General features: G+C 41.1%; 1 protein-coding gene across 1 annotated transcript; it reads left to right on the forward strand.

Annotated features, from left to right (window-relative positions):
* Positions 1-24,271: 24,271 nt before the first annotated feature.
* On the forward strand, positions 24,272-211,098 carry LOC124805173 (ionotropic receptor 93a). Its single transcript, XM_047265659.1, has 10 exons — positions 24,272-24,309; positions 41,426-41,564; positions 42,726-42,802; positions 43,047-43,223; positions 88,809-89,151; positions 101,043-101,233; positions 156,385-156,484; positions 167,593-167,788; positions 186,438-186,636; positions 209,783-211,098. The coding sequence occupies exons 2-10, from the start codon at positions 41,477-41,479 to the stop codon at positions 210,017-210,019; spliced, it is 1,608 nt and encodes a 535-aa protein (XP_047121615.1). The 5' UTR covers positions 24,272-24,309; positions 41,426-41,476; the 3' UTR covers positions 210,020-211,098.
* The last annotated feature ends 77,260 nt before the right edge of the window (positions 211,099-288,358 follow it).

The raw sequence follows: 288,358 nt of genomic DNA on the forward strand, positions 1-288,358 counted from the left end.
GAGTAGTAATTTTAAGAGTAATGATCTTTGTTTTCGCATATGATGAACCAAAGCTTCCGGTTTTTGTAAGTGCGTGGAATGCTTTCCAGAGTAATGGCTTGCCAATGAACAGTTGCGCAGGGCAACACTGACTCTGTGGCATAAGATTTATTAATCAATTTCAAGTAATTTTGGTCTGCTGAATATGGAAATAATATTTTTGTTGTGCTGACTCTAATTTTCGAGATAAAGGCAATCCATTTATACTGTAAATTAAATCATAAAAAAGAGGAGAATGTTTTTTAAAACTTTTATTTTAAAGTTATCAGATGATTTCAGAGAAACAAAGAGCTGTAAATGATACAAAGAAGAATAACAAAATTAGTCATAACAACAAAAACATATCAATAAGAATTAAGAAAAACGTTTTGTATGGGATTTTTTTCGGTGTTACTGATCCAGACAGTCTCTCTTTAAGTTCCGACTGTAGTCTGCCATCGAGTGGCGATACCAAGGGCCATGATATCTTTACTCGATAATTTTGATAATCTGGCGGAACCGTTCCCCCTGTTCTTCGCTGTAATCGCCCAAGTTGTCAGGAAATTTATCTAAATGACTATGCAAAAAATGCAATTTGATATTCATATTATCTCCTAGTTTTTGGAAATTCTGGAGTATTTTGTCTACTATTTCGGAATATTCTTCAACTGTGTGATTCCCAAAAAATTTTTGACAGCTTATACAAAGCTTGTTCATGCTTCATCATCGTTGTTGCCTATCAAAAATTCCTGCTTTTAACTTTCCTGTACTGAGACCAGAAAATGATTGACAAATATATTTGAAGCAGTCGCCATCCCTATCTAAAGCATTAACAAACTGTTTTATAAGCCCTAGTTAAAATGTAGTGTCAGAAGAATGATTTTTCTCGACTGAACGACGTCTCATGAACGATGTTAGCTTTTCCTATAGTCAGGTTCATCATCGACAGCCAGTTTTTCTGCTCCAATGTTCACTTTTCGCACAGACAAAGAAAACAGGGATATTTACTGTACCCAATTTGCTGACCCAATAAAAAAAATTAGCATTTTTAAATCTACACACCTAGACCACTGATGTCGATGAAATGAAATTGTCTCCAAAACAAGTTTAACATTTTGATATTCTTCCTTAAGAGTAGTTGAATAAGCTATCACGGTCGAAGCTAATTTATGCAGTAACACACACTTAAAACCTTTTTTAAGCTATCTACCAAAAGTCACCAGTCTGTTGGTTGGTATACTGGAAGACCCATCAAATTTAAAAGCCCAGAAATATCACTATGATATTGAATATCATTCGTCTCGTTAAATATGGAAGAATGTCGATAGGATGTTATAGATACTCCAGGCTGGAGGCAATGTTTTTCTTTTGGTCTCGACGCAAGAAGCTCAGCTGATGTATTAGACAAATATAAATCCTTAGTAAAGCCTTGCAGTGTAGGACTGCAGTCTTCGAATTACTTTAAGTATTGCTTTTACTCTAACTGTCGACAACGTCACAGTAAAAGTTTGATAAGGAACTAAATACCGGCATTGGCAAATCATCACTACGCAAGATTGCTGGCTTAACATACCGTTCGCTCAGATAAACCTGAGAGCGCTTTTTGTATCGATTCGTACCATTTACATTCGCATCACAAAGGCAACAATCATAAGGTGGTTTCTTGGCTCTGTCCATGTCAACGATATTCCAAACGGAAGCCCTTTTCGTCCTCAATGACTCCAATATCGAAGTGACTCAGTGCAAGTTTTACAAACGCTGTGTGAGGTCCAACATTTATCTTGTTGACCAACTTATTTTCTAAAATATTCCCAATAGCTTTGTTTTACAAAATTATTTATTTTCCGTCGTTGCTTTTCTTGACAATATTTACCGCATATGTAGCAAAAATGGTTGGTTTTATTAACACAAGACTTCCTTGAAGAACTCATACTTTATGTAACAAAAACGCTCAAACAGGGCAATTGCATGAAGGAACTGACACAGTATCATGTTTGTTGAAAAACTGTAACGAATTAGTAATGCAAGAAGCACGCAAAATAATGACAACTGAATGGCAAACAACAATAGCTCAACTGTGAAATGGCTGCAAAGACCTTGTAAAATGGCTGATAGTCACGGTGTGTTCTGTGAGAAGCAGAGATAGTTAAGGTAGTCAGCCAAATGTGCGTTAATGAGAATAGATTAGTAAAAAAACGTGTATTTTTTATGGAACGGTTTATCATGTGAACCAGAGTCTACTCAAACAAATTAATTTTGTTGGCTGAGTACTTCATCATCATATATATCTAAATAGGTTCCGTAAATTTATGCCACAGAAAAATTCTTTTTGTTCCCCTGCGTATCAAGTATTTTCTACATCTCAAGCGGATCGCTTTTACAGAGCTTGCAGCTATTATTTCACTACGAAGTCCGAAGTCCAAGTGCGAATAAAATTGGTGCGCCTGTAATAATTAACGTTCATGTGCTCACGAATTAGAAATTGCGAGCATGTTATCCCGGCAATGGAGTATGAGTCGACATATCTCATTCTCAAATAATTTCCCTTACCAATGTAACTCTCCTACTCACTCAGATGGGGAGAGTTATAAATAGACTGACATATCTGAACGTCATCCAAGCCCAGTTCAACGCGATGCCTGGGCTGGTTTATGGCTGTCGTAATTTCTGCGTGACAAACTGGGACATTTCTTTTAAACTGACTGACAATGGACGTTTAATTTGAGAAGTGGAAACCTGGACACTTCTCTTAAGCTTAAAAAAGTGAATTAATTAATGAAAATACTTTCTTAGTTTTGTGATTACTTCTGTCCGTAGCTATACCGAAATAATAGACCTTCGAAAGAGCATCTCATATTTGTTTGAGAGTGTCGCGCACCAGCACTGATTTCATAATTGCTGTTGATTTTGTTGTGTCCAACGTCACATCTTTTCCTGCTTTGGAATCATTAAAAAGTTTGGATATTAGCCTAGAAGTACAGTCCACTGATTGCGAAAACATATGGTGTTTAATCATGTAATAACGCATTGCTATTATTGCAGCCGTTGGTAATTTTCCCTGTTTAAATGAATCCGAAATAAAATAACTGTCCGCTTTATTTTATTTTATATTTTTTGGAAGCGCTTGCAGAGTACATGTTTGATTAATGGTTTACACTACCTAAGTGATCCTTAATTCCAGGTGGTTATAATTAAAGAGCAGCCACTTATAAAGGTCCAGCGTGGGCTGTAATTACTGTATGGCAACAAAACTTGATTGTTATTCTAATGTGTTAATGCAGAACCGACAAACCACAAAAAAATTTAGTTCCAATTTTGGCCACCAGTTACAAATCTGGCGCTGTGAATGCAAGAAAGTTGTATAGAAATTTTTCTGTATGCAATGGATTAGGAACGAGACAGTGGCAGAAGAGGTCAAACCAGTGAGAAAGGCATAATGTTGATTTTATTATTAACCGCTGCTTACACTGTTTGTTCGATATGTGCACAGGAGACGTCGACGAGATGCTGCACAGGGCCATATTTGCACCTGGTGACCAAAAATTGTAACTATTTTTCTCCAGCATAAATTGGTTCCACATTAACATATCTACCAAGTTTCGCTGCCATACGATAATTACAGGCCACAGTGGACCTCTGTGAGTATCTGCACTTTAATTGCAACCATCTGCTATTTGCTCTTCCCCTGTGTGCATTAGAAAAATAATTCAAATTACCCATTCTACTTCATAGATCTCCTTCGTTTTAAGGAGTTCACTTGAAAAAAACACTTTAATGACAAATTAACCGAGATACGATTCAGACAGAGAAACAGAGAACTACGTTGGTGCAAAGTTTAAAGTGAAGTGAGATAAGGGACAGTATTGGAAACTCTGCAGCATTACCACACAATAATAGTCCTTAAGGGACTCAGTAGTGATAATAAAACTTATCTGTATTTAGCTTAATAGCTGGAGACACACACAAGAAATTGGAGAAAAAAATAGATAGGATGAGAATATTTCTCTGAAATTTCAAGTCTGGGACAAACTGCCACCCCAAAAGTATTTTTCGGGACACCGATTTCTTTAATCTGAAACTTGGACTGTTCTGGAAAACAGGGGCATCTGGCAACCCCGGAGCATTGTTGGTACCAGAGGTGACAGTCCTGTGTACAAATTTTTGCACCAAGTATTCCTCCAAATCAGCTACAAATTCAATTTAAAATTTATCGTTTATTTTGACGTCTCAGTTTTACATTTATTTATGCCATAACTAGTTTTCGATCGAAGTGCATCATTTTCAACTATAAGTCGTTGTATAAGCAACCCATCATATCCATTTGCAACTACACGTAGGTTTCCATATTGAACTTGAGGCAGCCCCGAAGACGTGGGCATTTCTGTAATTGGGGACAGAATTTGTTAAACAGATTTCTGTGTATTATTTTTGTTACAATTTATTTAACGTCATAAGTAAGTATTACTACTGCTACTACTACGACTACTAATCTTCTACTAATGCTGCCGTGACCACTAACTGAACCTACACCATTCCAAATAAAAATAATAGTAGTAAAAATTATTGTTATAAATACATACCTTATTGTTCACATTTTGTTGAGGATCTCGCTGTATTCATAAGAGTCTTGTTTTTGAGGCCACATGGTAGAAATTTTCACATGTCATTTTGAAATTCAATCACAGCTTCTACAAGTTCAGTGGATATTCCGACTGTACACTACTGACCTTTAAAATTGCTGCATCAAGAAGAAATGCAGATGATAAACGGGTATTCATTGGACAAATATATTATACTAGAACTGACATGTGATTACATTTTCACGTAATTTGGGTGCATAAATCCTGAGAAATCAGTACCCACAATAACCACCTCTGGCCGTAATAACAGCCTTGATACGCCTGGGCATTGAGTCAAACAGAGCTTGGATGGCGTGTACAGGTACAGCTGCCCATGCAGCTTCAACACGAAATCCAGGCCATCAAGAGTAGCGACTGGCGTATTGTGACGAGCCAGTTGCTCGGTCACCATTGACCAGACGTTTCCAATTGGTGAGAGATCTGGAGAATGTGCTGGCCAGGGCAGCAGTCGAACATTTTCTGTATCCAGAAAGACCCGTACAGGACCTGCAACATGCGGTCGTGCATTATTCTGCTGAATAATAGGGTTTCGCAGTGATCGAATGAAGGGTAGAGCCACGGGGCGTAACACATCTGAAATGTAACGTCCACTGTTCAAAGTGCCGCCAATACGAACAAGAGGTGACCGAGACGTGTAACCATGGCACCCCGTACCATCACGCCGGGTGATATGCCAGTATGGCGATGACGAATACACGCTTCCAATGTGCGTTCACTGCGATGTCGCCAAACACGGATGCGACCATCATGATGCTGTAAACAGATCCTGGATTCATGCGACAAAATGACGTTTTGCCATTCGTGCACCCAAGTTCGTCGTTGAGTACACCATGGCAGGCGCTCCTGTCTGTGATGCAGCGTCAAGGGTAACCGCAGCCATGGTCTCCGAGCTGACAGTCCATGCTGCCGCAAACGTCGTCGAACTGTTCGTCAGATGGTTGTTGTCTTGCAAACTTCCCCATCTGTTGACTCAAGGATCGAGACGTGGCTGGACGATCCGTTACAGCCATGTGGATAACATGCCTGTCGTCTCGACTGCTAATGATACGAGTCCGTTGGGATCCAGCACGGCGTTCCGTATTACCCTCCTGAACCCACCGATTCCGTATTGTGCTAACAGTCATTGGATCTCGACCAAAGCGAGCAGCAATGACGCGATACGATAAACCGCAATCGCGATAGGCTACGTGATGGTACGCATTTCTCCTCCTTACACGAGGCATCACAACAACGTTTCACCAGGTAACGCCGGTCAACTGCTGTTTGTGTATGAGAAATCGGTTGGAAACTTTCCTCATGTCAGCACGTTGTAGGTGGCGCCACCGGCGCCAACCTTGTGTGAATGGTCTGAAAAGCCAATCATTTGCATATCAGAGCATCTTCTTCCTGTCGGTTAAATGTCGCGTCTGTAGCACGTCATCTTCGTGGTGTAGCAATTTTAATGGCCAGTAGTGTAATTAACAAATAATTACAATTTCTTAACAGACCTCAGTTTGATATGCGTCTTGCGTCCGCAACCTACAAAAGCCAACCACAAAATGATAAAAACAAAGGAAGACGAACGCAGATCATAAAAGGAATTTACAATTATCATTGCCTTTGATACACTTCGATATGCCCAATTACATCATAAAATATTATATAAATAATTAATATTTATCATCGTTTGTTTTATTTCGCTGTTGTTCTATATTTCTGATAGATAATGTTCATAACTGTCGCACTTTAGCTAAAATTTATCTCGTGAATGTTACAAGAGGAAGCCACGGAGCAATTGTCTCTTAATCTGTCTCGCGCACCACACGTCCCTAGAGCCATTGGAATACACAGCGTACATTAGTTTGTGAATTTTGAGCATACGAATGTAATATACTGCTGAATACTCAGAATCGAAGCAGCTTGTGAAAATTGTACGCGTGTCTCAGTGTCGTATAGAAGATCTCATTGCGCTCCAGTGACCGTTGCCGGCTGTACTATGGCTGTAATCACAAAAGAAGGCGGTCGAGGTTAGGCTCGTTCTTTGCACCTACGGCACCCATTGTCCGACAGACAATGACCTTTCGTTGGTGCTCTGAGCGTTCTGCTGTAAATGTCATACCCAGTGCGAGCATTAAACATGATCGTAGTGAGTTATTTAGCAAATTTTTATTCCGTTTGTTGCAAAATGTCATAGCTGATGGTGGTGGTAAGCGACCAATTCTACACAAGCAAGTGAAAGAAATAATTTGCAGGATACAAACTTACATCAAGCGTAAAGCACGTGTACGAGTACGTGTGTAAACCGCCAACTGTCCCTTGGAATCGGCAACAATGCAATCCCCACCCCTTTATCGACCTGCTCTAAGGGCCATGGTTAGAAGATCGTTTTATAGGCAACCATGATGTTATTGTAGTTTGCCTCCCATGGCTGTTACTGTAAATACGTCACAAGGTTACTGTAAACAAAAACCATATACCTTTTTTCGTCTGTCGTATACAATGTGATAATTTCAACACCAAGTTTTCTTGTCGTTTGAACAGCAGAGCAGATTCTGATGGGCTTCAAGCAGACTGGTAAACACACGAGCGACCGAAGCTTCCTACCTCCAAGGTGCAATAATACAGTGTGTATCAAAAAGAATAATCCGATTTAAAAAAATTATAACTATTCTGTTATTTGAGTTATGTGCATGAACAACGTACTGCTGGAAAGAGCAAACTATCAAGTTTTATATGATTCCCGCTAGGTAGCGGTATTGTGCGTCCACTTCTGTTATAGTAAAAATGGTGTCGGGACAACAGAAAGCGTTTTGTGTTCTATGTTTTGTGTTCTACGTTTTGTGCAGTGCGGGTCAGTAATAAATGTTCGGCGTGACTTTCATACTTGGTACGGTGTGGATCCTCCTACAGCACAGAGCATTAGACGATGACATGAACAATTACGAGCCGGCGGGAGTGGCCCTGCGGCTCTTGGCGCTACAGTCTGGAACCGCGCGACCGCTACGGTCGCAGGTTCGAATCCTGCCTCGGGCATAGATGTGTGTGGTGTCCTTGGGTTAGTTAGGTTTCAGTAGTTCTAAGTTGTAGTGTACTGATGACCTCAGAAGTTAAGTCCCATAGTCCTCAGAGCCATTTGAACCATTTTTGAAGAATTCCGAGAGACAGGTTGTTAGTGTAAAGGCAAATCGCCGGGCCGTCCTCAAGTGTCTGACACAGCCGTGGTACGCATCCGCCTGGTTTCACTAGGAGTCCGCAGAAATCCGTTCGCAGTGCAGCTTTACTGCTCATCATGCCCTCAATGGCGGTCTGGCTTGTGTTGCTTCAACATTTACACATGAGGTGACAAATAACAACGTGTGGAGTTCTGTAGTTTCATTCTTGGCAAGATGATTACAGTTTTCTTCAACGCTTAGTGTTTAGTGACGAGCTAACATTCCACTTAAATAATATGAGAATATGGATTCAGAACAAGCATATGAAGTTGTACAACAAAGCATATGAAGTTGCTAAACATAAGATGGACTCTCCAAAATTTGACGTGTTTTGTGCAGTTTCACGGGAAAAGGTGTGTGGTCCATTTTTCTTTGCCGAGAACACTGTTACAGGAAGCACGTGAAGCACGTATCTCCATATGCTTGAGAACTTTCTTTTCCCACAGTTGGAGACTGATTCGAAGGACTTCATTTGCCAACAGCAGAGGGCACCGCCACACTGACATCTGGAAGTGCGGGAAGTTTTAAATCGAAGGATTACTGAACGATGGATCGGTCGCACTGGACCAAATGATTCAGCCTTACATTACTGGCCTCCAATGTCACCGGACTTGACAGGATCTGATTATTTCTTGTGGGGGTTCATAAAAAACTCTGTGCCTCCGTTACCAACAACAGTGAATGAACTGAGAGATCGGATAACAGCAGGTGTGGAAGCTGTAATTCAAGACATGCTCCGTGCAGTGTGGGAACAATTTGAATACCGCACATATGTCGTGCATCTCAAAGGGGCGTATTGAACACCTATGAAAAAATATGAAAAAAAACCTTTTTGAGTTTCCTGTTCATCAGAAAACGAAATTCATTGTATATATTTATTAGTTTCAGAAACATACAAGTGCAGAGTCGGATGATTCTTTTTGATACACCGTGTATTGTGGTCGACTGATATCTGTCTCACGAATAACAGTTTGTTTATAAAATGGGTGGGGGTGAAATTCCGACGTCATCTCTAGTAAAACGCACATTTCCGCCCTTGTCCACATGCTAGTCATGTTACTGTGTCTGTACTATACACAAATAAAAGCTTCAATATTTGTGAATATGTTGTAAGGAAAAAAGCGAAAGTTTCATATACATTTACAAAAATTCCATTACAAATGGTGCGATATAAATTTACAGTAGTAATCAACTTCAGGTAAAAATTCTTTCATCATTCTCACTTTTTTAGTAAAACGCTATAAGGTAGTTCTTATTTGATAGCTTTATCTATTCCGTAGCAGAATCTTTCGAACAGGAAAAATAGAATGCTAAACAAGAAAGTGAAAAATACCTTACTGCAAGCAGTGCAAGCTCCCATGTACACAAAGCCAACCGAATTCACACACTACTGAGAGAGGGAGAGAGAGAGAGAGAGCACTCGTATTTACATAAATCGAATATTACAAAATATACTTGTGTTAAATCAATCGAAACGTCTCAGAACCTACTGGAAAACGTGAAGCTGAGTAAAAATAAAAATTAGGTGTGGTGAGACACGAATCTGCAACTCACTGCACACACTTTGAAATACGGTAACACCGAATGTGACAGTTAACTGTGTCTTGTTTATTACTGACATCTGTAGCCTTTAGTCGCATGTATGTTATTAACTGACATTTAATTCCGACAAATCGTAACAATCAGAGCAAAATGCCTCTGACCTTTGGAGGTGACGGAGTCCCACCTCTAATTGACAAACCAGGGACTCCTAAGATACGACTCGGCAGACGAATAGTAACGAGATGGGGAGCTATTAATATCAATGGGGGCTACTCTGGGAAGAAGGTAGAGCTGGCACAGGCTGCAAGTAAGATGGGGTTGGACGTTTTAGCTGTTAGTGACATTCAGGTAAGGGGTGAGAAAGAAGAAGTGGGAGAATACAAGGTCTACCTGTCAGGAGTCAAAGCAGGAATAGCACAATGGGGTGTAGGGCTTTACATCAGGAAAGAAATGGAACCCAGCGTAGTTGCAATAAGGTATGTAAACGAACGACTGATGTGGATAGATTTGACAGTATCTAGGAAGAAAATTAGGATTGTGTCAGTATATTCACATTGTGAAGGGACAGATCAAGATAAGATGGATAGTTTTTATGACGCACTCAGTGATGTAGTTGTTAGAGTAAAGGACAAGGACAGTGTTCTGCTCATGGGTGATCTTAATACCAGGATTGGAATCCGAACAGATGGGTATGAAAAGGTTATGGGTAAATTTGGAGAGGATATGGAGGCCAACAGGAACGGGAAACAACTCTTGGATTTCTGTGCCAGTATGGGCTTAGTAATCACAAACTCCTTTTTTAAACATAGGAACATTCACCGGTATACTTGGGAAGGCAGGGGAACCAGATCTGTCATTGACTGTGTAATAACAGATCAGGAATTCAGGAAGGCTGTGAGGGACACACGTGTATTCAGGGGATTCTTTGATGACACCGTTTACTATTTAATCTGCAGTGAAATTGGTATTGTGAGGCCGAAAGTGCAGGAGGTCAGGTCCATATGTAGGAGGATACGAGTGGAGAAACTTCAGGATAAGGAAATTAGGCACAAGTACATAACAGTGATCTCAGAAAGGTACCAGTTAGTTGAATGTAGTCAATTACAGTCATTGGAAAAGGAATGGACAAGGTACAGGGACACAGTACGAGAAGTGGCTAAAGAATGTCTTGGGACAGTAGTGTGTAAAGGTAGGATGAAGCAAACAGTTTGGTGGAATGACACAGTCAAGGCAGCCTGTAAAAGGAAAAAGAAGGCGTGTCAAAAATGGCTACATACTAGAACTCAGGTAGACAGAGAAAGTTATGTTGAAGAAAGAAACAAAGCCAAACATATAATTGCAGCATCCAAGAAGAAATCTTGGGAAGACTTTGGAAACAGGTTGGAGACTATGGGTCAAGCTGCTGGAAAACCATTCTGGAGTGTAATTAGCAGTCTTCGAAAGGGAGGTAAGAAGGAAATGACAAGTATTTTGGACATGTCACGAAAACTGCTGGAGAATCCTGTGGATGCCTTGGGCAGATGGAGGGAATATTTTGAAGAGTTGCTCAATGTAAGTGAAAATACGATCATTAATGTTTCAGATTTCGAGGTAGAATGGGATAGGAATGATGATGGAAATAGGATCACATTTGAGGAAGTGGAGAAAATGGTCAATAGATTGCAGTGCAATAAAGCAGCTGGGGTGGATGAAATTAAGTCGGAACTCATGAAAGACAGTGGAATGTCAGGTCTTAAATGGCTACACAGGATAATTGAAATGGCCTGGGAGTCGGGACAGGTTCCATCAGACTGGACAAAAGCAGTAATCACACCAATCTTTAAACATGGGAACAGAAAAGATTGTAACAACTACAGAGGTATCTCTTTAATCAGCGTTGTTGGTAAAATCTTCTCAGGTATTGTTGAAAGGAAAGTGCGAGTATTAGTTGAGGACCAATTGGATGAAAATGGGTGTGGGTTTAGGCCTCTTAAAGGTTGTCAGGACCAGATCTTTAGCTTACGGCAAATAATGGAGAAATGTTACGAGTGGAACAGGGAATTGTATCTATGCTTTATAGATCTAGAAAAGGCATATGACCGGGTTCCTAGGAGGAAGTTATTGTCTGCTCTACGAGATTATGGAATAGGAGGCAAACTTTTTCAAGCAATTAAAGGTCTTTACATAGACAGTCAGGCAGCAGTTAGAGTTGACGGTAAATTGAGTTCATGGTTCAGAGTAGTTTCAGGGGTAAGACAAGGCTGCAACCTGTCTCCACTGTTGTTCATATTATTTATGGATCATATGTTGAAAACAATAGACTGGCTGGGCGAGATTAAGATATGTGAACGCAAAATAAGCAGTCTCGCGTATGCGGATGACTTACTTGTGATGGCAGATTCGATTGAAAGTTTGCAAAGTAATATTTCAGAGCTAGATCAGAAATGTAAGGACTATGGTATGAAGATTATCATCTCTAAAACGAAAGTAATGTCAGTGGGAAAGAGATATAAACGGATTGAGTGTCAAATAAGAGAAACAAAGTTAGAACAGGTGGACGGTTTCAAGTACTTAGGATGCATATTCTCACAGGATGGCAACATAGTGAAAGAACTGGAAGCGAGGTGTAGCAAAGCTAACGCAGTGAGCGCTCAGCTACGATCTACTCTCTTCTGCAAGAAGGAAGTCAGTACCAAGACTAAGTTATCTGTGCACCGTTCAATCTTTCGACCAACTTTGTTGTATGGGTGCGAAAGCTGGGTGGATTCAGGTTACCTTATCAATAAGGTTGAGGTTACGGATATGAAAGTAGCTAGGATGATTGCTGGTGCTAGTAGATGGGAACAATGGCAGGAGGGTGTCCACAATGAGGAAATCAAAGAAAAACTAGGAATGAACTCTATAGATGAAGCAGCCACGGTGAACAGACTTAGATGGTGGGGTCATGTTACACGCATGGGAGAAGCAAGGTTACCCAAGAGACTCATGGGCTCAGCAGTAGAGGGTAGGAGGAGTCGGGGTAGACCAAGGAGAAGGTACCTGGATTCGGTTAAGAATGATTTTGAAGTAATAGGCTTAATATCAGAAGAGGCACCAATGTTAGCACTGAATAGGGGATCATGGAGGAATTTTATAAGGGGGACTATGCTCCAGACTGAACGCTGAAAGGTAAAATCAATCTTAAATGATTACGATGATGATAATGATGATGAATCGCAACAAGAAAAATATGTTTTTGATAGTTCTTCAGTGTGACTTTGCCTTGAAACGGCATACATGCGTAGCATGTAAGTTCAATTCGAAAATTATTTAACCACAAATAAAACATTTCCCGTCATTTTATCACAAAAAATCGTACCAGTAAACAACAGGTTAAGAAGAGGTCGATCTGCCGGTGCTTTGAAAAATGATTTACTCATAGGACGTAAGTTATAATATTGTTACAATTCCCGAGCCCAGGGGTTGTAACAAGTCAGAACGACCGAGAGGTATGGTTTGGAAGAGAGGGGTGAGTGATGTCGAAGCATGCAGAGAAACACTGGCAAAGGTGTCACTGACTTTGTTGCACTGAAGGTACATGGCGGGCTTTCCGCTGATTCCAGTGATTGCGCTGTGCGCCAGTCTGATGGGTCGGCTTCCAGCCGCCTAGCCTAGCAGATGTTACGCTCCTGCGCACCTCACGGCTAAATGGCTGCCGCGCGTGTTGGCTGCTCCAGTAGCCCAGGACACAGCTGGCTGCTCCCTCAAGCTCAACTTGTTGACCCCATGTAGAGCGCCGAAAGGAAAATAGCCGAGCTCCGTCGTGGTAGTGAGCATTAGCAGCTCTAGCCTTCAGCTCAAGGCAGCTCGGTTATTGAACGCAGACAGTTCTGCACTCAGAAGGCCTCGAATAGGCGCCCCCGCTCCTACCCTCCCAAGGGCAGCTTGCAGTCCACCGGACGACGACACCCAGAGAGTGGAGGCTAGCTGCCCTCTCGCTCCTCGCACAGTGCAGCTCCAAGATGCAGCCCGTCTCGTCACAGTTACGAAGCGTCCGTGCTGCGTTGGTTGTTGGTACTTTCAGCGGGCCGGTTGGCCACTGATATCCATCACCAGAAGATCTTCGTGGTTGGCCTTCAACTTAAACAATCGTCATTCTCTCCAGTTCTAGACCAGATAGAGTGGCAACATGAATCCCCAATTTGAGCCTACGGGCTCGCTTATTTATATGTCTTTTCCTCATGCATCTATCGTAGTTCCTCTTTTGGGGACAAGTGGAGTGCTGTTTAATAATTACAACGTCAGCATTCCCCAGCCTGTTTCGGCCCCTATACACAGGTCACTAGACGCTGTTGTAACTACAAGGTTTGGGTGCTGCACAGCGCGTCAGTGCCGCGTGCTGTCCTGATCACTTCACACTTGTATACAGTGTCCGCCTTCTCGCCTGCGCTCAGTATCGCAAACTAGCCTCTCAGAATCGTTTGCTAAATATCAACATTGCCGATGCTTACCATCAGATGTGACAATTGGTCCCTTAACTACTACCTTCCAGCCACAGCTGTGCGAAATTTACAAGAATTCCGCAATCCATTCCTGTACTTATTTGTGGCTGGCGCAGCAATATAAAAAGAACAAAATACGGGATTTAACTGAGAGCAGAGCCAATATGGAGTCTCCAGACTCTGTACTGAAAAGAGATGGCGTGCCTGTGATGTACGCAGCATTCTCTCATCGCATTGTTCTACCTTCAAACAGATATTCAGAATATCTGTCATGCTTGATATTGTCCTACGCCAGGGATGGCCAAGATTGCGGCTCATGGGCCATGACTGACCCTGAGTGCAAAAGTGCTCAGTCTCGCTTCACATTTCCCCCACCGCCCCGCCACATTGTCTGAGTGCGAGGAGGAGAAGAGGGGAAAGCAGCGAACACACCACATTTAAAGGGTAAGTTTTCACCATTAATTAATTATTTTTGGCATCCTGAAGACATAATTTTCATGTAGTACGAATTGTCGGCATACTGTCAGACGCAGACAATTTCGCAGAGTTTCGCACTGAAGTTGCATGTAATTGTGACTTTTTAGTTTCATAACAGAAAAAAGATCTTTCACACAAGCATGTCGATTGAAACATTGTGGCAGTTTGCAACAGAAGAGAGCAATGTAGAAGTCCTGGACAGATTTAACGTAAAAATATTTGCCAAGGAAACCTTTCAGGTCAATCAGTTACGTCTGCACATGCAGAGGGCGCTTTCAACTGAAATGGCAGCCGGTCCCGTAAACAGATCGAGAAGAGATATATGAGGCCTGTCTAAAAGGTATCCGACCTATGGCCAGAAAAAATATTTCGAATACCTGACAGGGTTGTGACCCTAATCCTCTTCAAAGTAGGCCCCCTTGTGCTTGCACACACTTAGCCCACCGATCCTTCCATTGCTGGAAACACCTCTGGAAGTCTTCTTTTGGAATGGTGTTCAGCTCCATCGTCGTGTTCCGCATTATCTCTTCTCTACTCTCAAAACATGATTCTTTCAGCGGCGTTTCCAATTTTGGAAGCAACCAGAAGTCGCAAGGTGCAATGTCTGGAGAGTAGGAGGTTGGCGAACGGCTGTAATTTCAGGTTTGGCCAAGAAATTTAGGATCAATGGGATGAATGTGCGGGGGCGCTGTCATGATGCAGTTGCCAGTTTTTCGCTGTCCACATGTCTCGTCTTTTGCGCTGAACCGCGTCGTGGAGTCGCCAGAGAACATCTTGATAGTACTTCTTTGTCACTGTTTGTCCTTGTGGTGCATATTCGTGATGCACAATTCCACGGACATAAAGAAGACAGTCAGCATCGCCTTGATTTTGCTTCGCACCTGCCGCCCTTTCTTCGGCCTTGGAGGTTCGGGATGCTTTCATTGCAACGACTGCCTTTTTGTTTCTGGGTTATACCCGTACACCCATGACTCATCTCCAGTTATCATGGTTTTCAGAAACTCAAGATCAGTGTTGGTGGTGTCCAGAAGGTCCTGTGCAACGTCAAAACGGAAGTCTTTTTCAGAATGAGATTTTCACTCTGCAGCGGAGTGTGCGCTGATATGAAACTTCCTGGCAGATTAAAACTGTGTGCCCGACCGAGACTCGAACTCGGGACCTTTGCCTTTCGCGGGCAAGTGCTCTACCATCTGAGCTACCGAAGCACGACTCACGCCCGGTCTCACAGCTTGGCTAAGCCATGTCTCCGCAATATCCTTTCTTTCAGGAGTGCTAGTTCTGCAAGGTTCGCAGGAGAACTTCTGTAAAGTTTGGAAGGTAGGAGACGAGATACTGGCAGAAGTAAAGCTGTGAGACCGGGCGTGAGTCGTGCTTCGGTAGCTCAGATGGTAGAGCACTTGCCCGCGAAAGGCATAGGTCCCGAGTTCGAGTCTCGGTCGGGCATACAGTTTTAATCTGCCAGGAAGTCTTTTTGTTCTGGCGAAAGCAACTTGGGCACGAATTTCGCAGCCGCTCGGTGCATGTTGAAATCATCACGCAAAATTGCTTGTGCAGAATATTTACTCACTCCAACCTCTTGGGCAATCTCCTGCACGGTCAAGCGACGATCTGCCATCTCCAAATTTTGCACCCTCTCGACAACAGCTGCACTCCGAGCAGTTTGGGGCCTGCTAGAACGCTGGCCACTTTCCGCTGATGTGCGGTCATTATTGAATCGCATCTCCTCCAAACAGGTGCTGAATCTTACGTATTGTTTCGCTTCGAGAATCATCAAGTTTTTGACAAAATTTGATGAAGTATCTTTGCTCAACACATTCTGTCATCTTGACAGAATCGGTTATCCGTTGTGTAGCACCTCACTCAGCGACCGACAGACAGCGACTGACGGGTTGGAAGGCGGGGGCAAAATTCACACATGCTCATAAAGGTCTCTTCCTTTACTGTGACGCCGCGCTATCGCCTCTATTTTGAGCGGGAATATCAAAAGTCGGATACTTTTTAGACAGATCTCTTAAGACTGACAGTGTCCTCAAAACCTTGAAAGGTGGCTACACTGAGTCACAGCGCCAGAGATTGCGCCAACGAGTATTATTCAGCCGCCTCCACTGGCAGTGGTAGTTCAGAAGTTGCCGTGGGCAGTGCTTGCTGAGAGGATGTTGATAGCTGTACTAGACGAGGCCATGTCGTGTGCAGTTGTTCTGATGCGCTAGACAGCCGATGCTGTTCGATTGGGGATGTTGTAATGATCAGAGTGTATTTTTCGTCAATATATATGAGGTAATAAAAAAGTTTTTGTATTTCAAATTTCCTAAATAACAATGCTTCTTGGTCACAGGTTCAGTCAACAAAGCATTTGGCTTGTGTTCATTTATTAGAGTGTAATTCTGATTTCTATGTGCAACCATAGTATTTCTGTTTTTTTTTTCAATTACTTCATTGTAAATGGCGTTTTAAGCATCTTGTCGTATTGAGGAAGAACCGTGCCAGATGTATACGTTGAATCACACTTCCACACACAGAACAGTTACACTTGTGCTTTGTTGTTTCGTAGCTTTTATAGTTGATGGGGAATTAATTAATTAATTGTGTTAACGGAAATTTCCTTTCATTTTTTGTTGTTATTCTATGCAGTCAGATTGCGGAGTAATACTAGTCAGGGCCAACCGGTTACGAGACTTCGTAATCGGACAAACAGCGACTAAAATTAAAATTATCTGCATTCTATTTAATTAAGCCCCCATGCAACCTTTGTAAAAATATTCTTTCAGTTCTTTCAAGGCCATAATGAATTCATGAAACCTTGCGCTTTCTTTAACGCCAGTGAGCTTAGGGACATGAACTGTCTTTGTCAGAATGTGTTCCTTCTACAATGCGATTTACTTTTTAACTGCATCCCCATCAAACCAGAAATAAGTTACCGTGCAATGTGGTACTGTGGGCGCTGTGCAGTCAAGTTCACTTAAGAGGCGAAGTTTGCACTCCACTCCGGATGTTCTAATTTTTGTTCTTGCACTCCTTTTTCCTTCATAAATATAACAATGGCGAGTTTTAAATGGAAAATTCGTTCCAGGCCTGCCCCTTGACTTAACCAATGTATTTTGTAGTAATATATGAAGTCTCCATACTCTTCGTCCATTTCCATGAAAACTATTGCAACTGACAATGAAATAATGGGTGCGGCTTCAGGAATTTTACTGTTCATACCATCAATTTCTTCAAGTGCTCCATTCCTGAAAATTTAGCACAAATTACTTTTTGATCTACATTACAATGAATTCCATCTTTCGATCATTTTAATTTTTTGGTCTTTCATGGTCATCTAAATGTTTAAATTCTCTTTGCATGGTACTGTAATCTCGTTTCATAGCAAATAAGCAGTACCCGTCGCTTATGCAAACTGAAAATTCTCATCCCTCTCTTCTGTCATTTCCATTAATTTTAAAGGATTGTGACTACAGATCGCTCTTTTTGCGCAAACAACCAATGGACCAGTGAACGTCCTTCATACTACGAACAAATAAAAAACGGTAGACAGCACTGATACAACGATTCTGTTGAACTCAGAGAGTTGTGCCGACCTGAAATAAATGTCGCGCTGTTCCGGTTACTTACGAGAAGGATTACTTACGAGAAGGACCGAACAAACCAGAGTGACTGGCTGGGCACTGGCATGTCCGCGACCCGCACACGCTACACGCGTGAAGTTTGACATGCCATGGCCAGCCCTCCCATACACATTCTGAAAGACTCCTCAGTGTGCTTTTTCCACACCGTGGCGTCAGAAACTCGTCACGCTCAACGCTGAAGTTCGAATGCAAGGTCCCTGTGTCGACAGCTTAGGAGTGCGAAGTGCGTGGACTAGCTGCGGGCGCGACGATACGGTTGCTCCAAGATGACAGACGAGAAGGAAAGTTTCACTGCTTGGATCGTAAGTAGAGGTTCCATAGTCTGGAAATCCGACACCGGCCCAGAAAGCGGTGTGCTGACCCTATTCCCCCACACTGCAACGTAAGATGTCATACGGCATAGGACGACACAGAAGCCAGTCTCGAAAAGTCTAGTAGAGCGATATAACGTTCGTTGCTGTTGGCGTTGAAACTTTTCGCATAATATCTGAGACACGTGCTAAAGTTTCAAAGTATGACGTCCTGAAACGACTATCGCAGTATAAACTCTTGCGGACCTCTGGCCCTGATGCAGAGTTTACTTTTTTTTATACACCAGTAGAATAATTCTGTAGGTTCTAGCTCACTTTTCTCATTTGTAAAAAGTAAGAAAGTTACTCGTTTTACTCGCAATTTTGTTATTTTTCACGAAATTTTGAAAAATTATCTAGAACCTACAGAATTATTCTACTATCTCCCACCTAAAAATCACTTATTTTACACACATTTCCCATAGGTGAACGTAAGAAATTAATAAGTTAGTAACTCGTTTCCCTAGGTGAACAGAAGGAATTAAATTTAATGAGCTCGGTGAATGACTCATTTCCCTAGGTGAACGTAAGAAAATAAATAAAATGAATTAGTTAACGAAGGTAAATTATATTAAAAATTTCAGTTTTTTTGCTTTTTGAAAACACTTCGTTTGTAAACAAGAAATTAACACTTCTATAACTTTTTCTAGTTTTTTTATTCATTTATATAATTAAAAATTTTCGTTAAGTTTTCTATGTTGTGCATCGAATGTAAGATTCTTCTTACCATACATAATTACATAAGCAATTGTATCATTCAGAATTTTATCATTAAAAGCTGCACAAAGTATCATAAGAGTTTTCTGTGTAACTACAACACTCTTTCTACGAGTCATATTGATGACATAAATCGGATAATTCGTTATGAAACTAAATGGATTAATAATTCGATTTTATATTCTTTTTATTCCATTAGTACATACTAGTTCTATAACTATCGAATGAATCTTTTACACCACATCTAAGTCTGTTCATAAAACGTAAATTTTTTTCACTTAATTCGCCAGTAACCTCAAGATTGTGTGTTAGTTGAAATAACATTAATGATTCTCTTAATAATTCATCACTCACTTGGGTTATTTCAATTGCTGGAATATTCAAGTAACCAAAATCAATTAAATATTAAGCTCCTTTGTTCTTTTCTTCAGGCTGCAGTCCTGAGCCTGGCGCAGCCGGTAAGGCTGCTTTAGCTGGCGTTGGCGCAGCTACCACTGTTTTCACAAACAGCGATATCAGAAGTATCTTCATTTAAAGAGAGTTAAAATAATATAATTACTCTAAATTCATGAAGTTATTTTCATTTACAATTTAATTCAATCATCATCATAAAGAAAATATGGTGAATACAAACTACAGATTTCAGCTACTGTTTATTGTTTGCACAACTAATAAAAATGTTTTTCTTAAATGGAGTCGATTGTAGATCTATTCAACAACAAGCTTACATACAACAATAAGCAAGTGTTTTTGATTATTGATGAAAAAAATAATCCTTGTTTTTATGCAACCAAGTTGCTGATCTGTTAGGATATATTCGGCCTAGAGATGCAATTAAAACAACGTTAAACAAAAATACTGTAAAAATATGAGAATTTGGTAGCACCATTTCACTGCTACCTAAATATATACAAAATTCAACAAAATTTATCAATTAACCTGGTCTTTATTCTTTTGTTATGAAATCCAAAATGCCTTTTGCAGTAAATTTTGAAGATTGGGTTAATGAAAAAGTTTTACCTCCAATTCGAAAAAATGGAGAATATGAAATTAAAAATTTTTACAAAGGTCAAATAAAACACAAATATAATTGTATACAAGAACTACAAACACTGAATAAATTAAACACAGAAATAATTCGAATAAAAAATGATAGAATTAAAATTAAAGATGAACACATTCAAAATTTGAGAGAAACAGTTCATCAGTTCATACTGCTTCAGAAATAATAGATAAAAGGAATGAACAAATAAACACATTATTACCTCACCATGTTCCTCAAACAATTGATGACAATGACGATGAATATGATTATGCTTATTATGTCATTAGAGCAAACTGAAAAAAGTTGCAGAAACAATTATATGAAATCAGAGATAGGCATCCAAATTGTGAAGAAATGTTAAGACTGACTTATAATCCTAACTCAATAAATCTGTATCAAAGAATGAAAGAAAATTTGAGGATTGTCTGTCACCTGAACTATTTCAATATTTTGAATAACTATACACAAGAACAATTAATTAATGATATTAAAATGCTTCATCACACTGAACTTTTATAAAATGACATTGTCTTTATTCACCCAGCTGTTGTGTGAATTATCGAAACCCAACCATTTAACATAAACTTGGTCGAAGGCTGAAACCTGCTTTAGCTGGCGCTTATCTTCTTTCTTTCTCAAAACTTTTTCAACTAAGTATGCATCTGGATATTTTGTTTTCTGTAGTTCTTGGTCATAAAAATTTCCCTTTACATCTTTCAGTTTATATGTGATTGGATTAGAAAAATAACATCTTCAATTTCAAAAACTTCTCTTAACTAATTAGCTGTATATCGTTTTTCAAAAAGACCTTTAACTTTACTAATTCTCACTTTATCACCTTTCTTAAATTTCGCGTTTTCATTAGATACAATGTTACTAATTTTTAAATTTTCTCACTTCTGTTGGTTTCATTTTTATAGTTGAATGTTTTGTGTTATTGTACTCATCAATTAGATTTTTAAATAAATATAACATTTTTCAATAAGATAGCGATTGATCGCATGTTGCCTTGACCTACCTCGTTATGGAGGGTGTTACGTTGTTGCCCTGTTCATGTATAAGATTAATTTTGATGGTCCAGTTAAGTACTGTTCAGAAATTCGAGAGTTATTCGGACAGTAAGTAACGATCGGTCGTGAAATGGAAAATACAGTGAAAATCTGATGAAGCTTCGGACAGATGCGTTAGGCACTGTGTCTGGTACCCCCGTCGACCGCATCATGTCGCTCTTTTCAGTTCTGAGCTCACAGTGAGAACGTAAAGATGGCTACAAATTAGCGTCTCCCGCCAAGTATGAGGGCCTGGCGAAAGTTTTCGCTTGAAGCTACACAATCCACATAACATAACTGTCATGTGGTTCGTTCTACACGACAATTCTCGACCGCACTCTGAAGGGGCAACGAAGATGCTCCCGCAGCGTTTTCGATGGGAAGTGTTTGATCACCCATAATACAGCCCGTAATCGGCTACCCCTGAGGGTCATCTCTGCTCAAACCAACCGCTGGTTATGAAGACAATATTTTGACATAGACAACGACCTGCAGTCCAGAGTAGAAAATCGTCGAAAAGCACTGGTGACTGTCTTCTATAACGAGGGAATTGAAAAGGTGGTACGACGCTACGACAGATGTTTAAGTCTGAGCGGCGAACTGTGTAGAGAAGTAGCTGGAAGGTGTAGCTAACCGTTGCAAATAATATAGTTTTGATTTTCACTGTGGTTTCCATTTCGCGACCTGTCGTTCCTTACTTTCCGAATAGCCCTCGTATCTTTGATATCGATGTAATAATACCAATGAGTTGATTGCGCTTTTTTATGAAACAAATGGTGTTCTTTAGACTTATCACTCTATCATTTGTCTTCTTAGATGTAAGACCTCCATATCTGTGCTCTTAAGCTAATTGTTAATAATAACCTTATTTTGCAGTCGCTGAATATGCACCTCATGTATCATCAGTTGTCTTTATAAGTGTGTTTTTTGTATGTTTCAGCAACTTTATTCCGTTGGGAAGCGTTAAGTTCGGTTATGTTATAATATGATTACGCGCCAGCTGCATACTACCATGTGCATATTTGCATCGTTTCTCAAAAAACTGGGAGTCTAAATTGTTAGTTATTCGAAGTCTGATCATTCTTGGTGTGTAATGCGACTTATTTTATCGCATGATACTACATTTTAAGACTGTCGACCATCACCCAACTTATCGCTCTCCTACGCGCACCTGACGCGTGTGCGCCTGGCTTCATCGCAGTAGGAAAAATAATAGTAATACCCGCAGACCCAGCTACAAAGGGAGTTTACTAAAATAAGATCTCAATTCAAAGCTAATTAAGTTACTTCCACTCCCGCTGCAGCTCTTGTAGTATTTCCCGATTGTAAAATAGTCAACCATCTGCTTTTATTAGAACGATTACTAAGACTTACGAGGGATATATTAAACATGCCTCACAGCGTCTAATAGCAACCTTTTAGTGGTATATAGGATATCTCTTGGTGTCTCACTGAGATTTGTTTGAAGCCTGTGCCCATTTGGTTTCGACTCTGCGTGCTATACTGTTGACTGCTTACTCACTGAAAGTTGCCCAAGCTCTAGAGCTAAGAGAGTTACGTAGGTCACATTAGACTGTATCGGTACAACGTATACGTTTTGGAGGTTCTGTGGCAAATTAGTGTTTAGCTGCTCGGTTTCTTTATTTTTTATGAGCCTCCTGTTTCACATTATTCCATAATGTTGGTTAACATGTGCCTATAATGAAAATGTACTTTAGGTTTGGTAACAGATACCGTCAGCAGTAAACTCTGTGTGCCTGGTCTATGCACTTGCATCTTGGATTTATTTCTTCTGTGTGATGTAAGTATCATTTGCAAAGCCAATGTTATGAATTTAAAGTTATTTCAGTGCTTCAGGGTTTGATCCATTTCTTTGGATGATTTCGTTACGTCAATGATCGTTTGTAATATGTGAGCTTTATTTTTGTTAATTCAATCTAAGGTACGGACAGTTTGTCTATACACGGAAAGTTTCCCCCTAGTGAGTGGAGTATTTTATTACAAAGTAATCAGTTAAGATTTTCGCTATAAATGTGGGATTATTTATTATGATAATGGTTTCACGAAGTGTTATTTGGATATACAGTGGGAACCTGAACTCCAGCGACAAAGTTTCAGAGATGAATCAAAACAAGGAAAAATGTGTAGTAAACATGGGCTCTGAAATACATACCTTAGGACCACTAGTGATAACATTTTCATCTTCGAAACTGTGAAACACATGTCTTCACTGCAAGGTCTTTGCTCTCCATAGTTCGGGAGGAGGTAGTACGGACCTACACAAGAAAAAAGGTCCAATAAACATGAGCTCTAAAATGTATACCTTAAGAATTACGAGCACTTGTTCATTAGAAGAGATGTGTTTCCCAGCAGCAAAGGGGAATAACTACTCATACGTCTTCAGGTAGGTACTTTATAGCCCATGTCCACTGGACACTGTTTTCGAGTTTTGGTCCACACTACCACTTCCGAAAATATGGAAAGCAAAGAGTTTTCAGTAGAAGAGGTGTGTCTCACAGCAGCGAAAGTGAACAAGTTCTCATAGCTCTTAAAGGTACGCATTTTAGTCCATGTCTATTCGACATTTTTTCTTGTTTTGGTCCATTCTACCACCTCACAAAGTTTGTCGGTGGAGTTCTAGTTCATCCTATATATACGTTTTGGTCTTGGTTTTCTTGAAATTGGTAACTGTGAGAGGCGGTTGACAATATTTTGTGTTACTGTTAAAAATGTATTTAGGCTCCACAATCCCAACCATTTCCACTCCACATTCTATGTTGCTGCCAGATTCCAACCATTTCGGATGACAACTATGTGTACTAAATTTCGCACTCTGTGTACTCACACATCACCTGCGAGTTTAATCATGCGTTGTTCCCACTCTTATGAATGCACACAATAAGTAAAATTTCGTTACCTGCTTTGCAACCCAGTGTTGCAATTTTAATGGTGAGAACTGACTAAGATTACCGGTTAAAAACTAGATGCCATTCTTGTTGAAGTTAGTGGGTGCAAATGTCGTGCAGAGAGAAACACCATAGTGAGTTAATGACGAGCTGAGTCCACTGGGTGTGGTGGAAGGGGCGGAGCGGTAGCAGAATAGCGCATGCCCGCATGGCAGGTTGCCGCTGCGGCAGGCGCCAGAAGCTTCGCAGAGGCCAAAGTAGCGCCAGCACTCGACGCAACGCCAGCAGGTAACGTAATACTTACTGCCTGTCGCTGCCTACGTTTCTCTCTCCCATAATGCCATGTACAATGCTTTGCTGTTTCTCATTGATAACATACCGGCTTATAGGAGAACGTAATTGGTGAGACGGCGACATCGGCGCTTCCTCAGTGACTCATGTACTCTTATCATTTTGAATGACAATTATCTGCAGCACTGGGTGTCGTTACTTGAATTAGAATATGCTTTTCAATTTGTCTTTTTCAACATTGCACAGTTTAAACAGTGTAGGCATTTTTATGTGTTTGGTACAACTCGTCGAATGTAGATATTACAGTCAATTGTCCGGATTTTAAAATGAACAACATGATACGTAGCGTTTCTTGAATAGCTGTGACGCAAAATACCTTGCAAGTATAATTCAGCTATTCAAGAAACACTAGGTGTCATGTTAAAGTCCATGTGTCCAACAGCATTTTAACAATGTCCGACCGTTTTGACGCTAACTCAAATACGTCTGTTTGACTGACTATGCCACACACTTGAAAATGGCTGCATGTCCGAAATTGAGCTCTAGTGAAAAAGACAAAATAAATGCGTTTTCTAATCCAAATTACGACAGCCAGTGTGACAGACTATATTCACTCAAAAAAATTACTGCTACTGTAGGCCCCATTGCAACTTAAATCTTATCTCTTTGATTTGTATTTAGATAGTGTGTTTATAAATAGCATTAAACATTAGGCAGCGCTATCTCTTCGTGATCACCACCATAGACGTAATCTAGGCGTTATATGAAAAAGTAAAATTAACATTCAGCTATTTCCCAGATCTTTGCTTATTTGTCGTGATATGTCCGTGCCTTGACCCGATGTATAAACAGTCTCGCGTACCTTGTTATGGTGACTACCAGGATGTTGTTTAACTAGGAGTTCGAAGGGAGCATAGGGCCGCTTCACTCTTTCCGCCTGCGCACTCATTTTCTGCTGCTGGATATCCTGTAAAGCGGCAAATAAAACAGCTGAGACCAACAACGAGTGAAGACCAACGGATCTGTGATCTGACCCTCAGTTACGTGCTCGTATGATAGAGTATTTATGTATTGCATATTCGATAAATTTGCTACTGTTAATACTTTATCCACTTTCATACCGAAGAACAGAGGCGTAGGATCTTCTCTTACATCTAACAGACGTTTTTCAAAACTTTTCCTAATATAAAATACTACCGAACTCGGTAATGTTTCCAGTTGCTAAATACGTATGGGAATTAGTTATATTTACGTCATAATCTGGAGTAAACCTGGGAATTGTGTCAGGACCAAATTTCAGCGCCTCGCTGCAACTTCGCCTCCTTTGAACATATGGTATTCGAAATTATAATAAAAGTCGTATAGAATATGAACGAAAAACATCTTGAAATGTTCTTGACAGACTTACTCCATTTTTTCACATGATACTCTAATAAACATTCGGACGAACAGAGGCTTATACCCTTTTAAATTACAATGTACAGTTTTTCTGTTTAAACCAGCTTCGATAGTGAAAACGGTGTGCAGTACTATGAAAATGTGCTGTTTCTTTTCTTTCTTGCAGTCAGTTTTAATTAGGATAGCAGGGCGCGTAAACCATTAGATAAATTGTTTCTCTGTATATGCAGTTTTAAACAAAAGTTGTGTTCACAACATTGTGCTGATTTCTTTTCGTTCTCGCAATCAGTTTTAACAAGAGTTCTGAATATTATGTAAGTTGTAACTGTGGCATACCGGCCTACAATTGGGATACTCTCATGCGATCTGAATCGTCTGTAACTTTGTAATGTCTCGCGTTCGCAGATCAAAACTGTGTGAACTAACATCGTTAAAGCTATTGTACCAACACATCCAACTGGAGAGATCTTTCTCATACTCCGTAAACCAATGATTCCAACTGATTTACCCATTCGATTTAAGATACTGTAATTAGAACTGAATTCAAGACAGAAAATGCAACAGCACACATTTTTGCAACACAGCACTTTCTTTTTTGCAGACAGTTTAAAAAATACATATCTATTGTTGTTTAAAAATGTGTTGCCTATGTCCGTCCGAATGTTTATTACAGTATCTGTAACAATTTGTAGTAAATCGGTGAAGACCTTCTCGAGATTTTTCCTAACAACTCTTCCAATTTATATATTGGCATAGATAACACAAGATCTTTTACATTAATGATGAATACACGCTAATAACAATAATAAATTACGTACAGTATATAGCGTGAATCACTTAACACTTGCACCCTTTTCGTCGTGAGTGGTTCAACACTTCTAAACGAGGTCATAGGCCAATGGTAGTTGGTAGAGTGGCATGTAATTTTGTTGCACGTGTTAATACTCCCATACTCTTGTACAACTGAGATATTGAAACAACAATGATATTTTAAAATGGAAAGAATATTTTTTTATCGGCATTCGAAAGCTCTCGAAAAGGCTAGTACAGCGATATAACGTTCCTCGCTGTTGGCTTTGAGACTTTTCGCATAATATATGATAAATGTGCTACAGCTTCAAAGTATGACGTCCTGAATCTATTATTGCAAGTCGAGCTATCAAGCATCGCTCCATTGTTATATACAACGAAAATATGCTAAGACAAAGTGTGTTTCCTATTGGTTTATGTTGTAAATGGAACTATCTTCTAACACAGGGCTTCCCAACGTGTGGTCCGCGGACTCCTTAGGGGTCCGCCGGCTCTTTCTAGGGGTCCGCGGCCACCTTTCACCAAATCGTGTAAAATAATGAGTAAAATTAGTGAATAAAATCGTGAAAATCAACTTCATCACCATTTTATTTTTCGTGTGAAAAACACGTGTACTTTTACTTCAGGTCGTATTCCCAAGCAGCCTTTGCGGTTCCTAGGTGAGAACGCATACACAGTTTAGTACAGGAGAATGCGGCTTCTCTGATCAATTGTTACGCAACAATACGGGGATCGTTTGTGCGCCGGCTCACGGCGCTAGATGCGCTGAAACCTGTTATGCATGCGCGGAGCGATTTTTGTCGACCAATCACAGCGCTCGCTGGCACGTATGCGGCCCCAGGCATCGTTAAATGTTAAACTTGCTTTGTCAGTGCACTACCTATTTCATAAGTATATTTTTGATTGTTACCACGCCACCTGCCACTTGCCAGCTACCAACTGACAGTACACTGTTGCAATGCCACTTGCTAGCTGCCGGCTATGGACTGACAGCTGCCATTGAGTAGATACGCAAAGACGTAAAAATAACTAGAATTTCTTAGCTGTTTACTTTGTGGAACTGGAAAACGGCTTTATAGAAGCAGATTTCCAGAATCGATTTTGAAGTGTTTACCTTACCAACCAAAAGCGGAACTGGGACATCAGCTTACGAAATCAGCTTTTGGAAACGCATGTAAACTGGGTGAATGTATTCCCACACATTGCACAACGGATGTCACAACAGTCCTTTAAAGGCAATTCCTTGGCCTCTTTCCTTTTATGATCGTTTGTGTCCCGAATCATGGGACTGCTCTTTTCTTCACAGCCGCGCGGAATGGCCGAGCAGTCTAAGGCGCCATGGATTGCGCGGCCACTCCCGCCGGAGGTTCGAGTCCTCCGAGACACACACACACACACACACACACACACACACACACACACACACGACTGTTACGAAATATGTATGCTCCTTACACAACAGCAGCCAACCAGTGGAAGTGAACAGATCACAAGCGGCAGCTTGTCAACAGCAAACATTTTGGACGTGACGTTGATTGCTCTTGGAGGAAGGCAGCTCCAACGTGTGAAATGTCAATTACCAAGTAATTTTAATCAGGCTATAGTGTGTTGAACAAAGGGAGTAAATCCACTAGTAAGTGTCTGGATACAGTGGTAATTCAAATTGGATCGTTAATTTCAAGTTGTTTTCATTCATTTCTAAACCAAAGGCTATTGATACTTCGGGGGGCGGGGGGGGGGGGGGGGGAATGGGGGGGGGGGGGGATTGGGCGGAGGGGTCATTGGGAACATGGCACTTGCATTAAGGAGCTTTCAGCTTTCAGTTCCCATGGGTTTCGCTCTGAAATTTAAAGTTGCTGTGCTCTTGACTGACTAGGGGTCCGCCATGGATTTTCGACTGAAGAAGGGGTCCGCCAGCTGAAAAGATTGGGAAGCCCTGTTCTAACATATCAAAAGGGACGTACCAAAAGCTTTTCATGTTTGTGTATGGACTGTGGTGTGCAATCGTTTTGTAGTTTCTTAAGTGTTACATTTTCATCTCCTCCAAGCTTGTTGAATACCACATAACAATTCAGAGAGCAAAGAATCACACTCAAGCTCCTATATTATCTATTGTGTATCAAAATTTTTCATTGGCTAATAATATTAATTTCCAATTTAGATTGCAGGTTCGGCTTTCTAGAGCGTGAGAAGGAAAAGATAATAGGATGCGCAGAGCAGGATTAGCAACTACGAATTATCTGTTGAAATGGCGTCCATTAAATCACCGCTGAGCTGCTCGGAACCCCTACATATTGTTCGAAAATATAAAATCAATTTGAAATTGTCGTGTATGAATAATTTACCAATCTTTTATGGTACTTGCCATAAACTACTCTCCACGCTTCAGCGGATAATAAAAATTGAAATATATTTTTTAGATAAAATTAATTTTCATCTCCTCCACAAAATTTAACACATGCAGCTCCAGAGCAGGAATTTCGTTATCTTCCAATATTCCGTGAGTATTTATCGATGTTATAAGCTCTATACATTTGAATGTGCAAGCCTTTCTGATAGGGCTTGACTCCATCCTAAACTAATTCCATAAACAAAGTTACAGAATTTAAGATCGAAGACTCAAGGGGAAAGCGGGGACAATAAGTGATCGTTGCTCGGAAGGACGATAGTCTTTGGTGCGTTACAGATTTAGGCAGAGCGACCCGGCTTAAAAGGCGTCACACATTCTCTCATTAGCTATTACACGAAAAGAGCAAAATACAATTCCAATAATCACATAAAATAAACGCATATAATTCAAAACCTAATAAAAATTTGAATAAAATGTGTCTTACATACAATGTGCCGGCTGTTGCGAAAAAGAGTGTCGCAAATAAGTTTGAGACAGTTTAATACTAATGTTTAGGTAAACGGCTTTTGTGGAAACACTCTAAAGGGGTGTCTCGCATGAGAACAATGTTTGTAACAAATAGCCAATTCCGGCCGTTTTGCCTTACAGTTCTTAGCACATTCAGCTGACTTTTTGCATAAATATGTCGGTTGATGTAGGAGTTCAAAGTATTAACCACACAACGAAGTTACAGAGATTTCTTCTTATGGGGCAGCGGCAACTCTGTAAGTCCGCTTTGTAAAATTAAGAAACTGCACAACAGTTGCTTAATGCAGTTTTTTATTGTGTACACGAAAGGTTCGGAACACTTAAAGTTCCATCATCTGATGTAAACCGTAGTAATCAACATATTGTGTCACACGGCATGGGAGGGGATCCTCAGATCTGAAATCTCAGATAAGGAACTATGCGGCTAAACTTTCTAAAATGAATTTTAAAAATTAAAAGAGAGAACAGGACGTTACTTACAAATAAAATCATTTAACAACCTGAGGTCATCCTCACTCCACTGTTGTCATGGAACCAAAGGTTCCATGTCAAAAGGATAAAAGGGACCTAGAAAAATCCTAAAAAGTGGACATTAGGACTCGACACCAGAAGTCACTCCTGTTGTCATGAACACAATATTTGTATTATTATGTGGGTTATTCGGAAAGTAAGGAACGATCGGTCGCGAAATGGAAAATACTGTGAAAATCCGATGAAACTTTGCACAGATGAGTTGGGCACTGTGTCTAGTATGTCCATCGATCGTATCATGTCGCTCTCTTCAGTTCTGAGCTCACAGTGGGAACGTAAAGATGGCTACATATTAGCGTCTCCCGCCAAGTATGAGGGCCTGGCGAAAGATTTCACCTGAAGCTATGCAATCCATATAACGTAACTGCATGCGGTTCGTTCTACACGACTACTCTCGGCCTCACTCTGAAGGGGCAATGAAGATGGCCCTGCAGCGTTTTCGATGGGAAGTGTTTGATCACCCACAATACAGTCCATAATTGGCTACCCCTGAGGTTCATCTCTGCTCAGATGAACCGCTGGCTATGAAGACAATATTTTGACACAGACAACGAGCTGCAGTCCAGAGTAGAAAATTGTCGAAAAGCACTGGCGGCTGTCTTCTATAACGAGGGAGTTGAAAAGTTGGTACAACGCTACGACAGATGTCTAAATCTGAGCGGCGGCTGTGTAGAGAAGCAACTGGAAGGTGTAGCTAACCGTTGCAAATAAAACAGTTTCGTTTTCACTGTCGTTTCTATTTCGCGACCTATCGTTCCTTACTTTCCGAATAGCCCTCGTACAATTTGCACAAGATGGTGGAAATTTAAGTGTTCCGAAACCAATCGTGTGCACAATAAAATATTGTGGATTAAATAACTGTTGTGCGGTTTTTCCATGTTACAAAATCAACAAAGTCACCTGCTCCTATGCGTAATATTATTGCCGAAAATCGTTAAAGAAAATAATGGGCGGAAGTTTCAAGTTATTTGCCCTGTACTCACTAAACTACTTCTTCTTGCGTTGAATACAGCCAACTGAGGACTGAGTTACAACGAGGAGTTGTTCTCTCGAATGAGGTTCTTCGTATCTTTCCAGTATTTTTTCATTCTATCACTGTGCAGCTGTTTTTGTCCCTAGACGAAGATTCTACCACGTTTTCTCTCTTTCTCTCCAAAAATCTTGAAGGTCTTTTTTATTTTTGATCAGAATATTTCTGTGTTTTCAACATCTTCTTCAATTATGCTCTTCTATAATATTTCTTTTTGAGTATGTGATCTCTCAGTGAGCTTCTGATTGTTGACGAGTTGTTGCCATTTTGTGCACATTTCAACGGTGACGCACCCGTTTCCTTTAGGTCCCGCGAGATGTGCAGTTACTATAGCAGACTGATTGGAGTCCGGATTACCAGTGTTCGTAACAGCACAATTCGCAGGACCTCAAGAAAACGGCTGAGACGGTCGTCGAAATATTGAGCACAATATGGCAATACCTCGCCAGAATACCCGGAAGCACACCATTAACTTTTTGAGTATCTTGAATCCAATAATTTTTGTTCTTTCTGTTATTGAAATATTGCAAGATTCTTTTATTTAATTAAATGAACTGGTGCATAAGTTCGTAGCGATTTTTGATAAGTTAACAGATACATGTAACGGAGACTTTAGTCACCAATAACAAATTCTTCTTCACTAACTACAACAGTCTGCCAAAGCTGGGGTATCTTTACGAGTCCGAGACAGTAACAACACGTGGTTCTGAGGTGAAGAACTTCAAAATGGTTGAAATGGCTCTGAGCACTATGGGACTTAACAGCTATAGTCATCAGTCCCCTAGAACTTAGAACTACTTAAACCTAACTAACCTAAGGACATCACACACAACCATGCCCGAGGCAGGATTCGAACCTGCGACCGTAGCAGCAGCGCGGCTCCGGACTGGAGCGCCTAGAACCGCTCGACCACCGCGGCCGGCAAGGTGAAGAACTCGTCGAGCCATTTTCGGAGCACATTTTCATCCGGAAAGGAAGTTCCCTGGCGATTGTTCGATGTTGTTTGTTGTTGTGGTCTTCAGTCCTGAGACTGGTTTGATGCAACTCTCCATGCTGCCCTATCCTGTGCAAGCTTCTTCATCTCCCAGTACTTACTGCAACCCACATCCTTCTGAATCTGCTTAGTGTATTCATCTCTTGGTCTCCCTCTACGATTATTACCCTCCACGCTGCCCTCCAATGCTAAATTTGTGATCCCTTGATGCCTCAGAACATGTCCTACCAACCGGTCCCTTCTTTTTTGTCAAGTTGTGCCACATACTCCTCCCTAATTCTATTCAATACGTCCTCATTAGTTATGTGATCTACCCATCTAATCTTCAGCATTCTTCTGTAGCACTACATTTCGAAAGCTTCTATTCTCTTCTTGTCCAAACTATTTATCGTCCATGTTTCACTTCCATACATGGCTACACGCCATACAAATACTTTCAGAAACGACTTCCTGACACTTAAATCTATACTCGATGTTAACAAATTTCTCTTCTTCCGAAACGCTTTCCTTGCCATTGCCAGTCTACTTTTTATATCTTCTCTACTTCGACCATCATCAGTTATTTTGCTCCCCAAATAGCAAAACTCCTTTACTACTTTAAGTTCCTCATTTCCTAATCTAATTCCCTCAGCATCACTCGACTACAGTCCATTATCCTCGTTTTGCTTTTGTTGATGTTCATCTTATGTCCTCCTTTCAAGACACTGTCCATTCCGTTCAACTGCTCATCTTATACCCTCCTTTCAAGACACTGTCCATTCCGTTCAACTGCTCTTCCAAGTCCTTTGCTGTCTCTGATAGAATTACGATGTCATCGGCGAACCTCAAAGTTTTTATTTCTTCTCCATGGATTTTAATACCTACTCCGAATTTTTCTCTTGTTTCCTTTACTGCTTGCTCAATATACAGATTGAATAACATCGGGAAGAGGCTACAACCCTGTCTCACTCCCTTCCCAACCACTGCTTCCCTTTCATGCCCCTCGACTCTTATAACTGCCATCTGGTTTCTGTACAAATTGTAAATCGCCTTTCGCTCCCTGTATTTTACCCCTGCCACCTTTAAAATTTGAAAGAGAGTCTTCCAGTCAACATTGTCAAAAGCTTTCTCTAAGTCTACAAATGCTAGAAACGTAGGTTTGCCTTTCCTTAATCTTTCTTCTAAGATAAGTCGTAGGGTCAGTATTGCCTCAAGTGTTCCAATATTTCTACGGAATCCAAACTGATCTTCCCCGAGGTCGGCTTCTACTAGTTTTTCCATTCGTCTGTAAAGAATTCGCTTAGTATTTTGCAGCTGTGACTTATTAAACTGATAGTTCGGTAATTTTCACATCTGTCAGCACCTGCTTTCTTTGGGATTGGAATTATTATATTCTTCTTGAAGTCTGAGGGTATTTCGCCTATCTCATACATCGTGCTCACCAGCTGGTAGAGTTTTGTCAGGACTGGCTCTCCCGAGGCCATCAGTAGCTCTAATGGAATGTTGTCTACTCCCGGAGCCTTGTTTCGACTCAGGTCTTTCAGTGCTCTGTCAAACTCTTCACACAGTATTGTATCTCCCATTTCATCTTCATCTACATCCTCTTCCATTTCCATAATATTGTCCTCAAGTACATCGCCCTTGTATAGACCCTCTGTATGCTTCTTCCACCTTTCTGCTTTCCCTTCTTTGCTTAGAACTGGGTTTCCATCTGAGCTCTTGATATTCATACAAGTGGTTCTCTTTTCTCCAAAGGTCTCTTTAATTTTCCTATAGGCAGTATTTGTCTTACCCCTAGTGAGATAAGTCTCTACATCCTTACATTGGTCCTCCAGCCATCCCTGCTTAGCCCATTTGCACTTCCTGTCGATCTCATTTTTGAGACGTTTGTATTCCTTTTTGTCTGCTTCATTTACTGCATTTTTATATTTTCTCCTTTCTTCAATTAAGTTCAATATTTCTTCTGTTACCCAAGGAATTCTACTAGCCCTCGTCTTTTTACCTACTTGATGCTCTGCTGCCTTCACTACTTCATACCTCAGAGCTACCCATTCTTCTTCTACTGTACTTCTTTCTCCCATTCCTGTTGTTCGATACAGAGAGTAAAAGGTGGAAATCTGAGGACACGAGGTCAGGTGAGTAAGGTGGGTGCGCAATGATTTCCCAACCCAACTCCTGTACAGTGTTTTCCTCGGTCTAGCGGAATGTAGGCGGGCGTTAGCGTGGAGTAGCATCACTTCACGCAGTCTTCCTGGTCGTTGTTCGTGGACTGCGCCTGGAAGATGTCTCAGTTGTTGACAACAAATGTCAGCAGTGATGATTACATCTGGGGATAGAAAATCGTAGTACACCACACTGTCGCTGTTTGTGGATGCGCTCAGGTCCTCGTTCGGGATGTTGCTGCTTTTTTTGGGCTCAACCTTTGTTTGCCTAATGTTTGCATAAGGACACCATTTCTCGTCACCAGCAACGATACAGTATAGCTATGGTTTCTGTTGTTTAGGTGGCAACTGATGACGAGCAAGTTGAGGCGGAGATTCATTACTTTGGCTTAGAGAATGCGGTATCCAAACACCCGATTTTTGAACGTTTCCCATTGTATGAGAATATCACACGACAGCGGAATTATGACACTTCATACATCTGCCAATTCTCGAGCGCACTGCTGTGGCTCATTGTGGATTATTGCGTTTAAATTATCTCCATCAAACCCCGAAAGTATTCTTGAACGTGGAGTGTTACTAATGTCAATTTTCTTACCATGCTGTATCCACCTCTGTTGCTGTCACCCCTGTATTGAACTCAAACAGAAGAATATGTCGGAAATATTCTGATTTCTCCAATTGGCACTTCATTTTCTCCAAACGACTAAATGACAATTTGTAAACCAAAATAACAACAGTGAACTACAAATAAAAGTGACTATCGATAAAAAAAACCATAGAAACTGCTCAACATACAAAACAAAAACCCTACGAACTTATGCACCAACGTAATACCGTTCTCCACTGCTTTTACATCTCCAACAAACTGGCCTCACTTCTCCTGATTGTCGCTGAGTGTATGGGGATGTTTTTCCCACAAAGTTCTTAGTAACAGCTACATGGTGCCTACTTTTCGCATTAATGGGGACTGATTTTTGTATTGTATGTGTCCCGGGAGTGTTGATAAGAAATCTCCTGAGGTCTGGCTTTGTTTCCTTCGTTAGTCAGTCCACTGATTTGAATGACTTCTTCGAAGTATTTAAATTTTTGGACTTTACCAATTTTTCACAAATCTGTTTTCAACGATTTGGTGGCACCTTCGATATTTTGACATCAATTCTGTTTTGAATGTCGGGATTTGTTGGCCTGCTCTCTCTTCCGAGGAGGTGATGGCTGATTTTCCATCTTTGTCAGCGACTGCTTGTTTTCTGCCTAGTGTTATGTATGTTTTAGTTCAGCTCTTTGTAGTGCACCCATTCTCAAATGAATTTTCCGAAAAAGCAATTAAAGAGGAGAGGGAAGCGGAGACCATCTCCTTATGGGATTCCAGTTCTGATTTCAAATGGTTCAAAAATTTCGCCATGGAATTTAAGTTTCGATTTGGTGTTCGCGAGAGATTATGTAAGTAAACTAATTTGTCTATTATCTACTTCGAATTCTTGTAGCGTAGAGAATAGGGTTAGTGCTTGATAGGTCTGTAAGCATTTTTAAAAGCCAAAAAGGCGATGACATAGTTTTGCTTCGCCATGGCGTACTGCTTTATTATTGAACTGAGACTGAGGCTTTGTCCGACATATGATCTTACTTTGTGGAAGTATACAATTACAGCACACTATTACAATTTAAAACTAGGATCTTATATTACCAGCATGATTAGCAGTCACTGCTGGATAAAGGTCTTCTACAGGTCTTTCTTCAGCTTTACGCACCATGTTACTCCTACTTACTGACTAACGTCATCCACCGACCTTCCATTAGAGGGTCATCCCAGCCTCATCTCTTGGAATCCAGCAAACAAGCTCCACGGTCCATCTGCTACCCATGCTGTTGTTGTTGTTGTTGATGTTGTTGCAGTCTTCTATCCAAGACTTGTTTGATGCAGTTTCTCGACTCTACTGTAGCCTGTGTAAGCCTCTTCATCTCCAGATTACTACTGCACCCTACAGTCATTTGAACCTGCTCTCTATATCCATACAGGTTTTACCATCCACACTTCCTTCCAGTAATAAACTGATGATTCCTTGATGTCTCAAAATGTGTCTTATCAACCGAACCCATCTCACAGTCAAGTTTTAGAGAATCTAGCTCACACTGGGACTTACCACCAACTGTTCTTACGGCGAAACATTCGCAAGTGGAATAGGAAATGGCAGTGGTACATCAAGTATCCTCTGTCACACACCAAACACGAAAGCGGGATTGCACTGACATCGAGTTATGAGCTAGTTTGGAAGTTCCAAGTCTTTGCCTCATGAGGAATTTAGTTTAAAATAAATTATAAAATTTGTACCGAACGAACAAACAAGAAACCGTGTTAAAATTAAGTGCAATGTAGTCGTGAAACACATAAAAATGGCAGTATTTCTCCTGTTGATTATGTGTGTGCTCTACAGTTTCATTTAAATTCTATTACTTGTACATATAATAGTCATATAATATTTAATATTCTTATAATGATATTTCAATCAGTTCAACATAATCTGATTGTATCTTAAGGATAAGTAATTCACCCATAAAAGAAGTCGCTTACAAAACGCCTGTTCGACCGGTTCTTGACTTCTGTTCAGCAGTCTGGAAGCCTTACAAGGTTGGGTCAGCAGAAGAGATACAGAAGCTCCAACGAAGAGCGCCGCGTTTCGTTACGGGATCGTTTATTCAGCGTGAAAGCGTTACCAAAATGGTCACCAAATTCCAATAGCAGGCGCTACAAGAGAGGCGTTACGGATCACGGGGAAAAATGAGCAAAGTATTACTTCCATCCATACACATCTCGCGAAAAGAGAATACCAAGGAAGTTAGTGGCCTTATCAATCACTCTTCCCACGCGCCATTCTTCTTATGCAAATGGAACAGGGAAAGGAGGAAGGCACGAGGTGTGCGAGAAAACTAATGAGACTGATGATTTATCCACCAAAGTTTTTAATTTTTTTCAAACAGCAAATATTTCCCCCTTCAAAATACTTCCCTTCGTCTGGTACACACCGGCGAAGTCGTTGTTCCCAGTCTTGGTAGCAGCGCTGAAAGACTTCAACTTGTAAGGCCTTTTAAATGTCGGTCACATTCTTTTGAATGTTCTCCGGAGTCCCAGAATGACGCCATTTTAAGCCATATTTCAATTTCTGGGAAAGAAAATAGTCACAAGGACTCAGATCTGATGAATAGAGGGGCAGCGGAATAACCGGAATGCCTTTTGAGGTCAAAAATTCCATGAGTATGTGGCCGTGTGACATCGGGCGTTGTCATGATGCATCATCCACTTGTCTGAAATGTTCGGTCTCACTCGGTTCAACCTTTTCCTGATCATTGAAAAGACATCTTTGAAAAACACCTATCGACAGTTTGTCCTGGAGGAACAATCTCACAAGAGCACAAGTTCGAGGTTTTCGTCGGTTTTTGAAGCTGAAGGTCTAAAAAACCTAAACTACACTCCGTCCGAACAGGTCTTGGAAGGCCCTACGGTACCAACCGGCAGCCGTGTCATCATCAGCCCACATGCGTCACTGGATGCGGATATGGAGGGGCATGTGGTCATCACACCGCTTTCCCGGCCATAAGTCAGTTTACGAGACCGGAGCGGCTACTTCTCAATCGAGTAGCTCCTCAGTTTGCCTCACAAGGGCTGAGTGCACCCCGCTCGCCAACAGCGTTCGGCAGACAGCATGGTCACCCTTCCAAAAAATGATTTGTGCTAGCGAAACCCTTGAGTTCGTTATAAGGAATGTTTCCCATAAGCATGTTTCAACTTTTCAGAGGTCACACTTCGGGATTCCCCAACTTTAAGCCAAAACTTGATGGCACAACGTTGCTCTAAAATCCGCTGTTCCATTCTCGTAACATACGACAAAAATACAAGTTCACTGATGGAGCTCTCAAAAATCACATGATGGCTATATGGAGCTGAAACTCGGACTGAGTATCTGGAAGGGATGAACACACCGGTGTATACAAGTAGAACAACTCATAGTTGCCAGATCGCTCGCAGTGTTGCCAGTCTCATTATTTTTCCCACACAGCTCGTATAGTGGTACCAGAAGTATCTCAGCCATACACTATAATTTGGCTGGTGTAGTACAAATGTAAATCTAGCTCTCCAAGTGAGTATATCTGTGTATTCCGACGGCCTGCTTCGACTTCAGAAGCTCTCATTTACAGTACATACTATTTCGAAATATCATGTTGTTGTTGTGGTCTTCAGTCCTGAGACTGGTTTGATGCAGCTCTCCATGCTACTCTATCCTGTGCAAGCTTCTTCATCTCCCAGTACTTACTGCAACCTACGTCCTTCTGAATCTGCTTAGTGTATTCATCTCTTGGTCTCCCTCTACGATTTTTACCCTCCACACTGCTCTCCAATGCTAAATTTGTGATCCCTTGATGCCTCAGAACATGTCCTACCAACCGGTCCCTTCTTCTTGTCAAGTTGTGCCACAAACTCCTCCTCTCCCCAATTCTATTCAATAACTCCTCATTAGTTATGTGATCTACCCATCTAATAGCCTTTCGCTCTCTGTGTTTTACCCCTGCCACCTTTAGAATTTGAAAGAGAGTATTCCAGTCAACATTGTCAAAAGCTTTCTCTAAGTCTACAAATGCTAGAAACGTAGGTTTGCCTTTCCTAAATCGATCTTCCCCAAGGTTGGCCTCTACTAGTTTTTCCATTCGTCAGTAAAGAATTCGCGTTAGTATTTTGCAGCTGTGGCTTATTGGACTGATAGTTCGGTAATTTTCACATCTGTCAGCACCTGCTTTCTTTGGGATTGGAATTATTATGTTCTTCTTGAAGTCCTAGGGTATTTCGCCTGTCTCATACATCGTGCTCACCAGCTGGTAGAGTTTCGTCAGGAGTGGCTCTCCCGAGGCCGTCAGTAGTTCTAATGGAATGTTGTCTACTCCCGGGGCCTTGTTTCGACTCAGGTCTTTCAGTGCTCTGTCAAACTCTTCACGCAGTATTGTATCTCCCATTTCATCTTCATCTACATCCTCTTCCATTTCCACAATATTGTCCTCAAGTATGTCGCCCTTGTATAGACCCTCTATATACTTCTTCCACCTTTCTGCTTTCCCTTCTTTGCTTAGAACTGGGTTTCCATCTGAGCTCTTGATATTCATACAAGTGGTTCTCTTTTCTCCAAAGGTCTCTTTAATTTTCCTATAGGCAGTATTTATCTTACCCCTAGTGAGATAAGCCTCTACATCCTTACATTGGTCCTCCAGCCATCCCTGCTTAGCCGATTTGCACTTCCTGTCGATCTCATTTTTGAGACGTTTGTATTCCTTTTTGCCTGCTTCATTTACTGCATTTTTATATTTTCTCCTTTCATCAATTAAATTCAATATTTCTTCTGTTACCCAGGGATTTCTACTAGCCCTCGACGTTTTACCTACTAGATCCTCTGCTGCCTTCACTACTTCATCTCTCAAAGCTACCCATTCTTCTTCTACTGTATTTCTTTCTCCCATTCTTGTCAATTGTTCCCTTATGCTCTCCCTGAAACTCTGTACAACCTCTGGTTTAATCAGTTTGTCCAGGGCCCATCTCCTTAAATTCCCACCTTTTTGCAGTTTCTTCAGTTTTAATCTACAGCTCATAACCAATAGATTGTGGTCACGAGTCCGCATCTGCCCCTGGAAATGTCTTACAATTTAATACCTGGTTCCTAAATCTCTGTCTTACCATTATGTAATCTATCTGATACCTTCTAGTATTTCCAGGATTCTTCCATGTGTACAAGCTTCTTTTATGATTCTTGAACCAAGTATTAGCTATGATTAAGTTACGCTCTGTGCAAAATTCTACCAGACGGCTTCCTCTTTCATTTCTTTCCCCCAATCCATATTCATCTGCTATGTTTCCTTCTCTCCCTTTTCCTACTCTCGAATTCCAGTCACCCATGACTATTAAATTTTCGTCTCCCTTCACTACCTGAATAATTTCTTTTGTCTCATCATACATTTCATCAATTTCTTCATCATCTGCAGAGCTAGTTGGCATATAAACTTGTACTATTGTAGTAGGTGTGGGCTTCGTGTCTATCTTGGCCACAATAAGACGTTCACTATGCTGTTTGTAGTAGCTTACTCGCACTCCTATTTTTTGTATTCATTATTAAACCTACTCCTGCATTACCCATATTTGATTTTGTATTTATAACCCTGTATTCACCTGACCAAAAGACTTGTTTCTCCTGCCACCGAACTTCAATAATTCCCACTATATCTAACTTTAACCTATCCATATCCCTTTTTAAATTTTCTAACGTACCTGCCCGATTAAGGGATCTGACATTCTACGCTCCGATCCGTAGAACGCCAGTTTTCTTTCTTCTGATAACGACGTCCTCCTGAGTAGTCCCCGCCCGGAGATCCGAATGGGGCACTATTTTACCTCCGCAATTTTTTACCCAAGAGGACGCCATCATCATTTAACCATACAGTAAAGCTGCATGCCATCGGGAAAAATTACGGCTGTAGTTTCCCCTTGCTTTCAGCCGTTCGCAGTACCAACACAGCAAGGCCGTTTTGGTTAGTGTTACAAGGTCAAATCAGTCAATCATCCAGACTGTTGCCCCTGCAGCTACTGAAAAGGCTGCTGCCCCTCTTGAGGAACCACACGTTTGTCTGGCCTCGCAACAGATACCCCTCCCTTGTGGTTGCACCTACGGTACGGCCATCTGTATCGCTGAGGCACGCAAGCCTCCCCACCAACGGCAAGGTCCATGGTTCATGGGGGGAGGCGAAATATCATATACGGTGTAAATTACTTAACAAAGTAGTTCCCCCGCAAACCCCATTATTAGGCACTGATGTTTCAGCATTCCTATATTTGAATATCTGAAAGAGTGACCAGGGTTCATGTCTTGATATTCAGATGTATGCATCGTGTTATGTCTGAATCAAACCAGAAAATACCAATATACAATATGCTGTAGTTACTGATGTACGTCACGAAACATTTGGATTTGCTATTAATCGGCGTAATTTTAGGTTAGTTGTTAAAAGAGCTACAATCGGAAGCAGCCGATCAACTGTCGACCCAGTGCAGGAAATTCAACTTCAGTAATAAATGGCGGTGACGCGTGGAATGCAGCAGATTTATAAAATTATATCACAACAGCCATACAGCATCGCAGTTGTCCTGAAACAGAAAAGACCAACATTACGATTTCACAACATATTCCGCCTATAAGATCTTTTGTTAATATTTAAACGGTGTCGTTACTTCATAAGGCTTTAAGTATGCTGAACACTACTTTCTCTGCACTAAACCTTTTTGTTTGTTTGCCCCACAGGGGAAGTACTGTTCGAAGCACGTGACTACTTCGAAGTCCGAGAGCACCAGTATGAATATTTCGTCCGTCTTAAAGATGGTGGTAACCACCGTATGTTCCAACTACCTGCACAATGGCACCAAGATGGAGGTGCCCGAAGGTAAGGTGGCTAAGCATAGATAAGCAACAGATTACTACCGCTTTCTTAGCGACTTACCGATCAGATTCGCAGCATGGCTTCTACTTCCGTTACGTAGCATTCGAAAAAAATAATGGTTTTATTGCAATGCATAAGTTTTGTTTCGTTGTGAAGAAACCTCTCCTGCGATCGCATGCGACCTGTGGTAGTAATCGAAGACACGCTGACAGCTGCGGCATCCCTCCACGCTTGATGTCTTCCCCGACAGCGATATCCTCTTTCATCCGTATAATTGTCAGTGTATCGGACCCAAAACCGTGCTACAGTGATTTGAGGAGTATTACAGTGAACTCACGTTGATGTCTCGTCGACCAAATTCGCCTGATGTAAATCCCATGAGTCCCATGTGGTTCGCTATCGGGCGCCATCACTGCGTACGCACATCAGCGCCTCTTTATTTACGCGAATTACGTGACTTGTGCGTAGACATCTAATGCCACATAGCTTCACAAATCTAGCAACAAATTGTCGGATCCCTGATATGCAGAATCAGTGATGTATTTCGTTGCAAACCACGGACAAACAAGCTATTGAGCAAATGGCCATAATGTTTTGGCTCATTAGTGTACTACTAAATCTTTGCCGCACATTGGCTTATTGACAGTGAATTCTCTTTTACATACAGTTCTATTCGAATCATTTGTTCTGGATGACGACAATTTCAAATTTGAAACACTATACTGCGCAATAGGCATTTTACCACAAGCACTATTAACAGATGAGAAACATTTTTGTAGTATCAAGGTAACAACAGACAATAATCCTTTTTCTGGCAGTGAGAAGTATTTGTGTTATCAATTGGGACTGATTAAAACTGATTAGGAACAGGTCTCGAACCTAGACACTTCCGTTCCACTTTCAACTTTCGAGTCGGATAGAGTAATGGTCAGAGTGCGATGCCTGCCAGTGAGATCATATGAGCGCACTGGAAGGACATGTCCACGAAATCGGTGTTATGTTGTCGACATCACTTGAATTACTCAGCCGAAAATGCATATAGCAGCAAAGACTTTCCGATTTACTTGAACAAATGACAAAGTAATTTATATTGTAAGGCTAGCGCAAAATCAGTTTAGTTCTAATGCCAATAAAAATATTCGACCTTTACCCTTTCTGCGCTAGGTGAGCCGGACCCCGGATGCATCCTTCGAACACCGAAGCTAATGGAGGGGAAGACTATCAGAATAGGGACGTTGGAAGTAAGTAATCGTCTACATTTCGAATATTTTATAAATATGTATTTGCTGCTTTCTATTTGACAAACTGTCAAGGCATAAATTCAACGTGTTAATAACTTCTCTTTCTCGTTTTTTTCGTGATTTTCTCTGTTAAAAGTTATATCTGTACTTATACATTCGGAAGCGATATTCTTTCTCTTTTTATTTCTGATATGACGAGTACCCACCTCATTCTGAGTCCACTGTTCTTTTTCTTGTGTTTCAGAATCCTCCGTTGACGCTGACCAATAATACTGATGGCGCTCTGGTTGGACAAGGAGTCATTTTTGAGATAGTGGATATTCTGAAGCATAAGTTGGGCTTCAGCTACGAAGTGGTGAAGCCGGAGTCAAACATACTAGGAGACGAAAATCACGGAATCATTGGTCTTGTGCACAAGAAGGTAAGGATAAGTTATTACGAATAGTTACAACCACTATTTCTACCCTATCAGAAGAATAGAAAATTTATTTTTTGGAAACCGTAGTAATTCGTGAGTTGGTATCCTTGACGCGTTATCGAATCAGTTAACGTAGAGGAAGGTATGAGTGGTCGTAAGTCTATGTTAGCTACTACGAGCACGTGTTTTACAAGGCATTTTGGGATAGGTAGGAAAATACTTTTGCTTAGCGAGGCTGACAAGACTGCAGAATATGTGAGCAGTCAGCGCCACATATTTGGTTCTGAGGACGAAGATGTGGAGCACAAACGGGAAAATCTCAAAAGCGGCGTTCGATATGCCTTAGACTAGTATATTCCGAGCAAAGTCATAAGGTATCGGAAAGACCCGTGATTTAATAGCTGTGTTATAAAACTAACACGTAACCAAAGAGAGCGCCATCACAGATTCAAGAGAAGTCAGAACCTAGCCGAATATAAAAGTTGAACTAAGCGAAAACCAGATTAAGAAGAGGTCCCTGTGACTCTGTAAGTAAAATTTTCTCAACCAATCTGAGTGAAAACGTTAAAAGGTTTTTCTCCTACACAAAAACATTAAGCGGTTCGAGATCTTCTGTTCATTCATTCAGTGACTATAGAGGCACCGAAACTGAAGGTAACAGACAGAGGGCAGAAATACTGAATTCGGTTTTCCAAAATTGTTTCGCCGCGCAAGATCGTAACACGGTTCCTCCTTCCCGTCTTCGTACGGACGTCGAAATGGCAGATATTGAGATCAACGATCGCAGAGCGGAAAAGCAAGCACATTCGCTTAGTAGTGCAAGGGCATCTAGACCATATGAGATACCTACACTCATGCTCATAAATTAAGGATAATTGCAGATTGTGATGCCACACAACGTGGCACTACACAAAACTAGCGCTAATAGCATAGGCACATAGGGAACACACACGACACAGATCTGTAAGTCCACGGTATTGGTGATAAGTTGAGAAAAAAGTCCCGAAACACATACGCTACAAAACGCCACTGTTTACTGCGCATGTACCCCGATATCTATATGGGATATGATCACCACGCACACGTACACAGGCCGCACAACGGATTACTTACTCTGGATCAGGTGGTCGAGCAGCTGCTGGGATATAGCCTCCCATTCCTGCACCAGTGCCTGTCGGAGCTTCTGAAGTGTCGTAGGAGATTACAGAAGTACAGAAATACGTCGACCGAGAGCATCCCAGACGTGATCGATGGGGTTTAGGTCTGGAGAACAGGTAGTCCACTCGGTTCGCCTGATATCTGCTGTTTCAAGGTACTCCTCCACGATGGCAGCTCGTTGGGGCCAAGCGTTATTATCCATCAGGAGGAAGCGGGACCCACTGCACCCCTGAAAAGGCGGACATACTGGTGCGAAATGACGTCCCGATACGCCTGACCTGTTACAGTTCGTCTGTCAAAGACATTCAGGGGTGTACGTGCACCATCATAATCCTACCCCACACCATCAAACCACGAGCTCCATACAGGTCCCTTTCAAGGACATTAAGGGGTTGATATCTGGTTCCTGGTTCACGCCAGATGAAAACCCGGCGGTAATCACTGTTCAGACTATACCTGGACTCGTCCATGACAGAACCTAGGACCACTGTTCCAATGACCATGTATTGTGTTCTTAACACCAGGCTTTACGGGCTCTCCTGTGTCCAGGGGTCAGTGGAATGCACCTTGCAGGTCTCCGGGCGAATAAACCATGTCTGTTCAGTCGTCTGTAGACTGTTTGTCTGGAGGCAACTGCTCCAGTGGCTGCAGTAAGGTCCCGATCAAGGCTACCTGCAGTACTCCGTGGCCGTCTGCGGGCACTGATTGTGAGATATCGGTCTTCTTGTGGTGTTGTACACTGTGGACGTCCCGTACTGTAGCGCCTGGACACGTTTCCTGTCTGCTGGAATTGTTGCCATAATCTTGAGATCACATTTTGTGGCACACGGAGGGCCCATGCTACGACCTGCTGTGTTTGACCAGCCTCCAGTCGCCCTAGTATTGTACCCTTCATAACGTCATCAATATGTGTTCTTTGAGCCATGTTCAACACACAGTCACCATTAGCACGTCTGTAAACGTCTCCGCACTTACTGGCTGCACCGCACTCTGACATGCACCAACACACCTCTGCGTATGTGGACTGCTGCCAACGCCACCGTGCGACGACCGCAGTTCAAATGCACCGCAGGGTCATACTCCGAGGTGATTTAAACCCGCAAACCGCCCACCAGAGCCTTGTTTCACCATGTATCAGCATTATCCTTAATTTATGAACATGAGTGTAAAAAGATTCTACAAAGACTGTGCGAAAGAACTACTCCTCTTCTAGCAACAGTATATTGTAGATCGCTGGAACAACGAAGTGTACCTATCAACTGGAAAAAAGCGCAGGTCATTCCCGTTTTCCAGAAAAGTCATGGGACAGAGGCAAGTAATTACAGGCCTATATCGCTAACGTCAATCTCTTGCAGAATTATGGAACATATTTTGTGTTCAAGAATTATGACGCTGTTGGAGAACTAAAATCTCCTCTCTAAACATCAACACGCAATCCGCAAACAGAGATCTTGCGAAACTCAGTTCGTTCTGTTCCTCCAAGAGATCCATAGCGCTGTAGACAACAGCGTTCAGATTGATGCTGTGTTCCTTGCTTGCAGGAAGGTATCTGACATTGACATTTAATGAAAAAAATGAGTCTACCGAATATCGGACCAGATTTGCGACTGTATTCAAGACTTCCTACACACAGAGCTCAACACGTTGCTTTTAACACAACAAAAGCGACAGATGTAAAGGTTATTTCTTCAGTACCCCAAGGAAGTGTGACAGAACCGTTACTGTTCACAGTGTATGTATATATAAATGATCTACCACAAAGCGTCGGATGTTCTTTAAGACTGTTCACAGGTTGATATGATTGTTTATAAGAGGACAGGAACACCAGAAGAGAGTATCGATTTACAGAACGGTTTGCAGGGGGTAGATGAATGGCGCGGGTTCTGGCTGTTGACCATGAACGTAAATAAATGTAACAAATTGCGCGTACATAATAAAAAAAATCCACTACTGTACAGCTACACTATTGATGACAAATTGCTGGAAACAGCGTCTTCCATAAAATATCTAGGAGTAACTCGACAAGAGAATTTGAGAAATTAGAGATAAATCTCAGGCTTACTGACAGTCATTCTTCCACGTGCCATCACGAGATGAACAGGAATGAGGGGGGGCAGGGGGGGGGGGTAAGTTAGTGGTACCAGAAGTACCCTCCACCTCACACCTCTAGTTGTCTTGCGGAATATGATGTAAATGTACATATACTCTTCTATATTAAATTTCCAGAGTTTCTGTGTGTGCCTTGCAACTAGTAGGCATCGAACACACGGTCGATAATTCAGCACTATGCTTTAGGGTAAGAGGAAAAGAGAAACGGAAAAGCTGTCATTTGAATATTTTATCATGTTTGTTTCAGATAAAGTCGTACAAGTATAGTGTTTTCTTGCGATTGAAGGTCAGCCATAAATTTTTCTCGTTGCGCAACGCAAGGCAGTAATTCCCTGACAAACGTTTATCATGCTATGAACAGATTATTTATATTATTGAACCGCTAGCACGATGCCCGGTCCCCGTTGCAGTTTTGCTATCTAATAACTTCTAGGAATAAGGGAAATTTGATTTTCAGTATTTCATATAATTATTGACCGAGCGTAAAAATTTAAAATGCTGTCATAATTTACTCATTAAGAGGTATAATCTTACGTTAAAGGTTTTGCACAGTAAGGCAAGTATTACAGTTAGAAACAGTGTATATGACTTGCGGTAACCTAATTCACGGCGATCAAATTATCCATATCATATTTCTCCAGTATCTGAGAATGACAGCTCGTAGCGACATCCAACAAACTTGAAACATAATTATAAGGGTGTTTCTCGCTGATATCCCCTCCCCATGAAATGATGGACGTTTGGGATGTCGGTTGGAGTCGGAGCATATCGGTAAGATACACAAAAGTAACTTCTGGTGCCCAACAGCGTGAGGTACCACTCCAAATTACCATGCAAATTAACTGAAAAGGATACTGTCGCGTAACGGGAAACATCTTATTTAAATGGATATTAAAAAGATGTCCCAATTAAGCATGGAACAAAAGGGTGCCATAGTCACACAGGCATGTTAATGGCGGATGGATCTTCTAGCCATGGGTGGAAACAAATGGACGCTGTGACAAATAGATTTATTGAGATTTAACTTGAGACTTACTCACTGACGTCTTAAAAAGCCATTGATAATAAGATAAGGGAATGAAACTCACCTTGACGCAGATGGGTAGGGAGAATAGAACACAGTCACTTAGTTACTCATGGACACGGTCAGCAATTGCGTAAGTTGTTAATTAAGTTTAGAAAATACACGGAAAGAGGGCAGTGAACACCATTAGGTTGCCAAAATGAGTATTGAGTTCGACAAGTTGAATGCGTTTCAAGATCGTGGATTGGCTTCCTGAGGGGAAGGCTGGCGACAGCAACGGCTAGAAGATATGAGTCCAGACCTCCATTAGCACTTAGTGCTTAAGTACAGAATCCTTTCCAACAATAGCAGGCCTCGTTTCACCCATCATCTCTTCTGTCCTACAAATTTGAGGCGTTTGTACAGACCTTGAGCGGAAGTGTACTTAAAAAAGCGTAAAGCAAAGTCATCACTGAACGAAGACTTAAACGAAGTGTTTTCTCTAGGAGTCGTCTGCAACCCGTCTATCTTGCCACCGAAACTGGTAAGCACTGCTTAATGAGTGTAGAGATTCCGATTTCTGCCTAATTAAAAATGCGCAACAGCGCTAAACGATCTCCAGCTCTCTTCTATCACTCTAATCCTCAGCCAATCGCTAAGAGGCTGGCAGCTAGAACCGGAAGATTTCTCCAACTCCATGATGTGATTCTGAAATGGACAGCTGAAAAGCTCTGCACGTAGGCACAGTGCAAAAGCGCGGGCACTGTCGAAAATGACAGCATGAGCCAATCAGGAGGCTGTATTGTGAAGTTGAATCTGGACTTTACTCCAAGGCGTCGTAACGAACATTCACACTCCTTGAGCCGGCCGGAGTGGCCGAGCGGTTCTAGGCGCTACAGTCTGGATCCGCGCAGCCTCTACAGTCGCAGGTTCGAATCTTGCCTCGGGCATGGATGTGTGTTATGTCCTTAGCTTAGGTTCAAGTAGTTCTAGGGGACTGATGACCTCAGCAGTTAAGTCCCATAGTGCTCAGAGCCACACTCCTTGAGACAAGCTACAGCTGTCTAGAGATGTATCTGGCTGTAAGGGCTTCTTATGTATAAAGACGCAGCGGCTAGCGAAAATTTGAATCAAGGCTGGGAATGGAACCTGGAATCTCCTACTTACTAGGCACGTGCGTTAGCCACTTTTTTTGGGCGCTCTATTTTTTTAAAGGATGGTAGGAGAAACATAAACCTTTATTATTCACGAAACCATAGTACGTCCTTATACGGGGTGTTCAAATAGTCTCTCCACAGTGACGTGTGATTGTTAGCCGCGCGTGCCATATGATTGTTCGCCTGCATGGGTTGCTTCCCTTCAAGTGGACTCTCCCAACATTCCACTGTTTCGTTTATCTCAGCAAGCGTCAGTAGTATCGTTGGTGTTTGTCGTTACATGTTGACGTGAACGTTTAAGTTTAGTTCCTTTGTTTCGTTTTTGTCACTGTTAAAATGCTAACCATTGAAGAACGTGTGTTTTTAGTCGAACAAGTGTTCAAAGCTGGCGGTAAATACACAATTTCAGTTCGTCAAACATTTAATTCAGTTATCCCGGAGATAACACTTCCACATCGCGATACTGTGCGAGATTTTACTAACGTATTTCAAAGTAATGGTTCAGTGTCAGATTCACCGAGAAGTGGTCGTCCTAGTGTTTTTTCTGAGGATAAACTACTCGATATTTCCGATAAAATGTCCACGAGTCCGAACAAGTCAGTAAGAAAACTCACCCAGGAAATAGATGTTAGTGTCGGACCGGCCCACACAGCTGTAAGGAAAAAATTAGAACTTTTCCCATACAAAGCGACAGTCGTGCAAGAACTGAAAAATATTGATCATGGTAAGAGACTGCATTACCGGTATTGTCAATGGTTCAAAAATTTCGTTCAACAAAATGGAAGAGATATTCTTAATGAAACATTTTTCACTGATGAGGTGTGGTTTCATTTATCCGGGTACATGAACTCGCAAAATTCTCGTATCTGGAGTACTGCAAATGCATTGTGTATTCTTGAGGAACCACTTCATTCTGTGAAAATATGAGTTTGGATTGCAATTTCTAGACGTCTGATTGTGGGTCCCATATTTTTCAACGAAACAATAAACACACAACGGTACTGGAGTGATATTCTGTACCCATTCATAGGAGAACTTGTGTTAAGTGAAATACTGAACGGTTATTTTCAACAAGATGGTGCAACCGCGCGTACAGCTCGCTGCTTGCTGATGTTTTTGGTGATCGCGTAATTTCACAGGGGCTTTGGCCTCCACGATCACCTGACCTAACACCACCTGACTTTTTCTTCTGGGGTGCAGCGAAAGCAACTGTCTATAAAAACCGTCCAAAATCCATCGATGAATTGAGAACTGCAATATCCACTTTCACTGCTTCTGTTACAGAAGAAATGTTACAGCTTGTGTTTGGAAACATGATTAGACGAATTGAATTGTGTATTCGACAACAGGGGGGACACTTTCAACATTTAATGTGAACATTTGTAAGTAAAATAAATATTCAATAAATTAATAACTTGTATTTCACTGAGTTTCATTTCAGTATATTCACTGCGGCATACGGTACGCGCGGCTAACAATCATACGGCACTGCGGAGAGACTTTTTGAACTCCCCGTACATTATAACAGTCCTGGAAGGAACCTCGCTGCCGTCCTATCATGCAGCATGAAATAACAACAAAGTAAAAGTGGGGCCACCTCCGGCACCCTTAAAAAAAGTATTTGTAGATATTAAAACAAAATTTGAAGAAACATTCCATTGCTAATTGCGCAAATGTTAGTTCTTCCTGGGTCGCATACTCGCGCAGTTTTTCTTAGCTGATCACTTGGTCGGTTACACAACGACAGAACCACCGCTCATCTTTGCGCACGCAGGACAGCCCAAATACATGCCGGGTCCGCAAAAACCGTTCCTAGGAAATTTGCATACCAGTCCCTGTACTTTCGCTGTCGTAACAGTTTTGTGTGTCCATCTTGCAAGTATTGCCAGTAATCCAGTACCTTCAGACGTGTGTCTCTACACATGTAATGCACTGTCATACCCGTGATCCACGCCACTGCGTTCGCCTTATGACGCGGAAAATACGTCTCCTCTGAAAAAAAAAAATACTATATCGGAAGATATTGCTATATATACAGTGCGCGGCATGAACGCTATTATCTTTCTTGCTAGAGTCCATACAGCCAACTCCTCGTCGCAGACCAGCCGGTGGTCGTCCGTATACAGCATGCCGCATTGCTGGCACATGTCAGCCAAATGCATTGCGTACTTTTTGTCATTCGTTGGGTATTTCCGGTTCACTACAATATACCATATTGACCTGGGGGTGGTGTACCGTGCGTCACACCACGTGCCAATTAACGGCTGGTTGTTTCCGTTCCACACTGTTCCGGGTGATCTGTCGAAAAAGCAAATGGTACGTCCTTCTATGTCGACTGTCGTGACGTCGGTAAACGCTATCTAACGCGACTGTGTTCAACGATGAACGTGCACATACGTAACGGGGTCGATATATGGCCGACACTGACAGGGAGAAGATGCGATATTGGAACTAGTTCTTCGATAATTGTCTCCGTAAGCGAGTGATTCCTGTTGCGTCACCGTTTTAGCATAGTATTAATATACGTGGTACACGCCTTTTCGTGCAAGTTCACTAAACCAACGCCCCCTTCTCGCGCTGGGATGGTAAGAGCTGTCCCATAGTACCCAAAAGCCCCTAAATCCTCATAGCCATCGTGCACGTCAAGGGGAGAAGGTGTGTCAGGTGGCATATCATCGCTGCAGCACATCCATCGACCGTAGGGCGTTTAGTCGTACTGACGTGCGGACTCTGAGCAAAGCCGGCGGTAGTTGTCGGCAGCCATTCCCGCCCTCTCCTTATGAAAGGTGATACCCAAACATCGGAGGGTTTGCACTACAGGTAAGGGTCCTTCCGTTCCTGGTTCTACTTGCATGAATTGTGATTCTCGGAAGTTGACCTCGTTACCAGCTGCCATCACATACGTCTGTAGCCAACCCAGTGCTGATTGAGTCTCCCCCTCATTCCGGACGAGGAACACAATGTCATCCACGTATGCTCTACGTTTGAATGATAGATGCCGCAGGGAGATCCTGGTAAGTCATGGCGAAGGCCTGTGAGGCATGGTTCTAAGGCGATCGCATGTAGAAGGATCACCAAGGGACAACCCTGTCTGACTGATCACAAGATCTTAAAATACTCTGTTCTCCCTCCGTAGATCACTATTGCTGATCTGGCGCCGTGCAACAGCGGCATCACTGCAGTGGTCAATAATGACGAGACACCCATCCTATTCATCACCGCCGCGATGTACGCATGATCCACGATCAAAAGCGTGATCGAAATCTACTGCAACCAGTGCCCCACGGAGTTGGCATGCAGCCGCAAGGGTGACGACGACACAATAGTCTCCCAAGGCTGTATGGATATTACTGATGCCACCAAGGCAAGTCTGATCGGCACGTATTCGATCCGCCAGCGACGTTTTGATATGGCTGTCCAGTATGCGCTTTAAGATCTTGTAGTCACTACTAAGGAGGGTCAAGGGGCGATAATCACAAGGCCGTTTGCCACCACGTGGCTTGGGTAGCGGGATCATGAGCCCTTCCGTGAATCTAATGGGAACCGGTACTTCTTGCCGCAGAAGCTCATTAAATACGCATAACTACATGGGTGTCATAATGGTCACAAAGGCACTGTAAAATTCCAAGGGGAATCCGCCTGGACCTGGGGATTTGTTGGAGGCACCTCGTGTAATCGCTTTCTCCAGCTCCTCACACGTAATTTCAGACAACACTTCCGCTTCCCCGTTCAAATGCATCGCGTTTGGGGTCTCTTCCAGGCCGTTCCCCTGCTCCTCTGGCCCTCCCCGTCGTTCTAATAGAATCTGCTAAAATGATCCGCGAACGTCTGTGCTATGCTCCTTTAGCCGGCCAGTGTGGCCGAGCGGTTCTAGGCGCTTCAGTTTGGAACCGCGCGACCGCTACGGTGGCAGGTTCGAATCCTGCCTCGGGCATGGACGTGTGTGATGTCCTTAGGTTGGTTAGGTTTAAGAAGTTCTAGGGGACTGATGACCTCAGAAGTTAAGTCCCATAGTGCTCAGAGCCATTATGCTCCTTTATGTTGTTGTGGGTGGGTGCCAGGAGTTGCCGTATTAAAACTCAGCGAGAACTTTCCAAATGATTTATTCGTTTCCACTACAGCGACCTGTGCAACACAACGATGTGTCGTGCCGGCCTTGTTCGCCAGCTGTAGAGTTCCGATTACCTCAGGATGGCTGCGCCAGCAGCCGACTTAGCGGCTACCGTCCTCATTGACTCTGCCCTGCTCCGCTTGGAGCCGTAGGCCGGCCGCGCTGCTGCTTCTTCCTCAGCTGGCTTAGCGGGGAACGCGGTGGCAACGACTGCCCTCGTTCCGACGTCCGAACCTGCGGCTCTCGCCTTGTAAGTCTCCGGCGTGTGTCGGGAGACGACTGCCCGCGGTAGCTACCCGAAGAGTGGCCCGCCCTGGCTAGCTGCGGACCCTCCGTCGGCCTCAGAGGGTCGAATCAACGACCCGCCGTGGACTGGGATGCTGTCGCCCCATCTGTTGCCGTGTGTAGCCCGGCGGTGTGACACGTGCCGCCGTCCAGGAGAGCTGCTACACTTCAATGAATCTCGTTAGAAAACAACACCTATTTATACTCGGCTGCACGCCTCTGTTTCGCTAACGCATCGCTCCGAGTACGCCCCACACACCGGTTGCGCCAGTAGGCCCCTTCTTCCTGTAACTTGCGACATGAAAATTACTGAGTTTAGCTTTTCAGTGGGTCAACGGCCCTGTGGCCTCCATTCCATTTCGCAACCGCTGGTCAGCGTAACTCACTGCAATCCGGTCCGCACCTGGCTGTAACTTGTGCTCAGAATATCGCACAAAACTAACTTTCCCTATCCTAAACGGTGGTGCCGCTACAGTGTTGAAAAACGACGGCCATCGCCGAGATCGATATCACGAATTAGCGTCCTTAGTCTTCTTCTTCTTTCCTTTATCACATAATGCATCGAAGGAACCTCGTTGGGCAGGCAATCCCGCGACCTCGTGCGTATCATCATACCCGCAATCCTTAGTGTCGCATGTTGTACCAGCTTCGCCTTGACTCAGTGGACGGCCGTCTGGCGTTCTGGTGTAGGTGGTTGAGCTAACAGTTCCCGGAGGGCCAAAAAGTAAAAGTCAGTGGTCGTGGGCTGCCATCGAGAAACCTCCTTCCCATAATCTATTAACGTCCTCCGTAAAGCAGGCTTCGCGCACTTATCCACCACTGTACAATAGAACCGTAAGAATTTCGTCGACGGAGGCAGCCATGTCACCCGTCCTCCACCATCCGTCGGCATTCTGCATCACGCAGGTGGAGACATTCATCTTCCAATTACTCCTCCGTCTCCATACCTGATTGCTATCAAGGTTAACTGTACAAATATATGCCTCGTGGTCTGTAGTCGCGGTTGGCCAGATTTATGCGTCCACTGTCGACATCGCTAAGGCCCTTCAAATGTAGATCCGATCCAAACGGCTCGCGGAGTGGCTCGTAAAAAATGTATATCCTGGTTGATTGCGATACTTCAGGTACCATGTACCGACTAATTCCATCCTGTTGACGAGCTCCAGAAGTTCTTGGCTAGGAGTATAGTTAGGATGTTGGTCCCTTCTGTCGAGCACACAGTTAAAATCTCCGCCGAGTATGCAAGCATCGTATCGTCCCCGGAACAATAGTGTAACCTCATGGGCGTAAAAATTTTCCCTGTCCCTTCTCTTATCCAAGCCTGATGGTGCGTATATATTGGTCAAACGTATTCCACCTATGGTCACGGCCGTACCATGGGCAGAAGGCAAATTACTTCATCTGCACATATCCTTTCCTTCAATAGTATCGCAGTGCCAACGCCTCTCTCATCACACGGGGAACAGTAAGTATCGTAACCGTGAAAGTCCGAGGAGACAAGCACCCGCACTTCCCGCAATAGAGCTATGTCTAAATATGCAGCCTTTATCATGCCACTGAGAATTTTGATTTTTACCGGCGTCCAAGTGCTATTGATGTTAACAGACCCTATCCGATAAGCTTGTTGCATGGCTGTCAATATAGATAGGGCACGTTACGGTCGCTAATTCTTCCGTACACAGGCTGCTTTCTTTCTAACTTCCTCCACTGTCCCCCCATATGGTCTTCCGTTATTCGGTGCACTCTTCCGGTCTTACAGCGGGAGAGAGTTCCTCCTGCATCATCTGTTCCCCACGGGGTGGGTCTTCTGACCAGTCCCCTAGCGTCCAATCGTTGTCGTGCGTTGTGGGCGCCGTAGCCTGTTGCCGTCGATCGAATTCCTCCACTGTTTCTGGAGCATCGTCGTCGGAAGATCGTGTCACCGTCCCGCTGGCCACCCTTGCATAAACGCTTGGCAGTTCTTCTGTATCCATGGTCGTCTGCTCTCAACCCGAAAACGCATCGGAATTGCTTGCTGGATCAGTTTGGTCGTTCTCCACTGATAGACGGTCTTCTTCCGGCGTTTTGGTGATCGCTGTTTTCGTTGCGAGCCTCGGAATCAGAGGTCAGCATAGTTCATGGTTGTTCGTGGGGGACGTCGGGTTCGTGCGCCGTCTAATTACCGACGTCTGTAAGTCCTTATCTGAAGGGGCCGCAAGCCGCTCCGGTACGTTTCAGTCTCGCAGTCTACGTCATCGCGTAATGAGGCGACATAGATCATGGGGAGCACAGTCCGATGCGATGTGAGTGGTGAATCATCCCGTGGAAGCTGTAACAACCTTCGTTGATTACATTCAGAACGGACATGTCCCTCCTTTCCACACCCACCAGAGCACGTCCTTGGTTGTCCGTCATTTGTCTGACTTCATTGAGGACAGGATACGTTGTGAAACTCGTCCATTTTTCAGCCACATATCTCAACATGAATATTATTCAATATTTTTATTAACGCTCTCTGTTACATAGAGAAATACTATATGTATTAGTTAAGTTGATTACAACGTTTTTTATAGATACAAAAAATTAAAATATTGCATAATTTCTTTGACAATTATTATATCCCACAAGAGATTTCCATTCAAATTGCGCACCTATGGAGTATCGCTTCAGATGTGCAACTGGGTTAGTGATTTCTTATCAGAAAGGTTACATTACGTAGTAATCGACGGAAAATCGTCGAGTAAAACATAAATGATATTCGGCGCTTCCCAACGAACTGTTATAGATCCTCTGCTGTTGCTATGTAAACGATATAGCAGACGATTTAAGTAGCCCTCTTAGATTTTCTGCAGATGATGCTGTCATTTACCGTCTAGTAAAGCCATCAGAAGATTACAACCAATTGCAGAATAACTTAGACACGATATCTGTATGGTGCGAGAAGTGGCAATTTTCTTTCAATAAGGAGAAGAGTTATGTCATCCACATTAGTATGGAAACAAATCCGTTCAATTTCGGTTACATGATAAATCATACAAATTTAAAGGCTGTCAGATCAACTAAATAAGTAAGAATTACAATTACGAAAAACTTACAATGAAACTATCACATAGATAAAGTTGTGGGGAAGGCAAATGAAAGACTGAACTTTATTGACAGGACACTTAGAAGATGCAAGAGGTCTACGAGACTGCCTACACTACGCTTGCTCGTCTTCGGGTAAAATATGCAGTGCGGTATGGGATCCTTACTAGACGGGACTGACGGAGGACATGCAAAAAGCCCAAAGAAGGGCAGCTCGTTTTGTATCATAGCGAAACGGCAGAGAAAGTGTCAAGGATATGACACGCGAGTTGGGAAATCGTGAAAATAAACAGTTTTGCGTTGCGGTGACCTCTTTTTAAGAAATTTCAATCACCAAATTTCCCATCCGAATGCAAAAATATTTTATTAACGCCTACCTACATGGGGCGAAATGACCATGGAAATAAAATAAGAGAAATCAGAGCTTATACAGAAGGATTTAAGTGTTCATTTATTCTACGTACTTGCTGTTAGAGATTGGAACGGTAGAGAAATAGTCTGAAGGTGGTTCGAAGAACCCTTTGCTAGACACTTAAGTGTGAATTGCAGAACAGTGAAGTAGATGTAAATTAATACAGAATTTTGAAAAGTTCTCCGCTATTCAGCAGGGTGGTGTCGTCTACAAAGTGCATCAACAACGCCTTAAAATTGCAAAAGTCGACTTGCTGAAATACACTGAAGCGCCAAAGAAACTGGTATAGGCATGCATATTCAAATACAGAGACATTTAAACAGGCAGAATATGGTGCAGCGGTCGGCAACGCCTATATAAGAGAAGTGTCTGGCGCAGTTGTTGACCGGTTACTGCTGCTGCAATGGCAGGTTATCAAGATTTATGAGAGTTTGAAAGCCGTGTTATAGTCGGCGCACGAACGGTGGGACACAGCATTTCCAAGGTAGCGATGAAGTGTGGATTTTCCTGTACGACCATTTCATGAGTGTACCGTGAATATCAGCAATCCGGTAAAACATCAAATCTCCGACATCGCTGCGGCCGGAAAAAGATCCTGCAAGAACGGGACCAACGTCGACTGAAGAGAATCGTTCAGTGTGACAGAAGTGCAGACTGCTCCAGATTTCAATGCTGGGCCATCAACAAGTGTCAGCGTGCGAAACGTTCAATGAAACATCATCGATATGAGCTTTCGGAGCCGAAGGCCCACTCATGTACCCTTGATGGCTGCACAACGTAACGCTTTTCGCCTCGCTTGGTCCCGTCAACACCGACATTGGACTGTTAACGGCTGGAAACTTGTTGCCTGGCCGGAGGAGACCCATTTCAAATTGTATCGAGCGGTTGGACGTGTAACGGTGTGGAGACAACCTCATGAATCCATGGATCCTGTATGTCAACAGGGAACTGTTCAAGCTGGTGGAGGTTCTGTAATGGTTTGGGGCGTGTGCAGTTGGATTGATATGGGACCCCTGATACCTCTAGATAAGACTCTGACGGGTGAGGCATACATAAGCATCCTCTCTGATCACCTGCATCCGTTCATGTCCATTGTGCATTCCGACGGACTTGGGCAATTCCAACAGGACAATGCAACACCCCACACACCCAGAATTACTACAGAATGGCTCCAGGAACACTCCTCTAAGTTCAAACACTTCCGCTGGCCACCAAGCTTCCCAGACATGAACATTATTGAGCATATCTGTGATAGCTTGCAACGTGCTGTTCAGAAGAGATCTCCACCCCTTCGCACTCTTACGGATTTATGGAGGGCCCTGCAGGATTCATGGTATCAGTTCCCTTCAGCACTACTTCAGACATTAGTCGAGTCCATGCCACGTCGTGTTGGGGCATTCTGCGTGCTCGCGATGGCCCTACATGATATTAGGCAGGTGTGCCAGTTTCTTTGGCTCTTCAGTGTATGTGCCTTTTAGATGATTGCACTCGGTTACATAATCGAGAACTATTCAAGATTTTCTTACGCCGCGAAAACCTAAAACCACACATCTAATACAGAGTTTGTTTTGCAATCGGTGACTCAAATTTATACATTTTGAAATTATATAGAATTGCAGATTTTTGCTAGTTGGCCAATACAATCCTTTCATTATTACGCTTTTGAGTAATATGTTTTTCTGTTTGTCTAAGTTTTAATATTTGGTCCACAGTTTGGTTAACTCCAGTGGACGGACACAAGACGTCGTTGGTTACTTTGACAAATGGTAGTAAGCCTTCGGTTTGCTGTGTCCTGTTAACATCGCTGTGAAATCAGGAGAGATCTATGATCTGATCGCCAATCTTTGGAGCAAAGTTGGAAAATTTCCTCTTGCAGTAATTCCTTTTGCAGTCTACAGCCATTCTTTTTCCCATTCAAATCCTTCCTAATAAACAATGCTCCTTTCTGGGTGAAACTGTACTCCCTGACGACGAACAGCTTTGGACGATTTGGTTAATGAAAGAGAATCCACATGAAGCTGGTAACTGCAACAACAGCCACCGAGTGCCAGAGAAGACCAGCCATTTCTGTAGTACTCATAACAGTTCCCCATCTGCACTTAGAAGCAACAAGCAACCATGGCAATAAAGAGATACGAATCACCTTATGTCTGCGAAAGGAACAGCTAATGTGTTCGTTAGCTTTTTGTCATACCATCCCAGACTGCCTCGGCTCCTGATTCTCGCACACACATAGCCGCTGTTGAACTACAATTTTCTTTAACTCTCGAACTATTCATAAGGTATCGGTAGTGTTCTATTTGTTGATTTGGCTAATTTACTACTGAGCGCAAAAGCTGCCCACAGAAAAACAAACATTTTTCCCGAATCGTTTGTGGTCGACGTTGAAACGCGTGCAGCGAAAGTTCAGAGCAGAGGTTAGCGTGCAGCTCGAAATCGATGGAGGCCTCTAACGCCACCGCTTTATAAAAATCGTGATCGCTGTCTAGACAGGCGTTCGGCTTTATGCCAAGGACTGAAGATGGCTATCTGTAGGTCGCACCGACGCACAGCAACATCTTTGTTGGCTAAACGTAAACACAGTTACTTTGCGTTTCAAATATCGTTCTTTTATTATCTTTTAGTTGCATATATCTTACTTGCTCTGCTGGAAATAAGTGCAACTGACAGATACAGAATAAAACGTTCCCCCAGTGAGCGCTGTGTGTAAACTTCGATAGCACACATCTATCATTAACTTACTATTTATTTATCTACATGGTCCGCCATCCAGATTACATCTCGATCGCTTTTGTTTGTAAATTAGCCTTCCCAGAACAGCGTATAATAATGTTTAGTCTTTTGTTCCTAAATTTCCATTAACTTTTGTCCATTTAAATCGATTCCTGCCAGGTAGTAGTCTTGTCTGATCTACAATGACGAGCCGGAACATTATGACCACTGACCGCTGCGATGTTGACTGTCACCTGCTGGCGTTACCGGAACTTGTCGCAACAAGGAAAGTATGTAAACGGAGCAGAGGCGAAGGGGGAATGATTCTAGCGACGATAATGGCCGAAAATGGAAAAATTCACTGACGCAAGTATCTTTGACGAAGGGCAAAATATTATGGCCCGCTGCCTGGGAACGAGCATCTCGGAAAGCCGAAGGTGGTCAGACTATCGCTTGCTCCTGTTATGAACATTTATGTAAATGGCAGACGGAAGGTGAAAGCACAAATAGGTGACAAGGTGTTGGACGCCCACGCCTCTTTATAGAATGTGGAGATCGAAGGTTTCTCCACTCTGTAAAGCAGGATAGATGCGGTCTGCACTAATCTGATGAAAGAGTACAATGCTGATGCACGTAGAAATGTTTGAGAGCACACCATGCGGGACTACTTCTGACCATGGGCTCTACAGTGGGCGATCCCTACATGTTTCCATGTTAACCCACCGCCATCGTCAGTTATGGTTGCAGTGAACAGTACACCGAGTTTGGACTGTGGATCAATGGAAACATGTCACTCAGTCGGATGTATCACGTATCCTGTTACTCCAATCGATGGTCTCGTCCAGATAAACTGCCATCCAGGCAAACAACTGCTCAAAACGCACTGGGCTGCTGCGTGCTGCCTGGATGAAGACTTCGCATCCGAGGCTACAACCAGCTCGAGGCAGTGGGACTTCGCCATTGCAATTGTCACTATGGTTTGATCACCTCTGGGACTGTTAGATGTGGACGAGCTTGGGCCTTCACCTGGTGAAGGGCCATACCAAGTGACAGCAAAATACCGCCTTGCGCGAGGCATCTGACGACCGTCTCCCTGGCTGTACATGGTATCGTCTTCCAGGCTGTATACTGTGCTGCTGGCTTGGGTCCTGGGCTTCCACCCTCATGACATTCGCCACCCGCAATATGCTGTTTGCACATGCCTAAGTGCACATCTGTCTTCAAGAGCGGTGAGGAGGGCCACATGAGTTACTGGTGTGCCACTGCAGGCTTGCACCTGCAGGCTCCTGATTCAACTACCTGCACTACATCGCTGTTGAGTCCTGACTAGAGGTGGGCAAGTCGTTCATCCTTGGGAACTAGTTCACTGGTGATCGCTCTTTCTTGGGAACCGTTTATTTTTACTCGTTCACCGTTCACTTTGCTTGGTATATGGTTCTTATGAAAAATTGAAAATTAGTAGCGTAGGTGACTGAAGATAGAAGGTGCCAAGAGGGATCACATGCCTCCCCCCTGGAGTACAGAGTTTTTATTCATAACGATATTCTCACACACTTGTAATTTTCGTGATTCCGCAAAACATCTCTTTTAGCCAACTGTACCGTTATGTAGCAGATCGAAGTGAAATAATATAAGGTGGCGCACGAAACACCGGCCCCGAGTACAGACTGCTCGCCAATTACGCGCGATTTGTTGACCGCTACGAGCAGAATAGATAAACGTGTAATAATTAGGCAGTGAAGAAATAATAAATAAGCTAATGCAAACAACTTCGAAACAATAGATGACGATTGGTAAGCGACAGTGAGCAGTCTAGTACTCGGGGCCGAGTTTTCGTGCTCCGCCCTGTACCACTGAAATAATATTGTAGGAGTTATCATATTCTCTCTACAAAATGTGACACCATACACTCGATTACGAAGCGCGGGTTTCATTCAGTTGTAAGTCGGTCTGCCTTCCATAACAATGAACATGCTCTTTTACCTTGTGTCAAAAAAAGACGGAAAATGTCCACTAGTGTGTGCCGTGCCGACGACCTTTCCATGTGTAACAACAAAAAAATCTTGCCCTTTTACAAGTATTTCTTCCGCTGTTTATCGAAATAGTGAAGTAAGCTGATACGTTGTTTTGTTACCTGAAAAGATGGATGTATTACATACCACGTAATTTTTATGTAATTTACGTAATTATAAAATACGTTTTAGTTAACAGTCGTGGACGCTGAATAGAATACTAAAAGAAACAGAAGTTCAGAGTTCAAAAAAGGTTTGAAACAGATCTAGAATGGGCGTGCGAAGCGAACGAAACGAACAACAACTCGATACTGAACTACGAGCAGTCGGCAGTGGAACTGCGACGAGTGGCCACGCGAAGAAGGACGAGTCCGGCCGAGCGAGACCGAGACAGACGGGAACGGGACCGAGGCTGGAACGAGACCGGCCGACGTGCTGTTCAGGGAACGAGACCGACCGTTACCCGTTCCCGGGAACTAAAAGTAGAAAGTCGCGACCGAAGTGAACTATGAAAGACCGTTCCTTAGAATTCGCTCCTCGGTCGTTCTGTTCATCTTGGTGAACCGCTCCTTTGGACCCGCAAGTTCGCGAACGACCCATGTCTAGTCCTGACCTGCGCTACACCAGCGTGATGCTTCCACATTCCTTGTTGCAGTTGAGTGTGCAATTAAGCACATTTTCTGCTGTGTCGGAGAAGACAATCCATATTGTAAATATTGTAAGAAATATGTTTCCAGACAATGTTGTTTAACTGCCACCTTAAAGCATATGGCATCTACCCTCACCAGCCTCAAGCTCGGCCTCCTGCACCTATAGTGTTAATACCTCACCTGCTCAGCCTCCGCGCTCACTGAACTGAGTGGTGACGGATACGTTGCTACTGATGAATGCTAGCAGACAGTGTTATGCTATCGGGAACATTCACCAGGGCTCTACTCGTCAAACTAATCGAAGACACCACGACAGCAGTGATCCATACAAAAATAATTGCGAATCAGCTGCATTCTGTCGTCCTAGATGTCTTTCCTGCTGGCCATAGCATCTTTCTACAAGATAACTTGTTCTTATCACGGGACCAAAACTGTGCTACCGTGGTTTAGGATCCTGTTCTCTTGGGCACTAAATTCGCTTGATATGAATTCGATGGATGACAGTTGGGGCGCTATCGGGTGCCAGCTCCGCACCCACGACGCACGAGATTGTAATCTATGAGAACTGTAGTGACCTGTGGGTAGGTAGCTGATGCCTCATACATCCGGAAACCTACCGAGGATCTGTCGAATAAGAGGTACATAGAATTGTTGCTGTATTGCGTTCCAGAGGTGGTCATAATGTTCTGTCTCATTGGACATATTTCACCACAGTAAGCCAAAGTAAATAAGAAAATAGCTAAACTACAGTTGAACCGTAGCAGTGATCCTTGCAATAGATTTTTCGCTTTTCAGTTTGATTTGTCTTAAGTAGGATCCCCAAAATTTCAGTGGATTATGTTGACAGCCTTGTTAAAAGCCAGTCATCTGTGGCAACACATTAACAAGGTTTTTTTTTTTTTAGTAGGAGTAAAGTGAATTGCTATACTTTGTTAGGGTTTCATGAAGAACAAAATCTCACTACCATCTGACGGAGATAGCCACTGTCACTCCAGAAACTTAAGGAAATCTGAACATTGTACTCTAGGCAAAAGATCTGAACAGTAATTCTACTGCTGGCAATTCAATATGCGGCACCTATGGAGATCAACAGCGGCACAAGAGTCCATGGAAGCTACACCACTCTGGAGGATGTGTGAACACAATGTATGACATCACCAGTAGCGCTGTAGGGCTGGCCATGATGTTCCTTGTGGACTGTGACTCTCGTAACTCAGTTCCTACAAAGGATGCGACGAAAACTTGTTGCAGCCCTGCTTGGTAATGCCAGAGTTCTACTCTGCCAGTTAGAATTTTACGACAGACCTCACTCTTCACTAATACTGCAGATGAGCAATCTTTGGAATATCAGTGACTTATTGTGCTGGTGTTAGCTGGTAAACAAGAGTGCCAGTACACACATTTATACTCAGTAAACGACTATGAAGTGAGCATCATAGGTTATTTCACTTTGTACCAGTTCACGTATGGAGTGCAGGAAGAATATCTTCTTAATGCTAATGTGCACACAGTAATTTGTCCAATAATGTTGTCACTGTATCTATTAGGACGATATGTAAAGAGGCTGTAGTATATTATTAAAGTAGCTGACAAGAATTTATCAGGTATTCATTTTGCCCATTTTCTATTGGAAACGGGACCTTATATGTAGGGAAGGATGATGGAAATACATACACCTAAGGAAAAATCTATGTAAATTGTTCTTTGCATCGATGATAACCTACAAAAACGAACACATACCATACTATGGACATTTCTTGACACATTGCAAGTGGTTGGAAATAGTTATAATTTAAATTAATTTTCAACATTAAAATAAACAAATTGTAAATGTGAGGTATTCCTTACTATAAAGACTCCTTTGAAAAAAAAAGAAAAAATTTTTTGTATGTTCACTGTTGTGGGTAAATACATACAGCGTACACAAGGCGATGTGTGAATCTGATAGCGATTACACGCTTCTGCTGTTGTAGAAATCTGCTCCAGATGCTGCAGATACCGTATTGAGCTGAAAGTGGTAACCAAAGTACGGAGAAATATTCTTCGGGGCTCTGTTGCATAGCAATCAGATTGCTTTCAGTTCTGAGAAATGTTCAAGTACTATTGTGGATTTGAATGATCCATGAAGTGACTTCTTTTCCGAAGAAAACATCGAACTATTTCACTAGAACTGAACGCTCCCGTCGGAACTGTTCTCAAGCTGGTGTTTATTAGTAAATCACAATAGAAGTACAGTATATCGCTGGGCGTATAATAACACGTACCTTCTTGAAATGAACAATATTTTATTGTTCTATTAACTGATTTCCTTCCATATACACTTATATTTTACAATGTGAATCAGAAACTCGCAATAGCGTCGATTTTTACATCACAAGACAGGCTCTCCTCTCCTAAAATTTTTATTCTTAAGAAGAACAAAAGCTCTATCTCCTAAGAATAATTATGTGAGCGCTGACCGCCACAGAGTAATAAACAATATCTTTGTCTCTCTCTCTCGCACTGTCACAGCAAGTTACGCTGCATGATACATCATATATGCCCCTCTTGTGGACGAACGTTTTTGGGCAAAAACAAACACGAGCGTTCACACAACACTATATCGGTGATTGTTTATGACGCTGTATTAATGTCCACTAGAGTATTAATGTCCACAATATTTCTTATGATATTTTGGTATTAGTGAATGACTATCTAAATGGAAATTATAGATTTGGGTGCATATACTGCTGACAAAGCCTGTGCTGCTTGAAAATTCCTGATGCAGCTTATATGCATAGCTTAAATGCTTGCTTCTATTCATTTGTCGAGGATGGCATGAGATGTGATCAGAAACCTTTTTCATCATCACTCAAAGCTTCTGTCACTCGCCTTGGGATGTCTCCAATGGATAATCTAGCCATTCGGCCAAGCCCTACAAAGGAAAACCAAGGAAAACCTCGGGGTAGATTTACCATCCTCATATTTCTCATTTGCAAAGAAAATTAATTGAATTACAATGGAAAAAAAATTACATGGGTTTTTTTGAATGAATTTAAACACTGTTCACAAAAGAAACACAACACTGTTAATCTTCTGTGTCTTGAGGTGAACCGTCGACGCGTTGGTTTACGTCCATGTACGGTTCCTTTCTATCTGTCATCTCCGGGTAACTGATTGAGTTCTGTTCCCATTCCACCGTCTCCTCGTGGGTATTATGGTTTTCCGCATATGGTTAACAAGAAAATAAGAGTCAGTGTAAGTTCCGTGGAAAAAGTGTTTGATCTATGCTGAGCTGAAATAGAATCTAAAGTTCTTTCTAATTCTCTGTCCTGAATTCGAAATATTCGGAAGTCGTAAGGTGTTCTTCAATTCTATCAACAACCCTAGAATGCACTATACACAAATCCAACTGGTGCTGCCGTGTCAACTTATGCTCGTCATCTTTCAGATGGACTTTAACACTTGTTGATGTGCTTATAACTGAAAGGCATTCGCTCAGTTGGTAACTTTGCGAGCAACAATTGACATAACATAATTTACATACACAGGTATGTTACAACAATAGTACAAATATAAAGACAATGTTCATCACCAAAGATTGAAACAAAGTAATAATCATCCTTTTAAAAGTGAGAACGGGTTACCCCTTCCGAACAGCATGACTTCAGCTCAGCGAGTAAAAAAGCAAATACAAATATATACTGACATTGTTAAATTGACATAAGAAAAAATATCTTGCCATAGACCAGATTCATTTGAGTCACTAACCCATGGTCATTATGCATTGTGAAACCTGATTGAAGTTACTATTGACTAAATAAAAAAAATTTAAAAGAAATCAATCATGTTTGTTATTGTGGTCTTCAGTCCTGAGACTGGTTTGATGCAGCTCTCCATGCTACTCTATCCTGTGCAAGCTTCTTCATCTCCCAGTACCTACCGCAACCTACATCCTTCTGAATCTGCTTAGTGTATTCATCTCTTGGTCTCCCTCTACGATTTTTACCCTCCACGGTGCCCTCCAATGCTAAATTTGTGTTCCCTTGATGCCTCAGAACATGTCCTACCAACCGATCCCTTCTTCTAGTCAAGTTGTGCCACAAACTTCTCTCCTCCCCAATCCTATTCAATACCTCCTCATTAGTTACGTGATCTACCCACCGTATCTTCAGCATTCTCCTGCAGCACCACATTTCGAAAGCTTCTATTCTCTTCTTGTCCAAACTAGTTATCGTCCATGTTTCACTTCCATACATGGCTACACTCCATACAAACACTTTCAGAAACGACTTCCTGACACTTAAATCTATACTAGATGTTAACAAATTTCTCTTCTTCAGAAACACTTTGTAGGGAAGCAGCCTACTCACGCTGTAGTAAATTCACATCAGTTTCCATTGTGTGCCAGCCAGTCTGCTGTAACTAGCTCTGACGTCATAAATGTTGCGCAATACCTTAAAAATCAAGCAAATGACCTAAAACTTTTCTAGCATGTCAGGAATAATACTAAATTAATGAGTGTTAAATATCAGTTCGATAACTACAGCCATTTTCGAAATTTGGACGTTTTTGTGAAAAAATCATTGGCGCAACAGAAAAGAGCTAGAGACTTCAAAATTTATATTTAGATTCATCTTTCATAATGATTTAATAAAAACAGTACTTTGGATTTCACAAATTAAGATTTTAGTGGAAATTCATGATTTTCTGGTTTTTGTCTCAAAACTGAAGGAAGCAAGATAGATTAAGTAGGCTAATAAATAAGGCTAGGATGTTTAGATTTAAATAGGTTGGAGGTCCGCTATGACTATGAAGATGTGAAAAGTTTCTTTTGAATACCTATAAAATTATAGCGATAGCGGATCTCAAAAGGGCCAGTTCAGAGCTCATCTACTGCGTGCAGTGTAATTTAATTTATTCTCTCGCCCAAAATATTTAACTTAGCCACGTCAAAAATTTATTATCAATACTTACTTGCGTGCTGAATGCACGTTTAAATTAAGAGCTTCATCGGCCATCAGCAAAAGAAGCTATAAATTATTATGTAACTTGAAGTGGTGCGTTACTAGCCCAGCGGCTAGTCGGGAGAGCCGATTTGATCAGGCGATCCCTTAGCCATCCGCACCGCGGCTATATATATATAAGAACGCTGCGCGAGGAAGAAAGGCCCCAGTTCCCTCCAGACGCTGAATAGCACGGTATCTGTGTCGGGAGTCGCGTCGCGTCGGTATCATTGCTACAACCAGCCTCGGATGCCGTATAGTGTTCATTCTGGGATGATTTTCATTATCTAGCTTCAGTTTACGTATTGTCGTATTTTCGCGTGCCGTCATGGGACAGACATTCTACCAATTATTTAGCGTGGCGTTTGATGAAATATTTTCATCAAATTATGGCGAGCATTCTTTTTAACATTTAATTCGGACATTTATAGTTGCATCAGCGCATTAGACTCTGAACTGCTCTGTTAGTTAGATTGTAGGGATACTTGTGTTTTTTATCAGTGAATTTCAGAATATACTCAACTATTTTGGAAAATCGTTTTTGATTAGAAATCCCGGACAATCTCCTAATTCCTCAGAGCTATAAGCTGCAGCTATAATGGTATTCTCAGATGAAGTGGGCACTAGGAACTCTAATTACAGGCTTCACGTTTTGTTAAATCACTTTCTGGGTGCTAAAAAGTAAATAGAGAGCCAGTGTTGAGAACGGCGAAAGACAGCATTAACAACATTCTAAAAGCCTGAAACTGATTCAACATGCAAGCATTTATACAACAATTCATTATTTTTACAACTTAACCGCCGCCCCACAACTTTCCTTGCCATTGCCAGTCTACATTTTATATTCTCTCTACTTCGACCATCATCAGTTATTTTACTCCCTAAATAGCAAAACTCCTTTGCTACTTTAAGTGTCTAATTTCCTAATCTAATTCCCTCAGCATCACCCGACTTAATTAGACTACATTCCATTATCCTCGTTTTGCTTTTGTTGATGTTCATCTTATATCCTCCTTTCAAGACACTGTCCATTCCGTTCAACTGCTCTTCCAAGTCCTTTGCTGTCTCTGACAGAATTACAATGTCATCGGCGAACCTCAAAGTTTTTACTTCTTCTCCATGAATTTTAATACCTACTCGGAATTTTTCTTTTGTTTCCTTTACTGCTTGCTCAATATACAGATTGAATAACATCGGGGAGAGGCTACAACCCTGTCTCACTCCTTTCCCAACCACTGCTTCCCTTTCATGCCCCTCGACTGTTATAACTGCCATCTGGTTTCTGTACAAATTGTAAATAGCCTTTCGCTCCCTGTATTTTACCGCTGCCACCTTCAGAATTTGAAAGAGAGTATTCCAGTACACATTGTCTAAAGCTTTCTCTAAGTCTACAAATGCTAGAAACGTAGGTTTGCCTTTTCTTAATCTTTCTTCTAAGATAAGTCGTAAGGTCAGTATTGCCTCACGTGTTCCAACATTTCTACAGAATCCAAACTGATCTTCCCCGAGGTCGGCTTCTACCAGTTTTTCCATTCGTCTGTAAATAATTCGCGTTAGTATTTTGCAGCTGTGACTTATTAAATTGATAGTTCGGTAATTTTCACATCTGTCAACACCTGCTTTCTTTGGGATTGGAATTATTATATTTTTCTTGAAGTCTGAGGGCATTTCGCCTGTCTCATACATCGTGCTCACCAGATGGTAGAGTTTTGTCATGACTGGCTCTTCCGAGGCCATCAGTAGTTCTAATGGAATGTTGTCTACTCTCGGGGCCTTGTTTCGACTCAGGTCTTTCAGTGCTCTGTCAAACTCTTCACGCAGTATCTTATCTCCCATTTCGTCTTCATCTACATCCTCTTCCATTTCCATAATATTGTCCTCAAGTACATCGCCCTTGTATAAACCGTCTATATACATCTATCTACATCTACATCTATACTCCGCGAGCCACCTTACGGTGTGTGGCGGAGGGTACTTATTGTACCACTATCTGATCCCCCCTTCCCTGTTCCATTCACGAATTGTGCGTGGGAAGAACGACTGATTGTAAGTCTCCGTATTTGCTCTAATTTCTCGGATCTTTTCGTTGTGATCATTACGCGAGATATATGTGGGCGGTAGTAATATGTTGCCCATCTCTTCCCGGAATGTGCTCTCTCGTAATTTCGATAATAAACCTCTCCGTATTGCGTAACGCCTTTCTTGAAGTGTCCGCCACTGGAGCTTGTTCAGCAGCTCCCGCGCTGACTAAATGTCCCCATGACGAATCGCGCTGCTTTTCGCTGGATCATGTCTATCTCTTCTATTAATCCAACCTGGTAAGGGTCCCATACTGATGAGCAATACTCAAGAATCGGACGAACAAGCGTTTTGTAAGCTACTTCTTTCGTCGATGAGTCACATTTTCTTAGAATTCTTCCTATGAATCTCAACCTGGCGCCTGCTTTTCCCACTATTTGTTTTATGTGATCCTTCCACCTTTCTGCCTTCCCTTCTTTGCTTAGAACTGGGTTGCCATCTGAGCTCTTGATATTCATACAAGTGGTTCTCTTCTATCCAAAGATCTCTTTAATTTTCCTGTAGGCAGTATCTATCTTACCCCTAGTGACACAAGCCTCTAAATCCTTACATTTGTCCTCTAGCCATCCCTACTTAGCCATTTTGCACTCCGTGTCGATCTCATTTTTGAGACGTTTGTATTCCCTTTTGCCTGCTTCATTTACTGTGTTTTTATATTTTCTCCTTTCATCAATTAAATTCAATATTTCTTCTGTTACCAAGGATTTCTATTAGCCCTCGTCTTTTTACCTACTTGATCGTCTGCTGCCTTCACTACTTCATCCCCCAGAGCTACCCATTCTTCTTCTACTGTATTTCTTTCCCCCATTCCTGTCAATTGTTCCCTTATACTCTCCCTGAAACTCTCTACAACCTCTGGTTCTTTCAGTTTATCCAGGTCCCATCTCCTTAAATTCCCACCTTTTTGCAGTTTCTTCAGTTTCAATCTGCAGTTCATAACCAATAGATTGTGGTCAGAATCCACATCTGCCCCAGGAAATGTCTTACAGTTTAAAACCTGGTTCCTAAATCTCTGTCTTACCATTATATAATCTATCTGATACCTTTTAATATCTCCAGGATTCTTTCAGGTATACAACCTTCTTTTATGATTCTTGAACCAAGTGTTAGCTATGATTAAGTTATGCTCTGTGCAAAATTCTACGAGGCGGCTTCCTCTTTCATTTCTTCCCCCCAGTCCGTATTCACCTACTATGTTTCCTTCTCTCCCTTTTCCTACTGACTAATTCCAGTCACCCATGACTATTAAATTTTCGTCTCCCTTCACTACCTGAATAATTTCTTTTATCTCGTCATACATTTCATCTATTACTTCATCATCTGCAGAGCTAGTTGGCATATAAACTTGTACTACTGTAGTAGGCATGGGCTTTGTGTCTATCTTGGCCACAATAATGCGTTCACTATGCTGTTTGTAGTAGCTAAACCGCAATCCTATTTTTTTATTCATTATTAAACCTACTCCTGCATTACCCCTATTTGATTTTGTATTTATAACCCTGTATTCACCTGACCAAAAGTCTTGTTCCTCCTGCCACCAAACTTCACTAATTCCCACTATATCTAACTTTAACCTATCCATTTCGCTTTTTAAATTTTCTAACCTACCTGCCCGATTAAGGGATCTGACATTCCACGCTCCGATCCGTAGAATGCCAGTTTTCTTTCTCCTGATAACGACGTCCTCCTGAGTAGTCCCCGCCCGGAGATCCGAATGGGGGACTATTTTACCTCCGGAATATTTTACCCAAGAGGACGCCATCAACATTTAATCATACAGTAAAGCTGCATGCCCTCGGGAAAAATTACGGCTGTAGTTTCCCCTTGCTTTCAGCCGTTCGCAGTACCAGCACAGCAAGGCCGTTTTGGTTAATGTTACAAGGCCAGATCAGTCAATCATCCAGACTGTTGCCCCTGCAACTACTGAAAAGGCTGCTGCCCCTCTTCAGGAACCACATGTTTGTCTGGCCTCTCAACAGATACCCCTCCGTTGTGGTTGCACCTACGGTACGGCCATCTGTATCGCTGAGGCACGCAAGCCTCCCCACCAACGGCAAGGTCCATGGTTCATGGGGCATGGGGCATCAATCATACTATAGCTAAATTCTCTGCATACGGAAAGGAAACTTACCTTTACAGTGAAAAACAAATACATAATGTCTGCATATCTCTCGTACATTATGCCTGAAAAGGAAAACTAACTACTGCATTGCAAAAAGAAAGAAACTATCCTAAGTATGATTCATAGGTTTAATGAAAATTCTCTAATCAATATTATTTGATAAGAATAGTATCTTCAATCTTCAGAATCTTCAGTCATCATGAAATTGCTTTAACAAGTGATGAGGATACATTCCTTTCACCTTTCCATTCTTCACATCCTTCAAAACATAAGTTCCTGGATGGTCGTATTTTGGTAATCACAAATGGTCCATGATACAATAATTGCCATTTTGTGTTCTTCCTCTTTATAAGTGAAGCCTTAGGATGAGTTTTTACTAAAACTTGGTCTTTCACTTTATACGTTTTTATTTTTCCACGTCGATTGTCAAAATATATTTTGCTTTTTCTTGCCTTGTCCATTATATTGAGTAAGGATTGTCGTACTTTATTTTGTAGGTCTATTTTGTTAATAGCTACTTTAGGAATTGGTCGAATCCAGTCATTCTGTTCCTGTTTTCCAAACATCAGTTCGTGTGGGGTGTATTCTGTTGTAGTATGTGGCATATTGTTTACAATTTCCTGAAAATCGTGAAGATAATCGATCCATTTGGGTTGCTGGTTGTGGCAATATGTTCTCATGAACTGGTTTAATTCACGAAAATTTCGTTCCACGGGATTCGCCGAAGGGTGGTACACTGATGTTAGAATTTGTTTTATACCACAACTGGTTAATGTTTGCCTCCAACGAAATCCAGTGAACATTGACCCATTGTCAGAAAGAATAGCCTCTGGTTTGCCTACCTTGACTATATAATCCTTGACCAGCTTTTTGGCTATGGATGCAGCAGTAGCTGATTTTAATGGATAAAGTTTGACATACTTAGTGAATATATCAAGAAAAGCTACAATATATTTGCATCCTGCCCTTGATGATGGTAGAGCACCACAGACGTCGACCGAAATGATTGACAGCGGTTTAGTGGGTATAATAGGATGTAGGAAATCTTTCACACAAAAATTTCCTGGTTTGGCTAGCTGACAAATTTTACATTTCCTTAACTGTCTGTGTACTTTCCTGCGAATATTTGGGAAGTAGCAATATGCTTGAATCTTCCGAGCACACTTTAATACTCCAAAATGTCCCCAGGTGATGTGCGTGTGCAAAATTAAGTCATTCTCATTCTTCTCGGGAATAAACACCTTCCAATTATCTGAATCAAGATGCCCTTTGAAAAATAAGACGTCGTCCTCAACTTTGTACAGTCTCTTCAGATCATCGTTTCCAGGCTTTGCTAAAGTTTCCTTTATTGAATGCCAACGAGGATCTTCATTCTGTAGTTTTTCCATGTTCTTACACATGTCAAGAAAATGTTTCCTATATATTCTATCAGTCATTATAAGAACATTAAATTCGGACGGATGTCCGTGATGTTGATAGTTGACAAATCTCCATCTGGCATTCTAGACAGTGCATCGGCGATGAAATTATCCTGTCCGCTTATGTATTTAATTTCAAATTGAAACTCTTGGAGTGAGAGCGTCCATCTTGCTAATCTTGGATGTAATAATTTACATGTTTGCAAAAAACTTAACGCTTTGTGGTCATAGTATACAGGGTGATTCAAAAAGAATACCACAACTTAAAAAATGTGTATTTAATGAAAGAAACATAATATAACCTTCTGTTATACATAATTACAAAGAGTATTTAAAAAGGTTTTTTTCACTCAAAAACAAGTTCAGAGATGTTCAATATGGCCCCCTCCAGACACACGAGCAATATCAACCCGATACTCCAACTCGTTCCACACTCTCTGTAGCATATCAGGCGTAACAGTTTGGATAGCTGCTGTTATTTCTCGTTTCAAATCATCAATGGTGGCTGGGAGAGGTGGCCGAAACACCATATCCTTAACATACCCCCATAAGAAAAAATTGCAGGGGGTAAGATCAGGGCTTCTTGGAGGCCAGTGATGAAGTGATCTGTCACAGGCTGCCTCGGGTAGTTTGGTTTTCAGCCTAGTCAACAGCGCCTCAAGCGAACAAATGTACAACTAAATGAAACTTTATAGCTCCCTTAATTCGCCGACAGATATTGCTTAGCTCTGCCTTTTGTCGTTGCAGAGTTTTAAATACCTAAAGTTGTGGTATTCTTTTTGAATCACCCTGTACTGTTGTCTTCGCTCCGTATAAGTAATAGTAAAATTTCTTAAATGACCAGACTACAGCCAATGCTTCCCTTTCGGTAGTCGTATATGTTCTTTCACAAGCAGTTAAGAGTCGGCTAGCAAAAGCTATTGGACAGAAAGTTGATTTTCTATCTATCATCTTTACTTGGAAGACGCATGAACCTAATCCAATTTCCGAAGCATCTGCCATTAAACCGAATTCTTGGCTCATATCTGGGTGATATAATATTTGTGAATTGACTAAGGCATATTTTATGGCTTCAAATGCATTCTGACATTGTTGCGTCCACACCCACGGAGTATTTTTGCGCAACAAGCTGTACAACGGATCTGTATTAATAGAGTGGTCGTGAATGAAACGCCTGAAAAAAGAGACAACTCCGAGGAAGCCCTTTAATTGCCTTTTTGTTGTTGGAACTGCAAAGTTTTTGATTGCCTTTAGTTTCTCGGAGTCCGGTAAGATGCCTTTTCCATTTATAAGATGACCCAAAAATTTGATTTTATCTCGAGCAAAATGGGACTTTTGCAGGTTTGCGGTTATGCCTGCTTACTTGAAACGTTCTCTCACTCTTCTCAATAAATCAACGTGCTCCTTCCATGTGGTCGTAGCTATGAGCATGTCGTCCACAAACAAAGTTAAATTGCTTCGAAGTGCAGGTCCCAATGCGTAATCTAGAGCATTTATAAAAACTCCTGAGCTCACGTTTAGCCCGAAAGGTAAAACCTTATATTGATAGCTTGTACCTGCATGTACAAACGCGGTGTAATTTTTTGATGGTTCGTCTAGAGCCACCTGCCAAAATGAACTTCTCAGATCAATATTTTATCCCCTCGAACTTTTGAATTAGCTCATCGACATTTTCCGGATGAGTTCGCACGGGCACGATAATTTTATTTATCTGCCGTGCGTCTGGCACGAGACGAACTTTTCCACCCTTTTTCGAGACAACATGAAACGGACAACAGTATGGACTCGTCGAAGGTTCGATCAGATCCCATTCAAGCATCTGGTGGATTTCCGCATCAACTGCCTTTCGTTGGTGCCACGGTACTGGATAAAAAATACGGCAGAAAACTTGGTGTGGTATCACATCTAAATGGCATGTGTATCCCTTGATTACACCAGGTCTTTCTTGAAAGACTTCATGATATTCCTGTAGAAGATCATATAATTGCTTTCTTTGGTGTTGTTGCAAATATTCGGGTTCTTGCACCTTTTCATATACCACATCTTCAGCGTTTAAAATTGGTTGCAAGTAATTAATTTGGTAATACAGTACAGGTTTGCTATGTATCCACTTTATTTGCAGCTTTCGTCCCTGAGAATACTTTCCATGGGTGCTATATTCCCTGAGAAGATTCACTTTATGTTTCTGATCCATTATTGTAAAACTGGCACGGCCTAGAAAAAAATCGATATGCCAATTTCTCTCTCTAAATTCATCTATACCCAGGATACAGTCCTCAACCAATTTTTCTATTGCAAGGAACGTGCAATTTATAGCTACATTTCCTATATCTAACTGGAGTTGAGTCTGCACTTTAACCTGAGAAGACTTATGACCAGTAGGACCCACAATTCTACAACATTGAACAGGAAAAATAGGTGGATTTGCTTTCTGAAGTATTCTTTGAAATAACTTCTCAGAAACGACATTTACTGCTGCTCCTGTATCTAAAGTAACTTGCACAGTAATGCCTTCAATTGCCGCCTGAATTTTCGCAACAGGTTCAGTGATATGTTCCTCTTGACAAGGCATCATATCCTGCTGAAGTTCTTCTATTAATAATCTACCATCATTGTACAGAAAAAAATTGACGCTTGAATTTTCGCCCCTCAAAACTTCCTCGACTGCACCGTCGCGGCTTCTGAAAGTCGAGTTTAGTTTGACGATTGTCCATTGTTAGATGTCTGCTCCGTTACGTCAGTTATTATTGGTGGTTGATTTCTCCATTCACTTGCATTAGCATTTGGTACCCAACCTGAAGTTTGTGGTTGGTTGTGATATTCTTGGGTTGGTTGCTGTATCGGCGTTTTTGCTGATAATTCCCTTCTTGATAGTATCCTTTCCTCTTCTTATTATTCTTCCTCCATTTCCGTTTATATGTTTGTTCACATTGTTGGTGATGATTACACTGGTCTGGATTTTCGTTACCATATTTCACGTTTTTCTGGAAATAATTCACCTGTGGGTTTGGTGAATTGTGTGCAAAAGGTTTGTTTCCATACTGTTTGTTGTTACTATTGTATTTGTTAGTTTGGTAACTTGGTTGGTTATAGCGCACACGTGATTCTTCGAACAGAATGTCTATTGAATCCAATGTGGCTAGAAAATCTTCCACATGTTGTTCAGGCACATGTAGGAGTTTTTCCTTAACTTCAAGTGGAAGTTTGCCCTTTAATATTCGAATGATATCCTGCGTCGGGATTGGTTCATTCCAGTATTTGTTTCTTATTTATATACTTCTCGAAATACTTTCTTAAAGATCCATTTTTGAAAGAAAAAGGTTGTGGGTCAAAAACTTCCTTATGAAGTCTTTCTTGTACTCCCTTATTCCAGTATTTGTGCAAGAAAGCGCGTTCAAATTGGTCATAATCTTGACACCAATCGGATGCTTCTGACGCCTACATCGATCCATCTCCATGTATGAATTCTGCAACGTACATAATTTTTTGTTGCTCAGTCCATATTCGCGGCAATATCCCTTTGAATTGCATGATAAATACCACGGGATTGATCGACTTCCTTTCGGGAATAAATATCTGGAATTGACGATATTTAAGCATTTTTTCTTCATTCATAGTCACAGGTGTATTCTGGTGGCTACTTCGCGGTGAATGATAATCTCGATAATTTGTTTCTGGTTGATTAATTGAATATGCACCAAAACATGGATATTGTTGCATGGATTCGGTTTCACTGGTTTCATCAGGAATAATGTCTGCTTTTGATAAACTGCAAGTAGTATATGCCCCTCTAATATTAACTAGACCCTGCTGGCATGCTTTTAATGTAATTTCTATCCTTGCTTTCCAAGCAGGAAATTCATCTCCTATATTCTCCTTAATCTCTTTAACTTCTGCTTTAAGTTGTTCTTGTGCAGCTTCATTGTTAACGTGCACGTTAGAAACCGTTTCTTTCAAGGTTTTGTCAACATAATTTCGCACTGTCTCGGTTTGCTCTTTCGCCCAGTCCTCAATGTCCTTAGAGAATGCGATCTCATGTTCATTGAAAAGTTTCTCTATGTGTTTCTCGCCTTCGAGACTGAGAGTGTCTATCCTCCGAGTAAGCTCAATGACAGCTTGCTCGTTATCGTGCTTAATTGTATTCACGTCTTGCGCAATAGTGTTCTGTACATGAATAACTTCTTGCACTTGATGATGTAGTGTATCTTGACGACATAAGATGTCTTTGTATTTGTTTGTTAATTCCTGATACTGTTGTTCTTGTGTAACTATGTGTTGTGCCTGACTGGCAATCAAGTGACTCTGCTTTGTTTCCAAACTCTGGAATTTTTCAGTAATCTTATCATTTATTTCTTTTAGTTATTAGATTGCTCCTGAGCCAAATTAAATTGCGCACTCTCCAATACTTGGAATCTACGATTCATGTCATTTGCAAACGTGGATTACGTGGTTTCCAATGCCTGGAATCTGCGATTCATATCGTTTGCAAACGTGGATTGTGTGGTTTCCAATGCTTTAATCCCTTGTGTTATGACAGTCAAACTTGACATCAGCTGGGATAACAAATCGGTATTCTCAGCAATTGAGGATTGCACTGGGCTTAATGAGGATTGTACCGACACAATTTTCGGTACAGTCATTTCGTTTTCGCACGCGTCTGTGTCAGAGATGAAATTCATGTTGTTTGTTGGTTGCTGCATATTTCTCTGGACTTCTTTCGACATATGAATGTCGGAACTAGCAACCGTTTGTGTCGACGGCGTGAGCGCATTAATTACTGCTGGTTGCTCAGCCGTAATCGACATATCGCTAACTACGGCGGTATTAAATTCTGTGACACTAGTTGACGACGCATTCACACTATTTAATTCATTTTGTGGCATTGTGATGCGTGCTTGCTTATTGGCTTTGAACATAGATCTAGTTATCACCATGTAAATAAGCAATTGACAGTTTCTCCTCTAAATAAGTCCTACAAAAGTGACTATTAAATTTTACACACGCAAAAAACGTTAATGTCCTAATGCTGTTAATGTACACTTTACAATGTGACACAAACACAGTACATAGATAACACATAAAATATTGTCTTACTATATCTACTGAAATACTGGAATTCTAGTAAAAGTAATGTAGCAACAATATTTATACTTAGAAAATTAATACATGAAAGGTCACTACAATGCATAAATGCTCAAGAAAGCTAGTAATTCAAATGTTCTGGGATTTTTGAAGTTTCTGCTCGGCTGCTGGGACGGTGTACTCGTTCTGTTCACAAGATACTCCCGCACGTTCCGTTAGCACGAAACATACAAAGGACCATAGTGTAGTTACTCAATAAAACTGGACCTAGATACACACAATGAAACATTAATTACTAAATTACTAACATAGTTACATTGCAGGTTCACTATGAGTGTTGTATCAGGATCGTGTCCTGTCTAACGGTAGACATATATAAAGACTCCTTTGAAAAAAAAGAAAAAATTTTTTTTGTACGTTCACTGCTGTGGGTAAATACATACAGCGTACACAGGGCGATGTGTGAAACTGATAGCGATTACACGCTTCTGCTGTTGTAGAAATCTGCTCCAGATGCTGCAGATACCGTGTTGGGCTGAAAGTGGTAACCAAAGTACGGAGAAATATTCTTCGGGGCTCTGTTGCATAGCAATCAGATTGCTTTCAGTTCTGAGAAATGTTCAAGTACTATTGTGGATTTGAATGATCCATGAAGTGACTTCTTTTCCGAAGAAAACATCGAACTATTTCACTAGAACTGAACGCTCCCGTCGGAACTGTTCTCAAGCTGGTGTTTATTAGTAAATCACAATAGAAGTATATCGCTGGGCGTATAATAACACGTACCTTCTTGAAATGAACAATATTTTATTGTTCTATTAACTAATTTCCTTCCATATACACTTATATTTTACAATGTGAATCAAAAACTCGCAATGGCGTCGAATTTTACATCACAAGAAAGGCTCTCCTCTCCTAAAATTTTTACTCTTAAGAAGAACAAAAGCTCTATCTCCTAAGAATAATTATGTGAGCGCTGACCGCCACAGAGTAATAAACAATATCTTTGTCTCTCTCTCTCTCTCTCTCTCTCTCGGACTGTCACAGCAACTTAAGCTGGATGATACATCATATTACCCCTTAGGGTGATGACATGAGTGGTGTAGGGTAACAACATGCAAAATAAACACTGCATAAAAATGAACATTATTTTTATTAGTTTATTAATTACATATACTAAACAATACATTAATGAACAAAATAATTATGTTCTGTAGTATTTTATTGTAATCATTTTTAGTTTTTATGGGCATGAAAAGAGTTCATTTTCTTGTATAGCAAACATCACACTTGTAATCTTTTGGACTGTTCCAGATGCTACATTCTTCATGGCTGCATCTACTTCACGAAACACATCTCTAAAATAGTTATCCATCTTTCCCACACTCTCCACAAACAAAACCGACATCCTCTGAAAACGCCATTGGATCAGCATCAGCTATTTCATTGTCATCACAAATGACCTTTAAGTAGAGATTTAGGTCATCTTTACTGCTTCTTTCATTTTCTAGTTTAATGTAAGGCGACGGCTTCTTGTTTTAGCCTTTCTGAAGTTGTAGAATTGTACATTTATCTTCTTCGTCTTTATGTTTTCTTTTCTTGTTTTCTTCAACTTCCTTTTTCATAGCTTCTTTTCCTTTCCTTATTGAGAGCTCCAGTTGTAGTTGTTCCTTGTCTGGGGTTGCTGTAATGATCAGTGACTTTCCCTTATGCTTTCCATTAGCTCGTTTTGCCTTAGGAATAACTTTTTTTGGTTTGGGGTAGGTGATATGTCAGATGAACTAACGTGCTTGAAATCTGAACTTTTAGTTTCCAAAAGTGGAACCTCTTCTCCTGCTGATGATTTCAGAAAACTGTTCGTGACTCCTTTCTGGGAAATCTGGTTTCTTTGTAGAAGCAACCACCTCATTTCCATTTGTTGCATTCGGGAGGTCTTCAAGGCCGATGTCTCTGAAGGTCTCATAGTGTTCTAAACGAATACATTAAAATTTGTCTGGATTGAAAGGACAAATGCCACATGTCTTAGGCCACGAATGTTATTTGTCCATATTAACAAGTTTCATATATGCGTTATTAAAAGGTTCAGGTAATTCATAAGGTGCAATTTTTTCATACACCCTTGTCTTCATATACAATTCATACCCTTCATTTAAGGCTGATTTCAAAGTAGAAAATAGTTGAACATCTAGTGACTGAAGCTTGTAAGAAGAGTGTGGAGAAATGGTTGCCATGACAATAGATATTTTTTAGGAAATTCAAAAATATCACGTGAAATGTGGTTGCTGGGATTATCTAAAATCAGCAGCACTGGGTCATCAAAAGTCGATTTTACATTCTTCTGGAAATGCTGGATCCATTCGAAAAATAATGACTCATTGGACCAGTCATTGATGGAACAACCACATATTGCTCCAAGTGATTCACTTTTACTTGAGAGATTTTATTATCAAGTGTGAAATGCCACGTACTTGAAGAGTCCTGTGCCGATACCCCAAAGTGAATTCAATGACTAACCTAAGCAGAACTCGTGTTCTAGGTCAAATATCGAGATAAATCTACAATTAAACAGGAGGTTGCACCTAGGACCAGTAGTTGATATGCAGAACATTACATTAAAGAAACTTATGGTACCACCTACCACCTACCTACAGCTGACAGAAAATTACATAAAACACATTGAAAACAAACCTCACTTGACTACTGCCACAACACAACTTGAAAATGTCTGACGTGAGTGGCGCTTAATTTTTACGCCTGCCAGCAGTGTGCAGCAATAATAGGGAAAACCCCGTGCCATTCAGACTTTTTGATTCAGCCTGCATGTCATTGCATGTATGTACTTCCCCGCCCTTCACTAGTCCTGCAGTGGGCTCGGTATGTGATGATCACGGTTGAAAGCTGTCAAAAGCGCTGCCAGGTGTCAGGGATTACCTTAAGCCGACTCGGCTGCAGAAGTGTCTTAGTAGTAAAGAATAAATGTACCAAAACTTCAAGCAAGATGCGGCCATTCTTTCACGCGTCTCTGTGTTTATGACGCCGTAGCTCTTGAACTATGTGTCGTAGAATGATGTATGTGTGTAGGTATATTCGACGGCATATATGGACAGTGTGCGAAATCGGTTGTGAATAGAGTTAACAGGAAAGGACTAATAAATGTAAACTAAGTGCAAGATGCATATGTTTTTAATGTATCTGGTTGTTTATGACGTCACATCTCCTGAACTGTGATAGGTAGGTGATTCTTACCCCCAGAGCGACTGTCGCCTGATAATAAGGGATATGTGTACCAAGTTTGGTTGTAATTGGTTCGGAGGTTTAGGAGGAGATGTGGAATATACAGACCTACATTTTTATAATATTTATGGCTCTGGAACAGATAACAGTACATATATTACACGATCTTCAATACTATACAAAAACATTCCTCGTGAATTAATTAACTGACTCAAAATCAACACACTAGTTCCTGAGATTAGAAATCACAAACAGGCAGAAAAAAGCGACGTGGGACTTTAATTTAGTAACATTTGTAGATCAGGGATGTAAGAAACCGCCTTTCCACGAATTTGGAACTCATATTTTATAAGTATTAGTGGTTTTGACAAGTGAAGTGCAACGCGTTTGACTGGGTACCACCGAAAAATTTGATGCAGGTGTTGTGCAGAGCAGACACTGATTCAATACACTATCTGTTCAGAAGTATCCGGACACCTAATACTGGAGCTCAATACGATGGCTTGAAATGTGCTGGGAACAATTTTCATTGAGGTGTCTGAATGTTCAAATGGCTCTGAGCACTATGGGACTTAACTTCTGAGGTCATCAGTCCCCTGGAACTTAGAGCTACTTAAACCTAACTAACCTAAGGACATCACACACATCCATGCCCGAGGCAGGATTCGAACCTGCGACCGTAGCGGTCACGCGGTTCCAAATTGTAGCGCCTGGAACCGCTCGGCCACCCCGGCCGGCTGTCTGAATGTCTATGGAGGAATGGCAGACAATATTTCCTAAAAATCTGAAACCAAAGAAGATAGTGATGGACGCTCTGAGTTATTCGAAAGATGTTCCAGCGGATTACAGAAATGTTACTGTCCACAAGCCGTTGCCTCACACATGCTGCTTTGACAGGGTGCATTCTTATGTTGTAATAACAGTCATTGTCTCTCAGCTATTGCTCTACCGTACGCTTTACACAATGCTGCAAAATGTGTTCGTATTCTTCTGCATTTAGCGTTTCCTTGAGCTCAATAGGGCGACCGTGCCACAAATACTAAAAACACTCCAATACTGTAACGCCACCTCCTCTGTACTTCACTGTGGGCACTACACACGATGGCATTAACATTCACCCGTTCCTAACCCTTCCATCGGGTTGCCACAGTGTGTGAAGCAACTCCAAATAACTCGTTTGTTTTCATCCAACGGCTAGTGGCGTCTCTCTTTGCACCATTTCAAGCATCACTTAGCACTGACTACAAAAATGTGGGGTCTATGAAGAGCTGCTCCCTACGCACAGTAGCTGAACAGCTGGTGGGACTGAGCTCATGAATGGGTCCTCTGATGTCATTGAGTTTTTTACAACCTGCTTCCACAATGCTCGACGGTCCCCGTTCGTAAGTACACGAGGTCTGCGTGGCTTTTGCATTTCCTCTTCACAATCACATCACCAACAGTCCACTTGGGCAGCTTTAGAAGAATTGAAATGTCCCTGATAGATTAGTTTCTCAGGTGACGTCCAGTAACTAGTCAACGTTCGAAGTCACCGAGTTCTCCTGAACAACCCATTCTAGTGCTACTGCTTTTCTACTGACGGCATAGAGCTTGGATGTCTGTGTATTCGCTTCTTTGAAGCACCACTTGGCTTTACCCATCTGACTTCCAGAATGGCTTCAATGATTTATGAAAAATGGTGGTGATTATGTACCTGAATGATGGTGTGGTTGTATGATTATTATCTGCAGTCTGTTGTAGCCTAAACTGTGTGTTGAGTTTGGCTACGAGTCTCTTATCTGAAGCGTTGGGGGTAATCTGTACCTAAGTGATAAATGATATGGTGGGGTTGAAACGTCCCCTGTGAAAAATTACGAATGACAGTGCTGGAAAAACTCTTACGTTATTCGCCACTACACAAGCGAATATTCCAACAATGCGTTCAAGCAGCCACAGACTGCACACAGCGCAGTAAGCGATTTTCATACAGCGCACTTCGTGGTGTTACCAACATAAAAACCTAAACAGCCTACTTACAGGGTGAAGTGCAAGCCTTTCCATACAGGTTTTCAGACTTCTTTTTTATGCACGTTGAGATGGATGGTTCGCCTAACAGGTCCCTAATTGAGTGTTTGGCGTGTACCGGTCTGCATCTGCGGTGATACGGAGGATTTTACTTTGCAATGATTGTAGCTTCCTCAGATGTATGGTTGCTGCCACTGACTATACATCTGATCCGTACAGAATCGCTGGCAAGGTAAAAATCACCTGCAGCATAAGCTTCGTATCTACCGGCGATCACCATCCTTTAGGACTAAAGACAACGCAACCCTTGCTTCTTGCTCCTATCCCACTTCTATACTGGCGAGTCACCTGGACGCAAATTCCGCGTGATATAGGGGTCCCAATATACTTTTCATCAGACAGTGTACGTATCAGCTGTCCACTGAAAAATTCATCTAGATCTATATACATACTTCGAAAGCCACCCCGCGGCGCATAACGGAGGGCACCATGTATCACTATAATCATTTCCCTTCTTGTTTCACTCGCAAACAGAGCGAGGGAAAACGATTCTCTATACGACTCTGCACGAGACCTAAACTCTCCAATCTTATCTTCGCGAAATATATGTTGTCGGCCGTAGAGTTATTCTGCACTAACGGACATTTTTCTACAGTTTGCGCTAGCTGCCATTTATCACACGTACTAGAAATTTCGTCGAAGTCATCTTGTATCCTCCTACGGCCACTCAACGCTACACCATCCGACACACCACGGCAACATCAGCAAACATCCCTAGACTGCTGTTTATCCTGTCTACCAGGTAAATCGTGTATATAAAAAAATTACAGCAGTCCTATCACACTTCCCTGGCGCACACCTATCCATACTCTTTGCCGCTGATGAATACTCGTCGTCGAGGACAACTTAATGGGTTCTGTTACTTAAGAAGTCATCGAACCATTTACATATCTGGCAACCTTTTCCGTATGCTCGTACCTTCGTTAACAGTTTGCATTAGGGCACCGTGTCAAATGCTTTTCGAAAATCTAGGAACTTCGAAGCTGCTCGTTGCCCTTTATCCATAGTTCGCAGGATATCATGTGAGAAAGGGCAAGCGTTTCCGTATCGAGAAAATTTATTATATTCGAGCAGAGAATTTGTTCAAGAATCCTGCAGCAAAACGATATGAAGGATATTGGTCCGAAATTCTGTAGGTCCGTGGTTTCACCCTTCTTACACATATGTGCCACCTGCGCTCTCTTCCAGTCGCTTGGAGCTTTGCTTCGGACGAAAGATTCGGGATAAATGCAAGCTGAGTAGGGAACCAGTGCTGTAGAGTACTCTTTATAAAACCAAATTGGGGTTCCATTCGGACCTAGAGACATATTTGCTTTCAACTCTTTCAGTTGTTTCTCTATGCCAGGTACGCCTATTACTATGTCCTCCACACAGGAGTCTGTGCGATGGTGAAATAACGGTATGTTTCTACAATTCACCTGCATGAACTTGAAATTTAGACTTCTGCTTTCCTTTTTCTATCTTCTACTGCCACACCAGACTGGCTGATGAGTAACTGGAGAGAAGCCTTAGACCTTCTTAGCGACTCAGCCGAAGAAGCCCATACAAAATAATTAGATCTAAGCCTTGTACTAATATAAGGGGCATGCACTGCAGTATTAACACGAAGACTTTATTTTTAATTTAAGTCTTAATGCGACAGTCCGAAGGCTGTAATATAAATAGCCTCTGCGTTAATGAGACCCTGCATGGTACTCTTCTACCTGGGGGTTTAGGAGAAGATTCTATTAGGCTGTTTCAGTTTGAGTATCTAGCGCTCGCGACCGTACAGTCCTGGGTATCATACATCCTGACGAAGATGACGTGCTACAGACGCGAAATTTAACCGACAGGAAGAAGATGCTGTGAAATGCAAATGATTAGCTTTTCAGAGCATTCACACAAGGTTGCCGCCGGTGGCGACACCTACAACGTGCTGACATGAGGAACGTTTCCAACCGATTTCTCATACACAAACAGCAGTTGACCGGCGTTGCCTGGTGAAATGTTGTTGTGGTGCCTTGTGTAAGGTCGGATTGTAGCCTATCGCGATTGCGGTTTATCGTATCGCGTCATTGCTGCTCGCTTTGGTCGAGATCCAATGACTGTTAGCACAATACGGAATCGGTGGGTTCAGGAGGGTAATACGGAACGCCGTGCTGGATCCCAACGGCCTCGTAACACTAGCAGTCGAGATGACAGGCATCTTATCAGCATGGCTGCAACGGATCGTGCAGCCACGTCTCGATCTCTGAGTCAACAGATGGGGACGTTTGCAAGACAACAACCATCTACACGAACAGTTCGACGACGTTTGCAGCAGCATTGACTATCAGCTCGGAGACCATGGCTGCGTTTACCCTTGACGCTGCATCACAGACACGAGCGCCTGCCATGGTGTACTCAACGATGAACCTGGGTGCACGAATGGCAAAACGTCATTTTGTCGTATGAATCCATGTTCTGTTTACAGCATCATGATGGTCGCATCCGTGTTTGGCGACATCGCGGTGAACGCACATTAGAAGCGTGTATTCGTCATTGCCATATGGCGTATCACCCGGCGTGATGATATGGGCTGCCATTGGTTACATGTCTCGGTCACCTCTTGTTCGCATTGACGGCACTTTCAACAGTGGACGTTACATTTCAGATGTGTTACGACCTGTGGCTCTACCCTTCATTCGATCCCTGCGCCCTACATTTCAACAGGATAATGCACGATCGCATGTTGCAGGCCCTGTACGGGCCTTTCTGGATACAGAAAATGTTCGACTGCTGCCCTGGCCAGCACATTCTCCAGATCTCTCACCAATTGAAAACGTCTGGTCAATGGTGGCCGAGCAACTGGCTCGTCACAATACGCCAGTCACTACTCTTGATGAACTGTGGTATCGTGTTGATGCTGCACAGGCAGCTGTACCTGAACATGCCATCCAAGCTCTGTTTGACTCAGTACCCAGGCGTATCAAGGCCGTTATTACGGCCAGAGGTGGTTGTTCTCGGTACTGATTTCTCAGGATCCATGCACCCAAATTGCGTGAAAATGTAATCACATGTCAGTTCCAGTATAATATATTTGTCCAATGAATACAAGTTTATCATCTGCATTTCCTCTTGGAGTAGCAATTTTAATGGCTCAAATGGCTCTGAGCACTATGAGACTTAACTTCCGGGGTCATCAGTGCCCTAGAACTTAGAACTACTTAAACCTAACTAACCTAAGGACATCACACACAACCATGCCCGAGGCAGGATTCGAACCTGCGACCATAGCGGTTGCGCGGTTCCAGACTGTAGCGCCTAGAACCGCTCGGCCACCCCGATCGGCGCAATTTTAATGGCCAGTAGCGTAGTTTACGCATACGCAGAATGCATCCAATATAGGCAGGTAGCTGCGCCGAGAGGTGCTAGATTTACCCCGGGAACACTTCTCCGTGACGTACCTGTGACGTGTCCATGCCAAGTTCCGACTGTCAGCGACTTCTGTCGACTTCTGTGGTCATATTTGATTCTGAGTAGTGGAAGAAGCCACATTTGACAGATACTAAACTATTTCGATATACTATGAATGTGCTCCCCTTCATCCGACCAGGCCTCGGAAGGCCCAATGTTACCGACCGACCGCCGTGTCATCCTCACCCGATAGGCGTCACCTGATACGGATACATAGGGACATGTGGTCAGCAAATAACTCTCTCGGTCGTTGGCAGCTTTCGTGATCGATGCCGTTACTCCCAAATCAAGTAGCTCTACAATTGGCCTCACAAGGTGGGGTACACCCCCACTTGCCAACAGCGATCGGCAGACCCGTATGGTCACCCATCCAAGAGCTAGCCAAGCCCTGCAACGCTTAGCTTCGGTGATCTGACGAGAGCCAGTGTTGCCATAGTGTTAAGGCCGTTGGCACCCTATGAAAATAGACTGCTTTAAATGCGCATTGCTGTTAGTATGATTCGCTATAATTAAATACAAGTTGTTAACGTAATGGCAGATAAAGTCTTCATAGTGTTTAAATTTAAAGTTCAGTGACACACTGCAAGTGTCTATAATCGTGTAGTGGTTAGAATGTCGGGATACGAAAATGAATCTAGGTGGTGTGTTGGTTTGCATTCTGCTACATTTAAATTTTTCCCTTCGCTTTTTTTAAAAGCTTCTGAGATCTTATTAATTTAAGAAAGTATGGAATGTTCTATAATACTTGATGCTGTGTACAGATAAGAGCGCTCTCTCCCAGGAGTGAGTTGTCAGTAATTTAGGTTGTGTATGAAACACGCAAATGCCAGTAAATGTTCGCAATACGTTGATAATACGGGTATAACAATGTAAGTACTACTCAAATTAAAAACATACCGAAAAGACTGATATATTTGAAAAGGAATTAAAAGGTGACTTAGTCTCAGAGGTATATGAAGTATAAAAGAAAATTTACAAGCTAGTTATTTAGGAGACCTCTTTTCCAAACAAGAATATCTTTCAGGAATGTAGCTGGATTTGTTTTCCCTCGTTGTTTCATTTACTTTCAAAAATGCAGAGGAAGGAGTTCATTATTATCGCAGCGAAATGTAATTTTTCGCGCAAATTAGAACACACTTCAAGCAACCAACATACTCTTATCATTGGAGAAGTTACCTGCTAATTACTTTTTGTAGTACATAATAACGGTATGTAAATAACGAATATGAAGTTGGCAAGTTCTCACTTCCAGAGAAAGAAAAGGCAAGAGTAGTTTCAAAAATTGCAATGAATGTACCAACTGAAGATATGAGTTGCTGCTCTTATTCGTGATCAAGAATGGCTAACACAGTCACAACGTTACTGCATATTAACAATCTCTTTACGGTTCCAGAAGAGTGTTATGACAATACTACTTTTATTATTCTGGCGTGCAAAGCACGTATAATTTTGTATAGGTAGCTAGACAAAATTGCCAACGACCTTGCCGCAGTGGTAAAACCGGTTCCCCTCAGATCACCGAAGTTAAGCGCTGTCGTTCTGGGCTAGCACTTGGATGGGTGACCATCCGGTCTCGGAAATTGACATTCGGCCGGGAGAACGGTGGGCTGACCACATGTCCCTCCATATCCGCATCCAGTGACGCCTATGGGCTGAGGATGACACAGCGGCCGGTCCTTACTGTCGGTACCATTGAGTCTTAACGGCCTGTTCTGGAGGAGTTGAGCTAGACAAAATTACGCATATGGTCCTCAAATGAATAAACAAATCAATTAAAACGAAGTCAATAAACAGGCCAAATCGAATAAGATGAGGAAAGATTGGACATATCCAATGGTACGTTGTCAATTAATCCGTTTCATTTTTCTAACACTAATGAGGTACACACACACACGATGATTGGGTATTTGCAAGCCATTTCTGAAAGGAATCTAACTTTGTTATTTCAGAATAAAAACAGTCTTGGTGGCGAAATTATTTAATGTCAGTCACGCGTTTCACCCTTCATATAAAGTGGAATATGGACGCAACAGCAAACGAATATGTAATCTATCCGTCCTAAAAAGGTAAACTTTTTTATCCACACATTACTTTCATGGTTAGAAATAATTAGGTACTGGAGACAGCAATGAGCCACATTATTTCAGATCGATGGTGGCTGCTCGCAAGGGAAATCATGAGACTCTAGGCTCACTGCTGTGATATCTCTTTGTAAACACAAGATGGATGACCGTTCTACGGGCGACTCACCGCACTCACAACCACGAAATTAGATAGACGTCTGGTCGAAACTGCACATGTACACGTCATAGTAACGTCACGGAGAAGTGCTACCGAAGTGAATCTAGCGTCTCCCAGCTGCACCCACCGGCGAGAGAGCTGACAGTCTCTCCCCAGTGCCCCTGTCCGCTGGGGCAGGGTTGGATCAAGCTATCCATTAGTTTTTGTGAGAAACTGCTGCTGTTGAAGGGTGCCTAACGGAACTGGCGTGTGACAGCAGGTGGACGTGGCGGTCGGCTACCTGCCGCAGTTCTCGCAGCACGCCAAGCTGGTGCAGCACTCGGAGAGCCTGGCCGAGGCGCCCTGGGTGTTCCTGATGAAGCGGCCGCTGGTGTCTGCCTCGGGCACGGGCCTGCTGGCGCCGTTCGACGCCACCGTGTGGTACCTGGTGCTGGCCTCCGTGGTGCTGATGGGGCCCGCCATCTACTTCATCATCCTGGTGCGCGTGCGCCTCTGCGCCGGCTCGGCGCGCCTCACGCGCATCTTCCCGCTCAGCTCGTGCGTCTGGTTCGTCTACGGCGCCCTCATGAAGCAGGGCTCCACCCTCATGCCTGTCACAGGTACTGCCACCCGCTACTCTCTCTCCTCCACCTTACAACTCGCTACTCTGAGCAGCATCTCCAAGGTGTTTTATTCCTTAACCCCGTCACGCACTCCTGGAAGTATACCTGCCACTGTGTTCTCTGTATGCCTTCTTACTAGTTCTAGACCTACATAGAGAGCAAGCGGCGACTGGTGATATCGGCACTGAGGGCGAAGGATGCAACGTTTTACCTGTCTTGTGTTTGCTGTGGCTAGGGCAGTGCACATGGCTCAGTTGTAAACCAATTTTAACGTTCCCATTATCTGCTCCGTAGCAGGTAGACATACAGTAGGTCTTGATACACTTCAGTACATCCTTTGCCGGTTCATTTTATGAAATTTGATACCGATAAAAGAATCATGTAGTACCTTAGGTCTGCGGCCATAATTTACGTAATAGACTATCACACTAATTTTAGTTCCCTACGTTCTGATTGATGCGACATTTAAGAGTCCGTTCTCGTCAGTCAGCCTGTAAAATACCTGAAAAATGAATGAAGCAATCAACGTAAATATTTTTGTCCTTTTTTTTATTGATTCTTGGACAACATTTTATGATTTTTATTAAGAAACTCAGTCATCAGTAAGCCCCCAGTCCGAGGAGTTAAAGTTGCTCTGTCCAAAATGAGGTGTGTCCATAACAGAAGTGCTGCAGTCCACAAATCTTATCAGATTCAAATGGTTCAAATGGCTCTGAGCACTATGGGACTTAACTACTGTGGTCATCAGTCCCCTAGAACTTAGAACTACTTAAACCTAACTGACCTAATGGCATCACACACATCCATGCCCGAGGCAGGATTCGAACCTGCGACCGTAGCAGTCGCGCGGTTCCGGACTGCGCGCCTAAAATCTTATCAGAAATAAAAAAAATAAAAAAACAATCATTTTCTTAATGTATAGGATATTGTGGAGTTACAGCACAGTTGTTTAGAATTTGAAAAAAATTAATAAAATGGCGGAAACAAAGATGTAGTTTTGTCGTGTTTCTTTGGTCACTTTTTTTGTAGTAACCAATGAATAAATTAAAAACAAAATTAGCCTATTACTCCTTCGACACATGGCCGAGGAGTAAATCAGCCAAATTTCAAAAATATGTTTTTATTAGTATGCTCACAGTCCATTCCGCCAGTCAGCTTGAAATACGCTGAGTCACTGTGTCTAGCCAACCAGGTGACTTGCCTGATCGCCTTGTACGTGTGATGGCTGTATTACTATAACCTCGAGACAAAAGAGCAAATTTTGTAGTGGAAACATGTGGATTCAGCACTGTCGAAAAAGATTGAATGTCAAACATCTTCGTTTTTGGGACTGCCATGGTGCGGTGCTGTTAGATTAACTGTCACTGGATCATAACAACTGAAATCTGCTAACGAGATTACTGGAGACTGATGAGACGAAGTGTCGCAGTAACTTGTTCAAGGTTCTGTGTCCGCTGTACGACACCGCCGCAACTCATCTGCACAGCACTTGCGGTCACACATGCTGCTTCCTTGGGCTATCAAATTTTACCTCACCCTCCCGTATTCTCATGACGTGGCACCGTATCCTCCCTCTTGCCTCAGATGAAGAAACCATTATGTGGTAGCCATTTCAAGGATGTTGAAGTGGTTTTCGACTGGAATACGGAGATTCATTGAGCCAAGGTCTCTCTCAGTCATCAGTTCTCGGGATATACGTGCCTCTTTGAATGGTGAATATGTAAAGGACTACCACCATCACCAGTTTTCTTGGTCTCAGCTCGACTTTTTCTAGGTGATGATTAAAACTTCGTGACACTGTCTCCCCTGAAATGGAATGTACACAACGGATGTACGGGTACAGGTTGTAGATACGTGGTTGACATATGGAAGTTTGAGTACGGCCGTGAGTCGTGGTCCGATAGCCTAACGTTAAGGCGACCACACGCGAAAAGTGAAAAAATCCGGGTTCGAATCCCGGTCCGGCACACATTTCCATTGTCGTCATTCCATTTTACAGCTGATGGTTGCCATATTCGCAACTGAGAATAAAGTTCATGTTAAATATTTCCAGTTCTATCGGTACCTATTTCTAGTGGGTTGTCTTTGTGGAGTTCAGGAAATTGTATTTTGGCTCGAATTTCACTATATGGAAGTATTACTTCATTCACTGAAAAACGTCGTAGAACTCGGCCATTTACTTGTCGGAATTTCATATCGAGAGAATTACTGCTGACAGACTTTATTACATGAGCCGCTGAATATCATCTGTGAACAAAGGATTATTCATTGCTTGCATCGGTCCTCGTCAGCTCTGGGCACATCGAAACGTCTTATCCTCATCCTTTGGTAAATCTCCAACATGCAAAGAAAACTAGCAACGTAATTTGGTAAAATATTGCCCCCTATTATCATTCAGACAACAATATAGTCATCATTCTCAAAACAATGCACAACCATTAAGAAACCACAATAGTCTGTAGATCTTGACTGAAGTACATTTAGTGAATACAAATACTCAGCAGTATTAGCTATTGAATTAACAGGAGTCAACATCAACATGAAGTTAATCATTATATGTGCGTTTTCATCATGTAGTGGTAGCGTGGACACATTTTTGATAAATTAAGAGAATTTCTAAATAAAATCTCAGATAAAAACGTTAACATAATATTCTACTGATACATAAACAGAAATATCAAAGGTGAAGCAAGTATCACCCTCATAAAAGTCTTTTACAGTTTCAGTACGTTCGTACAACGACAGCTGGTGACAGGGAAATGTATTTTGGAGCTGTAGATGATCTTGGGCTCTCAGACTATTTCTCTCAAATGATAAATATACGATGTCGAGAATGAAATTAAACCCGTCTGACAATTTATTAAACAGGACCCAGTGGAAAACAAACAAAAACGCAATAACGGTCTCATAAGGGAGGGGGATAAAATAATAAATGATTGACGCCTGCTAGCAAATTTTGCGAATGAGCATTTTTCAAGTTTTGTAGAGAAATTACTACAAAATCTCCCAAAAAATAACACATGTAACTGGTTACGCACTAAGCACAATAATACGAGTGTTATTACCAACTGTTGTGCTCCCGTAACAAACATAATGAGTCATTTGCAACAGGTTAGTCTCCACGGAAGTACAGGAGTCAGCTATAGCTGAATTGTGTACTTCATACTCTTTACAACAATTAATGTGTCACAGGCAGATCCTTTGTAAGGTTTTTGATGCTGGTGATCATAAGACTCTATAAAAAAAGCTTGTATCATTAGGATAAAGATGTATAGATAATAACTAGTTCCGAGCACACCAAGCAGGCAGGGTACAAAGAGCACAGCTAACACACTCTAAAATAACACTAAAATTTTAGTGAAACACTTACCACAAGCAAAATACAGTAAAACGGGAATTCTTCAGGGTACACATTGAGTCCAACACACTTCCTGATACAGTAATAGATTTCGCAATAGTATTAATTAGGAGGAAAAATTTTCTTTGCTGATGACAGCACTGGAAAACCAAGCTCACTGCAGAGAAAGCAGTGATGTTCGTGATCTGTGATTATAGACCATTTCCTTGACAAACTGATTTCATCTTGGCTTTTTTTGATTATGTAAACAGAATTATATGCGCTTCGTGCACTATTTGCCACCATACCATTGCACTAGTCTGCGTTTTAGCATGTATATTTTAAGGCTTGACGGTCGATGTGACTTCATAAATTTTATTAGTTTATTAGATAGTTTTTATTAGTTTACAGTTTTTATTAGTTTTCATTAGTTAGTTTTTTGTCGTCTGCAACGGAAGACCTAGGATTTGTACTATATGTTATGCATTTCTGATGAAGCTATGATCGATTATCCTAATTTGTAAGCAACATCATTGCACTCGTATGAAAACAAGTATCAACTGATTCAGTCGTCAGTTTATGATAGATTTTGATGACATAGTAGGCGGAAAAGTGCAATGGCACTGGCGCATTTGTGCTCTTAGTGACTAATGAAAAAACAAAACAAGTGCGAGGGTTCCTGCAAACTTCAATAAATAAATACACATTACAGCACATTTTGGTGGTTTTGTGATGCCATTCTTTAACTTAATGTAGATTGTATCTTATAGGGGTACACCGCGTAACGAAACTAAATTTCTAGAAATGAACATTTATTCTCGGTTGACTTGTTGTGAACACACAAAGACACTTGCAAATAGAAAGTCAACAGCACGTCATGCAGTCAGAGTCCTATTGTCAGTTTGTAGCAGCCAGCGCCTCTTAGTTACAACCTATCCACGTATACACTGAATTCTTCGCTGTGGAGTCCTTTAATGGCAAACAAATAGACAAAATATGCACGCTGTTTTTAAACTATAGAAAAGGGCCACAAAAATTATAGCCAAAGTTGTAACCGGGCTCATTGTAAAAAACAGTTGATACATTTAAAAATCAGGCTTACCTCTATGTAATTAATGTCCTGAATCGAAAACTAGACTAGTGCGATGGTATAATGGTAAATAGAGCATCGAAGTGTATACATTTTTTAGGTAGTCAAAAATGCAAAAATTAGATCAGTTTGTACAACAAACTATCTATAAACACAGACTACAAACGTTGTTGCCTTTTCTATAGCGCGTTTGGTTTTCCAGTGCTGTCATCAGCAGAGACAATTTTTGCCCCTTGACTAACACTATTGAGACATCCTTTGATGTATACGTTAGTGGCAGATTAGACAAGGAGATCAGTTGCATACCGTTCAAAGGAGTATTCCTGGCATTTGTCTTACTCGATAATAGAAATAATTAAGTTCAGCTACCTTTGCTCTTCGTTCAATTTCTGGTCTTGAAAACAAGCGAATCAACCTCCTGACATATTTTGCATATTTCCATGCAACATATTCTTATGGAATAATTTGATGAAGTAGATCACCAGCTAGGAAGAAAACACTTATTGCGCAAAATGTCTGTCAGGTAGCAAAGCGAGTTTTAAATGTAACCTAAAAAATCATTTCTTCTGGGCAACTCCTTCTACTCCATGGACGAATTTCGATTTCAAAACTGGTAGAAAAAAAAAAAAAAAAAAAAAAAAAAAAACTGACGAATGTGAGTAGGACACGCGCTCTGAGGGTATCGCACAAACTTAATTATGTATATGGATAATGATAATAATTTCGTGTGGTTCGTTGGCCTGGAGCAAGTCTTTCCACTGGAACCCACTTCAACGACTTGCGTGCCCCTAACATATTTATCCAGCCTGGGAAAGGGGACCTACACTTTGACGTGGAACCCGAACCACGTGTTGTTTCTGACGATTGCTCACACAGGTGAGAACTGAAGGCTAGGTAAAAAGTAATATCTGGCACTCCCCAAGGAAGTGTAATAGGCTCTCTGCTGTAATGACCTACACAAGACATAGGAGACAACCTGAGCTGTCCTCCTACATTGTTTTCGGATGATGCTCTCATTCATCGTCATCTAAAGTCATCAGAAGATCGAAATCAAACGCAAAATTATTTACATAAGTTATCTGTGTAGTGCGAAAAGTGGTAATTTACTCTAAATAATCAAAAGTGTGATGTCATTCACATGAATAATAAAAGAAATGCGCTGAATTTTGGTTACACGATAAATTACACAAATGTAAGGACTGTCAATTCAACTGAATACTTAGGGATTACAATTAGGAATAACTTATGACAAGACCTTCCGCAATGCAGAACATAAAGTTTTTTTTTATTTATTTTTTTTTTTTTAATTGGAACGATCACATAGATAATGTTGTGGGGAAAGCAAACCAAAGACTGCGATTTATAAGCAGAACACTCAGAGAGAGCAGCAAGTCTACTAAAGTGACTGCTTGAACCACATTCGTCCGGTCCCTTCTGGAAAATTGCCGTGCGGCGTGGGATACGCATCAGACACGATTGACGGAAGACATCGAAAACGTTCACAGAAGAGCAGGTCGTTTTGTAATATAGCGAAATAGGGGAGAGAGTGCCACTGGCATGAGACGTGAACTATGGTGACGATCATTAAAGTAAAGGCGTTTTTTGTTGAAGATCTTCTCGTGAAATTTCAATCACCAACCTTCTCCTCAGGGTGTGAAAGTGACAGTCTTCGAAACGACCGATTTCCTGAATAGAACATGCAAAAATATCCAACTTACGGTTTTTTGTTTGGTAATTTTGTAGGGTGTACACAGATCGAGGCGACAGTCTTTTAGTTAATTTATACTCATCGACAGTTTATATACATAACATACTTCTTGTTTTCTGTGGTCTTCAGTTCAAAGACTAGTTTGATCGGCTCTACATGTCACTCTATCCTGTGGAAGTCCCTTCATCACTGAATAACTGTGCAACCTACATCCTTCTGAATTTACTTACTACATTCATCCTTTGGTCTCGCATTACAATTTTTATCACCCACAGTTCCCTGCAGTTCTAAACTGATGAGCCCTTGATGTCTCAGAATGTGTCCTATCAACCAATCTTTTCTTCTTGTCAGATTCTTTTCTCGACTGTTCTATTCAGTACCTCCTCATTAGTTACATGATCTAACCACCTAATCTTCAGCATTCTTCTGTAGCACTACATTTCAAAAGCTTCTATTCTCTTCTTATCTAAACTGTTTATCGTCCATTTTTTACTTCCATATCTAGCTACACTCCGTACAAATACTTTCAGAAAAGACTTTCTAACACTTAAATCTGTATTCGATGTTAACAAATTCCTTTGCTTCAGAAACGCTTGTCTTGCCATCGCCCGGCCGGGGTAGCCGAGCGGTTCTAGGCGCTACAGTCTGGAACCGCACGACCACTACGATCGCAGGTTCGAATCCTGCCTCGGGCATGGATGTGTGTGATGTCCTTAGGTTAGTTAGGTTTAAATAGTCTTAAGTTCTAGGGGACTGATGACCTCAGATGTTAAGTCCCATAGTGCTCAGAGCCATTTGAACCATTTTTTGCCATCGCCACTCTACATTTTATATCCTCTCGACTTCGGTCATCATCAGTTATTTTGCTGCCCAATAACAAAATTCACGTACTACATTATGTTTTTCGGATCCTACGTAATTCCCTCAGCATCACATAATTTAATTCGACCACATTCCATTATCTTTGTTTTGTTTTTGTTATATCTTCCTTTGAAGACACTGTCCATTTCATTCAGCTGCTCTTCGAAGTCCTTTGCTGTCTCTGATAGAATTACAGTGTCATTGGCAAACCTCAAAGTAGTTATTTATTCCCCTGAACTTTAATTACTACTCCAGATTCTTCATTTGTATTATCGCTTATGTCTTACAGCTAAGAATGAAATGTGTACCTACAAATTATGGATAGGGACTAAACACTAAATTTGGAGAATGAAAGGTGCGGCTGAAATGGAGATGTGACACAGAGAAAAAAAATAGGAAAAGGCTAGAGAAAGGGGGTTCAAATCCCCCATATAGTGATCAAGATTTAGGTTAGTTAGTTACACGTTCCATACATCATTTGAACGAATCTTTTACAGAAATGTTGTGGAACGCGTCAGTTTACATGGTATGTTTACATGTGCAGTTTTAACACTAACTAACACATTATTTTTAGTCCTACTCTCTTTTTTTAGGGTTTCGTACTCAGTCGGTAAAAACGGAACTCTTGTAGGATCACTTTGTTTTCCATCTATCTGCCTGTCCGACTGTTAAAACCCCTTCTTTCTCAGAATGGGTACATATATCACGTTGAAATTTACGTCACATACTATGGTCTACGGCCCCATCTCGGTGTGATAAATTTAAGCTTCTAAGTAAATGCAGTCGAAAGATGCTCACTCCTCAAAATCTACAGGGTACTTACCGATGAGCAAGAATCTTTAAATTTGGCAAGGAGCAATATTTTACTGGAGTAGTAACGGAAAAATCTGAAAATAGTTAATTTTCAATTATATCATATTAAAATTTTTTTCCATTTGTTATCCATCTGTCTGCCGTCTGTTAACATCCCTTTTTCGCAGGAATGTGTAGAGACATCAAATTGGAGTTTGTATCAAATACTGAGGTCTATGGTCGCTTGACGATGCAACTAATTTATGTCAAATATTTTGATACTCTCAAACTCATCATTAAGTGCCTGGTAGAGGGTTCATCCAACCACCTCCAACCTTTTTCTTTACCGTTCCACTTTCGAATGGCGCGCGGAAAAAACGAGCACTTAAATCTACTCTGATTTCTCTTATTTTATCATTATGATCATTTCTCCCTCTGTAATTTCTGTGTGGATGATGTGTTCTTTGCTTTTATGCAGCGGATCTACAAGCCATATATGACTATTGTTTAAAATATTGAACATGACCTTCTATACTGCAAGAGATTTGGCTGATTTTTACCTTTTCATCACGAAGCCAACTGCTGCTTTTGCTTCTGGAAACAGTTTGCTCTGACTGCAGGATTTACCTAAGTTTATGTTAATGGCATAATCTGTTGACCGTTACCAACTAGACCGTAGATTAGCTTCAAATTCCCATATTGATGTTGTTGTTCTGCTCCTTGTTCAGTCCACAATACAAGACATCCGTCTTTATTCTCTATTTTTGTTCACGCATAATCTCTACTTCGCTATGCAGTACGAGTCGCTTCTGTGAAAAGTAAGTCGAAACATTAAAATCAGTAGTTGTTTGCTGAATGCTTGAATGGTCTCTAAGCCGAGAACCTCCTTTCAGTGAGTTCCCTGTGTATGTTTGCAAATCATTACCAAGCGTCGCAGTTAAACTAGAACAACTGTTTCCGAAGAAACTTGTGTTAAGTGCGACCTACAGCAGCCCCGTTTCGTCCTCAAATTGACCCAGAAAATCGATGGCAGGCGTAAGTACACGGAACGACGCTTATATTTCTGCACTGTGTACGGAGCACTCGTCAAACACGACCTCTCTCCGGAAACATGCGATGATGTAGTGCGGGCATCTGATAAAATATTTCCAGTCTTCTTCTCTATGAATAAAAGAGAGATATTCAGGGACACGTAACTAGGGTTGCCAACTTTACAACACCCCCAGTAAGAGACAGTAGCGACAATTCCAGATATTTACGCCCATGAGCCATTATTTTGTTAAGGAAAGGACATGCACAATTTAGTAACCAGAAAGCTTATGTTAATCAGTTTAGTGTACAATTCGGTTTTAATAACTACGAATGTAAATCTACAGAACTTATTTAAATACTTACAAAACTTTCGAGATGTTAAACAATGAACACTAACATACCTCATTCTAGCATGAGGCTAATCTCTTAAAAGCCGTAATTACCTATTTCTTTTGCTTTGGTTAGGGGTTTCTTGTCGTTTTTCGCAATTTCGTTAATCTCCTGACAACTGTGACTAAAATCACACATTTCGCCTTGAACGAATTGTTATTGACACGTGCTAGCAACGGTTATTTCTTTTCTCATGTTTCCAAATTAATACAAAGACGTTTAACTCACGAGGTGAACGAGGCCTTATTAATTCGATGTTAATCTTATTCGTACAATAAACAACTAACGTCGAGTGTCGGCTGTTGACGATGGACGTTATAACGAATCTTTCCTTACTGGCAGATAAAAAGAGACAGCAATATTTAAATTAATGAAAGATAAGCTATGTATGAGCATGGGTTTGCCTCGAGAAAGACATTACAAATGTGATGGCACGATGTGGTTAGAAATTTTACACATATCCATATACAGCTAATGTTTTTATAATATTGAATTATTGTTACCTTTAAACCTGTATGCCATCGCTGTTCTATTCTTCCGATGTACCAGTCCTTGGTACGAGGGGTGTTTGAGTCTGTGCGAAAATAAAAACTACTTACGTGTTTGGGGTAAACCTTTTTTTATTTTTCGACAGTCTTCTTTTAGACTTATACACTTCGTCCAACGATTTTCTAGTTTGTTGATCCCTTTCGAATAATAGGAATTGTCCAAGTCTGCAAAATAGCTATTAATTGCTGCAATCACCTCCTCGTTTGAATAAAATCATTGTCCCACCAGCCATTTCTTCAAATTGGGGAACAAACAGTAGTCCAAGGCAGTCAAGTCTGGAGAATAGGGGGTATGTGAAACGAGTTGGAATCTTATTTCCATTAATTTTGCGACCACAACTGCTGAGGCGCATTGTTGTGATGGAAAAGGATTTTTTTGCGGTCCAATCGCCGGCGTTTTTCTTGCAGATCAGTTTTCAAGCGGTCCAATAACGATGAATAATATGCACCTCTAATAGTTTAACCCTTTTCCAGATAGTCGATGAGGATTATCCCTTGCGAACCCTAAAAGACAGACGCTATAACCTTTCAGGCCGAAGGAATGGTCTTCGCCTTTTTGGTGCAGAATCTCCCTTGGTAACCCATTGTTTCGATTGTTGTTTGGTTTCGGGAGTATAGTAATCTATCCATGTTTCGTCCACAGTGACAAAACGATGCTTAAAGTCCTGCGGATTCTTCCTGAACAACTGCAAACCATCCTTGCAACACTTCCCACGATTCCGTTTTTGGTCATGTGTGAGCAATCGCGGAACCCATCTTGCGGATAGCTTTCTCATGTCAAAATGTTTATGCAAAATATTATGTACCCGTTCATTTGAGATGTCCACAGCACTAGCAATCTCACACACCTTAACTCTTCTGTCATCCATCACCATATCATGGATTTTATCAATGATTTCTGGTGTCGTAACCTCCCCAAGGCGTCCAGAATGTTCAGCATCACTTGTGCCCTTATGGCCACTCCGAAATTTTTGAAACCATTTATAAACTTTTCTAATTGAAGGTGCAGAATCACCGTAATGTTTATCAAGCTTCTCTTTAGTCTCCTGATGTGTTTTGCCTTTCATAATGTTTAATCACCACACGAAATTTTTTTTCGGCCATTTTTTGACAATCATTCGACTTCCTTGATTCACACGAATGCCAAACACAAAGAAATAGACCAATATGGCTGAAACTTGGTGTGCGTTCTTTCCAAAGATGCTACTAAGTAAACATGACCTCGATACTCGCTGGTGGTGCCATCTCTCGGACTTTGCACGGACTTTTCAAATGCTCGTCGTAGCTATTTAGCGTCGTCGCTGTTTGAAGGCTCGTTGACCGTGAAAATACAGTTATGAGTTCCATGTAGAAAGTGGTAATAAATATTCGTTTGGATTTCTTAAAAACCAGATCCACAGGTTCGACTTGTCGAGGATAAAATATTTAAACGAGACGACACGATGAGCACACTATCACTTTGCCTGCAAACAATGTGAGTAAAATTTCCAATGCATCTACCTGAAAAACATAAAACCATTAAACAGCTTGAGTATGATGATATGAAAAGGTTTATTACAGAAACTGCTGATATCGGTGGTTATGACTGAAAATTGTTATTCCATAAAGACATCTTTATTCGACACTTTCTTTGAGTTGTCAAGGCTGTACGCTAGGTTGGTTAGGAAGGAGTTGAAGTTTATGATGTCTGAAGATGAGTATAATCCCGAAACGCGTAACATGTTCTAATAAAAGAGTCAGTTGAACATATCATGACTTAATTGCGATTGTACAGCATTGGTTGCCAATTATTAGGTTTTGAAGTATTGAAATGTCCCTGACGGTTTTGTTACTGAGGTGACGTCCAATGACTAGTTAATTTTCGAAGTCACTGAGATCTCCTAACCGACCTTTTCTGCTCTTAATGCCTCTCTACCGGCAACACAGCACTCCACTCCACTCCCCAAAACCTTTTGCGCTGGCGGGTCCACTTCTCGAGACAGCTAGCAGTCAGTTGCCCATTATATACTCGTTTCCGGATACCTCTGATCAGACAGTGTGCATCTTGTTTGATACTGCATTTAATTTAGTAATCAAACCGGAGGAAAGTTAGGATGGTTGCCCCTAGAACTGCCCGTGACCTTGTTGCAGACTCATCCCGGCTGCTGTTCGCCACTTGGTGGATTTTCATCACACTGCTGACCTCCTTCTACACGGCCAACCTCACAGCTTTCCTGACGCTGTCGCGCTTCACCCTGCAGATCACTGACCTCAAAGACATATCAACTAAGAAGGCGCACTGGGCGGCGCAGAAGGGCAGCGCAATGGAGTACCTCGTCTATGTGAGTAATCGCTCTTTTCCTCCCAAAAAACATATTAACTGCACTCATTAAATGCGATGTTTCACAGCACAAAGTATAAAACGAAATCTACATCAATAGCTACGCTGTCAAATATAACGGGGAGAATATTCCTTGCGAATGTTATTAAAGCATAGGTCAGCTTCATTACAGTTACATGCTGTCAATTTGTGTCATCAGGAATGTTTTCATCCCTAATTACTCCAGTTGGGTTTCGTTACATTCTTGTAGCTTAATATAGGTCTCCTATTCTTTGGTTGTCAATTGTGTTTCCTTATTTTTTTCTTGCTTAGAAAATCAGCTAAACAAATCCTAGACAGAGCTGTCATCAGCTCGAGGGTTGATGTTATTATGGCTTCCTTTGCACACTGTGTGGTTCTTTTTGGACACAGGAGCGAGGAACGGATGCTTTCATGAGCAGAGGATTTGGATGTTAATGTATTCCACATCTGATATCAAAAAGTAAAAATAAGTTGCAGCGTCAGTTGCTAACAGTAGATTTGAAAGTAGAAATATTTACAGATACAAAAGATTTATAAATCTGTTACTCCTCAATAAAATGTATATTCACAAGATGTGGTGCCCTGGCCACTGAAAGCCTGTAAATGTTAATCAACTGCCAGAGACACAAAATGGGCTCAGTGAATGAAAATTCGAACTTAAGAACACCCGGGCTGAAGCTCCCGACAGCGTTGCTTGTATCTCATGGGCAGCGGCGTAATCGTTCGAGGCAGTACCCCCGTGCCGCGACGGTGGGCAGTAGCAAACGCGACGGCGTAACTGGCGGCGGGCGTATTTTGAAGTGCGGCCGACCGGATACCACAGAGCTGAACATCACAGAGTGTTAGAAACGCTTCTTTTGGAAGTGGTATGCCGTTGTCATATTTCGATCTAGAACTAATTAAACCAGCCAGTTACAAGGGGAGTGGTACGTGAAACATATAAATTATAAGATTATTTGGGCCTCCAAACTTTGACTTTTTGCTATTTTGTCTAAAGCTGACATGGTGAGACGGTGGCTGTGTACAATTAATGTAGGTTGATTCTTACAAAGAAGAAGACAGCAACCAGCCGCTATTAGTGGTTGCTGTCTTCTTTTTTTGAAAAAATCAACCTACTTTGGTTTTTACCACTGGGCCACTGAGCCAGTTTGACGCTATTGTAGATGGAGTAATTGAGCTGTTATAGAGTAATAATCTATCTTCACTTTCTGCGTTCCTTGACACAAACACAGAGGGCGTTCAAGTCGTTTACCCACCTTTCACATAGACACCTATTTCTTACACCGTTTTTTGTACAATGTAGAGTAGGTTTTAACATTAACGGAATAGAGATACACCTCATTATAAATATCTTTGTAGATTGTAAAGAAACTATACAGGGCTCCACACAATCTGTACAACAAAACGTCTTCCACTGACTCAAATAATTAAATTATACCTTTGCCCATACTTAACTGTTCAACATTTATGATTTACAGTGCTTCACCCTCGGCGACAAACAGAAATAATAACTGAGACAACTTCAGATGTAAAACGTAGGATGGCAAACAACTCTCAAACTAGGATTATAACACAGAACTATGCGTTAGTCTACTACTACCAGATGGCTACCACAACATACTATAAAAAAGGCTCTATCAAATTACCTCCGCATGTATTTTAATAAAGTTGTTGTTGTTCTGGTCTTCAGTCCTGAGACTCGTTTGATGCAGTTCTCCATGCTACTCTATCCTGTGCAAGCTTCTTCATCTCCCAGTACCTACTGCAACCTACATCCTTCTGAATCTGCTTAGTGTATTCATCTCTAGGTCTCCCTCTACGATTTTTACCCTCCACGCTGCCCTCCAATGCTAAATTTGTGATCCCTTGATGCCTCAGAACATGACCTACCAACTGGTCCCTTCTTCTTGTCAGGTTGTGCCACAAACTCCTCTTCTCCCCAATTCTATTCAATACCTCCTCATTAGTTATGTGAACTACCCATATAATCTTCAGCATTCTTCTGTAGCACCACATTTCGAAAGCTTCTATTCTCTTCTTGTCCAAACCATTTTTCGCCCATGTTTCACTTCCATACACGGCTACACTCCATACAAATACTTTCAGAAATGACTTCCTGACACTTAAATCTATACTCGATGTTAACGAATTTCTCTTCTTCAGAAACGCTTTCCTTGCAATTGCAGGTCTACATTTTATATCCTCTCTACTTCGACCATCATCAGTTATTTTGCTCCCCAAATAGCAAAATTCCTTTACTACTTTAAGTGTCTCATTTCCTAATCTAATTCCCTCAGTATCACCCGACTTAGTTCGACTACATTCCGTTATCCTCGTTTTGCTTTTGTTGATGTTCATCTTATATCCTCCTTTCAAGACACTGTCCCTTCCGTTCAACTGCTCTTCCAAGTCCTTTGCTGTCTCTGACGGAATTACAATGTCATCGGCGAACCTCAAAGTTTTTATTTCTTCTCCATGGATTTTAATATTTGTTTCCTTTACTGCTTGCTGAATATACAGATTGAATAACATCGAGGAGATGCTACAATCCTGTCTCACTCCCTTCCCAACCGCTGTTTCCCTTTCACGTCCCTCGACTCTCATAACTGCCATCTGGATTCTGTACAAATTGTAAATAGCTTTTCACTCCCTGTATTTTACCCCTTTAACCTTTAGAATTTGAAAGAGATTATTCCAGTCAACGTTGTCAAAAGCTTTCTCTAAGCCTACAAATGCTAGAAACGTAGGCTTGCCTTTCCTTAATGTTTCTTCTAAGATAAGTCGTAAGGTCAGTATTGCCTCACGTGTTCCAGCATTTCTACAGAATCCAAACTGATCTTCCCCGAGGTCGGCTTCTACTAGTTTTTCCATTCGTCTGTAAAGAATTCGTGTTAGTATTTTGCAGCTGTGACTTATTAAATTGATAGTTCGGTAATTTTCACATCTGTCAACACCTGATTTCTTTGGAATTGGAATTATTATATTCTTCTTGAAGTCTGTGGGTATTTCGCCTATCTCATACATCTTGCTCACCAGATGGTAGAGTTTTGTCAGGACTGGCTCTCCCAAGGCCGTCAGTAGTTCTAATGGAATGTTGTCTACCCCCGGGGCCTTGTTTCGACTCAGGTCTTTCAGTGCTCTGTCAAACTCTTCACGCAGTATCGTATCTCCCATTTCATCTTCATATACATCCTCTTCCATTTCCATAATATGGTCCTCAAGTCCATCGCCCTTGTATAGACCCTCTATATACTCCTTCCACCTTTCTGCTTTCCCTTCTTTGCTTAGAACTGGATTTCCGTCTGAGCTCTTGATATTCATACAACTGGTTCTCTTCTCTCCAAAGGTCTCTAATTTTCCTGTAGGCAGTATCTATCCTACCCATAGTGAGATAAGCTTCTACATCCTTACATTTGTCCTCTAGCCATCCCTGCTTAGGCAATTTGCACTTCCTGTCGATCTCATTTTTGAGACGTTTGTATTCCTTTTTGCCTGCTTCATTTACTGCATTTTTATATTTTCTCCTTTCATCAATTAAATTCAATATTTCTTCTGTTACCCAAGGATTTCTACTAGCCCTCGTTTTTTTACCTACTTGATCCTCTGCTGCCTTCACTTCTTCATCCCTCAGAGTTACCCATTCTTCTTCTACTGCATTTCTTTCCCCCATTCCTGTCAATTGTCAGAGTCCACATCTGCCCCTGGAAATGTCTTACAATTTAAAACCTGGTTTCTAAATCTCTGTCTTACTATTATATAATCTAACTGATACCTTTTAGTATCTCCAGGATTCTTCTATGTATACAACCTTCTTTTATGATTCTTGAACCAAGTGTTAGCTATGATTAAGTTATGCTCTGTGCAAAATTCTACCAGACGGCTTCCTCTTTCATTTCTTACTCCCAATCCATATTCACCTACTATGTTTCCTTATCTCCCTTTTCCTACTCTCGAATTCCAGTCACCCATGACTATTAAATTTTCGTCTCCCTTCACTACTTGAATAATTTCTTTTATTTCATCATACATTTCATCAATTTCTTCATCATCTGCAGAGCTAGTTGGCATATAAACTTGTACTACTGTAGTAGGCATGGGCTTCGTGTCTATCTTGGCCACAATAAGACGTTCACTATGCTGTTTGTAGAAGCTTACCCGCACTCCTATCTTTTTATTCATTATTAAACCTACTCCTGCATTACCCCTATTGATTTTGTATTTATAACCCTGTATTCACCTGACCAAAAGTCTTGTTCCTCCTGCCACCAAACTTCGCTAATTCCCAGTATATCTAACTTTAACCTATCCATTTCCCTTTTTAAATTTTCTAACCTACCTGCTCGATTAAGGGATCTGACATTCCACGCTCCGATCCGTAGAACGCCAGTTTTCTTTCTCCTGGTAACGACGTCCTCCTGAATGGTCCCCGCCCGGAGATCCGAATGGTGGACTATTTTACCTCCGGAATATTTTACCCAAGAGGACGCCATCATCCTTTAACCAGACAGTAAAGCTGCATGCCCTCGGGAAAAATTACAGCTGTAGTTTCCCCTTGCTTTCAGCCGTTCGCAGTACCAGAACAGCAAGGCCATTTTGGTTAGTGTTACAAGGCCAGATCAGTCAATCATCCAGACTGTTGCCCCTGCAACTACTGAAAAGGCTGCTGCCCCTCTTCAGGAACCACACGTTTGTCTGGCTTCTCAACAGATACCCCTCCGATGTGGTTGCACCTACGGTACGGCCATCTGTATCGCTGAGGCACGCAAGCCTCCCCACCAACGGCAAGGTCCATGGTTCATGGAGGGGGTTAATAAAGTATTATACGATAATAAAAACAACTAATTGTTCACATAGAACAACTAACAAGACGTATTTGAGATGTCACATTCAAGTGTAATTTAAACAAAACACTTTAGGAGTTGTACAATTAATCATGCTCTCAGCATGTAGATAACAAGCAGACGGCTGCACTTCTTTGTGCCATCAATAAGAAACCACAACTTATCATATGACGAGCATGGAAATTGTGCAGAATTTGTTGCTAACAAAAACACCTGAGTTCACCACTCACATACACACAGTACACGGTGTCAACCATAAAACGGCCATCGTGCAACCATCAGCTGCAAAAACACTCAGGTTGAAACGTCCCCTGAAAGAAATTTACGAATTACAGTGCTGGTAAACCCCTTACGTTATTTGATTTTCAAACAGCTGAGCAAAACTGAACGTACTCAAACATTTCTCTCTTTAATTATTCTGATCATCACTAAACTGACACACAATATTTTTAGCGCAACGCAATCTGACTTTCAATAATCCCTGCAAAAGAATGGCCGCGACTAACAATAACCTATACCTTTCATGAATCACTTACCTCACAAAAATCTTCGTTACTCGAACTACTGCAATACAGCGACCGCCAATATTGCCAGCTGAAATAAGTCAGTGATTTTCATACAGAGCGCTACGTGACGTTACCAACATAAAAACCTAGAGAGCCTACTTACAAGGTATTGCTCCTCTTGATATGAAGAAACCTCTTTTTTCACCTCGACTGGGATCGATGTCCGTCCGGCGGAAGAAAGAACCATCTGCATTGTGTCCACACAGCTACCACACCCCGTACGAACAGTAGTGACGTCCAGCTGACTGAGCTGCAGTACTCCGAGTGCTCGAGGCCCTCGCTCTCCGCACTGCTCAGAACTCGCTCGTTCGTCTCCTCGCAGAGTCTAGCTACACCTTCGGGCGCAGCCCGCCCTTCGGGTGTGTTTGTGCTACCACCTCGCTGCTCGCTGATTGCCGGCATGGCCCGGCGATGATGAATCAAGCCCGCTCACCCACCTACGGTCCTCACCAGGCGATGATATAAAGCTGACTTATGTTTCGCTCTGCGAACATTGCCATATGTTCTGCAACTAGAGCCACAAGCGGCTGCTCCAAGGTCACTCCAGTACGAGGTGCATTCAAGTTCTGAGGCCTCCAATTTTTTTTCTCCGGATTGGAAAGAAATAGAAACATGCGCATTGTTTTAAAATGAGGCCGCGTTCATTGTCAATATGTCCCAGAGATGGCAGCACTTTACGGCAGATGGAATTTTACCGCCAGCGGCGAGAATGAGAACTGTTTTAAATCCTTAAAATGGCGACGTTTTCCTTACTTGAACAGCGTGCAATCATTCGTTTTCTGAATTTGCGTAGTGTGAAACCGATTGAAATTCATCGACAGTTGAAGGAGACATGTGGAGATGGAGTTATGGATGTGTCGAAAGTGCGTTCGTGGGTGCGACAGTTTAATGAAGGCAGAACATCGTGTGACAACAAACCGAAACAACCTCGGGCTCGCACAAGCCGGTCTGACGACTTGATCGAGAAAGTGGAGAGAATTGTTTTGGGGGATCGACGAATGACTGTTGAACAGATCGCCTCCAGAGTTCGCATTTCTGTGGGTTCTGTGCACACAATCCCGCATGACGACCTGAAAATGCGAAAAGTGTCATCCAGGTGGGTGCCACGAATGCTGACGGACGACCACATGGCTGCCCTTGTGGCATGTTGCCAAGCAATGTTGACGCGCAACGACAGCATGAATGGGACTTTCTTTTCGTCGGTTGTAACAATGGATGAGACGTGGATGCCATTTTTCAATCCAGGAACAAAGCACCAGTCAGCTCAATGGAAGCACACAGATTCACCGCCACCAAAAAAATTTCGGGTAACCGCCAGTGCTGAAAAAATGATGGTGTCCATGTTCTGGGACAGCGAGGGTGTAATCCTTACCCATTGCGTTCCACTACGGTAACAGGTGCATCCTACGAAAATGTTTTGAAGAACAAATTCCTTCCTGCACTGCAACAAAAACGTCCGGGAATGGCTGCGCGTGTGCTGTTTCACCAAGACAACGCACCCGCACGTCGAGCTAACGTTACGCAACAGTTTCTTCGTGATAACAGCTTTGAAGTGATTCCTCATGCTCCCTACTCACCTGACCTAACTCCTAGTGACTTTTGGCTTTTTCCAACAATGAAAGACACTCTCCGTGGCCGCACATTCACCAGCCGTGCTGCTATTGCCTCAGCGATTTTCCAGTGGTCTCTCCTAAAGAAGCCTTCGCCGCTGCCATGGAATCATGGCGTCAGCGTTGTGAAAAATGTGTACGTCTGCAGGGCGATTACGTCGAGAAGTAACGCCAGTTTCATCGATTTCGGGTGAGTAGTTAATTAGAAAAAAAATCGGAGGCCTTAGAACTTGAATGCACCTCGTAGTGCTGCGTTCGACACAGTTAGGCACTCTGCTCGATATGCAAACAGCTGCAGGGTAATTACTTCTCGTGGGCAGCGAGCAGCGAAACTGCAGCGTAAACGTGACAACGCTACCGGCTATAGCCGTTCATCATAAGAATGAACCTGATGTAAACAAACAAAAAAGTGATGATTGGTCAGAAGCCGTATCACGCGTACACCGGTGTTGCTATGCTCTTGGAAGTAGGTCGTACTTATGTATTCGTTATCTTATTATTAAGTTACGTTAAATGAAACTTAAAAATATATTAACAGCCATCAACGTTTTTCTTAATCACGCTTTAGCTACGTAGTTTTTATTTCAGAAACCGTGTACAGTCACAGTCTTTGCAGCGTTGTGATCCGATTGTGGCGCTGTTAATTCGTAGTATAAAAATGCCTGAGACTGCTTTCTGTTCTGTATTGAATCACGAGCGTGGAACACGGTTAAAAAGTGATGAGAAATAGGCTGTTCTTAATATTTTTCAAAAATTAACGTAGGTAATCGGCTTTGAGGTTTTCCCAGCGTTGTATATAATGAAGCTGATAAACAAATCCACATTGAGCCTGAAGCGCAGTCCGCATAGTGATGGGGTGTGAACTAAATGCCGTTATTCGTACGTAGATTCAAACCTCTCCAGTACCATTTTTTTGTCTCGTTCAATTTGAAATATCCACATGTCGTAATTATGAAACTCATCATCATATTTTTGTGAATAAGGCACGTATTCTTGTTTCTAGTTACATATTGGACGCGAAATTCCTGTTCCCATTTCAAATACAAAGTCTTAATTATTGCCGTTTTATGGAAAACTGTTCAAAAAAGTTATTTAAATTAAGAAAAATTAATTTGATTTTGGACTGTGTCCATCGTTTTATACCACAAAGGTAGGTAAGTATCGTAGAAAGATGAAAAACAGTCATCTTCACAGCATCGATCACATCATACAAATGCTGCATTTTTACATTTGCTACTGTACCATCACAATATGAATCCAACAGAACTGATATGGAGCCATGGTGCGGGATTTGGCCCGAGAAGTAACAAGACTGCTAAGCTGCCAAACGTACTGGCACTAATGCACGCAGCTTTTTCACATGTCACTGCCGAACTCTGGAGGGATACAGAAAGGCTCGTCATTAGTGAAGCAGAGAAACTGCTGCGCCCGGTTGGCTTCGTGGATTTTGTTGTTGATAGGCTCGTTATCATCGTAGCAGGTGACACTTCCAGAACTGAAATGTATTTCTCGGATTAGGATAAGGAAAGAGCTAAGAGATTACGACTGACTGTAAGTAATACCTTCAGTGGCTTCAATATTTAACTATACAGTGAAATCCTACAGTACTCTCTTACGCTACAAACAGCTTATGCAGAAAAATTACCCTGTGGTTAAGTCAGGAATTTTCATCATTCTTGTTCTTAATTACAATAGAAATTTAGCTAAAAAGGATAACCTGTTGCAGCTTTCGTCTAGTCGTCTAAGGAGCGTATTGTGGGGGATTTGCCAACAATGCCATACGATCATTTCATTTTTTGCAGTTTATTATTTCATTCTGATTAAAAATTAAATGACATTCGAAGCTGTATAGCTCCTCTGCTCGTCTCTTTTTACGTGTGAACTGCAGCTGGCCACATCACTGCAGGCTAGCTGTACCAGCTGACCGCCAGTGCTGTCCAAGTTAAATGCGCCGGTAAAGCTGTTGTCCCGTATTATCGCTAAGTCGATGTGCGTGACGCACACCACTAAACGTACCCTTATTAGCGTCCTTGACAGTACTGGAGACAGCTTGGCTGCAATCCCACGTGAAAGTGAAATCCAATGAGGTTCCAGCAAACGCGGAACAATACACACTGCAATGTTTGCATCAGGTCTATTCTTATGGTGAACGGATTATAGCAGTGATATACGCTACGCCAGTATCGAGCTATAAGGTACCAGCAGCATAAATGTTCTCTTACCGTCACCTTGTTGTCGCACCAATCTGGGCTGTGGCGACGCGCCACAGACTTTTCCATCGCTACCGTTCCCAGCACCACGGCGGCGCTGGCCTCCGGAAGGTATTGCTTGTTCCACTTGCTGCCGTTAACTCCCTAAAACACCGTCGGTGCTTGCGACCAGCTCGGGCGCGGCGACGCTAGGGGAAATCACATGTCCGTTCTCTCACGGCTCCAGCACGACACTGTATAGAAAATGACACTCTGGAAGCGGGCACAAGTTGAAAGTCAGTGGACCAGTTCTTGTTTCCCACAACAATGTCTGTGTTTGTTCTCCTTTTATGTATAAATTAGGCCTTCAAAGTTGAAATAAGATACATCAGCCAAACCAGTATGACCATCTGCTTAATAACGCGCTGGTCCACCTTTGGAACTCAGTATAGCAGAGATGCCACGTGGAGTGCATTCGATAAGTCCTCTGTAGGTTTCAGGAGGAACTTGGCTGCAGACGTCTACGGACAGGTCCTTCAAATCCTGCGAATTTCAGTTGGATGTTTAGTGGATGACTTGTGGACACAAACTGGAACCCAATAGAGTCCCTCAAGTGTCCCATTGGATCCAGATCAGGCGAATTAGGTGGCTAAGACATCTACATTAGTTGACAGTATGCTCCTCAAACGGTTCTAGCGTTGTAAGATACGAGGGTTATTCCAAAAGTAAGGTCCGATCGGTCGCGAAATGGAAACGACTATGAAAATCCGATAAAGCTTTGCACAGATGTGTTGGGTAGTGTCTCTAGTATAGCATCACGTCGCTCTTCTCATTTCTGAGCTCGCAGTGAGTGCGTAAAGATGTCTAGAAAATAGTGTCTGCCGCCAAGTACGAGGGCCTGGTGAGAAATTTCGCCTGAAGCTATGCAGCCAACATTACATAACTGTCGTGCTGTTTCGTCTTCACGACAATTCTCAGCCGCATTCTGCAGGGGCAATGAAGATGCTCCTGCATCGTTTTCAAATGGAAATGTTAGATTACCCACAATACAGTCCGCAATTGTCTCCCTCTGAGTTTCATCTCTGGTCACATGAACCGCTGTCTTTGACGACAACATTTTGACACAGACAACGAGGTGTAGGCCAGCGTGGAGAATTGGCGGAAAGCACTGGCGGCTGCCTTCTATGATGAGGCTATTGAAAAGTTGGTACAACGCTATGACAAAAGTCTAAGTTAGAACGGCGACTACGTAGAGAAGTAGCTGAAAGGTGTAGCTAATTGTTACAAGTAAAACATTTCTGATGTTCACTGTGGTTTCAATTTGGCAATCAATCGGACCTTACTTTTGGAATAACCCTCGTAGATCGTTAGCCTGCTTAAACGTGCCACTGCCTTAGGGGAAGTCATGAAACTTGACGAGATGCATGTGGTCTGCAATAATATTCACAGCTATCAAGATGCCTTCCAGTCTCCTGGAAACCCAGATGATTGTCTATCATTGCATTACACTGCCCCCACCTGCTTGCGTCCGTAGCACAGTGCATGTTTCGAGCAGCTGTGCACCTGGATGATGATGTATCGATGTGAAAGTCCCTGTGTATAAAGTTACTCACGCCGAGAAAACTAATTGTGAACCAGCCATGCCTTTACAGCTTATGCTATAAATTTTAATGTACTCAACTTTAACGAATAACGCGATTTTTAAAGACAGTAGCTGTAAATTCTAAAGTGGAGATGTTCACAAACAATGTTTTAATTTGAATGGAAGATATGAAACGGAAACATTCTTTCGGTTAATTTATTCAACAAACATTTTCGTATCGACAGATTATGAAAGACTGTGGAATTGTTTACAAACTCTATATTATATAAATTCTAGTTGGTGTATAGGTATCTATTCGCAGAGTTACTCGATGAATGATAAAATTATGCCCTCCTAATGCTCATATCAGTCAGGACAAGAATCTCAAATTCGTTTACCCTAAACAAAACAGTCACGTAAACATACTGGTTAATCAATAATTTCAAACAATTAATACAGCAATGGTCGACCTGAGACAGGAGATCGTACAGATGTCTGCGAGTGTGGATCAAGAAATGCCCTATCACACCAATGCTACTGCTTAAGCTCCCTGTACTTATGCACGGACGGCCATGGTGTACGCCGCTGTCATGAGTTTGACTCTCCTGTAGAGGAGCAGAGAGCATGTTGCTGTTGCCACAACTCCAGACCAAAACGCCTTTCCCACTTCTAAAAAAGCTATCGCCGTAGCTTCGTCATCGTGACGTCAGTGACTAATTTAATAACGGTGTGTTTTTGTGTCCAGCACTATCTTCACATCAGAGGTCCTCTGAATATCGAAAGGAGCTCATGAGGCCACGCCACTATTAACTGAAAGCCGTGTTTCTTTCAGAAAGTACAAAAAATTCTCACTAAAATATGACAGACTGGCGTTCTCCTGCTGCTAGCGTGGCGCCACGGTCGCAGTTTGGCCACTGGGCAGGTACCAGGTTGCCAATACACAATAGCCAGCAACTCTTGTTTCGGCCCTGGCGTCCAACCTGAGGCTCCAGGCTGCGCTGACGGCAAAGAACAACTTTTTTCGTAGCATTTTCTGACCAATCTGTCTCAAATCCAACACGCTGTGCTTTCCCACGCACACAAAAATTGCCCTGAAAACAAGCCATCCCAGTACCACATTAAATGAAATGAAACGAATGTAGAAAGAGCGCAGTACGTCCAGTCACTGTCGTTAAAAATACTGTAAATAAAAGAATTACCCAAGGTATCCACACCATTATCTCCCTCTAATTACATAATCAACCTAGAACTGAATGGAAAAGGCATATGTAATTTTTTGAACGTTTCACTGGGACATGACGATCGAACTGATATAACAAGGAAAGTGATTGATTGACGAGGCGACACATTTTCAATGATCCACGGTCCAATCTCGATGATCGTGTGGCCAATTCACGCTTATCTGACGATCTCGCTGGGTCAACATGGGGACACTTATGAGTTGTCTGCTACAAAGCCCCATGCTCAACAATGTGCGCTGAGCAACTCTGCGAAACAGTTGTGCCTGCCTCAGCATTGAACCCTGTCGCCAAATCTGGCACAGATGGCCACCTATCCTGCTTTAAGATTGGGCAAGTCGCCAACCTCTACCCTCTGAAATGAGGCGTGGACATGCTGCACCTTGTCGCCTACCCTTAGATTCACCGCCCTTCAACCACTTTATACAGACGCTCACGACGGTACAGCGAAAACAGTCGATCACTTTCTTCATTTCTGAGCCGCTCATTCCCAGGTATTGGTCCACAACGCTCTACCCATTGTCAAAGTTGCTTATGTTCGCTGAGTTCTTCATTTGACCTCAGTACGTCGCCAGAATGATTCCTCATCCGTCTGTGCTCCTCTTCCATGCTTTCCATAACGTATCAGGTCCTGGTAATGCCAGGATGGGGCAATCAGTCTCACAGTGGACAATGGTCATAGTGTCTTCGCACATTGCATGCATGGTGTCAGCTCTTCTTATTTTCAACAGCGCACACCCGTAGACATATTTCTTGCTTGTTAAAATGTCTGTTTCCTTTGAGGATAAATTATTCCGCGAAATGTTTGGTAATTTTTAAGATTATGCTATTCGGGTATGGAGCAAGTAGATTATGACATATAGTTGTAGATTAAAAGAAAAATGGAACAAAATCATAAAGGATAACCGCGCAAGCTATGGATGTAATAAGAATGAAGGAAAATTAAGTTTAATGATATGTTGACGACGTAAAGCTCAGTGTAGGGTTGTTCAGTTCAGTGCACACTCTCCAGTCACATGATGACCACTCATCAAAAGCCTATATAATCACCTTTTGCCGTGCGGACTGCTGCGAGATGTTGAACAAGAGAGCTAGGGACGTTCTGGGGGGTACCGACAGGTTAATGGATCCATGTCGACTCCAAAGCCGTTGCCAGCTGCGCTAGGTTCTTCGGCTGAGGATACATGATGCGAACAGCCTGATCGAGGTCCCACATGTCCTGGATTGGGTTTCAGTCCAGGGAGTTCGGTAGCCAGGGAAGTACTGTAACCTCATCCTGTGTGTGAAACCTTATGGGACTTAACTGCTAAGGTCATCAATCCCTAAGCTTAAACACTACTAAATTATCCTAAGGGCAAACACACACACTCATGCCCAAGGGAGGACTCGAACCTCCGCCGGGACCAGCCGCACAGTCCATGACTGCAGCGTCTGAGACCGCTCGGCTAATCCCGAGCGGCTAACCTCATCCTGGTGCTCTTTGATTCACGCATGTACACTGCGAGCTGTGTGACACTTTGCACTGTCCTGATCGTAGATCCCATCGTACCGAGGAAAAACAAACTTTATGTAGAGGTGCACATGGTTCCAAGGATGGATACATACTTGTGTTGATCCATTGTGCCTTCCATAATGACAAGATTATCTAGAGAATGCCACGAAAACATTCTTCCAGACCATAAGGCATGCAACGTGTTTGCTGTCAAATGTTTCACGCCCTACATGCCAACCGCCATCTGGCCGATGGAGCACAAAACGTGGTTCATCTGAAAAAACCACCTGTCACCACTCAGTGGACGTCCAGTTGCGTTACTGGCGCGCAAATTCCAGACTTCGTCACCGATGAACCGCAGTCAGCATGGGCTAAATTGACCACACGCCTTCTGTGCAGGCCCATGCAAAGCAACGTTCAATGAGCAGTCGCTTTTGGAAGACCCTTGGTTCATCTAGGCAGTCAGTTTCTCAACACTTGCACATGTATCCGCCTGTACACATCTCTGCAGCCGTCGTTCACCCTTGTCGTCTACGGCCTGTGGTGCACCATAACTTGCCTCGGCGCCAGTTTTAGATAGCGCCATTTCGCCGTGTACGGCACACTTTAACACGCCAGCATGCGAACAGTTTACAATCTTAGCCGTTTCGGAAATGCTTCCACTCTTCGCCTGAAATCCAATGATTAACCTCTTTCGGACGTCAGATAAATCGCTCCGTTTCTGCTTCCCCCCGGCACGCTTCATATATCCTCCACTGCTAGTGCTGCCACCTGCTACCTCTGAGTGGCTACTGCAGGTTGACGTCGAACACAGCTGGAAACTCCCTCCCAAGTATTTCAATCAGGATCCCATGTGCCCAAACATCAGCTCGCTTGTAATTTCGCTGAAAAGACTCTGACCCTATAGTATGTCTGAACTCTTACTAACATCCTCTAGTAATGGCAGTAGAGAATGACACCTCCGACTTCAGTTTATACGAACCGAAACTCACCGCTCATGATGACTGCATGTGAAATTTTCGCATTCCCGCGTCACCTAAGTCTCATAGAAAGGTTAAAAGTACAGAGGTTTTAATCTAACGAATTTTAAAAGAAGTAGCCGAAACACCGAAATGAAACTCACTCTTTTGATGAAACTGTTTGATAAGGTATAATTCTTTCGTCTCAATATGACACTTCTATATACGGATAAAGCATTCTAACAAAAATACGCCTGCTTTCATTCGGATCAGGAATACAAGTAAGTTTCTTGTATAAAATACAATTACTTTGTCTGAAGCGAACCAGTGGCGCAGATAACTCAGCGGAGCATTTTAATCGCTAGAAAGGTGGAAACCAGCACAACAGAAATACGAGATACTAGATGAAGAATTCGACAAAATGGAAGCGGCCGCGAGTGCAAATTCTAAACATCACTCAACCCTACTAATATCAAGTTTGTTTAAAACTTTCCTTCCAGTCAAAATAATTGGCAGATGGTTCTAAACAACAGAGAATACTTAGTTTCAAAGAAACTGCAGAGAGAAATAAACTGAAAACTTTTGAAGAAATTTATCTCAATAGCAGTTGGAACATCTTATTGCAATGGCGGTGCGAAACAATAGAAAATGCAGCTTTTCAAGACCACGATGAGGAATCAGTAGAAAGTTTCTCCTTGAAAAAGGAAGGAACATTATATTACACTACTGGCCATTAAAATTGCTACACCACGAAGATGACGTGCTACAGACGCGAAATTTAACCGATAGGAAAAAGATGCTGTGGTATGCAAATGATTAGATTTTCAGAGCATTCACGCATGGTTGGCACCGGCAGCGACACCTACAACGTGCTGACATGAGGAAAGTATCCAACCGATTTCTCATACAGAAACAGCAGTTGACCGGCGTTGGCTGGTGAAACGTTGTTGTGATGCCTCGTGTAAGGAGGAGAAATGCGTACCATCACGTTTCCGACTTTGATAAAGGACGGATTGTGGCCTATCGCGATTGCGGTTTATCGTATCGCGACAATGCTGCTCGCGTTGGTCGAGTTCGAATGACGGTTAGCAGAATATGGAGTCTGTCGGTTCAGGAGGGTAATACGGAACCCCGTGCTGGATCCCAACGGCCTCGTGTCACCAACAGTCGAGATGACAGGCATTTTATCCGCGTGGCTGTAACGGGTCGTGCAGCCACGCCTCGATCCCTGAGTCAACAGACGGGGAAGTTTGCAAGACAACAACCATCTGCACGAACAGTTCGACGACGTTTGCAGCAGCATGGACTATAAGCGCGGAGACCATGGCCGCGGTTACCCTTGACGCTGCCTCACAGACAGGAGCGCCGGCGATGGTGTACTCAACGACGAACCTGGGTGCACGAATGGCAAAACGTCATTTTTTCGGATGAATCCAGATTCTGTTTAGAGCATCATGATGGTCGCATCCGTGTTTGGCGACATCCGGTGAACGCACATTGGAAGCATGTATTCGTCATCGCCATACTGGCGTATCACCTGGCGTAATGGTATGGGGTGCCATTGGTTACACGTCTCGGTCACCTCTTGTTCGCATTGACGGTACTTTGAGCAGTGGACGTTAAATTTCAGATGTGTTACGACCTACGGCTCTACCCTTCATTCGATCCCTGCGAAACCCTACATTTCAGCAGGATAATGCACGACCGCATGTTGCAGGTCCTGTACGGGCCTTTCTGGATACAGAAAATATTCGACTGCTGCCCTGGCCAGCACATTCTCCAGATCTCTCACCTACTGAAAACATCTGGTCTATGGTGGCCGAGCAACTGGCTCGTCACAATACGCCAGTCACTACTCTTGATGAACTGTGGTATCGTGTTGAAGCTGCATGGGCAGCTGTACTTGTACACGCCATCCAGGCTCTGTTTGACTCAATGCCCAGGCGTATCAAGGCCATTATTACGACCAGAGGTGGTTGTTCTGGATACTGATTTCTCAGGATCTATGCACCCAAATTACGTGAAAATGTAATCACATGTCAGTTATAGTATAATATATTTGTCCAATGAATACCCGTTTATCATCTGCATTTCTTCGTGGTGTAGCAATTTTAATGGCCAGTAGGGTAAAAGTAAAATAGTCGCAGTTGCCGTGTTTAGGCATCATCAAATTGTCTAAATGGAAAAAGGAGGATAATTAAATAACTATCCTGCTTACATCATGACACGGTCCTAAGCTGCGCCAGTAACTTAATTAAAACCACAAACCAACAACTATGCATTACCACTCGCAGATGGCCGATGGCAGCATTTTCCTTGGAGGACATATAAAGCTTGTGGGGGAGATGCGAACAATAGAGCAGTCGTTGTCAGAATACGGAAACGTAACGATTTATATGACGTCCAAAAAGGCATGATCATTGCTGAAGTATTCCGAAATGCCGACGTCTGTAAATTGTTCGCGTGCCGCCGTGGACAAAGAATATCGCACGGGGCAAAATGCCGCCATTCAAAATCCGCGCCAAGGCAACTATGACGCACCAGTGGCTGGAGATGACAGGCGTGAACGGGGACTCCGGAGATGTGCGCGGGCGAACAGACGTGCGACTGTTGAGCATATGACCGGCCAGGAGAGCCAAGGAGCTACTAACAGTGTCTCCTCTACGACCTTTCAGAGACAATTGGTGCATATGGGCCTCCGCAGCAGGTGCGTGGTTCATGCACCCATGCTGACAGCTGTTCATCGACGACGAAGGCTGGAATTTGCACGCCAGTACCGCAACTGGACATCTGCTGAGTGGCGCAGCTGACCTTTTAGATGAATCACCTTTTTTTTGTACGACATCCGACAGATGGCCGTTGGCGTGCACGGCATGAGTCATCTGAAAGGAAACACTCTGCATGCGTTATGATCTTGGGGAATATTTTCGTGGCATTCCCTGGGCGATCTAATGATTTTGGAAGGCAGAATGGATCAACATAAATATGCATCTATCCTTGGTGACCATGTCTTCTCCTACACGCAGCTCGTTTTTCCTCGGCTCGATGACATCTGTTGTTGTTGTGGTCTTCAGTCCTGAGACTGGTTTGATGCAGCTCTCCATGCTACTCTATCCTGTGCAAGCTTCTTCATCTCCCAGTACCTACTGCAACATACAACCTTCTGAATCTGTTTAGTGTATTCATCTCTTGGTCTCCCTCTACGATTTTTACCCTCCACGCTGCCCTGCAATACTCAATTGGTGATCCCTTGATGCCTCAGAACATGTCCTACCAACCGATCCCTTCTTCTAGTCAATTTGTGCCACAAACTCCTCCCCAATTCTATTCAACACCTCCTCATTAGTTATGGGATCTACCCATCTAATCTTCAGCATTCTTCTCTAGCACCACATTTCGAAGGCTTCTATTCTCTTCTTGTCCGAACTATTTATCGTCCATGTTTCACTTCCATACATGGCTACACTCCGTACAGATACTTTCAGAAACGACTTCCTGACACTTAAATCTATACTCGATGTTAACACATTTCTCTTCTTCAGAGACGCTTTCCTTGCCATTGCCAGTCTACATTTTATATCCTCTCTACTTCCACCATCATCAGTTATTTTGCTCCCCAAATAGCAAAATTCCTTTACTACTTAAGTGTCTCATTTCCTAATCTAATTCCCTCAGCATCATCCGACTTAATTCGACTACATTCCATTATCCTCGATTCGCTCTTGTATCTTCCTTACAAAACATTGTCCACTCCGTTCAAGTGCTCTTCCGAGTCTTTTGCTGTCTCTGACAGAATTACAATATCATCGGCAAACCTCAAAGTTTTTGTTTCTTCTCCATGGATTTTAATACCTACTCCGAAATTTTCTTTCGTTTCCTTTACTGCTTGCTCAATATACAGGTTGAATAACATAGGGGAGAGGCTACAACCCTGCCTCACTCCCTTCGCAACCACTGCTTCCCTTACATACCCCTCGACTCTTATAACTGCCATCTGGTTTCTGTACCAATTGTAAATAGCCTTTCGCTCCCTGTATTTTACCCCTGCCACCTTCAAAATTTGAAAGAGAGTATTCCAGTCAACATCGTCAAAAGCTTTCTCTTAGTCTACAAATGCTAGAAACGTAGGTTTGTCTTTCCTTATTATATCTTCTAAGATAAGTCGTAGGGTCAGTATTGCCTCACGTGTTCCAATATTTCTACGGAATCCAAACTGATCTTCCCCGAGTTCGGCTTCTACCAGTTTTTCCATTCGTCTGTAAAGAATTCGTGTTAGTATTTTGCAGCCGTGACTGATTAAGCAGATAGTTCGGTAATTTTCACACCTGCTGAACACCTGCTTTCTTTGGGATTTGAATTATTATATTCTTCTTGAAGTCTGAGGGTATTTCGACTGTCTCATACATCTTGCTCACCAGATGGTAGAGTTTTGTCAGGACTGGCTCTCCCAAGGCTGTCAGTAGTTCTAATGGAATGTTGTCTACTCTCTGGGCCTTGTTTCGACTGAGGTCTTTCAGTGCTCTGTCAAACTCTTCACGCAGTATCATTTTTCCCATTCATCTAACAGCAGGATAATGCAAAGCATCACACAGCTGGCAGTGTACATGCGTGTTTTGAAGGGCACCCGGATGAGTTTATTGTACTCTTCTGGTCATAAGTAATCCTGATTTTAAACTCAGTTGAGAATGTGTGGGACCACCTCGATCTCTCTGTTCGCACCAAGAATCCTCAGCCGAGAAAGCTAGCCCAGCTGGCCACAGCACTGGAGTCTGCATGACTCCACATCTGTGTCTGTAACTGCCAGAACCTTACTGACTCTTTTCCTGCACAACTCTGACAAATGTTAAACTTCCTGGCAGATTAAAACTGTGTGCCCGAACGAAACTCGAACTCGGGACCTTTGCCTTTCGCGGGCACAGGAGTGCTAGTTCTGCAAGGTTTGCAGGAGAGCTTCTGTAAAGTTTGGAAGGTAGGAGACGAGATACTGGCAGAAGTAGAACTGTGAGTACCGGGCGTGAGTCGTGCTTCGGTAGCTCAGATGGTAGAGCACTTGCCCGCGAAAGGCAAGGGTCCTGAGTTCGAGTCTCGGTCGGGCGCACAGTTTTAATCTGCCAGGAAGTTTCATATCAGCGCACACTCCGCTGCAGAGTGAAAATCTCATTCTGACAAACGTTATTATTCGTGCTTTTCGTAGGTCACATTAATGTGATTGGACCGTGTAGAGTCTAGTCTCCTGAGTGTGGCTTACCATAAAGCAAAAACATCCGCAAACTCCTTTTCCATTGCTATTGTTCACTTCTGCAGCTAGTTATCTGGACACTCTACGCACAGTTCAATTCCCTGCTGCATTTAAGAGAAAACTGTAGGATTTGCCATTATCAGTTTCATAATCTTTCCCTAAACAATCAACAGTAGGCTTCATCACCACTTCTCTATGTCAGTAGGCAAAGTAGATGCTCATGTCTTCTTCCTGGTACTCTTCTTTCACTATTTAGTCATGCCAATAGATAGATGTTCCATGCTGATTGCAGAAATTTTTGTTTTGATTGAAATCCACGCATTATGCGTTGCGCTTAACTCCAGCATCATACCATAAAAATGGAAGAAGTACTGTCTTATACAAATGCAACGCCTGGTCAGTCAGTGCAAAGAAGCAGTACACTATCTTTTTGTAGGAGATACTTTTTTTCTGTTTTTTACAGTCTGAGTTGGAGTTGCCGAAATGCGTCATGTACATGTTTTAATGAAATTAAAAATTTCTGTGACAGAGACTGAAAATTTAATACCTGGCAACACAATAAATTCGCGGATTTCATCACGGACGTTTTAGCCCTTACCGTGTTTCCCTCTTTGCATCTCTCTTCTTTATTTGTTTCATCACGTTTCTCTTTCTTCTCCACCCCGTTCTCACGCCCATGGTTGCCACTGCTCACAATTTATATTTAGTTACTTGTAATTTATCTATATTATCTCACTTTATGAAACGAATATAAACTGTTCTTTTTCTTGCTATAGCTATTACTGTTTGTAGTATTTATGTCGTAAATGTATCCAAGAGACCATACTTGACGTAAGGCGTGTTACAACATATGTGTACTAATGTATGTAATATGAAAAACGAAGACTGTCTGGTTATATATGAGAGACTACCTAATGGTCTAAATCTTGTCATCATAAGTAATAAACGTTTCCACTTGTGGTTGCTGTTTGGGACACCATTCACGTGGTTAAACTTAGAAATGTGATCTCACATTTGGGTGAACATGCCCATTCCTTTACTGCTGAATGCTGAGGAACCGACTCATAACAAAACTTCAAGAACTTTGAAAAAACTTTCGTTGATATTAAACCACCCAAACGAAGAATTTTATTGATGGCACTACTTCGATTTGCCCATTTGAACGATACACACACAAATCGATCACTTTAAAAAGTCGTATAAACAAATTAGTTCAGCATATTAAGCAGACGTTTTGATTTATGCTCTTACACAACATTTACAGTCACTACAAAAACAAAATTTCATTTTGAACAGCCATATTTCAGTGTCAGGTCGGCAATTTAAGAACCTTTCCGTACAGTCTTTTTAGTTGGAATCATTGACCAAATATGAAACTTTCCTACTCTGGCCACGATTCAAGCATCAGCTTCCCCTAGTATTTGCTGGGGTAATTGACCTTGGCCTCTCGTTTAACCACTGTGATTATGATCAAGCTACAAACAGAAATTAAGGACAATTAGAAAGAATAGTTCTATGTAAATAAGAGCCGTAAACGTAATCAAATAAACAAATACACTGTATAAAGCCCTCAGCTACAGATAAAATAAGCTCACTGCATCAGCTGATGTGACAGCACCGAAATGTATAACAACACGTGTTTCACTCGGCTCCGTTATACGTTATTAGACCGGAACAGTAGAAAATCACACACAATAAATACACAACAAAATGAAGGTAAGCGAGCAGAACATTATCGTTAATAAGCGTCAGCACAGATGATCTTGTGGTTTGATTGCGGTCGTACTTTCGAGCTATCATTATTACCTATTAATCGGACTGTTGTGACTAATGAGCAGTAAGAAACTTAATGGGATAGCCGTCTTTAAACGCACTAAATATAGATGATTTTCGTGATTTTTTTAACGTAAAATAAATAGTAATGCAACATCTGATGATATGCTTCTATTCCTTACACTTTTGTCCTTAAGAAATTTTTTTTGTGTCCACATTGGACGCTCCCCGTAACCGTCACACTAGGTGGAAAGACCCACTGCATCCGGAAGATTGGTCATGGACGGGAATTCCTGAAGCCCTCCTTCTGGAATTGCAACAAAATAATTTGGTATGTCATTGTCGACGTATTTTCTATAGCGAACACAGGATAATTCAAAATATTAAATTCTAACAAACTGGTGACATGTTGAAACGAAGGTCATTATCTTCGCTCAGAAAGTCGAGACAAAAGCGTGCACCAAAAATAAGACTTTTGGAGATATCGCAAAACGCAATTTACAGTGACGGTATGTAATATTCATTAAGAGATATAATCTTATGTTAAAGATTTATCGCAATAAGTCAAGCAGCGGGAAAATCAGTTAACATCAAGCATTAAAGTTAGCCGGCCAGGGTGGCCGAGCGGTTCTAGGCGCTACAGTCTGGAACCGCGCGACCGCTACGGTCACAGGTTCGAATCCTGCCTCGCGCATGGATGTGTTAAAAATGTTCAGATGTGTGTGAAATCTTATGGGACTTAACTGCTAAGGTCAACAGTCCCTAAGCTTACACACTACTTAACCTAAATTATCCTAAGGACACACACACACCCCCATGCCCGAGGGAGGACTCGAACCTCCGCAGGGACCAGCCGCACAGATGAATGTGTGTGATGTCCTTAGGTTAGTTACGTTTAAATAGTTCTATGTTCTAGGGGACTGATGACCTTAGAAGTTAAGTCCCATAGTGCTCAGAGCCATTTGAACCATTAAAGTTAGAAACTGTGTATATGCCTTGAAGCACAGTAACTCACAGCGCGCAAATTACCCAGACCATATTCATCCAGTGCTTGATAATGAGAGCACTTAGTGACCTCCAGGAAACTTACAGCGTAATTCTAAACTTTTGTTTTTCTCGCTTACAAACTCACAAATTAATGAAAAGAAAACAGTTTGTAGTCACTAATTCTTCGTTTTCATGCAGTAAAATTAGTTACCAAGAATGAGGTTTTAATTTATTATTTGTTTACTACTGACTCTGTTCGCTAGCCGTCTTACAGGCAGTATCCACATATATCACTGAAGATACATACAGAATTATATCACTGTCTGGCACGTAGTTTTTGGAGTTTGGTTTCGACTTTTTCATTACTGTGTTGGTGAATAACCCGACACTAATAAAACCACCATAACTAGGGTTTTGCTTCTTCGACCATGAAGGTTTTACGTGATGAACGTCAAACATTCAACACATTAACTCATTTGGAAAATAATCAGACTTTGAAGATATTTTAGATTTTACCTGGCAGTTCAGTTCTTTAAAGAATCGGGGTGGTGCGGGTGGGGATGTAGTTATCTATTTATCTTCTTCCGGCCACCATCACACAACAAACGGCTTTAATACGCTTATTTCCATACTCAGTAATAACTGAACTTTCTTATGTCATTTTAGCCTTAAGTGCTCCATTATCTCCAGTGTAGGTGATTTTAATATTTTGTCGTTTTCTCGTCATTCCTTGAGAGTGTGGTATTACACAGTGACAAAGATAGATAGCAGAATCACTCATGGTGAGGTGATAATTTAGTAAGACGTAACGAGGGACAGAATGGGAAAAGATAATTAAAAGAACCTTGTACAACATGGAAAGGTGCTGCGGTACTGGCACTTATGCCCGTGGAAATTAAAGGTCCGAGGTTCGTGTTCCAGTCCGGCAGATAGTTTTAATCTGCCAGGAAGTTTCGAATCTGCCCACACTGGGTCCAACCGGAACGCTGAATGGGACTGAGTGTCAACCCACGAAAACACTGTACCACGAACTTATTGATCACACAGTTGTTGGAGTTCCAAGTTTTCATTATCTTAGAAAGGTGAGAGTACAGCTTAACAAATACTGGACTGCAAAAGGTATGTAAATAAAACACGCACAAGTGGGGTTTTTGCACTGTCATTGTGTGTGACTGTGATGATTGTCAGACAATGAGCCAGCCACGGTGTAAACTGAGACATAAATTCTTCAACTAAATATATTTTATTTTTGAAAGTTAAAGTGATATAAACTTGTTGCAATTAAGATACGTGTAAATATAAACAGTTTAGATGGGTGGTGTAACTCAGGTACTTATTCTCATTCAATGTCCTGGAATTCTTCACTACAACAGGGCATGGGTGTATACCCATTCTGCGTGCTACGTGAATTAAGTAAAAGGTATACCAGTGTACGTTTTACGGCATTTTATTACTCAGAGCGACACAGATGGTCCCTAGCGAATATCAGATCAACAGTGAACCATGAACTCTCCAGCACCTAACCTTATACACACTTCAAACAATTACTTCATTGTTGATGTTACAGTTTTTAGGTATTACAGTTAAAAAAATATCACAACGTTAACTTGACGTGCCTGTAGAAATGTTACAATCACTTTTATTCGTTTCATACATTCAAACCAGCCAGGAAACAATGCCATCACTTGACTTTACGTCAAACATGCAGAATGAACAATGATCTTAACAATTTTGTTAATTACACAACGACAAAATTAAGTGCAGTGTTCCTACTATGTTTTTGACATGCATTTCATTAGAGCTTTTGGCCAGTAATGACAGTAATTCTATCTTTTACGCAGAAAGTATCTTCTAGCGATTTGTTTACATGTACTAGGTTTCATTATTTTGCAAAGTCTCATAATTATTTTGAAAAATTAGTAAATTTTGATACATACGTTAGCTACAAAGATGGATAATAACAATTCTCATGTTATTCCAAGAATTGATTCAAGTACTTTGACCGATAAAAAGAAAATGAGTTATATGGGATAACACGATTTCCTTATATGTTAATTACAAAAAGAATACGACAGTTTCAGATGTTCCCATCAACTGACCGCGTTTCGTAGGTTTGTTATGTTGGCATTTCATATTCATTTCAGTATTACATTGTTCAGAAGGTAGAGATTATTATTTCTGACTTTATAATTATCTTGTTAATTGGAATCTGGGCGGTGACTTGCTTTCAATGAACAGAGAATTGTCGTACTGATTTGTTCTACATGCTTTCTGAACTGGTGTGTTGCATTTCAAAACGAATGCCCTATAAGACGTTTTCCTGGTGTTACGAACAGTCTACATGAAGCAGCCGTCGAGGTGCATCACTGGATAGAGTCTTCAGACATTTGTAGGTAGTCTGGGTCGTTAAATGTTCGTATAGCGTAAATAGATGCAAATATATATTTTTGGTTTACACGTGTACGGAATTTGTTGTTGTCATTGATGCACATGACGACAATGAAAATACTGTGTAGCCAAGGACACGAGACAAGTTGCTCTGCTGTGCAAAGCAGCAGTGCGTGACGTCATCACTACGAAGAAACCGACTGTTTTCCCGGCTCCGTTTCGTACCATAGATAGCTCTTTGTGCCGGAAATTGTAGGCATGCCGCTATCGTTCGTTCAGATGGCCTGATACAGTTGACTCAGCCCCTGGAGACATGCCATGTTTGCACACACTGGGGGCGGTCTCCGAGGAGGCTCGTGAATTATGCAAGGCTTTCGACTGGCAGGCGTCCGAGTCGCGGGACGCATACCGTCATTATGGCCGCACGGGTAATGGCTGCCATTTACCTTCCGTGCCAAGCTGTCGGCCATTCGATCGCGGTGTGGCCGATAATGGGGCAGCCGGCAGCTTTGACTGCGCAGCACAGACAAACACGCAGGCGGGGCCCATCCATACAGCCGCCAAAGTTCCAGGGCCTCATTTAAACACTGCCTAAGGATCAGCAACACAAAAATTTAAAATATTGTTTTGTTTTAATCCTGTGCTGCTGGCCCCTTTATCTTCGTAAATGACGTAGATGAAACTGTTTCGTATTGGCTTATTCGGCTGAAATTTTCAGTGAACAGACTACGTGAATTAAGTCTGTGTTCGTCTCTCAAACTCCGCACACTCTCCCCTCAAAATTCCAATGGCGTCCAGCCAACTGTGCGGTACTTCTGTTAATAAAAATGCTAGGACTTTTAAAAGAAAAGTTAACGGAATTTTGGGGATTTGAAGTGAGTTCGTTTTTGCGAAAAGCCGACATTTTCTATAGCTCGTTTTGCCTAGACTAAGACCCGGGTTCGATCCCCGCCACTGCCTAAATTTTGATAAATAATCAGCATTGGCGGCCGAAGACTTCCGGCATAAGAAATCAGCCTCATTCTGCCAACGGCCTTGTCAAAGAGGGCGGAGGAGCGCATAGAGGTTCAGGGCACTCTCTTGTCCTAGGGATGGGAAACTGCCCCTAAAGGCGGAAGAATCAGCAATGATCAACGACATGAGGATGCAGAAGGCAATGGAAACCACTGCATTAAAGACACGTAACGTGTATCCACAGGACATGTGGCCTGTAATTGAAGAAGTGTCGTGATGATCTCTCCATTGGCAAAAGGTTCCGGAATAGTCCCCCATCCGGATCTCCGGGAGGGGATTGCCAAGGGGGAGGTTACCATGAGAAAAAGACTGAATAATCAACGAAAGGATAACGTTCTACGAATCGGGGCGTGGAATGTCAGAATCTTGAACGTGGTAGGGAAACTAGAAAATCTGAAAAGGGAAATGCAAAGGCTCAATCTAGATATAGTAGGGTTCAGTGAAGTGAAGTGGAAGGAAGACAAGGATTTCTGGTCAGATTAGTATCGGGTAATATCAACAGCAACAGAAAACAGAATAACAGGTGTGGGATTCGTTATGAATAGGAAGGTAGGGCAGAGGGTGTGTTACTGTGAACAGTTCAGTGACCGGGCTGTTCTAATCAGAATCGACAGCGGACCAACACCGACAACGATAGTTCAGGTATAAATGCCGACGTCGCAAGCTGAAGATGAACAGATAGAGAAAGTGTAGAAGGATATTGAAAGGGTAATGCAGTATGTAAAGGGGGACGAAAATCTAATAGTCATGGGCGACTGGAATGCAGTTGTAGGGGAAGGAGTAGAAGAAAAGATTACAGGAGAATATGGGCTTGGGACAAGGAATGAAAGAAGAGAAAGACTAATTGAGTTCTGTAACAAGTTTCAGCTAGTAATAGCGAATACCCTGTTCAAGAATCACAAGAGGAGGAGGTATACTTGCAAAAGGCCGGGAGATACGGGAAGATTTCAATTAGATTCCGAAATCAGACCCTGGATTGTAAGGCGTACCCAGGAGCAGATATAGACTGAGATCACAATATAGTAGTGATGAAGAGTAGGCAGAAGTTCAAGACATTAGTCAGGAAGAATCAATACGCAAAGAAGTGGGATACGGAAGTACTAAGGAATGACGAGATACGTTTGAAGTTCTCTAACGCTATAGATACAGCAATAAGGAATAGCGCAGTAGGCAGTACAGTTGAAGAGGAATGGACATCTCTAAAAAGGGCCATCACAGAAGTTGGGAAGGAAAACATAGGAAGTGCAGGGAAGCTAAGACGAAATGGCTGCAGGAAAAATGTGAAGACATCGAAAAAGATATGATTGTCAGAAGGACAGACTCAGCATACAGGAAAGTCAAAACAACCTTTGGTGACATTAAAAGCAACGGTGGTAACATTAAGAGTGCAACGGGAATTCCACTGTTAAATGCAGAGGAGCGAGCAGATAGGTGGAAAGAATACATTGAAAGCCTCTAGGAGGGTGAAGATTTGTCTGATGTGATAGAAGAAGAAACAGGAGTCGATTTAGAAGAGATAGGGGATCCAGTATTAGAATCGGAATTTAAAAGAGCTTTGGAGGACTTACGGTGAAATAAGGCGGAAGGGATAGATAACATTCCATCAGAATTTCTAAAATCATTGGGGGAAGTGGCAACAAAACGACTATTCACGTTGGTGTGTAGAATATATGAGTCTGGCGATATACCATCTGACTTTCGGAAAAGCATCATCCACACAATTCCGAAGACGGCAAGAGCTGACAAGTGCGAGAATTATCGCACAATCAGCTTAACAGCTCATGCATCGAAGCTGCTTACAAGAATAATATACAGAAGAATGGAAAAGAAAACTGAGAATGCGCTAGATGACGATCAGTTTGGCTTTAGGAAAAGAAAAGGGAGGAGAGAGGCAATTCTGACGTTACGGCTAATAATGGAAGCAAGACTAAAGAAAAATCAGGACACTTTCATAGGATTTGTCGACCTGGAAAAAGCGTTCGACAATATAAAATGGTACAAGCTGTTCGAGATTCTGAAAACAGTAGGGGTAAGTTATAGGGAGAGACAGGTCATATACAATATGTACAACAACCAAGAGGGAATAATAAGAGCGGACGATCAAGAACGAAGTGCTCGTATTAAGAAGGGTGTAAGACAAGGCTGTAGCCTTTCGCTCCTACTCTTCAATCTGTACATCGAGGAAGCAATGATGGAAATAAAAGAAAGGTTCAGGAGTGGAATTAAAATACAAGGTGAAAGGATATCGATGATACGATTCGCTGATGACATTGCTATCCTGAGTGAAAGTGAAGAAGAATTAAATGATCTGCTGAACGGAATGAACAGTCTAATGAGTACGCAGTATGGTTTGAGAGTAAATCGGAGAAAGACGAAGGTAATGAGAAGTGGTAGAAATGAGAACAGCGAGAAACTTAACATCAGGATTGATGGTCACGAAGTCAATGAAGTTAAGGAATTCAGCTACCTAGGCAGTAAAATAACCAATGACGGACGGTACAAGGAGGACATCAAAAGCGGACTCGCTATGGCAAAAAAGGCATTCCTGGCCAAGAGAAGTCTACTAATATCAAATACCGGCCGTAATTTGAGGAAGAAATTTCTGAGGATGTACGTCTGGAGTACAGCATTGTATGGTAGTGAAACATGGACTGTGGGAAAACCGGAACAGAAGAGAATCGAAGCATTTGAGATGTGGTGCTATAGACGAATGTTGAAAATTAGGTGGACTGATAAGGTAAGGAATGAGGAGGTTCTACGCAGAATCGGAGAGGAAAGGAATATGTGGAAAACACTGATAAGGAGAAGGGACAGGATGATAGGACATCTGCTAAGACATGAGGGAATGACTTCCATGGTACTAGAGGGAGCTGTAGAGGGCAAAAACTGTAGAGGAAGACAGAGATTGGAATACGTCAAGCAAATAATTGAGGACGTAGGTTGCAAGTGCTACTCTGAGATGAAGAGGTTAGCACAGGAAAGGAATTCGTGGCGGGCCGAATCAAACCAGTCAGTAGACTGATGACAAAAAAAAAAAGACCCTTACAACGGGAAGGCAGTGCTCAACATTCTGTCTTTAGGTGCCTTCTGTATTAGTGACAACAACAGCTTGGAATCGGATTTCTTATATGTTTTTGTTGTTGCGGTTTTGAGTCCTGAGACTGGTTTGATGCAGCTCTCCATGCTACTGTATCCTGTACGAGCTTCTTCATCTCCCAGTATCTACTAAAACCTACATCCTTCTGACTCTGTTTAGTGTATTCAACTCTTGGTCTCCCTCTACGATTTTTACCCTCCACGCTGCCCTCCAGTACTAAATTAGTGATTCCTTGATGCCTCAGAACATGTCCTACCAACCGATCCTTTCTTATAGTCAAGATGTGCCACAAATTTCTCTTCTCCCTAATTCTATTCAATACCTCCTCATTAATTATAGGATCTACCCATCTAACCATCAGCATCCACATTTTGAAAGCTTCTATTCTCTTCTAATCCAAACTATTTATCGTTCATGTTTCACTTCCATACATGGCTACACTCCCTACAAATACTTTCAGAAACGACTTGCTGACACTGAAATCTGTACTCGATGTTAACAAATTTCTCTTCTTTAGAAACGCTTTCCTTGCCAATGCCAGTCTACATTTTATATCATCTCAACTTCGACCGTCATCAGTTATTTTGCTCCCCAAATAACAAAACTCCTTTACTACTTCAAGTGTCTCATTTCCTAATCTAATTCTCTCATCATCACCCGACTTAATTCGACTACATTCCATTATCCTCGTTTTGCTTTTGTTGATGTTCATCTTATATCCTCCTTTGCTCACCAGATGGTAGAGTTTTGTTAGCACTGGCTCTCCCAAGGCTGTCAGTAATTCTAATGGAATGTTGTCTACTTCGGGCCTTGTTTCGACTCAGGTCTTTGAGTGCTCCGTCAAAATCTTCACGCAGTGTCGTATCTCCCATTTCATCTTCATATACATCCTCTTCCATTTCCATAATATTGTCTTCAAGTACATCGTCTGTATATAGAACCTCTATATACTCCTTCCGCCTTTCTGCTTTCCCTTCTTTGCTTAGAAATGGGTTTCCATCTGAGCTCTTGATATTCATACAAGTGGTTCTCTTTTCTCCAAAGGTCTCTTTAATTTTCCTGTAGGCAGTATCTATCTCACCCCTAGTGAGATATGCCTCTACATTCTTACATTTGTCCTCTAACCGCCGGCCGGAGTGGCCATGCGGTTCTAGGCGCTACAGTCTGGAGCCGAGTTACCGCTGCGGTCTCAGGTTCGAATCCTGCCTCGGGCACGGATGTGTGTGATGTCCTTAGGTTAGTTAGGTTTAATTAGTTCTAAGTTCTAGGCGACTGATGGCCTCAGAAGTTAAGTCGCATAGTGCTCAGAGCCATTTTGTTCTCTAGCCATCCCTGCTTAGCCATTCTGCACTTCCTGTCAATCTCATTTTTGAGTCGTTTGTATTCCTTTTTGCCTGCTTCATTTACTGCATTTTTATATTTTCTCCTTTCATCAATTAAATTCAATATTTCTTCTGTTACCCATGAATTTCTACTAGTTCTCGTCTTTTTACCTACTTGATCCTCTGCTGCTATCACTACTTCATCGCTCAAAGCTACCCATTCTTCTTCTACTCTATTTCTTTCCCCCATTCCTGTCAGTTGTCCCCTTTATAAGATAATGAATTCCAACGCCTACGACCGTTTCTTCCATAGACAGGGTTTGTAACGAAATTTCATTAATTTTGTTAATAAAGAAGGGCGAGGAACCATCTTCTCACTCTGTTAGTTTACTGTTCTTATCCAGAATCACAGATCCCATTAGCAAAATTCTACGTTAAAATGATATAAGACCACGTTTTTGAACCAGAAGAATACGAAATACTTTTTCCCGACGCGGCCAAGTTATTGATTTCAAAACTGTACTTGTGCTGCCCCAGGAAACCAACATACAGAAGCAAAGTCCGTGAAGCTATGGATCATGTTCGACAACGCTCCTGGGTGCATTACGCGTTCCATCCTCTCACCATGTGAGGGCACGTCCAGCACTGTCGAACATGATTGCTTTGGTAGGCCAAATGCTGTGGTGTGGGGAAGTGTAATGTTGCTTGGGCGTACTGACCTCAAACCTTCACTGTCGAACATGATTGCTTTGGTAGGCCAAATGCTGTGGTGTGGGGAAGTGTAATGTTGCTTGGGCGTACTGACCTCAAACCTTTGAACACGGTACACTAACCGGTCAACGTTACTGTGACGCCGTCCTCCCTACCCACGAGCATCTTTTCAAGCGTGCATTAGGTTCTCACTTCGTTTTTATGGGTGACAAAGAGTGGCCGCATCGAAACGCGCAGGTGGCGGGGCTTTTGCAACGAGAGGATACGAGTATTTGGTGACTGGACAGACCTGTCCGTTCCCCCGACTTAAATCCCACTGATCAAGTGTGGGATGCGCTGGGGAGAGGTACTGCAGCACGTCCACAATGCACTGATAACCATCAGGCAGTTGTCAACCGCACTGGTGGAGGACTAGAACGCTCTACCACATGACCTCTTTACCAGCCTTGTGGCGGACATGGAATTTGCTACCAACATATGCTGATACAAGTTTGCAATAAACACCGCCGCCCCGTTCCCTCCGGCCAATATTCAGCACCACTGCTCCTCAATACGTTGCGAAAACAGCTAGTAACTGAGGTTGTTCATGGTCGTTTTTGTTATTAGCTAGAGCGATCTAGTTAGAAACAACTGGTTTTGTTCAACATATATTTTCAGCGTTGCCTACGAGAAGAATTAAACCTTTAATTCTGCACTTAATCGACAAGAAAAATATTTAACAACGGTAAGAGAGAGAGAAAGAGAGTATCCCAAAACAAGCACTCGGGGAGGGCACAGCAATATAAATACTTTTTGGATGTGAGGTCCGCCCGTTATGCAAAACACCGTTTTTCTCACTACCCAAACATGTTTCGGCACCACTGTGCCATCATCAGTGGGTTTTCATTTTTATTTATTCTGTAATGTGAACATTTTTGTTAAATGATTATAAAATTATGTGCATTTTTAGTTCAAACAACAGATCGTTTCTTTTCTGTTATTTGAACTAAAAATGCACATAATTTTATAATCATTTAACAAAAATGTTCACATTGCAGAATAAATAAAAACGAAAACCCACTGATGATGGCACAGTGGTGCCGAAACATGTTTGGGTACTGAGAAAAACGGTGTTTTGCATAACTGGCGGACCTCACATGCAAAAATTTTAACTGCAAACACGGCCAATACAAGGGGCTGCAAATCAAAGAGGAATATAAACACTCTTTAATATCTATATATGTCATATAATTTTCAAAACGAATTTTAATGCGAGAGCACAAATTGCTACATTTAATGACCTAAGCTGTATTTTTCACGCTTATCAAATTACATTAAAACATAAAGGAGACAGCCTAAAAGTATGACACATGTTCTCGACAAAACTTGTCATAAACGCTATAAAAAAGTATCTGATTATAAAGCAATAACCGTGGGCTTGATTGACAAGGTTCTAATGTTCAACATCCTTTTGACGCCGAGGCTGTCAGTGACTGACCACGGGCTTGGTGTACAAGAATGAGGACGGAAGAACGTAATGGTCGCGGTCCTTTTGAGAGAACGAACCCCAAATTCTCCTTAAGTAATGCATGGAAACCACTGTGCTGCTAAACCAGAATCGTCATAATATGATATGAGCCCCATTTTCAATTTATTGACAAATCTCGTATCTGGCTCGGGCCCTACCACATTACAAAGCTATGAATAATAAAATAAGAGGACACGTCAATAGCATTAATCCTATAGGTTTTGAAATAACTAATATAAAGATAGTATATTCAAAAGCTATCGAAGTCAAGATTGTGTACAGTACGAAGGGGAAAAAAAACGAGTTTCTTATTTTGTGTGCCGACGATGTCACATTGCATTGCGCATTAGAAGCAAAAGATAAGAGAATCATATACTGCCTCAGAAATAATCTTAGAATAGTGAAAAGGCGCCAGATATGCCATACAATGAGAAACAGTTTGTAATAAGCCGATTCTACGGTCCGTCATTGGAAGGTGAGGGAGCGTTTCTTAGGTCTGTCAAGATGATGTCGCTGCTCGGGTGTTGTGACTTCGTTGGTGGACATGGAGGCAAGGACCCAGTTAGCAAGATAACAAAAGCTAGGATTTTTCAAAGATTCTTTAACTATCTCGTTGGTTTCTAAGACAAATCTAACATGCATTCACAGATTGGGACTGATGGTGATTTCTTTGATCTGTAGTGAGACAACACCATAATCTGTACTACTCAAAACACTGGAAAATTCGCGGTAGAGAATCTTTACTGGACATTAATATGTTCTCCAATTACAGTCACAGACAGGTAACTGGAAAATAACTGCTTTTCCCCTTCTATGCAGACAGTTCACCAACACTAGATAATGACAATTTTATTTTTGCTTTTGTATTAGGTCCACAACTTTTCTTTCTCTGTTTTTTCTCGAAGTTCGAGACTTTATCGTGAAAAAATTACAAATAATTTAGGATTGAAAGTATTGGCTATCGCTGGTCACTACTTTCTCCCATTTTTCGGGCTGCATACGAATACCGCGGCGGAAGAACTGTGAGTCTTTCCAGGAGATTCGTGAATCGATACAGTTTTGCAATTTGTTCATATGACCAGAGATTCTGCTCAGCCAGGCCCTGTGCCACTGCTCGAAAGAGATGCTAGTCGGAGGGAGCAATGTCCGGAGGATGAGGCGGGTGTGGTAGGACATTCTATTTCAACGTCTCCAAGTAAGTTTGAACTGTTTTTGCGATATGGGGTCACGCATTTTCATGTTGCAAAGTCATCTTTTTCATGTCTGTAGTTGTATTGTGGTCGTTCGCCGTTAAATGCTCGGCTCAGAGGCGTCATTTGCTATCGATAACGATCTCTTGCAATTTCTTTCGTCGGTGCCAGTAGCTTCGAAAATCTCTCTTCCACCACAATGCCGACATTCAACATCAAATTCACCGTTATTAAAGCGTTGAAACAGTTGTCTACACGTTTCTTTTCACTAATAGGTGCCTTACCACACGTCTTACCCAGCATTTTATGAGACTCAACCCCAAATTTCTTCATGTTAAAGCAGAAAATTAAAACCTCCTGCAAATGACAAAAACAGGGATCGTAATTTGGCGCATTTAATAGAGTGAATAACATTATGATCCTGTGACAAATCAAGTAATATTTTGATTGAGTTATGTTTACAAATGCGTAAGCTTATTGTATGACGCTTACGACCTACCACCACTTGCCACTACTGCCACCTATTGCAGAACTGCGGAAGCCAAGTTTTAGACCTAATATTTTTCCTTTTGTTCTCATTTATAAACATTTGTGAATCGCTTCCGCAAATTGGTGCAGCTTAAAGAAACTTTACTTTTCCTGTCCGTTGCTGTCTTTTGCCCTTCTGTCCTCCTTGAAGAATATCCATATTTCACTTCTGTACGGTGTGAAGGGTCTTGTTAAGCTCTATGTAAGATGCTGTTTTGTCGTAATTTCATTTCACTTGTTTAACCACGATAATTATTATTTCAACACCAATGTTGAGTTACCTCTCGATACCGTCTTCAGAATTTTATATTTACGTCTGTTTTAGTTGTGATAAGGTATTTTTTGCTGAACACTGGAGTTAGTAGGAATCCATACTTCTATGAATTATATTTTAAAACGACAATTTCTCTTTATAGTTCTGCTTGTGCCATAAGCACTACGTCGTCTGCATGAAAAAACGAAGAAGGGTGTTTTGACTATTATAGGCACAAACGAAAGGAGCCTGTAGAGTACAATGAAACAAGCAAATGTACGGAAACCAATGGTTTCCCCATTACGACGTATTACGAATGAATACACGAAAACCTTAAAACAGAGTCCCCAGGCATCAAAACTGCAGCTATGCACTTGACGACAAACACATTACAAGTATTCCACATGGCAACCGTTCACGTGAAGGCAAGCTTCAGCATTTCTCCTCATTGATGCCAGTACACGCTCAGAATCCAAAGCGTATTCCTAATGCACTGACAGAACCATCGGGATTGCGTTCCCGAAGTCGAACGACATTATGAACGGGCCTGAGTACAGCTATGCTCTTAAATAACGCAAAATAAAAAGAAACCAATGGATTGTGGTCACTGGACATAGGAGACCACGGTACTGATGAGCCACGACCGAAATACTTGTTGTGGAAGATTCGTGCCATGAGTTCCCGAACAGTCACATTGAAGTGCATCATCACACGTGTGCCACATACTCATCCTTTCACCATAAGGAACATTATCCAAACGTAGCCTTAGACATTAACAGTATTGTAACATTGGGATGACTGCATTTGTGCTTACGTCGTGTATGGATGTTTATTGGGATCATTTGCTTGTTTCGTTATCCTCCACTCTTCAACTTGATAGTCAAACACCCCGTATAGCATGTGAGAAATTCTGTTTCCACATGAGAGGTTATTGATCTAATTTTATGAGATTGCGTGACTGCTGCCCAGATACCCGGATCACCTTCGAATTTCTCTAGTTACGATTGACTGTACGAGTAATCGTCAAATCCGACTATATGTTGGTGTAATCAATCGTACGATATGACGCGGAAGTTTCCCTTCGTAATTCAGGTAGTCAGTGATATTTCGTAAAAAACGTAAAGGGTGAAAGTTTTCCATTTGAGAGAAAGAAGAAAAGAAGAGAAAACTGCCTTACTTGGACGAGGATGGAGGAGGAAATCGTTCATCGGCTGTTCGAAAGAACCCCCCACCCCTTACACCTGCCTCTTCTACCGTCCCGTCATCACTCGGATGACCTGCTTTAGGGAAAAAGCAGAAAACTTACACCTGGTAACAGAACTGGGCAGTGGATGAACACGGGCGTACAGAAACTCTCCATTCCATGTCTGCTCGCCATTGATCCAGTCGCAGAAAAAAAAATTGTCAGTGACACGTCTGATTAATGGTATGCCCTAAATAACAGAGCGCTGCGGGTTTGGAGCTACTATGTCGCGATAAACGGTAATTATTTGTCACAATGGACGTAGATATCGAGTGACAGTTCATCTGTTGGCTTGTATACTTCCTTCACAAGATAACCATAATTAACGGCTTTACGTAAAGAAAACGTAGTGTTACAAACGTGTCCGCTAAATCGAAGTGCCGGCGACGTTTAGTGGCTGTATACCGTTTACACATCGACTGCCGCCCATTATACGTCCAGATATCTAACAAGGGAACCTCCCCATCGCACCCCCCACAGATTTAGTTATAAGTTGGCACATTCGATAGGCCTTGAAAAACTAAACACAGATCAATCGAGAAAACAGGAAGAAGTTGTGTGGAACTACGAAAAAATAAGCAAAATATACAAACTGAGCAGTTTATGTGCAAGATATGCAACATCAAGGATCGTGTGAGCTGAAGAGCGCCGTGGTCTCGTGGTTAGCGTGAGCAGTTGCGACATGAGAAATCCTTGGTTCAAGTCTTCCCGCGGGTGAAAAGTTTACTTTCTTTATTTTCGCAAAGTTGCGATCTGTCCGTTCGTTCATTGACGTCTCTGTTCACTGCAATAAGTTTTGTGTCTGTGTTTTGCGACCGCACCGAAAAACCGTGCGATTAGTAGACGAAAGGACGTGCCTCTCCAATGGGAACCGAAAACATTTGATCGCAAGGTCATAGGTCAACCGATTCCTCCACAGGAAAACACGTCTGATATATTCTATACGACACTGGTGACGGCATGTGCGTCACATGAAAGGAATATGTTGTCGACTCACCTAACTTGTACACTTGGCGAAAGGGTAAAAAGATTCTTCTATCTTGCCCGATTTAGGTTTCCTTGTGGATGTGATAATCACTCCCAAAAAAGTGATGAAAACATAAGCGTTTGTCACATAAACTGAAAATAAAAAGTTAAACTTTTCACGCGAGGGAAGGCTTGAACCACGGTCCTCTCGTTCCGCAGCTGCTCACGCTAACCACGAGACCACGGCGCTCTCGGACTCACACTATCGTTGATGTTGCTTATCTTGCAGATAAACTACTCAGTTTGTATATTTTGCTTATTTTTTCATAGTTCCATACAATTTCTTCCTGTTTTCTCGATTGATTTGTGTTCAGTTTTTCAAGGCCTATCGAATGTGCCAACTTATAACTACACTCCTGGAAATTGAAATAAGAACACCGTGAATTCATTGTCCCAGGAAGGGGAAACTTTATTGACACATTCCTGGGGTCAGATACATCACATGATCACACTGACAGAACCACAGGCACATAGACACAGGCAACAGAGCATGCACAATGTCGGCACTAGTACAGTGTATATCCACCTTTCGCAGCAATGCAGGCTGCTATTCTCCCATGGAGACGATCGTAGAGATGCTGGATGTAGTCCTGTGGAACGGCTTGCCATGCCATTTCCACCTGGCGCCTCAGTTGGACCAGCGTTCGTGCTGGACGTGCAGACCGCGTGAGACGACGCTTCATCCAGTCCCAAACATGCTCAATGGGGGACAGATCCGGAGATCTTGCTGGCCAGGGTAGTTGACTTACACCGTCTAGAGCACGTTGGGTGGCACGGGATACATGCGGACGTGCATTGTCCTGTTGGAACAGCAAGTTCCCTTGCCGGTCTAGGAATGGTAGAACGATGGGTTCGATGACGGTTTGGATGTACCGTGCACTATTCAGTGTCCCCTCGACGATCACCAGTGGTGTACGGCCAGTGTAGGAGATCGCTCCCCACACCATGATGCCGGGTGTTGGCCCTGTGTGCCTCGGTCGTATGCAGTCCTGATTGTGGCGCTCACCTGCACGGCGCCAAACACGCATACGACCATCATTGGCACCAAGGCAGAAGCGACTCTCATCGCTGAAGACGACACGCCTCCATTCGTCCCTCCATTCACGCCTGTCGCGACACCACTGGAGGCGGGCTGCACGATGTTGGGGCGTGAGCGGAAGACGGCCTAACGGTGTGCGGGACCGTAGCCCAGCTTCATGGAGACGGTTGCGAATGGTCCTCGCCGATACCCCAGGAGCAACAGTGTCCCTAATTTGCTGGGAAGTGGCGGTGCGGTCCCCTACGGCACTGCATAGGATCCTACAGTCTTGGCGTGCATCCGTGTGTCGCTGCGGTCCGGTCCCAGGTCGACGGGCACGTGCATCTTCCGCCGACCACTGGCGACAACATCGATGTACTGTGGAGACCTCACGCCCCACGTGTTGAGCAATTCGGCGGTACGTCCACCCGGCCTCCCGCATGCCCACTATACGCCCTCGCTCAAAGTCCGTCAACTGCACATACGGTTCACGTCCACGCTGTCGCGGCATGCTACCAGTGTTAAAGACTGCAATGGAGCTCCGTATGCCACGGCAAACTGGCTGACACTGACGGCGGCGGTGCACAAATGCTGCGCAGCTAGCGCCATTCGACGGCCAACACCGCGGTTCCTGGTGTGTCCGCTGTGCCGTGCGTGTGATCATTGCTTGTACAGCCCTCTCGCAGTGTCCGGAGCAAGTATGGTGGGTCTGACACACCGGTGTCAATGTGTTCTTTTTTCCATTTCCAAGAGTGTAAATCTGAGGGGTGTGCGATGGGGAGGTTCCCTTATAAGTGCCGCCATTCCTTGTAAAACTCGTGCTGCCAGTTGACGGGCGAGAAGCTATTCGAATATATCCATCTAGATATGCAGTACACACTGCAAGTCACAGTAAGTGCATAGTGGCGTAAACTTCGTACCAGTACTGCCCTATGCCAGTCTCATTTTGAGAGTGGGAAAAAAGTCTATATACCTTTCTGCGCGCCCTCAGATCTCTGTACTCTCGCGAGCCCCAAGTGATACACTGACGGAAAAAAATCACAACACCAAGGAGGAGTTGTGCGACGTAAACGAAAGTTGGTAGGCGTGTTTCTACGTCTGAAATATGTCATCTATTCAAATTTCGCGCCAGTCGCATAAGAATAGCGCTAGTAGCACGACTATGAGGATGCAAACCAGGTTTGCTCTAAATACACGCTGTAACGGTCATGAGCGTTGGTTACCTTTGAGAATGAACGTGGTGAGTCGATGTTAATCAAGAATGCCTTTAAGACGCCGTTATGAACACCTCACTGACTAGGGGACCATCAGAAGTGTAAATAACGGATTTTGATGGGTCTCGTATATGTTGTAGAGGGACGTGCCCTGAGTGTGAGGCTATCCGCTTTTTTAGCGAGGGGCCTCCGTTTTCGAGAAAATTGATTCTGAAGTACACAGTCTGCTGTAATACGAGTTCCGTTCGCCCTGTGCGAACCAAGTGAGCGTGGCGGAACGGTTAATGTCTACAGCTACCCCGCTTAGGTAGGGTAGCGTGTTCGGGTCCTCTCGTGTTTTCGCTTTTTTTAAAAATCAGAATAGTCCGAGATTTTTCCATTTCATTTTACAGAATATCAACAAACAGCGTACATTGTGTGAAATTATTAAGAAATAATTAATTGTGCCGTATTAATTTAATTTTCACGTCATTATTACAAAATCTTACTCGTTATCGCCTGCATCGCTTGCTTTGCCACAACAGAGATCCGGATGATATGCGTCGTAAAATCAACCGAAACACACTGTTTTACAGCACCAAGCACATTTCGTAAAAGCTACTGTCTTGCAGGCGGACGGAATTTTTAGGAGCGATAGCGGAAAACATTATTCATATACATTCAAAAAGGTTTCTCTTTCATCTTTGAATGTGAACCATGCGTATTTGATCATATTCGAAAAAGCAGCTGCCCTGAACTGATGCAAAATTAATGAGTGTAGTTTTATGGAAACGTCCCTGGATGCGATTGCTTTGTTGGCCTTCAACAAATCTGGGGCATTCTGAATTTTCTTCGTGAAAATTTTAACCTGTCGGTAAAAATATACGTCACAAGGCTGGCAAACTGGAGTACACTTTGATGGGATAACTTTTGCGATGCAGGTGCACGTTTTCCTCTCATCCACGAAGATGTGATCATATACGGTCAGATCAATTTGCCCTCCCCAAGTATCAATAATATATAGAAATTTTTCCTGTCCCACGCACGGAAGAATTGCAGATTTTAAAAAGTTTTCGTACACCAGTTTCGTGAACTTCCCTGATTTCGTGCAGGACACAATTACGTTTTCACATTTGAGGATTAATTCATCCACTCTTTTCTGAACATTAGAGCCGAATTTTCCCGACGGTTCCTGCATTCATAAAAAATCATACAGAATCACCTTTCAGCCGGCCGCTGTGGCCGAGCGGTTCTAGGCACTTCAGTCGGGAACCGCCCTGCTGCTACGTCGCAGGTTCGAATCCTGCCTCGGCCATGGATGTGTGTGATGTCCTTAGGTTAGTTAGGTTTATGTAGTTTTAAGTCTAGGGGACTGATGACCTTAGATGTTAAGTCCCATGGTGCTTAGAGCCATTTGATTTTTGATCACCTTTCCTGATGCAGTTAGAGTGTACTGTGTTGTGTACGAATGACTTATCTTGTTTAAATTCTTTCTCCGCACTAGAACGGTTCCCGCCGCTTTCTCTGATTGATACTGACAGCCCGTTTAATCGGTGTAGTCGAGGTTAAAAGTACCAATAAGTATTTTCGTTTGTGTGCGGAATTCTTCCGCATTTACTAATACTTCTTCCATCGTTGCCCATTCTTTGGAACTGATGAACTTCGTAATCTTCCTTTGCCTGATTTTATGCTTTTGTTTAAATCGTTCGATCCAAGCCGAGCTGCCCACGAAATTAAAGGTATCCGATAAAAATAGAACAGCAGCTTTCATCGCCCATTGCTGTAAAGTTCTGATTGTCACCTGCTCGCGGAAGAAATTATCTTATTTTCACAAGCCAGCCTCTTTCTTACAATGTATTTGACATATATTTTGATATGATTTACCTGTTCCAAATTCTGCCTCGCTTCGACGAGCCGTTTATACGTGTCACGGTCGATAGTGTTCCATTTATCACGACGAGTTCCACCTCGTTTCACATCCCCTTTCCATCGATATAGCGTTGATTTATGCTTTAACCGAGAGACGCCGTGTGACTGCAAACTCTTCAGGCTGTATTTTGGATGAGCTACTGCAAGAGCGACTGCTAGTTTTTTGTACGACAGAGGCACATAATCTGCTGGCTCACGTGCGAATTTGTCGGCGACGAAATCGCCATCTTCGTCTACTCCCGTATGCTGCAAAGTAAATAGCTTTATATTATGTCGATGCGTCCGCAAGAAAGGGAACATCCACACAAAAGTAAAAATTAACGCCTCATATTCATGCACCTCATCTTCGTCGTTGATATTTATTAATTCATCGCCATCGATGATCCGTTCAAAATGGTTCTGAGCACTATGGGACTTATCTGCTGAGGTCATCAGTCCCCTCGAACTTAGAACTACTTAAGCCTAACCAACCTAAGGACATCACACACATCCATGCCCGAGGCAGGATTCGAACCTCCGACCGTAGCGGTCGCGCGGTTCGAGACTGTAGCGCCGAGAACCGCTCGGCCACTCCGGCCGGCGATGATACGCCTCTCGGCCAATAGGTCTTGTATTGCGATACATATCTCATTACAAATTGCAATTCAATTAGGAGAGATCGTGCTGGGCGGTGTATTTGTTACACGATTTAAATCACGAAGCAATTTTCCGGCCTATTTGATAGCGTTAGTGATTTTGCCTCTCTACCTCTGATGTATCTTCTTCTGGGTGCACTTCTGTAGACATACTTTAGGGTCGTCCATTTCACTGCATTCTTCGAACGCGCATGGCACTAACAACGCGTTGCGAGCAACGGACGTTGAAGACAAATACAAACTAGCGGTTTAGGAGCTAGGTCAGCGCCGTTTGTTTGACCATGGTGATACGTGGTCGTAATACACAGAGGACTTGTAAGTAGGCTGTTTATGTTTTCTTATTGGCAACGTTACGTAGCGCTCTGTATGAAAATCACTGGCTGTGCTGTGTGCAGTCTGTGGCTAGTTTGCATTGTTGTCTGCCATTGTAGTGTTGGGCAGCTGGATGTTAACAGCGCATAGCGTTGCGCAGTTGGAGGTGAGCCGCCAGCAGTGGTGGATGCGGGGAGAGAAATGGCGGAGTTTTGAAATTTGTAAGACTGGATGTCATGAACTGCTATATATACTATGACTTTTGATGACTATTAAGGTAAATACATTGTTTGTTCTCTATTAAAATCTTTCATTTGCTAACTATGCCTATCAGTAGTTAGTGCCTTCCGTAGTTTGAATCTTTTATTTAGCTGGCAGTAGTGGCGCTCGCTGTATTGCAGTAGTTCGAGTAACGAAGATTTTTGTGAGGTAGGTGATTTGTGAAAGGTATAGGTTAATGTTAGTCAAGGACATTCTTTTGTAGGGACTATTGAAAGTCAGATTGCGTTGCGCTAAAAATATTGTGTGTCAGTTTAAGGACAGTCATGTATAATTGTTCAAAGGGGACGTTTCAGACCGTCCGTGAGAAATCTGTGTTGGCCGTAGCCAAATAAAAGGATGTGACGAGGGCGATACACTGTCACAATCACAGAGTTCGTACGGGATGTCCGCGCGGACAGACCACTTTCTGTTTGACCGAGCCTACACAATTTAAACTTCTTAATAATTTGACAGAATTTACTCTGTTTGTTGATATTCTCTAAAATAAAAGGGGAAATTTCGGAATATTCTGATTAAAAAAAAAAGCAAAAACATGAAAAAGACGAGAATACAGTACATCCAGCGCGGTAGCTGTAGACCTTAACCGCTTCGCCACGCTTTGTTAGATGGAACAGAGCTAACGTTACGCTTATTACAGCGCGCGGTGAACTTCAACTCTTTTCGAAATCCAAGGCCCGTCGCTAAAAACGCGGGTATCCTCATATTCAGGGCATGTCCCTCTACAACATATCCCAGACCCATCAAAATACGTTATTTACGCTTCTGATGGTCCCCTTGTGAGTTTGAATGAGATCGTGTAAAAGAGCTACGAGAAACTGGATATTCCTCCTGCGATATTGCAAAAAATCGTGGCAGGAATGTAGTCACTCTACATTATTGCTGGCGGCGGGGGCCACGAGAATGTACGGTCGCAAGAACGCCGAGTTCTGAACGGCCATACGGTAATACCGAGAGGGAAGACCACCGTGTTCGGCGTGGGACACTGGTGCATTGGTACTGCACCTGCAGCAGCAATTTGAGCAACAGTTGGCACCATAGTGACACAACTAACCATTACAAATCGGTTACTTCAAAGACAGCTCTGAGCCAGAAGCTCTGTAGGATGAATTCCACTGACCCCAAGCCATCGCCATTTGCGACTTCAGTGATGTCAAGTGAGAGCTCATTGGATGGCGGTGTGGAGGTCCGTTGTTATTTCTGATGAAAGCCGGTTCTGCCTCGGTGCCAGCGACGGCCATTTATTGCTTAGAAAGAGGCCAGTTGCGGTCCTGCAATCAGCCTGTCTGCGTTCTAGAAATACTGGATCTGCATCTGGAGGTACGGTTTTGGCTGCAGTTTCGTATGACGACGGGATCACATTCGTCGTTATCGCGCACACCCTGACTGGAAATTTGTATGCTAATCTCTTGATTCATGAACAGCACCAAAAATGGTTCACATGTGTGTGAGTTGCTAAGGGACCAAACTGCTGAGGTCATAGGTCCCTAGACTTACACACTACTTAAAGTAGCTTATGCTAAGAACAACACACATGCACACCCCAATGCCCGAGGGAGGACTCGAACCTCCAGCGGGAGGGGGTGCAGAATCCATGACATTGCGCCCCTAACCACGTGGCCACTCGGCGCAGCCATGAACATCACACCAGGAGTGTTTCCCAAATGGATAATGCTCGCTCACAATCCGCTGTTGTAACCAACATTCTCTACAGGGCCGGCCGGTGTGGCCGAACGGTTCTACGCGTTTCAGTCTGTAACCGCGCGACCGCTACGGTCGCAGGTTCGAATCCTGCCTCGGGCATGGATGTGTGTGATGTCCTTAGGTTAGTTAGGTTTAAGTAGTTCTAAGTTCTAGGGGACTGATGACCTCAGATGTTAAGTCCCATAGTGCTCAGAGCCATTTGAAACATTTCCGTACAGGGTGTCGACATGTTCCTTGGGTCTGCTCGATTACCAGATTTATCTCCATTAGGATATCATTGGACGACAACACCAGCATCGTCCACAATCAGCACTAACCATCCCAGTATTGACAAACCAGTACAGCACCCGGCACTTGTACAACACAATGCACGCACTATTTCATGCTTGCATTCAACGTTCTGGCGGTTACACCGGTTGCTAATGTACCAGCATTTCACATATCCAGTGGTTTATAGCGCGCTGACATCTACATCTACATCTACATGATTACTCTGCTATCACAATTAAGTGCCTGGCAGAGGGTTCAATGATCCAGCTTCAAGCTGTCTCTCTACCGTTCCACTCTCGAACGGCGCGCGGGAAAAACGAGCACTTAAATTTTTCCGTGCGAGTCCTGATTTCTCTTATTTTATCGTGATGATCATTTCTCCCTATGTAGGTGGGTGCCAGCAGAATGTTTTCGCAATCGGAGGAGAAAACTGGTGATTGAAATTTCATAAGAAGGTCCTGCCGCAACGAAAAACGCCTTTATTTTAATGATTGCCACTCCAATTCACGTATCATGTCTGTGGCACTGGCACTATCTCCCCTATTTCGCGATAGTACAAAACGAGCCGCCCTTCTTTGTACTTTTTCAATATCAACCGTCAGTCCCACCTGATGAGGATCCTACACCGCACAGCGATAGTCCAGGATAGGGCGGACAATCGTGGTGTAAGCAGTCTCTTTAGTAGACCTGTTGCACCTTCTAAGTGTTCTGCCAATGAATCACAGTCTTTGGTTTGCTCTACCCACAAAATTAACTATGTGATCGTTCCAACTTAGGTTGTTTGTAATTGAAATATCTAAGTATTTAGTTGAATTTACAGCCTTCAGATTTGTGTGACCTATCGCGTAATCGAAATTTAGCAGATTTCTTTTAGTACTCAAGTGAATAACTTCGCACTTTTCCTTATCCAAGGTCAATTGCCAATTTTCGCACCACACAGATATCTTATCTAAATCATTTTGAAATTCATTTTGGTCATATGATGACTTTACAAGACGGTAAATGACATTATCATCTGCAAATAATCTATGAGGGCTACTCAGATTGTCTTCTATGTCGTTAATATAGATCAGGAACAATAGAGGGCCTATAACACTTTCTTGTGAAACGCCGGATATTACTTCTATTTTACTCGATGACATTCCGTCTATTACTACGAACTGTGATTTTTCTGACAGGAAATCACGAATCCAGTCGCACAACTGAGGCGATATTCCATAGGGACACAGTTTCGTTAGAAGACGCTTGTGAGGAACGGTGTCGAAAGCCTTTTGAAAATCTAAAAATATGGAGTCAATTTGACATCCCCTGTCGATAGCACTCATTACTTCATGAGTATAAAGAGTTAGTTGTGTTCCGCAAGAACCATATATTCGTAATCCGTATTGATTATGTGTCAGTAAATCGTTTTCTTCGAGGTACTTCATAATGTTCGAATTCAGTATACGTTCCAAAACCCTACTGCAATTCGACGTTAGTGATATAGGCCTGTAATTCAGCGGATTACTCCTACTTCCCTTTTTGGATATTTTTGTGACTTGAGCAGTTTTCCAGTCTTAAGGTTCGGAACTACTCTGAGCGAGCGGTTGTATATAATTGCTAAATATGGAGCTATTGAATCTGCATACTCTGAATGGAACCTGACTGGTATACGATCTGGACCAGAAGCCTCACCTTTATTAAGTGATTTAAGCTGCTCTGCTACACCGAGGATATCTACTTCTATGTTTCTCATCATCGCAGTTGTTCTTGATTGGAATTCGGGAATACTTACTTCATCTTCTTTGCTGAAGGAATTTCGGAAAACCGTGTTTAATAATTCTGCTTCGGTGGTACTGTCATCAGTGACTTCACCGTTGTTATCTCACAGTGAAGGTACTGATTGCGTCTTGCCATTGGTGTGCTTTATATATGACCAGAGTCTCTTTGGGTTTTCTGCCAGATTCCGAGACAGAGTTTCGTTGTGGAAATTATTAAAAGCATCTCGCATTTCGAACTTCTGCAAAACTTTGCCAGTCTTCGGGATTTTGTGTTCTTTTAAATTTGACATGCTTTTTTCGTTGCTTCTGCAACAGCGATATGATCCGTTTTGTGTACCATGGGGAATCAGTACCATCACTTATTAATTTGTGTGGTGTATATCACTCAATTGCTGTCGATATTATCTCTTTGAAATCATTCCACATCTTTTCTACACTTACGTGATCAGATCAGGAGTGGAGACTGTCGCTTAAAAAGGTGTTAAGAGCATTTTTATCAGCTTTTTTAAATATATGTACTTTGCGTTTCTTTTTGATGATTGTGGGTGTTACAGTATTCAGCTTAGCAGCAACTGCCTTGTGGTCGCTAATCCCTATATTCGTCATGATACTCCCTATTTCTCCAGGATTATTTGTTGCTAAGAAGTCAAGTATGCTTTCGCAACCATTTACGCTTCAAGCAGGCCCATGAACTAATTGTTCAAAGTAATTTTCTGAGAAAGCATTCAACACAATTTAGGGTGACGTTTATGCCTGCCGCCAGCCTGTGGTCTTGCAATGTTACCTACACAAATGTATCCCCGAAATTTCGTTACTCTACATGTCCACCCCCATAGCTGAGTGGTGCCATCTTCATATATATGTTTTGTCAGAAGCCGTTCAGCAGCAGGAAGTAAAGCAAGCCACTTTGTTTTGCTATAACCCCGGCACGGTAGCTCATCGTGTTAGGTCAAAGGGTTAGGTACCCTCTGTAATAAAAAACTGAGTCAACGGCTCAACACTGAACTTGAACGGGTGTCATGGGACATGCGCTCCGAAAAGATGCTACCAACGAACTCGAACAAAGTGAGATTTTTTGTAAAAAAAGTGGTCAGCGTGACGGTTTGTCGTCCTACGGGCCCGGTTTCGATTCCTGGCTGGGTCGGGGATTTTCTCCGTTCAGGGGCTGGGTGTTGTCTTCATCATCTTTTCATCCCCATCTGGTGAGCAGGTCGCCCAATGTGGCGTCGAATGTCATAAGACCTGCACCAAGGCGGCCGGACCTGCTCCATAAGGGGCTTCCCGGTCAATGACGCCAAACGCTCATTTCCATTTCCATTACTCTACATTAATAATTTTTGTGGCGTTGCGATTTTTTTCCGGCAGTGTACATGCGATCGTCGCAGCATAGCGGTTACACAGCCTTCTTTGGATACCGGTTTTCTACAGCTACAGCTATGCCTGTACTCTGCAAAACACTGTGAAGTGAATGGTAGAGGCTTCTTCGCATCTTACCACTTATTCGGGCTACTTGCTATCACATACACATATGAGATGCGGAAAGAACCATATTTTAAATGCCTCTGCGCATGCTACTATGAGTCCGATCTTAGCGATTCATACGGGGCCAATACATAGGTGGTTCCAGTTTGTCCACTCTTAATGCTAGAAAGTTTACATCTGTCTTCAAGTGTCTGCCAGATCAGGTTTTTGAGCATCTCCTTGACCCTCTCCCATGAGTCGAAAGAAAGCCACTCATGATGCCCTTCTGTGTATACTTTCAGTATGAAAATGGTTCAAATGGCTCTGAGCACTATAGGACTTAACTGCTGAGGTCATCAGTCCCCTGGAACTACCTAAACCTAACTAACCTAAGGACATCACACACATCCATGCCCTAGGCAGGATTCGAAACTGCGATCGTAGCGGTCGCGCGGTTCCAGACTGTAGCGCCTAGAAGCGCTCGGCCACTCCGGCCGGCCTTACAGTCTCCCATTAGTCTTATTTAGAATGGGTCCCACACACTTGAGCAATGGAAAATAAAGCTATATTTTCTATCTGCAAAAAATACCGTGTGAGACTAAAGAAAACTGTGTCCAACACGTGTTTTTTTCTGAATTCGTGCTTATTCTCTAAGAAAAGTCTATATGAATTCAGGAAAGTCATAGTGTATGAACTAAATATTTGCTCAGGGGTGTTGCAATAGAAACATGTTAGCTGCATTCGTCTGTAAGCCTGTGCATTCGTTTTCTGGTAATTTCTGTAATCTTACAAGGAAAAAGGAAAACTGGTTGTATCAAAGAAAATCTAATTTTAAATATATTTTCTATGTTTTTTTTCTGAAACTGACGATTTTTTCAGACATCGGGTTGTAGTAGGCATATCAGCAGTCAATTATTCAAAATGACAGTCACAATCGCATTATTTATTTGGCGCCAACCGGTTTCAACCCGCGATGGGGTCATCTTCAGGGCAGTTTACACCATTTGGTCGCTAACTGTAGTTACCAACCCTGCACAGGCAGGGTGACGACTGTAGCGAGCGACCAAATGGTGTAAATTGCCCTGAAGACGACCCCATCGCGGGTTGAAACCGGTGGGCGGCAAAATAAATAATGCGGTTGTGACTGTCATTTTGAATAATTCATTATAAGTAAATTAATCGCTGTTTATCTCCATACAACTATGTTGTCTAAAATTTTAATCAGCAGTCAGACTACGCTCTGACGATTACTCGCAGAATTTCTATTTAACATATCGCCTTCTCCTCGACGTTATTTCTATTCGCGACACCTGAAACATCAAAATTACTAACATCAAATAAAAAAAAAACATTTCCACTTCTTTTCAATCTTGCCACGTGTACCTGATCGTGTCATTCGCTAATTGACTAGATTTAAGCACGATTTCGTCCTAGTTAAATTCCTGTACTTTGTTGCAATTCCAGGAAATCTCGAAATCACTCATTTTCATGCGTTGTTTCCTCGCTATGTGTACACATTTGTAAGTTTGAACCTATTAAGAGTCCACTAAGAAAGTCCGCAGTCATCCATAAAGTAATGGTAAAGTAAAAGGAGACTGTTGGTTTTAGGAATTGTGAACCTCACTAAAGAACAGTTAACGTGATAGCTCATGAGAATTAAAAAGACTTCAGCTCAGTCTAATTGAACTAAGAACAGATAGAGACATTATTTTTAATAAATCTTTGACGGATGAGGGACTATGTGATCGTATTGTTCTAATGATTATATGGTCTTCCTGCTGTCTTTAAGATGCACCCCTCATTACAAAGGGACAAAACAGGCACGTCAAAGAAAGATCATAGTCGTTGATATGTAAGTGATCATCACGCACTAGCGCGGGGTTCGGTTCAGGATTTGATTGTACCCTCATATATGGCAACTGAAAGAGTAGCAACCTATTTAGCTATTGACAAAAAGACTCAGTTCCCAATAGATTGTATTATGATGCTTCGCGTGGATCGTATATGCAAGTGATAAATGTAATTCATACAGAAAAGTGAATTAAGTGCCTTTAAAATAATGGTAACGAAAACTCCACAATGAAAACTCACACAGGAACATTTAGAGCAAAACTAGCAAGCGAATACTATTAATGAGGTAGCGTCGTGATATTATTTGATGCCGAGAAATAAAGAATATAGAATATCACGAAAAACAAGCGAGTTGGCAGAGAAAGCATCTATCTGGACAGATACGCGTAGCTGAAATCCTGGATGTGGCGTGATGATACCGGATCTTAACTGTATGTTGAACCGTAACTGCCTGGCCGAGCCACTGAAAGAATGTCATATGTCATTTTTTGCCTAACTAAAGTACGGGCCCTAACCTTAGGCTGGTGTCTTGGGAACCTTGCTTTTCATGTTGAATACTTTTCCTTTTATTATCAGCAGCAGCATCAATAGTAGTAGTAGTCGTTGTTGTTGCTAGTGTTATTCTTGTTGCTTTTGTTGTAACGGCATTGTACGACGCTGAAAATATAATTAATTTCTAAACATAATCCACATATTTACTTTTACAACAACATTATAACATTTTAATGAGACATGTTTCAGGCAATCAAAGAACAGGTCGTGTTAATTGATAGCGTCAATTAAATGAATCAAGGAATCAATGTATGTTAATGAACGTACTGACAATATCAACAGTAATGCCAGGTGTTTTTTTTCTTCAGATGATGCAGTTATTTACAGGGAAACATTACCTGAAAAAAAGCGACACAAATATTCAGCCAGATATTGATGAAATATCATAGTGGCATTAACAAACGCAAAACTGGGTCCTCCACAAAACGCAAAAACATAGTGTCGCATGGCTACAATATGAATGAGTCACCTGATGACCTTAGAAGTTAAGTCCCTTAGTGCTCAGAGCCATTTTTTGAATGAGTCACAACTGGAATAAGTAAATTCATAGAAAGAGCTGGGGCAACAATTTGTGGAAATGTGATATAGAACGATAATAAAGGCGCAATCGCAAGTAAGGCAGGAGATACACATTGGTTCAGTAGTAGGATAATAGGAAAATGAAGGCAATCTACAAAAGAGACTGCTTACGAAAGCGTCGTGCGGCCCGTCCTAGAAGAGGTTAAGTCACTGGAAGATTTTGCCCAAGTGGCTATTGTAATGGAAGTGGTCAACGACACTATTTTCGCCACGAACCAGAACACGTGATACACAAAAAAATAAATAAATAAAAAAAGAAAACGGAGTCCTCGATGCGACAAACGCGGGGTGTACCGGATACATTCGGATAATCAGATTACCTAATACACAAAAATGTTTCAGAAATAATATCATTTTGGTTTTCTTTGCTATGATTAAACAAGCAACAGGCTTTCACTTAGGTAAAAATATACTAAAATGTATAATAAAATATTTCAAAATATAAAAATGTATGTTTACTTTTGCTTTGAAAGAAATTTTTGAAATGAATTAAATCTATTATTGTAACTATTTAAATAAATATTATATTCTAATTTGAAGAATGTCTGTAGTGTAAGCTTCATGAAAAATTACTGACTTGCAAACTGAATGCGGGCTTGCTGAAAAGCAATGCCCCCTATTTTTTTATGGGAAAACCCTAAATTTATTACACAAAACAGATTTATTGACATTCTACATCTTTATTCTTCATGTCTACATGTTTGCAACCTTCTGCCGCTAGAGAGCTCCGAATTATAGCGTGTAGCATAAGGTGTGTAACGTTAATTATGTCAGTGCGCGACAAACAGCGTGCTGTAATCGAGTTTCGATTTAGAAGATTTTGCCCACATATGGAGCAGCCTCTCCTTCAACATGACAAAGTCGTACCACACATGAGCCCTGCGACATCTGCAACTATCAGATTCCTTGGGTTCACTGTCAACGATCATCCTCCATATAGTGCCGACTTGCCGCCATCCGATTTTCATCTGTTTTCAAAACGTAAAGCACACCTTCCAGGACTTCACTTTGATAGTGCTTAAGTGGTGCAAGCTGAGGTTGTGGCTCTGTGAGCAAAGTCAGTCTACATTGACGGTATCAACAAACCGCTCTCTCGTTGGGAGACTTTCTTGAGAAATAAATATGTAGACATGAAGATACATAATGTTAACAAGTTTTTTATTTAAAAGGCTTTAAGACTTTTTACGTAAAAATTCGAAGGCATTATTTATCAGCACGCCATTGTATCCTTGGTCGTAAACAATCGGTATGTAATTGGTGCCCCTGTGAGTTGCGACGCTAGATGAGCCAATTTGTATCGGAGTTAGTTGGTTTACGACGCGAGTGAATATCGGTCAGTAATCTGGATTCTGTTTTGTTCTGTTATAATATGTAGCACGTTTTGGTTGTACTTGCGAATTATAATTGAAAAAAATGTCTGTGAAACCTCTGCAACTTTTAACTGAAATATAAAAACGCAGCACGATAGGAAACCTTTTTGTCCTATTGTAACGAAAAGCAAGGAATTATATCTCTTAGACCATCGAATCTACGAGAAGAAGAAAATTGGATATTGACAGACTTGATAGTTTTTATTCTGCTGATATTTAAATACTAATGTTCCCCCTCTTTTATTCTCCAGTTGCCTGCAATATTGGAGTACTGCAGAAGAAACGAACTCGTTACTTAAACGAGATTTGTGAATACATTTTTACGAAGAAATTTACTTTAGTAGCATTATACTTTGAGAGTATTGAAACTAAGTGTACATCTACAATGTAAATGGGCCTCAATTCTGCGAAAAGTATTAGACATCCACTAGGTTCTACCATGCGTAGGACGTGACATAGAGCGCTCCTTGTAATAATCCAGCACCAATTTCCTTATCTATCTATCTATTTATTTATTTAACCTGATCAGATTAGGGCCATCAGGCCCTCTCTTACGTCGGACCAGTGTTTCACACGTACAGCATTTCACACATCAGAGTTATATCATGACAATAGTTTAAATAAAAAAATTAGATTACTCTAGTCACAATATGAATAAAGAGTAATGACTAAGACCTAATAAAGTAAGTACTGGCAGTATTTTTACAACAGGTGCTATACATACAAATTATTATAAAAGCAATAATAGTAACAGTAAAAAAATTAAATAATAATGATAAACATGAGAAAAATTGGTAATAGTAATGAAGATTTGTGCAGATGTACATTAATAACTTGGTGTGTAAAGTAGATGTTTACTAGTATAGCGAGTTTTGGGGAAGGGAGATTTAAGGATGGGGAAAGAGGGAAGTAATGAGGTGAAGTGCATTCATGTACAGAGGAAGGCATTACTGTTGCTTAAGAGATACGTCATTAACTGTTTTTTGAAGCCGGACATGTTTTTAACTTCTCTAACATAACGAGGAAAGTTATTCCAGAGTCGGGGTTTCCGCTACTGTAAAGGACTTGGAGAAGGTGACTGAGCGATGCAGTGGAACAGAGGATTTTATTATGATGGGAGCGTGTGTTTCTGTGATGTTGTTCCGACATAAGCGTTAAGGACGAGGAGAGATATGAGGGACAGTGTACATTTATAAGGCAGTAGATGAGACAGAGTGTATGGAAATCTCTGCGTTTGTCTGCACGCAGCCAGGACAATTTTGCATATGCTGGTGAAATGTGATCAAAAAGTCGAACATCACAGATATATCGGACGCAGGCATTCATGACCAGTTCCAGACGTCGCGAGTTTTCCTGAGAGAGGCCTTGTAGTCAATGTAGTCAATGACTGGGAGTATAAGCGTTTGTACTAATTTCTTTTTCAGATCGATAGGGAAGAGTTTTTTAGATTTTTGTAGGACATGAAGGGATGCTGATGCTTTTTTGCACACTGCAGTTACGTGCTCTGTCCAATTTAGATTTTCATCTGTTATTACTCTCAAACTCTTTTGCTGAGGGAGAGAAGTTAATATTTGTTCCATTTAGGATAAGAGATGGTACGGATTCCCGATCTTTTGGGCTAATGAGCTTAGAGTGACCAACAAGTACCGCTTGGGTTTTAGATGGGTTTAGTTTTAGTCCTATGTCCTGTGCCCATTTTGATAGTGCATCGAGATCAGTATTGAAATTTTCAATAGCTTTCTTAAGATTGCTTGGTTTCGCACTTAGATACAACTGAAGGTCATCAGCATACATATGATATTTGCAATAAGTCAGAACCGATGACACATCATTGACATACAGAGAGAAGAGTATGGGACCTAGTACTGAGCCTTGGGGAACGCCTGACACTACCTGCCGTCATTGTGATTTTATATTCCCGGACAGGAAGTGTTGCTGACGAGACGTCATGTATGAGCGAAACCATTGCACTGCACTTGGTGAGAAATTTAGACCGCTAAGTTTGGCTAGTAAGATGTCGAAGTCGACAGTATCAAATGCTTTGCTGAACTCTAAGAAGCAAATGATAGTCGCTTCTTGTCTGTCCATGGCAAGTTTCAGGTCATCTGTCACCTTTATAAGTGCGGATGTTGTGCTTCGATGTTTACGGAAATCTGATTGGTATTCATCTAGTAGGTTGGTAGTAGTTATGTAGTTGGTGAGCTGGTCATGGACTATCTATTCAAAGGCCTTTGATAGTGCAGGAAGAAGGCAGATGGGGCGGTAGTCAGAGGGTGCTGTGGCTATGTCCTTCTTAGGCAGTGGCTTAATTTGTCCCAGTTTCCAGGCCTCAGGGAAAACACTTGTGATTAATGAATCGTTGAAAATGTCTGTTATAGAGGGCAGTAGTTGATCAATAATAAGTTTTACCATCTGGATAGTGATGCCATCAAGTCCAGTAGATGCAGATCTAATCCGCATTATGGCTTTCTTGACACTATTGCAAGTGACGTGACGTAGATAGAATTTTTCTTTGCTACAGTCGTTCATACCGATTAAGTAATTTTGCCTAAACCGAGACTACGGAGATTTTTCCACAGAATAGCTGGTCTACATCTATTGTCAGATAATGTACGGGCATGCCTGAACTTTGCGTTTCTCACCGCTTGACTGACTTTGTTTCGCTTCTGCTTGTGTACAGTGTGATTTTCAGGTGTAGGGTGTATCTTGTATGCTCGATGTGCAGCGTCTCTGAGATTCATGATAACCTCCCTCTGTTTCCTCAACGTTAGTGTAAGTTTCCATTCGTGTAGGAACGAGTTAATCCTTAGAAGATCAGGCCATCTGTATTTTGACAAGTTGCTTCATGCTTTTTGCAGTAGCGATTACTTCCCGCAACCAATAACGGTTTTCTGTTATTAGTCAGTCCGATTGGGGGGAATGCCTCGGGGGTGGTCCTGCAACGAAACACCATAACCAGCTTTCTGAAGCATTGCTGTAAAAAGGACGGCACGTAGAATGTGAGCCGAGCGAAAGGCAACACACTACCTAATTCTGTAATTCGCTCGAATTTTTCTAAATCGTTAACAGAAATTTTACACTATTTTAATTCTTCAAAAAGCAGATGGCCGCACAATAAACTATTACACAGTCAACAATTATGTCTCAACCCTTAGGTTCCAAAAAGAATTAGAGTAAAGCGGTCGCAACCCTGGAACACAAATGGGTCTAGAACCCGCCACATAGCGCAGTCAGTATGTCTAGCTAACATTTTGGTAGGAGCCACACAGCGAACCACCGGCACATCCGAGGAAGGCCGCTGTATATTTCTTATACTGTGGAAAATGATACCATTATTTCGGCTATCTCAGAATTAATCCCTCTAGTTGTTTTCAGAGATACATTCCGATTGCGAAAGTTCAAACATCGACCGCATAGTTTTAGAAACGCCACGTGTCAATCACAGTAATTACGTTTGTTTCAGAACAATGATGAGTACAGCTTCCTCAATCTGTCGTTGCAAGCTGGATACGGCCAGTTCGTCGACGTAAGCGACACTGAGATGCTACTGAGGATAAAAAAGGGTAAGTAATATCAAAGTTCATCGCAAAGAATATGAAAGGCGACCATAACTGGCTTCTGGTATTGCTCCGCCGTATAGGCGAACTCATACTGAAATATTGTGCTAACTTAGTAATGCCGCCCTTGAGCTACAGCTATAGTAGTGTACTTCCTGAAAGACTGAAGTATGCAGCAGCATTTATAGAAATGGTGATAAGCAACTGACCTGTAATTATACACCGAGCTCATTCCTCCCTACCTTGCCATTTTTTAGATTTTTTTTCTATTTTTACTTATTTATTTTCTTGTTAGAAGGGGTAACCTGGAACAGAACACTGGATCATCTTTCTGAGAATAGCCTATTAACAGCAGCTCAGTTTGGCTGCTGTAGAGACTTCTTTACCAAAAAAGCAAAATATGACCTCACGAATTCAGCTGTGGAAGAACTAAACAAGAAAAATGTCCTATTGGCATTTCCTGTGATATTACCGAGGACTTTGATTACGTAGTTTATAAAGATCTAATAGCGAAATTAAAATGGCAGGGCGTTACAGGCCTTTCTCTTGCATGTATGGAGTCGTATCTTACTAGTCGAAAACAGAGAGCCACGTAGCAAATATATAGGACGGGAATAAGATTAAATTCGGAGTGGGGAAAACATTGAAGTTATTGTACCACAATGTTCACTGCTTGCCCCAGCCCTTTTCTTGTCTTACGTAAATGGTTTACCCAGTGCATTGGAGGACTCTTCACAAAAAGCTAATGTTTGTGATGACACATATTTTGGTACAAAACCCAAACCCATACATATCCCATAAAGCCAAGAGAAAAATGGCGGGGAATGAAATTTCAAGTAATTCGGTTTGCCTTACAAAAATGTTTTATATGGATGACGCAAAGCTACGTTCTTCGCTATAGTTACTTTCTGAGTGGATATTTTACTTATCGCGCAAAAAATTAAAAACCACTATTTTTGGATTCACGCATGGTTTCCTCTACGCAGTCTTTGTCATTCGATTTTGAGGGAAATATATGGTAAAAAAATTATTTTTCCGCATCTCATAGCTTTACGTCAGAGCTTGACAATTAACTGGTTTTCTTTTCTTTGTTGCCTGTAGGGAAACCGCGCATATTTTGAAAAGTTTACAGTGAATAATACAGTCGCTGGCCAATTTACTTTTGGTGCATTTTACAGCTGCTTAAGTAATGTAGCCATCATATCTAAATTGTTTTTAACTCTTGGAGCGTGAATACGAGGCTCACTTTGGCGTTTGGCCGCGACGATACGCGACGCGCCACATTCGAAACTGTGGCCGCTCGCTGCGCTGTGAGGGATTGTCTCGTATTGCTGTCGATACAAGCCCAAAACATTCACTTGCCCGCGTGCTTTCATGCTGGAAAGACATATTAACTTGAGTATTCCTTTCTGTGATCCGTATAGTCAACATTTCGTTCACTCAAGAGGACTGTTCGAAGATGGTATCTTTCGACCAGCTTGTTGAGAAAAGCCTTGTCTGTGGTAATGCACTTGCAAATCGTATTCGAGGAGCAGATGTCACGAGGAAGATAGCAACGGGAATGAAAGAAACAGGGAAGAATTTGCTGTGGAATCTGTATCATCATTTTTAATCCACAGACATCGTGAAACTTCCTGGCAGATTAAAACTGTATGCTGGACCGAAACTCGAACTCGGGACCTTTGCCTTTCGCGGGCAAGTGCTCTACCAACTGAGCTACCCCCGCACGACTCACGCCCCCTCCTCACAGCTTCAATTCTGCCACTATCTCATCTCCTACCTTCCACAAACTTGCTTGTTGCTGTTTCTTATTCAGATAGCAAACCCACGGGTTTGGTCGCTGACTGTAAAATGTTAATCGTTTTCTAAAAATTACTTCATTCGAAACTGAAATGGAGGAGCCCCTATTCAAGGATCTGAAAATATTACCTGCAGGTACACAAAATGAGCAAGCTCCAGCTTCAGTACATTTAAACATGCAGCTTCGAATAGAAGTTGTCTACAGATGCTTCGACGAACAGATGTGGCTACAGTTGAAGTTTAATCTTTGGGTGCCACGACGGTGTAAAAATATATGTTGCTTTGTCAGAATGGCCGATACTAGTTGCTCCAAAAAGTGGTAACGTCTGGACTCATTCTGTAGAATTCATGGAATTTCTGTTCGTGTTGAGAGAGCTCACGAGAAAACACTGCCAAATTGTCTGTGTAAGCCCATCGTCATACAGTTAGTTGCGGGACCTCGACTGTTCAATATAAAATGTCGTGTCATTCACCTTCAGCTGTCTAAATTTCCAGTCCTTTTATTTAATCAACCAGTTTGAGCACTACATTGCGCCACCTTCAGGTCCCATGACCGACGTGTAGGAAGAATCCCACCTCTGGTCCAGTCAGAATAGGAGCTAGAATTCAAAAGACTGGTACCCGTAGAATTTTACTTGACACAGCAATCCCTTCGATCATCACTTGCCGACGCCAGCCACACTGTTTGATACAAATGGCATTGTATGGGTGCACGCAGTACTTCCTTTGCTTTTTCAGTTCTTTGAGCTTTAAATATTTATAAGCCACAATAACACCCTTTCCAGAAGAGCTCATGACAGCAAGTAAGCCTGAAACTTTATTTCGGACTGTTTTGTTTATCGTAATACAGGTCGCATCGCGTATTGTATCGCATCGCGCCAGTGGAAACAGGGGTATCGCCCACATACGAGGTCTGTTCAAAAAATCCCGGAACTTTGGCCACAAATTTTTTACACTTATCTTTTACTTAATGTGCATGGTCTCCTTCGAAATACACTCCTCCACGCTTTTTCACTTCCAGAAGCAGTCTTGGTACTCCTCTTGCTGGATCGTGCGAAGCGCCGTTTGCAAATTTTCTTTTATCTTCTCTGTTGTTTAAAATCTTCGTCCTTTCAAGCACTCCGTCTGCAGGCCACGAGGGGCCTACCGGGACCATCTGATCGCCGTGTCATCCTCAGTGGGGGGCGTGGGGTCAGCATGCCGCTCTCCCGGTCGTTATGAGGGTATTCTAGACCGAAGCTCTCAATTGGCATCACGATGCTGAGTGCACCCCGAAAAATGGCAACAACGCATGGCGACCTGGATGGTCACCCATCCAAGTGCCGACCACGCCCGACAGCACTTAACTTCGGTGATCTCACGGAAACCGGTGTATCCACTGCGGCAAGGTCGTCCTTTCAAGGGGGTTTTCAATTTTGGAAATAAAGAAAAGCCGTAGGTCAGGTCTGAAGGGTATGGATGATGGTATGGAGGATGCGGCAGCCCAGTGATTTCGTTTTCTGCGCAATAGTCACGCACCAACGGAGATGAATGTACGAGAGCGTTATCCTGATCCAGGAGCCGTGAATTATCTCGCCACGTTTCAGGCCGTTTCATTCTCATATTTTCTCGCAGGGGTCACAACACGTGCCGATAGTACCATCGATTAACAGTTTGTCCCTGTGGCACGAATTCATGATGAATTAATCCTTCAAAGTCAAAGAAAACCATCAGCATTGCTTTGACATGCGACCTGACCTGACGAGCTTTCTTTGGTCTTGGAGAACCTTTCCCGACCCATTGTGAAGATTGAATCTTTGCTTCAGCTTCATAACCATAGAACCACGTCTCATAACCAATGATGATTCTCTTAAGGAATATCTCGTTCTCATTTGCACGATCCGAAAGCTCTTCACAGATTGCGAGGCGAAGGTCTTTCTGGTCTCGACTCATGAGTCGTGGGAGGAACTTGGCGGCAACACGATGCATTCCAAGACGCTGTGTCAGAATTTCATGACAGGATCCAACTGAAACGTTATATTCTTCTGCAATATCTTGGACAGTCAATCTTCAATTGGCACGCACTATTTCCTTGACGTTCCTGACATGAACGTCGTCAGTACACATCGAAGGGGTCCTGAACGAGGGTCATCTTTAACTTTGATCCGGCCATGTGCAAACCGTGTGAACCATTCGTAACACCAAGTACGGCTTAAGCACTTGTCACCGTAGGCTCCCTGCATCACTTGGTATGTCTCTTAAAGGTTTTCTTGAGTTTCACGTAAAATTTAGTGCAGACGCGTTGCTCCTCTAACACTGACATCTCTAAATTCGCAAACTGTGCGATCCAAAGTTCTACTCAATACACACAGCAATGAAACTTCAGCAGTTATGTTTTAAGCACAGGCCTGTGCAGGGATGCCAACGGCATTTCACTCCAACACACCACTGGCGCGAAATCATGAATGTTCCGCAATTTTTTGGACAGACCTCGTAAGCGATGCGTCGCGCAACCATTACTACACCGAATCATATCGCATATCGTATCCCCTCTGTGCGAACCACGCCTTAGATCTCCATGTAAAAGGTGCCCACTGTTTATTAAAATATCGATAACGTCAAAGTATTGGTAACTGCTTCTTCGATGAGTCGCACTTTTTCCATATACGAGTAACATGTACTTTTCGTAGCAGCGAGCTTCGTATGGAGCAAAACAAGGATCATCAGTCTCTAACTTCCCATGATGCCAAGTCGTCTGAAGTTACATGAACTTTAACTGAATTTAGCCCTATGTTTTATCAAAAAGAAGTCGCGCAACGAACTCTAACTATAGATCTCAGACGGATCGATCAGAGGTTGAACTTTACTCAGTTCCTTCTAATATCTTTCTCTTAAAGGGTGCTTTAGTTTAGAAACCACAGGAGGTGGGGCGGCGTGCTTGTATACATACTGGAGAAAAGTTCAACGAACTAAATTGATTGCAAATATACATTTATTCGCAAAATGGTAGTTGTCCTGAACATCAGCAAACATTTAACACATATAAAATCCTAATACTATGATACCGTGAGTTTAATCTGTTTGGCATTACACGGATCATCATTGTTTGAGAATTAGGTTGATTAAGGAGCGCAAAATGAATGATCAAGTGCTCACACACAAAGATTCAAACATTCACAGAATGTATGAAATTTACTCGCAGTTGTGGAATCTATCTGACGTTAGCTGCATTAGGTACGAAGATATTACCTACTGATGAGATATGAATATTTGTTCTAGACATGCACTAGAACCCGGGCGTAACGATTGTCGCGAGCAGTCACCTTAACAATTTTGGCTGTGCGAGCACACTTCCAGGACCGAACCAAACTTCAGTATGACATACTGCCTACGACCACATCGCTCACAACTTTGGTTGGATTCCTACCTCATCGTTTCAACGAGACAAACGTACTTGTCGTTAGTATTATGACTGTCATTTTTTCCGTTGAGGGTTGTAATACGTGTTTTTAACAATGTCTGAAGAAACGGACATTGGTGACCATCTTGCAGTAGCGGGAATCCAACTCACGTTCGAGTGACGGGGCCGTAGACATACGGAAGCCTGAGACGGTCCTAGGAGCGTGAACGGATAAAATTGTTAAGGCGGCCGCTCACAACAAGTGGAAATTCCGGCCCGGCACAAATTTCATTGTCGTCATTCCCCTTGCACAACTGATGGTTGTTCATGGTCGCAACTGCTTGTATATTTCATAACTGCTGTAGTCGAAGCAGTACCTGTTCCTTCGGGAGCATGCATGTTGGAAGGAACATTGCATCATTCTCCTTGACAACTCAGGCACTGCAACATCGTATTAATCGGCATCCTGATGCAAGAAGTGATCGTGACCGAATGTAAGACAAGTGCGGCCCCTTCGGAAACTAATTAAATAATAGCAAAATTATCACTTGCGAAAACCCCATAATGTTGCTGACAAATGACTAAAAACTACAGAAAATTCTTAACACGAAAGACTGAGCTGACCCCCATTCAAAATCACCTTCCAAGTGCACACAGAAGCGCAGATCATACAACATACCGGCACCGCTACTGCTCAGTGACTAATTAATTCTGCACAAAATGCTGCCTCTCCTCCGTGCACAGAGAGCGAAAATACTTTGCTGGGGCGAACTGACCGACCAATCGACAAACCGAATATTTCAGTGGCGCCAGACTTCACCAAACAGAAGGTAGAAGAAACAACGACTGTTCGTTTTGCTCAAAATTTTCCATCGGTTCATCGTCTAAAATTCGAACAAGCGCTTGTCTTGCGCGTGTGTTTGCAGGAATCAGTCAGGTGTCCACACCTTTAAGAAAGACTGGGCAGATTAATGCCCTGCCTGAGCCGTGCTTCAAGCCAGCTTCGAAAATCAAATTCAGTGGCCTCCCAAGCCCCTGCAGCGGGATGGGTATAATTAAAGTTCAGCTACTCACGGAGGTGTAGTGTGGGCTCTAATTATTGTGTTGTTGTTGTTGTGCTCTTCAGTCCAGAGACTGATTTGATGCAGCTCTCCATGCAACTCTATCCTGTGCAAACTTGTTCATCTCTGAGTAACCACTGCAACCTACATCCTTCTGAATCTGCTCAGTGTATTCATCCCTAAGTCTCCCTCTGTGACTTTTAACCTGCACTCTTCCCTCCAATAATAAACAGGTGATCCCTTGATGCCTCAAAACGCGTCCTACCAACCGAACCATTCTTCTAATCAAGCTGTGCCACAAATTCCTCTTCTCCCCAATTATATACACTATTTCATTAGTTACGCGACCTACCCATATAATCTTCAACATTCTTCTGTAGCACCACATTTCGAAATCTTCAATTCTCTTCTTGTCGAAACTATTTATCGTCCATGTTTCACTTCCCTACGTAGCTACACTCCATACAAATACTTTCAGAAAATACTTCCTGACACTTAAATCTGTACTCGATATCAACAAATTCCTTTTCTTCACAAACGTTTTTCCTTGCCGTAGCCAGTCTACATGTCATATCCTCCCTACTTCGACCATCTTCAGTTATTTTGCTCCCCAATAGCAAAACTCATCTATTACTTTGTCTCGTTTCCTAATCTAATTCCCTCAGCATCACCTGATTTAATTCAACTACATTCCATTACCCTCGTTTTGCTTTTGTTGATATTCATCTTATATGCTCCTTTCAAGACACTGTCCATTCCGTTCAAGTGTTCATCCACGTCCTTTGCTGTCTCTGACAGAATTACAATGTCATCGGCGAACCTCAAAGTTTTTATTTCTTCTCCTTGGATTTTAATTCCTATTCCAAATTTTTATTTTGTTTCTTTCACTGCTTGCTCAGTATACAGATTGAATAACATTGGGGATAGGCTCCAGCCCTGTATCACTCCCTTCTCAACCACTGCTTCCCTTTCATGCCCCTCGACTCTTAAAACTGCCGTCTGGTGTACAAATTGCAAATAGCATTTCGCTCCCTGTATTTTACCCTCACCACCTTCAGAATTTGAAACAGATTATTCCAGTTAACATTGTCAAAAGCTTTCTCTAAGTCTACAAATGCTGGAAACATAGGTTTGCCTTTCCTTAATCTATCTTATAAGATACGTTTTGTGGTCAGTATTGCCTTGCGTGTTCCAACATTTACACGGAATCAAAACTGATCTTCCCCGAGGTTGGCTTCTACCAGTTTTTGCAATCGTCTGTAAATAATTCGTGTTAGTACTTTGCAGCCATGACATATTAAGCTGATAGTTCGGTAATTTTCACACTTGCTTAACACCTGCTTCCTTTGGATTGGAATTATTATATTCTTCTTGAAGTCTGAGGGTATTTCGCCTGTCTCATGCATCTTGCTCAACAGATAGAAGAATTTTGTCACGGTTGGCTCTCCCAGAGCTATCAGTAGTCCCAATGTAATGTTGTCTGCTCCCGGGGCCTTGTTGCGACTGAGGTCTTCCAGTGCTCTGTCAAATTCTTCATGCAGTGTCATATCTCCCATTTCATTTTCATCTACATCCTCTTCGATTTCCATAATATTGCCCTCAAGTACATCTCCCTTGTATAGAACCTCTATATACTACTTCTGCCTGTCTGCTTTCCCTTCTTTGGACTGGTTTTCCATCTGCGCTCTTGATATTCATACAGATTGTTCTCTTTTCTCCAAAGGTATCTTTTTTCCTGTTGGCAGTATATATCTTACGCCTACTGATATATACCTCCACATCCTTACATTTATCCTCTAGCCATCCCGCTTAGCCATTTTACACTTCCTGTCGACATCATTTTTGAGACGTTTGTATTCCTTTTAGCCTGCTTCATTTACTGCATTTGTATATTTTCTCCTTTCATCAGTTAAAATCAATATCTCATCTGTTACCCAAGGATTTCTACTAGCCCTCGTCATTTCACCTACTTGAGCCTCTGCTACCATCGCTATTCCATCTCTCAAAGCTACCAATTCTTCTTCTACTGTATTTCTTTCCCCTGTTCTTGTCAATTGCTCCCTAATGCTCTCTCTGAAACTCTCACAACCTCTGGTTCTTTCAGTTTATCCAGGTACCATCTCCTTAACTTCCTACCTTTCTGCAGTTTCTTCAGTTTTAATCTACAGTTCATAACCAATAAATTGTGGTCAGAGTTCGCATCTGCCCCTGGAAATGTCTTACAAGTTAAGACCTGGTTCCTAAATCTCTGTCTTACCATGATATAAGTTATCTGAAACCTTCCAGTGTCTCCAGCCCACTTCTAAGTATACAGCCATCTTTCATGATTCTTAAACTAAGTGTTAGCTATGATTAAGTTATGCTCTGTGCAAAATTCCACCAGGAGGCTTCCTCTTTCATTCATTAACCCCAGTCCATATTCACCTACTACTTTTCCTTCTCGTCCTTTTCCTGCTATCGAATTCGAGTCGCTCATGACTATTAAATTTCATCTCCATTAACTATCTGAATAATTTCTTTCATTGCATAGTAGATTTTCTCAATCTCTTCATCATCTGCGGAGCTAGTTGGTATATAAACTTGTACTACTGTGGTAGGCGTGGGCTTCGTGTCCGTCTTGGCTACAATGATGCGTTCACTATGCTGTTTGTAGTAGCTTATCCGCAATTATATTTTTTTATTCGTTATTAAACCTACTCCTGCATTACCCCTATTGAATTTTGTATTTATAATCCTGTATTCACATGACCAGAAGTCTTGTTCCTCCTGCCACCGAACTTCACTAATTTCCACTAATCTAACTTTAACCTATTCGTTTTCCTTCTTAAATTTTCTAACCTACCTGCCCAATTAAGCACTCTGATATTCCACGCTCCGATCCGTAGAATGCCAGTTTTCTTTCTCCTGATAACGACGTCCTCCGCAGTAGTCCCCGCCCGGAGATCCGAATGGTGGACTGTATTACCTCCGGAATATTTTACCCAATAGGACGCCATCATCATTTAACCATACAGTAAAGCTGCATGCACTCGGGAAAAATTACAGCTGTAGTTTCCCCTTGCTTTCAGTTGTTCACAGTACCAGCAGAGCAAGGCCGTTTTGGTTAGTGTTACAAGGCCACATCAGCCAATCATCCAGACTGTTGCCCCTGGCCGGCCGTGGTGGCCGAGCGGTTCTAGGCGCTACAGTCTGGAACCGCGCCTCTATGAGCATCAAAGACATCGACGAGATGCTGAAAAGCTCCAGATTTGCACCCCTGCTGGCCAAAATTGGACATAATTTTTCCCAGCGTAAATTGGTTCCGCATTAATGGATTAGCACATCTATCAAGTTTTGCTGGCAAACGATAATTACAGCCCACACTGGACCTCCCTGAGTAGCTGCCTTTTAATTATAGCCACTCGATACAAGGGCAAACTGAAAAAGTCCACCTGAATCGACCACACAATCAGTTACATCCTCATTCATACAATCTAGCAATTATTCATGTTTATGAAAGGTGGTTAAAGATTCATGGGATGCTGAATATCAGACGTAATAAAAATGAAAATAGCACTCACTCTAGTCGGTTTCCATTGTGGACCCCCCCCCCCTCCCCCTCTTCCCTGGGATGGTAAAAATGCTATTAAAATTCAAGCAGAGAAAAGATAATTGCAGAACTTGATAAAACTACAAAATATCATGAAAGGTAGATTGACTGCCGTCTTTCACTTGTCATCCCATTTTACTGTGCTGATTCTATACGAATCACTGGCAAGTAGACACCACTTCACTTCGCCGGCCGAAGTGGCCGTGCGGTTATAGGCGCTGCAGTCTGGAACCGCGAGACCACTACGGTCGCAGGTTCGAATCCTGCCTCGGGCATGTATGTGTGTGATGTCCTTAGGTTAGTTAGGTTTAACTAGTTCTAAGTTCTAGGGGACTAATGACCTCAGCAGTTGAGTCCCATAGTGCTCAGAGCCACCACTTCACTTCCATGACTTGCGTGAGCGGTGGAGGATCACATGACCGTTTGGTACCATCTCTGCACCGTCTACAGAGCTCCAAAGAGACCAGTGTGCTCATTTAAGACAGTTGGCTGGTATTTTGTCTGGTGAAATTTTATCTTATTTATAGGAGGGCTATTCGGAAAATGAGGAACGATCTGTCGCCAAATGGAAACAACAGTAAAAATTTGATGAAGCTTTGCACTGATGTGTTGGGCAGTATCTCCAGTATGACTGTAGATAACAGCGTCACGCCACTACTCTCAGTTCTAAGCGCACAGTGATGACGTTGAGATGTCTAGAAAACAGTGTCTCCCGTTAAGTATGAAAGACTACCGAGCGACTTCGCCTGATTTCATGCAACCTCACATAACGTACCTGTCATGGATTTCCTTCTTTATGATAGTTCTTGGCCACAAACTGCAGGGGCAGTGAGTACGCTCCTGTGGCGTTTTCGATGGGAAGCGTTTGATAAGCGACCATACAGCCCGGTCTTGGCTCCCTCCGAGTCTTCATCTTTACCCAAATGAACCGCTGGCTATGAAGACAGCGAGTTGCAGTCCAACATAGAGAACAGTCACAAAGCACTGGAGGTTCCCTTTTGTGACGAGGGTATTGGAAAGTTGGTACAACGCTACGACAGATGTCTACATTGGAGTGGCGACTATGTAGAGAAGTAGCTGGAAGGTATAGCTAACTGTTGCAAATAACAGTTTTGATTTTCCCTTTGGTTTTGATTTCGTGACTGATCGGTCCTTACTTTCTAAATAGCCCTCCTATTTTATATCTGTAACAGAATAAGTCAATAACTTAATCGGCATGTGTTTCAGTGTACATCACCAGCATACTAAATGCGTTAGATGACCGTTGCCTCTAAATGTTTGACAGATGACTTGGTTTACCTGAGGGAGAAACAGCACGTCGAACACACTATGTTCAGAGATTACCTGGAGAAGACGCGCAACCCCAAAGTGGAGGAGAAAGATCGCTGCACTTTTGTGATGACAAAGGTGCCTTTCTTGCACCTACCCATCGCTTTCTACTATCCGCTCAACAGCAGCTTGGCTCACATATTTGATCCACTGTAAGTATGAAGAAAAACCGAATGAATTTGTCTCAAGACTAAATGCTGTCATGCTTCCAATCTGACTACATCTTCTTCTCTTTCTTGTGACTTTTCTTCACATAGGCACAGGTCCAGTCATGACTGGTAACGGAGTGGCGTGGTTAATTTAAGGGGTGAGGTCTTTACATCGCCGCCATCCCTGGTGGGACAGAATACATATATTCCAACTGTGTGCGTGTAGTGTCATTCATTATAAAATGACCGAAAATTTTTCCAGTGTTTGCGAACCGAGTAACGGAGGTGGGAGTTGGCTAGTAGCCCAATATTAATCTAGTGGGATGTGGAAAACTGCACGTCCAGGCTGGTGTTTTAACACACACTCAGCTGTCTAGGCGGGTCTGTTTCATGTTGAGTGGAAAAATTATTTTCCTACTGAACAGAATACCACTGGTCGGATCCTATCATTACATTTACACCGTTGGCATTTCCTACGTGGGCATAAGAAGTTCTGGGAATTCCCGTGCCGTAGTAACATAGCTTGTCATTAGAGGAGCCAGAACAAAATAGCGCTGGATATGAATAAAGTGGAATATTTATTTATTTATTTACTTGTCAAGTTTCGTAGGACCTAATTGAGGAGCAAATCTCCAAGGTCATGGAACGTGTCAGTACATGAAATTACAACATAAACGTAATAACAGATAAAAATAAATGTTCATGAACCTTAAAAAAGTCAGTCCATAAGTTTAAGTGAACGCTATCAGCAATACAATAGAAATCAGATTAATTTTTCAAGGAACTACTCGACAGAATAGAAGGAGTGACCCATGAGGAAACTCTTCAGTTTCGATTTGAAAGCGCGTGGATTACTGCTAAGATTTTTGAATTCGAGTGGCAGCTTAATGAAAATGGATGCAGCAGTATACTGCACACCTTTTTGCACAAGAGCTAAGGAAGTCCGATCCAAATGCAGGTTTGATTTCTGCAGAGTATTAACCGAGTGAAAGCTGTATTGACATCTACTACACTTAATAAAGGAAATGATATATATATATATATATATATATATATATATATATATTAACACCAAAATACATTATATATATATATAAAACACCAAAATACAGACAGACAGACAGACACACACACACACACACACACACACACACACACACACACACACACACACACACACACATACACAGCCCCCCCGCCCCCCCCAAAAAAAAAATTACATAACACCAAAATACAGACAGACACACACACACACACAGCACAAAAAAATACATATCACACCAAAACACACACAAACACACATACACAGGACAAAAACAAAAATAAATAAATGCAATAAAATAAAATAAAATTAAATTAATACCACACCAAAAACACACACACACACACACACACACACACACACACACACACACACACACACACAAATGCATACACGAACAGACCAGATACTTCAATAGTTACACTCATAAGTTTGGCAGTAATATTCGATCTTTGGCAAAAACATTTGACAGTCGGCAACGGAAACCAAAACATTGCATTAAAACAAGCGTTCAGTGCATAGTGCTGTGGAATGTGGAAAAAACAGCAAATTGGCGCTCATAGAAAGAAGAACAACACCAAAAATGCAACAGGAGCGTAATATGTAAGAAACTGTCTACGCAACCTGTAAGTACAGTTCAAAACATTACTACTTAATAGGAAATACCAACCACCAGAACTGTTTATAACCTATAGGCACAGTGACAAAAATGTAAATAAAATAGCTAACATATGTACATATTCCAGGCCACTGATGATGCCTTGCAGAAAATAAAGACGAAACGCGTATGGCACTAAAATTGTGTTTTATTCAGTTGCTGTCAGACGGTCCATAAGAGAAAATTATCAATATACCGAGTGAAAGCTGCTTATTCTTGGGAATAAACTAATATTGGTAACAAGAAACGCCAATAAGGAATATACGTATTGAGAGGCCAATGTCAAAATACCCAGACTCGTGAACAGAGGTCAACATAAGTTCGTGAACCAACACCACTTATTGCCCGAACCACCCGTTTCTGAGCCAAAAATATCCTTTTAGAATTAGAAGAGTTACCCCAAAATATAATACCATATGACAATAGCGAATGAAAATAAGCAAAGTAGACTAATATTCGTGTAGAACGATCATTCACTTCTGATACCGTTCGAATAGGAAAAATGGCAGTATTAAGTCTTTGAACAAGATCCTGAACGTGGGCTTTCCACGACAGCTTACTATCTATCTGAACACCTATCTTGCAAGAATCCATTTTCTCAATTTTAAGGCGAACAACACTACCACAACGCATACTGGAGTGGTGGAAATGTATGGCAACTATGCACCATTAAATGGAACAGTGTTTAGGTGGTGCAGAAGCTTCCAGTGTTGCCAACCCACACTAAATGGCAGAGAATGAAATGCCCCAATTTCTCTCTCTCTCTCTCTCTCTCTCTCTCTCACTCACTCACTCTCAAGAGCTGAGAATCATAAGAGACAAGGAAATCCTGTTGTTCAAAGACCAGTGTATAACAATCGAGGCGTTTGTGGAAAAAGTGAAAATATGTCATGGATCAGTTTTCATCATATTGCACATTTTGAACAAGACAAAGTCGGCCAGGGTGGCCTAGCGGTTCTAGGCGCTACAGTGTGGAACCGCGCGACCGCTACGGTCGCAGGTTCGAACCCTGCCTCGGGCATGGATGTGTGTGATGTCCATAGGTTAGTTAGGTTTAAGTAGTTCTAAGTTATGGGGGACTGATGACCTCAGAAGTTAAGTCCCATAGCGCTCAGAGCCATTTTGAACAAAACAAAGCTGATAGTCTTCCGTCGCACCTAAGTAGCTTCAAATTTCATGGATGTATATTCCGTCTTTGCAACTAAATAAAAGGCAGTTTTTTTGCCATTACGTTTCGCTTCTTTTATTTAAGAAGCATGTTCAGTGGCCTGTAATACATGTTAGTCTTCATATATACGGAAGGAAAAAAATCGTAACAACAAAAAGTAATCAGTATAGAGTAATGAAATTCGGGAATACATTTGTCTAGATTACACATGTAAGTAACATATGTAAGTGAGTAACATATGTAAGTGAGTAACATAGCAAGACCACAGGTTAACGTAAGTGCGAGATCAGCAATTGCAAATGTGAAATGCTGATTCGTTAATAACCGTTGTAACCACTAGAATTTTACTGGAATCATGTAAACGTATATGCATTATGCTGTACAGGTGCCGGATGTCCGTTTGTGGGATGGAGTTCCGTGCCTGTTACACTTGGCTGGTCAGTAGAGGTAGGGTCAGAGTTGTTTGTGGATAATGCTGGAGTTGTTGTCTGATGATGTCCCAATGTGCTCGATTGGAGATAGACTGGGTTATCGAGCAGGCCAAGGCAATATATCAACAATTTACAGAGCATGTTGCTTTACAACTGCAATATGTGGATGAGCAATATCATGTTGAAAAACACCGCCTGGAATGCTGTTCATAAGTAGTAGCACAACATGTCGAATCACATGGTTCACATACAGATTTGCAGTCAGAGTGCGTGGGATAGCCACGAGAATGTTCCTGCTGTCGTACGGAATTGCACCCCAGACCATAACCTCAGATGTAGGTCCAGTGTGTCTAGCATGTAGACCGGTTGGTTGTAGGTACTTAACTGGCTTCCTCGTAAGCAAACACACGGCCATCACTGGCACCGAGATAGAACCAGCTTTCATCAGAAAACACAATAGGCCTTCACCCTGCCCTCCACTGAGCTCTCGTTTGACATCACTGAAGTCGCAGATGGCTGTGGTATTGGGCCAGTGGAGTGCACGTTACAGGGCGCCTGGCATGGAGCTGTCCTTGAAGTAACCGATTTGGAGAAATTTGTTCTCATTGTGATGCCAGCTGCTGCTCAAATTGCTGCTGCAGATGCAGTATGATGCTCCAGCGCCATACACAGAACACAGTGGTCAATCTTTTTGATAATCCCACATGGCTGTCCAGAGCTCACTCTTCATGTGGGTGTACATTCTCGTAGCGACCGCTGCCAGCAATCATATATATTGGCTACATTCCTGCCAAGTCTTTATGCAGATCGCAGAGGAACATCCAGCTTCTCATAGCTCTGTTAAACGACCTCGTTCAAACTCAGTGAGGTGTTGGCAGTGGCGTCTTTTCCTGACTAACATTAACGTTCAGAGTCATAGATAACTAACGCTCTCGACCACTACAGTATGTTTTTAAAGCAAACCTATTAGCGCCACTCTTTTGCGACTGGCGCGAAATTTCAATTGATACCATATTTTAGATATAGAAATATCACACAACTCCTCCTTGGTGCTGAGATTTTTTCCGTCGGTGTATAATATCATCCTCTTGTTTTTTCGGGTTAGAGACAAGTTTTGCAGCACAAGGTTCATTAGGTTTAGTTATAATTTGGCGTTACTAACGATTTCCAATGTTGGTAGTCCATGTGTGTAGTCCTGGAGATGTTTTTACTTGGTTCCCACATTGCAGATAGCCGATTTCCCGCGTTTTTTTCACTCACATTTGTAATAAAATTTCACTTGCTTTGTTCACTGTGTGTTGAACGTGTGTTTCGTTACAATATATAATGTTGCCAACTGTCACTGCATCACTATGTTTGTCTTTTGCGCGCGCGCGTATGTGTGTGTGAATGAGAAAAACAAAGAATAACAGATCTTAGCCGACGCCAACCCCGAGACGACGAAGATGAACAAGATGATATGAGTGCAGGACGACGTATGTCACCATCGTCGCAAGCTAGCCGCTGCAGGGGACGCTCCCCAACACGCCGATCAAGGTCTCCATCTCCGTTTAGAAGCTCCAGCATATCACCTAGCCGCTGCAACCTTCCTTGGAGGTGAGGCCGCCGAAGAGAAAAATCCTTCGCCGTCGATCACTACAAAAAGGATAGAAAACTACGTCGATATCCTCATGGATGGCCGACCAGCCCAAGCTCTTGTGGACTCTGCAGCATCACATTCAGTCATTTTGGAGAAGTACTGTCGACAGTTGCAGAAAACCGTATTCATCGACAGCAAAACATCTATGCTGAAGGTGGCTAACGGGAAATATGTAAAACCTACAGGAAGATGTACCATTCATGTGAGTTTAAGTGGCCATTCACAGCCCTTAGAATTCATCGACTTACAAGAGTGTAGTCATGACGTCATTCTCGGATGGGACTTTTTGAAAGCTTCTCAGGCAATTATAGATTGTGGTCGCTCGAAGATTATGCTAGACGAGATGAGATACTGTGAACAGGAAGATGTGCATCCGAGTGTGTGGGGACTATGTGTGCTGGATGAAGTAATCATTCCTGCGGTCAGCGCTGGAAAGGTAACCGTCATTTGATATGCCATGCATCAACCCATGGATCTTGTAGTGGAACGTAAGAGAAGCATACCACTGGAGAATAACTTGGTCAACCCAGCCTCTGTCGTCTCGTTTAAGAACGGATTCAACGGATTCAGTGAATTGTGGATAGTTAACTGTCGCAGAGAACCGCAGATCTCTCCAAGACGCATGTGCGTAGCAAACGCTGAGCCTTTAACTGCAGAATAGCTGTGTGTCATAGAAACCTCCCATCCCGAGTCTGTGGGCGAAATTAGTGCTAACACTACAAGACAAGATCTTCTAGCTCGACTATCATCAGATCTCACTAAGGAACAACAGAAGAAGCTACTTGTCATTCTTCAAGAGTTCTCTGAACGCTTCAATCCACAGGTGAAGAGCAAATTAGACAAATCGACAGTGGAGCACCGGATTAGCATTGGAGATCACCAACCAATAAGACAGAGAGCTTACCGTGTGTCAGCAACAGAACGTCGAATAATTTGCGACGAGGTAGAGAAAATGGTGATGAATGACATCATTCAGCCTTCGCAGGGCCCATGGTCGTCACCAGTGCTCCTCGTCAGTAAGAAGAATGGCAGTTGGCGCTTTTGTGTTGATTACAGGAAGCTTAATAAGATAACTAAAAATGACATTTACCCTCTTCTACGAATTGACGATGCACTAGATTGTCTGAAGCGGGCTAAGTTTTTCTAAACCCTGGGCATGTACTCGGGATACTGGCAAATCGAAGTAGATGAGGCCGATCGTGAGAAAACTGCATTCATCACCCCAAAGGCCCTGTATGAGTTTAAGGTAATGCCGTTTTGTTTATGTAACGCTCCAGCAACTTTTGAACGAATGATGTATAATCTACGTCACCTGAAGTGGACGATGTGTCTTTGTTATTCAGATGACATTATAGTGTTCTCAGAGACATTTGATGAACATATAAAGAGATTGAGGACCGTTCTTAAGTGTCTCCAACAAGGCGGACTAAAAAACTTAATCCAAGAAAGTGTCTTTATGGAGCAAAAGAAATCAAAATACTTGGACACCTTGTAACAAACGAAGATGTGTGGCCAGACCCAAAAAAGGTGAACTCTATAACGGAATTTCCTATTCCTAAAAGTATTAGAGATGTGAGAAGCTTCGTCGGATTATGTTCTTATTACTGTCGTTTTATCAAAGACTTTTGTATCAAAGCCAGGCCACTTCAAAAGTTGTTAAAAGCTGATGCTAAATTTATCTGGGGTGGTGCTCAACAAGGCTCTTTCGATGTGCTGCGAAAAGCTCTGACGACTGACCCTGTACTTGGCCTGTATGATGAGAGAGTACCTACAGAACTACACACAGAAGCCAGTGGGTATGGGATCGTTGCTGTTCTGATGCAAATTTCGAATGGAAAAGAGAAGCCTGTGCTTCTACGACACTTACAAAAGCCGAGAGAAAATACTCAACTACAGAAAGAGAATGTCTTGCTGTGATCTGGGCCATGTGCAAATTTCGAGAGTATCTCTATGGAAGGCCTTTCACAGTTGTTACAGACCATCATTCACTTTGTTGGTTGACAGGTCTTAAGGATCCAACAGGACGACTCGCCAGGTGGGCACTATGTCTTCAGTAGTATGACATTACCATAGTGTACAAAAGTGGAAGAAAACACCAAGATGCCGACTGTCTTTCAAGAAACCCTGTGCAAAAACATCAAGACTTTGATGAAGATAGTGACTGTCTCGCTGCACTCCAGTATCTCTTTGCTGAGCAGAAGAAGGACGCCAAGATATCTCAAATTATGCTTGCCTTAAATCGGTCAGAGGATGTGAAAGGACAATTTAAGGTAGTTAATGGATTGCTTTGCAAGAAAAAATTTGATCCGTTTGGAAAGAGGTGGCTACCAGTGATTTCTAAACACATGCGCTTAGATGTTCTACAGAAATTCCATGACACACCTGAGGCCAGACATTTAGGATTTATTAAGACATACGATAGAATCCACAAGAGATTTTTCTGGCCAGGTTTATTTAGGAGTGTCCGTCACTATGCGTCGCACTATCGAGATTGCCAGAGGAGAAAGGCAGTTCCTCAGAAACCACCTGGCCGACTCATATCAATTCCACCAGCCGAAACGCCTTTCCAGCGTATTGAGATTGACCTCCTCGGACTACTTCCAACGTCTGCTACTGGCAATAGATGGGTTATTGTTTGCACTGATTATCTGACACGCTATGCCATTACAAAAGCCGTTAAGACAGCCGAAGCATCCGAGGTAGCCAAATTCATCATGGAATATATTGTATTAAAACACGGTGCCCAAAGGTTGTTGATTGATGATCGAGGGAAAGTTTTTCAATCGAATCTTGTGACAGAGATAAACAACGGTGCAGCATTACTCACCACATGACGACTGCCTACCATCCGCAAACTGACGGGCTTACTGAACGGCTTAATAAGACCTTGGCCGACATGCTATCAATATTCATCAGTGTTGAGCAGAGTAACTGGGATGAGGTGCTGCCTTTCGTGACGTTTGCCTACAACACCGCCAAACAAGACACCACAGGATTTACGCCATTTTTCCTGGTGCATGGGCGTGAGTCTTCTACGACGATGGACGCTATGTTTCCGTTACATCCTGATGATGTGGACGACGACTACATCGGCCAAGTGTTAACCAGAGCTGAGTAAGCTCGGTAGTTATCTCGACTCCGCATGCTGCAGGCTCAAGAAAACGATCGCCGAAGGTATGACGCGAGCCACCGCCCTGTTGTCTACCAGCCTGGTGACCTCGTCTGGATCTTCACTCCTGTTTGCAAGGTTGGTTTCTCTGAGAAGCTCCTCAGCCGCTGCTTTGGACCATATAAGGTTGTAGGACAGTTATCTGATGTTACTTACGAAGTTGAAGATTTCGACCCCGACACAAGACGACAAAAGATCAGAGATGCGGTCCACGTCCTTCGAATGAAGCCCTACAAGGATCCTGCAACCCAGGGTGAATTCGAAGCTCCAGCGACAGGCAACAAGAGGAAAGGTGACGAAGAGCGTAGCGGCAATGGAAGTTCTAAGAAGATCACCGCCAGGGCGAGCAGCATTCATCGGGAGTCGGAGGATGCAGGACCGATGACTCGTTCCAGGACTAGGACGACGTAACACCGAGACGCTGTTCTCTTAAGGAGGGAGCAATGTCGCAGAAGAAGCTGAGTAGCACCGTGATGTAGTGGTTATGATATTAGGCTGTTACATGGAGGGACCTGGACTGCACAATTTTAATTTCTATATTCGGTTTGAGTACATTCTAGAAGTATTCACAAATGCCAAGACTCATTGTACTGGAATGTTCTGTAACTGCGTATATACTGTATGTGTCCTGGCCGGAGGCAGTTCCCTCCGCGGTCTTGTATGTGCAAGTGTTGAATAAACGTTCGTTAAGTGAAGTTAGTGTTCGTCATTCAGCTAATTACACCTTCTTCTACGTGACAATATAAAGAAGACTAACACAATACTCAATTCCATGGTCACAGCTCGATTCTCTTCGAGGTAATAAATAAAACTTTTTGGCTACCCCTGATATTTCATAACAGGATGAAAATAGAGGCTTAAGGTTTAGCTGAAGCAGCAGGCTCGCCACTGTAAAATTGCACCACAGCCTTGCTGACTCCCATAGCCTATGTTGTACTAGATTAGCAAGAATGAGAGTAGTAAGAAATATTTGTTAAAACGAAGGCGGTTCCTATCATATATATCAGATCTGAAGAATACTGTTTATAGATGTTAAGCTCCAGTTTATTACGCTGGTAGAAATTTGGGTGTAACAGAGCGGGCAAGGTGAGAGACAGAGACAGGAAGAGGTGATTGGTCACAATGGGGACTCTGCCGTCAACGGCCACTGAAGAGAAGTTGCATTAATGTATGCTCTGAGGTTTTCCCGACGTACAGAAATCTTGAAAATGTCTCCGGTATTCAGCCGGGTAGCGTCGTCCAAAAGGCGCGATATTTCGGCAAGCCGACTTCTTGCCATCTTCAGGCGTTCTTGGTGTCTGATTGATCTCTGATGCATGCCGAATCCACCCCTCTCCCGCAGCCTTCGTCTGGGCGCTTCCGAGCGGTCCGCTGCCGGTGGTGGGGGAAGGGCGGCGCTGGGTGATGGTGGAAGCGCGGCGCCCCGCGACAGATCATGGGCAGCAGTCCTTCCGCGGCTACGGTCGCTTGCGGAACTCTGCCGTCGTGATGACAATGCTTCTTCATATTCTTCTTCTTCAGCGGATTTCCGTGTAGACTGTCGTTGTGTTTTAATCGTACTCAAAGCTGGATCCCAGGCTTTGCTTGGCTGGAAACCGCTGTCTTTATATATTAGTTAGTCATGCAGCCGGATCTCCACTGCGTCTTTGAGGGGACAATCCCAGAAGATGTTCGATTGCTGTAACACCTTTGTGCCATCGTGGTTCATGTCCATGTGAGATGCAGTGCTCTGCCACGGCGGACTTGGTCGGCTGTGCATTGTCTGTATGGCGTGTATGTTCACTACATCTCTCCTGTACCGTCCGGCTGGTCTGGTCTATATACATTTTCCCGCACTGGCAAGGGATGCTGTAAACTCCCAGTTTCCGGAGTCCTAAGTCGTACTTGACTGATCCTAATAATGTTTTCGTTTTGGATGGAGGGCGAAACACGCACTTGACATTATATTTTCTGAGTATTCTGCCGATCTTTGCCGATGTGTTCCCGACATATGGTATGATCGCTGTCGCAACCGGTTTGTGTTCATCCTCGGAAGGCTGCGGTCTCGGCTTCTTCGGTGTTAAGGCGCCTTTTGGACGACGCTACCCGGCTGAATATCCGAGAAATTTTCAACTTGCATTAACATCACATCAGAAGCCAGTAGAGGTCAGAGTACCATTTCCTGCTTTGAAATCAGTGATTTTTAATAAATTTTTCTAAGGTCACCTTTTTGTACGTCTGTCTGACTATCCGTCTGTCAGTGCAAATTTTGCAGTTAACTTCACATGAGCTAGAGACTCGAAATTTTACATATAGCTCGGAAATGGATCACAGTGCAATATTAACGTGACTGCGTGTTTGGTAGGGGTATGGTGGAGGTTAATAAGATTGGTAGTGCCTGACATCTTCACTGCCCTGTGGCACCGGGTGTCGTGCAGGTGGAATCGGAATGGATTCCACATGGTATGCAAGCAGATGGGCATGGCTCAGCAGAAAGAAGACATAAGAGAGGTCGACAGAGAGAGGGGAGGAGGAGATGAGTGCAATATATGTGACATGTATTTGTAGGTGGAGCTGCAGGTAAAGAGCTGGCATATACACTGATGGAAAAAAAGCGCAGCACCAAAAAATAATTAATGTAGAATAACGAAATTTTCGGAACACATTTTGCTGGGTAACGTATTTAAGTGATTCACACTGCACGATTACAGTTTAATGTAAGTGCGAGATAAGCCATTGCCAATGTGAAATGCTGATACATTAATAACCGCTGTAACTGTCAAAATGTTAAATGCAAGCATGCGCATTTGCATGAATTGTGTTGCACAGGTGCCAAATGTTAGTTTGTGGGATGGAATTCCATGCCTGTTGCACTTTGTTGGTTAAAACACAGATGATTAACGTTGGTTGTGAATGACACTGGAGTTATCATCCAATGATGTCCCGTATGTGCTCGGCTGGTGATCGAGCAGGCCACGGCAATGTGTCGACATACCTGTAGAGAGTGTTGTGTTACAGCAGTGGTATGTGGGCGAGCATTATCCATTTGGAAAACAACCCCTGGTATGCTGGTCATGAATGGCAGCACAACAGGTCGAATCACCAGACTGACGTACAAATTTGTAATCAGACTGCATGCAATAACCACGAAAGTGATCCTGCTGTCACACGAAATCGCACCCCAGGACATAACTCCAGGTGAAGATCAGTCTGTCTAGCACACAGACGGGCTGATTGTAAGTCCTCATCTGGCCTACTTCTAATCAGCACAAGGCCATCACTAACACCGAGACAGAAGCAGCTTCATCAGAAAACACATCAGACATCCACCCCCCCTCCTTAAATGAGAGTTCGCTAGACATCCCCGAAGTCGTTAGCGGCTGTGGTTGGGGTCAGTGGAATGCATACCACAAGGCACCTGCCTCAGAGTTGTCCTGAAGTGACCGGTTTGTAACAGTTCGTTGTGTCACTACAGTGTCAACTGCTAGGAAGATTGCTTCTGTAGATGCAAACGACGCACCAGAGCTCCACGCCGAAAGCAATGGTCGTTCCTCTGGATATGGCCATGTGGCCATACGGAGCCCAGTCTTCTTGCGACTGTACATTCTCGTGACTAATGCTGCCAGCAGTCATGTACAGTGGCTACGTTCCTGCCAAGTCTTTCTGCAGTATCGCAGAAGGAACACCAAGCTTCCCCTTGTCCCATTACACGATCTCGTTCAAACTCAGTGTGGTGTTCATAACGGCGTCTTTCTCGCCTTAGAGTCATTCTTGACTTAACATGAACTCACCACGTCCCAGTCTCAAAGGTAACGTCATTCATGACCAGTACAACCTGTATTTAATGCAAACCTGATTTGCATCCTCATAGTGGCCCTACTAACGCCACTGTTGTGCGACTGGCGCGAAATTTCAACTTACATAGAAACACGCCTACCAAACTTTGTTTATGTCGCACAACTCCTTCTTGGTGTTGCGATTTTTTTTTTTTTTTTGCGTCAGCGTATATACGGCAAATCACCTAAAACTTTCACCGAAATTATTGGTAAAAGGGAAGTGTTATCGATGTGCAGTTTTCACAGAATGGATTGGTAGTCGGGAGCCTGAATTGTTAGCCCATTGTAATAATGCTTATAAAGTTATTTTTTGTGCAAAATCATTTTTCTATGTGGAACAATGGCTGTTGACATTGTTGTTTGTTGTTGTCTTTAGTCCTGAGACTGGTTTGAAGCAGCTCTCCATGCTACTCTACCCTGTACAAGCTTCTTCATCTCCCAGTACTTACTACAACCTACATCCTTCTGAATCTGCTTAGTGTATTCATCTCTTGCTCTCCCTCTACGATTTTTACCCTCCACGGTGCCCTCCAATGCTAAATTTGTGATCCCTTGATGCCTCAGAACATGTCCTACCAACCGGTCCCTCCTTCTTGTCAAGTTGTGCCACAAACTCCTCTTCTCCCCAATTCTATTCAATACCTCCTCATTAGTTATGTGGTCTACCCATCTAATCTTCAGCATTCTTCTGTAGCACCACATTTCGAAAGCTTCTATCCTCTTCTTGTCCAAACTAGTTATTGTCCATGTTGCACTTCCATACATGGCTACACTCCATACAAATACTTTCAGAAACGACTTACTGACACTTAAATCTATACTCGATGTTAACAAATTTCTCTTCTTCAGAAACGCTTTCCTTGCCATTGCCGGTCTACATTTTATATCCTCTCTACTTCGACCATCATCAGTTATTTTACTCCCTAAATAGCAAAACTCCTTTACTACTTTAAGTGTCTCATTTCCTAATCTAATTCCCTCAGCATCACCCGATTTAATTTGACTACATTCCATTATCCTCGTTTTGCTTTTGTTGATGTTCATCTTATATCCTCCTTTCAAGACACTGTCCATTCCGTTCAACAGCCCTTCCAAGTACTTTGCTGTCTCTCACCATACATTTCATCAATTTCTTCATCTGCAGAGCTAGTTGGCATATAAACTTGTACTACTGTAGTAGGCATGGGCTTCGTGTCTATCTTGGCCACAATAATGCGTTCACTATGCTGTTGGTAGTAGCTTACCCGCACTCCTATTTTTTATTCATTATTAAACCTACTCCTGCATTACCCCTACTTTATTTTGTATTTATAACCCTGTATTCACCTGACCAAAAGTCTTGTTTCTCCTGCCATTGAACTTCACTAATTCCCACTATATCTAACTTCAACCTATCCATTTCCCTTTTTAAATTTTCTAACTTACCTGCCCGATTAAGGGATCTGACATTCCACGCTGCGATCCGTAGAACGCCAGTTTTCTTTCTCCTGATAACGACGTCCTCCTGAGTAGTCCCCGCGCGGAGATCCGAATGGGGGACTATTTTACCTCCGGAATACTTTACCTAAGAGGACGCCATCATCATTTAACCTTACAGTAAAGCTGCATGCCCTCGGGAAAAATTACGGCTGTAGTTTCCCCTTGCTTTCATCCGTTCGCAGTACCAGCACAGCAAGGCCGTTTTGGTTAGTGATGCAAGGCCAGATCAGTCAATCACCCAGACTGTTGCCCCTGCAACTACTGAAAAGGCTGCTGCCCCTCTTCAGGAACCACACGTTTGGCTGGCCTCTCAACAGATACCCCTCCGTTGTGGTTGCACCTACGGTACGGCCATCTGTATCGCTGAGGCACGCAAGCCTCCCCACTAACGGCAAGGTCCATGGTTCATGGGGGTAGGCTGTTGACATTAACAAACTAAAAGTGGGGTAAATTAGAATGTCAGTGTTGTTTGTTTTGCAGGATTCAAAAAAATGTTCAAATGTGTGTGAAATCTTATGGGACTTAACTGCTAAGGTCATCCGTTCCTAAGCTGATACACAACTTAATCTAAATTATCCTAAGGACAAACACACACACCCATGCCTGAGGGAGGACTCGAACCTCCGCCGGGACCAGCCCCACAGTCCATGACTGCAGCGCTTGCAGGATTCTAATGGAGTCGTTTACAAGGTGTGATAAAGTTCCTACACAGAAACTTGTACAATACCTGCCGTAGCATACACTAACGTGGAACAAAAGCGCATTCACTGGTTATGTGGTTTCTGACCAGTGATGAGACAATTCACTATCACAGATTGTGTTCAAAATTACCACTGTCAGTGGCAATACACGCTTGCAATCTGGCATGTAACGAATCTTGCACATGTGCTAGCATTTCAGTGGAGATATTGGAGCAGGCCGCAGTAATACGTTACTGCGTATCATGAGGTGTAATTGTTATATCTCGTAGACAGAGTTCAGCACCTTCCTCCACAGAGAAAAGTCCATAGCTGTCGAATCTGGGGACTGGGCCGGCCAAGGTGCAGGTCCTCTGCCTTCAGTCCAAGAATTTGTAACAATTTGGGAAGACATTCTGTAGTACTTCATGCAATATGGGCTGGACAGCCATTATGTTAGTACCACAGGTTCCTCCTAGTCTCCAGAGGAATTTCTTCTAGCATCTGTGGAAGATGGTCTGTTAGGAGGCTGTGATAATTGTGCTCGTTTAGTGTTCCATCTATGAGCTGATGGTTCACTATTCCACATTAAATGTTCACACTCCTGGATGCTGACGATGTACCTGTTGAAGACAATGGGGGCTGTCAACAGAACAATGGGTCATATTTTGGCAGTTTACCTAGCCATGATTGGTAAATGCGGTTTCATCACTAAAAAAGATACATGACACATCTGGAGTATCTTACCTTAATGCCCATGTACCGAAATTAACACGAGTTTCATAATCGTTTCCATGGAACTCTTAATGGAGAGAGATATGATAGGTATGGAACCAATGTCGATGGAGAATATGTAGGAGACTTGCCTGACTTATGCCACTTCCTCATGCGATTGCATGCGAGCTAACGTGTATATGAAGTGCAATAGAACCAAGAACAGTAATTTCCCCCTCTTTTGTTGTCACTTGTTTCCTTCAACTACAATATCTAAGTGTTACACTACAATTTTTACGTTATGGTTGAACAGGTTGATAAAAAATTGCGAGGTGGACATCTATTGGGATATTGCCAAGTACACCATAAAATAATGAACTGCATTCTTCCTGCACTCTCCATACACCATGAGCATGTCAGTTTTTCCTGCATTGGTAAATCTTCTGTCCACTCACGACCTACTGCTTGGACTAGCTTGTCACAATGCACTCAAGGAACGCACAAGGCCAGCCGGGGTGGCCGTGCGGTTCTAGGCGCTACAGTCTGGAACCGCGTGACCGCTACGGTCGCAGGTTCGAATCCTGCCTCGGGCATGGATGTGTGCGTATGTCCTTAGGTTAGTTAGGTTTAAGTAGTTGTAAATTGTAGGGGACTGATGACCTTAGAAGTTAAGTCCCATAGTGCTCAGAGCCATTTGAACCATTTTTTTGAACACACAAGCACACTATAAGCAAACATAACAACATCATACCTAGCAACTATGCAGGTCGAATGGCACAAACAAGTGCCAGTGTGGGAACTTTTCAAAATACGATATCTTACAAATGACTCTCACTAGAAACCTGCAAAAGCATCACTGACATTCTAATGTACCCTACTTTTAGATTGTGAATGCCAATAGGCATTGTTCCGTTTTGAAAAGTGTATGTTCGCACAAAAAAACATTTTCTATGTATTATTACAATCTATTTATTGGCTAACAATACGAGCCTCTGACTACTCATACGTTCTATGAAAACTGCACATCAATAGATATACATTCATAATTTCATAAAAATATTCCAAATACATTAGAAATTTCACAGGTGCAAGACCAAAACCTAGAAAATAATTATTAAAATGAAAATAATTTTTTATATAACATGTTTTTAAATAGGATTAAGAAGCTTAAAATAATTTCTCCTTGTCCCACACAGATTACTTGTCATGCAAAATTGTGCTTGTGAATTTTTGGTATTTATGACAATACTTGTAAGACTGATAGTGGTAAGGAGGAGGGGGGTGCTTACAATAAATAATAGTTATAAAGCAAATTGCATCTCTGAGTGCTGAACTTCTGTGACTAGCTATGAGCAAAGGTAAGTTTTTCTACTCGAGGGGCAGTGGTTTGTGTACCTCTTTCAAAGAGGTGTTTCTGGAAGGTCAGGCATTGAAATGACAACCGATTTACTAATTTCTGGTCTGTCTGTACACTGTTATAATGTGTACTGTTTGGTGGTTTATCCCGGAATCACCACGTTGTTTCCGAAGGCTCACTGTCACGGTGGAGGTTTTCTCTGAATCGAGGTATTCACAATATACCCTTGACACAATGAAACCCGGAAAGCTCAAAGCCTGTATGACCCTTAAGATGGAGTGTCCCATATGTTGGGTACTCGTTTGTGGCCGCAATCAAACATACCAATATTGCATATTCTCCTCATCCTACACTTAAGTGTTACATTATAGTCTGTAAACTGAAGAGTGAGCAATGGTTGTTGTGGGGGAAGTGGCCTTTCCTCCAAGAACGCCTTACTTGCCATACAGGATGACTGAACATTCCCATCACCAAAAATTTTGCATGTGAAAATATTCGTGCCCTTTTAACACAGAACATTTTAAATACTTTTACCCAGACTCTCTTAGCAGTGAAGCCTTCATACTCTGTGTCTCTCATTGCCACCATATGTATTGTCTCTCTCCCACTGTCCCCGTTTTCTCCCACTGGCATCTTCTCCTGTCTGTCTCTCACTGTCACTATCTTCATCCCTTTCTCTCGCTCTTTCTTTCTCACTTACTGTCGGCTGTCTTTCTCTTCAACCATCATTTTTGCCTCCTCTCCATACATGTCCGTGAGGATGATTTGGTCGAAGTTTTGACCCTTAGAATGGGGAACTTTAATAAGTGGCTATAGGTGGTGGAAGAAGGTGGGCAATTTTTTTAGTGCCAAAGATTGCTTGTCTGGAGGGAGGAGGAGGGGGAGAGGGGGTCGAGACCTCCCCCTCCCCCAAAGCCTATGTTTGGTTTCCACTCATCTCTCTTTTTCATTTCGACTGTCTCCTCTCTCTTCTGCTCCCACTGCTACTGTCTCCATTCATCTCTCTGTTTCTCTTTCACTGCCCCTGTCTCTCACTGACCATCACTACTCCTCTCTCTTTGGTTCCCACTGCTATAGTCTTCGTCCATCTATCTTTCTCTTTCACTGCCACATTCTCTCTCCCACCATCACTGTCTAATCTCTCTTTCTCTCCCATTGGCATTGTATCCTCTCTCTTCCACCAACACTGTCTACTATTCTCTTTCAGCACAAAAAAGTGCAGATATTATTGCATGCCAAAATTTTTGGTGATTAAGGCCGAGGAAGGACTGAGGCAGCTGGTTCCACATTTTTTTGTCACATTGTTTTAAACATGTGCATATTCACCTTTTTAGTGCTCGAAAAGGAACATTTTTCAGCTGGTATATTTCTTTTCCCTTTTACGCAGGGGTGCTGCTTATATAAAACAAATTATTTAGGTCAGGAAAGTCTTGATGGTTTACTTGCATATTTCGACACATTTACATATTTTGACACATATAAACAAGTAATAAGTACGTATAAGGTTCACACAAAATCATCTCCCGTTGACACGACTTCACTTTACACTACTGAGGCCTAAATAAAAGTGCTGAACATTTGTAGACTACAACTACTGTACAACAAAAAATGTGGTGTTTGATCTGTAATTACAAAGAATTTCATACAGCAAAATAATTTGTTGCAAGGTGCTTGACATGTCAGGTGGCACCACTGAATACTTTCCAGGTCACGACAGCCTGTATAAACAGGAAGTGCCTGTTACATAGATACAGCGCACCTTAAAATTTTATTGCTGAAAAAATTGCGACTTAAAGTCTTGTTTGGTGACCTCAAAACCCTTGCGATGTCTCCTGGAAACCTTATCACGTGTTCTCGGCATCACTTAAAACAACATTTACTCGTCAGACCGGATAAGAACGGTAACTGTGAAGCTCAGGATCTCAGTAACGGATAATAATATAAAAAACTTTTTGAAGCTCCTCGGCAAATAATTTTACGAATAAATGATAAAAATTTCTATGATTTGCTCTGAAGACAAATTACAGAAGTGGCCATCCCCACAATTGGTACTTTTGCTGCCTAAAAATCTTGGTTTTACAGGGTTCTCCTGGGAACTGTGCATGAGAAAATGGTTCTTTTATAAGCCGTCTAAGACCCACCTTAGACCACCCCTAAAACATAAGAACCAACTGTTTTTTTCAGTTTGTCAGCGCTGGGGGAGGTGTGTAATGTTTAAATTTTGACCCTGTGCTATAGGATAAACAATATGTCCGTTTTTCCGATGGGTATATAAACATCCGCTAGACCAAGGGCTATCCAAAACTGACTATGACGGCCAGTAGAAAGTCTGTCGACATCTTATTCGCGTGACACACTCTGTTCACTGTGCTTTCTGTAACTGAAAAGCTCTTGAGACTGTAAAAATAAAAATTTTACTACAGCGGTGTTACAGCACAGTGAGATACCTCATTTGTTGCGATTTTTGGTGTTACATTATCAACAGACTTTCGGTGTTTACCAGGTTGAAGGCACTGGTGGAAACTGGGATAGTCAGGCACTTGCTGCGGAAGGACTTGCCACAGATCGAGATCTGTCCACTGGACCTGGGCAGTAAGGAGCGACAGCTGCGGAACTCTGATCTGTACATGACGTACATGATCGTCGTGACCGGCTTCTGCGCCGCTACCGTCGCCTTCTTCGGAGAAATTCTTACACGTCAGGTATGTATAACATATGAGTAAGGCACAGGCAGCCCTGTGTCGTGTAGCAGGAGGCACATTATTATTATTATTATTATTATTATTATTATTATTATTATTATTATTACATGTCTTTGTTGAGAACTTAACACCCACTAAAACGCTTATCTGTAAATATATGTTGGCTACCTTAGAGTATCAGTGTATCCAGAAAGATAACCTTAACAAATGAAGACTTTCAGGATCCACAAATTTCGTGCAGCCAGCCAAATATGAAAAATAAGAATCTTCCTTAAATGCATAAAAAAAGGCGCAAACGGCTCTAAGCAATATGGGACTTAACATCTGAGGTCATCAGTCCCCTAGACTTAGAACTAAAATTGTTCAAATGGCTCTGAGCACTATGGGACTTAACATCTTAGGTCATCAGTCCCCTAGAACTTAGAACTACTTAAACCTAACTAACCTAAGCACACCACACACATCCATGCCCAAGGCAGGATTCGAACCTGCGACCGTAGCTGTCGCGCGGTTCCAGACTGTAGCGCCTTGAACCGCTCGGCCACCCCGGCCGGCTGACTTAGAACTACTTAAACCTAACTGACCTAAGGACATCACATACATCCATGCCCGAGGCTTAAATGCATCCCTCATAGCCTACCTTGTTGGTATTAACTAGAGCCCCAGATTTGGCTTTTTCCCTACGCCATTCGCACAAAATAAAACAATCTTATATGTCAATGTGCGTGGTGTGAGTCTTTACGATGCAACATTCTGCTTAAAAAAAAAAAAAAAAGCCACCTGCAGATATGCAAACGACTTTGGACTTGAATTTAAGGAGGGTAAAGAATTAAAAAAGTCTTTCCTTCCATTTCAGTGCTGTTTATTTAGACAATGCCATGTTTTAACTGATATGGAACTTCTCCAGTTTCATGGAGAACCAACCATACCTGTATATAGGCTATTATTAGTATGGGTTCACAACATCCAAAGGAATTCTACAGCTACAGCCAGCCGTTCACTAGGAGGAACCTCCTCTGTCTGCATGTAGTGTAATCACAAGGTCAAATGTGACATCATTTTTCAAAGTGTTTGCACATTATGTATCCGAGGCAGGACAAGCGAACCAGCACAGTATTTACCTTAGCTGATGTGGAAAACTGTCTAAAAACAACATCCAAATTTCCTGGCACAACTGGTCCCTGTCGTCAATTTGTGGGTGCATTTGATAAGGGACTGAGTGCCTCCCTGTGTTCCAGAAGAGGGCACTTAAATGTTCTTGACTATCTAGGCAGGTTGAGTAAGAGAATAAAATGAATAAATAAATAAATATATCTAAAAAGAAAGATGATGAAACTTACCAAACAAAAGCGCTGGCAGGTCGATAGACACACAAACAAACACAAACATACACACAAAATTCTAGCTTTCGCAACCAATGGTTGCCTCGTCAGGAAAGAGGGAAGGAGAAGGAAAGACAAAAGGATATGGGTTTTAAGGGAGAGGGTAAGGAGTCATTCCAATCCCGGGAGCGGAAAGACTTACCTTAGGGGGAAAAAAGGACAGGTATACACTCGCGCACACACACATATCCATCCACACATACACAGACACAAGCAGACATTTGTAAAGGCAAAGAGTTTGGGCAGAGATGTCAGTCGGGGCGGATGTACAGAGGCAAAGATGAAGTTGAAAGACAGGTGAGGTATGAGCGGCGGCAAATTGAAATTAGAAATTAGCGGAGATTGAGGCCTGGCGGATAGCGAGAAGAAAGGATATGCTGAAGGGCAAGTTCCCATCTCCGGAGTTCTGACAGGTTGGTGTTAGTGGGAAGTATCCAGATAACCCGGACAGTGTAACACTGTGCCAAGATGTGCTGGCCGTGCACCAAGGCATGTTTAGCCACAGGGTGATCCTCATTACCAACAAACACTGTCTGCCTGTGTCCATTCATGCGAATGGACAGTTTGTTGCTGGTCATTCCCACATAGAACGCTTCACAGTGTAGGCAGGTCAGTTGGTAAATCACGTGGGTGCTTTCACACGTGGCTCTGCCTTTGATCGTGTACACCTTCCGGGTTACAGGACTGGAATAGGTGGTGGTGGGAGGGTGCATGGGACAGGTTTTACACCGGGGGCGGTTACAGGGGTAGGAGCCAGAGGGTAGGGAAGGTGGTTTGGGGATTTCATAGGGATGAACTAAGAGGTTGCGAAGGTTAGGTGGACGGCGGAAAGACACTCTTGGTGGAGTGGGGAGGATTTCATGAAGGATGGATCTCATTTCAGGGCAGGATTTGAGGAAGTCGTATCCCTGCTGGAGAGCCACATTCAGAATCTGATCCAGTCCCGGAAAGTATCCTGTCACAAGTGGGGCACTTTTGGGGTTCTTCTGTGGAAGGTTCCGGGTTTGAGGAGATGAGGATGTGGCTCTGGTTATTTGCTTCTGTACCAGGTCGGGAGGGTAGTTACGGGATGCAAAAGCTGTTTTCAGGTTGTGGGTGTAATGGTTCAAGGATTCCGGACTGGAGCAGATTCGTTTGCCACGAAGACCTAGGCTGTAGGGAAGGGACCGTTTGATGTGGAATGGGTGGCAGCTGTCATAATGGAGGTACTGTTGCTTGTTGGTGGGTTTAATGTGGACGGACGTGTGAAGCTGGCCATTGGACAGGTGGAGGTCAACGTCAAGGAAAGTGGCATGGGATTTGGAGTAGGACCAGGTGAATCTGATGGAACCAAAGGAGTTAAGGTTGGAGAGGAAATTCTGGAGTTCTTCTTCACTGTGAGTCCAGATCACGAAAATGTCATCAATAAATCTGTACCAAACTTCGGGTTGGCAGGCCTGGGTAACCAGGAAGGCTTCCTCTAAGCGACCCATGAATAGGTTGGCATACGAGGGGGCCATCCTGGCACCCATGGCTGTTCCCTTTAATTGTTGGTATGTCTGGCCTTCAAAAGTGAAGAAGTTGTGGGTCAGGATGAAGCTGGCTAAGGTAATGAGGAAAGAGGTTTTAGGTAGGGCGGCAGGTGATCGGCGTGAAAGGAAGTGCTCCATCGCAGCGAGGCCCTGGACATGCGGAATATTTGTGTATAAGGAAGTGGCATCAATGGTTACAAGGATGGTTTCCGCGAGTAACAGACTGGGTAGGGATTCCAGGCGTTTGAGAAAGTGGTTGGTGTCTTTGATGAAGGATGGGAGACTGCATGTAATGGGTTGAAGGTGTTGATCTACGTTCACGCCGATCACCTGCCGCCCTACCTAAAACCTCTTTCCTCATTACCTTAGCCAGCTTCATCCTGACCCACAACTTCTTCACTTTTGAAGGCCAGACATACCAACAATTAAAGGGAACAGCCATGGGTGCCAGGATGGCCCCCTCGTATGCCAACCTATTCATGGGTCGCTTAGAGGAAGCCTTCCTGGTTACCCAGGCCTGCCAACCCGAAGTTTGGTACAGATTTATTGATGACATTTTCGTGATCTGGACTCACAGTGAAGAAGAACTCCAGAATTTCCTCTCCAACCTTAACTCCTTTGGTTCCATCAGATTCACCTGGTCCTACTCCAAATCCCATGCCACTTTCCTTGACGTTGACCTCCACCTGTCCAATGGCCAGCTTCACACGTCCGTCCACATTAAACCCACCAACAAGCAACAGTACCTCCATTATGACAGCTGCCACCCATTCCACATCAAACGGTCCCTTCCCTACAGCCTAGGTCTTCGTGGCAAACGAATCTGCTCCAGTCCGGAATCCTTGAACCATTACACCCACAACCTGAAAACAGCTTTTGCATCCCGTAACTACCCTCCCGACCTGGTACAGAAGCAAATAACCAGAGCCACATCCTCATCTCCTCAAACCCGGAACCTTCCACAGAAGAACCCCAAAAGTGCCCCACTTGTGACAGGATACTTTCCGGGACTGGATCAGATTCTGAATGTGGCTCTCCAGCAGGGATACGACTTCCTCAAATCCTGCCCTGAAATGAGATCCATCCTTCATGAAATCCTCCCCACTCCACCAAGAGTGTCTTTCCGCCGTCCACCTAACCTTCGCAACCTCTTAGTTCATCCCTATGAAATCCCCAAACCACCTTCCCTACCCTCTGGCTCCTACCCCTGTAACCGCCCCCGGTGTAAAACCTGTCCCATGCACCCTCCCACCACCACCTATTCCAGTCCTGTAACCCGGAAGGTGTACACGATCAAAGGCAGAGCCACGTGTGAAAGCACCCACGTGATTTACCAACTGACCTGCCTACACTGTGAAGCGTTCTATGTGGGAATGACCAGCAACAAACTGTCCATTCGCATGAATGGACACAGGCAGACAGTGTTTGTTGGTAATGAGGATCACCCTGTGGCTAAACATGCCTTGGTGCACGGCCAGCACATCTTGGCACAGTGTTACACTGTCCGGGTTATCTGGATACTTCCCACTAACACCAACCTGTCAGAACTCCGGAGATGGGAACTTGCCCTTCAGCATATCCTTTCTTCTCGCTATCCGCCAGGCCTCAATCTCCGCTAATTTCTAATTTCAATTTGCCGCCGCTCATACCTCACCTGTCTTTCAACTTCATCTTTGCCTCTGTACATCCGCCCCGACTGACATCTCTGCCCAAACTCTTTGCCTTTACAAATGTCTGCTTGTGTCTGTGTATGTGTGGATGGATATGTGTGTGTGCGCGAGTGTATACCTGTCCTTTTTTCCCCCTAAGGTAAGTCTTTCCGCTCCCGGGATTGGAATGACTCCTTACCCTCTCCCTTAAAACCCATATCCTTTTGTCTTTCCTTCTCCTTCCCTCTTTCCTGACGAGGCAACCATTGGTTGCGAAAGCTAGAATTTTGTGTGTATGTTTGTGTTTGTTTGTGTGTCTATCGACCTGCCAGCGCTTTTGTTTGGTAAGTTTCATCATCTTTCTTTTTAGATATATTTTTCCCACGTGGAATATTTCCCTCTATTATATAAATAAATAAATAAATTGACTGTGAAATGAAAACCAAAACAAATAACGAAAACAAAGGCAGCCAGTTCGAAATTGCACAGTTATAAAAGCCAGATTTTCTTCTAGGCACCACCCAGTAATGTCTAACTATGTCTTTTGCAGTGTAGTATGCTTGGGTCCTCAGTGACATGTTGCACATAAGTTAGTCACTGCGGTGCTGTACCAAGTCTGTCCATCATTTGATGTCAATTTTTCTAAGGTCACTCAAAATGTGAGGAGGGTTTCTACAATGATGTACTTCAGGTTTTCAACTGGTTCCAAGAATGTCAGCAGATACATCAAGCCTTTCCATTTGGTTCATTCATTACCCCTTGAGCAAGGTTTTCCCAAGGTGGGTGCAGTGCATTTATGCATTATTGTCTTGATAGAGGGGCCTATCACCAAAATGCTGACTGCAGGGCTGGTCTGTAGACTGGAGGGTCCTGTCCCTGTTTTTCACAGCCCTCTGATTATTCTCTATAGCAATCAGAAACATCCAGTGTTTGAATATGATACCAGTCAAAAACGTGTCTGAACATAAGCCACTGTGTGCCCTAGACACCCATTAGTATGTGGCTACTGCCCTCCCCCTTTTCTGTAACAATCGACTGGAATGAGACAAATCGTGCACTCATTTGTGAAATGAACCCAGTGGCACTGATCCATGTTCCACTCAAGGAGTTCCCATTCAACACCTTCTTCATGCACCACAGTTCTTGGGGGTGGGGGCTGATGTGCATAATCAACAGCTAGTAGCCAAAGGGATTGTGTAGGAGAAGAGTTGCACACTGCTGGGCAACACAGTCCTCCCGGTTACCTCCAAGAAGGCAGTGCACAGTTCTACAGCATTCCTCTCAGTGCACCTATGGGACATAATTTATACGTAGGTGATTCTGACTGTGAATGGCCACTAGGAAACAGATCTACAATGTCTTGGATCTCACAATATGGTTGAATGGTCGAATGATGTTTTTGTAATGCACACCAATTTGGTGGGCAACTTCCCATGATGATAACCTGTCGGTCTACGAGGGTGTCAAATGAAAACCTTAAATTGGTAATAACAAATTGAAATTTCACTCTGTTATCCTCTAAGCTGGTAAGCGTGCTATAAATAGCGTGCAGAATGGCCCGTAGGTGGCAGCATAGTGCAGATCCACACATACTGTCACAGTATCAGTATAAAGATGGCCGCCCCACAAGCGACTTCCACCAGGGAAGAACAGCGTTCTGTTATACGGTTTTTTCGTAGTGAAGGTGTGAAACCTATTGAAATTCATTGACGAATGAAGGTTCAGTACGGTGATGCATGCTTGTCACAGCAGCAAGTCTATGAATGGAGTAGAAGTTTGCAAATGATGTGACTTCAGTGGAAGATACTCGTCGTCCAGGTCAGGCACAACGAGTTGTGACTCCACAGAACATTGCAGCAGTTGAAGCCATAGTGAAGGAAAACTGCCGAGTGACACTGAATGACATTGCAGCATGTTTACAGATTAGTCATGGGTCAGCACACCACATTATGCATGATGTGCTCCAGTTTCACAAAGTGTCTGCAAGATGGGTGCAATGGCAGCTGACTCCTGAAATGAGAGAATGATGTGTGGATGCTTGTGAAGAACTTCTTTGGTGCTTTGAAAGAGAAGGTGGTGGCTTCCTTGTAAGAATCGTTACTAGCGACGAAACCTGGGTTCACTTCCACCAACCAGAAATGAAGAGAGCAAGCAAGGAATGGTGCCATTCCTCATCACCAAAACCAAAGAAGTTTGAAACAGAATCATCAGCAGGGAAGGTTATGCTGAACCTCTTTTGGAATGAAAAAGGCGTCATTCTGGAGCATTACATGCCTAGAGGGACCACTGTCACCAGTGCATCATACACGGATCTCCTAAAAAATCATCTGCGACCTGCAATCAAATCAAAGTGACGTGGATTGCTGTCAGCAGGTGTCCTTTTGCAACATGACAATTCAAGGCCCAACAGTGCCTGTATAACAGTAGCAACAATCACAGACCTGCATTTTGAGTGTCTTCCTCATCCACTATACTCACCAGACCTTGCCCCAAGTGGTTTCCACATGTCTGGACCACTCAAAGACGCAATGGGTGGAAAGAAGTTCTGTTCTGATGAAGAGGTATGCCACATGGTGCATGAGTGGTTGCATGGACTACCAAAATAATTTTTTTCTAAAGGAATGTATGCACTTTGTAAGCGCTGGAGGACTTGCATTGAGCGTGGGGGGGATTATGTTGAAAAGTGATACAGCTTTGTACCATTTCTGCGCTATAAATAATATTTAAAAAGACATTTAAGGTTTTCATTTGACTCGCCCTCGTATAAAGTGACAATCTGTGAAAAGTTTAAGCTTGAAATGCCTTTTTGGGGCATACTGACTAACAGAACAGTCTACAAAAGCAGCATTGCTCCATTTGTGGTGGAGACAGTGTGCTCTACAGAAATGTGCAGAGGAAGCAGGTTTATTTTTATATCCATCACACAGGTAACAAAGATGAAGGTACTGACAGACAGTAGTCACGGGTCTCATCAGTATATTGTCAGTATATTCAGGTAAAATTATTGAGCCTCTGTGCATGTTGTAATTGGTCTGATCTTATCCACACATTCTCTATGGGGGCAATATGTAGGAGGTTATAGTATATTCTTAGAATCATCATCTAAAGCTGGTTTTGGAAACTTTGTTAGTAGACTTCTATTTTAAAGAGTCCACCAGCTCAGTTCCTTCAACATCTCAGAACAAACAAACCTGTGACTATTCCTGCTGTCCTTCTCTCTATATGTTCAATATCCCCTGCCAGACATATTCAGTATGAGCCCCACACACTTGACCAATATTCTAGGATGAGTTACAAAAGTGATCTTTAAGAAATCTACTCTGTAGACTGATTGCATTTCCCTAGTATGCTGCCACTAAACCAAAGGCTGCTACCTGCTATACCCGTGACTGAGTCCATGCAATTGTTCCACTTCACGTTTCTACTAAGTGTTACACCCAAGTATTTATACAAGTTTATAGATTCCAACTGTGACTCACTAATATATTCATATGATACTATGATTTTTGTTTTGTAAAGTGCACAATTTTACATTTTTGAACATTTAAAGCAAGCTGCTAATCATTGCACCACTTTGAAATCTTATTGAGGTCTGACTGAATATTTGCACAGCTTTGTTCAGATTGTATTTTGTTATAGATAACTGCCTCATCTGCAAGAAATCTGAGGTTCCTATTAACATTGTCCACAAGATCATTAATACACAACAAGAACAGCAAGGCATCCAACACGTTTCCCTGGGATACATCAAAGTTATCTCTACATCTATCGATGACTCTCCATTCAAAATAACATAAGGCATCTTCCCTCCCAAGAAATCCTCAGTCCAGTCAGATATTTCGTCTGATCCCTGATATGATCATACTTTTGATAATAAGCATAGCCATGGTACTGAGTCAAATGCTTTTCGGAAATTGAAAAATACTGCATCTGCCTGACCGCCTTTATTGATGGCTTTCAGGATGTCATGCAAAAAAAGTGAGAGAGAGTTGGCTTCCACATGATCAATGTTTTTAAAATCTATGCTGGGTGGCATGGAGGAGATCATTCTGTTTGAGATACGTCATTATGTGTGCGTTCAGAATATGTTCCAAGATTCTAGAATGAATGGATGTCAGTGATATTGGATGACAGTTTTGTGGATCACTTTTGCTACCTGTCTTGTAGACAGGTGTGATGTGTCATTTCTTCCAACTATAAGCCACAGTTTTTTGTTACAGGGATCTACAAAAGATTGTAGTTAACAGAAGGGCTAACTCAGCTGTAAATATGGTATAGAATCTGATAGTGATTCCATTGCGCCCTGGGGCTTTGCTCAGTTTTAACAATTTCAGCTGTTTTTCTATGTCACTGACGCTAAAATCCCTTTCATTTATCTATTCAGTGATACAATAATTAAACTGGGGCGCTACTCCTGGATTTTCCTTTGTAAAGGAACATCTTAAAACAGGGTTAAGCATTTCTGCTTCTGCTTTCTTACTCTCAACTTCATTTCGGTCTCTTTTATGAGTGATTGAACACTAACTTTGGTGCCACTAACAGCCTTTATGCATGACCAGAATTTCTTTGGGTTTTGTGAAAAATAATTTGACATTATTCTGCTACAGCAGTCATTGAAGGCTTCACGCATCACTTTCTTGCCTGTCAAAAGCATTTCACTTAGCATCTCTCTTTCTGTTTCCCTGTGCTTTGTTTTATATCAATTATGCAGTAGTCCCTGCTTATTTAGAAGTTTCTTTATAGTGACTGTACATCTTGGAGGATCTTTCCCATTATGAACTGTCCTACAAGGTACAATGAGAAAGACACTATCGATCAAAACGTACAACAGTGCAAAGACGAAAGTAATGTATTATTTTTAACGGACAGTCACGGCAGAAAAATGACGAGACTATTCAAAGAAAAGACGAAATACGACGCAACAGGTTTTGTGAAGCCAGGAGCAACAGCAAAAAACATTATTGGTGTTGATTTACAAGACAAAATGTCGGGAAAAAATGACTATGTCGTGTGTATAGCGGGCGCAAATGATGTTGCGAAAAACGAAGCAAATAACTGTCTCACTGAACTAAAGAAATTCCTGGAACGCAGTAAACAAAAAAATACGATAGTTGCAACATTACCACACAGATATGATCTAATGTATCACTCGTGTGTAAATAAAGAAATTCGTAAAACTAACATTAAAATAAAACAGATGTGTTCTTTGTTTGGAAAATGTAGCGTCCTTGATATAGGCAAATTGGACAGATGCCAGCATACCAAACACGGAATGCATCTAAATTATGAAGGAAAAAACGTTGTATGTAAAATGATAAAAGAAATCATTGCGAACAGAGAGAGAGCGAACAGAAAAATTCCATGTACCGGTATGGGACCAGTCTCAGCAAAAGAAGAAGAAGCATCCTCAAAAGCAGCAGAATCGTCAGTGGCGGAACCAACAGCTAAAACAACATATTCAGCGGTAACTATTGCCCGTCCTACACGCAACAGAAAACAAACTCAGCGTTTTTTATGGTGAGTAACACGAGAGATGAGGATTCAAAGTTGCGTGAAGCATCTCTCTCGTGTGTTCAATATGAGTTTTCCACACCCCAAGCAATACTATCAACTAATGTACTGAAAAAAGCCATTCCTAGCAAACAGCACGCAAATGCAGAGGTGAGGAAAAATCAAACTTTGTCTTTATTCCACCAAAATATATGTAGCCTCAAGAATAAAATAGACCAGTTGCTAATAAATTTAAAAGACGAGTGTGAAAGTGAGCCTGATATACTGTGTTTCTCAGAACATCACGTTAAGAATGGGATCCACATGATACAGATTGAGAACTTTAGTTTAGCTACTCATTACTGTAGATCTGTTATGGAAAAAGGTGGTGTTGCAATATTTATAAAAAATAATATAGTGTATAAATCCCTAGATTTAAGCAAATACTGTGATGAACAACATTTTGAGGTGTGTGGCATTGAGTTAACAGCAGATAGTGCAACTGTTATTGTTCTGGCTGTTTACAGGGCACCTGCTGGAAATCTAAATGTATTTCTAAGACAAACTGAATCACTTCTGGTCCACCTATGTAGGAAAACTAAATCTATCATTGTTATGGGTGACTTCAATGTGGACCTTTTAACAGAAAATAGAAACAAGACAGATTTTGAACATTTAATGTACTGTTACAATTTAGTACCACTTGTGAACACTCCAACTAGAGTAACTGCCAGCTCTAGCACTTTAATAGATAATGTATTTGTAGATAAGGATATTTGCAATAATTTAACCATGAAAAATATTATAAATGGTCTCTCTGATCATGAAGGGCAATTCCTCACTCTAAACCAAATGAATGTACGAAGAAAAGAAAATTTCATTTGGAAAACATTTAGGATTATAAACAGACACACCACTGAAACCTTTAATCAGCAATTACGGCTTGTGGACTGGTCTCCTGTATATGCTACAGTTGGTGTTAATTCAAAATTTAATATATTTATCAATGAAGTTACAAGCCTTTTTGAAGAAGCATTTCCTAAAAAATCAGTGAGAGAAAACCTGTGCAAATCTGGAAACAAGCCTTGGATTACTAAAGGCATCAAAATCTCTTGTAAAACAAGAAGAGAACTATATGCTGCAGCCAGGAGTTCAAATGATAACAGTAGGATTACACACTATAAAATCTACAGTAAAGTTCTGAATAAGACAATTCAGGCAGCAAAGAACATGTGCTTGAAGGCAGAAATTGACAACTCAAGCAATAAAGTAAAAACTATCTGGAAATTTGTAAAGAAGGAAACCGGGAAAAATGCAGTTTGTAGTGAAAATATCCAAATCAAAAGTGAGGGTAATCTTGTTAGCGATCCAAAAACAGTTGCAGACACATTCAACTACAATTTTTTAACAGTAACAGAAAAAATAGGTTTACAAGGGTCCATGAAGCAAGCCATCAATCTTTTGAAAGCTAGAGTACCTGGTTTAGTGCAACACATGAAGGTAAAAACAGTCACTGTTCAAGAAATTGAAAGAGTTATTAAATCCCTGAAAAGTAAAAACTCTGCTGGAATTGACAACATTTCTAACAAATTATTAAAATACTGCTCCAGCCATGTAAGTAAAGTCCTTTGCCACATTTTTGATGCATCACTTAAGCAAGGAATAGTTCCTGAGAGGCTTAAGTATGCAGTTGTAAAACCGCTGTATAAGAAGGGGGATAAGACGGATACTGCTAACTATAGGCCAATATCACTACTGACAAGCTTTTCGAAAGTTTTAGAGAAACTAATGCATGCCAGGATAGTTAAGCATCTCAGTGAACACAATAGCTTCAGCAAAAGTCAATTTGGGTTTCAGAAAGGTTTGTCAACAGAAGATGCAATATTTGCATTTACTGGCAAACTCTTGGAATCTATCAACAAAAAACTGAAAGTGATTGGCATATTTTGTGACCTAACAAAAGCATTTGACTGTGTAAATCACCAAATTCTTTTACAAAAAGCTGCACATCTCGGTATAAGTGGTGCAGCAGGGAAATGGCTCGACTCATATCTGTCAAACAGAAAACAAAAAGTTGTAGTAGATAGTCAAGTTGGTGTCCCTATATCTTCAGAATGGGGTACCATCTCATGTGGAGTGCCGCAGGGCTCAGTTCTGGGCCCCCTACTTTTTATTATATTTATAAATGATCTTCCTCTCTCTACGGAATATTGTAGATTCACCATTTTCGCGGATGACACTACACTACTTATTGATAATTCGGAAGATAAGCTTGAGGTAACGGCAAATAAGATTTTAAATGAAACGGTGAACTGGTTCAACATTAATGGTCTTATTTTAAATTACTGTAAAACAAACTACATTCAGTTCCACAAAACATCCAAAGATGAGGAAATATTTGTAAAGGTAGGTGAGCAGACAATGAACAGGGTAGATTCCTCAAAATACCTAGGCTTGCATATTGATAGCAAACTGAATTGGTCCAGCCACATCGTGGATCTGTGCAAAAGACTAAGTTCAGCAACATATGCATTGCGCATTGTTTCTTCTTATAGAAATATGGAAACCATGAAGTCAGCATATTATGGTTACTTTCATGCAATTATGGCATTTGGAATTATATTTTGGGGAAATCAGCCACTGGCTAAAAAAGTACTGTGTGTACAAAAAAGAGCCATAAGGATCATGTGTGGAGTCAATCCTAGAGCCACATGCAGGAATCTTTTTAAGAAGCTTGAAATACTTACATCCACTGCGCAATATATATTCTCATTGATGTGCTTCATAAGGAAAGAAAAATCCATCTTTAAGCTGAATAGTGCATATCACAGTCACAATACTAGAAGGAAACATGATATCCACTATGAACAGCCAAATCTAAGTATGGTGCAGAAAGGAGTCCATTTCAGTGGCTGTAAGATTTTTAATGCCCTCCCTTCAAGAATTAAGTGTTTGATAGATGATGATCTCCTGTTCAAAAAAACCTTAAGGCAGTTCCTATTGCAAGGATCATTTTATACATTAGAAGAGTTCCTGAACTACAGTGTTTAACATCTCTTGTATTGTGAAATGCCCAAATTTGTGTTTGTAATACCGAATATTTTTATTGTGAACATATATTTTGCAATATTTATTTCTTTGTAACACTTATTATTTTGTAATCTTTATCTCTCTCTAAAATGTATTTTTGTAGTGGGACCTAAGTTACTGTTCACTGTTTTTTGTTTTGTAATCTCTATCTATATCTAAAATGTATTTTTTTGTAGTGGGACCTAAGTTACTGTTTACTGTTTTTGTTTTGTTTTATGTATTACCATAAATTCTGGCCAAAAGCTTGTAAAATTGACACGTTCCATATCCTGTGATACTGTCACAACATGGATCACCGGAACAAGAGATAAATAAATAAATAAATAAATAAATAAACAAATCTATCCAGTTCATGGCCAACTATTCTTTTAAACTTGAACCATAGTTCCTCTACATGCTGCTGTTCTGAGCTAAAAGTTTCAAATTCCTCAATGAGATTTGGCACTCTCATTTCTCTGTCTATCTTGCTGCACATATAAATCTTTCTGCTTGTTTTAATTGTCCTTTATGTTTTGGCACTCACTGTTGCTACAACTGCCTCATGGTCACTGATTCCAGTTTCAATGTGGTCTTCCTCAAAGAGTCAGGTCTTTTTTTTTGCTGTTAGATCTAATATATTTCCATTATGGGTGGGGTCCTGAACAACCTGATACAGGAAGTTTTCAGAATGGCAGTTAGTACCATTTCACAGGATGTCTTGTCATGTCCACCCCTAACAAAATTAAAATTATCCCAGTTGATTATTGGATGATTAAAATCTCTTCAAATGATTACAGTAACATTAGGGAACTAGTGTACAAGTGAACTGAAGCTTTTTATAAAGTTTTCAGTTACATCAGATGGAGTCCTTGGTGGTTGATAGAAGGACCCCATTATAATATTTTGCCCCCCTTTGTACTGAGTCCTTCACAAACAATCTCACATGCAGCTTCAACTTCTAAGTCAGCAGATTTGAATTCCTTGTCCACTGCAACAAATACACCAACTTTATTTTCCATTTCTCTGTCCTTTCGGTATATGCTTAAATTTCCCCCAATGACCTCATTGCTATCAGCTTCATGTTTAAACCCACTCTCAGTGCCTAATATTATGTGAACTTTGGAAATTTTAGGAATACTTTGAACTGTGGCACTTTGTTGTGAATGCTTCTACAGTTAACCACTAGGATTTTGATACTCTAATTTGCAGGAGACATTTCTTTGGATCTTACTCTGATGCTTCTGGATTTCCCACAGCTATCATTATCTGGATATGATGGTGAATCACCTAATATAAAAAAATCCTTGTGTGCACCCCACACATAGTTAGCTACTTGGGTAACTGCCTCTGATATGTAGTGCACACCTGAGGTGCTATTTAAGGGAACCATGCAATTCTCAACCATATTGTGCAAGTCTAGGAAGTCACAGCCTAGCTTATCACAGAACCCTCAGAGTCCCTGATTCAGGCCTTCCACTTGACTAAGAGCTAGGGGACCATGATCTGTTCTGAGAACAGTGATGGAGATTGTGAGTTTCATTGAAACTCCATGAGCAATGCTGGTATTCACAACCCTCTCTGCTAGTTACTGGAGTGATCGAAGTATGGCCTCAGAGCCCTGATGACAGGCATTGTTTTTTTTTCCCAATGTGCATAACACTCTGTATTTGGTTGCACCCTGTTTGCTCGGTGGCTCTTCAGCATGCTAAATGGGACCTTCAGGCACGCACATTGGTTGTACATGGTGTTGCTTCCTATCACTTATTACCACTTCCCTAAAGGGTACCATTATTTGCCATACATTTGAACTGCTGACTATTAATACATACCTATCATATTGTGTTTGTATCCTATTGACACAGAACAAAGCAGGTTTCCTAAAAACAGGTGAAATGAGTCTCACTGCCTCAATTTCAGGATATTGCCCAACATAAACAACTGGAGATCTACAATGAGGCAATAAGATCCTTTTTTGTTTAAGGGGTGTTAGGGACTAAACAGTGAGGTCATCAGTCCTGCAATTCAAAAGTTATGTGCATAAGAGAGAGACATTCAGGAAAAGTGGGCAGATCCAGTCAGAGGGGTCAAACTATAAAGCAAGGAAGCTAAAACCACACCCAATAGAAGGCATAAAATGGTAGGTCAAATCTAAAAACTGGAAAAACAGAGGGATAAAAGAGCAGTCTTTGCGTGGGGATGTGGCATTGGGTCCCAGACCCAAGAAACATGATGAGAGGCCCCAGCCACAATCATCCTGCCACTGCTCCAGGAGGCAAGCAAAACATTATGATTGAAAATAAAAAGTTCTTTCACGAAGGAAACTGAGGACTAGGTCAACCATCCATCAGTCATCTGCTAATATTAAAGACAAGGAATTTGGAAGGCTACACTTAGTATAAAGAGCCAAAAGAAGGGGACATCCCACCAATATATGGGATACCATCAGCCTGACTCCTCAGCCACACAGTGGGAGCTCTTGATACGCAAGAGAAAACAACGGGTGAGCCTAGTATGATTGATGCATAGGCAGCATAAGAAAGTGGTGTCCTCCAAGAGGAGTGGAGGGAAGAGCACCAAACCACAGTAGTCTCCTTGATTGTGCAGAGTTTATTACTGAGAGCAGTAGCACACTAGATGTCATTCCACTTTTGGGCAAAAAGGGATTTGATGTGAATCTGCATAACTGCACCTGGGAAGGGAATGGGGGGTATGTATCTGCTTCTCTAGCCAAATGGTCAGCCAGTTCATTCCCTGGTATGCCAACATGACTTGGGATGCAGAGAAAGACAACTGAGCACAGGCAGCATGGCCAAGGAGAGAGAGAAAGTCATGGTTAGCAGAGACCAAAGGGTGATGAGAGTAGCATTGGTCTCTGGCCTGCAGGCTGCTCATTGAGTTGATACCTATTAAAATACTGTGGAGAGAGGCCTGAGTAAGAAAGAGGAAGGTCTTGTTAATGGTTAGTAGCTCTGCTGTGAATACACTATATGATCTCGGCAGTAAATGTTCCATGGCAGTAGGAGATTTAAAAGTGTATCCTGTCTTATCTATTGTTTTAGAACCATCACTGTAGAAGCTGGTAGTACCTTGGAACTCCTCAAGGGTAGAACGTAAAAGATGCCAGAATATCACAGGGATGGCAGAGACTTTAGGACCCTTGAAGAGGTTGGTCCTAATCTGTGGTTAGGGCACTATCCTAGGGAGGATGTTGGAAAAAATACATGGGGCACTTTCCAGGGAGCGGAGATGGAGATCCTGACAGGGAAGTGAGACATATTCCACCAGAAAACCAACCAAAGGGGAGGTATCAGGAGGGAGACATTCCTCATGTGCAAAGAGGATGGGGTATATAGGGTGGTCAAGGAATCATGAAATGGCCATTGCATAAGAAACCAGGAGTTGGCTCCATCGTATTTGTAGAGGAGGAATCCCCACCTCTGTGAAGAGGCTGTCAATGGGACTAGTCGAAAGGCACTGATAGCCAGATGTACCACATAATGATGAACAGGGTCAAGTAGTTTCAGAGTGGAAGAAGCTGCTGAGCCATAATCCTGACATCCATAATCTAGTCTGGACAAAACTGCAGCACAGTAAAGATGGAGAAGAGTAGCACGTTCTGTGCTCAACAATTTAATGATCCAGGAGGCAGAGAGCATTAAACTTCCACATGCATGTAGTCTTCAGGTGATCAATGTGGGTTCGCCACATCAGCTTTTTAGCAGAAAGATGGCCCAAGAAATGGAACTGCACTACAACATCTAGGTGCTGGTTGCCTAAATAAAGTTCTGATTTGGAGTGAACTGTAGGACTATGGCAGAAATGCATAACCCACGTTCTGGATGGAGAAAATTGGAAGAATGGGAGAGAGCCCATGCAGAGGCCCATTGGATTCAGCAGATGCCACTGACTAGGAGCTGCAATGAAGGTGCAAGCCCAATGATGGTGACGGGGAAGAGTGTGACATTTCATACAGAACTCTGTGGGATAAAATTCTCTTGAGTATGAGGGACACTGAGTGAGGTGCCAGCCTGAACCTGAAAGAGCAAGTGGGATAGAAAACTGTGGATAAAATCAAAAGCGGGCCACAAGAGCCCGAGTCATGTAGGGTAACTAAAATGTGATGGTGCCAAGCCATGTCATATGCCTTATATAGGTCAAAGAAGACCATGACAAGATGCTGATAATAAGTAAAATCCTGTCAGATTGCTGTTTCCATTTGAGTAAATTGTCAGTTGTAGATCATCCTTCCTGAAAGTCACACTGGTACAGCAACAAAAGTCTCTAAGATTTGAGTACCCAACATAATCAGAAGCTAACCATCCTCTCAAGAAGTTTATGAAGTATGCTGGTCAGGTTAATCAGTCAGTAGCTGTTGAGAGACATTGGGCTCTTTCCGGGCTAAGGATAGGGATAACTATCTTGACTTGACATTTCAAGGGGAAGGCACCCATGGAAATGGAAATGAGCATTTGGCATCATTGATCGGGAGGCCCCTTACGGGGCAGGTCCGGCCGCCTTGTTGGGCAGGTCTGGCCACCTTGGTGCTGGTCTTATGACATTCGACGCCACATTGGGTGACCAGGGCACTGGATGGGGATGAAATGATGATGAAGACAACACAACACCCAGTCCCTGAGTGGAGAAAATCCCCGACCCAGCCGGGAATCGAGCCCGGGTCTATAGGACAGCAATCCATCACACTGACCACTCAGCTACTGGGGTGGACAAGGCATCCATGAGCCAAATTTGGTTGAAAACTCTGAGTAGATGTGGCCTCTGGGTATCATCCAAGAGTTGGATCATCTGGTTGTGGATGGAATCTGGTCCTGGGGCCACATCATGTGAAGAGGTAAGTGTCTGCGTAAATCTCCATTCAGTGTTCATTATAGGCTTCATCTTGGCAGAATTGAAAGAGAGGGAGATTTCTTCAACTAGTCATTTCTGCTGGAGGAAGGTAGCAGGATAGGAAGAAGATGCCGATGCTGTTGCAGAGAGTGTTGTGAGGTGTTCTGCAAGGACTGATAGATCAGTACACAGAGCATCCTATAGGATAACACCCTGAACAGCTGACAGTTGCTGTCAGTCCAGAAGGCTATGGAGCCTGGACCAAATCTACAATGTCTGCAGGGAGGAAACATAATGCTCCCAGCATTCCTTTTTAACTCTGTTTAATAAGTTAGTTGACCTTAGCATGAAGACTCTTAAAAGCGATGAGGTTGGTCTGTGAAGGATGTCATTTAGATCACAGCAGTGCCCATTGGCAGTCATGGATAGTAACTGCTACATCTTTGGTCCACCACAATACTGGTCAATGACGGAATGGGATCTGTGGACAGGGGATAGCAGTGCCACCGTCTTGCAAAACCGAATCAATGCAATCCAAGAGAGAGGTGTTGAAATGCACAGCAGACATGTATAAAGGCCAATTGGCCCTCTTGAATGCCCAACTTGTGGGCCTGTCTGTGTTGCAGTTGCGGAGGAACAACAGAATCACCAGAAAGTGGTCACTGTCATGAAGATCATCATGAGGTGACCAATGTAGGGAAGCCACAAGAGCAGGGAAGGAGATCATGAGATTAATAGCAGAAAAGCTGCCATGTGTGGCACTGGATTGGGTAGGGGATCTGTCATTGAGGAGATACAGATCAAAGTCTGTAATAAGTTGGTCAATTAGACTCCTACCAGCTGAAGTGGCACTCTCCCACAGGGGGTAGCATGTTGAAGTCCCCAAGGACCAGACATGGGGGAGGAAGTTGCTGCATTAATGTAGGCAGTTCAAGTGGCCTACCTGGAGGGAGGTAGACATTGCAAATGGTGATTTCTGAGGCTGTTCGCGCTCGTACTGCCATTGCTTCAAGGTTGGTATGAAAGGGGATCCAGTCACTGACGACAGTGGTGCAAACCAAAGTGCAGACCCCTCCAGATGCTATCCTGGAGCCAGCACTGTTCCCACAGAATGCCCGATGAGTATGAAACATTGGAAAATGGTCATCACAGAAGTGCTTTTCTTGAAGAGTGAGACTGAATGCAGGGGAAGAGGCAACAAAGTATTGTATTTCCAGTAGGTGATGATAATATCTATTGCAATTCCAGTGGATTAGCGTGTGGCAAGAGTCCAGATTAGATACAAAGAAGTCTAAGAAATGTCAGGTCACTCACTTAGTGGTCATAACGGATGAGGATGGGACAATATCCGTAAAGAGGTCAGACTCAGGTTGTGAGAGGGGAGATGGCACCTCTGTAGGCACAGGGAGGGCCTTGTCCTGGGACTTATACTTCTTCTTCTTCTTCTTCTTCTCTTTTGGAGGATGACAGGACAGGACACACGTCCTTCTGCAAGGTCCAAGACCAAAAGTGAGCGAGCAACCTTGGACATACAGATGGTACATCTTGTGGCACAGTTGTGATAGCAAGTATCCAGCCTGAGAGATGTCAGGGGGGAGAAGTCGGTGGGGATGGGGGGGGGGGGGATGGGGGGGGGGGGGAGAGCCCCATCACTGGTGGGTGTCAAAGAAGAAGGGGGGTACTTCTTTGGCTGGGGAGGAGGAGCAGCACCTGGATGGGAGAGCACGGGGAGTGCACGGGAGGGGAAGGGGAGAGGGAGACGGGGTTGAGGTAAGGAAGAGGGAGGAGGAGGAAACGATGTAAAAGAGGCAAAAATTGAAGAAATCAACACTGGGAGGAATCAGTCGTACAGGGCGTACATAAAGTCCAGGAACACTTTCAATTATTTATTGCACAAGAACCAAACATTGTACAGATATCATACATATGTCGTTTTGAAGAGAAACCCAGAAAGTTTTTTTTTTTCATGTATACTGTCACAGTGTAGTTTGGTAATTTGCCAATAGTCAGCACTAGTCACAAACATGGCGAGTTCAGGTGCGGAGTGAGCTTTCTGTGTGCTGGAGTTCAACAAAAACAAGTGTGCTACAGCTGTTCAACAGATGTTTAGAACTAAGTATGGTAAGAAGCTACCAACAAGGAAGGCCATTTACCACTGGCACAACAAATTCATTATGACGGGTTGCTTGAGCCTGGCAAAGAGAAGCAGACATCCCAGTGTGAGTGAAGTGAATGTTGAGCATGTACGAGAGACATTCGTAAGGAGTCCAAAGGAATCGGTGTGGCATTCATGGTTTGCATATCGAATATTTGTGGAGAGTGGCAGTCATGACAATTTACACACACAGGTGGTGGAACACAGGGACTTCCCTCAAGGAGTAGGTGTCAACAGTCACAGAGAGTCCACTGTACAGCAAGCACGGAAAACACCTCATGGGTGGCAAAATTTATGGCTTCACATCACATGGGTAGCACACAACATTGACATTCTCTGGGAGGGTATGTCTCTGAAAAGCCAAATTGAAGGCGCTGGTATCAGTGTGGTTGTCCTTATTACCCTTCTGCACTTGTCAGACAAAGTGAACGCCACATCGCTCTAGATTACCTTGGAGTTCCTCATCAGTTTGCAGGATGAGGTCCCAATGAAAAATCACTCCCTGGACCATATTCAGTGGCTGATGAGGGGTAACAGACACTGGGATGTTGCCAAGATCACTATCACAAATAGCTGTAGAATGGGTGGCAGAAGAAGCTTTGATCAACAGGGAGCCCAACCACATCTTACTGAGAGACTCCAATTCACCAAACGTGTTCTCAATATTGTTCACAAAAAACAATGGCTTTATGGCAGTGAATGTTCCCATCCATCCAAGTACAGACCAGGAAGTGGGGAAAGTGTTTTGTTCCAAGATGGCAAGCCGGCCCTCTTCTCAGTTTCTCATGATTCTGCTTTGGTTCACTGCTTTTAGTTCCTCAGCCAAAGCTTATTAGGTGTAGTACAAGCACTGCATAATTCTCTATTGCCTACACTATAATATTCCCACAACTGAGATTTTGTCTTTTTGTTTTTGATGCAAAAGACTACCTACTATGTAGGAACTATGTAGTTGGGCCAAATGAGACTAAAGGAATTAAATTAGACTGGAACCCTGATTTAAATGAAGAAACACATCTTTGGGATGTGACACTATGCTTAGTCTTCAAAATACTGAACAGATAACAGAATGTTCAGCATTTTGCAAAAGGAATGTGATTTCCTGCACACATCTACTCTGAAAGGGCAGACACCGTGAAATGCTAAGCCAATGTGATAATGACCCACATATGCAGTTCTTTGTATGTGACAACATTAACATATGTAGTGAAAATTGGAAGTGCTGGTAACAATGGAATGTTTGGTTTTGTATAATGGTTTGTAGGATACATCTGTTGGTTGATTGTACTTAGCATGGTACCACATGTCAGGGTTTCTTCCTCATCCAATCGTGTCTGAAATGTGGAAAGAACGACTGCTTAAATGCCTCTCTGCTTGAAGTAATTAGTGTTTGTGGTCTCTGTGGATCAAATGCAGTCAGCTCTTTAATGGATATTGCAAAACTTGTCAGAACATTGTCAAAACAGTTACCAGTTCAGATTGAATTTTAATTTTGCTGCAATGTGTTCACAGATTTAAAAATTACTGGAGGGTTAAATGTCGCATAATCCTTGGCTGTAAAGTGCCCTTGCTGAGTAACCATGTGGCCTGTCAGGTACCACAATGTGGTGCCCAAATCATCGCTGAACCTCCACCATGTTTCACTCTTGGGACTCAAACTCTGCCTTAAGTTGGAAAAAATGTGCAAGGAGACTCATCCAACCAAACTGCAGTATTTCAGTGTTCGGCAGTCCAGATTTTATGGCTTTGGCACCTTGTTTTCCTGCTACAGGCATTCAAGTCACTGATGAGTAGTTTTGTAATTCAAGCTTACCCTGCAGTTCCCTGCTATGGAGCTGCCCTTGTGTTGTTTCGGTTCTGATAGGATCTGCGAGTGTGATATTCAGTCCTGCAATGACATTTGCAGCTGTCTTACTCTTTATTTTTTGTCACAGTTCTCGCAATGACTGTCCATAATAATAATAATAATAATAACGAGCATATGGCATTGGTGGCTGGGAGACCCCTCGTGGGGCGGTTCGGCCGCCGCTCCACAAGTACTTTAATGCCACTACAGCGACTTATGAGTGAATGAGGATGAAATGATGATGAAAAACACACAACACCAGTCATTTCAAGGCAGAGAAAATCCCTGACCCCGCCGGGAGTCGAACCCGGGACCCCGTGCGCAAGAAGCGAGAACGCTACTGCAAGACCATGAGCCGCGGACTCTGTCCATCATGATCACCCAACACATACCTTCCTCTGCATTGTGACTTAGTGGATGTGTTTCAACTTTCACTGTGCACTATAAAAATCTTTGAGATGGTGCCTCTTGAAACGCCAAACACTTCAACAAACCTGGTTACGTAAGCATACACTGTACAAGCAACAACAATTTTCCCACATTCAAATTCATTTAGCTCCAACATAATGCTCTCACAACTACACAGAACACTGTTCTGGATATGAATGACACTTGCAACATACTGAGGACATTGCACATCTGCTGTTTATGGTCAAATATAATTTCTAGTGGTTTCTCCACATTTTTGCCTAAACCCTGTACCTTAAAAATGTGATATGTTTCAAATTGGTTTGTTTTTTACCTTACCAGAGTAGTACAGAGCTCTAAGATCTACTAATATCAAGTCTGATATGTAAGAAAAACCTAGGATGAAATAATTACAATATTATGAAATGAATTGAGTGCTACTTCGCATATAGTAGAGATGTTAAGTCACAGACAGGGTCAACAAAAAGACTACAGATAGGCAACACACACACACACACACACACACACACACGCACACACACACACACACACACACACACACACACACACACACACACATTCATGCAAACACAGCTCATACACATATGCCTGGGGTAGCCGGGGGCCCGTGTGTGTGTGTGTGTGTGTGTGTGTGTGTGTGTGTGTCGGCTTTTTGTTGTGCCTGTCTGTGATTCAACATCTCCTCTATATGGTGAGTAACAGGCTACCCTTTTAATAATATTGTCAGTTTTCGGTTCAGATGTTACATTGATGTCATAAAAAATTTTCAGGTAAAACGGTGTATTGCTGAAGCAGAGCTGCAGGCAGAAGCATCTGCATCTTATCCAGATGACTGGAAAACTGTAAAGGCACAAGCCAACAGAGCACCGTACACAATGTACTTAAATGGGAATATAATTAATGTCAAACAGCCAGCCTACAGCATTACAAGAGATTTCCAATCATCAAGCAGAAAGTCACTGTCAAGGCAGAAAAACAGTAATTATGTGTTTCAATACACAAGTTAAATAATACCAATGAAGAAAATTTCAGTAGTCATAACAAGTAGATTTCTTTTGTTCACACAACACGCAAATGTCATACGTAAGCTAGGGCAGGCATCTAACAGCATGAGAAACAGTGAAAAAATAGTTCAGATTTATGCCACCATCATATTATCTTAATTTTTTTCAGAACTACAGGTTTATTTATATCACACTAAAGATGAAGTATGTAAGAGGGAGTACATTGATGTTTATCAGAGGCCACAGAAAGAAAGAAAAGTTATTCTTCTTTTACAAAGTTTTCCTGTGCTTTTGTAGATGAGAAATGAATATAAAACTGTTTCAGTCTACTTTTAACTGTAATATTCTGTCTTCATTTTTGACTTATATACAGGATTTTACATACAAGTTTGCTCCTCATAGGTTCAATTTTTAACATTCTGTTTAAAATACACCATTTCTTTGTGTGATTTAAGCAAAATATAACATCAGTATAGTTGAAGTGACAGCATCTGAAAGAATAAGTAGAAATTAATCATAACAAACATTCATTTCATTACTCACCATTAACCCCATAAAGAATGTAAATTGTACAAAAATTGAACTATATCTTTTTTGTACCTTAGCCATATCCTTAATAACTTTATTTGTTCCATGACCTCTTAATATAATTCACACATAATGTTAAGTATTGATGTTCTTTGTTGGCACTTTTGTAATATCATAAATATAGCTACCAAGAATTAAAGGAGTAATGTGTGTAGCACATAACTGATTTTTAAAAACATGTTATACTTGAGGTTTTGTTAACTATTTAAAAAGAGTTGATCACATACAATAAATATGGTCAAAATAACATTTCTTATTTACATTGAACGTATATAATTCAGTTTTATGTAATGTTCCTCAATAGAGACATATATATTTGGTGTTCTTTTGGCAGCCAGAAATAGAAAAAAGCTTGTGTTTCAGCTTTTGTACTGGTGATGAAATATTATTGTTAGTTACAGTACTGAAATGTAATATACACATTTTATTATCTTCGCCATGTTTTCAGAGAAAAATGTTGTGTATTGATAACTGATAATATTTCTGGAAAGATGAGAAACTGCACTTATTATCTGATGGAATAAAAATGTAGTATGTATGCTACCATAGTGCATGCCACATAACTGTAAATACACATTTGTGAATAAAGCTCTTTCAAGGCTATAAAGCTCTTTCAACACAAAGATGTTAGCTCATGTGTCAAAGCATCTGCAAATTTGTTGAACACTAAGTTCATTAAGAATTCAGTTTAACTTGGACTTTTCCATTTATTTTATTTCCTTATCATGCACACCATGAAAATTAATTACCGTGATAGAGTACACCTACATTTTTTTGTTAAATTCCAAAGAATAATTATACTATTATGGCAACATTATCACAGCAAACACTATACAAACACATTCTATTACAAATAGTAATTAGTCATGTTCCCACATCACCCTGTGTTCAGAGAAGGTAATTAACTTATCTAGAAATATGACAGTTCAAAAGTTACTAATTAATTAATCCTATTTCAAGATACTTCCCAGTACTGTACCACATCAACTTTCTAAAATATGTTTTGATAAGACAGTAGCCCAAAATTATCTAAGTGCATTTTGAATTTTAAGGGAAATATTCCAAATTTAAACTTTTGCTAAACTGATTGTAAAGGCAGCTCTAATGGCAGCTGGGGAAATTTAATTGCAACTGAACTTATAAGATGAAACAGTACAATCTTATTTTTTTCTAAAACACAAAGGTACAAATCACTTTAAAATCGTTAGTCAAAAAAAAATCCAGTCCTATTAACACTATGATGTTCACTCTGCAGTAGTAGTATTCTATGAGGGCATGCTGAAAAGTAATGACTCCAAATTTTTTTATGGGGAAAGTTTTCAGCTACCAAAAGAAAACAAACAATAGTAAAATTCTACATCTTTATTCTTCATGCTTACAAATTTGCATATTTCAGAAATATGTCACATTACAAAACTGGAAGGTACAGGATGACAGTTATTGAACTATACGAAAAAAACCTAAATTTTTACAAACTATTGTGTGCACACACTTTATTCAACATGTAAACATCACTATAGATATCCAGATAGGTTATGACATGTTAGATATGCGTGCCGTCATAGGCGATGATGTGGTGCAGACAAGTACCGAAATTCTGCATGACCCGCTGAAGTGTCAGTGTTGGAACATCGATGCTGTCAATGACATCCTGAATGGCTGTTTCCAGCTCAGCAATGGTTTTGGGGGTATTGCAGTATACCTTGTCTTTAATACAGCCCCGCAAAAAGGAGTCGCGTGTGTTCAGATCCAGAGAATTTGGCAGCCAATCGAGCTCTCTGGGTACCCCAGAGCCAGAATGTGCTCCCCAAAGTGCTCCTGCAGGATGTTGAACTCCCTCCTGCTTTGATGGGATCAAGCTCCATCTTGCATGAACCACATCTTGTTGAAATCAGGATCACTATGGATAATGGGGATGAAATCATCTTCCAAAACCTTCATGTACTGTTTGGTACTTGCCATGCCACCAAGGAATATCACACTGATTATTCCATGACTGAACACTGCACACCATACGGTCACCAGCTGAGGTTGAAGAGACTTCTCAATTGTGAAATGCAGATTCTCAGTCCCCCAAACGCACCAATTTTGCTGATTGATGAACCCATCCAAATGAATGTGGGCTTCATCGCTAAACCAGACAATATTGACATACTAATTCCCATAATTCCAAATGGCCAACTGTGCAGTTTGAACATCCTAATGCAAACTGTTCAGAAGTTATGACAATTTTATTTCATAAAATTCAATAATTACACTGTATCTCTTCAATATGCCCCCATATTTAACATTTTCATGAAACTGTAAAGAAACAGGGAACTTTAAATTGCCACCAAAAGGTAAGGCTATAAATAGATTGTATCAAGATCAGACAGATCACATGGACAGTGTATTCACAAGGTTAAGGACAGTCACTTGCATTGGTCAAACCCTATATCGGCAGTGAAATATGCAGCATGTGTGGATACTATGTAAGTAAAGAAGGATTGTGTTAATATAAAGACAATGTCAGATGATCATATAGTATTGGATGAGTACCATTGCATTTTGAGAAATCAGTACTTCAGCTGCCTAAAGGAATTGAAATAAATTGACGGTGAAGGTTGAAAATTTGTGTTGGACTGGGACTTGAACTCAGATGTTCTAGTTCTCCGAAACAGTTGCCTTAACCACACTGAATGAAATTTTAAGCATCCCAATGACAACAACAATAATTTCAAGAGAAACAGTCATTTTAATGTGTTTAGAAATCATGATAGACTAGAGTTTGGGTCAATGGCTCAGAGTGAAAGAATAAATGCAAATAATGAAATCAACAATGGTGGTGGTGGTGGTTGGTGTTCAACGTCCCGTCGACAACGAGGTCATTAGAGACGGAGCGCAAGCTCGGGTTAGGGAAGGATTGGGAAGGAAATCGGCCGTGCCCTTTCAAAGGAACCATCCCAGCATTTGCCTGAAGTGATCTAGGGAAACACGGAAAACCTAAATCAGGATGGCCGGAGACGGGATTGAACCGTCGTCCTCCCGAATGCGAGTCCAGTGTGCTAACCACTGCGCCACCTCGCTCGGTGAATCAACAATGGTAATTACCACACTGGGAACTAGCCAAAGATCCCAAAAAATAATGTTTGTTTCAGTTTAGGCTCACACTAGAGAACATGTGAATGAAGAATCATATGGAAATAATACAGGATCTTCTAAATTACCTGTGTTGGTGGTGGGGAGGGGGGGGGGGGGAGGAGATAAATAATGTGAAGGAGCAATAAATGTAAGCTCAACACAAAAGTACTGCAGAGTGGTCCAGGAACCAACTATAAAGACAACCAAGGGAGGGAAAGTAATTATGAAATTTTAGCTTAGGTAACAGATAATTTAGAGGAACAGGCTGAAGAAAATTGTAAAAATCTTACCTGAAGGTTGTTGTCTTCTTATTTGTTTGGGGCTGAGTCAGAACAATCACATTTGAAAGCAAAAATGTGGTCCAGGTAGGCTGCATTCTTTTTGTTATCTGTGAGAGCTGCATTCTTTTTGTTATCTGTGAGATTGGCCAGTTTCAGCCTTTGGACATTTTCAAGCACATATATTATGCTTCCAGCTTCATTTTACATTATATTGCTGGTATGTAAAATGAAGCTGGAAGCTTAAAATACCTGCTTGAAAATGATCAAAGGTTGAAATTGGCCAGTTGCATGGACAATAAAAAGAATACTGCCTACCTGGATCATTTTTCCATTCTGAAAACACTTAGAGGCTGTGGACCCCTCACAAAAACAAAATTTTAAAACTCGCATTTGATCTGTCACTAGACGTATCTTGTGCTAGTTTACCTTCGATGTAACTCAGTTGCTGTTAATTATCTTCTTTATGTGGAGGTCCTGCAACATATCTCTGTAGAACTGTGCATAGGCCTGGAAAGATTTGAGCTCTTCTCCGTTGCAACCGTTATTGGTGAAATGAAAAAAAAAAAATTCTAATATAATTACAAAATTATGTCAACATTTCATCATAGACTATTATATTTGTTTCAATGGGTTTACACATCACAATTACTTTGTAACTAGGAGCATTTATAATTTAATTCAAACACAAAATCAACTTTGAAGGCTCAGCAAGGAGTAAGTCATAAGTAAGTCAAAATTTCATTCTAAAGCTTCCTTTGTTCATTGCTGTTTACTTTCCTGGAGAGACAAGACACCACCGAGCCATGATATCAGAACATAAAAGGCACTGCTCACAGCAGGTGAAGATGTCTACTCATCATCGTACCTGGCTGCTTACTTGAACTGCACACATATACATTCCACTCTGCACAAACATGAAACAAAATGATCGTGCAAGCTGTTTCATTCCCTGCCTAATACTACTTTAGTGTTTTGTTATGATCACTTTTTCTTGCCATAAGTAGGGAGTGGGAAATGTCATTTGGCTAAAAGGCATGTAACATTTCAGATTTCCCCACATAAAGGGAAGATGCCATGATAACTCTATATTGTGAGTTACAAATGAATTCTCAAACCATAAAACTAAAAAGACACATAAGTACTTTATGCTAATTGACATTTTGTTAATCAGAATATACACCATGTTTAATAACATGGCACAAGTCTTGTACTTTCGGTAAACCTCATTAATAGTTTGCAGGCAAACATCCACATACTGCTACAATAGTTTACTGCTGAATACCTACGAGCAGGGGATGCATATACAGGGCCTCCAAGGCCCTTGTATGTCTTCATTTTTTAAAAAAAAAATTAATTTTTGTTTGATTTCAAACTGCTTTCCAGTACTCTTTCACTAACACTGTGACATTCCTCCTATCAAGCCTGAATGAGATACCTTTTTAAATTTTTTGTATAATTCAATACGTTTACCCATACACCGTGAATACATAAGCAGGGCTTCAGAAGCCCTCACACATTTATAAATGTTCTTTAGCCTGTATTGTCTTCTACATTTGTTTGGGAGCAGTTATTAATTCAACAATAACTGTAGTGGTATTTCCAGCAACAGGAGTGTCAACAGCAGCAGTACCTGTAGTAGTAATAGTATAACTAAAAAATAATACACACTACTTTCACATATTGGCGATGTCGGTGTATTATTGATCTTTTTGCTATCAAATGTTTTATTATTGCATAGTATTGTTATCCTGAGATGCTCTTGTCAGCCTCATTGTTACTGTAGTTTGTTTGTTGCCGCAAGGCCCATATTGTTACGAGTATGACTCGTTTAGTGCTGCACAAGCTGCTGTTCGAGAGAGATGCCTTTTGCTATGGCTTCAACATGCAAAGCAAGAGAGTCAGTACATGCAAATGCAGCTAATTTTGAAAGTGTTGTGGATCAGTGGTTTGAAGAAGATGATTCTTGGGAGGAAGGAAATATTTTTGAAGATGCAAGTAGTGAAGAATCAGCCAACGAACCTGCAGATGTGAATATTGAGGCAGATGACAGTCCTTCCAATAATATTACTTCATCAGAGTCTGAAAATGAAGAAACACCACAAAAAGGTACAGAAGACCACACATACATTAGTCAGAATGGAACGATTTGGAAATTAGATCCTCCTGCAACTTTTCGTACACCTGTCCATAATATCGTAAAGAAGGCACCTGGTCCAGCCCATGGATTGACAACCTGTAAACCTAAGGATGCCTGGGACTATTTCATCTCCAAGGAAATACTAGAGGAAAACATTGAAGGCAGAAGAGTGGCTACTTTACGTGGTAAAACGTGGAAAAATGTTTCACTTGCTGAAATGGAGGGTTTTCTTGGTCTTTTACTGTTTTCTGGTGTTGAGAAGAGTTGGGATGACCCTATTAGAGAATTATTCTTGGATGAAAAGGCAAATCCTACATATAAGGCCACCATGTCAGTAAATAGATTCGAGGATATAAGGAGAATGATTAGATCTGATGACAGGCGTACCCATGAAGCTCGATCTGCAGATGACAAACTTGCAGCTGTTTGCAATGTATGGGAACTATTTCTTGACAAGTGTAGAAATAGAATGATTCCCAAAGATTCACTCACAGCCGATGAACAGCTAGTCCCATTCTGTGGAAGATGCAGCTTCACTCAGTATATGCCCTTTAAACCAGCCAAGTATGGCATAAAAATATTTTGGTTATGTGATGCTACATCTGCATATGCTTTAGACAGAATTGTTTACACGAGAAGGAAGCCCCATGAACCTATTCAGAAAAATCTTGGATTGAATGTGGTGAAAGATCTTGCTAAAAGCATTGAAGGATCATCAAAAAATATTACTGTTGACAACTTCTTTACTAGTGTGCAGCTGGTAGCAGAGATGCTTCAGAAGCAAATTACAGTGGTAGGAAGAATCAAACAAAATAAACCAGAAATTCCTAATGAGATGAAACCATCTGCCTCAAGAGCGATTCATTCCTCTTTGTTTGCATTTAGAGGTGACATTACAATGGTTTGTTCCTAAGAGATTTAGCAGAGAAAATGGTAAGGTAACTAATGGAACTTCATATTCAGATCCCTAATCTTCCAAAGAAAATCGTTGATGTCATGCAAAGATGTGGTGTTCCAAAATATGTCATATTGCCGAACCAACTACCTGTTTGAGGAAAAAGAAGAAGATGCAATTATTGCCCATATAATAAACACAGGAAAAGTGCTATGACATGCATTAAGTGTAAAACCAACATTTGTAAGGAACACAGTGGTGTTCTTTGTGCTTCTTGTTTGTCACATGTTGAAAACTAGGAAAAATGCAATTTTATGTGAACAATAAATAATAACTTTTTGTCAAAATATTGCCTATATACATAATATTGTGAATAATAAGTATGTTTTAATTGAAGAAATTGGTTGTAATAAATGTTATAAAATGTAAACTGCAACTTATAAGTGAATTAATAAAATTATTTGTACATGTTGTATATAAATGGATGTAACTAATAAAAATTCAGTCTTAGAGTTTTTTAAAAAAATTAATAAAATGTTAATGAGGCCCACCAGATCCTGTTCCTGTATCTTATGAATCTTTCAATATGACAATAAATTTGACAGAAATAAATTTAACTCCAAAGAATGATTATATGAAAAGAGGAAAATTTTAAATTAGGGCAGGGCCTTGGAGGCCCTTCATGAGCATTCGTGTGTGTTTTCGGCACCATGCATCCTAGGGTTAAAGCCTAATCACATAGTTCATGGTTCTTGAAGAATAAAAAGGTATATATGGAATGCTTGCTGTCATTGTTTTAACATATGGCCTAATTGTGATATACTTATTTCGCAGATGCGTTGTTGCTGATCAATACGGGTTCCTTGTTTGAAACTTGGCTGTGGACTGATTGTCTTGGATCCAGAAATCGGGCCCCCATATTTCCTCACAATAATAGGCACTGGAACTACAAATTGCTTAAAGTTAAATTTACAGAAATTACAATTAAAACTTAACTCATTAAATTAACTGAATGCATCGAAAAATTCATTCCTTTTAACAGTCTCTTCTACTACAAGGATTAGGCCAAATTATTTGTTTAAATCATGAAATTAAACACAAACAATACGTTTGACAAACCTGTTAATTACTTTGGAATTAATTAAGGGCCGGCTTTGCTAACATGTTTTCAAATACAGCCAAATAGATCATTTATGAATACTATTAGTTGTTCCTCCAAATGTTTAGAATTAGTACAGAATTTATATTCATTTATAAGTCAACAGTAGAATTTAAGTTATGAAACAGTTACTGATTTCACCCCATAGCAAAAGATACTAACTAGGAATAGTCAAAATAAATTAGAAAATCAATTACATACATAAAACTAAGCACAAAATTAGACCTGGTGTTATATTCTTTAAAACTGAGGTCCAACCTTTCTCTTTTATGGGAATGCAGATTATACTCAAGTATGTTAAAGGTAATTAGGCAGACATGAAAAAATGAATTTCAAGGAGGCAGATGGCAAAACAAGAGGTAAAGTAATAAATATCCCAGTTTGCTGCTTCACATACTATACGATCCTTCGAGTCAAATTTCAGTATGTGCTCTTGTCAACTTGTATGGAATATCTCTGCTCCAAACAATCTTTCATCTTGGCTATCAGGTAAGTCTATTCATTTTTATAACTAATTTGGAGAAAACTTCCACATCATGACCATCAGTCACAATAAAACTTCACACTTACGTATTAACTCTAGTTATACTCATTCTAAGGACACATATTTTTTCCCCCTGATATATTGGTGTAAAGATTGCAATAACAAGTGCCGATACTTTAATTTTACATTATATTTTTTCACAATTTTCAGTATATATTTGAAGCTGTTCTTTTGAAATTGTAGTAGAACATAATTTCACTTTCACCTTGTGGAGGAGTCTTATTACTTTTTGAGCTTTCATCACATCCACTCTTTCACTTTGGCTGTGTGTGAAACAAGTATATGTGGCAGAAAAGAAGAAAAAATCTGACTTAACTGGAGGCTAGTGGTGTGAATGGAATAACAATATTTCCAGTGTGAAGTGGTGTTAAGAAACAGTTCTTAATGCAACTAGTGTGCTATTTCTTCACATTGGCATTCTTCAAAAACAGTCACTGAAAACCATAGCGTGTAGGCTTTCACGGCCGGCGTCTTCAGTAATTAAAACTTCCGGGCTAAGAGGCCGTGGTCCACGGCCTCTTGGCCCGGAAGTTTTAATTACTGAAGTCACTGAAAACGATGAACAAAAATCTAAATGAGATGATTGGTCTTTGCAGTGGCCACAGACATGTGAGGAGAAATGCTGATATAATCAGCACTCATTGCTAGCAACAGAAACTGCAACATTTAGCTTCACCAAACAATTTTGACACTAAAACTGCTTGGTCACTGGTGTTGGCAGAAATGAAAATAATAGGGAATTCAACATGAAGTGTTTTGTGCAAATCTGACATTTTATGAAAGTGAATGACAGTCCCATCAGACACCTTTTACTGTGCCACTTACATGCAGTTACCATTGTTAGCAAACTGGCTCTCACCAAGCATCAACGTGCATTGTTTCCCTTTCAATTCTTGCTTTAAGGGGGATAGGCAGGCTGCTAACTTGTTGAGGTACAGAATATCTAACAATATCCTATCCTTTGCTTCTCTGACACCTGTTTTGGGTATGCCCCATCTTAAATTCATCAGTAGACACAGCTACTACACCTTTTCTTCAATCTTTATTCACTTTAAATGAGAAGTTTCTCCATAATCATTTTACACTGACTTTACTCTCTACCCCTGCATTATAACTCCTCTTTCCTTAACTTCTTTTTTTCTTGTTACTCTTGTTTACCACATATGCATACTTCTCACCTCTATGTCTTCTGCTTCTGCTTATTTATAGATAATTTCTTATCTTTTACTCTCTTGCATTTACTAGATTTAGATAACAATTGACTACTTGAGTATGTTCAATGTATTTCTTTTTAATATACTAGGAGTGTTAGCATCTCCACTCCTGTTCTATAAAATCCTTCATTGTGAACATATTTTAACATTCTACCTCCTATACTGCATAACAGTCATCTTGTTGAAAAGAAATTAGCAGAACATCTCATTAGATTGCTGACTCTTTAGCACTCTATCCCTTGTTCTGCTATGCATGTTAGCACTCCATCAATTTTCCTAGCCTTCTACATCCTCCATGGACTCCCCTTCCCTACAACAAGTGGTATGACTAACATCTGTCTTCTAATAAACACCACATAAAATTCTGCCAGTCTATTGTTATAGTTATACATGAAATACTATACAGTGCAATCCTACTGTTGTAGGTTGTAAACTGTAAAGAGAAGGGGGCCTGTAATAGGAAGTTCACAGGTCTTCAGAATTTTGTATGCTTTACTAGCCCAGAAATAGCTGCTGCGACATTTTCTTCTAGTGACAAAACATGGAATGAGAATATTTGTAAATCTTCCACTGAAATTAGAATAAAGTGCAGAAATCTTGTGATTTTTTCAAAGTCTGATAATGAAATAAAATATTTCGAATCTGTATTTTCAGAAGATCTGCTGCTTCACATTTGCAACCAGATGAACTTGTATGTAAGGCAGAAATGGTGCATTGTGACGCCAGGGAAGGCAACAACTAAAGTAACTTCCAACTGGCAAGACATTACTGTTCCTGAGATAAAAGCTTTTTTGAGAATGTTTATTTTGATGATTGTTCATCAGCTTCCACAGCTCGCAAATTATTGGAGCATTGATCCTATTCTTGGAATAACTGCTATCTCATCAGTCATGACAAAGCATCAATACAAAAAAATCATTGAGAATCTGTATGGCAATGACAACAGCACTTATGTCAAAAAAGAAAAACCAGTAACGCCAAGTTACACAAAATTTGACCTGTCAGTGCAATATCAAATAAGCTTTGTGAAGTTTACAAACCATCTTCTGTTTTAGCAGTTGATGAATGTATCGTGGCCTTCAAAGGACGGTCAACACTCAATCAATATATGCCAATGAAACCAGTGAAGTGTGGATATAAAGTGTGGTGCCTAGCTGATGCTAATACTGGGTTCATCATAAATTGCGACATCTACACTGGAAAAAGAGATACAAATGATATGTCTGAATTTAGTTTGGGTGAAGAAGTCGTGCTTACTCTAACAAATGCAATGGCTGACAGGAAAAGGCTGGTGGCATTTGACAATTATTCTACAACAGTACGAATACTGGAAGAGTTACAGTCTTGTGGACTTCATGGCATTGGAACTGTTCATTCGAACAGAAAGGATTTGCCTGATATTCTAAAAAAATTCTAGACTTAGCAGGGGAGAATTCGAATTTGCTGTCAGTTCATGTGTTGCAGCAGTGAAGTGGCAGGATAGTAAACCTGTTTGTATACTACCAAATTACCACAATCCCAAATACATTACAACTGTTCTGAGAAGAAACAAAGATGGAAGGAGAAGTGAACTATTCTGCCCATTGGCTGTGGCAGAGTACAATAAAATAATGGTAGGAGTGGATAGATTTGATCAGCTGCATGAACGGTATGCTGTAGGTGTCGTTCATGGAAGTGGTGGCACAGATACTTTTTCTTTCTTGTACATTTGACAGTTGTCAAGTCCTACATTATGTGGAAGCTACAGAAGCAGACTAGCTAACATTTAGATTGCACTTGGCAAGCAGCTCATCTCTGGCTTCTCAAGTCTTAAGGGAAGAGGGAGGCCCATTCATTTTCAAACACCAAAAAGAGGCTTGTCTGCAGTACCAGATGAAGTTCATCTCTTGAGAAAGTTGGATTGTAGATTGTATTTTATTGATCCTGTTGTCTACATAGCAGCTTATGGATAAGACATTGGACAAGTCAAGTTATAAATATACAGTCTGAAAGTAATTTCAAGGCATACATATTTAAGCTTACAATAATACACTTTACACGTAAGTATTTATATAACACATTTCATAAATATAAATATTCTTCAATGGAGTAGAAGCAGTGATGCTGTAAATATTACTTTAGAGATTTTCCAAATATATTGACCTCAGTGATAGCTTTTATGTTTTCAGGAAGTTTGTTATAAAGCTTAACTCCCATGTGAAAAGTACCTTTTTGGCACAGTGCTGTGCTGATTTGAGTCATATGTAAGTTTCTGTTTTGTCTGGTAAAGTGCTCATGTATATCACAGTTTTTTTGTAGTCTCTGGTCCTTGCCTATTACATTTAATTTAAAGAACAAAAGGGTTTCCATAATGTATACACATGGTAATGGGGGAATACCAGATTTCTTAAACAGGGGTTTACAAGAGTCTCTACGCTTGCACCCAAACAAGATTCTAATGGCCCTTTTTTGTAGTTTAAAAGTGCTATTAGCTGTTTTAGAGTTTCCCCAGAAGGTGACCCCATATCTAAGACGAGAATGAAAGTATGCATGATATGCATTCAATAGTTTTCTCACTACAGCATGATTTTAATGAACAAAGAAGATAACATGTTTTGCTCAGTTCTGCATTGAGATATTCAATATGCTTGTTCCATCTCATGTTACTCTGCAGCCAAAGTCCTAAGAATTTGGTTTCAGTACTGTTACCAACTGGTTCGTCATTGATAGAGACTGATGGGATAAACATGTCCTTATTAGGAACATTGTGGAATTTTAGAGCAACAGTTTTCTTACTGTTTATTACAAGCTGATTACTCTGTGCCCAGCTGCTAAGTTGTTTTGTGACCGTGTTTACTGTCTGCTGTAACTGTTCATCGTCGTCTCCTTTTAGTAGAATCGTGGTGTCATCTGCAAATATGATTGATTTGTGTGCATCAATATTTAAGCTTAGATCATTTATGTACAGAAGAAACAGAAGGGGTCCCAATACGGATCCTTGGGGTACACCACATTTTATTTGTTTATAGTCAGATAAGTGATTAGATAAAGTTTTTAGTTCAATATTTGTGTGCTTGACACATACTGCCTGCATACGATTTGTCAGGAAGGACCTGATCCACTTGTTGGACAGACCTCGAATACCATATCTTTCTAGCTTTGATAGCAGAATTTTATGGTCCACCATGTCAAAAGCTTTTGACAAGTCAATAAAGACTCCTATTGTTTCCTGTGTTTTGTCCATCAGGTTTAGGATGGAATTGATGCACTCATAGACAGCAGTTGTCGTTGACCTCTTATTTCTGAATCCATGTTGTTCATTACATAGGATGCTGTTTTTATTTATAAATTTCATAAGTTTCTCATACATAACTTTTTCCAGTACTTTAGAGATGCAGGAGGAAATTGTGATGGGTCTGTAGTTATTTACATTGTCTTTATCCCCTTTTTTATATACAGGAATAACTTTTGATGTTTTTAACACATCAGGGAAAGTGCCTGCCTGAAGTGAGCAGTCGCATAAATGTGTGAGTACTTCAATTAGGTTTGATGCGCTCTTCTTTAACATTGTTGCAGGTATGCCATCAATACCTGCCAATTTGGAATTTTTTAGTCCTTTTATTGCTTTAGCTACTTAATCTTGTGAAACGGAACTGATGTACATTGATCCTCTACAAGCACTTATTTTATATTCATTTGCCTGGATGCTCTTAAAGTTTGATTGTAACATATTTTCAGCAACACCAGTGAAAAAGTTGTTAAATGTGTTGGCTACTTCTAAGGGGTTTGTTACTTTTTTATTTTTATGTGATAGTGTTATATTTTTCCAAGGTTGTCTGTATTCTCCACATTCTTTTTTTATAACACTCCACATAGCCTTTGATTTATTAGCTGAATTATAAATGATTTCATCATTATGCATTATTTTTGCTGCTTTTATTACTTTTCTTAATATTTTGGAGTATTTTTTATAGTATGCGCGTACTACAGGTGAGGAATTTTTTGAGTTACATATTTCATGAAGTAGTCTTTTCTTCTGGCATGAAACCCTTATTCCCTTTGTGATCCAGCTGTTCGTTCTAGAGTTTCCCCGTATGGTTAATGTTTTCAGTGGGAATGCAAGTTCAAAGAAATGGGTTAATGTATCAATGAAAGTGTTAAATTTTTCATTTATATCGTTCATTTTGTACACTCCTAGCCATTTTCCTTTCTGTAATAAGTTGTTGAAGTAGTTCACATTATGCTGATTATAGCTTCGATATGCTGTTCTAAAAGACATGTTGTTAATAATACTGCCTTGTACTTTTATGCTTAATATTTGAGCAAGATGATCACTAAAACCTGCATTGAAAATTTTTAGTGAGGTGTTGTGTAAACTCTTCTTTACTAGAAACTGATCAAGAGCTGTTTGACAAGTTTCTGATACTCGGGTAGCTGCTTTTACTTCAGCCTTTAAATTGTAGGACGTTGCAAGGTTCAAAATGGTCTCCCTATTTCCACTATTCGTGAGGAAGTCAATATTGAAGTCACCACAGATTATCAATTCACAATCCATTTTATTTACTTTATTTAGCAATGACTCCATTTTGTTTAAGAAAAGTTCAAAATTCCCGGACGGTGATCGGTAAACTGTAGCAATAATCAGGTTGAACTGAGTAATTATTACAGCTGCAATTTCATAATCCTTTTCGACATTTGCCCTAGTTAAGTCAGGTAGTGTAATAAAATCTACATTATCCTTTGTGTAAATTGCTACCCCACCCTGCTTGCTGTTTTTCCTGCAGTAGTAAGCAGCCAAGACAAATTTGTTTATTTTCGTATTCTGGATTAATTCTGGGTTAAGCCAGTGCTCAGAAATGCATAACACTGAGATATCATTAAGTTCATGTGTTAATAAAATGTTAATTTCATCGATCTTATTACGCAGGGATTGCACATTATGGTGATAAATTTTTAGTTCGGGTGTATTCACGATTTGGTAATTGGGAATCATATTTACAGCATCACATACCTCTAGTTTAAATTAGGATCGTCAGCAGTGTTGTATTTTCGTTCTTCTTTATTTTGTTTTCCTCGCTGTTGGAAGGATGTTCAGGAAGCTGATAAATTGTTCTATCCCTTACAAGTCTTTCTTTGATTATTTCAGTAACACGATCACAAACAAATCTTTTCCCTTCATAGTTCAAATGCATTCCATGCTTCGTGTGCAGATTTCCATGCAGCTTGCTTATATCCAGTACATCGCACTTTGGGTATTGAGAACACTGTTTCCTTATTTTAATGTTTGTTTTTCGAATTTCTTTGTTTACACACGAACTATAAATCAGATCATGCCTATGAGGAAGTGTGGCAACTACTGTGTTTCTGTATTTATTAGCTTGTAAAAAATTCTGTAGCGTTTTCACTCAAACCTCTGCTTCATTTTTTGCCACATCGTTTGAACCCATTATACAGATGATAAAGTCATTTTCTTGCATTAATTTCGTCTGAGAGTTAATGTCTACAACATTTTTACATCCCACTCCCGGTTTCATTACATTAGTCACTGCTATGTCGCGATTTTTCTCACGGTGCATGCTGGATAGATTCCTGCCATGACTGTCTGTTAGTAATAGTACGCTACTCTTTTTCCCTGATGATCTGTGTTTGTTGTTGACATTATTTGAAAAAACGCTATTCATTTTCAGTTCACTGACTTTTTCAAGTTCACGATCATTTGAAGAGTCGTTATCACAGTCACTCGTTTGCAAAACATGATATTTGTTTTTCTCCGAAAATGTGACAGTTTTAGCAGACTTTGTTGTTCTTTTTGTAATTGGAACACTATTTTTGTACGGCACTTTTACCCACTCGGACGATATATTACTTTTATCTTGCATCACTTCACTTAGTGTTGGCTTCGATCGCAGATCCCGATTTTCTTTCTTGAGTGAGTCAATATCGCTTCTTAAGGAACTGACTATGAATTGTAAGCTAGCAATTCGTTCTTTTAGCGTTGTTATTTCAGTGTTACAATTCTTACAAACTCCCTTTTTAACAGCATAACTATAACTATTTCTCAAGTTAGATTCACACACTTCTACACTCGCGGCCATCTTGCGAACTCATTTTCCTATAAAAGGTACAACAAACAGAAGATTCTGCAAATGTAGCACAAAGAACAAAGAAAAGAGAACAAAAAAAGTGTACCAACTGCCATGTACCTTTGTGTGTAGCACCATGCTTCTCTACGTTCCATAGTATATCACCTTAGTGAACTCAAAGGACAATATGAACTACTACAAATATAAATGTTACATTTAATATGTATTTTTGTACTAAAAAATAAAGAATATACGTTTTTTAAAATTACCAAGTCAAATTACTCCAGTGTTCGGTGTGAACAATAGGTTCCACAAATATTTTTATATCTGTAGGCTAAACCCTCACTTTCAAGATTTAAACTATGATTTTATGTATGGTTTCTTAGAGCAATAAAGTGATCATAAGCCTACAACTTCTGGAAATAAGTTGGTCACTAAAGGGTTAAGAACTCACCCTTTCTGTTCAAACTACATCTTCAACTTGCACAGCTGATGCAACAGTGTGTAGTTGTTCAAACCTACCAATAAAAAATCTAGCAGCCCACCTCTGAATTGCTTTGATGTCTTCTTTCAATCCAACCTGGTACTGATCCCAAACACTTGAGCAATACTCAAGAGTAGGTCACCAGTGTTCTGTAAGAGGCATCCTTTACAGGTGAATCACTCTTTCCTAAAATTCTCCCAGTCAACTGAAGTTGACCATTTGCCTTTTCTACCACAGTTTACACATGCTCATTCCACCTCAGATCAATTTGCAATGTTATGCCACCCAGATATTTAAACAACTAAACCCTCACTTTCAAGATTTAAACTATGATTTTATGTATGGTTTCTTAGAGCAATATGTCGAACAGGATACAAGTAATACAGTATCTGAAGATTACATGTGTGTTCTTCCTCCTCATCAGCATTAGCTTACGTTTTTCCACATTTAGGGGGTAGTTGCCATTCATTACAACAACTGAAAATTTTGTTTAAGTCATATTGTAGCTTCCTACAGTCACTCAATTTTGACACCTTGCCATACACCATGGCATCATCAGCAAACAACCACAGATTGCTGACCACCCTGTCTGCCATATTTTCTCAGTCTGTTTATTTTTCATTGCTCTTGGCAACATCATAATCTATAACTTACTAATATTTAAAATCTTGAAAATTTACACTTCATGCCTTCTTTATCTTCTTCTTTCTCACCATGACCAGTGTCCTGATTGCTGGGAACCAAATGAAATGTTTTTGACGCTCCTCTTTGTGTTTGGAGCTTAGTCAGAACACATTTGATCTGTCACCCAGTGTATCATGTTTTAATTTATCTTTAATGGAACTCAGGCATTGCTACTTATCTTCTTTACATTGAAGCCCTGTAGAACCATGTATAGTTTTTCTGCTTTGCATCTTATTGGTGGAAGGAAGAGCAATGTCTACTATAATTAGAAAAATGATGTCAACATTTCATCACTGACTGTCTTGTATTTGTTTCAGTGGGCATACAGATCACAATTACTTCGTAACTTGGAGCAGATACAATTTAATTAAAACATGGCATATGCCTTGAAGACTCAACAAGATGTAAGTCATAAGTGATGTACCATAAAGTGAGATGAATCCAATCATTTACCAGTTTTTCCACATTTGAATAACTGAGTAGCATTTTAACAATCACATTGCAACTGACCATTGTTGTGAATTCTTGACTAATCAGTCAACAACAATGGCATGTTGGATTGTGTGCAACCATCAAATTGCATTGTCAGTAGGTGTGTGATTCTTGTGCTACACTCGTGTAGTCAACACAACAGTGTGAAAAATTCTGCTGGCGTCTGTTACATCTGAAGTGTAACTAGTAATTTGCAATATTATTGGTTGCTTGTGAATGTCTTAAGTGATGCAGTTCACTGTTTTTTTTGTTCATTGCTAATATTGCTTAGTCATTATGCAGGCCTAATTACAAAATTTTGTTTCTGTAAGATGAATCCCGTCATGCGATTATACCAAAAGGTTCTGGGACTAACATGAAAATCAACCTATGAACCAGAATTTCTTCTAAATGCAGTGAAAGCTGTCAAATAAGGAAAATTAAGCACCCAGGAAGCTTCAGAGTAATATGCATTTCCATATACCATATTAAATAAACTCAGGGAAAGGTGCAAACACAAAATATGTGGCCAACCAGTGTTAATCAATAGTTACGAAAAAATCTGGTTGAAGGATTGTTGTGTTGTGTGAATTGGGGCTTTCATTTGAGGAATAATGATGTTAGGGACATTGTACATGTATATCTAAATTGAACAGGGAGGATTGAAAAAAGATTTTGTGACAATCGAGCTGGGCATGAGTGGGTAAAATCTTTTCTGAAAAGAAATAAAGAACTATCAGTCAGAGTACGTGAAAATGTGAAGAGGGCAAAGGCAGCAGTTACCCAAGAAACAGTGACTGATTATTTTAAAAACCTTGAAGTGACCCTAAGTCATGTCCCTCTCTTCAACATTATAAACTATGATGAGACAAACTTTTGTGACGACCCTGGACATGTGAAAGTAATAGTGAAGCAAGGCACAAGACATCCTGAAAGGATAGTGGATAGTTCCAAGTCAAGTATCAGTATGATGTTAGCAGCAGCTACCGATGGCTCAGTCCTCCCACCATCACAGTTTATAGGGCAAAACACCTCTGCAATACTTGGACTGAAGGGGCTATAACTGATGCAGGCTATAATAGGAATCAAAGTGGTTAGTTTGACCTAACAATGTTTGAATCATCATTTGTCGAAATTGTCTTGCCTTATGTCCGGCAATTAGAGGGACCTAAAGTGATTATAGGCAACAATTTCTCGATTCATCTGTCATATAACATGATTAAACTCTGCCAGGAACTGGACATTAAATTTGTGCTTCTACCACTTAATACTACTCATTTGTGTCAGCCTTTTTTTTAGACCTTTAAAACTTGCTTGGAGAAATGTGCTAGATGATTGTAAAAGGAAGAATAGAGGAGTGGTGCTAAAATCTGAATTTCCTAAGTTGTTGAGAAAAACCTTCGAAAATATAGCTATCATGTTCAGATCAAATATAATAACTGGGCTCAGAAAAACAGGGATGTTTCCTTTCTGTTCTGATATAGTCATTTCACAGATTCCAGAAGCAAGCTATAACAATGCACATGGCACCAACTCATCAAAAGATTCTTGGGCAGCAGCCTTCGAAATGCAGTTTAAACAGGTTCACTCTGATGAAACAAAAGGAAAGCAATGCCAAGCAAGATGTTTGGCATTAAATCCAGGAAAAGGAAATGTTATCAGCGACTTCAATGAAAACAATAGTGGCAGGGCTGCAAGCAGGGAGTCACTATCTGGAACATCTAACAGCAATCTAGAACAGCACCAGTCAAATGAAAATATGGACAAGGAGAAGGACAAAGATTGGCACAAATTTAAAGAAAATGATTTCACCATAGTAAAAGTTCCTACAAAAAAAAGGTTCAGGTTTTTTATTGGTCTCTAATGACACATATGAAATGACAATTCTGAGAAAGAAAGTTCTTGATAGTAATGTTTATTTTGTCTTTCCAGAAACTGGCAATGCAGCTGAGGTAGAAAGAGCCCACATTAGTAGGAAAGTTGTTCCAGAACACAGAAGGTGAGGTAAATTTATTTTTGAAGGTATAGATGATTATGACATTGAGCAAATACTTTTCACATTTATTATGACATACAATAACTAAAAATTAATATTTGTTTTATAAATTTCATGAATGCTAGTGTTTTTATAGCAAAAATCTCAAGTGTAATGTGCTTGTAAAATTTTGTTTAGTCTAGAAATTGTAAAATTTTGTTGCAAATACAGCAATAATTTTTTAAAAATCAAAATAGTGATCAGATTCACTCCAATGGAAGTCTGATTCCATTCCTGCATACAAAATGCAATCATTATTGGATTCACCCCAACTGAGAAGGTGAAACCAATTAACTATTAACTTAATAAATGCAATTATAATCTAAGAATAACATAATACACGAATATATCATTATCAAGGTTGTGAAATAAACATATTGAATTTTTATTCCATTATCACATCAGTAAACGGATGAAATTTAGAAAAAAGCAGTTTTTAATCAGATTCACCTCATTTTACAGTATATGTCACTATGAAGGTTCCTTAGTTTGTTGTCTTTACATTATTGGAGAAGTTGTCTGCTCCTTGATAGCAAAGAGACCACCAAGCTGTGACATCAAAACATGAAAGACCCCACCCACAGTAAGTGAAAATGTACTCACCATTGCACCTTACCAATTGCTCAAAACGCTCACCTCTTTGTTCCACTCTGCACAAACATAAACCAAAATGACTGGGCACACTATGTGTTTTGTGACTTATTCCCTACCTAATACTACTTTACTGTTTTGTCACAATCATCTTTCCTTGTCGTAAATAGGGAGTGGGAAATGTCATTTGTCTACAGGGCATGTAACACTACATTAGCATACATGAAAATCCAGTGAACACCAAATCAAACAACAAGATGAGATGCTTTGCATTATGGTAAAGTAAGAGTAATAAAGAGACTACTGATGAACAAGAGCTAGAAGAAATGAGGAGTGATAGTGAATCTGATAGTATGATGCAGCAGTATGTACTTCAAGTGACAGTGAAGAAGAAATATTTGAATTTGTGTTTGATAATGAGAATAAGTTATTAACTAAAGAGAAGGCACATTCAGACAACTGATAGTTGAGGGAACATGACTGCAGTATGTGAGCATGGTAGTATATGTGTGAAGTCCAACATACACGCGGAAATATTTTTAACTTCTGTGATACTGCATTCCAGTGAAGAAACATACACTAAGCTCAAATAACAAAAACAGGTCTTGGATAACAGCTGAATTAAGAGAAAGAGAGATAGAGAGAAAACTATATGGTATTATAAAGGTACAGCAAGCAAATGATCCAATTCTTGCTTACTACAGAAAACTCAAGACAGTACTTAAAAAAGCTGTTAAGGGAGCAAAAATGTAGGCAGTTTGCCTTTATACACAATCTACTGGAAGAAAAGCTATGTGGAAATTTGTGAAACAACAGTCAAATAATGTCACCACCAGAAATTCCAATATCAACCTACGTCAAGATGAAAAGAAAATAACAGACCCTAGGTAAGCAGCAGTTGATTTCAATGGCAATTTTGCAAATGTAAGTGGGGTAACCAATCAGCAAGATTAAAGCTTGTACCAAAAATGCAGCTGAATCATCATTTAAGATCAATAGCACTGGTATCCCACTGTTCTGTACCTAACAAATGAAAAATTAATTTTGAATCTCATCAGTGAGGTTAAACATGAAATGGTCTTTGGGAGTAGACTGTATACTCATACCTAATGAAATAATAGAAATGTGTAGTGAATTCACTGTAAAACACTGACACATTTATGCACTCATTCACTGGCTTTAGGGACTTTCCTTTCTTGTCAAAAAATTGCAAAATTGAATCCAATAAACAAAAAAAGAAACATAGAAGGAGCTGGAAATTACGGGCTAATTGCCTTATTGTCTATATTCTCAGCAGATTTGGAGAAGGTCTTCTACAAAAACCTGTGCTTTATGCAAAAAGTACCAAATTCTGTCCATAGAACAACAGAGGTTTAGGAAGATCCACACAACCATCACTGCTATCTATGAATTTTTGAGCAAAATTTCACAGAAAGTGGTGAATATGTTGCTCGCATATACTGTAACTTGGTGAAGGGTTTTGATATTATAGATCACAGGCACTGCTACAGAAATTAAATTAGCTAGGCATCAGAAGCATATCTAACATTTAGGTCAGATCACACCTTTGCAGACATAATCAAGTAGTGGAAATAAAACACACTAAATGCACCAAAATTACAAACCATTACTCAGATTACTGAGACATGAAATATTATGTTCCCCAAGAATCCCTACTGGAACCAGTGCTGTTCCTCCTATATGCAAATTATCCATAAACAAATATACATGACCAAAATTTTTTATCAGTTTTCTGATGACAAGCTTTCTCATCAGTGCAAAAACAGAAAACTTAAAATGAGAGAACATAATAAAGATGATGGATAGAATACAGGACAGTTCACACTCAGTAAACTTATCATAAAATTCTGTAGCATTCAACATCCATAATGTCTAGGGAAAGGTCCCACAAACTATTAATATCCAGTTGTCAAAGCTGTAAATACAGTTGATCTGAAATCTGAAATGTGTCAGTGTTTTACAGTGAATTCACTACACATTTCCAGACAGGCTCTGGATCCAGGATAATGTCAGACGAGGAAAACATAATGACAACCTCATCAAAAAGTTGAGCAGATCCTCCTATATCATGAGAATCCTCGAAAGCTGCTGCAACAAAGACTTCCTAAAAGTGTGTACTATGGAAATGTTCTCTCTCTTCTGGAGTGCAGAGTTGTTTTCTGGAGAGCTTCTCCAATAGTGTTAATCTATCCAGAATGCAAATTTTGCACTCTCCCTCAAAAATGGGATGTACACACCCACAATACAAGGCCAAAAATGAAACACCATATGCACTGAATAAAAACTAACCTCTGCCAAAATGAAGTTCTGCATCTTGGGAAAAGAGATACTTAGAAATTTACCAAATAACATAAAGTCCATAAACAGTGTTGCAGGATTCAAAGCTACAGTGAAGGCATTGACCATTGCTTCTATAGTGTGAAACAGTTTGATAGGCAATAGCTTACCAGTATCAATAATAATATACCAGTGTTCTGAACTGAAACCATAGTAGCACTGTAACCATTGAAACAATACTAATAAACTGGACTCTGGCCTAAACTTTTAGGCTGGAGGTTTTAGTGTACTGCAGAGTGGCTGACTCCTCCCTTTTTTTCCTTGCGGCCAGCCAGCCACTTCCATCTGCTACATTGTTTTAGCCCCCTCTCTCGTTTTCTTCCTGTGTTGTCCATGTTTTACTGCTGACGCCCTGCTTCATCCCACGCTTCGGTGTGGGTGAGCACATCTTTTCCGATGATTGTTTCCCGTGTTTTATGTAAATTTTCTGAGCTTTTGTTTTTTTTCCTTGACACCCGTCTCACTATGATACTGAACGGGCGCTGAAGACCTTGCTGTCGTGCACCCACAAAACCCCTCTACTACTACTAATAAACCAATACTAATAATAATAAACCAATAATCTGTATCACAACAATAAGTAATTAATTGCTACTCACCATATAGCACAGATACTGAGCCACAGAGAGTCACAACAAAAATACTGTTGGAAAGTGAGCTTTCAGCCAACAAGGCCTTCGTTGAAGATAGACAAAACATACATACACACACACACACACACACACACACACACACACACACACACACACACACACACACGAAAGCATGTGTGCGCACACACAAATCACACTCACAAGACCAGTTGTGCATGTGAGTTGCATTGGCATGAGTATGTGTGTTGTGTATTTTTGACAAAGGGCTTTTTGACTGAAAACTCACTTTACAACTTGTGACGAAGCAAGCTGGAATCTCTTTATTTCCTCTCTTGTTTTGCCATCTGCCTCCTTAAATTTATTTTATTTTCATTTTTGCCTAAATACCAATAACAAGCATGAGTATAACCTGCATTTCCATAAAAGAGAAAGATTGGCTCTGAGTCTTTAAGAATATAGCACCAGGTCTAATTTTGTTTTTAGTTTTGTGTATGTAATTAATTTCCTCATTTATTTTGACCATTCCTAGTTAATATCTTTCACTACAGATCATTATAAGGTGAAATCAGTAATTATTTCATGACTTAGATCCTATTGTCAACTTATAAACAAATATATATTCTGTTCTAATTATAAACATTTGGAAGAAGATCTACTAGGATTCTTTAAGTATTTATTTGGCTTTATTCGAAAACAAATTAGCAAAGCTAGCCCTTAATCAATTACAAAATAATTACTAGGTTTCTCAAAAATATTTTTGTATAACTGTTAATTTCATTATTTAAACAAATAATTCAGCCTAACCTTTATGGTAGAAAGAACTGTTAAAAAGAAGGAATTTTTCAACGAATTCTGTTAATTGAATGAGTTATGTTCCAGTTGTAATTTCTGTAACTTAAACATCAAACAATGTATATTTTCAGTTTAACATTTTAAAGAATACAGATCTTATTATAGGAAACAGTGATCTATAATTATTATAAACAAATGGGAAGCAGTCTTGATTGTGGTTACCAGCTTCGACCTTATTATAAATTCATCTTCAGACCGTAGATGTCTGCCGGAGGCAGTGGTGCATGGTAACCCTTTTGCTTGTGGCTGGTGGTGTACTGTATTATTCTGCAAGAACTGTGGACTGTGTGGTTAGGTTTTTACTGCTCACAGATGTTCAAAAGCAAACTATTGTAGCAGTATGCTGATGTTGCCTGCAACCTATTAATGAGGCTTATCAACCTTTACCAATAGTGAACTGGCCATATAATTGTGTAATGTCAGGGGGTGTGGGGTTGTGAACAGTGAATGTAAAGAACTGTGAAACTCAATTGTGCAACTGCTAGCTACATCATTTAGAGTAGTCAGTGTTGAACTTCCATCCCCCCATTTTCCAGCCAGTATAACAATGTATTATGTCGACACTGAGGACTATCAATGAAGAAATAAAGCAGGAGACCATCACAGGGTGATGGGGAGTTTCTCTTGTCAGCACCTCAAATGGATTACTGTATCAATGACTTCACAACTTAATGTACTATAACTCAATCAGAAACCCACAAAATAGGTTTACTGTCAGTACAACTTTAACATGCACTGACATCTAATCTAATTTTACTACAGTATATAGTGAGGGAATTAGCATATCTGAGGAGTAGGTTATCATCTAGCAGGATGTATGCCAAGCTGCCAAGTGAAAGGGGTAAAAGTCTGCCACAGTGTGCTCCCACCTGGTGGTACTGAGTTGAGTGGCACTAGTTGAGCGGCCAGGGCTAGCTGTGGACATTGTGAACCATGCACCTTGTTTATCAAATCCGTATGCATTTGGCCATAAGGCAGTCATGTCATGTGAATTGCGCATGTGCAATAGCTCCTTGAAACATGTACAACTGTAGGTGTGCTCACAATCCTGATGCAGGGTCTATAGGAACAATAGCGTGGTAGATTTAAGTGCCCTATCTTTCAGATTTTAGCATCTATGTTATAATTAACAGGATTCAAAGAAAAACAGCCAATAAATTTACAAGATGACAGGATGTTCATGTGCTCTTGTGCTCTTACACAGCAGGTACCACTGCTTTCAACCAATTGTTCCAGCCATTCTAATAATAGAGTGTATGGTGGTTACTCTTACGAATTTTATTCACTGTTATACTCAAGAGACAAGACTATTCAGCACCATGTTAATGGCATTCCTGGAATTGATTATCTAGACAGTACAGCATGTTATACATTTAGATGAAATTATAGTATCAAAAATCAGTGTAAAACTGAGTTTGCTACCATCACAAAGGTTACATGTAACAAGGTGACCACTATGTCCAGAAAAATCACATTGCCTCTGTTGTTGCCACTATACACTCCTGGAAATGGAAAAAAGAACACATTGACACCGGTGTGTCAGACCCACCATACTTGCTCCGGACACTGCAAGAGGGCTGTACAAGCAATGATCACACGCGCGGCACAGCGAACACACCAGGAACCGCGGTGTTGGCCGTCGAATGGCGCTAGCTGCGCAGCATTTGTGCACCGCCGCCGTCAGTGTCAGCCAGTTTGCCGTGGCATACGGAGCTCCATCACAATCTTTAACACTGGTAGCATGCCGCGACAGCGTGGACGTGAACCGTATGTGCAGTTGACGGACTTTGAGCGAGGGCGTATAGTGGGCATGCGGGAGGCCGGGTGGACGTACCGCCGAATTGCTCAACACGTGGGGCGTGAGGTCTCCACAGTACATCGATGTTGTCGCCAGTGGTCGGTGGAAGGTGCACGTGCCCGTCGACCTGGGACCGGACCGCAGCGACGCACGGATGCACGCCAAGACCGTAGGATCCTACGCAGTGCCGTAGGGGACCCCACCGCCACTTTCCAGCAAATTAGGGACACTGTTGCTCCTTGGGTATCGGCGAGGACCATTCGCAACCGTCTCCATGAAGCTGGGCTACGGTCCCGCACACCGTTAGGCCGTCTTCCGCTCACGCCCCAACATCGTGCAGCCCGCCTCCAGTGGTGTCGCGACAGGCGTGAATGGAGGGACGAATGGAGACGTGTCGTCTTCAGCGATGAGAGTCGCTTCTGCCTTGGTGCCAATGATGGTCGTATGCGTGTTTGGCGCCGTGCAGGTGAGCGCCACAATCAGGACTGCATACGACCAAGTCACACAGGGCCAACACCCGGCATCATGGTGTGGGGAGCGATCTCCTACACTGGCCGTACACCACTGGTGATCGTCGAGGGGACACTGAATGGTGCAAGGTACATCCAAACCGTCATCGAACCCATCGTTCTACCATTCCTAGACCGGCAAGGGAACTTGCTGTTCCAACAGGACAATGCACGTCCGCATGTATCCCGTGCCACCCAACGTGCTCTAGAAGGTGTAAGTGAACTACCCTGGCCAGCAAGATCTCCGGATCTGTCCCCCATTGAGCATGTTTGGGACTGGATGAAGCGTCGTCTCACGCGGTCTGCACGTCCAGCACGAACGCTGGTCCAACTGAGGCGCCAGGTGGAAATGGCATGGCAAGCCGTTCCACAGGACTACATCCAGCATCTCTACGATCGTCTCCATGGGAGAATAGCAGCCTGCATTGCTGCGAAAGGTGGATATACACTGTACTAGTGCCGACATTGTGCATGCTCTGTTGCCTGTGTCTATGTGCCTGTGGTTCTGTCAGTGTGATCATGTGATGTATCTGACCCCAGGAATGTGTCAATAAAGTTTCCCCTTCCTGGGACAATGAATTTACAGTGTTCTTATTTCAATTTCCAGGAGTGTATATGATACTGTACCAGCTGTTGTGTTTAACTTCACAGTTAAAAAAACTGTAGAACAAATTTGGAAATACACATTTTAGCAAAGAGGTGTGTTTGATAATATAACCATAACAAAAGCCGAAAAAAATATTCATTTCCTCATGCATTCATTCATTCATGATATTCCTGTATTGTTTGAATACAGTATTGGTGGTGTGCTCCTTGACACCGTCATGTTAATTAAATATCTAGGCATAATATTGCAAACTGATATGAAATGGGAGAAGTACATAAGCTCAGTTGTAGAGAAGGCAGATGATCAACTCTGATTTATTAGGAGAATTCTAAGGAAGTGCAGCTCATTTACAAAGGAGGTTAGCATATAGAGCACTAGTGTTATCCGTTCTTGAGTATTGCTTGAGCACTTACAATCCCCAATAGATGTGGCTACAGGATGACATTGAAGCAATTCAGAGGTATGCTACTGAATTTCTTACCAGAATGTTCAGCGTGAGTATTACGGAAATGCTCCAAGGACCTAAATGGTCATCCCTGGAGGGAAGATGACATTCTTTTTGCAAACTTTATTGAGAAAGTTTAGAGAACTGGCCTTTATGATTGACTGCAGAATGATTGCAGTAGCTCCACCATATGTCTGACATAAGCACTATGAAGGCAATATAAGTAAAATTATGGCTTCTACAAAGGCATATAGACAGTCATTCTTTCAATGCTCCATTTTCAGGTATGTATGGTTAAATGTTGGTGGCATTCTCTTGGGTAAAATATCCGAGGGATAAAACAGTCCCCCATTCGAATCTCTGAGCAGGGAACTACTGAGGAAGATGTTACCATCAGGAGAAACAAATCTGCCACTGTGTGGGTCAGAACATGGGATATTAGATCCCTTAATCAGATAGATATGCCAGGGAGTTTGATAGGAGAGAGAATTAGTGAAGTGTGATGACAGGAAGAACAGGACTTCTGGTCAGGTGAGTATAGGGTATTAATTCAAAATCAAATAGAGTAATGCAGGAGTAGGTCAAATAATAAATAAGAAAATAAGAATATGAACAAGCTTCTATAAACAGCATAATGAACACATTACCATAGCCAAGGCAGACATGAAAGCAACACATGTCACAATAGTATATTTATATACTAACTAGCTTCACAGATGATGAGGAGATTGAAAGGATGTATGATGAGTTAAAATAAATTATTCTAATAGTTGAAGGAGGCAAAAATTTAGTTAAGATGAGGCATTGCATTGGAATTCAATTATAGGAAAAGAAGGAAAACGAACAATAGTAGGAGCACATGGACAGGAGCGAAAGGAATAAAAGAGGAAACTGTCTGGAAGAAGTTGTCGCACAGAATAACATTTAATTTATGGACATTTGTTTATATGGTAGAGGCCTGGAGACACAGGAAGTTTTCAAATAGATCATGTAATGGTAACAATAATAGAAATCCTTTGATGGAAAAATATATAAAATAAGGAAAAGGCAGCTGCTCACCTATAGCAAACCAATACATGGTGCACAGAAGCCCTTAACAGAAAACAGTAGTTACACTAGTGTTCAAGCTCTTGCTCTTTTTTCTGGTAAAGGTACATACATTCACACAATCACACTGACATCTAATTGCACACTCTTGTGGCTTTGGTGAGACTGGTTATTAATTCTTGATTACTGAGAGCAGTTACCTGGACAGACGATGTTGAGGAGAGGCTACGGCAGGATCTGTGACGGGGTAGTGGGATGATGTCAGGCATGTCATTTGACAGATGACTCACTTCAAAAAGACTAAAAGAGTTCAGAAGATAGATTATATAAGAGAGAGGGATTGAAGGAAGGAAAGGAGAGTAGAAGAAGTTGAAGATGAAGAGAGAGACAGGAAGGGGAGAAAGAAAGGGAGAGGGGCAGGAAAGGGAAGAGAGTAGAAAGGGAGAGGGGCAGGAAAGGGAAGAGAGTAGCAAGGGAGAGTGAGGGAAGGGGAGGAGAGAGAGAGAGAGAGAGAGAGAGAGAGAGAGAGAGAGAGAGAGAGAGAGAGAGAGAGAGAGACACATCAGCAGGGGGAGGAAGGGTGGTACTAATGCTAAGAGTGATTTCAATACCAGATTTTAAACTGTGAATCATTTTCAGTGGCAGACATGGATACTAACAATAATTTATTGGTTATGAATTGCAGATTAAAGCTGAAGTAACTGCAACATGGGAGGAAATTTAGGATATGGATTTGGATAAGCTGAAAGAACTAGAGGTTTTCGAGCATTTCAAAGGGAGCATTAGACAATCATTGGTTCAAATGGGGTAAGGAACACAGTAGAAGATGAATGGATAGTCTTAACATATGAAATACTAAAAGGGGGCAGAGGATTAAATATGCAAGAAAGGCCCAGAAATAAACTTTAGATAGCACAGGAAGTAAGGAATCTAATTGATGAAAGAAGGAAATATTAAAATTTAGCAAATGAAGGAGTCAAAAGAGAATACAGATGTCTAAAACCGACTGTGAGATCAACAGGGAGTACACAATGGCTAAGCAGGAATGGATAGAGAACAAATACAAGGCTGGAGAAGCAAGCAGAACTTTGGGAAATAGAATCGTCTGTAGATTAAATTAAAGAAACCTTTGGAGAAATGAGAAGCAGCTGTATGAATATCAAGAGCTCAGATGGCAAGCCCATACTAATCAAAGAAGGGAAATTTTAGAGGGGGAGAGAGTATACACAGGAACTGTACAAGCAGAACAAACTTGAAAGCAGTATTACAAGGGAAGAGGAAACAGATGAAGATGAGTTTGAAGGTGTGATAGAGAGAGGAATTTGACAGAGCAGTGAAAAGACTATATAGAAACAAGGCTCCAGGAGCAGACTCAGAGTTATTAAAATCACTGGGAGAGCCAACCTGACAAAACTATTCTACTTGGCATGCAAGATATATGAGAGAGGTGAAGTATCCTGGGACTTAAAGAACAATGTAATTACCTCAATTCTATGGTAGGCAGTCACTGGTTAATGTAAATATTACCAAACTACCAATTTAATACATCATGCTTGCATAATACTGAAATTACTTATCTATAGAAGAATGGAAAAGCTGGAAGGAGCAGACTTCGGAGAAGGCCAGTTCACATTCCAAAGAAGTGTGGGAACATACGAGGCAATACTGAACCTATGACTAGAAAATAGGCTACATAAAGGAAAACATGCATTTATTGCACTTGTAAATTTAGAGAAAGCTTTTGACACTGTCAACCAGAATACATTCTTTAAAACTCTGAAGGTAGCAGGAGTACTTGGACCAAATGGTTGTTCACAACTTATACAGAAACCAGACTGCAGTTACATGTGTCAAAGGATATGAAAGGAGAGTAGTATTTGAGAAGGGAGTGAGACAGAGCTGCTGTCTTTCCAAAATTTGATTCAATCTGCACATGGAGCAAACAGTAAAGGAAACCAAGGGTTAATTTGGAGAGAAAATTTCCATTGAGGGAGAAGAAATAAAAACCTTGAGGTTTGGCAATGACATTGTAATTCTGTCAGAGATGGCAAAATGCTTGTAAGAGCAGCTGAATGGTGTAGATAGTGTCTTAAGAAGAGGTTATATGGTGAAGATCAATAAAAGTAAAACAATGACCTTGGAATGTATATTTGAATTAAATCAGGTGATATTGATGGAATCAGATTACAGAATGATGTACTAGAAGTAATAGACGAGTTTTGCTGCTTGAGCATCAAATAACTGATGATGGCCAAAGTAGAGAGGATATTAAGTGCAGACTGGCAATAACAAGAAAAGCGTTTCTGAAAAAGAGAAATTTTTTAAGTGTTAGGAAATCTTTTCTGAAGGTATTTGTTGGGAGTGTAGCCTTGTGTAAAAGTGAAATGTGTACAACAAGTAGTTCAGACAAGAAACAGATTGTGGCATTTGAAATGTGGTGCTACAGAAGAATGTTGAGGATTACTTGAGTAGTTCTAGTAACTAGTGGGAAGATACTGAATCAAATTGTGGAAAAAAAAATTGTGACACAATTTGAGAACTTGAGCAAAGGAAGGGATCAATTGGCAGGACACATCCTGGGGATTAAAGGAATCTCTGTTACCAATCTTGGTAATAGAGAGAAGTGTGAGGGGTAAAAATTGTAGAGCAAAACTGAGGCATGAATGCAGTAAAAAACTCCAATGGAAGTGGGTTGCACTAGGTATCTGGTGATGAAGAGGCTTGCTCAAGATAGAGTAGTGAGGAGACCTGCATCAAAGCAAAATTCAGACTGACGACCACAAAACAACAACAACAACTACAACACTAAGTGTGATTAGTCTGGATAAGCTGAACACGGTTAAAATTATTAGGACATTAATAGACTGTAGTATATGACTTTCCCTTTATTTGTGCATAGATATTAGTAAATGAGACTCGATCTGGCCGCAAACAGTTGGTTGATTAATATCAATGGGAAATTAAATTGCTTTGGATCATAAAACTTGTGTGGACAGGATTGCTTGAATTAGTCTACTTTTGACAATCACTTTTCAGCCAGATTCAAGAGAGGTGCAGCCACTGGAGGTATATTAGCACAGGCAAACAATGTAATGTTACAACACAAGAACAGTTTTGTATTCTGGGTATGTTGTCACAGCATCTGAATATACGAGGGTCACTCCGAAAGAAATGCACACTATTTTTTTTAAAAAATCCATCTTTTGTTCTACATGTTTGAAAGTTATACAGTGTGTAGATACATCCTTTAGGAACAATATTTTCATTTCTCCACATAATTTCCATCCCTCTCACCTGCCTTACGCCATCTTGGAACCAGTGTCTGTATATCTGCACGTAAAGTTCTGGACCAACCTGCTGGAGCCACTGTTTGGCAGCACTCACAAGGGCGTCATTATTTTCAAACCTTGTTCCACGAAGAGAGCCTTTCAGTTTCCCAAAGAGATGATAGTCACATGGAGACAGGTCAGGACTGTAAGGCTGGTGTTTCAGTGTTGTCCATCCGAGTTTTGTGATCGCTTCCATGTTTGCCGATGTGGTTGAACATGACTCAGTCGAGCTTGAAGTTTCTTCAGTGTCGTCACATATGCATCAGAATTTATGGTGGTTCCACTTGGCATGATGTCCACAAGCAAGAATCCTTTGGAATCAAAAAACACCATATAAAATTTCCAGCAGAATGTGTGGTTTTGATTTTTTTTCTTGGTTTAATTTGTATGATGCCACTCCATTGACTGCCTCTTCCAAAAAATTCATCTCCATCATTCTCGTACTGTTTCAAAAGTTCGCTGCATACCATTTTTCTTCCTTCCTTGTGAGCCACTGTCAACTTCCTGGGAACCAACCTGGCACAAACCTTTTTTAACACCAACACTTTCAGCATTCTGCAAACACTTCCTTCCCCTGTCCCAATGTAGTGTGACAATTCGTTCACTGCGGTGCGTCTGTCAGCAGTCACCAATTTGTTAACTCTCTGCACATTGTCTGGAGTGTGTGCAGTACGAGGCCTGCCGCTGCAAGGACGATCCTCAATATTGCCGTGCCCACTTTCATCATGTAACCTGCTTGCCCACCGACTAACTGTACTGCGATCGACAGCAGCATTTCCATACACCTTTTTCAACCTCTTGTGGGTGTTTCCCACTGTCTCGTTTTCACAGCACAGGAATTCTACGACAGCACGTTGCTTCTGATGAACGTCAAGTGTAGCAGCCATCTTGAAGACATGCTGTGACAGCGCCACTCACGGAAACAGGTTGAACGAAGTTTGAAAACAAGTGGAAGGATGTATCTACACGCTGTAAAACTTTCACATATGCAGAATGAAAACTGTATGTTTACAAAAATAGTGTGCATTTCTTTTAGAGTGATCCTTGTATATGCACTGAGAAAAAGTAGTGGGAAAATGTTTTCCAACAACATTAAGAAAGGTAATGTAATGAAAGTTGGCAAACTAGAAAGGATATCAATAACAGTACACGGTTTACATTGGTGTGCTGCAAAAAGATACTGTGAGAATTGGATATAACATAGATTTAGATCTCCAAGTATTACTCAAATTAAAACCCATCAGCAAGGATCATGATAGAACTGAACAGGCACTTCAAAACTTATAACTCAAAGAAACATTATATATGGGTACACTACTTGGAAGAATTTGAGAGAATCATGAATGAGTTGCCACATTCTGCCACTGAAATACCACATGTGTTGCTAATGGACAGAGAGTATCTAGCATGACTGAACAATTAATAAATTTTTTGAACAGGGAAGACATGTCACTGGATAAAAAGGGAAAATCAGTATTCAACAGAATAAAAGAGAAAAGGTCATATTAAAGTCATTCATGTTCAGTTCAAAAATACATAAATTTTATGAGACATATGAGGCCTGCTCAAAAAATTGCAGAACTTTATCCACAAATTTTTTCTATGCTTGTGTTTTACTAATTGTGCATGGTCCCCTTTGGAACTCTCCTTCACAGTTGATAAACCACTCCCAACCCTGTTTCCCCTTCTGGAAGCAGTCTTGGTATGTCTCTTGCTGGATAGCATGGTGCCGTCTGTGAATTTTCTTTTTTCTAATCTATCGTTGCAAGTCTTCAGCCTTTCAATGGGGGTTTTCAACTTTGGGAATAAAAAAGTCCACAAGGTTCCAGGTCTGGAGAGTATGGTGGATGAAGCAACACAGTGATTTCATTTTTTGTGCAATAGCCATGCACAAACAGGGATGAATGTGCAGGTGCATTATCATGATGCAAGAACTATGAATTGTGTTGCCACATTTCAGGCCATTTCCTTCTCACATTTCCTTGCAGGCATTGCAACACACCCCAATAGTATCATCGATTAACAGTTTTTACCTGTGTCACGAATTCATGATGAACTAATCCTTCAAAGTCAAAGACTACTTATCAGCATGGCCTAGACATTTGAACTGACCTGATGAGCTCATTTGATCTTGAAGAACCTTTCTCGACCCTTTGTAAAGACTGATTCTTGGCGTCAACACCACAACCATAGACCCACATTGCACCACCAGTTATGATTCTCTTAAGGAACATTTCATCCTCATTTGCGTGATCCAAAAGCTCTTCTCAGATTGTGAGGTGAAGGTCTTTCTGATCTTCACTCAAGAGCTGTGGGACAAACTTGGCGGCAATATGATGCATTCCAAGATGCTGAGTCAGGATTTCTTGACATGATCCAGCTGAAATGTTACATTCTTCTGCAATCTCTCGGACAGTCAGTCCTCGATTGCCACATACAATTTTGTTGATGCACTTGACATGAGCGTTGTCGATAGACATTGAAGGGCGTCCTGAATGAGGGTCATATTTAACTTCTGTCTGGCCATTTCTAAACATTTTGAACCATCAATGACACTAAGCACGCTTTAAGCACTCATCACTGTAGGCTTCCTTCATCATTTGGTGTGTCTCTGTAAAGGTTTTCTTGAGTTTTGCACAAAATTTAAAGCAGATGTGTTCTCCACTAACCCTGCCATCTCGAAATTTGTGAACTGTGCGTTATACCGTACTCAATAAACCACTGAAAAATAATTAGTAGATATACAACAATGAAATTTTCAGCAGTTACACATTAAACTCAGGCATGTGCAGGCATGCCAACTGCATTTTGATCCAATGCACCATTGGCACGAAATTACAAATGTTCCAGAATCTCTTGAACAGACCTCATATGAAGGGTCTTATAGAATAACTAGAATAGCACGCCCAATGCAGTAGATGTTGCAAACATAAGAACAAGTGTAAGCAAAGGTATATACATTGTACTGAACATAAAGAAATACCAAGAGTAATAACCTCACAGGGTAAGCACCCTTTACATTGCCAAGTAACTGACAATTACCAGGTGCCTGAGTTAACTGACAGTATTACTTCAATTTCTTTTCACATTGTGAATTCTTCCTTGTGTTACATTCAGAACTACATCTATCATCTTTATCATTCTTCACTGTTAGAGATGATTTGAGATGGTGCCAATGGGTCAGTGCAGTGACACTTCAATCTCTACAAAGAAACTTACATACAGTAGTTCAGCACAGCAGGTATGTGATAAACACTTATTAAAAGGTGTATTATGAGTGAAGTGTAACTTCTGGTTTCATGAGACATATGCAAAAGTAAGAACAAAAATATTAAATGACAAGTTTCCTTGATCGTGCTATGTATGTGAAGATGAAGACCTTGCAGACTTCATAAACATAGTGAGCTCTAAAAACGAAATTATCAAGTTGCTGACCAGATACATTGAAATTCTTAAAGATAATATAAATTCCTTGAAAGAAGAAAATGCAAGATTCAAAAACAAAAACAGAACTAGTGTACTACTGAAAATAAAAGTACAGTGATGAAACATAACTATAAAAATGTGTGTGCATGTTATAAAACAGATTTAAGTAATACAATAGAACCTGGTGCGAACGGTGAAACTGCAGATAACAAACAATATACAAAACCAACAGTCAAATATAAACAAACAACAAAAACAGTACACATAGTACTAAATGAAGTTTTGAAAATGAATTTCTAGTGATCTGAGATTCTGTGCTTAGAAATGTAGTAGCTTCAAGCTGCAGAATACATGTTCTCCCAATGATAAGAACTCATTAGTTGAGTAAGCATCTGAAAAATGTTCTTGAAGCAAAACATAGTGTAAAGGAAAGAGTAAATTGTAATGCAAATTTCAAATTATCCAAATGGGGATGAATTCTCTTCAAAATTACAGCAAAGAAGACATCATCAATGAAACAAGAAATGTGATCACAACAGTGAAAAATGTATTTCCAGCATGGAGCGGCAGTACATGGCATTATCTGTAGAAGATCAGTGAGTAATACATATATAGACAAAATAAACAGAAGGATCAGAGAACAGTGTAACAATCTAGGAATATTTTCTTTATTTATTTTCGAGTTCCACAGATACTTGACCTGAATGTTTTGCTAGGTTGTAGAACATGTCAGATTATTACATTAATAACCATATGTAAATGGTCAATAGACTTATAATCGAAATCATAATATTATGTCAACACATACATGAGTTTCAAGTGTTCAAATAACAACATAAATTATAGTAGTAATGTGGTTACACAAACAACTTGAAAGGCTTACTTTCTAATTCATGTAAAAAGCAATGTCAACAATTGATATACAGATAAGATAATAAAAAAAGTTCTTCTTTTGTAATCTTATTTCTCTCAGAGTTTTCAAAATTTGTGCAGTGAATGAGAACTTTAATGGTGATGCATGGGAGGGTAAGATTATACATGGTATGGCGAGGATCCCAGTTGTTTGAGTAAGTTTCTACAAGAGCATCTAGGATGCACTCTACCCTTAATTCTTATGTCTCTCTTCTACACAATCAAGACTTAACTTGCTCATGACTGGTGTCCCCAGGACATGATGCCATATATCATAAGTGAATGGAAATATCCAAAGTACACAGCCTTGACTGAAAATTGGCAAATGGTAAATGCTGCCAAATTAACTCTGTTACATAGGTCAAAGATGTGAACTGGCCAGTTTTAGAGCGTTGTTAATATGTAATCCCAGGAATTTGGAGGGCTCAACTCTCAATATTTCTTTGTCACCTCATTTTATTTCAGTATTTTTCAGTTTTTTGTTTGCTGTTTGAAACTGAATGAATTGAGTCGTGTTAACATTGAGGGCCAGACCATTAGAAATGAAACACTTTAGAGCATCTCTGAATATAGTGATTGCAGTGTTCACTAGACTGTAATTTGGTACTTTCTCTGTCATAATAATTGTGTCATCTATAAACAGTGTGAAGTGTGCTTTTTGTGTCACAGCAGATCATTGACAAAGATGAGGAAAAGTAAGGGAACTAGTACCAAGCTGTGTGATAATCCACATTTCACTGTGATCCAGTCAGAGCAGGCAGGTGCCATTTCAGAATTATTCAGTGCTACCTTTTTCCTTCTGCCATCTCGATATATTTCAACCCACATGCGTACTCTGCCATAGAAGCCATAGTGCTCAGCCTTCGTAAGTAGAATTTGTGATCTACACAGTCGAGTGCTTTACACAGATCACAGGAGGTTCCAACCAATGACATTATATTGTTTATGGATTTGAGGAGTTGGTTGACAAATTAGAAAATGGCGTGTTCAATTGAAATACCCTTTTGGAATCCAAACTGATTTTTATTAAGGATGTCATGTTTATTAAGATGATCCATGATTCCCTTGAACATAAGTTTCTCTAGGATTTTAGAAAGACTTGTTAGCAATGAAACTGGCCAGTAGTTGTAAACCTCAGCTTATCACCTTTTTTGAAAAGTGGATTAACAATTACATATTTGAATCAGTTGGGGACAGTACCTCGATTTGTAGACTCATTAACTATTTGAGAGAGAACTTCAAGAATAAATCTGCAACAGTGCTTCAGTACTTTCACAGATATATTATCCATTCCAGTGAAATTTTAATTTTCATTTGGCTTCTTACGTTCTCAGTCTCATCGGTTGAAATATAAGGTATATGCATCTGACTAATTTTGTTCTTCACTACTTTTTAAGAAGGTTCATGGCTTCAATCACAGATCCTTTATAACCAGTCTGATCTGCTGCTGTCAAAAGATGGGTTTGAAGATATCAGCAACTATATCACCTTCACTTACCAAGCTTGCATTATGACATGCTTTGATACTCCCTCTATCTTCTGAAATTTTTCCTGTCTCCCTTTTGAGCACCTTCCCAATAGTTTTTATTTTACTATTTGAGCTGTCAATTTCAGATCTGATATAAATGCCCTTCGATTTTTTGATTACTTCTTTTGGATGCTCCAGTAGAATTTGTAGAGCTCCCTATCCTGTGGTTTGTTAGAATTTCTGAGTGAACCATTCTCTTTGTTTTAAGGATGTTTTGATTCTGTTAGTGAGCAACTGTTTCCTGTAATCACCCAGGGAGGTACTTTTTGAAAATCTTTTAGGAAACACAGCTTCAAAAAGGGTAAAAAATCATTCAGGAGTAGGTTAAATTTATCATTAACATTTTTAGCCTTACACACTGTTTCCCTTTCAAACTGCTGCAAACACCTGCTGAAGGTTTCTAGATTCTCATTGTTGATTAGCCTAGATGATCTTTTGATAAAACTACTCTTATTAGCAGGGCTTACACCATGCATTTTTAACAACTGCCCATCATGATCAGAAAAGCCTTTTAAGATTTTTGTTACACATATGTTATCAGTTCTGTTACAGTCTACAAAGATATTGCCAATCAGATTTGTGTACTCCTTTGTTACTCTTTTCAGAAAGTCAACAGCTACTCTCAGATTAAAAGAGTTCATTACATTCTCAAAATCTTTTGTATCATTATTACAAGTAAGAAAATTTACAGTCATGCTTTCTTTGGGAAGGTGAAAGTTAAAAGTTATTCTACTTGCTTGAGGAATATACTAAGCTTTCCTCAGGGAACTATCTTACATCTATAGACTTGTACACTATATTATTTTTAACATACATGATTACTCCACTTTTATCCATTGAATTCCTATTGTAATAAGTTGCTATGTTGTACTTATATAGAGGTATCATCTCAATCCTTTTCTTCAAATGATTTTCAGTAAAACATAATTTATGGGTATTGTTTCCTGCATTGCTGTCATTAATGCAAACAGACAACTGGTCTAGTCTGTTTCTTAGACCAATTATAATCTGGTGAAAAATAGAAAGTTTGTCATTTCCTAAACCCTTTGTTCTGATATCACTGTTTTGTTCTAAATTGCAATTAGAGGTTGTAGAAGTGTACCTGCAGGTTTCTGACATAAGTTAGTCCTGGAACTGAGGCCATGAACCAAAAATCCTGTAGCATTCTGAGTTTCCTGGTTCTTGTGCTTCTGTTTACCTGTGTTACTGGTGATGATGGTGGAGACACATCAGGTGGTGAAGAGTCTTGCACTGCTGAAGATGGTGGGGGGCAAATACTGATGAAAGGTTTTGAGTCACTGATCTAAGGTCAACAGAGGATGAAATTACTGACACTGCTGCTGATGAATGCAGGGGGACAGTAGTAGTATGTTTAATGGCTACATTTTGAGATTCCATGATCACTGTTGCTGCACCTGAAATTTGTGGTCGTGATCCTGTTGATTCTTCCATTGTTTGCACAAGTATGGTTGGGTGTTCTAAATTTGCCAGTGCTGGCAGGGGAGCTGAGTTGTTGTTTACTTTACCTGCTGACAGAAAAGCTTTTATTATTTTGGCACCTGCGGCTTCTTCTCCCTTGTTATTTCAGTGCAGACCATGAATTGTCAACTTGTATCAAAGTGACATTCGGAAATGATTTACAATTTTTTTGTAGTTTCCTGTTAGTGATCGTGATTTTGACAGACAGTTTTTCTGTTAAATTATGCCTCAGTGGAATAGCCACAACAAAGAAGATAATATGTGGGTTCTTTTGAAGTTTATCTTTTGAAACCCTCATTGCTACTTTCATTATAGTAAATGTCGTTTGCACCTCCTATCACAATATACTGACTTCCAGATTGAAAAGGGCTTCCGCATTTGTTTTTTTTTTTTTTTTTTTTTTTTTTATATAAAGGCACCTCTAGTGTGACGGTTCCAGTTATGTCAAGTCTTTGATGAGCATTGCACAAAATTTTGGTGATTCCTCTACTGTGGCTATCTGCAAAAACATGTATTTTTCGATTATTCTTCAGTATGTGATTTAAGATGGCGGCGAGTGTGAGAGTAATTCGTGTATCCCCGCGAAAAAAAGTAAATTTCGGTAGTAAAAAGAATACGTGTGTGAATTGTAAGGATGAGATCTCGAAGCTAAACGAACGAATATCCAGTTTACAAATGATAATCGGTGCTTTAAAGCTGGACATAAAGAAACTTCATGCGGAAAAACGTGAGTCGCTGAAGAAGCCACAAGATTCTACCTCTGCCAACAAGTGGCAAACAATGACGGGAGAAAACTGCACTCAGAAAGTACAATCCCAAAATAGCAGTGAAACTTCAGTATGTATAAACAGTGAAACTTTAATGCATAAAAACTGCAATCAGAAAGTACAATCTCAAAGCAGCAGTGAAACTTCAATGTGTGTAAACAGTGGAACTTTAATGCATAAAAACTGTCAAACTAGAACGTATAACGACCTTGTGGGAGTATTCACTACTGAAGATTCAATGAGCACGCCAGCCGAAGTCGAAAAGTTGCGAAATGAACCACAAAAAGTAAACAAACCGTTGCTCGATGAACTTCCGTCTGCTAACATTGTAAAATACGGAAAAATATGTGTGTTAGGCGATAGCCACGGCCGTGGAATTGCCGCAGTGCTAACGGAAAAATCCATTAAGTGAACTGAAAAACCTTACAAAATTACGTGAAGTACCGTAACTTGTTTGTGTAACGATGACTTTGTTATATTGCTGGGAGAATCAAATGACGTATATAGAAATGAATCGTTCAAGGCTAACACAGAATTGAGAAAATGCCTCAATAATTTATCTCACACGAATGTACTCGTTGTAAATTTCCCGCATCGTCACGATTTACCGAGGTGGTCGTGTGTAAACAGTGAAATTCATGCCGCAAACAAGAGTTTCAGTGAAATATGTACTCACTTCGTAAATGCAGACATTGACATAAACAGTTTGGAGCGGAGGCTCCATACAGTTCACGGTCTTCATTTGAATGCAATAGGAAAGGAGGTACTTACGGAAAAATATTTTTACTCGTATTTCGCGGGGCAATGAAGTACCCAGGACAGGTGGAAATCGATCGCAAGTAACAAAGCGTTCTTTTCATGCAGCGAACAATATAGCTACCAATCAGTGTCAAATCACGAAATGGTTTAAAACCAATAGGCCAGAAAGTAACATTCAAGCTGGGAAACAAACTCAAATTACGAAATGGTTGAAGCCAAAAAGAAATGAAGCACAAACTTTGCAAGCTCCAAAAATACTGGAAGACAAACAAGCTGCTGTGCGTGTGTCTTCCAGAACAAGGAAAGCTCCAGAGAGGAACAGTGATTTTTTATGGTTGGCACCAGGGAAATCACTTCAGCACCATCCAGAGCCAGTGCCATCAAAAATATAACTATGGATGTAAGTACGAAATATCAAAGTGACAAAGAAATGTACAAGCCAAGTGAGCAAGCTGATGGGCTGCTACAGAAGAATCCAGACCTACCCTTTTGTGAGGGTGGCTCATTATTAAATATTAGGTCTTTAAAAAATAAAATTGATGATCTTAGTAGTAACTATATAATGCATTGTAATATAAATGGTTTGAGTGATGAATACTCATGTGACAGAAGCTCTAAGTTAGATGAGCTACAAGTTTTTTAATCTGAATTTCTAAATGTTAAAGTAATTTGTTTAAATGAACGCTGGCTTAGTAGTGATACCATAAAAATCTTAAAATTGAAAACTTCAAGATAGCTACCAGATTCTGTAGGATAAATAAGTCACGAGGAGGTTCGTGCATACTCATTCATTCTGATTTAGATTACCATGAATGATGTGACTTCAATTGTTTTAATGAAGAGTGTATTTTTGAGGGTTGCTGTGTTGAGTTAAAGGACTTAAATGTTGTTATAATATCAATTTATAGAACCCCAGGGAAAGTGACAACTGAGCATTTCCTACGTAAATTTCAGAGTTTGTTAGAATACCTCAGTAAAGGAAAGAGGAAAAAAATTGTGGTTGCTGCTGATTTCAACATCAATGTGTTGAATGAAACATGTGAGGTATCAAAATGTACAGACTTAATTAAAAAATATGGCTACAAATTAAATTTTTCTGAATCTACAAGAGAAAATGCTCAATCAGCTCCATGCATTGACAATATTTTAACAAATTATGTATTTGAAGATGGATATAAATTTTGTCTAGACCTAGGAATTTTTGATCATTCAGCATTATTCATTGAGCTACCCAGGGCAGGTAGAGAAGTCCCATGTAAAAAAGCTAATGTAAAAAGGATCTTGAACCAAGAAACTGACTCTATTCCACGATAAGCTCAAGGAGACAGAATGGCACTTTGATAAAAATATTTCATGCACAGCAAATTTTGAAGCATATCTAAGGGATTTTCTAAGTGTTTTCAATGAAATGTTTCCAAAAAACTTATTTTAATAAAATGACAAAATTAAAATGGATCACTAAAGGTATAAAAATCTCCAGTCCTAAGAAAAGGCAGCTACATAAGGACATAATAAAAAAATTGAATTTATTGAATATGTTAAACGATACAAAAGTACATTTAAGAAAATTGTCAAAGCAGCAAAGCAAATGACAAATAATAATTTAATCTTAAAACATGAGAATAAATCAAAGGCAGTGTGGTCAGTTGTAAAATACGAATTAGGTATCAAAGCCTCTAGACATGGAATTAGTACAATTAAGCTTGAAGATGAGATCGTTGTAAATCCGGCTCAAATTTCAGAATGCTTCAATGAGTTCTTCATTAATGTAGTGAAACCAGAGGTTAATGTTGCAGATTATGAGAACAATGTATGTCCCTTTGGACTAAATCATAATTCTGAATGCCTCACAAAATTCAAAACAGTTTCAACAATAGATGTAGAAAAAATTATATTAAAACTAAAAAACAAAAATTCTGCAGGTTGGGATGGAATGCCAGCAAAAGTCCTTAAATTTGTTTGTAAAATAATAGGATACCCACTATCTAAAATAATAATCCTTTGAACAAGGAAGCTTCCTAGAGGTGCTGAAGTATGCAGAAGTAAAACCGTTGCCCAAAAAAGGGTCAAGAGAGGATATGGGGAATTATCGTCCTATCTCCCTCCTTCCAGTCCTATCAAAAATCTTTGAAAATGCTGCTGCTATGCAGATTTGAAATTTTATGGAGAAAATATGATACTATTACAGAAAACCAATTTGGTTTCCAGCGTGGCAAAAGTACTACTGATGCAATTAACAAGTTTATCGACAAGATCAGCACATCATTAGACAACCATAGTAAAGTTGCAGGAATATTTTGTGATTTCACAAAAGCCTTTGACTCTGAAAATCATGCACTGCTCATCTATAAGCTTGACAAGTATGGGATCAAGGGTAATGTTCTAAATTGGCTCACTTCATACTTATCAAATAGGAAACAAAGAGTGATTGTCTCATCAAACGCAGCAAATCACTATTCAAAATGGAAAACAGTAGCCCAAGGTGTCCCTCAAGGCTCGATTCTAGGACCTATTTTGTTTTTGTTCTATGTTAATGATTTACCGAACAATATAAATGCTCCATCGATTTTATTTGCAGATGACACATCTGTATTAATTGAAAACCAGGAGCCAGAAAACATCCCTCTCTACATAATAAACGCAATGAACAAACTAGAAACATAGTTCCAACTGAATGGATTAAAATTGAACATCCCCAAAACCCACATGGTCCAAAACAGTCAAAGCCCCAAGAAATTAAAATAACTCATAAAAATCAGGATATAGAAGAAGTGGATTCTGTGAAGTTTTTAGGGTTAAACCTAGATAAAAATTTAACAGATAGGCAACATGTTTAGTCCAATTTAAACAAATTATGTAGCTTTGCATTTGCTATGCAAATATTAGCTGGTGCAACAGACATGTATGCAAGGAAAATTGCATACCACAGCTACTTTCAATCAGTTGTAAGGTATGGTATGGTATTATTTTTTGAGGAAATTCGAGCAATATATTGCCCATACTAAAGATACAGAAAAGAATAATAAGGAACATGTGTACTGCCCACCCAAGGACATCATGTCGCCCACTATTTGAAAAACAACAGTTATTAACAGTTCCCTCCTTACACATCTATGATATTATCATCTTTCTACACAGCAATTTAGAGTTATTTGAGAAAAACTGTTTCAATCATGCTTATAACATGAGAAACAAAAACAATTTTATGCTTCCCACTCATCACTTATACCTATATGCGCAGTCTCCTCAGTATATGGCAATGAAAATTCATAACAAGCTAAAAGGAAAGAATGTTCTGAGTATGAACCTAGAGACACTGAAAACAAAGCTATATGATATACTTGTCAAACGCTGCTATTACAGTGTTGAGGAGTTCATGAGGAATGAACTGAACATTTGACCAGGATAAATTTACATGTAGTCTTGTGTGTAAATGTAGCTGTCCTTCACAAAAGGGAGGAAAGAAAAATAAAAGTTTATATTAATGTTAAAATTCTTTGTACCAATTAGGCCTAAGTTTCTTGACGTGTCTCCTGTTCACTAATCATATAATTAGAAATTGTATGTTATGAGACGAATAAAACACTATTCACTAGTACATAGTTATACCCATGTGGAGTTTGCTGGTCTCTCATCAGGCGCCTCCCCAGGTGGCGGATAGGGGAATGCTCACCAGATATGGTGGGTACCGTGGAAATAAAATACCCGGGGTGGACCAAAACTAGCAACTGCTGCCTTGTAGTATGATATTGGCTTATCAAAGGCTAAAAGAAGAAAACCTTGAGTAAAAATTACCTCGTCCCCCGGGTTGGGAGTTGTGCAGTGGGCCAGCTCCTCACTCACATAAAATCATAAAAATGCTAAAAAACCTAATAATATGCCTCGGAAAAATTGGAACTTTGGACGATGAACTGGTGATGAGAAACGGAAATTGATGTTTGGGTGCTGGAATGTGCAAGGTATTTCCACTAAAATAAATTTACTACCTGCCGAACTTGACATGTTCAACATGGATGTTGTCGTACTCTCTGAAACAAAGAAGAAAGGCCAAGGAGAAGAAGAACTGGATAATTATGTACATATCTGGAGTGGGGTATCAAAAGCAGTAAGAGCCAAAGCAGGAGTCTCCATTATGATAAAGAAATCATGGAAAGAAAGAATCACAAATTGGACATTCATCAATCAACGTATTATAACTGTTGAAATGACATTATTTGCTAAGGAAGTTGCGATTATTGGCATATATGCACCCACGAACGACACAAAAGATAAGGAGAAAGATACATTCTGGGCCACCCTCAGGGAGACTATTGAAAAAATCCCAAGAAGAAAGGAACTGATTATCATGGGAGATCTGAATGGAAGGGTAGGAATAGAGAATCCTGTAGGATAGTAGGAAAACATGGAGAGGACGAATATAATGACAATGAGGAATGATTGATTGCAATTTGTGAACAATTTGATCTAAAAATTACCAACACATTTTTCAAACATAAGGACATTCATAAATATACTTGGCAACAGAACACTAAAGAACTTTGTTCTATAATAGATTATATTATTATCATTAGGCAAACAAGTAGTTTCAAGGCAGTAGACGTCAGATCTTATAGAGGAGCCCAATGTGGATCAGACCACTATCTAGTAAAAATGAAGTCTTTCTGGCCATGGAAGAAAGCAAGGAATGATACAAGTAACATAAATAAAACGAACCAGACTGAGAAAGATGAAAATTTACCTTTTAATATTGACAGCCTACAAGACAAAAGTATCAGAAAACTCTGTGGCCAGGATGGAAAGGAAACTGGTTGAATCATTTGAAAGAAGTACAGAGGAAATATATGACTATATAAAAGCTAATGTGAAAATCATAGCAACAGACGTCTTAGGTAAGAAAGATAGCAACCACAACCGTGCAGCAGAGTGGTGGTCAGAGGAACTAGAGGTCCTCGTTAGAGCAAAACGAAATGTGTTCCTTCAGTGGTTGAATGATAAATGAGAAGAAACAAGATCAATATACAAGGAAAAGAAGAATGAAGTGATGAGAAAAATAAGGATGGCAAAAAATGAAGCATGGGAAAGAACATGTGCCAAGGTGAATAGCAAATTAGGATTTGGGAGAGCAAAAGAAGCATGGTCAGTATTAAAAGGGCTTCGACAGGATACAAAAAGCAAAACTAATCTCCAACTAATAACACAAAACGAATGGGAAGAGTATTTCCAAAAATTATTAAATGAGGACAGAGAAGAATATCTAGAAGAAGGAACAGTGGAAGAAAAAGGACATGAAGATGATGAGATCCAAATTTTAGAAAGTGAAGTACTTCAGGCGTTGAGAACATGAAAGAATGGTAAATCACTGGGACCAGGCAGTATCAATCTGGAGTGTCTGAAATATGGTGGTGACAAAATTGTGAAACTGATAACACAGCTCTTCAACAAAATGATAAATGGAGATTCAATACCCAATGAGATGAAGCTAGGTTACATTAATATAATATTTAAGAAAGGGGATCGGAAAATTTGTTCAAACTATCGAGGAATTTGAGTTACAATCACATTAATGAGAATTTTTGCGAAAGTAATTAAAAACAAACTGGAAAAAAATTATAGAACTCAAGAAGAACAATGTTGATTCACAGCTGGGAGATCATGTGTAGACCATAATTTCACATTACGACAGAATTTGGAGAAACATAGGGAAAAATCAAAAAATATAGGACTAATTTTCATAGATCTAGAAAAAGCGTATGATACTGTTCCAAGAAAATTACTTTGGAGGGCACTACATATGGCAAACATAAACCCTTCCTTGATTAAAAAAATACAACAGATGTATAAAGATAACATTTGCCAAGTGAAAGTTGGTAATAAACTTTCACAGAAATTTAGAACAGGCAAAGGCCTTTTACAGGGCTGTCCCATGTCATCATCATTATTTAAAATCTATATAGATATTAACCTTAGAACATGGTCTTGTAAATGTAATAGTATGGGATTAGAAATAAGAGATGGAGTTTACCTACATCATTTATTGTTTGCTGATGATCAAGTAGTTGTAGCACAAAATTGGGAAGATGCTAACTCGTGTATGTGCAATCAACTAGCAGTAGCATACAAAACTTGGGGTTTGAAGATTAATTACCAAAAAACAGAATACTTGAATAATGATTCAGATGAGCTATACATTGAAGGAAAGAAAATCAAAAAGATAAACACTTTCTGTTATTTGGGATTCATTTCAGAAATCGAGGGAAAATCAGAGTCAGAAATCAATAAAAGAATTAGTAGCGGATGGAGGGTCACTGGGACGCTTAACTCAGTCTTATGGAGCAGGAATGTAATGAGCAGAACTAAAAAATTAATATACAAATCCATATTAGAGAGTGTGGTTCTGTATGGAACAGTGGCCTGGACAATTAACATGAAGCACATTAAACAATTAGAAGCTCTAGAGATGGACTTCTGGAGAAGATCGGCAAGAATCTCCAGGAAATAAAAGATAAGGAACACCGAAATAATAAGGAGAATGGAAATAAAAGAAAGAATATGTGACGTAATGGATAGGAAGAAATTACAATGGTATGGGCATGTACGGCAAATGGAGAAAACCAGAATACCAAAATTGATACTGGAGTGGGAACCGGAGGGGAGAAGAAGGAGGGGATGACCTATGACCACCTGGCTCCAAAATGTACAGCACACAATGAGGAGAATGGGCGCAGAGGAAGAGGTCACACAAGATCGAAACACCTGGAGGAATATTTTGAAAATATAGTTTAAGAACGTTTATTGTTTGTATTGTAATTTCCAAGTAAATTATTATGTTGGAGATAAGCCTCTGTAATGAAGAAAAGCTCAAAATAATAAAAACATAGTTATATGTACAATTAACTTTTTTGTCCGCTTTTGCTTGAGATTTCTCACTATCTTGCCATCACCAGTTTTTCTTGTTGTTCCAGTTCCTTTGAATTCATAGTCTTCATGTTCAAGAATATCAAATTTTTTCTCCATTTGTAACAAGAATTTTTCTGTCCTTTGCACTAAACAAGCTGAGTTTTTAGGCTTAATATATATTTCCTGTTGGTTTTCATCCTGCATATGTTCTACAATATCGACTTGTGTTAATAATAACAATATCGGCCAATTCAAATAAGTTCATAACCACAGATTGCTTAGCACAAGATGGAACTGTCCGCGCCCCGCTCCACGGATGTGCGGTGGAACAGATATTTAAATCGGCCAGCGCTGCGACCGAACCCAGTTCCCTCTGAGCAGCCATAGCGTACGGATCTCTGTGGCGGCACGTTCACAGGAGCTCAGTCCGTCGGTTCACCTAATGATGGCGACATGTATGATCGCCAAAATATTGTGCCCGTTGGACACCGTAGACCGGCAGTATGCCTGTGGATATTATGATTATCAGATATGCTGGGAGAAACTCAAGAATCACAACACTCAACAAATTTCCAGAATTATGGCAGATGACAAATCCATTGTAAATCCCTCAGAAAATCAGAATGTTTCAATGAGTTTTTTGTCAGTGTGTCAAAATCAGATGTTCATGTAAGTGGTTATTTGGATAATGTCCAACCCTTTAGTTTCAATGAGGGTAACAGTCAAGCTCTAACCCAGTTTGAAAGAACTATAGATTAAGATGTAGAAAAAATAATATTCTCCCTTAAAAAGAAAAATTCAACTGAATGGGATGAAATAGCCACTAGAGTAATTTAAACAGCACCCCTGTCACATGAAAAAGTATGCTATCAAGATGCTCTAAAGTATGCTGTAGTAAAGCCATTATTCAAGAATGGCTCAAAGGAAGATATAGGAAACTACTGACCAGTAAGTCTTCTCCATATACTTTAAAAAGTATTTGAAAAAGTTGTTCGAATCCAGATCCAAAATTTCATGGGAAAATCTAGTATCATCACATTAAAACAGTCACACTTCCAGAAAGGGAGGAGTACAATATGAGTCATCAACAAATTTCCTGAGAAACATTGCTTACCTCTGGACAAATGTCAAAAAGTCATGGGAATTTTCTGTAACATTACAAAGGCTTTTGACTGGGTGAACCACCCTCTACTGTTATATAAATTAGAAGACACAGAATAAATGGTAATGCTTCAAAATGCTTAAAATCATATATAACAGATAGAAAGCAAAGGGTAGTTGTAACATCAGGTACAAGAAATTGTTTCCCAGAATGAAAAATTATTTCACAGGGCATCCATCTTAGGCCCAGTCCTGTTTTTATTTTATGCAAATGATTTATTGGTCATTATAACATCATCCTTAGTTGGCAGATGATACATCTGTACTCATTGAAAGTGAAACCACAGAACAAATTCCCAAACATTCATTGACACCCTGAACAGTTTAGAATATTGGTTTGATGTAAATGGGTTAAAGCTAAACATGAAAAAAAACCACCTCACACGTTTTAAGACTAACCAGTCAAAATCAAGTACTGTAGCTTTCAAATTATCCATAAAAATCAGGAACCCAGGGAAACAGAATTTGCTAAATTCCTGGGGATATTTTATGAAAAAAAATTCTTGCTTCACGTTTAAGCAATTGCCAAACAAACAAAACAATCTAGCATTCACAATGACAACATTGTGCTATGCAAGTGAAATTGACACAAGAACAGTTGTTTACCACAGCTCCTTTGAAGCCATTGTAAGATATCGATTAGAATATTATTATTATTTTATTAATAGCTGTAATTTTCAGCAAATTTAATATTATTTTTTCAGGATACATTTCAGTCATCAGTGACTAATAAATTTTATTGAGATTTTTCAGTCTCTACAAATTCATTTGTCATCTTCAGAAGCTTAGTGTGAGCTTAGAAGACATTAATATCTTCTTGGTAGAAGGATAATGTCATGGGCTGCTGGAAATGTATATACTCTATGTGAGTATTTTAAGCACTGTTGATATCTGCTAAACTAACACAAAGCTTCTGGAGATGAGAAATTAATTTGTCAAAGCTGTTAAAGCATATTAAATTTATTTGAATCTGGTGGCTAAAATTTATCCTGAAAAAAGATTATTATTACTTCAAAAAACTATTATTAGACTTATGTGTAATATTAAGCCTAGAGAGTCATACAGACTTTTATTCAGGGATCTAAATATTTTAACTATTTCATGTATTTACAAGAGTCACTTGTTTGCCTTTATCTGTACCAATTCAGGATTATTTATACAAAACCATTTTCAACATATGTATGACAAAAGAGACAAAATTTGACATTGATGTTACTATAAAAGTAAGATAATTGGTAAATCCTAGAATTAAGCAGTGAAATCTAAGATTTACCATTCCAGTGGGGTAAAAGTCCAAAATTTCTCATTATATGGATAGATTTTGAACTTTTACCAAGAGAAATTGGTAGATGTCAGCATTTACCAATGCAAACTGGTAAAAGCTAGATCGAAGACTCCTGCCTCCATTGTGCAGATTGAGACAAGTCTCGTCAGAATAAGTGATGTTATGCTTAATAGGTATTGCAAATCTTTAAGAGAATCAATGAATAAGAATAAGGACGACAATTTTTATGTAACTGCTGAGCAATATAAAATTCTGTTAAGTGAAGTGAGAAATGCAAAAATCGTTTCCAATACAAAATCTGTTCACTAAAGATGTTTGAAGCAATATGATGCTCTCAACACTGGAGGTGAAGAGAAACTCACAGCACTGGTGTCTGCTGGAAAAGAAGAAATTCATTATTATGTTCATTTTGATAAACTGTTTAACATACTACATGAGACCCACATAGCTGTAGGCCATGGCGGCCGAACATGGATGACTGTGGAACTGAATCATAAGTACAAGAAAGTGACTGTTGAATCAATTGTTACTTATTTGAGATTATGTGAACCATGTCAGAAAAAGCAAAAAACGGTGAAAAAGGACATTGTAATGAAACCTATCATACACAGTGAAATGAATTTACGATGCCAAACTGACTTAATCGACATGCAAGCAAACCCAGACAATAAGTCAAATTTCATACCTGTATACCAAGATTATTTGACAAAATTTGTTATCCTCTGTGCACTAACTTTGAAAAGGGCTGATGCAGCAGCATATCATCTTTAGGACATTCTGACCACCTTTAGTGCCCCAAGTATCCTTCATTCTGATAATGGTAGAGAGTTTTGTAACCAAGTCATTCAAAGTTTATGTGGGTTGTGGAGTGATATAAAGATAGTCCATGGGAAGCCAAGGCACAGTCAGTCTCACTGATCAGTGAAAAGAACAAACCAAAATATCGAAAATATGTTATTAACTTGTGTGGAAACAAATGAAACTTCAAAGTGGTCTGAAGGGCTGAGGTTTGCGCAAGCAGTGAAAAATAGGGCTTATCATGATGGGATCAGATGTTCACCATATGAAGCCATGTTTGGGATTCCAATGAAAATGGGCATTACAACCTAAGTTGTTCCACTTTATTTAATAAAAAATATAAACACACGAAGAAGACTTGGAAACAATGTTAATCACCACTTACACTGACTCAAAAGAAATTGAAATGGATGGCCAAGGAATTGATGCCAGTGAATCAAGTACTGGAACAGAAGGAATGGAGGTAGAAAGTGCAGCTGCAGCACGTGAGGAAGCACCAGAGACATTGGATTTGACAACAGTTAACAACGAGACACCAGCACCAGCTGATGGTTGTGATGAGACACTGACAGCTTCCAATAGTGTTAATAAAGTGAAAAGGATCTGAGAAGCTGCCAAGAAGCTTTTCAATTGCAGGCAAAGAAAATGAAAGTAGCCTCATGTAACAAAATTCCAAAACCTTCAGTTGGACAGAATGTGAGAATTAAAGTAGTGGAGGTAGACAGGGCAAAAATAGATGCAAAATCTATAATAGGAGTAGTGATAAATATTCATGATGACAAGTTTTATAAACTTGCTACCAAAGCTGGTAAATGGAAGTCATTGTACACTAAGAACCAATTTACATTGTGCAATGAAAATTTTATCAATGTTGAAGAAGAAGCAAGATAAGAAATTGGTTTACGGGAAGTGGTTGCCAAATAATGTTTTGTTGTAGGATGAGGGTTGAAAAAGTAATTGCTTAAAAAAGTGTTCAAGTAAAAAGTGCTTGTGTAAATTGTCTTCCACATTATGTAATTCAAAATGGAACAATAGTCAGCCTTGTTATAACAAAAATTATAATTCACAAGGTAACATTTTTCACCAATATGGAATATTGCTCATTATAATCACATCGGAATGAAAGAATGTTTAAAGCAAATAAATTTACAATAAATACAAACTATTTCAATAAATTGCTAAGCTGATTATTTTGAATAAATATGGTTTTACCAGTTGGTATGAGTACATCCTAAGATTTACTAACGTGTCTTGGTAAAAGTTTTAAATCTATGCATATAGTAAATTTGAGATTTTTACCACACCATGATGGTAAATCTTAGGTTTCACCAGTTAATTGTAGGATTTAGCAATCATCTTACTTTTACAGTAACATTTCCATCTCACAGACTAAAACTCTGCTCCCAGACTCCTCATTGCAGGGCTATGAAAATTATAATAAGTTTTAAATAAAATACTTTCACAATATAGAACTAGGTTGCTGAGGATAAGATTATGTGCCATCCTAGTGTAGAAATATTACTATTCATTTATGAAATTTTTAAATGACAAGGAAGTTTTCTTTGTAGAGTAATGAACAAAACTTAATCATTTTGTAAATTAAGATTGTTTTTTGTTCTTTATTTGACACATTGTAGTTTCCTGTACTTTAAATTAATGATTTATGTATACATGTCATAAGACAATAAATATCTGATTGTGATTCTGGGAAAAGGAATAGTAACATGTGGGACAAGTTTAAGAGAAGTGAGCAATGTAAGTTAAGAATGATGAGAAAAGTATTTTGATGAAACAGAAGTAGATGTTGACAGGAAATAATACGCATATATGAACATAATGTGAGTTTATCGAGATGTGACAATATTATACCAAGATATGAAGGTGACCTGCAGTGAACAAATGGACACACAATTTTGAAACAGCCTGTATATCAAGACTAGACTCTATTGAGAAACAAAGGGCAATACCATTTCTTGATTAGAAGTTTGGATCAGCAGTAAGCATACTCATCAGTTGGCTGAAGTAAGGTTGAAATGTTTATAATTCAAACCATACTGTGGAAATTTTTTTATCAATGTACAGGTAATGCAAAGACTACAGTTTTATATGAACTGTTAATGAACACAATTTATGAATGACACATTTTCGGCAAAACAAAGAAGTAAAGAGAATGAGGTGGCAATCATGAAGGCTTTTTACAAATGTATGACACAAAAAGACATGCAGTATTGTATAAGCTTGCAGCAGTAGAATAAGTGAATTACTCAGACACAATGCATGTCTGTCAATATGAATTATGTTGAAGTTTATAGGCAAGAGGTGGTCCTGCCCATGAGGTTTATGGTGGATTAGAGAGATACACAACTCTATAGGTAAGTGATTAGATTAGATTAGATTAGATTAATACTAGTTCCATGGATCATGAATACGATATTTCGTAATGATGTGGAACGAGTCAAATTTTCCAATACATGACATAATTAAGTTAATTTAACAACATACTTATGTTAATATAACAACTTTTTATTTTTTGTGTTTTTTTATTTTTTTATAATTTTTGATTTTTCTTTTTTATTCTGAATTTATATCTAAAAATTCCTCTATGGAGTAGAAGGAGTTGTCATTCAGAAATTCTTTTAATTTCTTCTTAAATACTTGTTGGTTATCTGTCAGACTTTTGATACTATTTGGTAAGTGACCAAAGACTTTAGTGGCAGTATAATTCAACCCTTTCTGTGCCAAAGTTAGATTTAATCTTGAATAGTGAAGATCATCCTTTCTCCTAGTATTGTAGTTATGCACACTGCTATTACTTTTGAATTGGGTTTGGTTGTTAATAACAAATTTCATAAGAGAGTATATATACTGAGAAGCTACTGTGAATATCCCTAGATCCTTAAATAAATGTCTGCAGGATGATCTTGGGTAGACTATCTATTATTATGATTACACGCTTTTGTGCAATAAATACTTTATTCCTCAGTGATGAATTACCCCAAAATATGATGCCATATGAAAGCAACGAGTGAAAATAGGCGTAGTAAGCTAATTTACTAAGATGTTTATCACCAAAATTTGCAATGACCCTTATTGCATAAGTAGCTGAACTCAAACGTTTCAGCAGATCATCAATATGTTTCTTCCAATTTAATCCCTCATCAATGGACACACCTAAAAATTTGGAATATTCTACCTTAGCTATATGCTTCTGATTAAGGTCTATATTTATTAAGGGCGTTGTACCATTCACTGTACGGAACTGTATGTACTGTGTCTTATCAAAATTCAGTGAGAGTCCGTTTACAAGGAACCACTTAGTAATTTTCTGAAAGACAGTATTGACAATTTCATCAGTTAATTTTTGTTTGTCAGGTGTGATTACTATACTTGTATCATCAGCAAAGAGCACTAACTTTGCCTCTTCATGAATATAGAATGGCAAGTCATTAATATATATTAAGAACAACAAAGGACCCAAGACTGACCCTTGTGGAACCCCATTCTTGATAGTTCCCCAGTTTGAGGAATATGCTGATCTTTGCATATTATGAGAACTGCTTATTTCAACTTTCTGCACTCTTCCAGTTAGGTACGAATTAAACCATTTGTCCACTGTCCCACTCATGCCACAATTCTTGAGCTTGTCTAGCAGAATTTCATGATTTACACAATCAAAAGCCTTTGAGAGATCATAAAAAATCCCAGTGGGTGGTGTTCGGTTATTCAGATCATTCAAAATTTGATTGGTGAAAGCATATATGGCATTTTCTGTTGAAAAACCTTTCTGGAAACCAAACTGACATTTTGTTAGTACTTCATTTTTACAGATATGTAAAGCTACTCTTGAATACATTACTTTCTCAAAAATTTTGGATAAAGCTGTTAGAAGGGAGATTGGACGGTAATTGTTGACATCAGATCTAGCCCCTTTTTATGCAAAGGTATAACAATAGCTTATTTCAGTCTATCAGGGAAAATGCCCTGTTCCAAAGAGCTATTACACAGGGGGCCTGAAAATCTTACTTATCTGTTGAGAACAAGCTTTTGGTATTTTGCTGGAAATGCCATCAATTCCATGTGAGTTTTTGCTTTTCTTCCTGTGCTCTTGGTTGACCTGTTTCTCTTTTAATAATATTCCAAATTGTTTTAATTTTATTATCAGAGTTGCTGATTTCAGACATGATACACATACTTCTGGATTTTTTAAATAACTTTTCTTAATATAACACAGTAGTTTTTATAATGTTTGATAGTTTCTGGGTCACTACTCTTTTTTGCTGTCAGATACATTTCCCTTTTCTGGTTACAAGATATTTTTATACCCTTAGTAAGCCATGGTTTGTTACAAGGTTTCTTATGAGTATGTTTAACTATTTTCTTGGGGAAGCAGTTTTCAAATGCATTTAAAAAATGTCATGAAATAAATTATATTTTAAATTGGCATCAGGTTCACGGAACACCTCATCCCAGTCTAACTGCTGTAGGCTTTCCCTGAAATTTGCAATTGTTAAATCGTTGACTGAACATACTACTTTGGAGGACTGTTTAGTATTGCTGAATGGAGCTATGTCATATATTGTAACTAGCTGTGCACCATGATCAGAAAGACCATTCTCAACAGGCTGAGCATTTATCTGGTTAAACTTATCTTGGTCTATAAAGAAGTTATCTATCAGTGAGCTGCTATCCTTTACCACCCGAGTAGGAAAATCAATAACGGGTGTCAAATTGAAAGAAACGAGTAATACTTCAAGGTCATTTTTCCTATTACCCTCTTTCAGAGAATCTACATTGAAGTCCCCACAAATAATAATTTGCTTCCCCCTGTCTGACAGATAGGACAACAAGGAGTCCAAATTTTTCAGAAATAGATGAAAATTTCCTGATGGGGACCTATATACAGTTACAATTATAAATGTGCCTTTATTTAATTTAAGCTCACAGGCACATGCTTCTATATGTTTCTCTACACAAAACTTTTTTGTTTCTATACTTTTTGCACAATGATAATTTTGACATATATGGCAACTCCTCCTTTCTCCATATTTTCCCTCATTACGTGTGCAGAGAGCTTATATCCACTTACATTTACCTTATCCATATCAGTAACAATGTGATGCTCAGACAGGCATAGTATATCTATTTCATCCTCAGCTTCTAAATCTTCTAAACAAACCAGAAGCTCATCTATTTTATTCTTTAAACTCCCAATATTTTGATGAAATATACTTACATTATTTTTAATTATACTTTTATGAGAACCTTTCCTTATTCTAACATTTGCAGTACTCTCCTGTCTGAGTTTCTCATTGTGCTTAGGCCTAGTTCCTATACCAAAGAGAGTTGTGATTGTGAAAATTATTTCAAGAGAAGAGTAAGTTGGCCCCTTAATTAATGAGATTGATTTACTGAGGTAACAGGCAATGTCATTTCTTCCAAAGATAAGTGAAGTATTAGAGAGCAGACATACAGTTGGTAAATATGGGACAGACCATTAGCAAGCAATATGTGGAGAACAATTAGGCAACACACTAAGCAAAAAATATCAAGAATGGTAGCATAATACGTGATTACAGAGAAGTGTCATGCACTTATTATAGTGCATGTTTACAATGTACAAATAATTAAGTAGGTAAAAGGGTAGTTACTTAGTCTCATAAGGCATATCACACTTTTCATTCAAAAATGTTTTATTGTAATTGAGACAATAGCCATATCAATGATGAATGGTTTGAAATATGGACCTGAATATGTACATAAACAAACATGATTACATTATAGGTGTGGGGAAATGATAAGAAAACAATAGTGTCACATCTCAATGAGGAACTTGAAATGTTCAGCATTGGCCAGGAGCACATTGGGTCAATCCAAATGAAGTGGTCCAATAAAAATTAAGTTGGTTGTTTGACCATTTTTCAATATTTTAATTTTTTAAAATGTGATTACCCTATAATTGAGAAGTTCAAAACAGTTTTTGAAAAAATTGTACTTTTCACCTTAACAATAGCAGCCATTTTCATTCGTAAGCATGCGATGATGTTTCAGTTAAGAGATGATAGCAAAAATATGAATATCTCTGCACTGGGTTAAGTTACAACATTGCAATTGACATTACTGTTTTTAGAAAAGTTGTTATACCTTTGCATAAAAATGGGGCTAGATCTTCTACAACATTGTCTATTACACAAAATAGCCTGAATTCAAAAATAACCAGTCAAAATAATCTCCAAAATTTTGTATACAAATTTTCAAAAATCCACTTTTCAGGCCAAAAATAACAAATAAGGAGAGATTTATGAGAGTCTATTTTTTCCTATAGTTAGATATCATACACTGCTAGCCTCATATAGAGCAAGAACACTTAAAAATGTTTCCTTAATTTTTTATGAATTTTTGAAGTTTCAAAATTTTCATTTTTTGTAAAGTTTGGGGTTAGCTATCTCAGTTGGGACTGAATATAAAAATATGATTTTTGCACAGTTTGTACACCTATATGATAGCAACATAGCCTACTATAAAAATTTCAACATAGGTGTCTGACTGTGAATAAAGATATGAATTTTTGAAAATGAGGAGATAATTCACATTATTCTACAACTGATCTTATGGCTGTTGCCTATTCATGTGTGATATTGGTGGGATATAATCAATTATTATTGAAGTAAAGTACTGAATTATATACAAAAAGTGGAAACATCACTGAAATTAACATTTATATTATTTTGACATATGTAAAATAAATATTTTCAATTACCATCCTTCGAGATGCAACTGTTCCTGAACCTGGTGTTAAATGGTAAGGACACTTATTTCTTCAGACAGCTCCTGTGATGTTGAATAAGACCTCCCAGTTGCTGTGGTAAGTTCAAACACTGAAAGCACTGAAAGTATCCAAAGTTTGTCACTAGTAGATTTCTTGAATGATGTTCTTGGTCCAGCAGGGTGGTAAAAATGCACAAAAACATCATTGTTTCCCAAACTTATTCTTTCAACCTCCATGAGCCACCACTGTCCATTGTACACGCATGCCACTATGTCATTAAACGATAAAGACAGATATGTAATTTCACTGACTCAATGATCTTCATAAATTTCGGTTTCTGATGTTATATAGCATTGAACTAAGTTTTCTGCAATGTCAAGGAATTTGTGGAATTGCCTTGTTCTTTTAATTGCTATACAGTCTTCAAATCTGGTTTGAAGTGTTTTCATATGCAGAACCGCTTCTCCCTTCTTGATCAGAAAAAACCTATGGTAATGCCTTTAATATTATCTTTGCAAAAGACATACATGTCCTGTACTGTGAGAATTTGGTCTTTGGTTGGTATTTGTAGGCTGACTTTACTTACTTCACATTTTGTTGTACCTCCTACTCCATCACACGCATTTTTACCAAGGCAAGGTGCAAAAAAGTGCCATTCAGCCTCCAACCCAAAGTCTACTTTGTGGTTGCACAGATTTGAAAAATTCTTTTTGATCTTATACTGAATACCACGTCCATCTGAAATGTATATCAGCTTTTCAACCTTGGGAAAATTTTCTTTTATGTAATTTATCACAATCTTCTGAAACACATGTACAGCCAAAGTATTGTGGTCCTTTCTTCTTTCCTAAGACTGGAAGAATGCCTTGCTCTTTCACTAATTTTCGCGTTAGTTTAATCAAATGATGAGAAACGTTGAATTCATGAACAATTTTTTATCTTGACCATGAGCAAGGGAAAATCTTAAAATTTTAACTTTTTCCCTCTTCAGACGTCACTGAAGTTTTAATTTTTAATTTCTCTATTAAGCTCAAATATTCAGTGTCAGATGATGCTGGTGATAGGTTTTCTTCTTTAGAAATAACGTTGGTATCTGTATTATTAAAGCATGAATCCAAGTCTTTTCTAATTTTGTCTGAAATTTGTTGTACCTTATTTTCAATAGCTGCTTTTCTTTTTCTGCTACTTAATTTTATTATTTTTGAAGCAGGAGATACGTCTAACTTAGAACAAGCAAAATCCAGTATGCTAACAGGTTCCTCATTAGGAATATAAATGTCATTGACTAGGTTACATGATTCTGGTCCTGGATTCAAAATAAATATTTTTGAGTAACAATTTGGGCATAGGGAATTTCCAGGAATCACATTACATTTCACCTGGGAAGCTGTTTCACTCTCACGTAATAAGGACAAATGTTCAAGTTTTGTGTCCCTCAAAGCTTTAGTAATAGGCTTTTTATGAACTTTTTAAGTGGATCGCAGTACTTTCTTCCAAAAATGTGATTGTACTTCAGAATATATTTCTTTTCATCATACCCACACACTGATGTTACAGCAGAACTTACTCGAAATTTAAACAAAGTTTGTCTTACTTCATCAAAGTCACTGACATTTTCAAGTTTTTTGGAAATGAACCGTAAACTGTTTTGTGACACAATTCACTTGTTATCTGTCCAACAGAGCACTGTTCATCCATGTTATTGCATTCCAGCTAATCTCTCAAAATTAATTACACACAGAACAAAGCAGATAACACAGTCTACACTCTCGACGAAGTATGTACGTCCCCTTTAACAGAGGTTTCAGAACAGACTGACTATAACAATGTCACACCCAGCAATAATGTACTTCTACAATGCCACACCCAGCAACACTGTACCTCTTAATTGACAATAAACCTAAACATAAATGGGCATTTTTATTACCATAGAACATACTTTTATATTCAGTCCTACCTGAGATAACTAACGCCAAACTCTACAAAAAATAAAAATTTTCAAATTTCAAAAATTCATAAAAAAATAAGGAAACATTTCTAAGTGTTCTTGCTCTATATGAGGCTAGTAGTGTATGATACCTAACTATTGGAAAAAAAATTGACTCATAAATCACTCTTTATTTGTTATTTTTGGTCGTAAAAAGTGGATTTTTTAAAATTTGGATTCCAAACTTTGGAGGTAATTTTGACTGGTTATTTTTGAATTTAGGGTATTTTGTGTAATAGGCAATGTTGTAGAGGACACTTTTCTAAAAACAATAATGTAATTTGCAATGTTGTAACTTAACCCAGTGCAGAGTTATACAAATTTTCGCTAATGTCTCCAGACTGAAAAATCGTCCCGCACTTACAAATAAAAATGGCCGCCCTCCAGTAAAGGTGCAAGATAAATTATTTTAAAAAACTGTTTTGACCTTCTGAAACATAGGGGAATCACATATAAAAAATTAAAATATTTAAAAATGGTCAAGCAACCATCACTGGACCACTTCATACAGATTGACCCCATTAAAGGTATTATTGTTTAATTTTAAAAGGCTAGTTCACCATGCACTGGCTAGATATGTACCCTATCAGATTCTGTATTGAATTTGCAGCCGAATTAGCCCCTCTCCCAACTACAGTACATCATAGATCCCTCAAACAAAAAGCCGTGCCCAGTAGTTCGAAGAAATCATAGGTCATCCCCTTTTCCAAGAAGAGTCATAGAAGTGATCCACAATACTACTATCGAACATCCTTAACATCAATTTTTTGTAGAGTCTTAGAACATATTTTCAGCTCAAACACTATGAGGTACCTTCAACATGCCAAACAGCATGGATTCTGGAAACATCGATTATGCGAAACCCAGCTCATACTTTTCTCACATGATATACTGAAAGTCTGAATACAGGTATCCAGGCAGACGCAGCATTTCTTCGTTTACGAAAAGCAATCCACTCACTACCACATCTACACTTATTGTCAATAGTACGATCATATAGGGTGTCAAATGTAGTTTGTAACTGGAGTGAGGATCTCTTGGGAGGGAAGACGTGCAGCATGTTATCTTGGTTGGAGGGTCGTTACCAGATATAGAAGCAGCTTTGAGTGTGCTACAGGGAAGTATGCTCGGACCCTTGCTGTGCATTTGTACACTGATTAGCCAAAACGCGACGTTGGATGCCGCCTGTAGCGTTGCAGGCAAGTGACATAGTACGTAAGTGGAGCAGATACGGGGAAATCCATTGAGATACGACACTTTGACAAAGGGCAGGTTATTATTATTACGTGGAGCCTGTGAACGAATATCTCGAAAATGGCAAAGCTGGTCGAATGTTCACATCCTACTGTCGTGAGTATATACAGAAAGAAGTAAGACAGTGAAACTATCACTATGCGCTAAATGGTTGGGCATCCACATCTCTTCTGTTGTACCGTAGTTGTACAGTTTGCCAAACCTGCCATTCAGTGGTCTATAGAAATGGTTGAGAGGGCAACTTGGGTGAATGTTGAACACTTGTGAAAAATTGTTTATCGATTCATATGAGGAGTTCATTTACATGCTGTTGATTTTTCACATCCCATATGTCCGTCTTACAGGAATCTATTATTGTTTCTAACACAGTAACCAGTCTGAACTTTTATGTACCATTTCATTTCATTTTACTGTTATTCAGGGTTACATAAACTTATTTGCCTTTTGTGATTTGTTTGAGTTTTTGTATTAAACTGTTGTTTGATATTCTAATACATGCAAACACGAGATCCATAAGTATAATAAAACTGAATGTGTATATGTTCCATGTCTTCTTGTAAACCAATGAACTGATTTCAACCAAACTTAGTAATCATATCCCTTACTGTCAGGCAACGATTACTGTGGGGTAAGAACCATCTAACTACAGTAGTTCAGGAGATATCACGTCATAAACAATGAGATGGATAGAAAACTGCCGCGTTGTGCTTGGCATTAAAATTTATTACTTCTTTGGTACTAACTCTATTCTCAACACATTTGTAGACAGTATCCACAGATGCCGCTGAATGTACCTACAAAATTATATCGTTTTATGACATAGAACAAGAGATATGACGTCATAAACGCTGATATGCGTGAAAAATTGTTGCGTCATGCATAACGTTTAAATTTATTACTTCTTTGTTACTAACTCTCTTTGTAGTATGTTTCACAGATTGTATCCACATACGCTGCAGAATGTAACAACACAAATATATCGCCATACGACACATAGTTCAAGAAACCCCTTACTCCGACAGATCTCCTCTTTCACTTTTCATTCATTCATTCATTTATTTATTGGTCCATTTGATTTATTACATACTTATACAGTACATTGAGTATAGGACAAGTCAAAATTGCGAAAGGAGCAGAAACACACACACACACACACACACACACACACACACACACACACACACACACACACACACACACACACACACACACAGAGAGAGAGAGAGAGAGAGAGAGAGAGAGAGAGAGAGAGAGAGAGAGAGAGAGGACAAAATTAATTACAGATAACAATCATAAATTACAAGTGACAAATATAGCAAATTGAATTTAACCATTATTACATAATCATTGTTTACAATGCTATTTTTGGTAATTTAAAAATTCTTTTACTGAGTAAAAACATTTTTCCACTAGAAATGACTGAAGATTATGTTTAAAAAATTTTTATGTTGCTGCGATTTTAAATCACTGGGTAGGCTGTTATATAGCTGAACTGTTATCCGTGATACACTTTTTTGGCACAGCACTGTTCCACACTGTGACATGTGGATATTATTTGTGTTTCTTGTGTTGTGACTGTGTATATGCTTATTTTTATTGAAGATGTCCAGTTTGGTTTAAAAGATACTCATTTGCGAACAGGATACACTCATATATGTAAAGGCTCGGTAGGCTTATTATTTTCATCTGGATGAAATGTGGTCTACATGTTTCCAGTTTTCTTAGGTTGCAGAGAGGCCTGATTGCTCTTTCCTGCATCCTACAAATCTTTATGCTGGTGGCTGAATTTCCCCAGAAGATAACTGCAGTTTCCAGTGAGATCTGCACTTGCCATTACTATTAACAAGTCACTGCGACAGTCTATTAAACAGTGCGGAGTGGATTGGACATCTCCATATTTTTCTCATGGACAGCTTCATGTCGCCTGCTCAAGGCTGGGCTCACGCAAGAACTTATCCGTCGTGGCTCCTGGTCAAGTAACTAGAAATATTGTCTACCACAAAGTTCTGAGTTAAATAAACGTGACAGAGGATTTGTATTTTGCATACTATGTTTCTTAATGTGAACACTGTACTTACAGATTTGTACATATTCATATTTCTTTGTACGGTTGTCTCATAATTTCAAATGTTTTCACGAATACAAGGAAATGAAAATTTTTTTCGATATTGCACTACAGACAATTCATTTTTTGTTTTCATTTCTAATACGAAATTGACAAAATGAACACCTGGGCAAGGCCGAGTTTGCCAGCCGGTATATGAACAAGTATTGGTGATGAAAGCAAAATAAATTACTTTTCATCGCTAAAAAAGGTGGTATCCTTTTGGATCCCACAGCACCATTAATGATACAAGTAAATCACAACTCCGGTTGAAGGTTAATTATTATGATATAGTAACTGATCGGTTTTACAAATGTTTTGCACACTTTTATACACTGATCAGCCAGAACTTCATGACCACCGACCTACTATCTAAGTAAACCCGTCCAAGCGATAGCAGCGTCACGTGGCGAGGAATGACTGCTAGTCAGGCACACGCACTGTGCATGTAGCGTCAGTGAATGTGCCGTTCGAGTGCAGAATGGGGAAAGTGCGGCATCTATCTGAGTTTGACCGATGGCAGATTGTGATGGCCCGGAAGCATGGGACGAGCATTTCGGAAACCACACGACTTGTTGGGTATTCGAGGAGTGCTGTGGTGAGTGTCTGCAACAAGTGGCGAAACCAAGGTGAAACCACGTCCAGACGACGTGGGGTTGGGCGGCCACTCCTCATTACACATGTCGGACGTCGTAGGTTGGGCAGACTGGAAAAGCAGGACAAGGGGCGAATTGTGGCAGAATGAACATCAAACTGATGCTGGGCAGAGTACAAGTGCTTCTCAACACACAGTGCACCGAACACTCCTAATAATGGGGCTCTGCAGCCGACGACTCATGCATACGTCAATCTTAATTACCACGACATTGTCAATTACGACTGAAATGACACGTGAGAACCAGCACTGGATGTTGGCGCAGTGGCAGAACGTTGCATGGTCAGATGGATTTCGATACCTTCTGTTCAAGCCGATGGAAGGGCGCGAATCCGTCATCTTCCAGGGGAACAGCTTCGCCGGCTGGTGTGGCCGAGCGGTTCTGGGCGCTTCAGTCTGGAACCGCGGGACCACTACGGTCGCAGGTTCGAATCCGGCCTCAGGGGTTTATGTAGTTCTAAGGTCTAGGGGACTGATGACGTCAGAAGTTTAGTCCCATAGTGCTCAGAGCCATTTCAACCATTTAGGGCAGCTTCTTGACACCGTACTGTGGGGCGGAGATGAGTTGGTTGTCTTGGCACCGTACTGTGGGGCGGAGACGAACTGGCTGTGTCTCCATTATGCTCTGGGTAACATTCACATGGGTCCACTGGAGCTCGTGCAAGAGGCCATGACGGCCAAGGAGTACAGTACGCTGGTTGCAGACCACGTACACCCCTTCATGAAGATCATGTTTCCCGACGGCAGTGGCATCTTTCAGCAAGATAATGCACCATGTCACAAGGCCAGGAGTGTGATGGAGTGGTTCGAGGAACACAGTGGTGAGTTCCAATTGATGTGCTGGCTCCCCAACTCGCCAGTACTGAACCCGATCGAACACATAAGGGATATGATTGAACGTGGGGTCAGAGCTCATCGCCCCCCTACCTGGAGAACCGCGCGACTGCTACGGTCGCAGATTCGAATCCTGCCTCGGGCATGGATGTGTGTGATGTCCTTAGGTTAGTTAGGTTCAGGTAGTTCTAAATTCTAGGGGACTGATGACCTCAGATGTTAAGTCCCATAGTGCTCAGAGCCATTTTTGAACCCCCTACCCGGAATTATGGGTATTAGGTAATTTGTGTGTGCAGATGTGGAGCCAACTTCCTTCAGCGACCTACCAAGTCTTTATTGTCTCCATGCCATGACGCGTCGCCGCTGTTATCCGTGCCGGCTATCAGGCGGGCGGTCATAATGTTCTGGCTGATCGGTCAATATGACAGGAAGAAAAAAAAAACTGAGCTTTATAAAGTCGAATTATTTGACGTGGCACTTCGCTTGACATCAAAGAAGTAATTTCGTTCTGAGCTGGGGGAATCACCTAAAATACAGTCACGTGTTTACTGGTGTAATTGTTTCAGTACCATACTGAATAATAATTATCCAGTAGTGGAAAAAAATTACCGTTGTATGAGTATGTCGCATAACTGTTTTTTTTCACGATAGATATGATAGTACGTTGCTAATATTAATTGTACATTAATTACTCTTTCTATAATATCATGCCAAATATTATACCATTTTAGTTTTTTTGTATCTTTTCATGATCTGCTTCGTATGTTTTCCATTACTGACAGGTAGCATGAAATCAGTTGTTTAAATCCTTTCGGATAAAGTTTTCCAGTCCCCTACTCCGTTATTGATAAACGCCCAGTGCAATCGTGAAGTGCCCATTTTCACAAAACAACATCAATGTACGCCTTTATGAGACACGTTGGATCTACAGCTATATGTTTTATACCACAGCGTTATTGATCTGACGATGGTGACGTCGAAACTCGTGAGAAGGAAAATCTTAAGAGATAATTGCTGTCTTTACAAAAATACTGTGCGCAAGAAATTATTATCGGCCACTTTACTGATCTGATATCCTATATTGCGAGTAGAAATGTTAACACCATTAATGAATTAACTGCTGATTTCCCTTCGATATTTAAACGTCTGAAATACCGTTGTGCTATTTTCAGAAACGATTATGGAAATGGGTTCTGATTATTTTTAACAACCACAATTTTTCCTCGATTTCTTCGCCTAAATACATTTCTGTTCATCTTTATCATCACCATTGGGTTATCCCTTTTATTACATATCTGAATCATTTTTAAACATAGGATCTTTAATTAAAAGTGATACTTATTAAAACTGAAATTTCCAGTTTCTAATACACTGAAGACCCAAAGACACTGATACACCTTCCTAACATCGTGTAGGGCCCCCGCGAGCACGCAGAAGTGCTGCAACACGACGTGGCATGGATTCGACTAATGCCTGAATCAGTGTTGGAGGGAACTGACGCCATGAATCCTGCAGGGCTGTCCATAAATCCGTAAGGGTACGAGAAGGTGGAGATCTCTTCTGAACAGTACGTTGCAAGGCATCGTAGACATGCTCAATAGTGTTCATTCTGGGGAGTTTGGTGGCCAGCTGAAGTGTTTAAACTCAGAAGAGTGTTCCTGGAGCCACTCTGTAGCAATTCTGGACGTGAAGGTTGTCGCATTGTCCTGCTGGAATTACCGAAGTCCATAGGAATGCACAATGGACATGAATGGATGCAGGTGATCAGACCGGATGCTTACGTACGTGTCACCTGTCGGAGTCGTATTTAGACGCATAAGGGGTCCCAAATCACTCCAGCTGCACACGCCCCACGCCATTACAGAGCGTCCACTAGCTTGAACAGTCCCCTGCTGACATGCATGGTCATTGGATTCATGAGGTTATCTCCATACACGTAAATGTCCATTCGCTCGATATAATTTGAAACGAGAGTCGGCCGACCAGGCAAAATGTTTTCAGTCATCAACAGTTCAATATCGGTGTTGATGGGCCCAGGCGAGGCGTAAAGCTTTGTGTCGTGCAACCATCACAGGTACAAGAGTGGGCCTTCGGCTCCGAAAGCCCCTATTCATGTTTCAATGAATGGTTCGCACGCTAACATTTGTTGATGACCCAGCATTAAAAGCTGCAACAATTTCTGGAAGGGTTGCATTTCTGTCACATTGAACGATTGTCTTCATCGTCATTGGTCTCGTTCTTGCAGGATCTTTTCCCGCCCGCAGCGATGTCGGAAATTTGAAGTTTTACCGGATTCCTGATATTCACGGTACACTCGTGAAATGGTCGTACGGGATAGTTCTCAACTCATCGCTTTCTCGGAGATGCTTTGTCCCATCGCTCGTCCGCCGTCTATAACACCACTTTCAAACGCACTTAAATCTTGATTACCTGCCATTGTAGCAGCAGTAACCGATCTAACAACTGCTCCAGGCACTTGTCTTAGTTGTCTTATAGAGGGGGTGCCGACCGCAGCGCTGTATTCTGCCAGTTTACTTAACTCGGTATTTGAATACGCATGCCTATACCAGTTTATTTGGCTCTTCAGTGTGTATTTTTTGCGTGATTCCAGGTGTGAAAATATCAAGTACAATTTACAGTTTTATCATGCAACTATTCACACTTCATGAATGTTTAGAAACCATAAAAAATCTACCAAACAGGCATCTCAGCTGTGGATGGTGATCGTTTGGCTCTGCTTCACCGTTTCCCCATTCAAGGCTATACGCTGGACTGCGGCCAAATAACCAAGTCTGAGCAGGATTTCACTCTATACGACCAGAAGCCACCAAAAAGACAACGTAAAGTGCGAAATGAGGACAATGTCGCAACAGTTGCAGCCAGTATTGAGGAAGAGACGAACTCAACGGTTTTGGCTATCTAAGAAACCAACTTTGCGAAACTTGCGAAATGATTTGGGCCTGGATCGTTGCAAGGTTGTACTGACTACAAAGCTGAAGCCAAACGATCACAGATTGCGTTGTGAGTTCGCTAAGTGGGCCATACAGCAGTTAGAAGCTCATCCTGGTTTCAGTGGAAAAGGCGAGGAGCATTTTTGGTTTAGTGGCATCGTCAGTACGCAAAATTGTCGTTATTGGAGTGTTAACAGCCCAGAAATGATCGAAGAGATGCCATTGCATTCAGAAGAACTCACTGGTGCGGCTTATGGCGTGACAGTCATGTAACTTTATTTCTTTAGAGATTATGAGCCAAGAGCCGTTACCGCCAATGGCAACCACCACAGATCCATGTCAAGCGAATTTCTATCACCAGAACCTGAGACCATAGGTATTGAAAACATGTGGTTCCAGCAAGATGACGCTACGTACCACATAGCTGATTCAATGCTCGATTTGCTGAGCGAGAAGTTTGGCAAGTGGATCATCTGAAAACGTGGATCTGTCAGTTTGCCGTCACGATCGTGTGATTTGGCGACCATGACTTTTTTTTCTATGGGGCTACATCAAAGCCCAGGTCTATACTGACAAGCCACAAGCTTTTGAACAGTTGGAGGTGAACATTCGTCAGGCTGTCGCAGACATACGTCACTAACATTGGACAGAGTGAATAGCAACTGTAGCCATCGCGTGCGTCAGTGTGTTCAAATCTGTGGTGGATATTTGAACGATATTTTGTTCAGAACATAACTACAATTTACTTCGGCACGTCTAGTGCTTTATTTTTTCCGATTTTGATAAATATCACTCTGAATGAAATACCCTTTATTTGCTAATGAGATTTGTACGTGGCTAGGGCCTTCCGTCGGGTAGACCGGTCACCTGAGTAAGTCTTTTTAGTTGACGCTACTTCCGCAACTTGCTTATCGATGAGGATGAAATGGCGATGAAGACAACACAAGACACAGTCCCCGAGCGGAGCGGAAAGGGAGGAGCGGGTACCAAATGAATGTAACAGAGAAGAAGTTTTTTCCCCTTGTGTCTGGTGGAGTGAAGTCCATGATAGCCGCCACTTATAGCCGTGGAGAAATCCATGCATGTCTTCTCGAAATAAAGGGGAACATAGTTATGGATTATAGTATCAAAAATAGTGAATCAAATCAACTGCTCATTTCACGGACATTCCAGCTATGTGGCGTGTCGTAGAAAGCACTCCAAAGGAAGCTGGAAAAGTATTACCTGTATTTCGGATTACAGGCAATGTTGCAATGACGTTCGCTTGTATAAGTCCAAAAATCGAGGATACTCTTGTCGCTGATGGCAAAAAATATCGAACTACACCGCGGAAACAGTTCACAGAGTGAGTTTTGGTCTGCGGGGGAAGTACGCGTCATCCGGGAACAATATCTTGTGCGTTATTCGGTCAGAAGTGGCACGTGTAAGGAAGTCCAGAATTCGATGGACCAAGTGTCAGACGTCAATTGCCAGGTCACAATCAAAGCGATGATCGTCTGTGTCTGGCATCCCACTCGCGAAGCAAGGCGGTGAGTTAACGAGCTGAACTTGATACAGACAAGGACTGTTTGGTTGTTTTCTGTTTACGGTGACACACCTTACAAATCTAGGCGCTCAGTCCGGAACCGCGAGACTGCTACGGTCGCAGGTTCGAATCCTGCCTCGGGCATGGATGTGTGTGATGTCCTCAGGTTAGTTAGGTTTAAGTAGTTCTAAGTTCTAGGGGACCGATGACCACAGATGTTAAGTCCCATAGTGCTCAGAGCCAGCCACACCTTGCGAAGCGTGCAGCAATGTCAACAATAGGGGCGCTCACTACCCGACATAATAATTAAACTTTCAAAACGCTGTAGAAATAACACCACTGGTCACAATGACGTCAAATTGCAACGGAATTTTATCGGAGAAGGGGGAAAGCGTATGGCAGAAGAAAAAAATAGTGTGGAAATTCATCAATAGATGGCGCTGTATATGTCAGAACACGTAAATGAAAACACCTGTCACACGCACGTCCTATTGAAGTTCGTATAAACACGTCGGGTACACGGCTTTTCCTGCTTTCGCGTCTGCGACGTTCGCCATTACTGCCTCAATGTAGGATTGCGCTCTGCTCGTAAACCTGTATTACAAGAAAGATGACTGTGCACAAATCGCTCTGCAGAAGTTCTGGACACTGCAGGGTTTGAAAAACGGCGTTGGTATGATTACTGCCGTGGGTCTGGAGAAAATGATTCTGAAATTCGAAAACACGGGTTCTTTTGGTGTACAACCTGTAGAAGAAGGAAGCGAATTGATTCGACGTCAGCGGAAGCAGTGGCCACAGCAATGGAGGAGGAGACGAGTGGTGGTGTGGAAACGTGTAGTGCACGGAGAATTGCCCGGACATTGGACATACCCGTGAGCACGGTGCATAAAATCCGCGAAACATCCTCCTTTGCCATCCATTCAAAATTACCCATGTGCACGAGTTTTCCCGTTGACCTGCCTGCAAGAGAAACCTTTTCTTTAGAATTTCTTGCTCGCATGGAAGTGGACAATGATTGGCCGTGGAAGATTCGCCATTTCCCTACAGCCTGGCCGTCCTGATCACCTGATCTTAACCTGTGTGACTTCTGGCTGTGGGGCTATTTGAAAGACGTTGTGTTCAGCGTTCCGATTGCAAACTTAGCTGCACTAAAGGCACGCATTGAGCAACACATTCTGAACGTGACCCCGGAAACACTTCATGCTGTTTCTCTTTTTCAACTTGTTCCAGAAAACAGTGGACAGCATATTGAACGTGTTTGCGCCAGTCATATGGAAGTTAATAATCCGATTTGATTTTGACTGATGCTTTTTATGCGCCTTTTTTGCCTCAGGAGACTTAAAAAGCGATGTGATTGATGCTTTTTATGCAGTTTTTGGCCGCAGGACAATTAAAAACCGAGTTTTCGCATCCGATGTGATATGATATTGCCGTGGTGGATTGGTTTACGTAACTAACAGTATCACACCTGTACACCCATGCACACTGAGTAGTACAGTTTGTTAACTTCAGACGTACACCTTAGACATTGTTGTATGATTCATTTGTCATTTGTAGTCGACCACTATTAAATTATGATGCTCACAGCGCCATCTGTTGCTACATTTTGCAACTATTTATTTTTCTTCTGCCATACGTTTTTCCCTTCTCCAATAATAGTTCTTTGAAATTTGACGTCATTCTGACCAGTGGTGTTATTTCTACAGAGGTTTGAAAGTTAAACTTTAATTATAATCACCCTGTATTGCGCCACCCCTAGAACATGTACATCTGTTCTGTCACATTGGAGGCGCAGGCCAATTGCATCCCAGTGTAGACCGCCTTAGTTAACAAAAAGTGCACAAGCGGTAAAGACGTAGAAAGGTATCTGTGCTCCATAAAAAAAGAGTCTGATGTGATAGAAGGCCGCTGCAATGTCCGATAACGTCACTGGAGGAGCCAACGATGCTGGATAATGTACATCAAGCAGTAAGCTGATAAGGCACGTTGGGCAACGCCGCCACATCGTCGACTGTGAGCTGACAAAATAGGGTCTGAGCTCTATCCGGAACATGGTTAACGATCTGCACGCTCTCGAGGCTGGAGAAGGGTGAGGGACTCATAGTGGGCTTTGAAGATCGTCCCCTTGATAACAAAGGAACCCATCACAGATAACATGTGGTAAGCCACGGTGTGCGGGACCACGTGAGGGATCTCTGACGCTATGTGAGTGTTGACGTAGCACGTACGGTACTAGAGGTCAAGGAACTGGAGGCGATGTTCAACAAGTCCAAACTCGAACCGTTGCAATGGTCATCTGCAGTTGACGCTAGCACAGTGCCGCAGATCAGCCGTAAAAATGATAGCAAGGCGGCTTAAGGTAGAGGTCACGTTGAGGAGGTCAATGCTCCCTTCAGGCAGGCCTGTACTCACGTACATAGCTAGCGATTTATATACAGGGTGTTTCAAAAATGACCGGTATATTTGAAACGGCAATAAAAACTAAACGAGCAGCGATAGAAATACACCGTTTGTTGCAATATGCTTAGGACAACAGTACATTTTCAGGCAGACAAACTTTCGAAATTACAGTAGTTACAATTTTCAACAACAGATGGCGCTGCGGTCTGGGAAACTATAGTACGATATTTTCCACATATCCACCATGCGTAGCAATAATATGGCGTAGTTTCTGAATGAAATTACCCGAAACCTTTGACAACGTGTCTGGCGGAATGGCTTCACATGCAGATGAGATGTACCGCTTCAGCTGTTCAATTGTTTCTGGATTCTGGCGGTACACCTGGTCTTTCAAGTGTCCCCACAGAAAGAAGTCACAGGGGTTCATGTCTGACGAATAGGGAGGCCAATCCACGCCGCCTCCTGTATGTTTCGGATAGCCCAAAGCAATCACACGATCATCGAAATATTCATTCAGGAAATTAAAGACGTCGTCCGTGCGATGTGGCCGGGCACCATCTTGCATAAACCACGAGGTGTTCGCAGTGTCGTCTAAGGCAGTTTGTACCGCCACAAATTCACGAAGAATGTCCAGTAATCGTTTCGGATCTGAAAAATGGGCCAATGATTCCTTTGGAAGAAATGGCGGCCCAGACCAGTACTTTTTGAGGATGCAGGGACGATGGGACTGCAACATGGGGCTTTTCGGTTCCCTATATGCGCCGGTTCTGTTTATTGACGAAGCCGTCCAGGTAAAAATAAGCTTCGTCAGTAAACCAAATGCTGCCCACATGCATATCGCCGTCATCAATCCTGTGCACTGTATCGTTAGCGAATGTCTCTCGTGCAGCAATGGTAGCGGCGCTGAGGGGTTGCCGTGTTTGAATTTTGTATGGATAGAGGTGTAAACTCTCGCGCATGAGACGATACGTGGACGTTGGCGTCATTTGGACTGCAGCTGCAACACGGCGAACGGAAACCCGAGGCCGCTGTTGAATCACCTGCTGCACTAGCTGCGCGTTGCCCTCTGTGGTTGCCGTACGCGGTCGCCCTACCTTTCCAGCACGTTCATCCGTCACGTTCCCAGTCCGTTGAAATTTTTCAAATAGATCCTTTATTGTATCGCTTTTCGGTCCTTTGGTTACATTAAACCTCCGTTGAAAACTTCGTCTTGTTGCAACAACACTGTGTTCTAGGCGGTGGAATTCCAACACCAGAAAAATCCTCTGTTCTAAGGAATAAACCATGTTGTCTACAGCACACTTGCACGTTGTGAACAGCACTCGCTTACAGCAGAAAGACGACGTACAGAATGGCGCATCCACAGACTGCATTGTCTTCTATATCTTTCACATCACTTGCAGCGCCATCTGTTGCTGAAAATTGTAACTACTGTAATTTCGAAAGTTTGTCCGCCTGAAAATGTACTGTTGTCCCAAGCATATTGCAACAAACGGTGTAATTCTATCGCTGCTCGTTTAGTTTTTATTGCCGTTTCAAATATACCGGTCATTTTTGAAACACCTTGTACATCAAGGGAGCTGCCCGACGCCCTGTCATAGATCATCACTCAAGCAAGTGCTGCCTGGGTATTGTTGGCCCTTCGAAGGCAGCAGAATCAATGTTCATCTAGCGACATCCCCGTCATTCTTCGTTGTAGGCCACATAACAATGGTTCTAGGGCGAAGACACCCCTGTCGCACCGAGTGCTTGATCGGAATCGGTTGTGTGAGCCTTCCATTATACAGCATCCGGGATGCCGCGCCACACAGGAGACGTATTATCACCTCGACAATAATTTCTTGGTATTCCACATGATAGAGGACAGCCGTAAGGAAAGAACGATCGACCCAGTCAAACACCTGACTGATGGGACGCCAAAGCCTTGTGCAAATGTTAAGCTCGAGCGAGGGCAATCAAAACCTTGTAGTGGCAGAGCACTGTCCAAATGTTGTAGGCTCTATCTAGTGATATCTGATCACAGGACGCGACATAATGGGCTGCTCACTTAAGTCGCACTGCCAAAAGACCTTCATGTCGCTATTTAGCAAGGTCAAGGGCCGATAGTCACTAATGTATGGACCCCTGTGTGGTATGTAAAAAGGGACAATGAAGCGGTCTAGAAGGGCACTGGGGACCCTCACCATGGGGACATCAGTTCTCTGCAGATAACAGTACATGTGGGCAGCAAGAGACCTCGGAAAGCACGATAAAATTTGAGGGAGATGCTATCAGGGCCAGATAACTTGTTGGCAGCTCCCACTCAGATAGCGTAAGGACTTCATCCTCTATTACTGGTGCCTCCAATTCCAATGCCACGTCCTCTGGAGCCGAGAGACAGCTTCAACGACAGATGGTGAATGAGGATCGTTAGCGGACGACCTAGCATAATAGACATGAAGGGCATGTTCTGTGCAGCATTGGGTGTCATGTTGAGTGCCTTTGTCATCAGTGATTGTTCGAACCACGGCCCGGTAACATCGTCGTCTGTCTGCTAGAAAGTAGTACGTCACTGGAGCTTCCAAAGCCGTATGGCAAGTGCAGGCTCAAATCATTGTCCCTTCAAGGTGCATGGGGGCAGTGACTTTTGCGTGGTTCATTATTGTGCATCGTTCAGGCGAAAATGGCGTCGTGGAGGAGTCCCTCAACAATTGGTAATGGAATTCCAGGGAACACCTCCTCCTCTGCCATACACCATCATGGCCTGGTGGAGGGTAATTTTTCTGTAGAGGGGTCACCATGACAACATAGATGTTTAACTGCCACAGCAGCAGTGACATGTATCTACGTCTGCATCTATGTGATTAGTCTGCTATTCACAGTAAAGTGCCTGGCAGAGGGTTCAACGAACCACCTTCTAGCTGTCTCTCTACTGTTCCACTCTCGAAAGGCGCGCGGGAAAAAGGAACACTTAAATTTTTCTGGGCAAGACCTGATTTCTCTTACTTTATCGTGACAATCATTCCTTCCTATGTAGGGGTGTGCCAAAGGAATGTTTTCGCAATCGGAGGAGAAAACGAGTGATTGAAATTTCACGAGAAGTTCCCATCGCAGCGAAAAACGTCTTTGCATTAATGACTGCCACTTCAATTCACGTATCATGTCTGTGGCACTATCTCCCCTATTTCGCGATAATGCAAAACGAGCTGCCCTTCTTTGAACTTTTTCGATGTCATCCGTCAATCCCACCTGATGCGGATCCCATACTGCACAATACTCCAGGACAGAGCGCGGTGTAAGCAGTCTCTTTAGTAGAACTGTTGCACCTTATAAGTGTTCTGCCAATGAATCGCGGTCTCTGTCTGCTGTACCCATAATATTTTCTATGTGATCGTTCCAGTTTAGGTTATTTGTAACTGTAATCCCCAAGTATTTAGTTGAATATACAGCCTTCAGATTGCTATGACTTATCGCGTAATCTAAATTTACCAGATTTCTTTTAGTACTCAAGTGAATAACTTCACACTATTTTTTATTCAGGGTCAATTACCACTTTTCGCACCATACAGATATCATATCTAAATCATTTTTCAATTCGTTTTGGTCAGCTGATGATGACTTTACAAGACGGTAAATGACAGTGTCATCTGCAAATAATCCAAAACGGCTACTCAGATTGTCCCGTATGTCGTTAATATAGATCAGGAACAATAGAGGGCCTACAACACTTCCCCGGGGAACGTTATACTCGATGACTTTCCGTCTATTACTACGAACTGTGACCTTTCTGACAGGAAATCACGAATCCAGTCGCACAACTGAGGCGATATTCCATAGGCACACAGTTTGGTTAGAAGACGCTTGTGAGGAACGGTGCCGAAAGTCTTCTGTAAATCTAAAAATATGAAATCAATTTGACATCCCCTGTCGACAGCACTCATTACTTCACGAGTATAAAGAGCTAGTTGAGTTTCACAAGAACGATATTTTATGAATCCTTCTGACTATGTGTCAATAAATTGTTTTCTTCGAGGTACTTCATAATGCTCGAACACAGTATATGTTCCAGAACACTACTGCAAATCGACGTCAGTGATATGGGCCTGTAATTCAGCGGATTACTCCTATTTCCTTTTCAGAATATTGATATGACTTGAGCAATTGTCCAGTCTTTAGGTACGGATGTTTCTATGAGATAGCGGTTGTATATAATTGCTAAATATGAAGCTATTGTATCAGCATACTCTGAAAGGAACCCGACTGGTAAATAATCTGGACAGGAGGCCTTCCCTTTATTAAGTGATTTAAGCTGCTTTGCTACACCGAGGATATATACTGTTTCGCATCTTGCCAGTTGTTCTTGATTGAAATTCAGAAATATTTACTTCGTCTTCTTTGTTGAAGAAGGTTCGGAAAACCGCGTTTAATAACTCTGCTTTAGTGGCACTGTCATCAGTGACCGTTGTTTTCGTGCAGTGAAGGTAATGATTGGGACTCGTCACTGATGTGCTTAACGTATGACCAGAATCTATTTGGGTTTTCTGCCAGATTCCGAGACAGAGTTTCGTTGCCGAAATTATTAAAAGCATCTCGCATTGAAACACTCGCTATATTTCGAACTTCTGCAAAACTTTGCCAATCTTGGGGATTTTGCGTTCTTTTAAATTTGGCTTGCTTTTATTCAAGTCACCGTGATAAACTGCTGACAGTCAGGAGCTGCCAGTAGCGCCACATTCAGCCTTCAGCGGTCGAGGGTGATGCTGCAGACATAGGTCACATGGTTGGAAAAAGCGACAGGCCATATCTCAGCCCATCAGGATCTTCCTACTAGCAAATGTGAGATATAAAAGCGACCAAGGCGACTCGAAGGATGTTTGAAGTAGTGCATGAAACGTTGGCTGTCACTATGAACGTGTTCCCACGTGTCCCCAAGTCAGAGAGAGCGAGGATCGTAGCAGCCTCTGCGCAAGGTGAATGATGCAGCAGGTGATCTTTGGGGTGGAGGGAGGAATTAAAATCACCACACAACGCTAGTGCATCTAGCCGCCCCACGAAAAGAGGTAGGACTGCCTCCGCAAAGAAAACAGAGCGTTCCCTTCGACTCCCTGATAATGAAGGAGCATGTATGTTAAAAAATCGGACAAAGAAGAGAGTGAGAAGCATGCCCGTCAAATCCGGAAGACCTGGACGTTGTCGATGGGTAACTTCTCACGGATACGGATCGCCACACTGCTACTGATGTCCAATGTGTTGAAGATAAAAGGGATGTACCCAGATGGGTTAAGAATACCATCGATATGCACGTCTTTTAAGGGGACCATGTCTAAGTCCACCACTCGAAATGTAACGTGGAGCACCGGCAATTTCTGATGGGCACGGAGAGCTTTGACAGTGATCGTAGCTAGGCGATGTATCTGTCCCGGTACTCCTCCTGTCGAGACATGGGTTACGCCAGTGGCATCTGAGAGGGGCAATCCGTACAAGATGGCCGAAGCCATGGCGTTCACTGTGATGAGGTGGCAGGGGCACAACCGCTGGAATGCGGCCACCAACGGTATTCACAGACCGTTCCAATTCCTCCTCTACATCTGCACCCAAGAAGTAGCACCAGTATCGGTGCGTTATCCATGGGTAGAATCATCACGACGCTGCCACATGTTCCCGACCTCCGAGACTGATGCATTGTCTGATGTCAGTTCACCATCCTGTGTGATCATACTGAGAGGAAAACCATCAGATGGCATATGACTACGTTTCTTACGCTTCCTCGGTGACTTGTGCTTCCGAACGTGTTGTTCTGTATCAGAGTGGGATCAGCCATCATCCCACGCCAGCCACAGCTGGAAAGAGAGCAGAGGTTGGTACAACGCCCGAGTTGATGCCCATCGCTACTATAACGGTGCTTCTGGTTCAAATGGCACTGAGCACTATGGGACTTAACTTCTGAGGTCATCAGTCCCCTAGAACTTAGAACTACTTAAACCTAACTAACCTAAGGACATCACACACACCCATGCCCGAGGCAGGATTAGAACCTGCGACCATAGCGGTCGCACGGTTCCAGGCTGTAGCGCCTAGAACCGCTCGGCCACACCTGCCGGCGGTGCTTCTGGTATTCTGGCGGGCATCCGAGGGCGTTATTTCCGCCGGATGTAATGGTGAGGGATTCTGAAGACTCGCCTCCTCGTCAGTGTCCAGCAAAGATGGGGGATCTGGAGGAATCCCAGCCGTTGCATGCGACACCTTTGCAACAGCGACATTGATGACAGGGAGCATTGCAGGTGTCATCACGGAAGATGCAACATCTCCTACCGGCGTCTGAATCAGGTGTCTGCGGAGGAGATCCGACCGGACGAGGCCGCCTGGCCAAAGCCCGTAGAAATTCGTGGTTGACCACCATAGGCCACGATCGCCCATATGCCACCAATCAAATAAGTAGGCACGTGCTTCGGCAGCTCAAGATTAATCTACGCACAACATTTATCACGTGGTAGATCTCGAAGCTTTGCCATTTTTCTGCGATGTGGCTAAAGACATTTCCATAAGGTCGAAAGGCAGATACGACCACGTCTTGCGGTACCTCAAAAGGAACTTCGAAAACGTGCAGTGTGCTCAGGCTGAACCCTGCGTGATCAAACAAAACAGCTCCGACGTGGCAATCAGTGTGTTTAAGTTTCAGTCCCTGGGTAAAACGTCATATCAAATATTGTTATGATTAATAAAGAGCTTACTCGAAACCATCATACTGAAGAATTTTTGTAAATAAATTGCACAACAAGAAAGTGGAATAAAGTTCGAAAAATACAGTTTGTTTAAAGAGAAAATTGTGAACGATTTTCATCATTGTCTGTCTCTTCAAAATTATCATCCTCATCAATATGACTCTCCAGGTCAGTACGACTTTCTTCAGTTTCTTCTTCTGGAAAACAAAAATAGTTAGTCAATATCACTAATTTATTTATAAAAATCTTACAGCGAAATTGATGACAGCTACATCTTTTGTATACGTCGATCCTTCGTCTTCAATAACGTCGCTCATTTCTGGTGCTGGCTACGGGAGACTCATGAAACA

Source organism: Schistocerca piceifrons, chromosome 7 (assembly GCF_021461385.2).
Source record: "Schistocerca piceifrons isolate TAMUIC-IGC-003096 chromosome 7, iqSchPice1.1, whole genome shotgun sequence".
Taxonomy (NCBI): Eukaryota; Metazoa; Arthropoda; class Insecta; order Orthoptera; family Acrididae; genus Schistocerca; species Schistocerca piceifrons.

Coding starts and splice junctions, on each gene's coding strand:
- LOC124805173 (XM_047265659.1), top strand. CDS start 41,477: ATGAATATTTCGTCCGTCTTAAAGATGGTGGTAACCACCGTATGTTCC. Junction 89,152..101,042: donor CACCCTCATGCCTGTCACAG/GTACTGCCACCC, acceptor ACCTTGTTGCAG/ACTCATCCCGGCTGCTGTTC. Junction 156,485..167,592: donor GCTACTGAGGATAAAAAAGG/GTAAGTAATATC, acceptor AATGTTTGACAG/ATGACTTGGTTTACCTGAGG.